Source organism: Lithobates pipiens, unplaced genomic scaffold (genome assembly GCF_037356315.1).
Source record: "Lithobates pipiens isolate NorthernLeopardFrog02 unplaced genomic scaffold, aLitPip1_a1.2 Scaffold_1, whole genome shotgun sequence".
Classification (NCBI taxonomy): domain Eukaryota; kingdom Metazoa; phylum Chordata; class Amphibia; order Anura; family Ranidae; genus Lithobates; species Lithobates pipiens.
In genome coordinates this window covers 229,453,886-229,730,332 of record NW_027507685.1, presented here as the reverse complement: position 1 = coordinate 229,730,332, position 276,447 = coordinate 229,453,886, and the positions used below count along the sequence as shown (strand labels likewise).

The 276,447-nt window shown below is 45.6% G+C and overlaps 1 protein-coding gene and 2 pseudogenes across 1 annotated transcript; all 3 read right to left on the bottom strand.

Annotated features, from left to right (window-relative positions):
- Positions 1-56,946: 56,946 nt before the first annotated feature.
- LOC143923314 (hsc70-interacting protein pseudogene) lies at positions 56,947-57,624 on the bottom strand (annotated as a pseudogene).
- A 24,052-nt stretch (positions 57,625-81,676) lies between these two features.
- LOC143984086 (class I histocompatibility antigen, F10 alpha chain-like) lies at positions 81,677-204,873 on the bottom strand. Its single transcript, XM_077484407.1, has 7 exons — positions 204,662-204,873; positions 156,307-156,567; positions 123,385-123,663; positions 104,870-105,145; positions 87,944-88,042; positions 86,351-86,380; positions 81,677-84,710 (listed from the first exon to the last, which is right to left on the bottom strand). Exons 1-7 carry the CDS (start codon positions 204,858-204,860, stop codon positions 84,670-84,672), a joined length of 1,185 nt encoding a protein of 394 aa, XP_077340533.1. The 5' UTR covers positions 204,861-204,873; the 3' UTR covers positions 81,677-84,669.
- A 56,112-nt stretch (positions 204,874-260,985) lies between these two features.
- LOC143987727 (hsc70-interacting protein pseudogene) lies at positions 260,986-263,875 on the bottom strand (annotated as a pseudogene).
- Between the last annotated feature and the right edge of the window lie 12,572 nt (positions 263,876-276,447).

Here is a 276,447-nt window from a genome sequence, read left to right as displayed (position 1 = left end):
TTAAAGTTCACCTTTTTTTTTTTCTAAAATCCAGCTCCCCTATGTAGCAATTTAATATTAATATAACTCTGTTGCAGGAAAATAAGCTTTATATTAATGAGGGAATGCGAGTTCCCGCTACACAGAGATGTGAACGGGGCCTGACAGCTTAGTGTCTCCATGCACTCCCTCCTATGTACTTGTATAAATCTGGCCATACACTATGCAACCTGATTGTACCATTTCCTTTAGCTCTACCATCAACTATGTAGTGCCTGTCTGATTTTCATACATAGTGAACGGATAGAGAGATGGGTCCTCCTATTCCATACTTTTGGTAAAGCTAAAAGAAATTATACAGAGATTGTACAATCAGGTTGCATAGTGTATGGCCAGCTTTATACAATACATAGGAGGGAGTGTATGGAGACACTCAGCTGTCAGGTGCTGTTGAATGAATAAGTGAATTGTATAGTACTACCTATGTGCACTGAATCGTCTCAGGGCTTTTGCCGCCGATGTCCATCAGCGATATAGCACAGTCCTTTACCCCATAGGGTCCCAACGCACTTACAAACACATCAACATACACATATTATGGCCAATTTTTAGACGGGGTCTAATTAACCTACCAGCAGGTCTTTGGAGTGTGGGAGGAAACCGGAGTACCCGGAGGAAACCCACAGAGGCACAGGGAGAACATGCAAACTCCAGGCAGATGGTGCCGTGGTCGTGCTGAAATGGGTAACCACTACACCCCTGTGCTGTTCACATTTCTGCGAAGTGGGAACTCATTCCTGCATTTGTTTTTTTGGGCATTTTTGCTCATCATACACAGGGAACGTCTATTCATTTGAATGGGCTGCCGTACTCACAACAAGAAGCTCCAGAACTTTTTTTAAAGCGAAGAGTGGGTGCAAGAGGGAGGGAAGAATATATATACCCCTCCACCCTCCCCGCTTTTCAATTATTCCTATTCTTGTTTTTTTCCTTTCCTTCTTCCTTTTCTTATTCCTTGGTTCTTTTCCTCTTCATTCCACCCCCCTTTCCTTTTCTTTCCTACTTCCCCACCATTTGTTGTGTCATAGTTTCTAGCACTGACCCATTGTCACCTTACCATTTTTCAACAATGCTCTTTTGTGCCCATAGCCTCTCCTCTGTCCGCCCCGGGGGGACTACCCCTTATCGGGTGCCTCTCTTGGTACTACGTGGCGCCTCCAGGGCCATCTTTGGTAAGCTACTTATAATTCTATAGATTCTCCAAGATCAATTTACTATGTATTGTTACCCAAGAGTCCGTTACACTCAAACTTACCAAGTTTGAAATTTGTATAACTGTTCAACTATGAAACTTTATTTACTCTTGTAGATGATTTTGACTGACCCCTCCTGAAGAAGTGGTGGATACCACGAAACATGTAGAGGACTCTGTCAGGATATCATTTTAAAAGGCAGAGTATCTGTTTGGGACTTTATATGAGGTAAAGACCCTTTAGGACATATAGCTCCATCCCTATCTATTGGAAATATCCTTCCAAGTCTCTTGGAGAATGCATGCTTCATATAAAGTCCCAATTTTTTTTCCCTTGCCCCTTTCCCCTTGGAATATTTCTGTCAGGATATATATCCAAGTTTTCTTGTATTAGGACCTACGTGTCCATTACTGGTTTTCATTACCATGCACGGTACTATGTGCACAGTGTATGTACCTCCGTACCAACTGTTTATAACTGTCTATTTTCTCATAAATTTACATTTTCTTCTTAATTGGTTCACTCCTTGGGTACCGAGATAGTCCTCGGCTTTTTTAGTGCTATAGAGTGTTTGGAGCAGCTCCAGGCACTTCCCCACTTTCCAAAGATAATGTGATTCTCATTTTAGCCAGAATCGCCTGTAAGTACTGGAAATATCTCCTAAATTTGCACCGTTTAGGAGACATTTACATTGCATGCAGCCATTGACATCACTGGCACATGCGCTCTGAAGGAATGGCCACGACTGCCATTCCTGTCGAGGCCAGTGCCGTGAGTGGCAGCTCCCGCGGGCATGCATGGGAGTAACGTCATCACAGGTCTGGCCAATCACAGCGCTGGAGCCAGCGAACCCGGAAGAAACTCTGGGAAAAGTGTAAGCCGTGTCAGCGGTCTGCGGGCACCACTGGAACAGCTTCTTTCTTGAGACCCATGGCTGGGCACTTAAAGAGCCACATACAGGTACGTGATTATGCCCAGCCGTGCCATTCTTCCAATGTATATGTGCAGGAGGCGGTCCTTAAGCGGTTAATGGGATAATAATGAAGCTGCTTTGCTGGTGATACTGATGGAGTTATTGCAAACTAATTTCAAAAGGCTTTTTTTCTAGTAATATCAAGAATATTTTTATTTTTTTTGGGCAAGTTACCACAGCACCATTATTCCGTAGTCCCTTGTCAATTTTACATTGTATTTTTTTAAATGTATGGTACATTTTAAAAACTAGAGATCCGTTGTGTGATGTGACGATCGGAGGAGATCGATCAACTGCTGGCTTACCATTGCCTTCAGATTACAGGCTCATTCTGACCTTAGGGGTCTCCTTTGGAGGTAGGGGGCTGGGGAAACGTGTGATACTCCAGATTGCTGCTGACTGGATTGGAGGAATCTGAAATCGATCACTTTCTACACATGCACTTCACGTCTTCTATATGAACTGTTTGATGAAGATTCAGTACATTCACGATTGCACTTTACTGCACTGATTGGACTTTGCACCTTTTCCTTTTTTTACTATGACTTTTATTATTTTGCATTTTATGCGATTTCTTGCACTTTAGCGTTTTTAGTTTTTTTTTGCATTTTATGTGTTTATGTTATTTATGGTTTTGTATACACATACACACACACACACACACACACACACATTTATAAAACCAAAATAAAATTTAAATTATTAATCTAGACAAAGCTTCCTTGTTGGTTTAGATATATTGGGGATGGTTCTAAGCAGTGTCTTCTTCCTTTTCAGCTTTTTTTCCCTCAGAGAATAGATGAAGGTATCCCCTCCCCCCCTTCCAAGTCACCCCTTGTCCCCACCCCTTACCCACCTCCGAGCATTGCCCCTTGGTCTACTCCCTACTCACCTCCCAGTACCACCCTTTATAGAGGATACAGAATCAAGTATCATTGTAATTTGTAGGAATGTGTTAATGATAACAAGAAAAGCAGTACAATAGATCCCCTGAAGTCAGAAACAATAGACCCCAACAACAAAAGTTCCCCATCAAAAACAGATCCCTCCAGACACAATAGATTCCCCCAACACTGGAGCCTCAGCAACAATATAGCCCCACAAAAAGAAGAGGGGGCAAGTGGGACTTTAAATGAAGCATGTCAATTGAAAATAAAATGAATAAATAGATGTGAGTAGATGAAATGATTTCATTTATAATCAATAACCCCTGGGGGTAATCATTAGATTTGTCTATACTCCAGATTTTCTGATCATTATTATGAAAATATATTGAGTGTCTATCTATATTATATTACTGTATTACCATGGTATGTATTCAGATCATGGACTACCCCCAGGGGTTATTGATTATAAATTAAATCATTTCATCTACTCACATGTATTTATTAATTTTATTTTCAATTGACATGCTTCATTTAAAGTCCCACTTGCCCCCCTCTTCTTTTTATACAATTTATCCGGGATGGAAGCATGCCATTGCTACTTGGTACTGCGGCAGGTCACTTCTCTTAAATCAATATAGCCCCACAGCAACAATAGATCCCCAGCAGCCTGCATAAGTAGATTCCGCCCAACAACATAACACTCCCAGAAACAATAGCCCCCCCATCAGCAACAATAGACCCATATACAACAATACATCCCCCATGAAAAGTACACAACAACAATAGATCTCCCAGCAGCCTGCATTAGTAGACTCCTCCCTTTAACAGTAGATCCTTACCAGGAACAAATGATCCCCCAGCAACATAAGACCCCATGCAATAATATATCCCCCACCAGCAAAAACAGACCCCCAGCAACAATAGATCCCCCAGTAGCCAGCATCAATAGACTCTCCAGTACACACTGCCATTACGTACATTTAGCACTGCGTTCCTGCTGAAAAAAAGCCCCGGTCTTCCTGTACAGAGACTCCCATCGACGTCCCGGTGTCTGCAGTACAGAGTGAGGTGAAATCACCCCAATGGGGTCATAGAAAGCGATAGATATCTAAAAACGTTCTCATCCCTCCCTATTCAAAACTAAAGGAACAGCTTTAAAGCGGGGTTCCACCCTAAAGTGGAACTTCCGCTGATCGGAACCCTCCTCCCCTCCGGTGTCACAATTGGCACCTTTCAGGGGGGAGGGGGGTACCGATACCTGTCAAAGACAGGTATTTACACCCACTTCCGGGCATAGACTCCCATGGGAGTCTGTGCCTCTTCCTGTCCCTGCGCGCTGTCTCCTGGGACACACACGGGTCCCAGAGACAGCGCGGACAATTCCTATTGCACTGCGCGACTCGCACATGCGCAGTAGGGAACTGGAAAGCGAAGCCGCCGTGCTTCACTTCCCGATTCCCTCACCCAGAATGGTGGCGGCAGCAGCCAAGAGCCGATCGATCGGCATCGCTGGACCCCGGGACAGGTGAGTGTCCATTTATTAAAAGTCAGCAGCTGTAGTATTTATAGCTGCTGGCTTTTAATATTTTTTTCTACAGTGCAATCCCGCTTTAAGTCTCAATCCCCAATAACCCCCCACAGCTCTCACTGATACATTCAGCCACACCTCAATGTGAGTAAATCCAAACTGTTTTTACACCATCAACACAAAATGGTTCCCTCGGTTATTTTCATATGAAGAACTTCCTTTAATTGAAGATGAACAAATACCTGACCTGGACTAGAGACGCTCATACATGGAATGATCAGAGTCTCTTTATATATAAACAATCTGATCTGAGAAGTCCTAATAGGTAGAATCACCATAAACTCCTATTTGTGTTCTGCCTCCTTAGAGCCGGTTCACACTGCGGCCGATGCGAGGCGACACGACTCGCCTCGCCGCAATCTGTCAAGTCGCCCTCGTTCTGTACAATGGAACCATTCTGAGAGGAGCGACTCGAGTCGCTCCGACTCAGAAAAAAGGTTCCTGTACTACTTCTGGGCGACCTCGGGGCGACTTGCATTGACTTCTATACAGAAGTCATCTGCAAGTCGCCGCTGAGGTCGCGGCGAGGCAAGTCGGTGTCGCCTTGCATCGCCTGCAGTGTGAACCGGCCCTAACTTTCTGTGATGAGGAAGGACGGCTTTATAGACTCCCCTGTGTGTCTGTATTGTCATCGGTGTCCATAGTCTACGGGGCCACAAATGTCACACCAAACAAAGCGCCTGCTCCTTTATTCAAGTTACATAGAAGCCCATTACATAAATACAAGCCCTATAACCCATAATGGGATTCCTCTAGTAGTGCATTGTCACATAGGTGTGACTGGAGACTTCACAAAAACTGCATAAAGAGCCCCCTCCAGCCATTTACATGAGCCACAAAGTATTAATACTCAAACATAAAATGATTGGTTACACCGGGGGGCTCCAAACATTTCCAAAGAGCCAGTTTACTGTCCTTCAGACTTTAGGGGGGCCGGATTGTGGCCAGTGAGGGTAAAAAAAATGTCCCGGGCCCAGCACCAATGAGAATAAACATGGCCTCGGTGTTGGTGGTCAGTAGGAGTAATGCCCCATCATTGGTATTGGGGGGAGGAAAAGTACCCCATTGTTGGTGTCAGTGGAAGGAATAGTGCCTCACATAATTAGCAGGAATAGCTAGCAAAGGTCTGCAGTGTGGAGAGCACTGGGTTATACCAACAAGTTCTACTTTTCATCACGACTTTCCATATTTATACTATTTTTTAAAAATGTGGACATGTAAATGTTGTATGGAATGTTTAGTGCTCTATTACATATGTGATTGGTAAATCATACATTAGAGGTGTACATCAGACCACATAGAGGACACATTGAGGAGGAAAGGAGGACTGAGGAGATAAATCTGGCCAGAGACAAATGGAAATTTGATCTGGATTATCAGCAATCACTAAAATGTCCATCAGTGTGTGGACTGTCCAGTTCGGCAGAATGTGATCGTTTGATCGTCTTCTGTCAAACAAACAAGTAGAAGGTTTGTTGATGGATGGACAGTCAGTGGGGAGTCTCGCTGTCAGAATACGATGTCCTGTGTGGATGGAGGAATCCGTCATTCCACGTACACACAACCGGACTTTCCCTCAGAAAAGGTCCGACGGTCTTCCCAACGGAGTTCCGACCAAACGGACTTGTCCACACACCAAAGTCCGTTCATTTTTGAACATGATGACGTATGACAGGACTAGAGAAGGAAGTTCAATATCCAGTAGCCAATCGCTGTCCTGGGATCGTATTTGGTCCGTCAGACCGGCACACAGACGAAGGATTTTCCCGATAGAAATTGAGTCCGTCGGACAGATGTGAAACGTGTTCTATTTATAGGTCCGGCGGAATTGAAGAAAAACGTCCAATGAAGCCCACACACCATCGTAACATCCGACGGAATTATTCTGTTGGACCTTTTCTGCGGGAAAGTCCGGTCGTGTGTACGCCGCATTAGTTGTCTCTTATTCTGTCCGCTGGCTGAATAAAAGAACAGGCCCGTCTATGGCCGGCTTTAGTCCCATATGAAGGACCGCTGGAAGCTCCGCATTTGTCACCTATTATTAGTAAAGTGTTTGTATAGTAGTGTGTGCAGCACTGATAGAGATTATAACTCATACACGGCATAACACAGACCCTCCACACCCCCATATACCGGCGCTGTACTCACCGGAATGGACTCCTATGACAGACACACAGAGGAGTGCGGCGGCCACAAAGAGCCTCATTCTCTTCTTTGTACGGAACCAGAACCGTCCTCTCACTTCACCCACTTCTACTGATACTCTGTGCAGGAGGAGGCGGAGACTCTGTACACAAGACGCTGCTGATTGGGTGATAATTATCTACCATCCAATAGAAAAATTCATACACTGATGATCACCAGTTGCTAGGCAGAGGCAGTGTGAAAGGGTTGTCTAGTTGAGGAATAGAATGGGAGAAAGTGAAAGTAAATGCTGAGACGTCAGACAAACATGATGACAGAGGAGCTCAGGGCGGGGAATTCCACATCCTGAGCGATGATCACTGAGCGGGGAGATGTGATTGGTTGGCACAGGAACTGAAGCCTTGTTACTGGCGGCCATTTTATCATTCGCAGTTCAGAATAGAAAAGATGATTTCTTTACCCCCATTATCATAACATATACAGACGTCTGAAACCCAACTCCACACACTTCTTTTTGAAGTACTGGATAGGGAAGGAAGTCAGGTTTAGGTTAGAATTGGAGGTTGATTTACTAAAGACAAATATATTGTGTACTAGAAGTGCACTGCGAGTGAAGGGTCTCTAGATCTGAGGGGAAGCTCTGCTGATTTCTATCATCCAATCATGTACAAGCAAAAATGCAGTTTTTTATTTTCTTTGCATGTTCCCCTCATATCTAGAGGACCTGTATTAGCAATGCACAGAACATTTACCTTTAGTAAACCATCCCCTGTGTCTTCAGGTGGACATGAAGTAAAATCTCCTGCCCCCCATGGAACTTGTCACCCCTCTATTACTTCCTGTATCCCAGATATGAAGGATAACTTCCCACACATGTGTCAGTGTTGAATTATAAATCTTGATAACTTGCTGCACATTCCCTGACAAGTTGTACACTTGCAGAGCACTTGAAGCACAAGTTCTAGTTGACACTTTTCAAATTTGTAGCAAATTTGCATAGCAAGTCTCTAGCAAAATTTCGGTGGTGAGTAGGGCTGCCCCGTCTGGGATTCACCCGGACAGTATGGGTTTTGAATCACATGTCCAGGATTCAGTTCACCTGAGCCCGGGACACAGTGTTCAGACCCAGCTGAGGAGACTCCTATTATGACTCTGTAATGGGTCTCCCACCCAGGTGTCTCCCTCCCCTGCCTGCACTGTCCGGTGCTCTGGCCGAGTCTCCGGCGCTGTTTTAGTTTTGCGGTGCCTTGTGACACATTGCAGGGCGGCTGTGAGGAGGAGAAACATGCCGATGTCTACTCCATGCAGACACACAGCCCCGGACTCTTCCCCTCTGCAAGCCGAGCATGTGACCTGTCCGGAGTGTGACAGACACAGAGCCCGCCGTGCGAGCCGGGGACACCGACCACTGGGCAAGTGCAGAGCTGAGGGCATTTCCTTTCCTCCTATTAAGTCTTTACTTACTCTCCAGTGTGGGACTTGTCATGCTGGTCTTTCCAGGGACATGGCCAGTGCTGCCAACCTACCAGACTAAAATTCACTGACACAAAACTCAAAATTTACTGGCACAGCCAAGTTCTTACTGGCATTTTCTAAAAGTTACAAAATTACGGTTTGCAGTGCAAATTTCATTACTTAAGCTACAAACAAGTACAATATACAGTTAGCAATGTAGTTTAACCGGTTCCTGACCGGCGCACTCCGATATATGTCGGCAGAATGGCGCGGCTGTGCAAATGGGCGTACCTGTACGTCCCTTTGAATTTGCCGCCGTGCCATCGCGTATATGCGCCCGTTGCGAGCTCCGTGAGCAGGATCACAGGTCCCGCGGACTCGATATTCGTGGGTCCCGCAGACTCGATATCCGCGGGGATGCCGCGATCGTCTCACAGAGAGGAAGAACGGGGAGATGCTGATGTAAACAAGCATCTCCCCGTTCTGCCTAGTGACGCTGTCAATGATCATAGCTCCCTGTGATCAGGAGTGGTGATCAGTGATGTGTCACACGTAGCCATGCCCCCCCACAGTTACAATCACTCCCTAGGACACACTTAACCCCTACAGTGCCACCTAGTGTTAACCCCTTCATTGCCAGTCACAGTAATCAATGCAATTTTAATCGCACTGATCGCTATGTGAATGGTCCCAAAATCACGCCAAAATTGTCCGACGTGTCCGCCATAATGTCGCAGTCACAATAAAAAAATTGTTTATCACCGCCATTACTAGTAAAAAAAAAAAAAAAAATTCTTAATAAAAATTGCATAAATCTATCCCCTATTTTGTAGACACTATAACTTCTGCACAAACCAATCAATAAACACTTATTGCGATTTTTTTTAACCAAAAATATGTAGAATACGTATCGGCATAAACTGAATAAAAAAATGTTTTTTTATATTATTGCAAAAAACAATATTTTTTTTTTTTCAAAATTTGTCGTTTTGTTGTTTATAGCACAAAAAATAAAAACAGCAGAGGTGATCAATTACCACCAAAAGAAAGCTTTATTTGTGGGAAAAAAGGACGTCAATTTTGTTTGAGAGCCACGTCGCATGACTGTGCAAGCTTCAGTTAAATCGACGCAGTGCCGAATCGCAAAAAGTGCTCTGGTCTTTGGCCAGCCAAATGGCTCAGGGCTTAAGTGATTAAGATAGATATTAAGTTAAAAAAAAACATATTTCTTATGTTATTTTTGATATAGTAAGGGTGGATTATAACCAGGGCAGCCATCAGAAATTTTTGGGCCCCTTACACAACTTTAGGCCTGCCCCCCCCCCCGAGCCTGACCACCAACATTCCCCAAGGCTTGCCCACGGGCCATCCTACTGAATCCGCACATCGACCACCTCATCTGTACACACTCAGCCCCCCCCGCAAACATGTATATATGTCAGCCCCCCCCACACACACATACCTGTATATATGCCAGTCCCAGGGCCATCTTTAAGGCAGGGCAAAAGGGGCAGCTGCCCTGGGCCCTGTAATTGTTGTGGGGCCCAAAGCAGCTGCCTCATACTTGCCAATTATCCCAGCTTAAATTCCCTTGTCCCTTGAAGTTTTAGTCCTGTGCTGTGTCCCGATATCTCAGTGTGAAGTGCTGGTACTAATGCTGCTCCCCTCTGCCCTATTGTTGTGTACAGATGACTTACTGGAAGACCCTTTGTTTACATGTAAATAACTGGCATTCATATGTAAATAGCGGTGGCATTACTAAGAAAGTAGCTGCGGGCGGTGCCATTCCTATGTATATCATGCTTCCCTGCAGTAAGGAGATGATGTGCTGTAACCTCTATCAACCAATTAGTGAGCAGTATTGCTGTATAGTAATCTCTAGCAACCAATTAACAGGCAGAAATTATTCGATGTAACCTCTAGTAACTAATCAGTGAGCCGTAATGTGTGCTGTAGCCTCTAGCAACCAGTCAGTAAGCAGTAATGATAGCTGTAACTGCTGGCAACCAATTGCAATTGCTGCCTGATCTGATACAGTAACTGATTTTAAGTCTAGCTGCTATTAATTGTACGCCTCAGAGCAGGTGGAGAGTGAAATTGCATTGGGGGGCCCCCCAAGAAAATTTTTGCCCAAGGTCCAAACGATATTAAAGACGGCCCTGGCCAGCCCCCTCCCACACACACCTGTATATATGTCAGCCCCTTACATACACAAACCTGTAAACACACAAGGCTCTGGCCCCTCCCTGTACACAAACAGCCCCCCTCCCTTTCCCTCACAGCCCCTACCTGTAAAGAAGGCCTACCTGGTCCCAGCTCGTTTTCACAAAGCTGACATGTTGCTAAGAAGCTCAGTACAAATCACACGAGGGGTGCACATACACATAGTAACCAGAGGTGGCAGTAAAGAGCTTGATGTCTGAGCTCAGTGACACGAGAACTGCAGAAGCTGTGAAATTGTTTCTGTAATGCACAGCAAGGCTCCCCTCCACATGTCTGTCCGTCTTCTGGCCCCGGGGCCCCTTACAGTTGTGATGGCTGTACCCCCTGATGGCGGCCCTGATTATAACCCATCAGATTTTGTCATATATGTCCAACTGGAGAGATTTCCCCTTAATTTCTGTTCCATAACCACCACAGAAAGTGAGCAGAAATCCCAGGTAGCCACCAGGATCACCAGAATTTATGTCCCCAATTCTAAAGACTTCCTGTCTCCATTGCTCCATCCCTCCTTCACCTCCTCTCCCGTCTCCATCCTCCTTCACCTTCCCGTCTCCATCCCTCCTTCACCTCCTCTCCCGTCTCCATCCCTCCTTCACCCCCTCTCCCGTCTCCATCCTCCTTTACCTCCTCTCCCATCTCCATCCTCCTTCAACTCCTCTCCCATCTCCATGCCGCCTCTACCTCCTCTCCCATCTCCATCCCTCCTTCACTTCCCGTCTCCATCCCTCCTTCACTTCCCGTCTCCGTCCCTCTTTCACTTCCCGTCTCCATCCCTCCTTCACTTCCTCTCCCGTCTCCCATCCCTCCTTCACTTCCTCTCCCGTCTCCCATCCCTCCTTCACTTCCTCTCCCATCCCTCCTTCAACTCCTCTCCCGTCTCCCATCCCTCCTTCACCTCCTCTCCCGTCTCCATCCTTCACTTCCTCTCCCGTCTCCATCCTTCACTTCCTCTCCCGTCTCCATCCTTCACTTCCTCTCCCGTCTCCATCCCTCCTTCACCTCCCGTCTCCATCCCTCCTTCACCTCACCTCCCGTCTCCATCCCTCCTTCACCTCCTCTCCCATCTCCATCCCTCCTTCACCTCCTCTCCCGTCTCCATCCCTCATTCACCTCCTCTCCCGTCTCCATCCCTCCTTCACTTCCCGTCTCCATCCCTCCTTCACTTCCCGTCTCCATCCCTCCTTCACTTCCCATCTCCATCCCTCCTTCACTTCCCGTCTCCATCCCTCCTTCACTTCCCGTCTCCCTTCCCTCCTTCACTTCCCCTCCCGTCTCCCATCCCTCCTTCACCTCCTCTCTCGTCTCCCATCCCTCCTTCACCTCCTCTCCCGTCTCCCATCCCTCCTTCACCTCCTCTTCCGTCTCCCATCCCTCCTTCCTCTCCCGTCTCCCATCCCTCCTTCACCTCCTCTCCCGTCCCTCCTTCACCTCCTCTCCCTTCCCTCCTTCACCTCCTCTCCCATCCCTCCTTCACTTCCTCTCCCGTCTCCATTCTTCACTTCCTCTCCCGTCTCCATCCTTCACTTCCTCTCCCGTCTCCATCCTTCACTTCCTCTCCCGTCTCCATCCCTCCTTCACCTCCCGTCTCCATCCCTCCTTCACCTCCCGTCTCCATCCCTCCTTCACCTCCCGTCTCCATCCCTCCTTCACCTCCTCTCCCGTCTCCATCCCTCCTCTCCCGTCTCCATCCCTCCTGCCTCTATATCTCCTTTACCTCCTCTCCTGTCTCCATCCTCTTTTGCAGGTCCCTCCAACCTCTTCACCCTCCATCACGTCCATCCCTCTGTTACACTCTCCCTTCCTTCTTTCATATTTCCATAACTCCATCCTTTTATCTCTGGCTCCATCCCTCCCTCCATCATACTGTCCATCCAACAATCATTGTGCCTTATATCCCTCCATGCATGTGCCTCCACTGTGGGGACACTCATAAGTTAGTGTTGGGTACCACAGACACAGGGGTGCCTTGGCGGGGCTCTGTGGCTTACGCATGCATTTGCAAATGTGTGCAGACTAAACCTCTGTTTTTAAGGCATATTGTTAGACAGGTTAATTGGTTGTCTGTGGGCTGGTGGTAAGTAAAGCTTGGTTTTTTCCTCGGTTTGTTTGTATCTTATATCCCTCCACCATCCTCCATCATTTTATCCCTCTATTATTCTTTTTATCCCTCTATCTTTCCATAACTCCATCTGTTGCTCCATTACTCCATTTCTCTGTCTCGCTCACATCCCTCCATGCCTTGCTCTATACCATCATCCATCTCTCTGTCACCCAATCTATAAATAGGGCTCTTTCACACATATGTCCGTTTTCCCGGACTCCACTTGCTCACCAGGGATCGTTCCGTTGATCCCCGCTGAGCCGCCGGATGACAGGTCTGTCTCCGCTCACTGTGCAGGGACGGACCCGTCAGAGCCCCGATCTCCTCTATGGGGGATCAGATGAAAACGGACAGCTGGGTCACCATCCGTCTGGATTTAGCGGAGCGGATCGGATGTCATGTATATATGTCACCGCTGACATCCATCACTCCATAGAGGTGCATGGAGCGTCCGTTCAGGTCCTTCTGAAAAACTGACAGGCTGACCTGAACGGTCCGCATGTGTGAAAGGGGCCCAACTCACTCCTCGCTATTTCCATCTCTCTGTCCATCCACCTTCCTCCTCACTCCACTACTCCGTCTTTCCATTATAAAACAAATAAAAATACACCAATGAGCTTCCACATCAAATTTTCTCACTACTTATTAAAAAAAAAAAAATATGAATAATAAACACCCTAAGACCATCAAGCACAATAAATAATCAAATATATAATGATCAATCATACATTTTATAGACAACACACTATACAACATCAGCACTTTTCATCTACAAAATCAGCTTGATCTGTGATATTGCTGCTGCCTCCCCTCTCCTGACATGCTGGGATTTGTAGTGCCACAGCCTGACACATGAGGAGGTCATGCAGGAGAGGAGACTGTGCCTGGTAATGGGTAGGGACAGATAGGTGTATTGAAGATTGGGGGGAGATCTCAGAAAATGTGCTCCCTATAGAAGCAGAGCAGTTCAGTCCCACACAAAACCCATCTAGTGTAACAGCATGAGACAGGAGTCTGCTACACAGAGCCCATCCTTTCCCCTCTCCTCTCCCCCCCACCCTGCCCACTAAGATAAGCTGCTGACAGGACTGTCTGCATTTAACTCAGCTAGCTTACCTTAAAGCGGAGGTCCACCCTAAAATGGACCTTCCGCTCATCGGATTCCTCCCCCCCTCCGGCGCCACAATTGGCACCTTTCAGGGGGGAGGGGGGTGCAGTTACCTGGATAATCCAGGTAACTGCACCCACTTCCGGGCTAGCTCTCTGCGGAAAGGACAGGTAAGTGTCACTATTTTAAAAGTCAGCAGCTGCAGTATTTGTAGCTGCTGACTTAAAAAAAAAAAAAAAAACGTGGAGTCCCGGCGGACTCCCGCTTTAAGTTAGGCTGAACTCCGTCCTCCGCTGCAGACTGTCTCCACTCCTCCCCCTCCCAGCATCTCCTGTGAGGATCTCAAATAAGGCGCGCTGAGAGAAGGGGGAGGGTACACGTATCTTCACTCAGTCAGATCATTGGAAACTCTCGGTCTCAGCTGGCTCCGGCTGGGAACTGCACATGCACAGTTGAGCCAAGAGCATCACTGGTTGAAAGTGTATGTATTCACTGGCAGACTTTTCACATGCACCGAAAATATGCCCAGTTTTTACGTGCTGCCCATAAAAACACGGGCGGTTGGCAACACTGCTAGGTAGACCAAAACACAGCCGAATGGACTGACAAATATGTAGAGGTGTAGTTGTCACTAGTAACAGACAATTCACCAATTCGCCCTGCTGCTAGACTTCATTCATCAGAGACAATTAATAGTCTTTCGCTGTTTTTTGTTGTTGTTTTATTGGGGGGGTACAACTCGGATGGGAAAATTATATATGGGATGCCCAAAGAATCGCTTGTTTGCAATCACATTTTAAAGATTACGTTCACTAGCACAAAGTTAGAGCCAGAAGAAATGATGTGCATCTGTACTGAGTATAATTCCCCTCCTGCATCTCCATGCAGACTGTTGCTCCTCTTCTGCTCAACTCCTACAGACTATTCCTTCCAAGAATTCCCCATCCATTACCGAGTAAAGGATGCGGACATCACTCTTGACCATGTAAGAGCGATGGTCCCAGAACTTCTTCTCTCCTGCACAAAACTTCTTTAAGTGAAATAATGTCACATCCTTTTCTACTGAGCAATAAGGACCCCCTCTGAATGAGTTCCTAAGCAGGCTCTGGTTGCTCACTTCTACTAGGCCTGAGGCCTGCAGCACCTCTCCCTGAGGGCCTAGTAGCTTAAAAGCATTGACATGGATGGTAGACTAATGTTCCCAGCCAGCCCAGCTTGTAAATCCTGCGCCCTCAGGCCACATCGATTTGACACAGATCCCCACAGTCTCTCCTCTGATCCAGGACTCCTCATCATTCACCGTGAAATGATGAAGACTATGCCCCTGTTGATGACCGCTTGTGTCGAAACGCGTTGGACAGCATTACTTGCACCCCACATTGCTCTTTTGAAATCGAATTTATTTTCAGTGATCACTTTTATATTTTTGTCAAATGCGTATATTTTAATAAAACCAACTGGTTTATTTTTGACCTACACCATCCGGAGCCCCTCTTCTTTTTCTGTTTTCGGTTTATGTGATACTCCCTGGAACTCTCATTTAAAAGTAAAGCTTTGCTACTCCCCTCCGTGGAGACATCCACTCTCTGGGCTATGGAAAACTTTGACCAGTGATCACCTGGTTCTACTTACCTTCGTCTGAGATAGAGGACGTCTATGGGAGGATTGTTGGTCGAGATCGTTTTCCATTAAGAGCTGGAACACAATCCCTTTTGGGATAAGACGCACTTTTGACCCACTGTTGTATAACAGGTGCGTCCAACAGTTTCGGTAAGGGTATTCAACTTATCTCTATTGATTGCTGTGTCTTCAGACATTACTACAGACAAGCAGATCTCTGTCGGTGGTTTTCCTGGAGCCTTAATCCTGGGTCCCCAAGAGAGAATTGGTTGACTCTGCTTAAATAGTATATGAGGACTCTCGTACAGATTGATACATTATTAATTGTCTGTAATTTTTGCTATATGACCTTATTGAATCACGTTTTTTTTCTCACATACAAGTTGCATGTGTATTCCATTGTGATTGCACATTACACATATTGTTGTTTACACAGATAAGTGTGAGACGTTCCTGTGGTTCAACACAGGTTGCTTACACTTCTTGTACAAATTATTTTCAGATTGTTTGTATATTTATATTAAATGACCATGTAGAAGCAAATTTGCCTATGCTGACAGTACCTATTATGGGAAGGTACGCAGTGACGCCACCACGCTCTACGAGGGGAGGACGGGACGCTTTTTTGAATGCCGGCCGGCTTTCTGTGATTTACCTTAATGCTGTTTTAAAGATTATTCTACGTAAGTGCAATATCTATATTTTAATAAAATACCTGAATGGTTTTACGCTATGGAGGCATCTCTTTCTTTTTGGGGCTAATGCTGCTGACATACCTGATTGCCAATAGTGGAAGTTTTTATTCTGGGATGCTGCCATACACTGGTGACAGTAGAATCGTGCCGCAAGGATTATGATACGGATGTTGTATTACTAAGACTACAACCTGTTTTTGGATAAATTACCATTAAGGCTACTATCTAATCTGCATCTGGTAAGCGCATCTGAATTTTGGTGACAGGCGCTGGTTTACAGTTCTGTTTGGACTCACCGCGGTGGTTTGATCAGCATTGACATATTGGACTTTGTTTTCCAGCCCTGGCTCTCTGCAAGCTGCTTTTTCTGCTATATGTTATCTATACAATTTTTACATGTTTAACTAATTTCAATATTAATGTTAATGTTATTTTATCGGCAACAAATATTCATTTTGTGAGTGTGCCATTAATTCCTTAGGGATATGTCATTGGAGATTGTTTTTTATTATCGAATAGGATTAGTGGCGCAGCTTTTCATATCTTCTTACCTATTGGTAGAAGGTGCTACAAATAGAAGCACCAACTAGATAATAGTGATTAAAACATTCACATGTGAAACCCGACAAACCAGGAAAAAGAAAAACTATTTTGTATAAAGTTCTCTATGGAGGCTGTGATTTCCTTTTGTTCTGACAGCCATGAAACCCAATTATTGAATCTGAGGGATAAAACACCAATACAATTTAGTAATAAACATTGCATTTTTCGCCTAGAAACAAAATAAACCAATGGTTATATACCTGCAATAATACATTAGCATATGAAACACAAATATAAATTACATTCCATGAAAAAATCTAATATGCTTTGGAGCAGCTCACTTTTTTAAAATACCAAAAATTGTTGAGCTCAACTTTAATTACTGTAGAGCTTCTACAATAGTGAATGTGATAAACACACACATAAACAAAAAAAATATATATGTATAGAAAAAGTGGTCACATAGGAAAGTCCATGATCATATGAAAAAAGTCCAATTAAAATGGGTGAAAACCTCCGTGGTGTGACTGGTGCAGAGATGATTAGACCGCTTCAAGGGAGATAGGGGTCTTGCTAATCAGGTACACCCGAGTAAATTGGCTTGTCTGCAGACATTAGAAAAATAGGTAAATACTCTTACCAACTGTGTTGGACTCACACGGTCTTATGACGGTTGAGTCTGGAAGGCTTGCAGTCCTAACCTAGGACCAAAGGATGGATCGGTGAAGGTCCGTCAAGATGGTAAGGAAACTCCAAACAGCTGTAGACCATACGGTGTATCTCACGGATGGCACGTCAGGGTAGTGACTGACTGCTGACGTTCCATCCGTGAGATACACCGTATGGTCTACAGCTGTTTGGAGTTTCCTTACCATCTTGACGGACCTTCACCGATCCATCCTTTGGTCCTAGGTTAGGACCGCAAGCCTTCCAGACTCAACCGTCATAAGACCGTGTGAGTCCAACACAGTTGGTAAGAGTATTTACCTATTTTTCTAATGTCTGCAGACAAGCCAATTTACTCGGGTGTACCTGATTAGCAAGACCCCTATCTCCCTTGAAGCGGTCTAATCATCTCTGCACCAGTCACACCACGGAGGTTTTCACCCATTTTAATTGGACTTTTTTCATATGATCATGGACTTTCCTATGTGACCACTTTTTCTATACATATATATTTTTTTTGTTTATGTGTGTGTTTATCACATTCACTATTGTAGAAGCGCTACACTATTTTTACCCCAAATTGTTGAACTTTGTTTGTTTTAAGTGTTGGGAGCTGTTCTTCTTGCTTAGTTAAGTCACAGCGCAGTGTTTTCCCCCCCTTTTTCCCAACTTTAATTACTACCACGTGGATTTTTGTTTAATGGTATACCATTAATTCCCCCCCCAAAAAAAATGTATTCACCATGGTGAGAATTTGCAACTCATAAAAAACCTTTTAGCGGTACTATTTATCTACAAATCATAATACCGAACCTCCCCAGAACGGTCTCTCTGGAAAACAAACACATTTTAGTAAATACACATTTCAATTCACTATAAGGCTTCATGCACATGAGACGCAGATGCAAATTGCTGGACACATGTTTTTTAAAAACTGAAACCTGCGTTTAGAAACGCCCGTTTTGCCGCGATTTTTTTACCGCGATTTAGCGGTGTTTTACCACGTTTTTGCGTCTAGAAGCGTTTAGTTAAGCTAACATCATAGACCCTCCCCAAGCTCAAAAAACAGTATTATTAACTATTTCAGCAATTTTGTGAAAAGAGTGAGTAGCAGCAGCTGTGAGAGCAGTGTACTTGTATTTAGCGTGTCACTTGCCACAGCACCTGACATAAGTTGTGGATTGTCCACTTGCCACGTAATTTGCCACATCACCTGCCACAAGTTGTGGATTGTCCACTCTCCACGTCACCTGCCACATCACCTGCCACGTCGCTTGCCACATCACCTGCCACAAGTGGATTGTCCATTTGCCACGTCGCCTGCCAGGTCACTTGCCACATTACCTGCCATGTCACATGCCAGGTCACTTGCCACATCACCTGCCAGGTCACTTGCCACGTCACCTGCCACGTCACCTGCCACAAGTTGTGGATTGTCCACTTGCCACGTCACCTGCCACGCCACCTGCCACAAGTTGTGGATTGTCCACTTGCCAGGTCACCTGCCAGGTCACTTGCCACGTCACCTGCCACAGGTTGTGGATTGTTCACTTGCCGTGTCACCTGCCACATCACTTGCCACAAGATGTGGGTTGTCCACTTGCCACGTCACTTGTCACCTGCCATGTCACTTGCCACAAGTTGTGGATTGTCCATTTGCAATTGCAATTGTTTAAAATATGTTTTGTTTTTAATGTTTTTTCATCATTTGCAATCATTTTTGAGATTTTTAATGTCAAAAAAATAGGTCACCTTTAAAAACGCTTATAAACAAAAAGGCGGCAAAACGCGGTAGCTGTGTTTTGCCACGTTTTACTGCGTTTTGCGTCTGAAACGTGGAAACTTTTGCGTCTGAACCCATTTTTTTGCTTCTGGAAAAACGAGGTTAAACGCAACTGCATAAAAATGGCAAAAAATTAGACTGTGTACATGGATAACATTGAATGAGTTCAGGGGCAGTCGAAAAAAAGTGTCCAACTGCCTCTGAACACGCGTTTAACAGCGACTCAGTGTGCATGAAGCCTAAGGCCGCGTACACACGGGCGGATTGTCTGCCCAACTAAGTTCGTCAGACAATCCGACAGACAGTCCGTCCAACTTTTGAATGAACGGACTTGACCACACACGATGAACAGACAGTCCGCTGAAAGCTTGCACGATGACGTGTACAGCACGTACGACGGGACTAGAAATACGACATCCAATACACTGCAATGCAACCTTCGGCCGTGTAAATCCTTTCTGAGCATGCGCCATACTTAGTCCGTTCAACTTGCCTACTCACGAGCGGACTGTCCGCTGAAACCAAGTTTGGACGGACTGTATTACGGAAATTCCGAAAGACTTAGTCCGCCAGACTGTCCGCTGAAAAAGTCCGCTGAAGCCCACACACGAGCGGATTGTCCGCTGAAACACGTTTCAGTGGACTAAGTTGGCCAGACAATTCGCCCGTGTGTACGCGGCCTAACAGTTATTTATCTTGGCTCAGGTAATTTGCATGTCAATACAGATCTCTTTACACTCTCACTGGCCTGGTCAGAAAGAAGGGGGGACATTTGGGTGGGTTCTCAGAAGTGGAGACAGCAGACCTCACAGTTAGACGACACAACATACATTCCATATTCCACACACACTCACACAATTACACAGGTTAAAGACAAACTCTACACATCACACATATCAGTGTGTTTTCTATAATAACCTGAACTTCTTAAACCCATAACATCTGTTTTGTAAGGTTGAAATTCTTTCAGAGATCCGTCCCATTTCATTGGCTTCTTCTCAGCCTGTATGGACGCATTCTCAGGATTTTGGAATGGGACCCATGACCTGGGTGGTCCATACTTCTTCCACCTAGGCCACGGGGTGACGCATGCAAAGTACACTTCAGAATCACATCTTGTGGTCCTATATGGATTATGTTTACTGACTTTTTCAATGGGACTGGATAGACAGAATTTAGATATGTGACCAAATACCCCACATAAGTGACATTTTATCTTATCTAAAGTGGTGCCACATCTCTTAATGACAGGCTTTGTATTAGATGACTGGGAAAGTGGGATGGCTTTTTCTGGATTAGTAGATTTTGCCTGCAGCTTACAAAACATGGGGGCAATTTTTAACCACTTGTCTCCTGGGCCCTTACACCCCCTTCCTGCCCAGGCCATTTTTCAGCTTTCAGCGCTGTCGCACTTTGAATGACAATTGCGCTACACTGTACCCAAACAATTTTTTAATAATTTTCTTCACAGAAATAGAGCATTCTTTTGGTGGTATTTAGTTACTGCTGTTTTTTTTTCAACCAAAAATGTTGGAAAAATATGTTTTTTACTTTTCTGTCAGTAAATTTTGTAACTAAGTCATTTTTTACCTTCACTGATGTGCGCTGATGAGGCGGCACTGATAGGCTGAACTGGTGGGCATTGATGAGGTGGCACTGATATGGGCACTGATATGTGGCACCGATGGGCACTGATAGGTGGCACTGGTGAGCACTGATAGGCAGCACAGATAGGCAGTACAGATTGGCATTGATGGGTGTCATTGATGGGCATTGATCAACAGCAGTGATGGGCAGCACTAATAGGCGGCACTGACTGGCATCGCTAATGGACACTGATTGGTGGCACTTGTGGGCAGTGCTGGGCACTGATTTCTGACACTGGTGGGCACTGATTGCTGGCATTGGTGGGCACTGATTGGTGGCACTGTATTGCATCATCAGTGCCCTGATTACATTCCTAGATGTCCCCCTGCGTGATCCTACATTCCTGCCAGTGTGAGGCAAGGAGAGCCAATTACCTGCATCTCCGTGTTTATATGTGAACGGCTGTGATTGGACACCGCCGATCACATGGTTAAAGAGCCGCAGACACGGCTTTTTACAGAGATCGTGTTTGTGCCGTGTCCTAGAAACGTGCACGAGAGTGGCTGTTCTGGGACAGCGTCATATGACGGCATCCCAGAACGAGAGCAGCACTGCCCCGCCATCATTTGATGGGTGGGTGACAAGCAGTTAAAGAGCTCTTACCTTCCAGGGATTTATTCTTGTTGGTACATACCTTAGGTGTGGAGGGTGTCCCCCTGAATTCAGACCTACCCAAATCAGTTTCTCTGTTATCTCCTCTATCTGAAAACTGAGTGAACGGCTCCTGGCAGCTGACAGATAACGGGTTCACTTCACTTTCTGCATCCTTCAGTCTTTTTCCCAACTGATGAACGTTCTCCTGTAATCTTTGGTTTTCTAGTACTAATTGCTGGTGGATGGCCTCAGAATTTGACATAGAAGCTTCTAAAGTACTGATGTTCCCATTGGTTATTTCTAGCACTTCTTTTAGGGATGGGTTTTACACTTTCAAATGTTTATTCTGTTTCCTAACCACCTGGCCACAAAGATTAGCGGTATTTTTCCCGTGCGCTTACTACAGCATCATCCAGTGACATTTAATTTCACATCCTCTCCCATCAGCGGGACAGAAAGTGTCCCTTCCGCCTGGAGACTTTCCTCCCTTAATGCCAGCATGGCAATTTCCTCTCCATGTCCCTCCTCTCTGCCTTCCTCTTCCTGGACCTCCCAACCCCCCTGTACTTCACATGTTACTGGGGTATCAGACTTGTGTTGTGGTTCTCCCTTTTTGTCAGCCACTGAAAGGTGACAGTTCATGTCAGCCCCTGAGCACTCTGCTGACAAGGACTGGGCAACTCCATAAGGCCCAAGTCCTGACAATTGCTCCTTGTCTCCCTGATCATCCCAATTTATTTTCTTTGTTTGGAATGATTTCTCCTTAAATCCCATAGTAAAAACATTAATTTCCTCTTTTTTTATTCACTGTCTCCAGCATCCATATACTCCAAGTATCTTTTTCATATATCCGTGTCATATTTTTGTGGTGAGCACGGTACAGATCTTCCCATACTTTGTTTAAATTTACCTTTCTTAGAAAACCTCTTCCCCATCCAACAATCCCAATCACCAATATATTTTACCACCCGGGGCCCATATTTATCATTTCTTCCCTTGGGGTCAGTTGGTAGGGTTCACCACATTCAGATCCCCTCTTTGAAGCAATTCTATTACCCATCCTTACGGATGATTGGACCCTGACCTGATTTCCCAACCTTTTATAGGTTTTTCCTCCAGAGGTAGCTACTTCTGGACTGTGATTGGGCTGACAGGTAGTGATGGACGAACTTCTGACGGGACGTTTCGCGAACGCGGACCGCGAAAAGGACCGACCGTTCGCGAAACCGAACGTTCGCGGCGGGCCCCATTGACTTCAATGGGAGGCGAACGTTTCAAACCTTTAGGTCGAATTTGCTGCCACAGGATAATTATTAGGTGGGCAAGCATAGTCCCACCACATGGCCAATGTCATAACGCATGTATGGGGTGAATTTGGGATCGATAACTACAAGCATTCTTTTTTTAGATGGAAAATTGTTCTGACAATTCAGGACTGTGGAGCGCATGAAGGCAATGGAGGAGAGGGAAGGTCAGGGACCAGGGTAGGCAGAGAAGAGGGTGCAGGAGATGATCACCAGCAGCGTGACATACAGCAATGACACATGCACCGTGATAGAGGCATCTGACAACAGCACCGTGATAGAGGGCACTGACATCAGCAACGTGACATAAAGCATTAACACCAGTACCGTGACATACAGCATTGACAGCAACACCGTGATAGAGAGCACTGACATCAGAAGCGTGACATACAGCACTGACATCAGCACCGTGATATACAGCACTGACAGCAGCACTGTGACATACAGCACTGACATCAGAAGGGTGACATACAGCACTGACATCAGCACCGTGATATACAGCACTGACAGCAGCACCGTGACATACAGCACTGACAGCAGCACCGTGACATACAGCACTGACATCAGCACCGTGATATACAGCACTGACAGCAGCACCGTGACATACAGCACTGACATCAGAAGCGTGACATACAGCACTGACATCAGTACCGTGATATACAGCACTGACAGCAGCACCGTGACAGAGAACACTGACATCAGAAGCGTGACATTAAGCACTCACACCAGCACCGTGATATGCAGCACTGACAGCAGCACCGTAAGCAGCCCCAGGAGGAAGTCAGCACAGCACAGGGATGGTGGGAGCCCCTCATAATAAGAACCCCCAGGAGGAAGTCAGCACAGCACAGGGATGGTGTGATCCCCTCATAATAAGAACCCCCAGGAGGAAGTCAGCACAGCACAGGGATGGTGTGATCCCCTCATAAGCAGCCCCAGTAGAAATATGACACCGCTCAACCTCTTCAAAGAGGAGGGTAGGGGCATATAGTACAGTGTGCTTTTTTGGGACAAGGAAGTGAGCCAAATGAAGAAAGAAGGTCTGTGTGCTTGATTAAAAAAAATAGTTTATAGACATATACATGGTCTACTGGTCACATGTGTTGAATTCCTCCGAGATCCATGCCTCATTCATTTTTAGAAATGTGAGGTAGTTAACACTGTCGTGAGCTAGGCGAGTACGCTTATCGGTCACGATCCCCCCCCTGCTGCGCTGAACGTCCTTTCGGACAGGACACTGGATGAGGGGCAAGCCAACAGTTCGATTGCAAATTGGGCAAGCTCTGGCCGGAGGTCAAGCCTGCCCACCCAGTAGTCCAGGGGTTCATCACTCCTCAGAGCTTCCACATTGGCCGTTACCCAATGTAGTCAGACACCTGACGGTCTAGGCGTTCCCTGATGCTGGATCCGGATGACACCTGTTGATGGGTCGGCTGAAAGAATGACCTCATATCCGAAGTCACCAACACATCTTCAAACCGTCCTCTTCTTGCAGGCGCTGTTGGATTGGTACCCGCAACTCCTTCTCTGGGAGTGGGAATTGCTCCTCTGCCAGCGCACGCAAAAGCAGAATGCAGCATTTCTCGAAGCAAGGCCTGGAAGTGCTGCATTCTGACAGCCCTCTGCGACGGCGGTAACATTTCCGCCATTTTGTGTTTGTACCGGGGGTCTAAGTACGTTGCCACCCAGTACTGGTCCTTGACTCTTATGCTTTTTATACGGGGGTCCCTATTAAAACACTGGAGCATGAAGGCCCCCATTTGCACTAAAGTGGAAGCGGTGTGGTGGCCTGGCTCCTGCTCATCATCCAGGATAATGTCGTCCTCTTCATTCTCCTCTCCCCATCCATGCACAACAGGGATCCCAGGAAGGTTTAAAGCACGCTCTTCTTGCTCCTCCTCATCCGCCCCGGCACCATCCTCCTCTGACTCCTCTTCAGACTCCTGTTGTTGACTTGTCTCAGATAGAGTAGCCCCCCCTGGGAATTCATCCAGCATTGCGACTTCCTCATCTTCCCGCTCCTGCTCCTCCACAGCCTGATCAATGACACGACGCAATGCACGCTCCATAAAGAAGGCATAAGGTACCATGTCACTGATGGCGCCATGGCTGCGACTGACCAGTTTGGTGATCTCCTCAAATGGCCGCAGAAGTCTGCATGCGTCGCGCATGAGCAGCCACTGGCGCGGTGAAAAGAACCCCAGCTCCCCAGAACCGATTCTTTCGCAGAGTTCATACAGGTAGACGTTAACTGCACGTTTCTGCTGGAGCAGCCTATCAAGCATATAGAAGGTTGAGTTCCATCGCGTCGGGCAATCGCAAATAAGACGTCTGACCGGCAGATGGTGTCGCCGCTGAATGTCAGCAAGGCGAGCCATGGCCGTGTAAGATCTTCTGAAATGGGCCGAGATTTTCCTTGCCTGCCGCAAGATGTCCTGGACCCCAGGGTATTTGACAAGGAATCGCTGCACGACCAAGTTTAAGACGTGTGCCATGCATGGCACGTGCGTGATTTTGCCCTGTTTCAATGCGCTAAGCAGATTGGCACCGTTGTCACACACCACTTTACCAACTGTCAAATTGAGCGGTGTTAGCCACTGATCTGCCTGTGAACGCAAAGCTGAAAGGAGTGCCGGGCCAGTGTGGCTCTTGGCTTCCAGGCACAACAGACGCAGCACGGCATGGCAACGTCTCACCTGGCATGTCGAATAGGTTCTGGGGAGCTTGGGCGGTGCAGCGGAAGAGACGCTAGCAGCGGAAAAGGAGGAGGCAGCTGAGGAGGAGAGGGAGGAGGATGGAGTAGGAGGAGGAGGAGAAGAGTCAGGCCTGCATGCAATCCGTGGCGGTAAAACCAAATCTACACGGGTGCCACGGGTTACATGCTTGACGGCCGTCAGAAGGTTCACCCAGTGGGCAGTAAAACTGATATACCTTCCCTGCCCGTGTTTGCTAGACCACGTGTCTGTGGTCAGATGTATCTTGGCACCGACACTGTGTGCCAGAGATACATTCACTTGCCGCTGAACATGGCCATATAGCTCTGGGATGCCCTTCTCAGAGAAATACTTCCTTCCTGGGACCTTCCATTGTGGTGTTCCAATGGCCACAAATTTGCGAAAGGCCTCCGAGTCCACCAGTTTATATGGCAGTAGTTGGCGGGCTATCAGTTCTGACAAGCCAGCCGTCAACCGTTGGGCAAGAGGGTTATCCGGCGTCATCATTTTTTTACGATCGAACATTAGGCCCACGGAAGCCTGCCTTTTTGCAGAAAAACGTGAGCTTGGCGTGATGGAAGGTGGAGTGGAGGACAATTGTGAGGAGAGAGGAGAAGTAGAAGACGAGGCTGGACGGTGAGAGCCTGCAGTGTGGCTTTGAGTGTTCCGTTGCTCCCACTCGGCTCGGTGATGGCTGCTCATGTGCCTTCTTAAGGCGGTCGTCACTAGGTGAGTGTTGGGCTTACCGCGACTAATGCGTTGACTGCAAAGATTGCAGATGGCAACGCTATTGTCAGCAGCGGACACGTTAAAAAAAGCCCACACTGCGGAGCCATGTGCCGGTGTCCTGGGAGCGCCAGATATGACCGTACATGGTCGATGACTCGCTCCTGATACATTTGCAGTCTGCTTTGTCCCTCCTGTGCAATGTAAGTTAGTCCTGCTTCTCCTCCCTATCTGCTGGTCCATATCTCCCTCTGAACTCCCCTCCTCTTCCTCTCTTGTGGGCACCCACGTGACATCACTAGACACGTCATCAACGTCACCTTCCCCACCGCTATAAGTAGAGATCTCGGAGTAGGCAGGAACACCGGGGACCAACCTCCTCCTTGGGCTGATCTGGGTACTGTCGTCAGACTGCTGAGTAGCGGTTGTTGCTACCTCCTCTTCCTGATCAAATACCAAGAGTGGCTGCGCATCAGAAATGTCCTCTTGATATGGATCGGAAAATAATTCCTGTGACTCAAGCGGAAGGTATGTGGTGGTGGTGTTGTTGGTGGTAGTGTCTTTGGGGGTGCACATAGCAGAGAGTGGGTGCAAATCGAGAGGATGAGGAGGGTGCAGAAGAGTAAGGCTGAGTGAGCCACTCAACCAAGTCTGGTGCGTCCTTTAACCACTTCCCGACCGCCGCACGACGATGTACGTCGACAGAATGGCACGGGCAGGCATATGGGCGTACATGCATGTCCCTGCCTTCCCGCGGGTGGGGGGCCCGATCGGGCCCCCCCGGTGCCTGCGGCGGTCGGTAATTGTTCGGGAGCGATCCGGGATGAGGGGGCGGCCATTCATTCGACGAATGAAATGGCAGCGTGACATCACTTCCTCTCCTGTAATGTAAACACAGGCAGAGGAAGTGATGTAATATCTCCTCGTGTCGGTCTTTTTCGTTCCGGCACCGAGGAGAGAGGATCGGTGAGTTGCACCCAACACTACACTTACAGTAGAACACGCCAGGCACACTTTTCACCCCCCCGATCACCCCCCAATCACCCCTGCCCCCCCCAGTCACAGTGACACCAAGTGCATTTTTTATTTTTTTGCATTGGTGTCATTTGTGACTGTAATAACTGTTAGGGCAGTTAGGGTTAGCCCCCTTTAGCTCTAGGGTGCCCCCCTAACCCCCCCAATAAAGGTTTAACCCCGTGATCACCCCCCGTCGCCAGTGTCACTAATAAGCGATCGTTTTTCTGATCGCTGTATTAGTGTCACAGGTGACGCTAGTTAGGCAGGTAAGTATTTAGGTTCGCCGCAGCTTTTTATAGCATCAGGGACCCCCATATACTACCGCATAGCCCCCTGATTGCCCCCCAGTTAACCCTTTCACCAGTGATCACCATATAACTGTTACAGGTGACGCTGGTTGGTTAGTTTTTTTTTTTTGGTTTCAGGGCACCCGCCATTTATTACCTAATAAAGGTTTAACCCCCTGATCACCCGGCGGGTGATATAAGTTTGAGGGTCAGATAAGGTCTGCGTCGCCCCAGCGTCAGGTTAGTGCCAGTACCGCTAACACCCACGCGCAAAGCATACACCTCCCTTAGTAATATAGTATCTGATCAGATCTATATTAGCGTTGCCAGCATTTTAGGTTTCCCAAAACGCATTGTTAGCGGGATCAGCCCAGATACCTGCTAGCAACTGCGTTTAGCCCCTCCGCCAAGCCCAGCCCAGCCCACCCAAGTGCAGTATCGATCGATCACTGTCACTTACAAAACACAACACAGATAACTGCAGCGTTCGCAGAGTCAGGCTTGATCCCTGCGATCGCTAACAGTTTTTTTTGTAGCGTTTTGAAACAGTCGCTGACAGGCTAGGTGCTTTTTTACCTGTGATTCTCACTAGTGTACCCCTAAATTTAGAGCCCAAAATGGCAAAGCGAAGGTACACTAGTGAAGAGGCCTACACGTTTCTGAGCATGACAGATAGTGAAGAGGACGTCACTCATCTGTCAGATTCAGGCTCAGAATACGATCCTGTAGAGGACAGCGGCTCCATGACAGATAGCTCTGACGACGGAGATGAGGTCCCTGTTAAGGACAGGTGTGCCCAATCCCGAATGTATTCTGTTGTTCAGGTGCAGAAACCGCAGGTCACTCGTATGGAGCAGAGACGTACTAGAGCCGCTCATCCTTCTGGTGAACTGGCAAGCACCAGCGGCCTAGTACACCCTGGACCTACATCCAGCACTGCAGTAACACGTGGTGACGTGGCGAGTCCCATAAGTGCAGTTCAAGCTGGCGAGGTGGCAAGCACAAGTAGTGTCCCGCTGCCACCAAGAAGAAGACAAAGACAGGCCCGTCGTACCCATAGTGCCCTTCCTGCAGAATTCGCCAATCCTATTTGGGTGCCCACATCTACAGAACCCGTACTTCCCCCATTCACTGGCCAACCTGGCATTAACGTGGAAATAGTTGATTTTACGACACTTGACTTTTACTCACTGTTTTTCACCGAAGATCTCTTTAGATCTATTGTGGACCAAACCAATTTGTACGCTGGTCAACACATCGCCACTATTCCCCAGTCCGCCCTTGCCAAACAATGGAAACCAGTTACGGTTTCCGAATTTAAAATCTTTCTGGGCCTCTCCCTCAACATGGGCATAACCAAAAAGAGTGAGTTGCGGTCATATTGGTCCACTGACCCAATTCACCATATGCGCGTGTTCTCTGCTTCCATGTCCAGGGCACGATACGAGATGATTTTGCGGTTCATGCACTTCAGCGACAATGAACTCTGTCGTCCTCGTGGAGACCCTGAATACAATCGGCTCTACAAAATTCGGCCCCTCATAAACCACTTCAACCAACGTTTTGCAGACTTGTTTACTCCCCATCAAGTTGTCTGTGTTGATGAGTCCCTGATTAAGTTTTCTGGTCGCTTGTCATTCAAACAATACGTCCCCAACAAGCGTTCCAGATACGGGGTCAAGATGTATAAGCTCTGTGACAGGGCCACAGGCTATACACGTAGTTTCATGGTTTATGAGGGTAAAGATAGTCACGTAGAGCCGGAGAACTGCCCTGACTACATAGGAAGCGCTGGCAAGATAGTGTGGGACATGGTGTCACCCTTATTCGGAAAGGGGTACCACTTGTACGTGGACAATTATTACACAAGCGTGCCACTGTTTAGTCACTTGTTTGATCAGCAGATTGGAGCATGTGGCACCGTGCGACCTAATCGCCGGGGCTTTCCCCAGCGGCTTGTAGAGTCCCGTCTTAGGCTGGGGGAGAGAGCCTGCTTGCGCAGTAATAATTTGCTCGCTATGAAGTGGAGGGATAATAAGAATGTTTTCGTTCTTACCTCCCTTCATGCAGACACGACGGTCCAAATTCCTACGGCGACTGGTATTGTGGAGAAACCCCTCTGTGTCCACAAATATAACCTTAACATGGGAGGGGTGGACCTCAATGACCAGTTGTTGGCGCCGTATCTAGTTGCCCGTAAGGCCAGACGCTGGTACAAAAAAGTGTCTGTTTATTTATTCCAATTGGCTATGCTGAATGCTTATGTACTACACAAAGCTTCAGGACGGACTGGATCCTTCCTTAAATTCCAGGAGGATATCGTCAGAGCCCTTCTGTATCCAGGCGGTGCTCCACCTCACCTTCCCCTACCAGATGCAGTAAGCCGGCTGCATGAGAGGCATTATTCTTATGTCATCCCGAGTACCCCTACCCAACGAGCCCCCCAAAGAAAATGTTGTGTCTGCAGAAAGCGCACATATAGGCGTGACACCCGTCATTATTGTCCCCGCTGTCCTGACAATCCTGGTCTTTGCATTGGTGAATGTTTTGAACGCTACCATTCACTAGTTGAGTATTAGCGTAGGGTACAGCATTGCACAGGCTAGGCACACGTTCACAGGGTCTCCCAAGATGCCATCACATTTTGAGAGACCCAAACCGCTGGAACCGTTACAACAGAAGTGTTAAAGTTACATAAAAAAGTGTTTTAAAAAAAAAAAAAAAAAAAGTAAAAAAACCAAAAAAACAACAAAAATATAAAATAAAAAAACCAAAAATAGTTGTCGTTTTATTGTTCTCTCTCTCTCTATTGTTCTGCTCCTTTGTACTGTATTCTATTCTGTAATGTTTTATTGTTAACCATTTTTTGTTTTCAGGTACGCCATTCAGCTGTAGCGTGGATTTATTTATCTTGACAGCAACAGCGTTTGCTCCCACGATACGTAAAGCCACGACTCCAGCGCTGTCGGAGGTGATTTCACCACCACAGTTAAAAAAGAGCATATATGCCGAAGCATGGGGGCATAAGGGGTGGAGGAGCGATTTTGCTCCTAATGCCGCGTACATACAGTCAAAATTCCGACGGAGGGCTTGCCCGTGGAAAAGTTTGAATGTATGTACGCGGCATAACTTTTTTGCGGGAGGATGCCCCCATGCTTCGGCATATATATATTTTAGGCACAGATTGTGTTAAATGTGTTATTTTTTGCTATTATTTTTTTGTATTTGCTTTGCAGGTATGGTACGTCTTACTGTTATACTGTAATGTTACTTTGTTTTATTGTTAACCATCATTTGCTTAGCAGGTACGCCATTCAGTTGCAGCGCGGATTTATTTATCTTGACAGCAACAGCGTTTGCTCCCACGATACATAAAGCCGCGACTCCAGCACTGTCGGGGGTGATTTCACCACCACAGTTAAAAAAGAGCATATATGCCGAAGCATGGGGGCATACGGGGTGGAGGAGCGATCTGCTCCTACCTTTTGCGGGAGGATGCCCCCATGCTTCGGCATATATAAATGGTGCATGTATGCCCACCATTAAAAGTGGGTGGATGAAGGGTGGTATCTAATGGTGGGCATACCCACTGATCAATATTTTTTTTTCGTTCAGCCCACAGGCTGCATGAAAAAAAAATTACAATATATGCCCAACCAGTTCCAGCAACATACTGGTATGTTGCGGGACTTTGAGTGCTTATACCAGAATGATGCCTGCAGGTTTAGGTATCATCTTGGTATCATTCTTTTCAGCCAGCGGTCGGCTTTTATGTAAAAGCAATCCTAGCAGCTAATTAGCCTCTAGACTACTTTTACTTTTACTTTTACAAGCAGTGGGAGGGAATGTCCCCCCCCCCCCCCGCACCATCTTCCATGGTTTTCTCAGGCTCTCCTGTCCCAACAGGGAACCTGAGAATGCAGCCGGTGGTTCCCCCAGCTGACCATAGAGCTGATCAGAGACCAGAATGGCTCCAATCATCTCTATGGCCTAAGACACCGGAAGCTACGAACATTTCATGACTTAGATTTTGCGGGATGTAAACAGCGCCATTGGGAAATTGGGAAAGCATTTTATCACACCGATCTTGGTGTGGTCAGATGCTTTGAGGACAGAGGAGAGACCCTAATTTTTTCAAAAAAAGAGTACCTGTCACTACCTATTGCAATCATAGGGGATATTTACATTCCCTGAGATAACAATAAAAATCATAAAAAAATATATATAAATGAAAGGAACAGTTTAAAAATAAAATAAAAAAGCAAAATAAATAATAATAAAAAAAAAAAAAAAAAAAAAAAAAACCCTGTCCCCCCCTGCTAAGGCGCAACGTCGAACGCAAGCGTTGGTCTGGTGTCATATGTAAACAGCAATTGCACCATGCATGTGAGGTATCACCACGAAGGTCAGATCGAGGGTACTAATTTTAGCAGTAGACCTCCTCCGTAAATCTAAAGTGGTCACCTGTAAAGGCATTTAAAGGCTTTTAAAAATGTACGTAGTTTGTCGCCACTGCACGTTTCTGCACAATTTTAAAGCATGTCATGTTTGGTATCCATGTACTCGGCCTAAGATCATATTTTTTATTTCATCAAACATTTGGGCAATATAGTGATTTTTAGTGCATTAAAATAAAAAAAGTGTGTTTTTTCCCCAAAAAATGCGTTTGAAAAATCGCTGCGCAAATACCGTGTAAAAAAAAACAAAATGAAACACCCACCATTTTAATCGGTAGGGCTTTTGCTTTAAAAAAACACTTCATGTTTGGGGGTTCAAAGTAATTTTCTTGCAAAAAAAAATATTTTTTCATGTAAACAAAAAGTGTTTCTTCAAGTGGTTAGAAGAGTGGGTGATGTGTGACATAAGCTTCTAAATGTTGTGCATAAAATGCCAGGACAGTTCAAAACCTCCCCAAATGACCCCATTTTAGAAAGTAGACACCCCAAGTTATTTGCTGAGAGGCATGTCGAGTCCATGGAATATTTTATATTTTGACAAAAGTTGTGGAAAAAATACATTATTATTTTTATTTTATTTTTTTGCACAAAGTTGTCATTAAATGATATATTGCTCAAACATGCCATGGTTATATGTAAAATTACACCCCAAAATACATTCTGTTGCTTCTCCTGAGTACGGGGATACCACAAGTGTGAGACCTTTTGGGAGCCTAACCGCGTACGGTACCCCAAAATCCAAGCACCACCTTCAGGATTTCTAAGGGTGTAAATTTTAGATTTCATTCCTCACTGCCTATCACAGTTTCGGAGGCCATGGAATGCCCAGATAGCACAAAATCCCCCCAAGTGACCCCATTTTGGAAAGGAGACTCCCCAAGCTATTTGCCGAGAGGTATGGTTAGTATTTTGCAGACCTTCATTTTTGTCACAAAGTTTTGAAAATTGAAAAAAAGAAAAAAAATATACATTATTTTTTTTTTCTTAATTTTCAAAAACAAATGAGAGCTGCAAAATACTCACCATGCCTCTCGGCAAATAGCTTGGGGTGTCTACTTTCCAAAATGGGGTCATTTTGGGGGGTTTTGTGCCATCTTGGCATTTTATGGCCTTCAAAGCTGTAATAGGTAGTGAGGCGTGAAATCAAAAATGTACGCCCTTAGAAAGCCTGAAGGCGGTTCTTGGCTTTCGGGGCCCCGTACGCAGCTAGGCTCCCAAAAAATCCCACACATGTGGTATCCCCGTACTCAGGAGAAGCAGCAGAATTTATTTTGGGGTGTCATTTCACATATGCCCATGGCATGCGTGAGCAATATATCATTTAGTGACAACTTTGTGAGAAAAAAAATAAAAAAACAAAAGTTTGTAATTTTCCCGCAACTTGCGGCAAAATATAAAATATTCCATGGACTCAACATGCCTCTCAGCAAATAGCTTGGGGTGTCTACTTTCTAAAATGGGGTCATTTGTGGGGGTTTTGTGCCATCTTGGCATTTTATGGCCTTCAAAACTGTAATAGGTAGTGAGGCGTGAAATAAAAAATTTACGCCCTTAGAAAGCCTGAAGGCGGTTCTTGGCTTTCGGGGCCCCGTACGCAGCTAGGCTCCCAAAAAATCCCACACATGTGGTATCCCCGTACTCAGGAGAAGCGGCAGAATTTATTTTGGGGTGTCATTTCACATATGCCAATGGCATGCGTGAGCAATATATCATTTAGTGACAACTTTGTGAAAAAAATAAAAAAAATAAAAAAGTTTGTAATTTTCCCGCAACTTGTGGCAAAATATAAAATATTCCATGGACTCAACATGCCTCTCAGCAAATAGCTTGGGGTGTCTACTTTCTAAAATGGGGTCATTTGTGGGGGTTTTGTGCCATCTTGGCATTTTATGGCCTTCAAAACTGTAATAGGTAGTGAGGAGTAAAATGACATATGTATGCCCTTAGAAATCCTGAAGGCGGTGCTTGGCTTTCGGGGCCCCGTACGCGGCTAGGCTTCCAAAAAGTCGACCACATGTGGTATCCCCGTACTCAGGAGAAGCAGCAGAATGTATTTTGGGGTACAATTCCACATATAACCATGGCATGTGTGAGCAATATATCATTTAGTGACAACTTTGTGTAAACAAAAAAAAAAAATTTTTTTTGTCATTATTCAATCGCTTGCGGCAAAAAAAAAAAAATATTCAATGGGCTCAACATGCCTCTTATCAATTTCCTTAGGGTGTCTACTTTCCAAAATCAGGTCATTTGGGGGGGTTTTGTACTGCCCTGCCATTTTAGCACCTCAAGAAATGAGATAGGCAGTCAAACTAAAAGCTGCGCAAATTCCAGAAAATGTACCTTAGTTTGTAGATGTGACAACTTTTGCGCAAACCAATAAATATACAGTTATTGACTTTTTTTACCAAAGACATGTGGCTGAATACATTTTGGCCTAAATGTATGACTAAAATTGAGTTTATTGGATTTTTCTAATAACAAAAAGTAGAAAATATCATTTTTTTTCAAAATTTGCGGTCTTTTTACGTTTATATCGCAAAAAATAAAAATCGCAGAGTCAGTCAAATACCTTTAAAAGAAAGCTCTATTTGTGGGAAGAAAAGGACGCAAATTTCGTTTGGGTACAACATTGCATGACCGCGCAATTACCAGTTAAAGCAGCGCAGTGCCAAATTGTAAAAAGACCTCTGGTCATTTACCAGCAAAATGGTCCGGTCTGAAAGTGGTTAAAGTAATTGAACGCACCTTCTGCAACTTCCCACTTTGGCTCAAGGCTGGTGCTCCTGCCCTACCCCTACCACCCCTGCGGAAGGGCCTGCCTCTTCCTCTGCCTGTCATTTTTTAAATCACCCTGTGACAAAACTCTTAGTCCCTATACCGATGAAGGACTGCTGCAGTATAGGGCAGCGGTCAGCAGTGGTGCACCTCAACCCTATCTATTGTGGACCGATACCGGTCCTTACAGAACAGCAGACTGTGCCTCACTCAACCCTATGTACTGTAGCACCCTTCACCAAGTTACCAGTCCTTATAAGGACCTTTGTGGACCAAGTAGGTTGTGTGTGACTGATTAGCAGACTGTACGTCAGTCCCTATACCGCTGAAGGACTGCTGCAGTATAGGGCAGCGGTCAGCAGTGGTGCACCTCAACCCTATGTATTGTGGACCGATAACAGTCCTTATAGAATAGTAGACTGTACCTCACTCAACCCTATGTACTGTAGCACCCTAGACCAAGTTACCAGTCCTTATAAGAACTTTTGTGGACCAAGCAGGTTGTGTGTTAGTGATTGGCAGACTGTACGTCAGTCCCTATACCAATGAAGGACTGCTGCAGTATAGGGCAGCAGTCAGCAGTGGTGCACCTCAACCCTATGTATTGTGGACCGATAGCGGTCCTTACAGAACAGCAGACTGTACCGCACTCAACCCTATGTACTGTAGCACCCTAGACCAAGTTACCAGTCCTTATAGGAACTTTTGTGAACCAAGCAGGTTGTGTGTTAGTGATTAGCAGACTGTACTTCAGTCCCTATACCAATGAAGGACTGCTGCAGTATAGGGCAGCGGTCAGCAGTGGTGCACCTCAACCCTATCTATTGTGGACCGATAGTGGTCCTTACAGAACAGCAGACTGTACCTCACTCAACCCTATGTACTGTAGCACCCTACACAGACCAAGTTACCAGTCCTGATAAAGAGCTTTGTGGAACAAGTGAGTTGTGAATGATTAGCAGACTGCAGCAGAAGGGCAGCAGTCAAGTATAATATTCTTTATATATTTGGAAGAAAGAATATTATACGTGTACAAGCCTATTACCGTACCACTGATACCAGTCCTGAAAATAACCTTTGTGGAACTAATAGTAACAGCAAGTCTTTAAACTGACCCTCACTGCCTGACACACTGCTTCCTTCCTGTCCCTATACAAAGTGGCAAAAAAGAGGAGCCTGGAACGATTAGTGGTTACTGGAATAGCTCTTTTGTGGACCTGATAGTAACAGCTAATGATGATGATGATGATGACGACTAAACTGACTCTCCCTGTAGCACACCCCGTCCTTTCCCTTTCTCTAAACTGACAAAAGACACTCAGGCTGCTGCAACAATCAGTAGCACAGCAAACCTATCAACACCTAACACCTATACCAGTCCTGAAAAGAACTTGTGTACCAAATAGCTAGTGGTTTATCTCTCCCTACTCCACACAGGAACCTTTCCCTATAGTGACAGAAGAAAGAATGTAAAATGGCCACCGGATCGGGTGTATTTATAGGTTAGGGGGAATGTCCAAGTGTCCATGTGCTGTCATGTCTCAATTGGCTGTCCTGTACCACATGATAGACGTGTCATCATAGGTCAAAGTTCTTTTACACATTAAACACGTAAGTCCGCCGGGGCGAACGACGGCAAAAGGCGAGCGAACGAGCGGACTGCGAACGACCGAAATTCGCAGCGAAACGACCGCCGGGCGAACCGTACGGCCATCACTACTGACAGGTACCGCCGCGGTCACCGTTGCTTCTTTTCACTACTTGTCAGAACAATACTTTCCCTGTTTGTGTGACGATCGTCCTTCAAGAAACCTGGAGATTTTCCTGAACTCTTTAGTTCAATCTCCCCTGTATACTTTTCCAAAGTATTCTAAAAAATGGCTTAAAGTAGGGCTATTACTTTTGTTATCTCAAGAATGATTTGAGCAGACTTAGATAATCAAGAAAATGTATGTCTGCTTGGAGTACAGAAGGCAGTCAACTGAGGCACACTTATTTGCAATGTGATTTGTACTGTACAAATGCTATCAATGTATTAAAGTGGTTGTATACTCATTTTTGGGACTTTTACCTACAGGAAAGCCTATAATAAGGCTTACCTGTAGGCAGGGGAGGGCTGACAGCCTTAGGCCTGGGGGGCAAGTCCAGTCACGTGGCCCACTTTAACCCCAAATAAGTTCACTATCTATGCCCACCTTGTATTACAAGGTTACCCATGGCTAGTGGCCAGCAGAGCCCTACAGGCCATGATAAGCTCCCAGCAGGACCTACAGGTGCATGGCCAGCTCCCAGCCTGTGGGTCCTGCTGGGCACTGGCCATAGCCAGCCCCCAGTAGGACCAACAGTCAGCGGTGGTGCGTCCATAAAGGCGCATGAGCGCTGCCCCCCTGTCACTCGCTCTCTCACATAGATGGATTGCATGAATCTATATATGGTTGCTGGTGCCGCCCCCTATTCATGTGCCTGGTCCTTTGTTGTTCGCCATGCATATGAATTACAGCGGTGGAGTTTCTTTGGAAATGCCTGATTAGAGCCATAGGCTCAAATAGGCTTCCTGATTAGAGCCATGGGCTCTAATAGGCTTCCAAAAGGGAAAACAGTGGGCACACTGCTGTGCGTTCGCCGATTACTTATTGGTGTGTCAGAGAACCGAAGACATTGCTTTCCTAACACTGACCTGGCTCACAGCCAATCAGGTTGCTCAGGTCATGTTACCTGTCACCTGATTGGCTGAAACAACAGGCGCCGCTATTGGACGCCTGATGGGAGGAGAGGACGGGAGGAAAAGAAGTGCAGGAGACGCATGAAGGACCCACTCGTTGTCACCTGCTGCCCCACAAGACAGGGCAAGTGCAGGGCAGAAGGCAAGCGGGTGGCACACTGTCACACTGGCAGCATTTGATTGGCACAGTGGCTGCGAATAATTTTTTTTTACACATTTTTTTCAGTTTGCCCCCCCCCCCCCCCCCCAAAATATTTTAGCACCAGCCGCCACTGCCAACAGGCCATGATTAGTTCCAGCAGGACCCACAGGGAATGGCCAACTCCCAGCAGGACATCATGTACTGTACCATTCCCGAGTCTTTTCTGCAGGTGATCCCTCTGTGTAATGCGGGGACAAGGTCATCCAGTGCCCAGGCAAAGATAGCAAACTGCGCCCCCCCCCCAGGTGGAAGAGGGAATGGGGGTAATAGTGCCATAATGTTTGTGACATGCTGTGGGGTCACTGGAAGGAAAAAAAAAAATGCTGCTGCATTTCTGTCAGTTTGAGAAGGACTGATTGATAACTATGTCAGTGCCATCCAGTGCACTGCGATAAAATGTAGAATTACTGTATATTATTGCAGCTTACTGCACCGCACCTCTGGACGGTGCTGCAGTGTAAATGGAGCACATAGAGAACAGCTGTATTCTATGTGCTCTAGCAGTGACTGGTATTTTTTTCAGTGTGGAAAAATGCCAGTCACTGCACTAGTGTGAAAAAGCCCAAATTCTGTAGTATAAGTTAATGGAGAGTGAGGGGCTGCATGTGTTAGACTGAGGCATGATTCTGACAGAACTATTGTATTAGGTAAAAGTAAGCTGGGATGGAAAGGGTGTCAGCCCAAGTACATGTGTGGAATGCCCAGAGCTGAGAGGCTACAGTGATTTATATGAGGAGAGCAGAATTACAAAACAGGAGAGAAGATAAAATGAATGGGAAAAAGATAAGTGAATTGGTGCAAGGAGAGTGTGACTTACCTACAGCAAGATTGTACCGACCAGGAGAGATGAGTACACAGAGGGAGGGGGAGGGGGATGAAGCATGAGTGAAATCAGCCTGGAATAAATGAAAGAATCTGAACAGAAACAAACGTGATGTGTCCTGGAAGGAGAGAGAGGTTATAGGAGAGCAGCCAGCAGGAGAATGATAGCTTGAAGTTGCTGGCTGACCGGCCCCCTGTGAAGTGACGGGTCTCCCTGCCGGGAATAGAAGTTACCTGCTTCGCTGCTCAGTTCCCTCCAGTCTCTACCCACCAGACTACAACTCCCAGAATGCAGCGCAGCAGCAACACAGCCAATCAGCGGCCGACTTCCTCAAAAAAAAAAAAAAAAAAAAAAAATGTCAGCAAACAGCCTGTTTTGATTAAAAGTTAGACGGCCTGGGGGGAGATTTCCACCCTGCCCCCCGGCCCAGCCTGCCCCTGCCTGTAGGTAAAAAAAAATATCTCCTAAACCTGTACGGTTTAGGAGATATTCCCCTCGGTATGCGCCGCTGACTGCAGCGGCGGATGCGCACAAGGGGATTTTCGGGCCTGAAAATACGACAGTGGCCGATCGGCCAGAATGAAATCTCCCGCGCGCATGTGCGGGAGTGACGATATCGCGTCTCCGGCCACTCGCAGCGCCGGAGCCACGATACCCCGAAGAAACGCAGAGGGAGCATGTCAGCTCCCTCGGCATGGATCGTTCCAGATGTCGGGGCCTTGTTCTAAGGTAAGTATTTCATAATGAGCTAGTATGCGGTGCGGTGCTCATTATGCCTTTTCCTTTGCAGGTGTTAAAAAAAAAAATAGCGGGTTTACTACCGCTTTAAGGCAAATCCTAGGATAGAAAAGGTTAGAGAAAAGAAAAGAGAAATAAGATAATATGGATACATTACACAGACAGCCCTTAGGTGACCATGCTTTGGCTTCCATGAGGCTAAGAGAGAGCCAGGGGTGTGTATTCTGATATATAGACACTTATAACCCCCCTCCTCACCCCCTTCCATTTAATCAGCTTTTTTTCCGCTCACACTGACAGCGTGATGAGAAAAACGGGACATCGGTCACACACACACAGGGCCACCTAAGTAGTGCCACCTACCAGTGCATATCAGTACTGCTAAGCAAAGACCACCAATGCCACCTATCAGTGCCCATCAGTGCTACCAATCAGTGCCTCATCATCAGTGTCACATGTGATATCCCATCGGATATCAGATGAATGGACATGATCGGCTCTCGAAAGCTCTGTGCTAACGATCCAATTATCGTACGATCGTTTCGAAAGCGGTATTTTTCCTCCAATTTTCAGATTCAATGTAAAATAATGCCCCCCTGCAGTGTGTGTTTGTAAACAATCACCTTCTAAAACAACCTTTTCAGTTTAAAATATAAATGAAAGGCTAAACATTTGTGTATAGATATAAAAAAGCATTATAAATACCCTTTTTTCCCCCTTTTTTAGAAGTGTTCTATTCCCTCTGTTCTCAGCTGCATGAGAGCTGGGGGAGGAGAAACAGCAGCACACTGATCTTGCCAGTGAATGGCTGTGCAGTGGGGGGAGGGCAGGACAAGTCTGATCATTGGAGGAGAGCAGCCTGAGTTCCCAGCACAGCTAAAGAACTGACCACAATGTGTTCTCCTGCTTAGTGCGGTCAATTTTTAATAGGAAAGCAAAGGGACTGGCAGGAACACCAGGGATTTCACACAAAAGAAGCAATGCAAAGAGAACAGGAGACTTTCTCACATAAGTACATAGCAGACACATATCAGGAATATAAAGTGTTAGAGTAACAAATACTTTGTCATAATGTGCTAGTATGTGCACTTCATACTAGTACATTATAACAGACTTACCTACAAACTGAGCCCTCCAATGCTGTGCGGTCACGGCTCCCTGGTGCTTCCATCTTCACCCGGTCTTCCTTCCAGGTTTGAAATCTTTAGCCACTTGAATGGCCAGGCAGCGGTGACATCACTCCTGCACATGTGCACGGGAGTCACATCGCCGTGGCACACAGAACGGGCCGTAACTGTGGTCTTAACTGTGCATGTGCGGCTCAGATCACATACCTGCTGACAGGCAGGGGGGAGATTTTTTGACAGAAGAGACCTCTAGTGTCTCTTTTGTTATAAAAGCCCTGGCTGTCAGCGGATTTTGCATTTCCTACGTTTAATCAAGGAAACTGATGGAGAGGCTACTATGAATGTTTTATTTTACTAAATGCAAACTTTTTGGCTTTATAAGGAGTTCTCTTAAGCCTTGTACACACGGTCGGAGAATCCGTCGGAATGTGTCCTATCGGACCGTGTCGTCAGATAATCCGACTGTGTGTGGTATGCATCGGACTGATTCTGTCGGAATATCCGTCGGACCCAATTTTCAAACTTGTTGGAAATATTTCCCGACCAACTGGTTCGATCGGACATACTCCGATCATGTTTAGAGAATTTTGATCGGACCAAGTGCCACGCATGCTCAGATCAAATTCCTACATCAAAGCTATTGGCTACTAGCCTGAACGTAGTCCCATCGTAACGAAATTACGTCATCACGTTCTGAATGATCGGATTTTTTGACAACTTAGTCCGACCGTGTGTATGCAACAGTTTCGGACAAAATCCGATGGATTTGGTTGTCGAAATCTCCGACCGTGTGTACGGGGACTTAAAGTTTATACTTGGCTGTTGTGGGATGTTGGGGGCCTAAAAAGTTGAGTTTTTTTATCGATTGAAAATTTGTGGTATATAATAATGAAATAAATACTTTTTTGGTAAGGGCTTTTTGTAGGATGTGGGGTTATCCAAATAATTTTAAAAAGCCTCTTCAACCATCTTATATCTAATTTTGGGTGACATAATCCATGTATAAGTGCAATTTTTTTTTTCTACAGAACTGGCTTTTTAGGAAGTTACGCATCCATTTGCCATAGTACCAACTATTTTTATGAAGATTAGTGGGTTTAAAGATTTTTTTATTTTTTTGGCTTAAACCCAAAACCATAAATGTAATATATTGCAGTTTACCGAGCATTTGATGTGGTGGCAAAATCGTTTATTTATTTATTTTTTTTTTCTCCTTTGTCTTCACCTGTGATCTGGCCAGTAACAGGCCTCCATTAATAGGCCAAGGGTGTTATTGTTATAGTACTGTACAAAAGGAATTACTATGCCAGTTAGAGGTTCCGAATATATATATATATATATATATATATATATATATATATATATATATATATATATATAATATATAGCATAGTGATCCCTGTTGTGACAGACAGGGCTGGTGCAAGGATTTTTGACATTCTAGGTGAAACCTAATTTTGCCGCCCCCCCTCTTGGCAATACCGCTGCCCATGTATACCCCACCTTTTTAATGACCGCTATTATTTTGCATGCAACGCTTTGATAGACCTGCTAATTGTAGAAATTTTACAGCTTTGCCCCCAAACCAGCTTTTGGATCAAATAATTCAAAGAGCGCCCGTAATGTGCAGCCTCACCAGCGCCCGTAATGTGCAGCCTCACCAGCGCCCGTAATGTGCAGCCTCACCAGCGCCCGTAATGTGCAGCCAATGTGCAGCTTCACCAGCACCCGTAATGTTCAGCCTCACCAGCGCCCGTAATGTGCAGCCAATGTTCAGCCTCACCAGCGCCCATTATGTGCAGCCTCACCAGCGCCCATTATGTGCAGCCTCACCAGCGCCCATTATGTGCAGCCTCACCAGCGCCCATTATGTGCAGCCTCACCAGCGCCCATTATGTGCAGCCTCACCAGCGCCCATTATGTGCAGCCTCACCAGTGCCCATAATGTGCAGCTTCACCAGTGCCCATAATGTGCAGCCAATGAGCAGCCTCACCAGCACCCATAATGTTCAGCCTCACCAGCGCCCGTAATTTTCAGCCTCACCAGCGCCCATAATGTGCAGCCTCACCAGTGCCCATAATGTGCAGCCAATGTACAGTCTCACCAGTGCCCATAATGTGCAGCCAATGTACAGCCTCACCAGCGCACATAATGTGCAGCCAATGTACAGCCTCACCAGCGCCCATAATGTGCAGCCAATGTACAGTCTCACCAGTGCCCATAATGTGCAGCCAATGTACAGCCTCACCAGCGCCCATAATGTGTATCTTCACCAGCACTCATAATGTACAGCCTCTCCAGCGTCCATAATGTGCAGCCAATGGACAGTCTCACCAGCGTCCATAATGTGCAGTTTCACCAGCACTCATAATGTACAGCCTCACCAGCGTCCATAATGTGCAGCCAATGTACAGCCTCACCAGCGTCCATAATGTGCAGCCAATGTACAGCCTCACCAGCGTCCATAATGTGCAGCCAATGTACAGCCTCACCAGCACCCATAATGTGTAGCCTCAACCGGCATCCATAACGTGCAGCCAATGTGCAGCTTCACCAGCACCCACAATGTATACTATATCTGTATACATGTCAGTGAAAACTTTTACTCACCAGGTGACGGTCTGACTGTGACTGGGGTTCACCTCTGCAGCTGTATGATCTACTCACCTCTGCAGCTGTATGATCTACTTACCTCTGCAGCTCTCTCTGCATCTGACAACTTGACCGTGCCACTGCCAGTTAAACGCTGCCTGGCCTCTGTGAGTCCAGGCAAGCAAAGGCTCCAACTATCACCAAGCCCGGAGTGCTGCCATTAAGTTCAATGATGCCTGCCATTGTTCAGGAGGACAGGCCAGGTCAGGTGGGAGAGCGGCCTGAGCCTCCACGATGGGGGGGGGGCAGCAGTATTCCTGCGCGCGGTGTACACAGGAGGGAAAAGAGAGCGGCCTCCAGGACCGGGGGGGGGAATCATGTGACGTATGGACACAGCACTGGGTAGAAAGGCAAAGGCGCAGAGGTGGCTGGCTGTAGCGGAGGCAGAGTGGTACATCAGACACAGGCCAGTGTTGAGCGGTAATGACGTGACTGTGTGCGGTGGTACACACACAGGTCACACTCACTGGCAGTGGCACTGTGATGATCAGGGGCGCAGGGGATGTTTTCTCTCCTTCCTACATTCCTCTGCCGCTGCTGTGCAAGTGCCTCTGACACTCTATGGAGGGACTTGGGAGCAGAGCAGCTGCCTATTGAGTTAGTTGCTGAGGAAGAGAGGGAGTGGACTCACCAGCGGCCGGGCGCTCTAGGCGGCAGTGCGCCCTAGGCGGCTGCCTAGTTCGTCAAGTGGTAGCGCCGGCCCTGGTGACAGAATTGTGTAGCATTGGGATGGGATCCTTAAGGCTCTGTTCACAAATAGTGCACTGACTTTTGTTTTACCGCACTGGATAAATGCAAATCACCGCAAGGACCCGCCTAAAACAATTGTTTTCTATGTGTCCTGTTCACATGTCAGTGCAGTGCAGTACACTGCAATAAAATGCAAGCATGCTGAATTTTATTGCAGGGTACAGGAAGGGATTACATTTTACTGTACTGCAGGGCAATGCACAGCTCTGTTGTGCAGTGACATGAATGAAGTGTCACTTTGTGCACTTCAAATAAAGTTGAAACAAATAAGGGAACTGTGCGATGCGCTAAAACGCACATCACACTGCCCCCTGCTGCCCACTCACTGCATCCAGAATGGAGAGCTGCCTACTCACTAAACCGCTGCAGTTAAGTGTGCAGGCAGTGCAAACGGGCCCTAGCTCCTGCCAAGCAATGCTCCCTGCTTGAGTAGCAGCTCCAGGGAGGAAGAGGAAGGACTGAGCACTGATTAGCTGTTAGTGCAAGCGAGGGGCAGGACCCACCCCGAGCAATCGGCCAGGAGGATTCTGATTGGCTGCTGGCCATTTCTTGCCCGTCCCACCACCCCAGTTTGCAAGGGACCCTGTGCCTGACTAATGAACAGCCTAAGGCTTAATTTACACCTATGGCATTTTTTGTGCTTTTTGCATTTTGCACTACAGTCCATTTACCATGGTTTCCTATGGAACACGTTCTGTAGTGCAAATCTGCAAAATGCAAAAAGCACTAAAAATGCCATAGGTGTGAATCCAGCCTAAAAGACAAAACAGGCTGCTGGAAGCTCCTGGTAGTAGGGTGTAGTCCCCAGGAGATATCCTCTAGTAAGCCAAGTGCTGGATGGGACTACAAGTTCCCAGAGGACAGAGAGCTGCAGGAGGAAGAAAGGGAAAGTGTCATGTGGGATGTGTGAGGTGACCAGACACTGGGCTGCAGGGGTGGAGAGTTGCCTGTTGGGAGTGTTGGCAGCAGTGTCAATGAGATATCCGTCAACATCAGAAAAACCCTGTGAGTTGGACAAAAGGGGTGTCATTGGTTCCATTAGAGATCACCATTACTGGGTTGAAAGTCACCACCTCCAGTTTCTTACACTAGAGAGCAGAAGGAGACTTAAAGGCGATGTTCAGTGCCCTCACAATCCATTGAGAAGCCATCTGCTGAGGTGGCAGATAGAACAGGACATATTCCTGTGAATGAATGACATGGCTGTGTGGGTGAAGGGGGAGAAGGGTGTGAGTAGGGTTGCCACCTGTCTGGGGTTTACCCGGACAGTTCGGGTTTGGAATCATGTGTCCGGGTTTCAGACTGCCTGAAACCCGGACACATTATTTAGACTGGACTATGGCTTCCCAGCAGGGTTGCTGGCTGCAGTTATCTAAGCTGAGAGTGTGTTACTTTCTCTTTCATGCTGACCAAAGCCAGCACTAACAATCCCCCCCCCAACACACACACACAGACGGGAGAGGAGAGAGGGCTCAATCTACACCTCTTCGTCCCACCCCAACCCTCCTTGTCTGCCTACACTCCAATCCCCGGTGCTGTACCTCAGAAAAGAAAAGCGGGGGCTGGAAATTTGAAGTCCAGCAGCCTCAGATACATCTGGATGAGAGGTGCTGACTGCAAAAGGGTGAGAGAGCTTACCATCCATCCCTGTCTGTGAGTGAAGTCTCCCCCTTCTCTTCCCTGCCTCTGAGTGACTACACTAAGGTAACTCAGGGTTCTCAGAGCACCCCTTACATCAGAGTTCCTCCTTACACCAGAGGCCACAGTGCTCTACCTTACAGAGTTCTCAGTGTTCCTCCTCCTTAAATCAGGCTTCTCTGAGTTCTCCCTTACATCAGTGTCTGCAGTGTCCCCCCTTACAGTGAAAGGGAACTCTGTGTTCAGATGTAAAAGTGGAACTCTGTGGACTCTGATGTGAAGGGGGGCTATTTTTATTAACATCATATGATTACAAATGGTATTAGCAAAATATATGTATATTTTATACAAAAAAATAAAAATATTGCTGTGCGCCGCTAAAGTGTTCGGGTTTGACTTGAAGAAAAGGTGGCAACCCTAGGTGTGAGGGGTTAGTGGGGAAGGTACTGGAACATGTTACACCCTAAATATGGGTGTAACATGTATGTTCCAAAGGTGAACTTATCCTTTTAGCCAATGACAGGTGAGAGGCTGGGGGCATCAACTTTCTTATCCATGTCTTAAAGGGACAGTGCCACCTTGCTTTGGAATACAATTTGAGTATTTACCCCCCGGGCGAGGTGTCTCCCGGTATGAAATCCATTTATACCTCCAATGTAGAAACTTTGTGCCCCAAGGATAGCTAGTACACTGGCCAGTGGGAGAGACTAGAGAGGCTGAAGGACCTTTTAGCTTTCAGTATCGTCCCCAATAATTATGACTTTCCTTGTTTCAGGGTTCAGGTGCAGAGACACTTGGTTTTCATAGTAATTTGGCACAACACCACAAATAATATCTGTTGTTTATTGCTATTGCCATCATGTGTTCTTTGTCTTGTTGGGAGTATTTCCCAAATACATCCTCCTTATTTCGCCTAGGTGTGTCAGAGGATGTGTCATTGCTAGAAAGGTCATTGTCATCTGAAATCAGGGGATCCGTACATCAATGGTTCCTTCAGGTGTAAGCACTACAATTATATACTTTGGGATATACAGTATATAGATGAGATAGGGATCATCTGGGACAGTGTTTCTCAACTCCATTCCTTAAGGCGTCCCAACAGGTCATGTTTTCAGGATTTCCCTCAGATGGAACGGCTGTGGTAATTACTAAGGCAGTGAAACTGATCAAATCACCTGTGCAAAATAATGGAAAGCCTGAAAACATGACCTGTCGGGGCGCCTTGAGGACTGGAGTTGAGAAACCCTGATCTGGAATAAGGTCTCACCAGGGCCGGTGCAAGGATTATGTCTACTTGGGCAAAGGTGCATTTTGCCACATTTTTATTTATTTTTACATAACATTTATTGCTATCATATATGGGACCAATAGCCCCCTATGTGATAGTATATAGGTGACAAGTTCTCTTTATGGAGACACCTAGGGTCTATTAGACCCTGGATGTCTCCTTTCTAATCCACTGCAGCTAATGGAACACAGACCGTGTTCCACCAGCTGCTTCCCCCAGCACTGATTCTGGAGAATGAGAGCTGCAGTGGGAGAGCAGAGCCCGGTGAACATGGAGGGTGGGAATGGCGGCACATCACGGGAGTGGTGAAAGTGATGGCGGCTTCATAGCACATGAAAGCCGACAGTCGGCTTTACTAAAGTACAAAAACCCCACATGTCTGCAGCACTGTAAAAATCAGAATCCCGCCAAGTGGTTGGTGCCCTATGGCGATTGCTTAACCACCTTAGCCCCAGATGGATTTACTCCCCTTAATGACTAGGCCATTTTTTTTCAATATGGCACTGTGTTATTTTAACTGACAATTGCACGGTCATGCGACATTGTACCGAAACAAAATTGATGTTCTTTTTTTCTCACAAATAGAGCTTTCTCTTGGTGGTATTTGATTACCTCTGCAGTTTTTATTTTTTGTGCTATAAACAAAAAAATACAATTTTGAAGAAAAAAATATAATTTTTACTTTTTGCTATAATAAATATCCGCCAAAAAATGTAAAAAAAATAAATTTATTCATCAGTTTAGGCCAATATGTAATTTACTATTGTAATGTTCGGGGGACCAGGTAGATCGCAGGACACAGGCTTTGCTCACAACAAAGGGTTTATTAAACTTAAATCGCTTTACAGCAGCCAAAAACACAAAGGAAAAAGTTTTTAGTCTCACCGACTTGCACAGTTCAGAATAGCTGTCTCTATCCAAACAGAGCTTGATCTTGCTGGCAGGTAGCTTCCCCTGCCAGGAGCCTTCCAAACAGGACACTGCTGTCCACTTCAGTTGCTGTAACCCAGAACAAACACCATCCACCATGTGTTCTCCACTCCTCCACACCCATCTACAACTTCCTGTCTTGCTTTTTAAAGACACTTCCTCTAACAGGTGGGTTAATCAATTTTCATTCCCTTAAAGAGAGCACAACCCAAACAGAGGGGAAATATAGCATCCTTCCAGGACCCAGCCACGGCGTCCATTACATATCCCCCCCCCTGTGCCCCAACGCCAAGGAGGTGGAGGCAACAGTGGAGCTCAAACAATGGACTCGGGAGAGGGCATCTGCATTTTGATGCAGTCTCCCGGGCCTATGCTCCACCACAAATTTAAATTCCTGGAGTGCCAGGAACCACCGGGTAACCCTGGCATTAGTCCCTTTTCCCTGTCTCAGCCATGTTAAAGGGGCATGGTCAGAAATCAACCTGAATTTCCTTCCCAAAAGATAATATCTGAGGGATTCCAGAGCCCACTTAATGGCCAGACACTCTCGTTCAATTATGGCATAGTTTTTCTCTGCTGGTGTTAACTTCCTGCTGAGGAAGACTATCGGGTGTTCCTCGCCATGAATAACCTGTGACAACACCGCTCCCAATCCTACATCGGAAGCATCAGTCTGGACAACAAACTCTTCTGAAAAATTAGGTGCTACCAGGACAGGGTGTTGGCACAGCGCCGACTTGAGCTCCAAAAAAGCCTTCTCAGCGTCTGCATTCCACTCCACCATGACCGATTTCCGACCCTTAGTCAGATCGGTCAACGGAGCCGCCAACGTGGCGAAGTTGGGTACAAATCTCCTGTAGTATCCCACCATGCCCAGGAATGCACGTACCTGCTTTTTTGTGAGGGGGCGGGGCCAATTCTGTATAGCCTCTATCTTGTTGACCTGAGGTTTCACTACCCCTCTACCCACGATATAACCCAGGTATTTCACCTCCTCCATTCCCAAAGCACATTTTTCAGGGTTTATTGTAAACCCCTCCTTCCAAAGAGAGTCCAGCACTGCCTGCACTTTGGGCAAATGCGATTCCCAGTCTTTGCTAAAAATGACTATATCGTCCAAGTATACTGAGGCATACTTCCGGTGAGGTCGTAAAATCCTATCCATTGCTCTCTGGAACGTGGCTGGAGCAGTTTGCAATCCAAAAGGCATCCTTTTGTACTGAAAACTCCCCTCTGGGGTAGAAAAAGCAGTTTTCTCTCTAGCAGCCTTAGTCAACGGTATTTGCCAATACCCCTTGGTAAGGTCTAACGTAGTGATATACCTGGCTGGACCTAGTCTCTCGATAAGCTCATCTACCCGGGGCATAGGGTAGGCATCAAACCGGGAAACTTCATTAAGTTTCCGGAAATCATTGCAGAATCGCAGAGTCCCGTTGGGTTTCGGTACCAACACAATCGGGCTCGACCACTCACTCTGCGATTCCTCAATAATCCCTAGGTCTAACATCTTTTTTACTTCCTCTGAAACGGCCTTCCTTTGAGCCTCTGGGATGCGGTAGGGCCGGACAAAAATCTTGACTCCTGGTTCTGTGACAATATCATGCTCTACGACACTAGTGAGCCCAGGCAAGTCTGAAAATTTCTCTTTATTTCTCTGCAAGAACTCCTTTGCCTGCTGACTTTGGGTTTTAGACAGGGTATTTGCTACTTGGACACTCTCCACCCCAACCCGAGGCTCAAGTTTTGTACTAGCCAGGGAGGTCGCTGGTTCCCTGTCTGTCCAGGGCTTTAACAAGTTTACATGATATATCTGATAGGGTTTCCTCTTGCCTGGTTGGTGGACTCTATAATTTACCTCTCCCATTTTTTCTACAACCTCGAAAGGGCCTTGCCATCTGGCCAAGAATTTACTTTCCACAGTGGGAATCAACACTGCTACTCGATCCCCCACTTGAAAGTTCCTAATTTTGGCTGCCCTATTATAGACCTGTCGTTGAGCCTCCTGGGCTTTTTGTAAGTGTTCCTTAACTAGCGGCATCACAGTTCGGATCCTCTCCTGTATTTGAGAGACATATTCAAGAACACTTTTATGCTGGATTGGTTCACTTTCCCATTCTTCTTTAACAAAGTCCAGTAGTCCGCGAGGTCTCCGCCCATATACCAATTCAAAGGGCGAAAACCCAGTGGAGGCCTGGGGCACTTCTCGGATAGCGAACAGGAGAGCTGGTAACAGGCAGTCCCAGTCTTTCCCATCCCTTTGTACCACTCTCTTGAGCATAGCCTTAAGGGTCTTATTAAAACGTTCTACCAATCCATCTGTTTGGGGATGGTAGACCGATGTGCGCAGCTGTTTAATCCGGAACAGTTTGCATACATCAGCCATAACCTTCGACATAAACGGGGTGCCCTGGTCTGTGAGTATTTCCTTGGGAAAACCTGTCCGTGTAAACAACTGGAATAACTCCCGTGCAATAGCCTTAGAGGAGGAATTCCGCAGGGGTAGCGCCTCAGGATATCGAGTGGCATAGTCGAGGATCACTAGTATGTAAGAATGACCTCGAGCCGACTTTACCAAGGGACCCACTATATCCATGGCTATCCTCTCGAATGGGACCTCAATTATGGGCAGAGGGACCAAGGGGCTCCGGAAATGGGTCGCCGGAGCGGTCAACTGACAGGTGGGACAAGAGGCACAGTATCTCCTTACCTCTGCTTTCAAGCCCGGACAGTAAAACCGGTCGGCGATCCGTGCCTCCGTCTTTTCAACTCCCAGGTGTCCCCCTAAAACATCATCATGGGCCAGGTCCAGGACCTTGCGTCTATATTGTTGGGGTACCAATAATTGTTCTACCACATTTTCTCTCACTTTAGTAACCCGATAAAGCAATTCATTACATATTGAAAAATGTGGCCACCGCTCATTAGCACCTGGCTCTTGGGGCTCCCCATTTATTACTACAACCTGTTCCCGTGCCCTGGCCAAAGTGGGGTCCTGCATCTGGGCAGTACCAAATGCCCCCTGGGGAACACCCAAATCTGGCAAGTCAGGGGTAGAGGCCATTTCCTCATCGTCTTCCCCCAGCATTACCTGAAGCGGGGAAGGTTCCCCCCCCTCAGTGTTCAGGTAGGTCTGAGAACCCCACATATTGACATCTTTAACAGTATCAGCACTATTTTCATCATTATTAACCAAAGTCTTGGCGTTTTTATCAACTGGGTCCATATTATGAACATGTGGCATCTCAGGGTTATTACCCTCTACAACAGGAACAGAGGGACTAGTTTCTTCCCAGTCTCTGGACCTTTCAGATAGTTCTCCTTGTCTCCAAAGTTTTGCAAATAATGGACAGTCTCGTCCTATGATAACGTCATGTACCAAGTTCTTTACCACCCCCACCTCTTGAGTACCAGTGCCACATGCTGTGGAGATGGACACCGAGATGAGAGGGTACTCTCTAGTGTCCCCATGAATGCACACAACCCGCAAAATTTTGCTTACCGGACCGATCTTCCCAATTACTTTAGGGTGAACCAGGGTTACCATGCTTCCAGAGTCCAGCAAGGCCCATGCAGGGTGGTGGTTCACTTGGACTTCACACTCAAAATTCCTCTCTCCAAGGTCAAGATGTGTTGTACACGATTTATGGGCATAAAAAGACCCCCTCCGAAGAACCCCGCATTCCATGGGTTCTTCCTGCAATGGGCAGTGGGCCCGGGTATGGCCCCAGGCATGACATCGCCAACATTGTACATCCCCTCCTCTCCGATCAGGAACAGGTCGCTGAGGGGGTAACGGGTGTGACTCTTGGCCTTCCAGGGTGTTGGTTCCAGGGCTCCTGGGGACATCCTTTCGAAGGGCGGAAGTTGGTCGGAAGGGCCGTGGCAGACTGGGCCCTTGACGCTTGGTGGGGCCAAGCAGATCCTCCACCACCGTATATCGTTCCACCATCTCAACAAGGCAGTTCGCGGTTTTGGGGTCTCCATGGCTGACCCACCGTTGAAGGTCATCTGGCAGTGACCTTAAGTATCGGTCCAGCACGACCCGCTCCACAATTTGGGGGCCAGACAACACTTCGGGCTGCAGCCATTTTTTTACTAGTTGCACCAGGTCATGCATTTGAGATCGCGGTGGCCGGTTTGAACGATACTTCCATTGGTGCACTCGTTGGGCCCGAACGGCCGTAGTCACCCCCAACCGAGCCAGTATTTCTGCCTTTAGTTTTTGATAATTTTTAGCATCTTCTGGTGGTAGGTCAAAATAGGCTTTTTGAGAATCTCCGGTGAGGAAAGGAGCAATTAAGCCGGCCCACTGGTCCTGGGGCCACCCTTCTCTCTCTGCCGTCCTCTCAAATGTTGCCAGAAACGCCTCTACGTCATCACTCAGGGACAACTTCTGCAAGAAATGGCTTGCCCTTATGGTCACCTGGTTGCCAGGGGCAACTGCCACTTGTTCACGGCCCTGAGACAGCTGCTGCACTGCTTCTTTTAAGGCCGCCATCTGAGCCTGCATAACCCCTTGTTGGGTCGCTTGCTGGGCTGCTAACTGGGCCACCAACAGGCGAGTATTTTCTTGCTGCAAAGCCAGTGCCTCGTTGTGCTGGGTTTTTTGTACCTCCAGCTGCGTTTTTTGTACCTCCAGCTGGGTTGCTAAGCGCTGATTAGCTTCCTCATGGCGGGTCTGCGCTTGTATATTCGCCAAGGACAGCTGTTTAATTAGCTCCTCCATGGTTTCAGCTTTCCACAGTTGTGCAGCTTTAACCCAGGACATAAATTCACTGTACTGTCCCTTTAAATGTCAGTTCAAATCCACAAAAAAAAAAAATAATAGTCCTGCCCGCATTCGAGCACCACTTGTCATGTTCGGGGGACCAGGTAGATCGCAGGACACAGGCTTTGCTCACAACAAAGGGTTTATTAAACTTAAATCGCTTTACAGCAGCCAAAAACACAAAGGAAAAAGTTTTTAGTCTCACCGACTTGCACAGTTCAGAATAGCTGTCTCTATCCAAACAGAGCTTGATCTTGCTGGCAGGTAGCTTCCCCTGCCAGGAGCCTTCCAAACAGGACATTGCTGTCCACTTCAGTTGCTGTAACCCAGAACAAACACCATCCACCATGTGTTCTCCACTCCTCCACACCCATCTACAACGTCCTGTCTTGCTTTTTAAAGACACTTCCTCTAACAGGTGGGTTAATCAATTTCCATTCCCTTAAAGAGAGCACAACCCAAACAGAGGGAAATATAGCGTCCTTCCAGGACCCAGCCACGGCGTCCATTACACTACATATTTTTGATAAAAAAATTGCAATAAGCGCATATTGATTGGCTTGCACAAAAGTTATAGCTTTTACAAAACAGGGCATATATTTATGGTGCGTTTTTTTTTTTTTTTACTAGTAATTTTTAGTGGGACTGCGACATTGCGGTGGACAGATGGGACACGTTTTTGGGACCAGTGCCCTTCATACAGCGATCAGAGCTATAAAAAAATGCACCACTGATTACTGTATAAATGAAACTGGCAGGGAAGGTGTTAAATGTGTCCTAGGGAGGTGTTTCTAACTGTGGAAGAAGTGGAGTGGAAGTGGTGTAGAGAGAGATTGCTGTTCCTGATCACTAGGAACAGACAATCTCGCTGTAATCCCCTGACAGAATGGGGATTTGCTTTGTTTACATTGGTAGATCCCCGTTCTGCCTCTCTGTAGAGCGATTGTGGGCGGTCGGTGGCCGTCGGCCACGTGCATCGGCTCCAGCACTGTGGGCATGTGTGCTATATCTATTAAACGAACACCTGTACCAGTACGGAGATTCACACAATAGAACTGACCTGGCACTGCCACATATTGGTGGCAGCTGGTCGGCAAGTGGTCAAGCTGCCTTATGGTAGCGCCGGCCCTGCGTTTCACAGACCATTCTCCCTTTTTTACTTTATTGTAACAATAACACACCTGGCTTGAGATTTAGGCATGTAGATGACCCTGTATCTCTAATTTTTTGAACTTACAACTTTTTCATGAACAGAATGATTCTGTCCAGGAATCATTTTAAAGTGGTTGGGGGAGGGGGGCTGATAGGAGGTGAGACACATACAGGAGCTGAGAGGGAGAGGAGAGGAATGATGGCGACATGTAACCTGACCATGATTACCATGGTCAGTACATAGAGATAAATACAGGAACAGGCAGGATCAACCAGGTATTTTACAGCTTAGAGAGAGATGGATTAGGCAGCACAAGCTCAGTGCTGTTTAATCTGCTATAAGGGAACATGATCTCTTTTTTTTTCCACACCAGTGGGAATTTCTATCGTCATGAAAATAAATGTCACCATGAAAAATGGAAGAATAACATCCTCAGAAGTCAGTTCTATAGACTCAATAAATTGCACTTTAGTGAGATTGTAAAAAAGACAAATACAGAAAAGGTCCTCCAAAGATTTGGTTTAGGAGGCTTTTCAAAACTATCTGAATGCACATTCTCCAAAAATCCAGAACAACTTCCTGTATAACAATATATTTATAAATAAGACGTAGTCCCGTGTACGAGCGGCCTGCGCGCCCCCTGAGGGGCGCGTGCGGCGCGCTCCATGATCGGCGAGTCCATGAGACTCGCCTGATCACCGATCTGTGCAAGGGGTCGATCCCGACCCCTTATCACATGATCAGCTGTCAGCCAATGACAGCTGATCATGTGATAAAACGGAGCCGGTAATCAGCTAGTATTCCTCCTCGCGCTGACAGCGCGAGGAGAAAAAAAAAAGCCGATCACCGGCGGCCGTGATCGGGACATCAGTCCCGATCATGGCCAGCAATTTAAGCGACCACCTGCCCCCTGCCAGTGCCCACCTGCCCCCCGCAGTGTCATCCTGAATAAAAGTAAGTGCCCCCCGTCAGTGCCACCCAGCAGTGCCCATAGTGCCACCCAGCAGTGCCCACAGTGCCACCCAGCAGTCCCCACAGTGCCACCCACAGTGCCACCCAGCAGTGCCACCCACAGTGCCACCCACAGTGCCCACAATCTGCCTCAAAGGTGCTGCACCCCAGTGCCGCCCATCAGTGCCCAGCAGTGCCGCCCATCAGTGCCACCTATCAGAGCCACCTATCAGTGCCCATCAGTCCCATCTATCAGTGGTACCTATCAGTGCCCATCCGTGCCACCCATCCGTGCCACTTATCCGTGCCATCTTATCTGTGCCCATCTTTGCCCATCAGTGCCGCCTTATCTGTGCCCATCGGTGCCGCCTTATCTGTGCCTATTAGTGCCGCCTTATCTGTGCCTATTAGTGCCGCCTTAACTATGCCTATCAGTGCCCACCAGTGCAGCCTATCAGTGCCCACCAATGCAGCCCATCAGTGCCCACCAATGCAGCCTATCAGTGCCGCCTAATCAGCGCACTTCAATGAAGGAGAAAAATGACCCGTTTGCAAAATTTTATAACAAACTATTAAAACATGATTTTTTTTTTTTTTGCATCTTTTTTTGTTTGTTTAGCAAAAAATAAAACTCCCAGCTGTGATTAAATACCACCAAAAGAAAGCTCTATTTGTGGGAAAAAAATGATAAAAATGTCATTTGGGTACAGTGTTGTATGCCCGCGCAATTGTCATTCAAAGTGCATCAGCGCTGAAAGCTGAAAATTGGTCTGGGACTGAGGGGGGTTTAAGTGCCCAGTAAGCAAGTGGTTAATCAAAAAGATAATTTATTTCACTAATTCAATTCAAAAAGTGAAACCCGTATATTATATAGATTTATTACATACAGAGTGATATATTTCAAGCATTTATTTCTTCTAATTTTGATGATTTTGACTTACAATTAGTGAAAACCCAAAATTCAGTATCTCAGAAAATGAGAATATTGTTAAAAACTTCAATGTTGTAGACTGATGGTGTCACGCTCTAATCAGCTAATTAGCTCATTAACTGTGATGGTGTGGGGGTGCTTTGCTGGTGACACTGTTGGGGATTTATTCAAAATTGAAGGCATACTGAACCAGCATGGCTACCACAGCATCTTGCAGCGGCATGCTATTCCATCCGGTTTGCGTTTAGTTGGACCATCATTTATTTTTCAACAGGACAATGACCCCAAACACACCTCCAGGCTGTGTAAGGGCTATTTGACCAAGAAGGAGAGTGATGGGGGGGCTGCGACAGATGACCTGGCCTCCACCGTCACCGGACCTGAACCCAATCGAGATGGTTAGGGGTGAGCTGGACCGCAGAGTGAAGGCAAAAGTGCCAACAAGTGCCAAGCATCTCTGGGAACTCCTTCAAGACTGTTGGAAAACCATTTCAGGTGACGACCTCTTGAAGCTCAACAACAGAATGCCGAGAGTGTGCGGAGCAGTAATCAAAGCAAAAGGTGGCTACTTTGAAGAACCTAGAACAGTGATGGCGAACCTTGGCACCCCAGATGTTTTGGAACTACATTTCCCATGATGCTTTGGCACTCTGCAGCATAGTGGAGCATCATGGGAAATGTAGTTCCAAAACATCTGGGGTGCCAAGGTTCGCCATCACTGACCTAGAATATAAGACATATTTTCAGTTGTTTCACACTTCTTTTGTTCAGTATATAATTCCACATGTGTTAATTCATAGTTTTGATGCCTTCAGTGTGAATCTACAATTTTCATAGTCATGAAAATAAAGAAAACTCTTTGAATGAGAAGGGGTGTCCAAACTTTTGGTCTGTAGTGTTTTTGCAGATTGGTATATTTTATTGCATTTCAAATATTGCTGACAGAAATAACATTCTTATAGTAAACCCATCAGGAAAAAAAAAAAAAAAAATACAGACATACCATTGTTTTTCAAACACATTAACTGTTGATTGAGCCAACTGATACATTTTGTATATCCCTTAGGCCGCTTTCACACGGACGGCTGTTCTGCCGCAGTTTAGCATGTTTATTTTTTTCTGTGAAATTCAAGACTCCAGGCACAGCGATCAGCTGCATTTGTACAGTGCAATTACCTGCGTTTATGTGCGTTTCTGTGCAGTTGCGTTCAGTTGCAGTTATCTAATATAGTCATTCCCATAGCAACCCTTTTTTAATTTTTTTTTTTTTGGTCCCTTGAATCCCTTCTCACGCTGCTATCCACAGTTGACACAAAAGACTGCGATTACCTGCGGTTATGTGCATATAGCTGCGCATTCAATTCTATTTTCTCTATCCGCACCGAACCGCATGTAACGAAATCGCAGCTAAACGCAGTGTGTGAATGGAGCCATAGGAAAGCATTGTGTGCTTTTAGCTGCGGATTTTCTAGTTTTCTACCGCAGCTAAAAGCACACAATGCTTTCCTATGGCCCCATTCACACACAGCGTTTAGCTGCGATTTCGTTACATGCGGTTCGGTGCGAATAGAAAAAAATAGAGCATAAAGCACCATTCTATCCGTCCGTGTGAAAGGGGCCTTATTATCTGCAATACTTTATTTTCTAAACTGTTTTGTAAGCATAAGATGAAAAAAATCACCATGTGTACATAAAAAGTCCAAGAAGTCGTCTTTTTTCGCCGCTGTCTGAGATGTTCTTACACCCTTATGCACTTCCTCCACATTTACTGGATAGTTTGCTGATCAGATTCATCACTTTTGGGTTGGTGTTATACTTTGATATGTTAGCTGGATTTTGAGCTCCATCTTGAAATGCAGCCATGACTTCAGGATCCTGCATTGCAGCCAAAACTTCTGGGTCAGAGAGAATGTCACGGACTCCTGGCATCCCGGCAAAGCCACCAGGAAACCCCCCTGGGAGACCTGGAAGCTCTGCACCTGCTTGACGCCGGGCTTCTTCCTCCCTCTGTGCTCTTTCATGTTCCTCTTTGGCTTTCCTAAGATGTTCTTTCCTTTCATTGAGCAGCCTTTCCTTCTGTTTGCCTTCATATTTTCTCCGATGCTCTGCAATTCTCTGAGCACGTGGGTCGCACTTCTTTCAACATTTCACTTGCTTCTTCATCACAGTCCAATTTACAAGCCATGGCCGGGCCGTGGGCAGATTCTTCCCAGTGCCCAAGGAGCCTATGTGCTTTGCCTCTCCATTTATATGGCTGAGCAGAGTCGGGGTTGATGGCTGTAGCTTTCTCACCGGCACCAATTGCAGCATTTGGCTTCTGTAGCGTCACATAAACACTTGTTCTTTCTGCATACAACATGACAATCTGTGGCTTCAATTTTATGGCTTCTGTTAGTAAATTGATGGCTTTACACACACGAGCACAACGCCCCCTACTGCCTAGAAAACATCCAAATGTAAAAACATTACAACCTATTTATATCCCAATGATTAAAGATGAATGTATGTTTGCTATACTCCATTATCCTGAATACATTGATATGTAAATACATTTAGCTGAACCCCATAATAAAAACATCAATGAAAAGCACGGGGGAGCTGTCAAGGTATAGATATGGAAAAAGGAGGAGTATAGAACCAAACAAAATTGACCAAAATCAATCAACGGTACATGATTCATACAGAACAAAGATATCCACTGATTATCTGTTCCGTATGAGTCGCACACCACGGTGGATCCTAACTGGATAGATAAATTCATCTTCGGTGTATAAATTTGTATACAAATGGAGCAGTATGGGCGGTAAAAACACGGCCCAAATTTTGGATCACTGCTATATCTTCTGCACTCTATAGGAGAGACTCGTATTTAGTAAATATATATGAGTGACCAGCTCTCCTGGGTGTGCATAGTATCATGTGGAACAATATGGGCGATAAAAACACACAGCCCAATTTTTAAATGAAGCCCATGCCTTCTGCGATCTATAGAGGGGGCTCATGCTCAATATATGATTTGAACAACCAACTATCCTGGGTGTGCACAATACCATATGGAACAGTATGGACGGTAAAAACACAGCGCCCAAGTTTTTAAATTACACCTATGCCTTCTATCGATCTATAGGGAGGACTCGTGTTTAATATATAATTTGAACAACCAACTGTCCTGGGTATGCACAATACCATATGAAACAATATGGGCGGTAAAAACACAGCCCAAATTTTAAATGAAACCTATGCCTTCTGCGATCTATAGGGGGGACTCATGTTCAATATATCATTTGAACAACCAAACATCCTTGGTGTGTACCAAATGGAGCAATGTGGGCGGTAAAAACATGGCCCGATTTTTTAAATGGTCCCCTTGCCTACTGTAATCTATAGGATTAACCAGAGACAACGTCAGAAGCGTTTTACCTGCACTAAGTAGAAAAAGGACTGGACTGTTGCTCAGAGGTCCAAAGTCCTCTTTTCGGATGAAAGTAAATTTAGCATTTTATTTGGAAGTCAAAGCCCCAGAGTCTGGAGGAGGAGTGGAGAGGCACAGAGTCCAAGCTGCATGAGGTCCAGTGTAAATTTTCCACAGTCAGTGATGATTTGGGGAGTCGTGTCATCTGCTGGTGTTGGTTTGCTGTGTTTTATCAAGTCCAAAGTCATCTCCGCCCTCTACCAGGAGATTCTCCAGCACTTCATGCTTCCCTCTGCTGATCAGCTTTATGGAGATGATGATTTCATTTCCCAGCAGGACTTGGCACCTCCCACACTGCCAAAAGTACCAATACCTGGTTTAATGATCATGGTATCACTGTGCTTGATTGGCCAGCAAACTCGCCTGACCTAAACCCCATAGAAAACCTGTGGGGTATTGTCAAGAGGAAGATGAGAGACACCAGACCCAACAATGCAGACAAGTTGAAGGACGCTATAAAAGCAACCTGGGCTTCTATAACACCTCAGCAGTGCCACAGGCTGATCACCCCCCATGCCACGCCGCATTGATGCCGTAATTTATACAAAAGGAGCCGACCAAGTACTGAGTGTATAATATACTGTACATGGATGTACTTTTCAGTAAGTCAACATTTCTGTATTAAAAATCTTTTTTTTATTTCGTTTTATGTAATTTTCTAATTTTCTGAGACACTGAATGTTGGGTTTTCACTAACTGTAAGCCATAATCAGCAAAATGAAAATAAATAAATGCTTGAAATATATTGTGTGTAATAAATCTATATACTATGAGTTTTACTTACATTAACATTAACTTTTTGATGATATTCACATTTTTTGAGCTGCACCTGTATTTCTCTGAGCAATTGGGTTCTGTGTCTCCCTCTAGTGTTGTGTTTTAGCAATTATTCCATTACAGTAGAACTTAAAGTGGTAGTGATGTGCAGCTCAGTCCCAGCTCCCCTAAATACTAACCTGAGCCCAAACTCAATTCTCCGCTGTGCCCGGGAGCAGTGGCACTATCCGCTCTCTTCTCACTGGACTCGGCTCCTGGCTTCTGATGCTACCAATCCAATCCAGTGATGAGGGAGTGGGGACAGGGCCAAGCCGTCCTGTGTGTGTCAGCCCGCATGTGTGCCACCATAGCAAGCTGCGTCCTATGGTAGCACACAGAGAAGAGGAAGAGCCCAAAGCACTGGTGGGGGACCCCAGAAAAGGAGGATCGGGGATGTTCTGTGCAAACATTACACAGAGCAGGTAAGTATAACATGTTTGCTACTGAAAAAGACCCCTTATAATCACTTTAAGGCAAAACTTTGTTTCTCATTTTGGTAAGGGTAAGGGAGGGTTATAACCCCTGTCAGGTTTTTCTTGTCTTCTGTGTCCCATTGGAAATCCCATTCACTCCCTGTCCCATAGACAAACAGGAAGTGACAAAAAATCCCCCGAAGTAAGAGAATCCCTGCTTGTTGTCAGGATCATCAGAACTAATGTCCCCTTTGGAAGATTTACCTTCTATTCCTATTCCGGGGATATCCCTAAATATGGAACTATTTTCACTTTCACTTTTGATAATAGTCAGCAGGACAAATAGAGAGGACAAATCTAACGGGGCACAGACAGCAAAACACAATCTGACAGTTGGTGGAATCCCTCTCCTCTCTACCCAAATCAAAGAAAGTTTAGTCTTTAGTGGTATTTTAGGTGGGTATAAACACATGTGGTTGGGGGCAGAGCAGAAATGATCACAGGAGACTCAGCAGTATTTCTGCAAAGAGCTGCGGTGGGGAAGCCTCATACACATCAATGAGAGGCTGATGACACCTACAAATATTCAATATGGACCAATAGAACTATGCGAGAAAAGTCATATCTAGATTTCAGCTTTTCTTAAGAATATAAAAAATCTCAATTCATATAGACAAAAATATTTTTATAACCTTTTTTTTATAAGCATGTCAACAGTTTCCAGTTTTATCAGCCTTTTCTGTATTTATTTGTGTAGCGGGGTCTCTTTAAGGACTATAAAACTACTGTTCCCAGAACCCTGCTGGTTCCCAGGATGTTTGGAGTTATGCCCCAGAGACTCATGGGGGAGGGCATATAAGGAGGGGGAGAGGCCTAGTTCGCTCTCTTTTTGGACACCCCCCCTCTCCTAGCAAGAGGAGGGCTGTGCTGAACTGCTGGAGGCACAAGGCCTGAAGCCTGGGCCTTGTGCTCTTTTCCAAAGAGCCCTCTGCCAGCCTGGCTGCACCTGAGAGACATTTTCTCATCCTTGCTGCAGTACACCAGAAGGATTGAAGACTCGGAGGTCGGTGGATTCCTTTTCCTAGACGAATCGGCGGAGGAAACGGACTTGCACTTGTCCGGGTGATGAGAGCTGTTTAAAGACAGATACTTTATCTTTATTATTCGTTTGGATTACAAAGTTGTTCTTCAAGTGCACCACCGAAAGATTGCTAGCGAATATTGTTTCACTGGACTTCCATCTAGATCAGTCAGGCCTGACTGCATAGGTAGATAGTGCTGGGTGTTAGTTTACCCATGCGGGGAAGTAGCTGAAAAAGGGCAGCGCTAGAGTTGCATAGCAATACTTTATTATGCTGATTACTCTGTTTATCTTTATTACTGGTTACTGCAGGGACCTGCTTATGTGTTGCAAACCAAATGTTCGATTCATGTTATTCCTTTTATAAAACAACAAGTAAAGTCAGTTATATACTTTCAAAGATTGTCTATGAGCTTGAGTTATCCACCCACGCACACACATATTTAGAGTATAAGCGATTTAATGTGTATTGCTAGATACTAACTGTGCCAGAGTGGGTAGAGCAGATTGCCGGGGGGGTTGGCGGAGCTGTGCTCAGGGCCCAAACCAAACTTGCGGCCCTCTTAAGTGAGGGTATCGCTATATTTGTATTTCCCATTATATTGTATGGCTTGGTGACTTTCCCTGCTGTTATATGATGTAAAGACGCTCACATTCTATGACAACCATACTCACTCACAGGGGCGTTTCTTAATCAATAGCAAAGTCTTTGTGTAATATGTGAATCAGTAAAGTCTGTCTTCCTTCAAGGCATTTCAAACGTACTTTCAGGAGTAGAAATTGAAGAATCCTTCGTTCGTCCAATAGTTTGTTTATTGTTCAGAAAGACAAGCAAAGACAAGATTGACATCTGGTAACATATGGCATGGTGATGGCCTCAGAAGGAGGATAGGGTCTTCTGATCTACATTCTCCAAAGTGTAGAATCCTTTCTCTTCCCACCAATCCTCCCTTTCCTATAATCCTACTCCATTCTTATACTGTTTCAAGATGTTATGTCAGCATATCCTAATAACACCCACATTTGCATATATACCCAATATGGTTCAGTCTATAGATAAGTAGCATAACTCCACCCATTGTTCTGACATAGTAACTCAAAAATAGAATACCTACTCAGCAAAACCACTCCTATCTATACTCTGTGTTGTTCTGTGACCTTCAGAAACCATCACTTACCACCAAACATATAACTTACATATATTTTCAGAAACTTTTATCTTTTAAGATATTAATTACCTCAAAAACTTCTAACAAGGTGGAACCCCCGAAACACAATGTCTGGCACCCCCGGCTCTTCTTTCCACCCAGGAGATATTCACATCTCTGGAGCACGCTGGGTTGTCAGGATATGGAAGGCTTTTCTCCTGTTAGTGGCTTTTCCTGCCATCCAGACAGACATTGGGATGTTCTTTACTGCGGATAGATCTCCTCTGCTGGCCCACAGAGAGTCGTCACTTCTGCCTCCTGCTGTGGGCTTCTCACCAGCAGATTTCTTTCTACACATCTTGTAAATGCAATTTTGTTTTTATAATGCCAAAAGTATTGATGTTATTATTGCACTTAGGTCTGTGCAACCTGCCTGCTGTTTTAGCTATTTTCAATCACAGCATTAGCACAAAGTGCCTTTGGGGGGGGGGGGGTTTCCAGCGCTCCTTGCTAGGGACCTCCCAATGTTGAAAGTTAAAGGGGAGCTCCTACAGAAAAAGTGAAAATTCAGCAGCAACAAATATTCTAACTGCTGACTTTTAATATTAGGACACTTACCTGTCCAGGAATCCAGCGGTGTCCTCCTATCTATCTATCTATCTATCTATCTATCTATCTATCTATCTATCTATCTATCTATCCCACTGTCATCTCCACTTAGGGAACCCAGCAGTAAAGCCTTGTGGCTTCACAGCCGGCTCCCTACTGCACATGTGCGAAGCGCACAGTGCTCTGTGAATGGGCCAGCTGAGGGGGAAGGAGGAGGGGGCAGACCTACCCCCCAGGTACCCGCTCCCCCGTCTCCCGCAAAAGGTGCCAATTGTTGTAGTGGAGGGGGGAGGAGGCAGACAAGCAGAGCTTCCCCTTTTGGGTATATAATACTAATAATATATAATAATAAATACATTAACCACTTCAGCCCCGGACCATTTTGCTGGCCAAAGATCAGAGCACTTTTTGTGATTCGGCACTGCGTCGCTTTAACTGACAATTGTACGGTCGTGTGACGTTGCTCCAAAACAAAATTGATGTTCTATTTATTACTAGTATCACTGGACTAGACACACGTAACACAAATTATTAAGCGTGTCAACCACTGATCCCAGCGCCCTCCGAAGTGAGTCAAAATGCACCCTAACAAGCTGCTATCATATAAAAAGATGAATCACAAAGATATATAGTATACAGTGTCCGTTCCCTTGTTACCTCATATATACCATATTGACAGCGCTAAAACAAAAAAATAATAAATAAAAAATAAAAAAATAATAATATATATATATGCACCGAATTAATGACATATACAGAGGATAATTATTCTGTGTTTAGAAAAAGTCACTAAAAAGTGTCCATAATGTTTCCAAACATATAAATATAAATTTTCAATTGAACTATCACACTTCGGAAAAGTCAGGAAAGAAAATCCATCTCCAAGAAAGAAAACACCAGTGTACGAAGAGTCTGACGGCCGGTGACACCCCTTATGGTAATTCACTCACCAGACCCCCAAGGGTTAACAGGCACTTCACTACGACTGTTAAAGCAATCCCACTAGTGTCCCTCTGGAGAATCTTCTTATCTCACCGCCAGAGGTTTCTCAACCTCAGGTTCCCTGATCTCTCACCGATAAAGGTTCAAGGTTAAATTAGATAAGTTCAGTATGTGGTGAAAATCGCCAGTCCTGGAGTCTCATAAAAGTCTTCCCTTTGCAGCCTGGGGCACTGGTGTGATCTTACAGGGATCCAGAGATCCCTCTATTTATTCCCACAAATAGAGCTTTCTTTTGGTGGTATTTGATCACCTCTGCGGTTTTTATTTTTGTGCTATAAACAAAAAGATTGACAATTTTGAAAACACATTTTTTACTTTTTGCTATAATAAATATCCCCCCCCCCCCCCCCAAAAAAAAAGAAGTTTTTTCCTCAGTTTAGGCAGATACGTATTCTTCTACATGACAAGGTAGCCAGATACCTTACTACGCCAATCCATACGTGTACACCCCTTTTATACCTTATTCTATAAAAAATGACACAGACACCTGCTGGATGTAAATGGCCTTTCAGGCCTTTATTTAAACAATAAACCAAACTAAACTTTTTCCTTTAAAACTTCTGTAACCATTTTATTTTACCATATATTTTCCTGTAACCAAAACCAGCTCATCAGATAAACAGTTGTTGATCCCTGACGACCCCATTTCTACTTGAGCCTGTAATCCCAACTTTTTATGGCATTCGTCCCCAGCTGCCAACTTGCCTCGGGGACTTACCAATTGACCACAGACCCCCAACTTATTAGCCCGTCAGTCTGGCCAGCCGCCAGACCACCCGGGAGGACTCCATACCCATGATGGGTCCTAACTTTTCCAAAACCTAATTTGGAACAGATAAATTGCATACCAGCCGTCAAGGACCCTACCGCCACTCGTACTCATGGTTACCCCATAGCCAACCAACCCTCCCCATTAAAGGGAGGGCGGGCGGGAACGTTCCTCCTGACCTGCTGCTCCAGACTGCTGACCTTCCTAGACTCACGTGCCTTCACATCAACTCTACTCCACCCCCTCTTACACCATCCTCCAATCAGGTAAGCCTTGTAACTTTCTTAATCCCTCGTACCATTCCCCTGCGTAAGCCTTGCACCCTGTCATGTATGTCCTACGCTTACGTTGCACTACAGCTACGTACATGTCTTGACAAGGTAGCCAGATACCTTACTACGCCAATCCATACATGTACACCCCTTTTATACCTTATTCTATAAAAAATGACACAGACACCTGCTGGATGTAAATGGCCTTTCAGGCCTTTATTTAAACAATAAACCAAACTAAACTTTTTCCTTTAAAACTTCTGTAACCATTTTATTTTACCATATATTTTCCTGTAACCAAAACCAGCTCATCAGATAAACAGTTGTTGATCCCTGACGACCCCATTTCTACTTGAGCCTGTAATCCCAACTTTTTATGGCATTCGTCCCCAGCCGCCAACTTGCCTCGGGGACTTACCAATTGACCACAGACCCCCAACTTATTAGCCCGTCAGTCTGGCCAGCCGCCAGACCACCCGGGAGGACTCCATACCCATGATGGGTCCTAACTTTTCCAAAACCTAATTTGGAACAGATAAATTGCATACCAGCCTTCAAGGACCCTACCGCCACAGCAGCACAAGAGTGACACCTCACCCTTGTGCCTGCCGCCACACCTGCAAAGCCCTGCCAATACCATCTTCCAAACCCAAAGCCCACAGGTCAATCCCGACTGGGTTAAGGTGGACACCATCCCCCCGTAAATACCTCCATGTCTCCACTTCCAACTCCCAATGCCTCACCACAATACCACCATTCCGGGCAACAAACCTCCCCACCTCTTTGTTCACCTTTATCCGGGCCTTATTAATCTTCTCACAAGACCGGGCCCCCCTCCAAGACATGCGGGCCACAATATCGGACCACACAATAATCATGTCCGGGAAGGTAGTACAAAGCCTGAGGAAGTCCCACCGTATGTCTTTAATGATGTTGCGCATCGGCCTGACAACCAAGTCATTACCTCCCACATGTAGGACCAGTACGTCCGGTGCCCGATCCAGGCCCGCATAGCGATGAACCTCTGGCACCACCTTGTGCCACATCAGTCCCGGGATGCCAATCCATCGAACCCGGCCTTCATCCCTGGACAGTCTGAGTTGCCTGCCGTCCGGCCGTACATCCGCCCGTCTAGCCCCCCAGAACGCAAAAGAATGTCCCAAAATCCAAATGAGACATCCCGGCTCTGAAATGACATAACCAAAAATTAACCAACCCGACCCAAAACAACCAAAACATATAGTCGACCATACTAAGGTACCGTACTCCTACCCCTTTTACAAAAGGTGCGGTCGCACATAAAGCCGATACCTCCGAGACTCCCACCTCCCAATTTGCTTAATAACCTCTTCCGGCAATCCCCATCTAGCTGCCTCCGTGGCCGCCCCTATCCGGAAGGAATGAGCAGCATACTCTCCCGGAGACAAACCCCCGCTCCGCAAACACTTCCTCAACACCGCCGTAAATTGGAACCGCGAAAGGCACGAACCATCTGCATGCATGAATAACACCCCGTCCCGGTCCGGGCGAACCTCCAAATAAACCCTTAAAGCCTCCACCGGACAAAAACTAGGGTCCGTCCCCCGAAACAATGTTACCCGCACCCCTCTACCCAACTGGTCCGTTTTGGACTTCCTGACCAAAATTACCACCGAAGAAGAGGCCCAGGAAACGTCACCCCTCCCCAAACCCCCCGGAGCTGTTTTAGATGGCGACACCAATTCTCCTATCCGAAACGCCCCAAAAAATGCCACCAGGAAAGCAGCTCGGAAAAGTATTTGTTCAAAAACCAGAGAACACACTTCCCTGACGTGGCTCAACAAAATACCCAAAACTTCAAAAGAAATCGGGCGCCGCAAATTCCTTTTTGCCGCCCCTTTTCTAAAACCCCTCAACGCCTTTTTAACTAAAAAATCCTTAGTCACATCCGCCAACCCCTTACATTGAAACAAAAAGGCCAAAGCTGACATTTTCTTGCTGACTGCCGAGCCTGACACCCCAGACACATAATTATAACAGATAAAACCCAACACCCACCTCAACAGCTCTGCCGGGCCCTCTGACCCCCCAACCTCACCCAACCAGTTCAACCATTCCCTCCACACTGCATTATAAGCCGCTCGAGTACCTTCACTCAACGACTGCTGAATCAGTCCTCCGATGATTCCAACGCAATCCCCCACATCTCTGGAGGGCACGGGTCCCCGCGTCTGTTTGCGTCCGGAGCCAGTCTGCAAAAGTCCTCCCACTGGAAACAAGACAGAGCATCCGCCAACTTATTCTCAATCCCAGGGATATGCACCGCATAAACAAACGCATTAATCCGTAAACAACTGAGCACCAACCTCCTTAACAACCTAACCATTGGGGGGGAGGAGGCCGAAACATTATTTATGGCCACCACCACTCCCATGTTATCACAATGGAAGCGCACTTTTTTATCCCGGAGCCTGTCCCCCCACAATTCCACCGCCAGAACTATGGGAAAAAGCTCCAGTAACGCCAGGTTAGTTAAAAACCCCGCCTCCCTCCAAGAGTCCGGCCATGGTTCGGCACTCCATTGCCCCTGGCAATAAGCTCCATAACCTGCCGAACCTGCTGCGTCAGTAAACAAAACCAAATCAGCGTTGCTGACCGGTCCCTCCTGCACAATCGCTCTCCCATTAAACTCAACCAGGAACACCCCCCACACACCCAGATCATCCCGCAATTCTCTGGACAACCGCACAAAATGAGTGGGCACCTTCACCCCTGCTGTGGCTGCCGCCAGTCTCCTGCAAAAAATTCTCCCCATAGGCATAATCCTGCAAGCAAAATTCAATTTGCCCAGGAGCGATTGCAATTCCTTCAACCTGAGTTTTCGTTTCCCCCGCGCCGCGCCCACCTCCTGCCGCAGCGCCACCACCTTCTCCTCAGGCAACCTACATTCCATGGCCATGGAATCAATCGTGATTCCCAAAAACACTATCTCCGACCTGGGACCCTCCGTCTTCTCCCTCGCCAAGGGAACCCCAAACCGTTTGGCCAAATGCTGCAACGTCCCCAGCAGTATCCCGCAGCCGCGGGATCCTGGCGGCCCCATACACAGGAAGTCATCCAGGTAATGTATGACCGAGTTGACTCCCGCCGTCTCCCGCACAGCCCATTCAAAAAACGAACTGAACAGCTCAAAAGTGCACACGAGATAGAACATCCCATGGGCAAGCAGCGATCAACAAAATACAACCCCTGCCAGCAACAACCCAACAAGCGCATACTCCCCGGATGCACCGGCAACAAACGAAATGCCGCCTCCACATCAGTTTTTGCCAAAAGAGCCCCCCTGCCATACTTTCTCACCCACGCAATCGCTGCATCAAATGATGTATAAGTAACCGCACAAGCTTGCGGGTCAATACCATCATTTACCGATCCGCCCCTGGGGTAAGACAGGTGGTGAATCATCCTGAATTGCCCCGGTTCCTTCTTCGGAACAACCCCCAAAGGCGAGACCACCAGATCCGCCATCGGAGGGGTAAGAAATGGGCCGGCCATCCGGCCCAACGCCACCTCCTTAGCCAATTTTGCCGACACCACGTGTTCATGCAGTAAAGCCGACTTTAAATTTTTGGCCAGCGGGGGAACCTCCCTCAACGCACTCGGAATCCGAAACCCATCCCTAAAACCAGCCTCCAACAACCCCGCCGCCGCACAGGCGTTATCAAACTTGCACGTCCCGTCATTAAATTGCCAGCAGACCCCCTTCTTTTTTGGGGCCAGCGATCCCGCTGAGGCGGCGGCGCCGGCCCCCCCTGGAAAAAACTGTCCCGGGGCCCGGGCCGAAGTCATCAACTTCATCCACAGGCTGATGTCCTTGTGGTCCCACCTAATGGACGGCCGTACCGCTTTGCGTTGACGAAACTGTTCGTCATAACGTAGCCAGGCCAAGCCCTCATAAACCCTGTGCGCCTCACTAATGGCCTCCAGGTAACAGAACAATGCCGAACAATTCTCCGGCGCCTTTTCCCCAATCACGCTAGCCAAAATCGCAAACGCTTGCAGCCAATTCGCAAACGTGCGTGGAATAAGCCTATATCTCCTCTTCTCCTCCTCTTCTTTTTTGCTCTCATCTGGCTTGACCCTGTCTAAATTAAACTTCTCCAACGGCAACAACGAGAAGATTTCCACAAACTCGTCCTTCCAAATCTTCTCCCTCACCTCCTTCCTCAAATGCGCACCTAACGGTCCCTCGAAGCACATATAAACTTCGCTCCGCACCGCATCCGCCAGGCGAATCTTCTCAGCATCCTTGTCTTTGTCCACCGCAGCACCACTTGGTCCCTCCCCGTCCTTCCGCGCCAGCACCTCCTTCTCCGTCTGCGTCTCCGCTGCCACCCCACCCACCGCCAACCCCAGCCCGGAGGGGACAGCCGTCCCCAGCTCTACCCGAGCCGCGGCGGGCGGCCCTACCCATGGATTAATCGGGGCGGGCACCGGCACCGAATCGCCCTGCAGGCGGCGCAGCAGCTCTTTCAACACCACCAACAACTCACCCCCCCGCCGCCCCCCCCCCACCCCAGCATCCCCCCCACCCACCCCCGCAAGAAACCTCCCCACAGACCCCCAAGGACTTACCGGGCTGCTGTTGCCTGGAAGGCCCTCCAGCCGCTGACCCCACTGCCGCCGCCGGAGTGCACTCGTCCTCCTGCAGCTCCCCCTCTTCCATGCTGCTGTCCTCTGTAAGTGTGCTGACCTCCGGGGGCCTCCGCGCTGGCGTGCCAGACGGCCCAGGCCGCTCCCGACCATTGTCCTGTTGCGGTGCATGGCGGCTGCCATGTTGTTTGTTTACTACGACCTCACTTCCGGTCGCGCCGACATCACTTCCGCTGACGTCATCAGCGTGCGCCGCGCCGAGCACGCTGCTTCTCCGCTGGCCCTCCCTCCCAGGCACAGAAACATGCCCGGAGGCGTGGCCACCCGACTGCCGCTCTGCATCTTCTAATGGGCCCCCCCGAAGCTAAGATGGCGCCCACACGTGGCATGCCGACGGCCGCCTCCGGGACAAGGCCGGCGCCCGAGGACCCCACTCTCCCCCGTCGAGCGGCCCCCCCGACCGGAGCATCGCCAGGGGGAACCACTGGAACCACCACCGATCATGCGGTCCTGGAGGTGGCCTGAGGCAGGATCCAGTGAGTGACCCCCCTCCCTCTGGGACTCAGCCGTGGACAGGGATTCCTCCCAGGCCCACCACTAGCCGACCGGGGTGTCTGCTTAGCAGGGGGGCCTGAAGGGGCCCAACTGGGGCTCCCAAGCCGGCGATGAGTACGGGGGGCAATGTCAGGGCTAAGGCGCACAGGGGGCCGAGACCTCCTTGCCCGTGTCGGGGGTACCCCATCTGCGGAAGGTCCCTGCCCTACCCCCTGAAGGGTGGCCGCAATTTGGCTTTGCAACCAGTCTGCGCCATGCTGTTCTGCGGCTGATCTAAGCTGGGCCCAAAGCTGCTCTAACCCACTCATCTTTTCCAGGGAGCTGATCCTGAACGTTCCTCCTGACCTGCTGCTCCAGACTGCTGACCTTCCTAGACTCACGTGCCTTCACATCAACTCTACTCCACCCCCGCTTACACCATCCTCCAATCAGGTAAGCCTTGTAACTTTCTTAACCCCTCGTACCATTCCCCTGCGTAAGCCTTGCACCCTGTCATGTATGTCCTACGCTTACGTTGCACTACAGCTACGTACATGTCTTATTTTTGGTAAAAAAATAAATAAATCGCAATAAGCATTTATTCATTGGTTCATCCACTCTGGCCCCAATAATTCAGTCAAGGGGGTGTCTTCTGAATATTTATAGCTTAAAGAAACTTTAACAGGACAGGGGAATTGAATACTCTGAAACGATTAGCATTAGCACGTAGCAATTAGAGGATAATCTTCTCCTTAAGTAAACATGAATGTTGGACAGTCTAAACCCCTTTCCCCCCACAGGTGAAGAACGTGAGGTGACTTTAACCACTTCTATACCGCACAAATTCCAGCACTCCTCTCCTACATGTAAAAATAATCATTTTTTTGCCAGAAAATTACTCAGAAACCCCAAACATTATATATATATATATAATTAGCAGAGACCCTAGGGAAAAAAATGCCCGGCATTGTAACAGGCATTTTATATCGCAAGGTATTTGCGCGGCAATTTTTCAAACGTGATTTTTTTTTTGGGAAAAAAAAAAACACTTTCATGAATGAAAAAAAAATCAAAACAATAAAGTTAGCCCAATTTTTTTGTATAATGTGACAGATGATGTTACGCCGAGTAAATAGATACCTCACATCACCTTTTAAAATTGCGCACATTCGTGGAACGGCGCCCAACTTCACTACATAAAAATCTCCATAGCCAGCCCTTTAAAATTTTTTACAGAGGAGGGTTTGGGATAGAATTATTACTCTCACTCTAACATTGGCAGGACCTCACATGTGTGGTTTGAACATTGTTTACATATGTAGATGCAACTTACATATGTGTTTGCTTCTGCATATGAGCATGCAGGGATGGGGGCACTTCATTTTTTTTTTTATACTTTCCCTTTAGACCCCTTTCACACTGGGTTTTTTCAGGTGCTTTTGGGCTAAAAATAGCGCCTGTAAATTGTCTGAAAAATTCCTCCTCTGCAGTCCCAGTGTGAAAGCCTGAGTGCTTTCACACGGGGGCGCTGCGCTGGCAAGACGTTAAAAGAAGTCCTGCAAGCAGCATCTTTGGGGCGGTGGAGGAGCGGTCTATACACCTCTCCTGCCCATTGAAATGAATGGACACCGCTGTCAAAGCGCCTGCAAAGCACTTCAGCAGCAACACTACAGGGGTGCATTTAACCCTCTCTTTGGCCGCTAAAATGATGGTAAAGCGCCGCTAACGCCGGGAGCAGCTCATTGTGAAAGGGGTCCTAAAATCACTTTTATTCCTATTACATGGAATGTAAACATCCCTTGTAATAGGAATAGTGTGTGACAGGTCCTCTTTATGGAGAGATCTCTCCTCCAGGCTGGAAAGTCTGAGATCCAAAAAAAAATCTCAGGCTTTCTTGCCGTGTCCCTCCGAGAGGCATAGAGACTGCCGGGGACCATCTGTCCCTCGGATTTCTCTATGACTATCTCCTGGCGTATTCCTTCTCTGGCTCGCTGATCACAGGGGCGAGCCAGTAGAAGCTCTGGAGGGCGGAGTCCCCTCCCGCTGCCTGTAAGAACGATCAAGCGGCAGAACAACCACTATGATTGTTCTTATGAAGAAGGGAATCGCCGTCTGAAAAAAATTATATCTGAATGATGCCTGCATCACGGGATGGTCAGAGATTGCATGCATGGCACACGGGATGGTCAGAGATTGCACACAGGATGGTCAGAGATTGCATACATCATGGCACACAGATGGTCAGATTGCACGCATGGCACACAGGATGGTCAGAGATTGCACACAGGATGGTCAGATATTGCATACATCACTGCACACAGATGGTCAGAAATTGCATGCATGGCACATGGGACAGTCAGAGTTAGCACCCATTGCACACGGAATGGTCAGATTGCACGCATGCCACACGGGATGGTCAGAAATTGCACGCATGGCACACGGGACGTCAGAGATTGCTCGCATGAGACACAGGATGGTCAGAGATGGCACACCGGGCAGTCAGAGATGGCATGCATGGAACGGTCAGAGATTGCACGCAAGGCACACAGGATGGTCAGATTGCATACATCATGGCACATGGATGGTCAGAGATTGCACGCATGGCACACAGGGCAGTCAGAGATTGTACGCATGGCACAAGGGACGGTCAGAGATTGCATGCATTGCCACATTTGTGGGACCATTCACATTTATACAGCGATCGGTGTGATTAAAACTGCATTGATTACTGTGTAAATGTGACTGGCAGTGAAGGGGTTAACACTAGGTGGCGCTGTAGGGGTTAAGTGTGTCCTAGGGAGTGATTCTAACTGTGGGGTGGCTACATGTGACACATCACTGATAACTGCTTCCGATTACAGGGAGCGATGATCGGTGACAGGGTCACTAGGCAGAACGGGGAAATGCTTGTCTACATTAGAATTTCCACGTTCTTCCTCTCTGTGAGAGAATAGCAGGTATCCCCACAGACCCGCGAATTCAAAGGGACGTACAGGTACGCCCATTTGCGCAGCCATGTCATTCTGTTGACGTCGGGAATCGGTTAAAGTGGTTTTAAACCCTGACATATACCCAATGAAGTGACTGGCCTCAGGTGATACACAGAGATAAAACAAACCATCGTACGTAAATTATACCAGTTTACCTGAAGCCATTTGTCCTGTGCAGCCAATCAAAGTGCAGAATTTACACAGGATCTCTCAGCTCTAAAAAACAGGGGGCAGAGAGCTGAAGTCACAGTGAGGAGAGCTTTGAGAGCTGATTGGAAGGAAGGGACAACCCCTCCTTTACACAGGTACAGAGTTGAGGTTATCAATCACAGGCTGTGCACAACCCGTAACCAATGTGTTCTTGGTGTCAAGAAAACTGGTGAAAAGCGATTCATACTGATAGCAGAGAAGAGAGGCAGCAGACAGAAATGACATTTACTGCTCTGGATTGAGACAAGCACACAAATATGCTTTGTTTAGATTTAATGTAAATGGTCAGAGATTGCATGCATGGCACAAGAGACAGTCAGAGATTGCATGCATTGCACATGGAGCGGTCAGAGATTGCACACGGGGTGGTCAGAGATTGCACACAGAACGGTCACAGAATGCACATGGGGCAGTCAGAGATTGCACCATGATGCTCAGAAATGGCACTAGGGATGGTCAGAGATTGCATGCATGGCACAATGGCAGGGCTGGTACAATAATATAAACAGCTTGCTTGCCTCCCCTTCCACAAAGATGAGAGAAATCTTCATCTGGGCTGTACCACTGTCACGAATAACGCCCGCCCACGGCAACTAGCCGACTGCGACGTGTGTTCCGTGACTGGGGAATAAGGGGGAACTTATACTGAGCATGTAAGACTGGCTGTGGTACTTTCACTGCCTGCACTACCTGTGGCCACCACTAGAGGGAGACTTTACTCCAATCCAGCTGGCTGACCACACACAGGCAGATACGAATCTTACATACAATCTGGTGTACTCTAAGGGTTGGGGAGCAGTCTAGCTATTACTACACACTTCTTGGGTTCCTCCAGCTATCCTGCAAGCTTAAACCCCAGTGTTAATCACTCTTCCCACACCCACACACCAGACACACAATAAACGATAGCCTGCCACCACCCGTTTGTCCGCAGACTGGTCTGCTGAGCCACCACACACACAGATCTCTGTCTGGAAGATCTGTTAGCTTACAATCTGCATGCAATCTGCCAACACACAGTGCAATTGCATACCGATTGGTGCGTAACTTAGACCGAGTACTTAGGCACTAAAATACAACAACCTCTCCCAGTGGTGGAATTATCAGGGTCGCAACAGTCGCAGTTGCAACTGAGCCATGGAATTCCATCACTGTGGGGGGGGTGGCGTGGTTGCCATCCACAGGGCTGTGAGTGGAAAGCGTGTCTCTCATGTAACAACAACGCAGAGACAACGGGACTGACGTTTAATTTTCCCTCGTCCTCTCTCCCAGGGAACACAAAACACACAGCTGATCTGCTCCGCCTTCGGCCCCCCCTCCCCTCCTCTCCTGTGTTCTCCGCGGGCATTCAGGTGTGAAGCTAACAAGCTCACATTTCCCGCGGAGAACACAGGAGAGGAGAGGAGGGGACGGGGGGGCAAAGGGGGAGCAGATCAGCTGTGTGTTTTGTGTCCCCTGGGAGAGAGGACGAGGTAAAATTAAATGTCAGTCCCGGTGTCTCTGCGCTGCTGTTACATGAGAGACACGCTTTCCACTCACAGCTGTGCTGACCCCTCTCCAGTGTGTGTATAGACTCAGGAAGATCCTGCCGCCCATCAACATCATAGAGCTGCTGATCGTTGCCTCCCCCCAGGTGCGGGGGAGGGTACAGAGATCTGCTGGGGGCCAAGGTGCACAGCAGAGTCCAGCAAGGTACAGAGAAACCTCTTTAAGGGGGGGGTGACCCTAAAGTAAGGGGGGCTCTCTGGGGACCCTGATGTAAGGGGGGTATCTGGGGATCCTGAAGCAAGGGGGCCCTCTGTGAACCTTGATGTCCAGTGCCACTGCCACCCCTCCTCCAGTACTACCACCACCACCGTGCCACCCACCTTCAGTACCACCACCACCCACCTCCAGGACCACCGCCACCCCCCCTCCAGTACCACCGCCACCTCCTCTCCATTACCACCACCATGCCACCCACCACCACCCCTCCTCCAGTACCACCACCATGCCACCCACCTCCAGGACCACCATGCCTCTCCAGTACCATCGCCACCCTCCTCCAGTACCGCCACCCCTCTCCAGGACCACCACCCCCCCTTCAGTACCACCATCGCCACCCCTCTCCAGGACCACCATCCCCCTCCAGTACCACCGCCACCACTCTCCAGGACCACTATCCCCCTCCAGTACCACCACCAGCCACCCACCTCCAGTACCACCACCACCACTCACCTCCAGCACCACCGCCACCACATCCAGGACCACCATCCCCCTCCAGTACCACCATCCACCTCCAGGACCACCATCCACCTCCAGGACCACCATCCACCTCCAGTACCACCGCCACCCCCCTCCAGTACCACCACTGCACTGGTGACACAGGTTTCACTCGGGACACAGGCTGCACAGAAATGTTTTACTTTGTTGTACAGTGGAAAAAAATATAGTATCAAAATCATGCTTTTCAGGGGGGGCCTTCCTGATTTCTTGCATCGGGGCCCTGAGGTTTCTAGTTACGCCTCTGACCTCTCCAGAGATATGAGTCCTAGCTTAGTACACAGAAGTCACTCATTCATTTTATCATTTAATATCCCGAAAGTGGGCAGTGCATATAAGATATAGAAAGAAAAAAGGACTTACTAAAAAAGATACAAAAAATACAGAAAGACACACAATTGGCAATTTGCTATAAAAATAAAAGGTGATAAAAACAGAAACAAACTTTACCAAAGTCTATCCGTTAGTAGAAGCATACTGGAACAGGTGGGAACTCCCCAGTTTTGAACTGGCTTCATGGAAGAACAATGTCCATATCTCAGGCTACCCAATTTATTGAAATCTGGATGTGGGCTGAACTTTAGCCCTTGGCCAATCAACCCCCCGGGGGTGTTCCTGTCACAACCCTCAGGTGTTTTGTGTTCGGAAAATTACCAGAGTCTAATTGGCCCAGAACGGCGCTGATTGCTGGGTCATGGATAGGATTTCCGATACCAGCGCATCAGTCCGATCGCAACAATACCAATCACTGCCTGCCTGCCGCAGTGAGGCACCATATAACGGTTTTGTGTGCTTCTCTAGGATTCCACACATGCTACAAATACAGAGTTACATGTCCACGTAACCCATCACATGTGCGATGAAAAGGAATTATTTTCATCTCTCTGTCGCTAATATTTTAGCTTTTATGAGAGATAAAATAAGTTCTTTAGATCTGTTGATATTAACCAAAGTTTGCAGACCGGCCGGGGCCTTGTGAATGCCCCCTGCAGATCTGTGTAGCCAAAATGACTAGCAGTTTTCTTTGAGGCCTCAGGAAGGTGGCAATCTACGTTTACTATAATGGGAACTTTATTGCCATCTGTCACTTCGATCCTAGAAAACTGGCTCTGTTCTTTTCAAATGCTAATGAAAGAACTTATGTGCATGACTGACATAGAATACTATATTTTTAATAACCCAGAATTAAACTAATCTACAATTACACTACTTCTACAGATCACATCACATCACATCTTGCTAAGGCAAAACTATCCTACGCTTACATTTTCGTTACAACCACCACTGCCAATCGCGCTCCTCCTCCTGTGCTTTCTGCTGGCCTTGGTCCCTCCTCCAGGTCTCACTTGGCTCCAGGCTCCCCCTCTTCTCCCATGTTCTATGTGCTGCTGAAATGGAGGCGTTGCTACCGAACCCAGCCAGGTGCGAAAAATTGTTTTTCTTTGTGATCCAGCGATCCTTCCTTCGACTTGAGGGCAGAGGAGGGGGGTGGTGTCTTCAAGTGTCAGTGTTATAGTCTCGTGCTGCAGCTCAGCTGGCAGAGGAGTGCAGCAGTAGGCGGGGCCAGGCCTGTAGTAAGGAGATGCGAGCAGAGCGGGGGAAGTCAACAGTGCCCGGCCGGGACTGTGCTGCGCCACCTCCTTTCAGTGTGCAGATGAGCTAGGCTGTGTACATATTGGAGGAAGGCCAGCCATCAGCATAAGCAACTCTTGGGGAACCCATGACTTTGCCCCTCTTGGCACCCGCCTTGGCTGCCTTTTGCTGGCGCCAGCCCTGGGTCTAAGGCACTCAAGTCGCCAAAAGTAGTGCAGAAACCTTTTTTTTTTTTGCTGACTTGGGTTGCAGCAATTAAGATGGCACCCATTGAAATGAATGTGTTTTGACTTGTCATGTGACTTTCTGTGTCGCAGTTGTGGTAGTGTGAACCAGGGCTAAGGCCTCACAGCTGAGGACCAGGAGGCAAGTTTCTTTGGCCAACTGGTTACCTTGTGTCTATAACTCAGGGCTTGAAAAACTAGCTTTGAATCTAAAAGCCAATTAAAAAAAAAAGTTAAGAGACTGTTTTTTTTTTTAATGTTTGCCTACTAGTTACTTTCACCCCCTTCCTGCTCATGCCAATTTTCAGCTTTCAACACTCACACTTTGAATGACAATTGCGTGGTCATGCAACACTGTACCTGCATATCATTTTTATCATTTTTTTGGAGACAGATAGAGATTTTTTTTCTGGTGGTATTTAATCACTGCTAGGGCGTTTATTTTTCTCTAAATACATTAAGAAAAACAGGAAAAAATGTTTGAATTTTTTTTTCTTAAAGTGGTTGTATAGGTTTGTTTTAAAAAAAAAATAACAAACATGTTATACTTACCTCCACTGTGCAGTTTGTTTTGCACAGAGTGGCCCCGATCCTGCTGTTCTGGGGTCCCACAGTGGCTGTCTCAGCTCCTCCCTGCCAAAGCTAATCCCCTTTGGGAAGCTTTTTTCCAAGAGGGTTAGCTTGCAGGCGTGCTCCCATGTCATATACTTGTCATCCATAGATGCCAAGTGTATGACTTGGTCCTGCCCCCCCGGCGGCTACGTAATTTGGATTTGATTGACAGCAGCGCGAGCCAATGGCTGCGCTGCTATCAATCTATCTAATGAAGAGGCGAGAAGACCGGGCCGAGAATCTAGCACGTTCTCACCGCGGGTCTTTTGAGGGCTTAGGTAAGTAAACCAGGGGGCTGGGGGCCTGTAATGATCAAATGTTTTTTCACCTTAATGCATAGGATGCATTACGGTGAAAAAAAACAGAAGGTTTACAATCCCTTTTAATTTGTTTTAAAGTAATTTTTTTTCTTCTAATGTGCAGTGATAAGGCAGCATTGGTGGCCCCTGATAGATGACTACACGGCTGTCCAGGGGGTATCGGGCATTCGGGCTGCCCAAACCCAACTCGGAGCCTGTCCAGGGGGGAACCGGAAGATGGGCAGGGAGTCTTCCTGGACAGCCCGATCTAGACCCCCACCCAGTGGAAGGGAGGAGAGAGCTGCACAGGGGATACTACCTGCCAGGGACTCTGCTCCACTCCTCCCCTGCCCCTCCTACTACTTTACTACCCCACATCTGCCATAACCCACCCTTCACAGTCCCGTCCCTATCCTCCATAAAACACGCCCTCACAGCGCTGTCCCTTTACACAGGGCCAGATTAAGAACATCATGGGCCTTGTGCTGAGGATTTTGGTGGGGCCTTTTATAAACAATAAATAAATAAAAATGCAAACTATTTTTTGTTATAACAAATTAAATTTTAAGAGCGAGAAGGAGATAGAGAGAAAGGGGATGAAAGAGGTGTGAGGGGTAAGGGAGAGAGGATGAGAGCGAAAGGGGGGGGAATGAGAGAAAGAAGATGCACATGAGCATGTGTGGGAATGACATCAACGCGGCCAAGGCAAGTGACGGAAGGCGCAGAACCCAGAAGGAAGATCGGGTGAAGATGGAAGTGCCCGGGCCCAGCCGGATTGATCACAGCACAGCACTGGAGGGCTCAGTCTGACAATTTAAGTGTACCCTAATGTGCTAATATGCTGTGCATACTTGTACATTATGGCATAACCTACCCCAGGGCCTCTAAAAAGTAGTAATGTTAGAAAAGTTTACTACCGCTTTAATATCACAGGAGCCTCTCATGGGGCCCCTATTGATCCTGTGCCTAAGTGCATAGTTGTCAAAATTTCAAAAATATTTTCAGGGACGCTTTTTTACAAGTGCTATATTTAGAGTAGCTGACATCCCCCGTGTTCCTCTATACATCGCAATAGCAATTACAAAATTAAATAAGTACTAATAATGGGACAGAACAAATATGAGGACTGTGAGATTTCCTTTAGTTGAACTAACAAAAGTGGCCATTCTAGGGCTGGTAACATTGAGGATATTCAGTATAATTTTAAAGAACAGTTTTTGTGGGTAAGAGGCATAGGGGAGGAGTATGGATGGTATAAAGGTGGGAAGTATGTGCAGGTGAGGGAGAGGAATGTGGAGGGTCTAACAGTGGGCCCTATGTACATGAGAGGAGTGCTGAGGGTATGGCAGAAGGCACTATGTACAGGAGAGGAGTGTGAAGGGTATGACAGTGGGCAGTATGCACAGCAGAGGAGTGTAGAGGGTATGACATTGGGCACTATGTATAAAAGAAGAGTGTGGAGGGTATGACAGTGAGCACTATGTACAGGAGTGTGGAGGGTATGACAGTGGGCACTATGTACAGGAGAGAAGTGTGGAGAGTAGGACAGTAAGCAGTAATTACAGGAGAGGAGTGTGGAGGGAGGGTATGACGGTGGACACTATGTATAGGAGAGGAGTATGGAGGGTATGACAGTGAGTAGTATGTACAGGAGAGGAGTATGGAGAGTATGACAGTGGGCACTATGTATAGGAGAGGAGTGTGGAGGGTACGACAGTGGGCACTATGTACAGGAGAGAAGTGTATGACAGCAGGCGTTATGTATAGGAGAGAAGTGTGGAGGGTATGACAGTGTGCAGTATGTACAGGAGAGGAGTGTGGAGAGTATGACAGTGGGCACTATGTATAGGAGAGGAGGATGAAGTAATCTGGGAAGGAAAAATGTAAAGGTTTGTGGAAGGATGTTTAGGGACTGCGTAGTGGTTAAGCGGGCCATACATGGATTGAAATTACACCAATTAAGCAGAGACCAGCCATAGTCGATCTATGTATGGGCTAGCTGGTTTTACACAAGTCAACCTATTAACTGACTTGAGTACAACCAGCCTGTCAGGTTTTCCCCAAAACAATCAGTGCTGCCAGCTATAGTTAGCAACACTAATGATTGTATTCACTGGCAGAACACAATAACACTGTGGGAGTGATTGCCCCATTGACAGGTCAGCAGGTAGAGGGTGTGTGGGGACAGGCTGGGGAGAGTTACTAGTCAGAATCTGGGTAGGCACTGGTTAGTATCAGAGCCAGATACACACAGGTTACATACGTCACGATCGTTAGAGCGAGAGCAATAAATTCTAGCACCAGACCTCCTCTGTAACTCTAAACATGTAAAAAATGTAAAGCATCGCTTAGTACACAACAAAAAAATCGTGCTAACTTTAGTGTTTTTTTTTTTATGAATGAAATAGTTTCTTTCCAAAAAAAAGTTTGAAAATTGCTGAGCAAATATCGTGTAAAAGTTGCAAAGACCACCATTTTATTCCATAGGGTGTCTGCTAAAACAATATATAATGCTTGAGGGTTCTGAGTATTTTTCTAGCATAAAAAAATGATGATTTTTACATGTAGGAGAGAAGTCTCAGAATGGGCAAGGGGTTATCATAAGTAATACACAAATAATTATTATAAGCACTGTGAGTTCATCCTCTCAGTCTGCTGCAGAGTGTTCCAGCTTGTATTTATACTGGCCGCTCTGTTTGCAGCTTCTGACAGGCTGCGCAAGGAGCCCCGTATCTCCAGAACCATAGATGATAGCAGCCCCATATTTTAACCAGTGCTGGAATGGGTCTTTAGCTACATTTGGGGTCTCTGTGACTCCTGATCACCGAGCTACAATCCTCAAAGTCGATTTTTATTTTTGGTCAAATGGGCCTATCTTGAGAAAGGGGCCTGGAGCTGCAGCTCCAATAGCCCCTATGTTAATCCGGCCCTGCCTTCACATCACCCAACAACGTTGCTCCCGAGTATTATACAACAGGTGTTACAAAACACTTTCAATACCGAAAAGGGAAAAAAATGAATTTCATTGTTAGGGTTTATATACACATAAGCAACATAGACTCAGATTTAAAAAATAGTTAGCAGATATATTTTAACTATTTTAGAACTCAAGACAAAATTGAAAAAAGTAAACAGTCACCTCAGAGGTGCAAGCCAATTTTATTGATAATTTAAATCTTAGTTACATATCAAAATTCTATTATTTATTGACTTAATGTCCATAGAGTAAGTACAGTCTTATTACCAACATGCCATTCATTCTCTCACGTGCCTCATATCTGTATCTGATCATTTCAGGTCTCTGTCTGGTGATTGGGACAATGATGTTTCTTTTAAGTGCTAGATCATTTATTCAATATATAACTGGGGAATTAGACCCCCATAATCTGATACATCACCATTCCAGTCCACTGAATCACCCAACAACCTCAGATGTGTTTCAGGAGGTTTGGGATCAATTTTTCTGCACCCCCAACTGATGTGAAGTTTATAGGGATATCATTCTTTGTTTTTATTTTATAATATCAGGAACATGGAGATAATGCTAATAAACCTCCTGCAGCTGGGAAGCCAGACAGAGCCAATGGAATTTCTGAGAAAAAACATTTAGGGACTATTCACATTACAGATTATGTTCACACAACATATTACAGTGCATTACAGTCCACTGCCTTAAGACAGCCCATTTATTTTGAAAGTACTGGTAGTGCAGTTTGACTCAAAAATTGGACATGCAGTTTTTTTTTTTTTAAGAAAAATTTTGCAACACACCCCATGTCCATTGTAATGTGCTGCAGTGCTTTGTCCTCTACTGTGCAGAGCGTTCAAAACAAATGTCACCACAAAACACTGCAGTGCATGCGTTGTACTAAACAATCTGTTTGTATATATTCTACATACAAGCCATAAATACACTTATCAATACCTTTTCTTAGCAACATTAAAATAAATGATCTACTCTGTATGCACCTATGATCGTTTTGTCACATTTTCTATGTAATATAATGTGTGTATTTATTTATTTTTTTTAAGTAAAATTGTATTCCAAGTGTATTTGGGCACCATCATAATCTCAAACTCTACTTCCCTTATATCCATTCTATTGAAATAAAAAACATACTGACAGTTTCCATCCAGAATCAAGTCATCAGCGGTCTCTTCTTATATTCCTCTAGAATAGTCTGAGGTCACTCATTTATAATATACCTGCTTTGATATTGTAACATCAGCGGGTCCATAATGTGGGTTGTGGACTGTAAAGTAGAATGTGCAATTTGTTTCATTCCGAATGTGTTTTTTGGCGAAATTTGACACATTTGTTAATTCGGAAATATTCAAATTAACGAAAACCCATTAAATTCGAAAATAAGAACTAAAATCCGAAAACACAAATTTGAAAATCTGAAATAACTAATACTAACTACTAAATTATAGGTATTGGAATTTACTTTCAAATTGGCTGTTAGTGAACGTAACAAACACTAATTTATCCAAAGTTATGAATTACTATTATGAATTTGTTACATTCCATTTGTTTAGATACGGCATTCGTTATTTCAGATAATTCGTAACTTCGGATAAATTCATATTCATCACTTTCACTAACAGCCAAATTTGATAGGAAATTCCAATACCTATTATTTAATAGTTATTACTGCGGAAATTGTGAATTTTCGTTCTTATTTTCGAATTTTCCCAATTCCGTTTTTTTTTTTCAAAATAACGATTTTCGATCTTAACAAATGACCCAGAAAAAAACAAAAAAGAATGAAACGAAAACAAACATTTTTCAGCAGTGCACATGTCTACTGTATAGGCATTTTCAGACAGGTGATGAACAGCGTTCGGGGTTCTATAGATTGCTTTTGTTCTCTTCAACATACAAAGTCTATGGGTCTGCAAAACTTGCTTGAAGCAGATCAGGAGGTCAATTGCAGATCGAATGTACCTGTCAGTAAATTCTGAATGATCTCATACGTGTCTCACACTAATGCAATCAACACAAGTCCAAAGCCCAATGACACAGGCCCTAAGGCAAACAGAGCTCAGTGCTCAGCATTTTCTGACAAGCTTCTTCCGCTCTATGATGGCTGGAGCACTTTATATACACACACTGAGGAGTTCAGTCCATCATGGATATTGGTCTGTACGGCAAAGAACTCCTCTGAATGAATGGAAAGGAAATGCCAATGTTGATCTGACCTTAGCGGATTGCAGATGACAACACCATTCATAGTAAAGATAAGGGAAGTCTGTTGGAAACATTCTGACATACATGGAAAGGGCAGCGGGAGAGTCGTGTCTATCTGGCACAATGGGGTCATCATCCATCTGAAGAAGCCCAGCAGTTATTTCCAGAATATGATGGTGTGTCCATGATGATATGAGATGTTAAATGTTGGTATGGTATAATGTATTTTTTTTTTACAAATCAAATTATCAATTACAAATAAAATAAAACCAACAAAATTAAAAACCTTCACCTTATTGCAAATATGTAAAAGTTATAAAAAAAAAACAAAGCAAAAAAAAAGCATAATAATGATGTATAATATAATTGCTGTATAAATCCTATTCCTACAGAAAATCTGTCATAGAATATGGTACATTGTGCTTATGGCCTCATTAGCCGTGTATCAGGATATCAATGGTCTTCTGACAAATGTACAGAGAAAATTTCCCCCCCAATAATAAAGGAAAAGGCGGCTCACTATACATGGCTGGCAATAAACAGAACCTGTGAAGATGGAGATATGAGAGATGCCAGATTGTATTTTTTTTTTTTCGGAGTGCAAGTTCTGGGGCTCTCATCCTGGTCCTTGAATCCACCACACACACACACACACACACACACACACACACACACACACACACACACACACACACACACACACACACTTCCCTGACCTGACACAAGCACACAGAAGGGAATTGTGACAGCATGTCTGTTCCAGGTCACTGATTCATGATGTACTCAAGCCAAGATCATTAACATAGAAAGGAGTCTATGCCCATAAAACAGGTCAGAAATGGGATGTCTCATGACTCTATCCTCATGAGTTTACAGGGGTCCAATATATGCTTCCCAACATTACTCAGATATTACTGCAGAGCCTGGGAAGTCAGATGCAGAGTACTGAATAAGATGATGGTACTATTCAGAAATCCTCAGCACTGAAGTATAGACAGCACTGATCAAATCAGTTAAATCTGTATATGAATATTTATTATATCACAGACCTTTATAGGGGTGACATTGTCAGCCATGATGATTTTATTAATATGGGGAAAATACTTCTCTCAATCTTCATACATTCGGTGTACCACTCTGGTTTTACATTCAAATGTATTCTTTTATATACACCAGTGGATTAGAATACATGACAGGTTCTCTTTAAATTACATGGCATTAGATATATTAATAAATGTAGACAGAAGCAAGTGCAATAGGCTGAATCTGAATGGAAAGAAAAGCCTCCCCTCCTCTTCCTGTGATGTCCTCCATCCTGTACATTCAGGCTCTCGGGTTGGAGGAGTCAGAATTGGCATCTGAAGCTGTAAAAGAAAGTGGAGCAGTTTAGTCTGTATGGAGATCATGGTAAATGATGATTATCATATAACACTATATTTAAATCAAGAAAAAACAATCAGCGCTCACATGTATAAACCAAAACAAACTAATTGCTGAACACCTAAAAGGAGCAATACAAAAAACACCTTAATAACACATCAATTAATATAAATGGTGCAGCGCAAAATACAAGAGTCCACACGTATTGGTCATATATGACAACAGAAGAGCATGTAGAGCGGGGACACCACGTGGAAAGACCGCTAATGGCTTGTATGTGACACTCCTTCCACCAGTAGGAATAAACTCTTACCAGCTCTGATGGACCTCTGAATTCTCAGATGGTCAAATGCGCGTGTTCACACTCTCGGTGTGCAGGAGTCTTTATTTCCACATGTGAATGGAGCAGTTGTCCGAATCGTTTGATCACATGCAGCCGACTCCAGAAAAAACCCCAATGGATTCACTCCAGATGTAAGTAAGTAGGTATATATGAACAGAAAAGTCCAGGAACAACTCCAACGAAAGAAAAAAAATAAATATAGAAAAAAAAACGATCTAAGTGTAGCAATAAACAGATCGCTTTATTAAAATATTCATTTAAAAAATAAAGAGAATTAAGAAGTTTTTATATAACACAAGAAAATCTTTCAGTTTCAAAGTCCACAGTTCTGTGAATGAATTGCTGTCAATACTGCTTTACACCACAAGATGCCAGTGCTGTTTGTTTTTGCTTTACACATTGATTTCATTCTAAGTGTATCTTGTGCTGTAAATGGCTCAGCTTTTGTCTTGATATGCTTATCTACTGGCATCTTGTGGTGTAAAGCAGTATTGACAGCAATTCATTCACAGAACTGTGGACTTTGAAACTGAAAGATTTTTTTTATTTTTTTGTGTTATATAAAAATGTATTAATTCTCTTTATTTTTTTAAATTCATATTTTAATAAAGCGATCTGTTTATTGCTACACTTAGAAAAAAAAAATATAGAAAAAAAAAACACGATCTTTCGTTGGAGTTGTTCCTGGACTTTTCTGTTCATATATACCTACCTACTTACATCTGGAGTGAATCCATTGGGTTTTTTCTGGAGTCGGCTGCATGTGAGCAATCGATTCAGACAACTGCTCCATTCGCATGTGGAAATAAAGACTCCAGCACACCGAGAGTGTGAAGACGCGCATTTGACCATCTGAGAATTCAGAGGTCCATCAGAGCTGGTAAGAGTTTATTCCTACTGGTGGAAGGAGTGTCACATACAAGCAATTAGCGGTCTTTCCACGTGGTGTCCCCGCTCTACATGCTCTTCTGTTGTCACATATGACCAATACGTGTGGACTCTTGTATTTTGCGCTGCACCATTTATATGAATTGATATAATACTATATAAAGTACAGAGAGAACATCCTTCTGACACACTTTATATTACAGAGAAAAGTCTGTACAGAGAGACACTATTGGGGATCTCCTCAGTTATTTCCATTGCATCATATAATGTAGGTAATGATAATAAAGTTACTTGTATCATAGAATAAGATGATCTGCAAGACGTCTCACCTCCCCACATATTCTACACACTGTACACTACAACACAGAGAACAGGACATGATGGGATACTTACTACTGGTGGTCTTGTAGCCTTCTCCCCTCTCTGAAATATATAAATTATTGTGTTAGAAACAGGAAAGTAGTAAATAAAAGTTCATCACAATCTGTCAGCCAATATCCAAACTCAGAAATTTTAGGCTAGAAACATCCCCAGATGGAGTATAACCCATCAGAAAAGACCCAAAACAGACTAATATCATTATAAATGGCAATAAAAAAAGTTGAAGAACGGATCCCTACTTTCTATAAATGACACTATAGGTGCTGATAAAATAAGAGACAATATCATTAGAGAATACTGGAGGCCGCCATTGCTGCAATCTCCCTTTGAGAATGCTCATTCCCTGGCTGTCTTGCTAATGTTTGGCTTCAGTGCTGTCTGAGTTGGAGACACAGAACAGATACAGTTAGTTATGGAATTGGACACTTTTCTGGCATTCATTTACAGCATGCTTGTTCCAGGTCTGTGACCCCCCCAACACCCCCTGCTAGTCTGTGGTTCTTGATGATACAGATAGCAGCGCTGCTATTAAGACATCAGTGCCTCTCCCTGCCCAATGTACCGAGTACAGGGTGTCATAATGATGCCCCTCAAAAGCCGTCCCATGACCCTCTGCATTCACAGTATGTCCTCAGTCTCCCGGGTTGAATAAATGTGATTTCACCTGGAATACTGAGTGGGATGGAACCTCTTGGCCCCTCACTTTGGTGCTCCTGCCAAACAATGCTTCCTGCCCTCCAAACTGTTCCAGCAGACCGAGAAATAATACCAGCCCTTTACCCCAATCACCGGACACAGACAAGATGTGGAGATAAAACCAAAGGAATGACTGTTTATTGAATAGACATACAGGTTTTTATGGTCACCACATGAACAATAAAACCAAATATTTACCCAAAACATCACACAATGGTTTAGATAACAAGGCAGAGTTGACGCAAGGCTAATCCCATCACATAGGAACCTCCAAAAGTCAGCCAAATTAGCCAACAGACAGAAACAATAGGAGACTCAATTATCAATGGGAATGCACACCTAGGAGGCACACAATGGGAGAGATGTGCCTAATAAACACACAAGACCTTAATAAACAGACTAGAGCCCCTGGTATCAGATTGCTTGAGCTGATTAGATTACCATCTGCTCCGAGTCTCAGTCTGAAGCAGTCAGTCCTGGTTTGGGAATAGAGATGCAAAAAATATGTCTGTGGGTCCTCCTGTCCTCTCAGTCTGTTTTGGGGAGACATGGATTTGAATCTGAAGCAAGACCACTCCATGTGTCCCAAATGCACACAGCTCCTAAGGAATGATGTTCCTTTAAAAGCCCAGGCCCATAGTCAGTAGATAGGAGGCTTGCCCCTAGTCCTCTCAGAAGCCTCTGTCCCAGTTTGGTCCGTCACACTGAGGACATCTTGTGGCAGAGAAGAGGTACTGTGAGAGACAGTGGAGTGGAGGGGGTGAGTACTGGACCTAGACTTTAAGCTCAGGGGGATAGCAATGGCGGCTTCCATAATTGTCACTTTAAGCAATCAAATTATTTTGAGCTTCATCCATTCATACTGTGAAAGAAAGTAACGAGATAAAAAAAATTAAATCTATCACTTACTCTTGTAGAAAAAGATTCCAACACCAAGAGCGACTGCAATGATGACAACAGCACAGGCAATGCCAATAATCATAGCAAGTGGGAGGCCATTATCAGGTTCTGAAAGAGAGATCCATGAGATGGTGGGAATAGTGAGTGAGAAGTTCAGGTGAAGATACTTTATAATAGAAGACATGTAATAATCAGACCTCATGTACACAGATGGGAAGAAACCGTAGATATGCCCAGTGTAAAATTCTGGGTGTTTTCCCACGTAATATTCTTATAAATTTTGATGCTTCTGTGCATCACTGTGTACCCTTCATGCCCGTATGACATAATTACCGTACGCTGAACCTCTGTGTACCTGTATGCATTGTACACACATCTGTGGGTAAATGCTAATGCACAGAAGCAGGGCTCGACAAAACCCGGGAGCCAGGTCGCATTTGCGACTAGAATTAGCGACCTGGCGCCTGGGGCAGCACAGCTGGGGGTATCCTGTCTCCGTGGACCCCCCAGCGTGATCTCGTCGGGCCGTTCCGCCGGTAATTGAGGCTGCGGCTTTGAGGCCTTCTGCGGTGATATGCTTCCTTCTGGAATCTGGCGCCCTCTTGTGGTGGCCGTTGGTATGACAACCAGCAATGCTAACGGAGCTTCCCCTGCCTGTTTTTTATTGCCTGCCTATCGCCTTCCCTTTATTTAGAACCCCTAAAAATTATATATATTTTTTATTCTAACACCCTAGAGAATAAAATGGTGATGGTTGCAATACTGTCTGTCACACTGTATTTGCGCAGCGGACTTACAAGCGCACTTTTTTGGGGAAAACATTTTTATTTAATAAAAAAATAAGACAACAGTAAAGTTAGCCCAATTTTTTTTCATATAGTAAAAGATAATGTTATGCCGAGTAAATTGATACCCAACATGTCATGCTTCAAAATTGCGCCCGCTCATGGAATGGCAACAAACTTTTACCCTTTAAAATCTCCATAGGCGACGTTTAAAAAAGTCTACAGGTTGCACATTTTGAGTTACAGAGGAGGTCTAGGGCTAGAATTATTGCTCTCGCTCTACCGATCGCAGCGATACCTCACATGTGTGGTTTGAACACCGCTTTCATATGCGGGCGGGACAGGGCGCGTTTAAAATTATTTTTATTTTCTTACTTTAACTTTTATTTTTTTCACTGTTCTTTTAAAAAAAATAAAAATTTGTGTCACTTTTATTCCTATTATAAGGAATGTAAAAATCCCTTATAATAGAAAAAAGCATGACAGGTCCTCTTAAATATGAGATCTGGGGTCAGAGAGACCTCAGATCTCATATTTACACTAAAATGCAATTAAAAAAAAAAAAATTGTCATTTGAAAAAATAAATAAATAAATAAATAAATAAATAAATAAAATGTCCCTCTAAGCCCTTGTACACGCGGTCGGAGATTCTGACAACCAAATCCATCGGATTTTGTCAGAAACTGTTGCATACACACGGTCGGACAAAGTTGTCGGAAAATCCGACGTGATTATGTTATTTCGTTACGACTGGACTACGTTCACGCTAGTAGCCAATAGCTTTGGTGTAGGAATTTGATCTGAGCATGCGTGGCACTTTGTCCGATTGGAATTCTCTACACATGATCGGAGTATGTCCGATCGGAGCATTTTGTCAGAAAATTTTACCGGGAAGTTGGAAAAGTCGGTCCATCGGATACTCAGACGGAAACAGTCCGATGCAGACAACACACGGTCGGAATATCCGACAAAACGGTCCGATCGGATACATTCCGACGGAATCTCCGACCGTGTGTACAAGGGCTAAGAGCTAAGGGCAATGACTTGGAGACAGGTGGGGGGGGGGGGGCTGCGCTATCCTCCCCTCATTCGTTTCCATGTCAGGCCAGGGACAGGTCCGGATCGCCATTACCGACCTGGCTCCTAACTTTTTTAGCTGGCTCCTAGATTCCAAGCAAATTTGTCAAGCCCTGCACAGAATCATCCGTGTTGACAAGCATAAAGCTGCATACAGCCAACCTCTAGAATAGCAGGCTGTACACAACACCTGTGTCTTCCAGGGTGCGGGAAAACTCCTGGAATTTTATGCTAGGCTTGTCTTTACCAAGACAATTGAAATCAGCTGACAAATTCTTTGCAAAGTTTGTTCTGTTTGAGTGCAGATACTGTACATCATCTGACAGGAAGGGCCGGTTCACACTATTGCGCTGTGAGAACCCTGCGAATCAACTGCGGGTTCCCGCATCACACCCGACACGCACGGCAGTTCACACTGTCATATGCGAACTGCTGGAGAGTGTCATTATATGTTACCGACACCCCCATTTCAGCTTGCATATTGCACTGCAAACTGACAGTTCGGACATGAATTGGATTACATACGTGTGAACACACATGCGATCCGATTCTGGTCCGAACAGAAAAAAGGGTCCTGTACGTGTTTGGACCGAATGCGGTGCTATATCAGCCATACTATCTGTATGACTGACATCGCACTACACAGACATTGCATGTAATGTGAACAGCAGTGCGCTGCGAATTACATGCAATAAATATATATAAATCAATCCATATATCTGTGCATCCGCATGAATCAGTCCATCTCTCATATAGACGCCAAAGTTTTTTAAAAAAGCATTGTTGCATTTTAATGTAGATATGAAATTAATCCAGCCGTTATGTGTTAAAATTATATTTAAAGTTGATTTTATTATACTTAAAATTGATTTTACTATCGATTTTTATTTTATATTATACAGATACAACTAATTTATGCCCCATTATCTAAAACTGATAATTACAAAAAATGTCTATATAAGTATTTATAATTCCAGCAGATTAATTATGGAGGAGGTTGGGGGATTATTATACCGGAGAAGCATGTGGGTATTATAGTGGGGCGATATAGATCGCACTGTGTATGGCAGAAGAGGATCGGCTTATGAGGGTTTGCTCATAATGATGAGAAGAGATAGATGATTATAAGGAGTGTGAGAGGATGTGGTGAGTTAGGTATAGGTGGATTGTGCCCCCCACACACACACATACACACACGGGTGTCCCTTTTCTACTGTCACCAGGCAGGAGGATGTGTTCTGATCATCCTGTTGGGCGCAGAGAAGGGTGAATATGGGCATAAATTAAATAAGAAAACGGCACGGGCCCTCAGCGTATTGTGAAGCAGAGACCGGGTTGTGACACAGCGCTCGTCACTGAATGCGCATGCCCACAGTGACTGAGCGCTGATCGGCATTGACTCTGTCTGTTGCTAGGCTCTGTCGGAAAGTGGTAAACACTAAGGGCATGGCTACGTCACACACTTGCTGCCTCGTGCATGCGCGCGCTCGGAAAGGTGATTGGTGATGCTGTAGTGTGATGATAAGGAATTGCTGAAGTGGCAATACGTGAAAATAGGGTTAATCTAGCAAGGTTAAAATATATAAAAAGGGAAAAAAAATAATAATCATACGACGCCACCCTCAGATGATGTCTTTACGACGAAACGCGTCAGTGTGGTAGCGTACAAGAGAAATTTATAGATGCAGTGGGGAGATCAGGAGAGGCCGGTCCGATTAACAACATAGATCCCAGGGATGGGTGAGCGACATAACGAGCCTTATAGAGCCTGATGAACCTTCTGTGAACTTTATTGATGCCTATTGAAGATTTCATGTTTGTGAGTGGATAGTTTGCTGTTTTTATATAAATAAAGCTAAATGTTTTTTTATGGAATTACACTATATGTGGCCTTTTTTCTACATAATCATTATCTGGGAGAACTGAAGGTAGTGAAGTGAAAGGAAATGTGGAAGAAGAAATAATGAAAACCAATATGGATTAGCCTGATGTGCTTGTGAAATGCTGATTACATCAGTGCATTCTGCCAAGAATATCACCAAAAGGGGGTCTTCACTCATCACAAACCTCCTTGGGTGGATTTCACGTGTGAAGGTGGTGTGGAAAAACAGGTGGTGGTGAAGTACTTTCCAGCACAAAGGACTAACTCTGTGGCGTCTATATGAGAGATGGACTGATTCATGCGGATGTACAGATATATGGATTGATTTATATATTGATTTATTTATTGCATTTTATTTATTGATGGCAACGGATATCCACTAATATTATAAATGATCGAAATAATTGATCGATCGAAATAGCGCTGCTTGATCAATATAACATTGAATGTCTTGAGATAGTGATTATTTTGATGCATTTATATGTATGTGGGTCCGATTTTGTGATTAATTAAATTTACTCCTGTGAGGAATAAATATAAGCAGCCGCTTGATTAGAGATCCTACAGCTCCCAATATATACACACAATTGGTGTGTGAGCGCTTGTGTTTATGGATCGGTAGTAATAGTATGTTGAGTATAAACTTAAATTGATACATACAGATGTCACATTAATCCATGAAGTATCAAAAAATTAAAACTTTCTAATGTGGTTTTCTATTTTTTTTAAATGTGAAGGCATTATTTTACTAAATGGACTTTAAAAAACATGCTGTACTATGAGATACCTTTGCTTTTCTTTTGGACCACTACCCATTGGGAGTTCTGATGGTCACCACGGTAGGAACAACTACTGAATATGTTTACCCAAGGGAGAAGCTGAGAGATGTTCCATTTCAGAAGGAGATGTCTGACTGTGCTTTTTGACTGCAAGGTCAAATGTATTTGGTCAGATACTGACTATGCAGTTTGTGGGTCTGTGTCACACATCCTTATGAGCACCACCTACCATCCATTTAAAGAGGAAGTAAACTCTGATGGGTGTTACTTCCTCTTTGTCTCCCTGCAAAGGTAAAGCATAATGGGCTACTATGCATTGCATAGTAGTCCATTATGTGTCACTTTCCTGACACAGGAGCCAGCGATGTCACCGCTGTCCCCTGTAGCACGAAGCGTCCATCTTCTTCCGGATATCATTGCTCCGGTGCTGTGAGTGGCCAGAGCAGCGATGACGTCACTCTCGCGCATGCACACGGGAGCCGCCACTAATGGCATATCGACCTTGGCAGCAGCATGCTCAGTGTGCCTGCGCGCCGTAAACAGCGGTGCCTGTCTCTTTGCAAATATCTCCTAAACCGTATAGGTTTAGGTGATATTTCATGGACCTACAGGCAAGCCTTAATCTAGGCTTACCTGTAGGTCAATGTGGTCTGTAAGGGTCTACAACTTTATGGACTTACCTGATCAATTTAAATTGGTTTGCACCTCTTTGTTCATCCCTTTTACAGGCTCTGTCTATTTTTAATATTAGTGGAGCACCACCTTTTTCATATAATTGTGTTTATATTGTAGCCTGCAATATTGTGTCAGCTGCTCATTTCTTGACAATTAGAGGCTTAGCGCAGGTACTATTTGTGATTTAATAGTTTTGGATTGGCAATTCTATTTTCAAGACATGTTGTGAATATGAACACAGAGAGGTTCATTTACTAGAGGCAAATAGCCTGTGCACTCTGCAAGTGCAGTTTCCTTACTTACCTGACACAGGAGCCAGTGAAGTCACCGCTGTCCCCTGTAGTCCGGCGCATCCATCTTCTCGGTGGGTCTCGCAGCTCCGCCGCTGTCATTCAACGAAGCCGCGACGACGTCACTCCCACGCATGGGAGCCGACACGAGCGGCAGATCCGTAGTTGGAAATGCCCCACTCAGTGCGCCGCTGTCTATGGCGCATGCGCCGTAGACAGCGGTGCCTGTCTTGTGCCAAATATCTCCTAAACCGTATAGGTTAAGGAGATATTTCTTGGACCTACAGGTAAGCCTTAATCTAGGCTTACCTGTAGGTCAAAGTGTGTTGTAAGGGTTTACAACCACTTTAATGAGATGCAGCTTCACTTTAGGTGGCCGGGAGGTGGCCGGATGTGTGTGGGGGGCGTGGCGTGAGGATGTAGCTGGGTTGAGGTGAGTGAGACGCCGCTGTTGTGTCTCCTCCCCGCCCTATCTTTGAGAGCTACACGCTGGATGGCCTGACGTACAGCCCAGGGAGAAGCCAGATCCGAGGACCGGGAGCCCGGTAATGTCGGCACCAGTCGAAGCTGGCCGAAAATGGCCGAAGATTTCTAGAGGCTCGGTAAGCCCGGCCGAGGACTTCCGGGATACCGTTGGAGCGTAGGTGCGGCAATCTGTGCCAACCATAACGGCCGAAGCCACGGATAAACCGGCATGGGCAATATCGAGACGCCCTCACTTCCCAACCTACGGTAGCCGTGAGTACCCCCAGTGGGGGAATATAGCAGAGGAATATCCCTCCTCGACGAGTACATTGTCTGTAACCGTGATTGGTTAAAAAGACCATTACATCTGGGTTCCCTCTGTTCCATTTTTTGGTATATAGAAGTTGGCTCGGCAGGACGCAATCTATACTTCTCCTGTGTTTTATACCTTGTCATGCATTCCCCGTTGCTGGGATCTAAGGCTTACACAGTTATAATGTTTTATACTGAACTGTTATCAGCTCTGTTCCCTTGATGTTGATAAAGACTATCCTTTTTTTTTTCAAACCCCCTGAATGATATTCTGTTGATATCTTATATATAACTGTTTAACGGCAAGCTTACTACTGGTTAATTACTCCTGGTTGAGGTCATTAGTGGTCACAGCTAGGAACGTTTTTTTTTTTTTTTTTTTTTTTTTTTTTATAAAAACATTGGGTTTAGCAGGAATTCATTAGAGGACTGTGTGAAAAAGGGAGAAAAATGTTTTTTCCCTTTTTTTTTTGAGGGTTTTTTTCTCCCTCTCTCAGTGTTTTTTCTCCTGTGTATGGTAAGGAGCTGGGGGTCCCCTGGGGAGGTTTTGATACTGGTTCATCAGGTATCCGGCTATATCCCAGGCTCTATTTTTTGGGGGAACGGCCTATATAATTAATAATTAAATATGTCCAGACGCCGCGGGGAGGACCAGGGGCAGCAGGAGGGGCAGGGGATACAACACCTCCGCTCCTCTAAAGAAAAAGAAAAAGAAAAAAAGCACACAGGCAGCAAGTTCAGCCGCGGCAAAACTAGAGCGGTTTGCGCATACCTCGATGCATACCCCGGACCAAACACCAATAAAAGGGGCTCAGGTGGTACAAACCAAATCTCACACCGGGGGCTCCACAGATAGAAAAAGTCAAGGCCAAGCGGCCCCATTGTCTATCTCAGTTCCTGAGGGTAAGAGTAAGAAGAGCATGGGGGGTACCCAAGGAGATCTGGAGGCTGATAGACCTGGTAGGCCGCAAGAGGAGGCCCCAACCCTGAGGGATGTATTACAGGCGGTTAATGTATGCCAACAGTCTTTGAGAGACCTGGCAGCTCAGCTAACAGGAATGAAGGAGGATATACTGTTAGTGCGACAAGACATCCAGAAAGTAATTGAAAGAACAGCGGAGCTGGAACTCAGAATAAGCCAGCTGGAGGATGATTTAAACCCAATACAGCATACGGTTAAGAATATGCAAAAAAACCTGGACAGCTACGCTTTTAAAATGGATGAGTTAGAAAATAGAGCACGCCGGGTCAATATTAGACTCTTGGGGCTACCTGAGAAAAGTGAAGGCCCAGACGCCGTAAAATTCTTGGAGTCCTGGTTACCAGACAAGTTTGGAAAGGAAGGCTTTTCACCGTTCTTCTCGATAGAGAGAGCCCACCGGTATCCCTCTAGAATACCACCGCCGGGGGAACGCCCCAGACCTCTAATGTTGAAGTTCTTTAATTATAAGGATAAGGTGACATTAATGCGTAAAGCAAGGGAGCAGGGGGATATCTCCTTTAATGGTTCAAGGATCTCTTTTTATCCAGACTACTCTCCTGACCTACAGAGGCGCAGAGCGGAATTCCGGACAATTAAAGCTACTTTTCAGACATATAACTTAACATATGCCCTCTTATACCCAGCAAGGCTGCGAGTGGTAACCCCGTCTGGGGTTCAGATTTTTGACTCAGCAGCCGGAGCACTGAAATGGCTGGAGGATAACAAGGAGTCTTTACGGAGTACTCAAGGGGAAAGGGAGGGGAGATAGTGAAGGAGAGTGCTTGTAAATGAGTTTGATAAATTTTTGGTTGGATAATGTAGTTTTTAGGATGGGGAGGGGGGACCACTGTGGCGGTGTTTGTGAGATAGGGTGTGAGGAGGGTTATGGATGGTTCGGTCACGTTAAACTCCCGTAAGGGATACCTGGTTAGGTGGGGGGAAGGAAGGGAGGGTTGGCTCTTAAATGGGTGGGAAGGAGGGATGGGGGAGGGAGGAGGGTTTAGAGGGGTAGGGACGGGAGGGTTGGAGGGGGGAGGTGGGTTGGGTGGAGCTGGGGTGGGTGGGGAAGTAAAACTGTTTGTAAAAAGAAAACACGTAGAGGTAGAATTGGAAAATAGCACGATAACTACACAAGAGAGTAAATACGTGAAGGGGAAATTTGAAAGCGGTAGGACAAACGCACAGGAGAGAAAGAATACGAACACAAAGCACTATTATAAGACATTCTTTAGGGTTAAATTTAATTGCGTGTTATTATGGTACAAAGTTGGGAAACACCAATGGGTTATGATATTTGGGAATCACCAATGGGTTATGATATTAAGTTGGCTGTACTTAATGAAGATAGGTACCCTAGTAGACTCTATACTTGATAAGCTTTATGTACCCCCTTCTTACTTGGTTGCGTGGTGTTTTCTGTTTGTCAGCATGTCTTCTTTCATAACAGATGGTAAATCTGATGCAGGGTAAATCTATTAATATTGGGTCTTGGAACGTGAGGGGCTTGGGTACCCCAGCAAAAAAAGCGATAGTTTTTGCTATGCTGGAGAGATTTGATATTGGACTGGCATGTTTGCAGGAGACCCATCTAACCAATATGTCTAAATCACTGCTAAACAATAGGAAATATCAACAACAATACCACTCAGTTTTCTCCTCCTATTCAAGAGGGGTAAGCGTGTTAATAAAGGAGGGGGTGAGTTTCTCCTGCATCCAGGCCAGCATAGATGAGTTGGGGCGATATGTTTTCCTGTTTGGTAAACTTGAGGGTAATAGCTGTATTTTGGCAAATATATATATACCCCCACCGTTTAAAATGGAAGTTATCTACAAACTGATGGAGTTTATTGGGGATAAAAAGGACATTCCTATTATCGCGATGGGGGACTTCAATGAAGTTCTAGATGTAAACTATGATAGGTTTCCCCCTAAGGTGCGGTCCGGGGACTTGGGTGAAACTAGGTTGAGCTGTTTCCTGAATGAAATAGGTTTGAGGGATCTTTGGAGAGAGAGACACCCGAGAGTTAAACAATATTCCTGCTTGTCAGGATCGTATGGTACCCTGTCTAGGATAGATATGGTTATAGGAAATATGGAAATGGCACAAAATATAAGGGAGATAGAATATCTGCCAAGAGGGGTCTCAGACCACTCTTTGGTGAGGGCTGTGCTCAACACGGGGGTTAAAAAAGTTCAAGGGTGTTGGAAGATTAGTCCTTTTTGGCTGGAACTCATGAAGGACGAAACGGAAGTCAAATTAAGATTAAGGCCTCTTTCACACTAACGTCCCGTTCAGGCCCGCCTGTCAGTTTTTCAGGCGGACCTGAACGGGTGCTCCATAGAGGTCTATGGAGCGTCGGATGTCAGCGGTGACATGTCCGCTGACATCCGACCCGCTCCGATCCGCAAAAGTGTAACGGAGGAAAAAGCTTTTTTTCCATCCGTTTGCGGATCGGATCGGGTGACGACGGGCACTGCGGTCCGTCGTCATCCGATCTCCCATAGGGGAGAGCGGCGCTGTGACAGGTCCGTCCCTGCGCAGTGTGCAGAGACGGTCCTGTCATCTCCCTGCTCAGCGGGGATCAGCGGAGTGATCCCCGCTGAGCAAACGGACATCCACGGGGCGGATCAGAACTGATCCGCCCCGTGTGAAAGGACCCTAAGAGAATTTATAAGCTTTAATGTGGGCTCGGCGCCAACGAGTGTGGTCTGGGATACCCTAAAGGCGTTTATTAGGGGCGTGTTGATCCAACAGGTAGCAAAAATGAAGAGAAAATCCAGAATATGGGAGGAGAATATCAGGAAGGAACTCTTAGAAGCAGAGAATACCTATGTCATGGACCCAACTCCAGAAAATCAAAAAATTTGGTTAAATAAACAACAAGGTTATAAAATATCGATTGTAAAAAAAGAAGAGAGTAAACGAATCTTCGTGAAACAGCGATATTTTGGAGAAGGAGAAGGGGTGGGAAGATTGCTTGCACAGTTGGTTAAGACAAATTCTTCACCTTCACTCATTTCAAGCATTAGAAATATAAATGGGGTGACAACATGCAATAGTGAAGAGATAGTAGAAACCTTTGGAAATTACTATAGGGAGCTGTACCAGTCACAAGGTACAGGTGAGGCAGGGGCAATGGATAGCTTCTTGGAAAATTTAGAAATGGCGACCCTTACCTAAGTTTTAGACGCCCCGATAACCTTTAGTGAGCTTCAACAGGCAGTGGCCGGGATGCCAAACCATAAGGCTCCAGGCCCGGACGGGCTCCCGGTAGAAATATATAAATACTATGGAGAACTGTTACTCCCTGAGTTGTATAAAACTCTAATAGACATAACGGATGGGAAACACCTACCGGCATCAATGACAGAGGCAACGATTATAGTGATCCCCAAAACGGATAAGGACCCGCTGGAAGTGGCCTCGTACAGGCCAATTTCACTACTGAATGCGGATGAAATTTTTTTTAGCTAAAGTACTTTCAAATAGGCTGAATCAATTTATGACAAAGTTAATACACCCAGATCAAACAGGGTTTATTATGGGAAGATCTACTAGTATGAACATCAGAAGAACCTTCCTAAACATGCAGATCCCAGCAGAGAATACAGGAGAGAGGGCTATAATGTCTCTGGATGTAACGAAAGCTTTTGACAGCTTAGAATGGAACTTCCTGTGGCGGGTGTTGGAGAAAGTAGGAATGGGCCCCATCTTTATCGGTTGGATCAAAAGGATGTATAACGCCCCTAGCACTAGAGTAAGGGCCAACGGCAGGTATTCTGAGAGGATCGAAATGAGCAGAGGGACAAGACAGGGTTGTCCCCTGTCCCCTCTGCTCTTTGCGTTGGCCATAGAGCCTTTGGCCATAGCCATTAGGGCAAACTCCGGGATTAAGGGCTTTCAAAGAAGCGGAGAGAGACAGGAAAAGATAGCCCTATACGCAGACGATGTGTTACTGTTTCTGGGAGATACTGGTCTATCCTTGACGCAGGCAGTCATTTTGGTAGAAAGCTTTGGAGATCTTTCAGGGCTGGCCATTAACTGGGCGAAATCCGAACTGCTTCGAGTCGATCCCCCGGAGGAATCTTCGCCGCCGGGGATAAAGGTAAGAGAGGTAGACGCGTTGAAATACCTTGGCATATTCTTGACACGGAACCCTGATCAATATATCAACAAAAATTTAATTCCCCTCCTGCATAAATTTAAGTGTAAATGTGACGTCTGGAGTAAACTTCCGCTTTCAGTAATGGGTCGTTGCAGCTTGATCAAGATGATTTGGTTGCCACAGTTGCTGTACGTTTTGCATAATGCGCCGGTATGGATTTGTAAAAAATGGTTTAGGAAATTGGAGACCCTCTTTCGGGAACTTATCTGGAAGAAAGGCACGGCCCGGATACGACTCCGGACGCTGCAAATGCCAATAGATAGAGGAGGCCTAGCGGTTCCTCATCCTAGGAGCTACTACTTGGCGGCGCAGATGCAGCACCTGGCGGGTTATGACTCGGAGCAGGGAAGGAAGCTAAAAGGGGGGATTAGAATGATAGGAGCCCCACATGAGTTTATAGCTGAGGTCCTGGAGGCCGACTCCTTTCGACATAACAACTCGATAACTAAAATGTTAGCCAAGGTATGGAAAGCGGTGAAGTTAAAACTGGGTTACTCAGGGTTATTAGAATCTATACCCCTCTGGGACAACAAAAACCTACCTGAAATATTTACCATCGGTAAGATTAAACCATGGGAAAAAAAGGGTATAACTAAACTGATCCAGCTTCATGATGGAGGGGCCTTAAGGACATTTTCGGATTAAAAAAAAATATATGATATACCACAACACTCATTCTTTAGCTACCTGAGGGTGAGACACGCCCTAGCAGCACAATTTGGGGGAAGTATGCCCCCGTGGGATAAAATACCTCTACTTCAGAAGTTGCTCACTACAGATAGGGTAAAGGGGTTCATCTCAGGTATTTACAATCAATTAGGTATGGTTTCTAATCAGGAAACTGTTCATCCGAACTTGAAGAAGAAATGGGAAGAGGATTTAGGAGAAATATTAGATACACAGTGGAGGAGAATTATGGAACTAGGGCCGGTAACTTCAATCTCCCCTTCCCAAAAGATCTCACAGTTGATGTTGGTGCACAGGGCTTACTACACACCCAAAAAATTACGCCAGTTTGGTAGGAGGATAGACGACAGATGTCCCAGGTGTCAGGGACAGGGAGATCTCCTACACATGCTGTGGCGTTGTCCGAAGCTTTTTCGTTATTGGAGAGATGTGCTGGCGAGTATTAATAGGATCTTTAAGTTAGATATGGTAATGGACCCGATTCTGTGTGTACTGGGATGCAGGCAAGAGTCGAGAGAAGGGAAATATGTCACGGTGGCAGTGGTAAGATGTCTGTTTCAGACACGTAGATTGATCATGCAAAGATGGCAAGCTGAAAGAGCCCCCACAGGAGGAGAATGGACCCAATGCATTAATGAATTAATCTGGAAAGAGAAGACACTGTATGTAAGGAGAGGAAACTATAGAGAGTGGAAGGGAATATGGACCCCCGGATAATAGAGATGGGACATCCTATAGATTAGACCGAATAGGAGATATAGCGGTAGTATATTGATGTGTTTGAGTACATGAGTGTTTGGGAGGGCTACGGGAGGGGGGGGGGTTGGGGGGAGGGACTAGGATGGGTAGGGGTAGGGTGGGTAGGAGATAAATAATGCTGGGAGTTTGTTGCCGGTTAGATATGATTTAGGAAGGTTTGTAAATGTTCTTCGGTTATTTAATTAAAAAAAAAAAAAAAAATAGTGAAAATAAGAAGTATAAACCACAATGATGAGATATTGTGCAGTGATATAGATGAGAGGCAATATGAATGAGTCTCTAGCACACGACCTCTGACGTGGAAAAAAAAACAAAAAAAAAAAAAACAAAGAATACCCAATCACACGCGAGGAAAATAAAAAACATAATTTTGCTTTCACATGATTGCAGTGGCATAGCGTGGGTTGTCAGCGCCCGGGGCAAGGCAAGTAATTTGTGCCCCCTAACTTGCGGACTTTTAGCACTCTGAGTCCTGTCCCTTCCCTTCCTACAATAGTACTAACAAACCGGATTCCTATACTGACCACTATACTATACTGACCACTAAACTATCCTACCTACAGTATTCCTATACTGACCACTACACTGCATGACTCTAGCTGCTCTCCTACTCTCTCTCTCTGGCTGCTCCCTCTCCCCAGACCGTGTCCAACCCGGACCAGCCCAGCAACACGACTCTCACATTGATCACAAGGGAGCCTCACCTTCTCTTTGTTCTCCATCGGTCCGGAGGGTTGGAGGAGGAGAAGACAGCGGCGGCTCACAGTCTCATGTGCCCCGTGCTCCGCCATGTTCAGACTCCGGTGCCCTGTGATTGGGCGTATGGGGCTGGCCTGTTAACAATCATGGTTTCTCCTGGAGTCCCGCCTCCGCACATGACCCCATTCACCCAATCACAGGGTGCTGGAGACTGAACATTTGCAGAGGCGGGACTCTAGGATCTACCGTGATCATGGACAGGCCAGCCCCGCCACCGCACATGACCCCATACGCCCAATCACAGGGCACCAGAGACTGAACATGGCAGCCAGAGCATGGGGACACAGGAAAGTAAATTTAGGAGGAGGCAGCCAGAATTTCACTGCTCTAAATGTTGCACCCAGAGCCACGGCCCCCTCCGCACCCCCCAAGCTACACCACTGCATGATTGGATGATGGAAGCCAGCAAAGCTTCTGCTCATTTACTAAGCTCTGTAGTAATTGCCCTTGCAGAGTGCACAGTCTGCCTTTAGTAAATCAAACCCAGACTGTCCTTATCTTTCTTAGAGTGTCTCCATCTATACAATGTATGACAGTTCTATTGGTGCAAATGTACAGAGCACATATATCAGGAGGAAGGAATAAATACACATTGCATGGATATTTTAAAGAGTTCTCTTAAAAGGGACCATTTGTAAAAAATGTTATATTATGTACAGTGGAACCTCGGATTGCGATTAACGGGGTTAACGAGCGTTTCGCAATACAAAAAAATCGTAACTCGGTTTGCGATTGTTGTCTCTTAAAACGAGCACGATTCAGACCAAAGCGGTGTGCAGTACCGCATTTGGCCCGAGGTGGGAGTGCCCCAGAGCAGAGCCGAATGTCACATTCGGAAATGCACGGAAAGGCCAGAGAACAGCTGACCTCGGTAAATCTCGGGTAGGAAGTCTGAGGTTTGTCGAGGTCAGCCGAACTTTCCTCCTGCCTTTTTGGCCGTTTCCGAGGCTCTCCGGTGCCCTCCCCCCTCTGGCCACATGTGGTATTGCATCCCATTGAAGTCAATGTTGAACAAATTATTTTTATTTCCATTGACTTCAATGGGAAAACTCGCTTTGATATGCGAGTACTTTGGATTATGAGCATACTCCTGGAACGGATTATGCTCGTAATCCGAGGTTCCACTGTATATATATTCACACACACACTCATAAGTTTACATACCCTGGCAGAATTCATGATTTCTTGGTCATTTTTAAGAGAATATGAATGATAACACAAAAACATTTCTTTCATGGTTAGTGTTTGACTGAAGACATTTATTATCAATCAAATGTGTTTACTCTTTTTAAATCATAACAACAACAGAAACAATCCAAATGACCCTGATCAAAAGTTTACAATAATACTTATGTAAACTGTGTATTGTCCCCTTTAACATCAATGACAGCTTGAAGACTTTTGTGGTATTTGTGGATGAGGCTCTTTATTATTATTATTATTATTATACAGGTTTTATATAGCGCCAACAGTTTGCACAGCGCTTTACAACATAAGGGCAGACATTACATTTACATTACAATTTGGCACAAGAGGAATAAGAGGGCCCTGCTCGTTAGAGCTTACAATCTAAAAAGGAAGGGGCAATTGATACAGGAGGTAATTGCTGTGGGGGATGAGCTGATGGGGGAAGTAAAACAGTGTTAGTTAGAAGCAGGATAGGCTTCTTTGAAGAGAAGGGTTTTCAGGGATCGTCTAAATATGGATAGATTAGGGGACAGTCGGACAGATTGGGGTAGGGAGTTCCAGAGGATGGGAGAAGCTCTGGAGAAATCCTGGAGGCGAGCATGGGAGGAGGGGACAAGGGAGCTAGAGAGCAGGAGGTCTTGAGATGACCGAAGAGGGCGGTTTGGTTGGTATTTTGGGACCAGGTCAGTGATGTAGCTGGGGGCAGAGTTATGGACGGCTTTGTAAATTATTGTTAGTACTTTGAATTTTATTCGTTGGGTGAGTGGAAGCCAGTGCAGGGATTGGCAGAGAGGGGTGGAGGACACTGAATGGCTGGTAAGGTATCTTCTCAGATGGTAAAGCTGCTCATTCCTCTTGGCAAAAAGCCTCCAGTTCCTGTAAATTCTTGGGCTGTCTTGCATGAACTGCACGTCTGAGATCTCCCCAGAGTGGCTCAATGATATTGAGGTGAGGAGACTGAGATGACCACTCCAGGACCTTCACTTTATTCTGATGTAGCCAATGGCAGGGCTCACACATCCCCAAAACATCAGCGATCCACCTCCATGTTTCACAGTAGGAATGGTGTACCTTTCATCACAGGCCTTGTTGACTCCTCTCCAAATTTAGTGTTTATGGTTGTGGCCAAAAAGCAGCTCCAAATGACTTTGTGCCAGAAGGTTTGAGGCTCGTCTCTGTGCAGTTTGCCGTATTGTAAGTGGGATACTTTGTGGCATTTGCATCGTAATGGCTTTTTTCTGGTGACTGGACCATGCAGCCCATCTTTCTTCAAGTGCCTCCTTATTGTGCCACACCACGTTTTCAGAGAGTCCCGTATTTCACCTGAAGTTATTTGTGGGTTTCTCTTTTCATCCCAAACAACTTTCCTGGCAGTTGTGGCTGAAATTCTAGTTGTTCTACCTAAACGTGGTTTGGTTTCAACAGAACTCCTAATTTTCCACTTCTTGATTAGAGCTTGAACACTGCTGATTGGCAGTCTCAATTCCTTGGATATCTTTTTACATCCCTTTCCTGTTTTATACAGTTCAACTACCTTTTCCTGCAGATCCTTTGACAATTCTTTTTCTTTCTCCATGACTCAGAATCCAGAAACATCAGTGCAGCACTGGATGAAAGATGCAAGGGTCTGTCAGGAGTCTAGAAAGTCATTGACCTTTTATACACACACATTAATTACAAGCAAACAGATCACAGGTGAGGATGGTTACATTTAATAGCCATTCAAACCCCTTTGTGTCAACTTGTGTGCATGTTATCAAGTCAAAATCACCACCAGGGTATGTAAACTTTTGATCAGGGTCATCTGGGTAGTTTCTGTTGCCATTATGATTTAAAAAGAGTAAAAACACAGTTGATTGATAATAAATGGCTTCAGCCAAACACTAACCGTGAGTGAAAGAAGTTTTTTTGTGTTATCCATCATATTTTCTGAAAAACGGCCAAGAAATCACAAATTCTGCCAGGGTATGTAAACTTATGAGCACAACTGTATAATATATATACACACACACATATATATATATATATATATATATATATACATATACATACACACACACACATACACACACACACCTCATGTGTAGTCATGGTTAGATATTTTATCAAACTTTCTTCTTCTACTCACCGTATTTCTTAGTGAGAACTTCCTCCAGACTGCTGTGGTCCACATGACAGGAGTAAGTGTCGGCTTCCTGGGTTGGCACTTCCACACTGACTCTGATCTGATAGGTGCCATCAGGATGGGGAAGAGTTGGACTCATTTCATCTGAAGGAAGATGGTCCTTCCCATTCCTCATCCACTTCACATCCACAGGTCGGGGGTGAAACCCGTACACCAGGCACTGAAGTCTGGTCACATCATCTGACTGACGATGGCCCCACACCTTCACCTCTGGACGCACTGAGGGAGATAAAACAAAAAAAATCTATAAAAACACTGATGGTATACATATAAAGAAAATATGGTTGGGACTTTGTATGAGGCCATGACTATACAGTACACAGGTCTCCATCCATATTATTTGATAAGGAGGGGAAGGGGGAAAAAAAGAGGGCAATGGGACTTTGTATGAAACACACCACTAGGGTAGATAGTAATAATTAATTCAATATTGATTGATTCAAACACAATAAAGTGCCATAAAAAGCATTAATGGTAAATCAATATATACGATACAGAATGGAGGTAATCATGAGTAATACATGACATAGTAAAAATTCATAGCATAGTAACATTGTTGCACATAATTAGTAATAAACCAGCAGAAAACTCAAATTTGAGTAAAAACATAGTAGGTAAAAAAAAGTTGGATTGATGATTCAAACAAGTCAACCCATGGTAGACACACGATTACTGTGGCATAGCATCAAATAATAAAAGCTTGACGCGTTTCGTGGTTTCCACTCATCAGGAGCAGCTATACATTGGGGGTACCTAAAATGAATTATAAATTCATAATCAATGGTAATTGATTATAACAGGAAGAGAGGGAACAAACAACTATGGTCCTAGCACTCTTACCTATGGGTAGAAGGTTATAAAAGGTAGAACATGATGATAATGATGATTGGTGGCAAATTTGAGTTTACTACTGGTTTATTACTAATCATGTGCATTCAAGGTCCCAATGAGCTCAGTGGCCTCCATCATCCGTAAATGGAAGAACTTTGGGACCACCAGGACTCTTCCTAGAGCGGGCTGTTTGGTCAAACTGAGTGATCGCGGGAGAAGGACCTTAGTCAGGGAGGTGACCAAGAACCCGATGGCCATTCTGACAGAGCTCTAGCGTTTCTCTGTGTAGAGAGGAGAACCTTCCAGAAAAACAACCATCTCTGCAGCACTCCACCAATCAGGCCTGTATGGTAGAGTGGACAGATGGAAGGCACTCCTCAGTAAAAGGCACGTGACAGCCTGCCTGGAGTTTGCCAAAAGGCACCTGAAGGACTCTCAGACCATGAGAAACAAATTGGCTTTGGGAAACTTCTGTGAATGTCCAGCCAAAGCCCAGACTTGAACCCGATTGAACATTTCTGGAGATCTGAAAAAAGGCTGTGTACCAATGCTCCTCATCCAACCTGATGGTGCTTGAGAGGTCCTGCAAAGAATGGGAGAAACTGCCAAAAAATAGGTGTGCCAACCTTGTAGCATCATACTCAGAAAGACTTGAGGCTGTAATTGGTGCCAAAGGTGCTTCAGTATTGAGCAAAGGCTGTGAATACTTATGTACTGGTCATTTCTTTTATTTTTAATACATTTGCAAAGATTTCAAACTTCTCTCACAATGTCATTATGGGGAATGGTTTGAAGAATTTTAGGAACCCCCCCCCCCCATTCCATAGCTTTCCCTCTGTCTTATCTCACTAACTCTTCTCTTATCTTTATTGCCATTGATTTGTATGTGTTTTTTTGTTGTTTTTTTTTTTCTTTTTTTCTCTTCTTTCCCTCAGAGGTGTTTTTTTTTTCTACATTCTGCTTAAAAATTTGTAAATCAGTACTGCTTTGACCTTGAAGAAGGGGACATACCCCGAAAGCTTGTCCTGATAAATTGTATGTTAGTGCAAATAAAAAAAGTATCACGGACAGTACTCAAGAATTTTAGGAAAAATAATGAATTGAATCCATTTTGGAATAAGTCTGTAACATAAAATGGGGAAAAACCGATGCACTGTGAATACTTTCTGGATGCCCTGTATAAGAGGATCGCACACATACAGAGACAACTGTACAATCATTTGTCAGGATCATTAACCACTTCAATGCAGGGCTCTTTCCCCCCTTCCTGCCCAGTACAATTTTCAGCGCAATCACATTTTGTATGACAATAGCGCAGTCATGTGACGCTGTCCCCAAACAACATTTTTATCATTTTCCCCCCACAAATAGAGCTTTTTTTTGGTGGTGTTTGATCACCACTGGGGTTATTTTTTGCACTACAAATAAAAAAGACCCAACTTTTTTTTTTTAAAGGGGAAGTTCTTTGTTTCTGTTATAAAACTTTGTAAATAAGTAATTTTTCTCCTTCACTGATGAGGCACTGATGAAGCAGTACTGATTGGCACCGATGAGGTGGCACTGGTGATGAGGCACTAATATACAGCACTGATGGGCACTCATAGGCGGCACTGATCAGGAGGCACAGGCAGGCTTCACTGATGGGCACAGCGTGCCATCCCTAATGGGCACTGATTAACATCCCCGGTGGGCTCACCTGGTGGTCATGGGTGGGCATCCTCGGGGGGGCTGCACTGACAATCAATCAGTGCAGATCCCCATCAGGAGAGCAGCCGATTGGGTTCTCCTCTAATCGTCCACATCAGTGTGAGTAGAAGAAAAGCCAATACACGGCTTTTTCTGTTAACACCGATCAGCTGTGATTGGACACAGCTGATCACGTGGGAAAGAGCCTACATCATAGACTCTTTACCACGATTAGAGATGCGGTGTGTCACACTGACACCACAGATCGCTGCGCGGTGAGCCCCCGCAGGCGTGTGATCGCGACTTATCCTGCTGGAGGTCATATGAGGCCCAGTCAGGATAACAGAACCACTTTCTGGCTGTCATTTTGTTATATGGCGGGTGGGAGGTGGTTAGGAAAGCCGACATTTTATGCCTCCGGAGTGAATGATTTTGCAATTCGGCAGATCAAGGTTACTCCAAAGATCTTATTCTGGAAGCCGGACTCCAGTAACACTATACACACAGGTGATAAAATCTTTCCCCTATAAGGATAATGTATCTGCTAAGGAATTTGCCTCTCTCCATCAATCCCGGAGATTTACACGACCCCCTGCCTGGAAGATAAGGGACCTGATTTTTCTCTGCTTTAGTGATATATCATTTAGAGGGATCATTCCCACCCCCAGCCTGAGACTGGAAAGTGAAAGGAGAGGCAGCAAACTGATGAGCTTCATCTCTATCGCTCTGCTCTCTCCTCCTATCTGCATGCTATTTGTTAACACATAAGCATTACAGCTCAGCTTGTGCTGCTTCTACCTCTCCCAGTCTGAGCTCTTCTTCAAGAGGCTGATACCAAGTCAAATTAAGGTACTTGCACTGTTTGAATTAAAAAATAATAATAAGATAGATTGTAATTATGAATACAGAGCTGCATTGATCCTTGTCTAGGGTTCCGCTTTAGTAAAAACATATATATTTCTCATACAGGACAAAAGCAACAGGTTCACTTAGCCACTTGCCAACCAGGCACTTTTACCCCCTTCCTGCCCAGGCCAATTTTCAGCATTCAGTGCTGTCACATTTTGAATGACAATTGCCTGGTCATGCAACACTGTACCCAAATGAATTTTTTTTATCATTTTATTCACACAAATAGAGCTTTCTTTTGGTGGTATTTAATCACTGCTGGGTTTTTTATTTTTTAGAAAAAAAAAAGTTGAAAAAAATTAAATAATTGAAAGAAAAAAAAAAAGATAAAATAGGATTTTTTTGTACTCACCGTAAAATCCTTTTCTCCGTAATTCACCGACTGACACAGCTCCTCTCTTATCCATTGGGTTGTTACACCACCTTTAGAAGAAGACTAGGCATAACATGTTATGAAAAACACAGAACTTTAACTTCTGCCCAAGGGGCGGTCCCTTAGATAACAACCCCCCAGCCTTCCATGCAGCCTCAGTACGTCAACAAGCAGTATAACGTAAAGAAAAATAGGAGAGGCGGGTCCTGTGTCAGTCAGTAAATTACAGAGAAAAGGATTTTACGGTGAGTACAAAAAATCCTATTTTCTCTTATATTCACCGACTGACACAGCTCCTCTTAGCCATAGGGACGTCCCCAAGCAGTGCCAAAACAAGGGGTGGGTCAACAGCATAAAAACTTCATCCACCATGGCAAGTGGGAACTAATATAAACTTTACCCACAAAATCAACAGTGTGTGGAAAAACCACCACAAACACCGGGTGCTCCTTAACAGAGACACCACCCTCAAACCGCACCAAAACTGCGGTAACAAATGCAACAATGCCTTTACTTAAAGGTACTGCGTTTTTATCCAAAAAAACAGCAAAAAAGGAAAAATTGTATATGCAAATGCAACTATACAGCCACCTGCAAAACTTTGCGGCCAAACCAGGCATCAGCTGATTCACTGACATCTACCTTGTAGAATTTTGTGAAGGTGTGAACAGACGACCAGGTCACCGCTTTACACACTTGAGCGACAGATGCTTGATGTCGGAAGGCCCAAGACATTCCGATTGCCCCCGTGGAGTGGGCTGTGACCGGAAAGGGGGCACCTGCCCCTTCAAGGCGTAGGCTTGTACTACAATCTGTCTGATCCACCTGGAAATGGGCGCCGTCGAGACCGCCATGCCGTTCTTTGGACCAGCCACCGAAAAAACAAACAAAGAGTCTGACTTCCAGAAGGGAGCCGTGGCAGACAAATACACCCTCAGAGCCCGAACCACGTCCAGGGAATGGAGGGCCACCTCCTTAGGATGTGTCGGCTTAGGACACAGAGATGGCAACACAATGTCTTCATTGATGTGAAACGCCGAGACCACCTTCGGCAGAAAAGAAGGTTGCGGACACAACACTGTCTTATCCTGTGGATAACCAGATAGGGCGACTTGCAGGACAAGGCTGCCAGTTCTGAAACCCTCCTGGCTGATGTGATGGCCACTAGAAAGACCACTTTCTGGGAAAGAGTCAACAGAGGGATCTCTCTGATATTTTCAAATTGCGGTTTTTGCAGAGCCGATAACACCAGATTCAGATCCCACGGGGGTAACGGTGGACGCACCCGAGGAACTACATGACGGACCCCTTGGATAAAAGTGCTCACTAGAGAGTGAGACGCCAGGGGTCGCTGAAAAAAAGACAGCCAAAGCTGAAATTTGTCCTTTAATGGAGCTCAAAGCCAATTTCTGGTCTACTCATTGCTGAAGAAACAGCAGGATCCTGGATATAGAAAAAGAGCGTGGATGCCACCCTCTCTCCTCACACATGGAGCTGTAGACCTTCCAGGTACGATAATATATCTTCAGAGAAGACGTTTTTCGTGCTCTCAGCATAGTTGGGATCACCGAGTCCAAAAGACCCCGGTTCCTCAACACCTGGCTCTCAATAGCCATGCCGTTAAAACCAGCGATGGTAAAGCAGGATGGAGAATCGGACCTTGAGACAGAAGGTCTTCTCGTAACGGCAGTCGACAGGGGGCGTCTGCCACCAGGCGCACCAGGTCTGCGTACCAAGGACGCCGGGGTCAGCCTGGGGCAGTCAGAATTATTGGAATTCCCTCTGCCTCCACTCTGCGGAGGAGACATGGTAACAGCTTCAGCGGAGGAAACGCATAGATCAGCTGGTACTGATCCCATGGAGCCACCAGCGCATCTGACGCATCTGCCCAAGGATCTCTTGTACTGGACACGAATCTCGGCACCTTCCGATTGAGATGGGAGGCCAGAAGATCCACGTCTGATGTGCCCCAATGCAGGCACAGTAGCCTGAATACCTCCGGATGCAACGCCCATTCTCCTGGGTCTAGCATCTGTCGACTTAGATAGTCCGCCTGCCAGTTCTCCACTCCCGGGATGTAAATGGCCGACAGGGCCGGTACATGTCGCGCTGCCCACCAAAGTATGTGAGCGACCTCCCATGCAGCGGCTGAGCTTCTTGTTCCTCCTTGGTGATTGATGTATTGACGTATGCCACAGCCGTGGCGTTGTCTGACTGGAACCTGATCGGACACCCTCCAAGTCTTATCGACCATGTGGAGAAGCATAGCCTGATCGCTCTCAGTTTGAACAGATTGATCGGCAACTTGGATTCCTCCGGCGACCAGAGGCCCTGGGTCGACTGAACACCCATTACTCCACCCCAGCCCTATAGGCTGGTGTCCGTTGTGATCACCATCCATTACAGAGGTAGGAACGACTTCCCGGACTGAAGTAGCGGGGACCTCAGCCACCAGATCAGGGAATCCCTGACTAACTGGCTCACTTGAATCTGTCAATCCAGGGACAACAGAGATTTGTCCCATTTTATCAAAATCTCCTTCTGCAGGACTCTGGTGTGCATATGGTACTGCCTCGAAGGAGCCAACCATGAGTCCCAGGACTCGGATGCAGAAGCGCAGCAGCGCAATTGCTGTTCTTCAGCAGTTTTACTGCGGCTCTGAGAGTCTGCAGCTTGTCTGAAGGGAGAAACACTCTCGCTTCCATGGAGTCCAGCAGCAAGCCTAGGTACTCCAAGCATTGAGTCGGTACAATCACCGACTTTTTTAGGTTCAACAGCCACCCAAATTCCTGCAGGGTCTGCATGGTGATCGCCACATCCTCCTCTAACTCTGAGGCAGAAGATGCTCTCAGGAGGAGATCGTCTAGGTAACCCACGATCGTGATCTCGCGTTGCCGTAGCAACTCCAACACAGGAGCCAATACCTTGGTAAAGACTTGGGGGGCTGATGCCAAACCAAAAGGGAGAGCCACAAACTGGTAGTGGGCTTCCCCGACTGCAAATCGCAGAAACTTCTGATGCTGGAGGCATATGGGTATGTGCAAGTACGCATCCTGGATGTCTAAGGACCCCAGGGAGTCCCCTTGATAGAATGCAGCGACTACTGAGCAAACTAATTCCATTCTGAACCTCTGTACTTTCACAAAGTAATTAAGGGCTTTTAGATCCAAGATTGGATGTACCCCTTCCTTCTTGGGGACTACAAACAGGTTTGAGTAGAACCCCTGGAAATGTTCCGGAACAGGTACTATCACCCCACGACTCAGCAGATCCCTTACCGCCCCCAAGAGGGCCTTCCGGCGAGCCAGTAGTACCGGTATGCTGGAGGGGAAGAATCTGTTTTGCGCCCAAGAGAGGAATCCTATCTTGTAGCGGGAGGAAATCAGATTGCAGACCCATTGGTCGGACAGCCGAGAGTGGGGGCAAACCTTCATGTGGTAGCACTTTTGCTCGCAGGCTTGTTAGGCTTGCCATTCCAGGGACGCTTTGGTCCTTCAGTGGACATCCTGGGAAAGTTTGGTCGAAGCTCTGGGTGGACGAAAAAGCCATTTGTGAGCGGAAAATGAGGGCCCTTGTCTACCACATGGCTCGTTAGCCTTCCTGGCCTGTGGGAGTAGAGTACTCTTACCACCTGTGGCATTTTTAATAATGTCATCCAAAGAGGCTCCAAAGAGCTGGTCGCAAAGGAAGGGAAGATCTTTCAGGGCCTTTTTAGATGCCTGGTCAGAAGACCAGCATTTTAACCAAATCAGGCGCCTCAGCACCACTGCTGACACTGAAGACCTGGATAACAGCGGAAGAGTATCCAGGGCCGCGTCACAAACGTACTTAAGGCCTTGCACTAGTTGGTCTGCTAGTTCCACGCAGACAGGAGAAGCCTGTCAGTTAGTGTCCCACTCAGTTAGTGTCTGCGACACAAGTGCGGATGCCAGTACTGATCGCATGGTTGACCCCATGGGGTCCTTAAATGCAGGATTCCCCTCTACTGGGATTGTGGTTACTTCGTTTAACTTGTTGCTGACCGCCGGCTGTCAAATGACGGCGCACCTATTGTGGCGGGGGGCCGTCATATGACGTCCTCCCGTTTAAACAGGGAATGCACGCGATTGTGCGCACGCACCCCTGTTTCTTCGGTGGCGGCGTGTCACGGAGACACCGCTCGCCACCGAAGGGGGTGAACAGCCATTGGTTATGGCTGTTTACCACGTGATCGGCCGTGATGAAGTCACGGCCGATCACAGATGGCCACACCCGACTGTGCATGGCGCATGCGCGCGATCGTGAGCGCGCTGCGCGTGCACGTCGGTGGAGGCGTGTTCCCCGGGAACACTGCTTGTCACCGACGCTGGTAAACAGCCATTGGCCGGCTGTTTACCTACATGATCGGCTGTGATCCTTTCACAGCCGATCACTAAAATGTAAACAAACCGCGGTAACGAGATGTTACCGGGTTCTCCTCCTCACACACCGATCGTGTGTGAGAAGGAGATTGTGGTAACATCTTGTTACCGCCTACAGTACACATCAAGCACACTGATTGCCCCTCCCCCCCAATAAAGAGGACCTGTCACCACCCCTTATAGTACCTGTCAATCACAGTCCATCAGAGTACCTGTCACAGTCCATCAGAGTACTTGAGTACCTGTCCCGGCCCATCAGAGTACTTGAGTACCTGTCCCGGCCCATCAGAGTACCCGAGTACCTGTCCCGGCCCATCAGAGTACCCGAGTACCTGTCCCGGCCCATCAGAGTACCCGAGTACCTGTCCCGGCCCATCAGAGTACCCGAGTACCTGTCCCGGCCCATCAGAGTACCCGAGTACCTGTCCCGGCCCATCAGAGTACCCGAGTACCTGTCCCGGCCCATCAGAGTACCCGAGTACCTGTCCCGGCCCATCAGAGTACCCGAGTACCTGTCCCGGCCCATCAGAGTACCCGAGTACCTGTCCCGGCCCATCAGAGTACCCGAGTACCTGTCCCGGCCCATCAGAGTACCCGAGTACCTGTCCCGGCCCATCAGAGTCCCCGAGTACCTGTCCCGGCCCATCAGTGTACCCGAGTACCTGTCCCGGCCCATCAGAGTACCCGAGTACCTGTCACGGCACATCAGAGTACCTGAGTACCTGTCACGGCACATCAGAGTACCTGTCACGGCACATCAGAGTACCCGAGTACCTGTCACGGCACATCAGAGTACCCGTCACGGCCCATCAGAGTACCCGAATACCTGTCACGGCCTATCAGAGTACCCGAGTACCTGTCACGGTCCATCAGGTTACCCGAGTACCTGTCACGGTCCATCAGGTTACCCGAGTACCTGTCACGGTCCATCAGGTTACCCGAGTACCTGTCACGGTCCATCAGGTTACCCGAGTACCTGTCACGGTCCATCAGGTTACCCGAGTACCTGTCACGGTCCATCATGGTACCCGAGTATCTGCCACGGTCCATCAGAGTACCCGAGTACCTGTCACAGACCATCAAAGTACCCGAGTACCTGTCACGGTTCATCCGAGTACCCGAGTACCTGTCATGGTTCATCCGAGTACCCGAGTACCTGTCACAGCCCATCAAAGTACCGAGTACCTGTCACGGTTCATCCGAGTACCCGAGTACCTGTCACAGCCCATCAAAGTACCGAGTACCTGTCACGGTTCATCCGAGTACCCGAGTACCTGTCACAGCCCATCAAAGTACCGAGTACCTGTCACGGTTCATCCGAGTACCTGTCACAGCCCATCTGAGTACCAGAGTACCTGTCACAGGCCATCTGAGTACCAGAGTACCTGTCACAGCCCATCTGAGTACCAGAGTACCTGTCACAGCCCATCTGAGTACTCAAGTACCTGTCACAGTCCATCTGAGTACCCAAGTACCTGTCACAGTCCATCTGAGTACCCAAGTACCTGTCACAGTCCATCTGAATACCCAAGTACCTGTCACAGTCCATCTGAATACACGAGTACCTGTCACAGTTCATCTTAGTACCAGAGTAACTGTCACAGTCCATATGAGTACCTGTCACCGCCCTTCAGAGTACCCAAATACCAGTCAGCAAGCCATCAGAGTACCTGTCACCAGGCCATCAGAGTACCCGAGTACCTGTCACCAGGCCATCAGAATACCCGAGTACCTATCTTCAGCCCATCAGAGTACCCGAGTACCTATTTGCAGCCCATGTCTCGTAGAATATACGTTGGGGTGTTTGCTTTCCAAAATGGGGTCATTTTATGGGAAATTCCATTGTCCTGGTACTCCAGGGCCTTCAAAAGTGTAATAGGTGGTTGAGAAATGAGATGCGTCATTTTTGCTCGTAGAACGTCTGAAGGTACTACATCAATGTTGGTGCTCTGTATGTGGCCAGGCTGTGTAAAAGTCTCACACATGTGGTATCGCCGTACTCGGGAAGAGTAGCAGAATGTATTTTGGGGTGTAATTTGTTGTATGCATATGCTGTGTGTGAGAAATAACCTGATATTATGACAATTTTGTAAAAAAATAATTATAATTAAAAAAAAAATCTTAATTTTGCAAAGAATTGTGGGAAAAAATGACAACTTAAAAAAACTCACCATGCTACTTACTTAATACCTTGGGATGTCTACTTTGTAAAAAGGGGTCATTTGGGGGGTATTTGTACTTTCCTGACTTGTTAGTGTCTCAAGAAATGAGATACACCTGATGTACTGAAGGCCTGATCAGAAGTGATCAATTTTCAGTGATTGGCACCATAGTTTGTAGATTCTATAACTTTCACAAAGACCAAATAATATATACTAATGTGGGTTATTTTTACCAAAGATATGTAGCAGTATAAATTTTGGCCAAAATGTATGAAGAACAATTACTAATTAGCAAAAATTTATGACAGAAACAAAGAAAAAGGCATTTTTTTCACAAAATTTACATTTTATTTTATTTATAGCACAAAAAATAAAAAACCCACTAGTGATTAAATACCACTAAAAGAAAGCTCTATTTGTGTGGAAAAAAGGACGCAAGTTTCATATGGATACAGTGTTGGATAACTGAGTAATTGTCATTCAAACTGTGAGAGCGCTGAAAGCTGAAAATTGGTCTGGTCAGGAAGGGGGTGTAAGTGCACTGTATTGAGGTGGTTAAACTGGATACTGGGGGTCCACGACCGGAGGAGCCGACCATTTTTTGAGAAGGTTCTCCTCAAAGGGGTAACGCACCGCCATGTATTTGGGGACCAAAAAGGTCCGTTGCGGCCGACCCCATTCCTTGTAAATGAACTTATCAAAATAAGTCAGATACGTGAACACCTTAGGTGAACGTGCTGGCTTACGGGACCCAAAAGGGACCGCTACATCAGCAGAGGGATCTGCTGGCTCCTGAATCTTCAGGGTATCAAGCACAGCTGTGATAAGTGCTCCAACAAGCACTTTGTCGCCCCCGGACCCGGACGGGGACTCATCCTCACTGTCCGAACGGTCCTGGTCAGCGTCACCTGAAACGACAGAGCAGGGGTCACCAGCCTCAGCAGGGCCCGAGTCTGCGTCAGAGCTCTCCCCAGAGGACAGGGGGCACTTTTTAGCACCTTTGCACCCATGCACCGCCTCCATCTTGGCAACAAACAAATTGAGGACCGCCGACAAAGCGCCCAGGGGCACTGCACAATCTTCAAGCCAACTGGTTGCAATTGCCTGGATTTTGGGGGAAGAAACACCAGTTTCTGAAGCCATGCTGACCCTACCCTGTCTGCCACCTGATGAGGACTTAGGACAGTGATGGTCCCACCCTCCTAACTGCTGCTGATGGAGGGGCTCTTTCCCGCAGGACTCACCACCCTGACTGGTTCTATGCTGTCCAGCTAGTAGTGCCTGTGTTCCTTGTCAGCTCTCAGGTGCATAGTAGATCACACTGTGTCATCCAGAGCTGCTGCTTATGGCGCAGAAACTGATCTACAACGTGTTCAGGCTCAAAGAAAATGGCCGCCGAGCATCCAGTATAAGGACATAAAACACAGGGAAAATGGCCACCGGACTACGGGAAAGCATGCTGCTCCTAGAGACTGACCAAAAAATGTGATCAGTCTTCAAGAAAATGGCCACCGAGCATCCAGTATAAAGGACAAAAACACAGGGAAAATGGCCGCCAAGCTACAGGAGAGCATGCTGCTCCTTTCCCTCACCTAAGATGGCTGCTGAACACTTAAATACCATGAGGGACAGTGACAAAGAATGGCGGTAAACAGCGCTGCAGGGATCAAAGACACAGCCTCATCAGACACCCCCAGGTAGAGAAAAAACACACATCAAGGCACAGCCAGCCAGCACAGCCCCCCCCAGGTGAGAGCCCCCCTGAAGAGCCCCTGCACATGACACACTACTGCTCAGCAGCCACATGTAGCATTCCCCACAGGGAGGGGGGGAGCGATGATAGGGACAGGGAGAGAAGAGAGGGAGGTGAGGGACCCCCGAATCGACCTCCCAGGGAACGTCCAGCTGCTCAGCCTCACTGAAGCAGGGAGAGCTGTACTTACCAGTCCTGCAGAGCTGGGAGACATTCCATCACAGACCCACTCTCCGATCAGTACGGGGTGGCTGCTGGCCATGGCACACTGTGACACTGACATCAGTAGCCCGGTCATGTGTGCCCCGGAGCATTAAAGCTCACCGACTACCTCTGGAGCTGAGGTACGTCGTGGCAGAGTGCGTAGCTCTGGTCTGCACGCACTCGCTGGCCAGGCTGGGGCGACTACAAGGATAAGGATATCCAGCCTGCCACCCAGCCGGCTGTTGATAGCAGAGCACAGGATCTTTAGTCTTGCGCAAAAAGCAAAGCTTCTGCAGAAAAAAATCCGGACTGATGGGCCCGCAGGGTTCCTAGTCCCTTCTCCTTCACTAGGCAAAATAAAACTGAGACTGCATGGCAGGCTGGGGGGTTGTTACCCAAGGGACCACCCCTTGGCGGAACTTAAAGTTCTGTGTTTTTCATAACATGTTATGCCTAGTCTTCTCCTAAAGGTGGCGTAACAACCCAATGGCTAAGAGAGGAGCTGTGTCAGTCGGTGAATATAAGAGAAAAGTATTTTTTCTCCTTCACTGATGTGCGCTGATGAACAGCACTGGTGGGCACTGATAGGTGGCAGGAATAAGTGGCACTGAACGGCAGCAGTGACTGACATCACTAATGGGCACTGATTGGTGGCACTGATGGGCTCTACCGATGATCAGTGCCCCGATTACATGCCTGGGCGTCCCCTGCAAGGAGATACCGCTGATTGGTTCTCCTCATCACACACTCTGTTGCGTGAGATGACAGACGATCACTGGCACTACTGTGTTTACATGTGATCGGCTGTGATTGGACACAGCTGATCACATGGTTAAAGCGCCGCTTGATCGGCTCTTTACTGAGATCGGGTTTGCGGCATGCACTAGCAACATGGTGCAAGCCAACTGCCTGGGCTCCACATATAATGTCCACCCAGAATGAGAGCCGCACCGCTTCTCCGTCATTTGACAGTTGCCGGGCGGCAAGCTGTTAAAGTCCAACTCCAAAAAACTGCAGAGGTGATCAAATACCACCAAAAGAAAGCTCTAGTTGTGGGAGAAAAAGGATGTCAAATTTTGTTTGGGTACAGCGTCGCACAACTGCGCATTTGTCAGTTAACCACTTAAGCCCCAGACCAATTTGCTAGCCAAAGACCAGAGCACTTTTTGCGATTCGGCACTGCGTCATTTTAACTGACAATTGCGCGGTCATGCGACGTGGCTCCCAAACAAAATTGGCTTCTTTTTTTACCCCACAGATAGAGCTTTCATTTGGTGGTATTTGATCACCTCTGTGGTTTTTATTTTTTGTGCTATAAACAAAATAAAAGCATCAATTTTGAAAATTATTTTTTGCCTTTTGCTATAGTAAATATCCCCCAAAATTATATAAAAAATGTTTTTTTTTCCCTCAGTTTAGGCCAATACATATTTTTCTACATATTTTTGGTAAAAAAAAAATTGCAATAAGCTTTTGATTGATTTGCGCAAAAGTTACAGTGTCTACAAAATAGGGGATAGTTTTATAGCATTTTAATTAATATTTTTTTTTTATTAGTAATGGCGGCGATCAGCGATTTTTATCATGACTTCAACATTATGGCGGACACGTCGGACAATTTTGGTGTGATTTTAAGACCATTCACATTTATACAGCGATCGGTGTGATTAAAATTGCATTGATTACTGTGTAAATGTGACTGGCAGTGAAGAGGTTAACACTAGGTGGCGCTGTAGGGGTTAAGTGTGTCCTGGGGAGTGTTTCTAAGTGTAGGGGGATGGGCTAGCTGTGACACATCACTGATCATAACTCCCGATCACGTATCACGTACACCGCTGTGCGCCGGTCGGGAACCGGTTACACTGACGCAGTGCCGTATCGCAAAAAATGGCCTGGTCAGCAGCCAAATCTTCCAGTCTGTAAGCGGTTAATGTGGGAGTAAACTCCCATGTATAATTTTTGCCTATAGGCAAGCCTTATTATAAATGTACCTATTATTAGGTACTGTAAATATATCTCCTAAATGTGAACTGTTTAGGAGATATTACATTTAGATGCAGCTGGTGATGTCATCAGCACATGCGCTCTGAAGTAATAGTATAACCATGTCGTCCTTTCAGAGACGTGCCATAAACAGCGACTCCCGTGCCCATGCATCATCGCCAACTCGGCCATTCATATTACCGAAACCCATGAACCCAGAAAAAAGACCAGGTGAAGATGGAAGCGCATTCAGTGGTGACGCACCTCTGAAGGGCTTTGTTTTCAAGTAAGTCCTGCATAATTTGCTAGTATGCGATGCATACTAGCACATTAGGACTTAAAGCGGTTCTAAAGGCTTTTTATCTTAATGCATTCTGTGTGCAGCAGTCCCCCTAATATTTACCTGAGTCCCATCTCAATCCAGCGATGATGCACGAGAGACTAGGCTGTCTTGGACTCTCTTGCCAATCAAAGTCAGTGAGCCAATAAGGAGAGAGGGGGTGGGGCCGGGCTGACGCTCCGTGTCTGAATGGACACACAAAGAAGCGGCTCAGCTCGGGTGTCCCCATATCAAGCTGCTTGCTGTGGGGTGAAGGAGGGAGGGGCCAGGAGCCTGGAAGAGGGAACTGAGAAGTGGAGGATCTGGGTTGCTCTGTGCAAAACCATTACACAGAGCGGGTAAGTATGATAGGTTTGGTATTATTTTTTTTTAAACTGGAGACTTTAATATCACTTTTTAAACTGCTCGGGGCCTGGTTTTATTTATTTTCCGATGCAGTTTATCTAACGCTTTAATTGCAGTGACTTCTTAGGCAGCATTTTTTTAACCCTCACCTCCCTGGTCATTCTTACTGCCTAAAAACTTCCTCCCCGAGACATCCCAAACAGACTTTTGCGTAGCAGAAACGCACATTCCCGCTCAGGTTTTTTTTTTTTTGCCTGTTTTTCATGTGTAAATACATATCACGTATAGGGCAGCCGATTCACTTGAATGGGATCCCCTACGTGCGACAAATTCCCCAAAGTAGCTCAAGAACCTTTTCAGTCGTGGAACATCACGCATTTTGGCAGCAAAACGCACATCTGCCAACTGCGATTGGGGCGTCACGAAGTTATCCTGTATTCACATCTGCACATTTCTGAACAGGCAGCATCCCACGTTTTGGAAACTCACAGTAAACGCACGTCCCACTTTCATTGCCATTTAGGCAGCATTACTCTGATTGTATGCAACCTGCACTGAAAATGAACGGCAACGCCCACCAAATACGCATCATTCTTACAGTGCCATATAGGCTGCATTCGCATCTGCATGTTTCTGAATGTATGGCAACCCCCATAGGAAATGCACACTTTGGTGTGCGTTTTGAAAACATGAGGCAAAGTGCGTTGCGCTTGGGTTAGGGTACATGCACACTGGATGCTGAGAACAACTGCCCTGGATGTTTTTCTTCTGGCAGCAAAAAAAATAAAAAATTCTGGTAAAAAAAGGTGTGTATCACAATTAGACGCATTTACCTGTGACAAGTGCTTTGGGTGTTTATTCATTTCCTTGGCCAGAATATTTATTCCATCCATTGAAATAACAAATTGCTGAAGTGCTAAACGTTCCTAATATTTAGGTGCGTTTTTGGTGCGTTTGGCATTTTTCGATCAAAACACTCCTCTCCTGATTGCGATGTTAGTCTTTGTGTGATGCTCCTAAACATGAGTTTACCAAACGCATGACAACCCAGAGGAGAATGCGCGATTTGCAGAAAGTGCGTGCCAACCCACAAGAAAATATATGCCTTGCCCTGCGTTTCAAAAAAAAATCGGGAGTGTGCATCATGCTTTCATTATCATTTAGGTTACATTCTCTTCTCTGCGTTTCCAAACTTGTCACAACCCGTACAGAAAACACGTGGCAATGCGCTTGCGTTACCAATTGTTTACATCTACCCAATTTTCAAGTGCATGGCAACCAGCAAGAAAACGCACACTTTGCCAAACATTTTAAACACATGCGACAACGCTTGTTTTACCATTTGTACACAAGTGCGTTTCCAAACGCATGGCAACTTGCAAGAAAATGCACACTTTGCCGTGCATTTTTAAAAGGGATGGCAATGTGCGTCACCTTTGCCTTACCATCCAGGCTGCATTCTCATCTGCGCATTTCCAAACCCACAGCAACCTGCACAGAAAATGTGTGCTTTGCCTTGCGTTTTGAAAACGCAAAGCAACGCTCATCACGCTTGCGATACCATTTGGTTGCATCTGCACATTTATAAATGCATGACAACTCGCAAGTAAAAACGCATGCTTTGCCATTCGTTAAAAAAAAACAAAAAACACGTGGCAACCCGCACAGAAAACAAGCACTTTGCGTTGCATTTTAAAAACACATAGCAGTGCGTGTCACACATCCATTACCATTAATTTGCTTCTATTTATAATCGCATGGCAACGTGTATCACACTTGCAGTCCCATTTAGGATGCATTCTCATCTATGCATTTCAAAACACGTGACAACCTGCACAGAAAACACGTGGCAATGCGCTTATGTTACCATTATCTGCATCTGCGTGTTTCGAAGCGCATGGCAACCAGCAAGAAAATGCATCCTTTGCAGTGCATTTCACATGCGTTGCACTTGTGTTACGATTTGTTTGCATCTGTGTGTTTTTACGAATGCATGGCAACAAGAAAATACATGGCTTTCTGTGCCTTTATTTTGAAAACGTGTGGTAATGTGCGTCATGGTTGCGTTACCATTTAGGCTATACTTGTATCTGCACAGCAACCAACACAGAAGATGTGCGCTCTGCAGCACATTTTGGAAAGATGCATTGCACTTGCCCTACTATTATGGTGACTAGGGATGAGCTCAGGTGTGTTCGCATGGTCCACGTGCAGAGCCCGCCAGGAAGTTGGCGCAGCGCTAATCACAGGCAGTGAGACATTTCCTGATCTCTGCAGCCGCACATCCGGGTAATGTATCACTGTCTCTGATTAGCGGAGCGCTGCGCCGACTTCCTGGCCTGCTCTGCACGTGTTCCATGCAAACAAGTCTGAGCTCATCCCTAATGGTGACACAAGCATGATGTGCGTTTGCAGGGCATTCCTGGAATGTGCGGTTTTCTGTGCGGGTTGTTACACATTCGGAAACACACAGATGTAAATACAGCCTGATTGTTAATGACACCCCAATCACGGTGAGCAGATGTGCGTTTTGCTGTGTGACTGAACAAAACACAACAATCCAAGACTGGAAATGTTCTAGAGATACTTTGGGGTGTTTGTTGTGTGGAGGGCAGCCTGTCCAAGTGACTGGGAAGACCAATGTGTGACCCAAAATAAAAGAGAGACGGATCCATCAAAGTGATAGGAATGATTATCAGTAAAGTCTCTGATGAGTTTGGTGGGGGGAAGTTGCGGTCGTGTGATCCGGGGATTCCTTCTCCTTCTAGGGCGGAGCAATTGATAAATCTTTGATTTTAGACACAATTGAGTGTTGGGTGGAGTGACATTTGTTGGACATTTCTAGGATTGGATTGTTATGTATTGTATGGTGTGTAGATCGCACACATTGTATGGTGTATTATACACTCAGTGTTGGACTTTCTCCTATGACATGTAGAAATCCTGAGAACTCTCCCAGTATCGGGGTGCAGGGAGCGGATCATACTGGGGGGTGAAGACTCGGTGGGACACGTGTGATGGAAGCAGACACAGGAAGAGAAGATCTATAGAGGTGACTGATCTCTGAGGAGAACCCCGAGATCCTGGAAGAGTCACTGCGGGGGAGGGGAGATTATTCTTACATCACCCCAATACTTACCAATGTGACCGGACAGATCCCGACATCTACACACTGGAAGACATGAATGGACACAGACTGGGATGGACAGACAGATTCTCAGGATGAGCTTGTGTTGGGGGGATCAGAAGACACGCCCACTTCACAAAACCCCACCCACTTCTGGGCCAAGGACTCTCCAGGCTGTATTGGGTCCTATTAGGAGGGTGTGGTTTCAGGTGTGAGTGGGTGTGGTTATCAGAGAAGTGGGAGGAGTGTGTGATGATGTAGGAGGTGCTGTGTATACAGATAGAATGTATAGAGAGTATACAGAGGATGTATATAATATAATGTATATATATAGTGTGCGCTCACCTCTCCTCTCCAGATCTTCTCTCCCATTGTTGATGTATTTCTTCAGCCATTCTATACAGATATTCTCCAGATAATTCTTGTGTATCTCCCCCTCTCTCTCCTCCGGACTGTTCAATCTCTGTGTGGTGATCTGAGCCTCATTCATGGTCGGGATATAGATCCCTCTCTGTGTGTCCAGATACATGAAATCTCTCCCATCATATCCGAACTGGAAATACCCCCCAGTGGTGCCGTCATCTCTCAGCTCACAGCCGTACATCTGCTGGAAGGAATGGATCCCTGCAGAGAGAAGAGGAAGATGTGACCTGGGATCAGAGGAAGTGATGTGTGTAATATGTGATCACATGACATGTATAGTGTGTATAGTACAGACACTGAGCATCACTCTGTATATTTCTACACTCACCATCCCCCTAATCATCTGTAGAGCAGGGAGAATTACAAGTCCCAGCAATTCCCCCTCAGACACATCCTGAGGAGCAGAGGAAGAGGGATCTGCCATCCTGCTCCCCCCTACCGCTGTGTACAATCACCCCGGGGTGGAGCGCTAATCCGCCTGAGGAAACCGGGTCACATGACGGGAACAACCAATAGGAATGGCGACAAAACACATCATGGGAGAAATCTGTACAGCTAGGAGATCGCTAAGAAGCTGCTGATCACTGATTGGACGCTCTGAGCTGTCAATCACGCCTACATCCAATGAAAGGACTTCATCCAACTTATTAGCTAATGTTTCCCCTCAACCAATCAAACACCAAGTCTGTCAGAGAGACGAGGATCATTCCATCCTATGGGGGGGGGTGAATCCATTATACAACACTGAGAAATGATAACATTATACAGATAAATGATCAGTCCTGAGAAGAGAAGTGACGGAGTCTGTGCCGACCAGGAAAGGTCATACCGAGTGTATACTGTCAGTGCACACAGAGTTCAGGAAACACAAACTTCATTCCAACTTATGTAATAACTGTCCTGTGCAGCTGACGGGTTTTACTAGAACAGGACCTGTTATCCCGGATCACATCCATCACTATTCATAGGGAGATCTGTATTGTAGAAGGAGCAGAACATACATTGGAGGACACTTCATCTGAATGGTCAGACTTCATGGAAACCTCAACTACTGACCTCCTGAGCATACCATCTGCCTGGCTGTCACTGGGCTCGGTGCTTTCAGTCCCTGACCTGGAAGAAGCATGCAGCAAATGAAGTGAGACTCTCTAATATACAAACTTATTCTGGGTGAGTGATATATATATCATATGAGCACCATTGGATCAGCATGAAAGCCAGGCAATCAGTATTTTCTAAAGTAAATCACACAGAATACACAGCAGTCTGAGAGGTAAACCACAGAGCTCCATCCTGAGTGCAGTAGGGGGCGGTGTGGTGCACAATTTGGCGCATCTAACAACTTCCCTTTTATTCATCACTGAACTTTATTTGAAGTGGACAAATGTACACTTCATTCATGTCACTGTTAAGCAGCTTGTGATGCGATCCTGTACAGCGACATGCGATCCTGTACAGCGACATGCAATCCTGTACAGCGACATGCGATCCTGTACAGCGACATGCAATCCTGTACAGCGACATGCGATCCTGTACAGTGCACTGTAATAAAATACAGCATGCCTACATTTTATCACAGCCCACTGCAGCACAGCTCTGGAGTGCATTACAGTGTGAATGAGGTTCACAGGCAACAATTGTGGTGTGTGTCATCTCACAATGCAGGAAACCTCCGATCACTGCACTGTGTGAGTCTAAAGATCAGAAATGCCGACATGTTTCTTATTGTAAATATCAGATATTGAAGCCTTCGGCTCGGGTCACACCGATGCAGTTTGCTTTTGATCTCTGCAGTGCTTTGTGGTGTTTTGCATTTTTGCACACACATTTTTAAAGCATTTTTCACAAGTTTTTTTTATTGCGTTTTGCATTTTTAATGCGTTTTTTTTGTAGAGCAGATAAAAAATATGCACTACACACTTTTCTGTAGCTTCTCAATTGAAGTTCACTGAACCACAAATGCACCATTTTGCATTTAAAAAAGTCCTTGACCCTTTTCAAAAATGCGGTGACTGAAAACCTCACAGATGTGATCGTGTCCCATAGGAATCCATGTTATATGGACTGTAGGGCGTTTCTGCAAAGAAGCACTAAAGAACACAGAGGTGTGACCCAGGCCTAGAGCCGGCCATAGACATGAGATGATCGTCACCTGATCGTTCTGTTAGTTGTCAGATTAATAAGCTTTATTGATCTAATAGGACGATTGTGTTCCCATAATAAGAATTCCATTCAATGGGGTCCATGAGAACTGCATTGATCCCAATAATCCCGGCAATGATCCTCACTGCGATTAGTAATTCATAGGATTGATCCCGGGATCACACTGAGCTGCGGGAATGAAATGAGGCGAGTTCAGCGATTTCATTCCGCATGTCAGTCCGATGATTTCAGCGACATCTCTGCGTTTTCCTGCACAGATGTCCATTGAAATCGCACCTGAAATCACCAAATCTAGCACAGAAACTACTTTTGGGAATCGATGCAGCACTGATTCGGAGGGTGTCATTGCCGGCAATAGCTGCCGATTTGGAATGCGATTTGACATATCAATGTGAACCAGGGCTGAAGAGCATCTAATGAAGTCACCTGTGAGATGTCTGCTGTCCGTCTGTCACCTTCTCTTCATAGATCTGAATCCTAATTTCCATCCATATCATCCGGGGGGGAGGGGGCAGGGCCCGGGAAGCTCTATTATAGGGCCCCATTCACATCTGAATTACTGGCAGTCGTACAATTCTGCTACACTGGAAAATCGCACAAAAATGTGCAACATGCGTTTGGGAGCCATTATTCTTAATGATACTCCAAAAATTGGGCATTTTGTCACGTGAAATACGCTCCAAAAAAGATACAGAAGATACTTTGTCAGAACACAATAGCTTAGCGGGGGAGTTCGATGTACTAACATTAGACTGTTAGTACAGAATCTCCTCCTCAGCTCTTGAGGGTTTTTTTCATTTAGCCCGCTGGGTTTAACAATAAAACTGATAGTGTGTACTTGGCTTTATACTCGATGTGAGTGATATCTCACTAATGATGCTGATTTATAAAGATTGTGTGAACCCAGACTTAGCTAGAGTTTGCACTATGAAACCGCACAGGAATCACCTATGAATCACACAGGAATCACCTATGAATCACACAGGAATCACCTATGAATCGCACAGGAATCACCTATGAATCGCACAGGAATCACCTATGAATCACACAGGAATCACCTATGAATCGCACAGGAATTACCTATGAATGGCACAGGAATCACCTATGAATCGCACAGGAATCACCTATGAATCGCACAGGAATCACCTATGAATCACACAGGAATCACCTATGAATCGCACAGGAATCACCTATGAATCGCACAGGAATCACCTATGAATCGCACAGGAATCACCTATGAATCGCACAGGAATCACCTATGAATCGCACAGGAATCACCTATGAATCGCACAGGAATCACCTATGAATCACACAGGAATCACCTATGAATCACACAGGAATCACCTATGAATGGCACAGGAATCACCTATGAATCGCACAGGAATCACCTATGAATCACACAGGAATCACCTATGAATCACACAGGAATCACCTATGAATCGCACAGGAATTACCTATGAATGGCACAGGAATCACCTATGAATCGCACAGGAATCACCTATGAATCGCACAGGAATTACCTATGAATCGCACAGGAATCACCTATGAATCGCACAGGAATCACCTATGAATCGCACAGGGATGCACACTAAATTCTTGTGCAATTCACATGCGATTCAGTGCAGTGCGATTTGAGGCTGAAAATTGCACTACATCACACCAAAGTAATGCATGTACTACTTCTGGAAACGCACTGCACCCAGATCGCATAGTAGTTTTATACCGTGTGATCTGATGCAGACAAATGCACTGCGTTTGTGACCTGCGTTTGCAGTGTCATTATCATAGCACTGACACCCGCTGCAGATCACAAGGGCAGTGCAATCTGAACTCAGTGTGGGAAACGCAAACGGATTGCTGTTTTCTGAGCCACGTTCTGGTGTGAACCCGGAGCTTATCACCCCCTTACTGAAAGCTGCACTAATATTCTTCATCAACTACCAAGAAATAGTTCTACATTATAATTTCTCCAAATCCATCCATTCCCAATCCATGCACAAGAAGCTATTATACAAATATATATAGGGGGTTGGATTAAAAAAAAATTGCCCCCACGTGATGTGGTCTGCTGCCTGGTGGATTATAGGCTGAAGGAAGACATTTTACGAAAGGCCAGAAATAGGATCCAAATATCTCTAGGGAGTGCTACGATCCACATCTATCAGGACTTATCGGGCATTACCCTACAAAATCGCAGGGACCTGCGACCACTTCTTGATGTACTGCGGGCGAAAGGCATTTCATACAAATGGAAGTTCCCGTTCGGCCTAGCGGCCACCTATCGGGGCCGAACGGCCCTGCTACGAGTCCCGGAGGAACTTCCTTCTTTTTGCGACGCCTTGGAGATTCCCTTGGTTGAAGTTCCCAATTGGTACGCAGCTTTTCGCACTTACAGCCAACCCAGCAGGGAACGGGACCACGCCGAACCGATGGATACTCAGCGCAGCAGGCACCGACGGCGTAGATCGGAATCTAGAAGTCGATCCTATCGTTCTAGAAGAGATTCCCGCCCTGACCGCAGTCCGACGGATTCCCCGCGATCTGGCCGAGCCAGGCGAGACGCTGCTCAGCATCGGGATCGTTCCCCAGGAGTGAGACTCTTCAGCTAAGTTCGTTCATTTCTTTCTTTTGGGTGAAATACCCCTTCTTCGGAGAACTATACCTTCGGGTTTATACCTCTACGGGACGCTTAGTTAGCATGTCCCAGTCCGGAGCTGGCCTGTTTCTTTCCTAAGTTAGCCAACATCGGTTCTGGAATTGGACCCCGTAGCCTATAGGTTTGAAGTTTTATATAGGCAAGTTTTTTCGTTAGCCACGTATTCACGGTAAAGTAATTTTAGGTAGTATATTTTTACCGATAGGTAGAAACGGGCTGTAGCTAGACTTATTACCTCCTTCCTGGAGAAATACCTTCGGATGCACTGAACTGCTGAACACTACCTTATATTCGCGAAATGTTGTATTTTTGTTGTTTGCAAGGTTCCTATTGCCTGTTATACGGTGGGAGGGTTATAGCTCACATTGCCACGTTCCTTTTAGTTATCTTATTACTGAATAGACGCCCGTACGTTTAGCTGATATTGACATTACTTTTAGGGGTCATTGAGGGTTTTGGTTTGCAGACGTGGATGGCCTAATTCTGCTCGTCCCCCCATGCAAATCAACCCCATCGAGTGGCTCGTTCGGAGAGAAGAGACAGGCCTACGTAGCAATGTGCCCGTTCCTATCGTACATCCTGAGGAACTCTTTCCTCCACTCCTTGCACAGTCCCGACTCTCCTTTACTAAGATCCGTAGCAGCGATCTTTGTATTAGTGATTTATTAGTTAATTACTGTTAACAGGGCGCTTCTACGAAGGATGTATATGAATATTGAAGGATCCTCCTGGTCACCTTCTGTCCACCTCTATGCCTGTGCATACTCTTTATGTAGTGAAAATGGCCCATGTATACTTGATCTGTTCTACTTGCACTGTTCGTAAGTGATACATCCTCTCAGCTAGGTGGGCGACTTGGTTTATATAAAATTGCAAGCCTTAGATTGAACGCAGAAGAGGTTGCGCCAGTCCGCTTCCTTTGATAGAATCTATGTATGTTTTCTTATTATTGGACCGGATCGCGGTCGCATCTGGAATCTAGAGTATCCACCCTTACCGAGAGACTTGGTTCAACCCCACTGCGGTTGATCGTACGGTGGTGTCCTGTATTATTCCGGACGCTGTCCGCGCGCTCACCGCACACTTCCCGGACGTCTTCGCTTTGAGGGTGAGGCTGGTCCTATATCCTCACAGTGAACGCCTAAGGGTTTATCCCTGTTTCCCGTTATCCTTATTCACGTTCCCCGCTCTTCCCCCTCCCCTCTCCCTCCCCTAGCCCTCACATCTTCTAGGACACTTTCAATTTGAACGACCTGTTATACGATCACTTGCACTAAGTAAAGAGGGTGATTTTACATCATGCACAAACGACAATCTCTTATCCCTGACTCTCAGGTTAAATTGTATTCGCTTAACGTGAAAGGCCTTAACAAACCGGAAAAAAGATCGCAATTATTTCGACTTTTACGAAAAACTAAGGCGGATATAGTGTTTCTCCAGGAAACTCATTTTAGATCTGACAAAATACCTAACTTACGGTCTTCACTTTATCCAACAGTATTTCATGCTACTAACCCATCAGCAAAATCAAAGGGAGTGTCAATTCTTATATCTAAGAATTGCCCCTTTCAGGTGAAAGACTCGTTGTTGGATACGGAAGCACGCTTTGTTTTTCTGAAAGGCGAACTATATTGCAAAACTTTCACATTAGCCAACATTTACGCCCCCAACCAGCAACATGTCCAGTTCTTCAACTCCACGTTGTTGAAACTCACCGCCTTCTATCAGGGCACTCTGGTGGTCGGTGGTGACTTCAATGCAGCCTTAACTCCCGCATTAGATTCTTCAAACGGTACCTCCTCTTTGAAATACAGCGCGCTGAGGGCTATAAAATCCCAACTGACCGTACTGACATTACATGACACATGGCGAACGTTATATCCGACCGCCAGAGACTTCACCTACTATTCACCCCCTCATAACAAATACTCGAGGATCGACTACTTCTTTCTCTCTCAGGCGGACTTGGACTGTTTACTTGTAGCCTCCATCGAACCTATGGTGATCTCTGACCATAATCCAGTCTCGATCACCCTGTCCTTCCCGATCGGAACAGTTAAACCCTATATTTGGCGGTTGGACGGTTCTTTACTCAGCGATTCGGAAGTAGTGCGTTCTATCTCTAATAGTCTAACGAACTACTTTACGGATAATGCTTCCACAGAAATCCATCCCATAACAAGATGGGCAGCTCATAAATGCGTGATTCGGGGGGAGCTGATCTCCCTTGCAGCTAAGAGACGGAAGGATAGGGAGGCCAGACTTGATAAACTGTCAAAGACCATCCACTCGTTAGAATTGACACACAAAAGAACGCTAGCAGAAAACACACTTCAAGCATTACAACAGGCCAGACTAGATCTCCTGGAGGAACTTAACATTCCAATTAGGAAGAAGTATACCCTTATGCACCGCAATTTTTACGAATTTGGCAACAAATCAGGGAAGTTTCTAGCAAGGGCAATCCAAATGCGAAAAGCAATGTCCACGATTCATCATATACTAGATCCGCAAGGTCTAAAGATTTCCTCACCATCTGGCATAGTGGAACAATTTAAAAAATTTTACTCAAATCTTTACAATCTCCCTAGACATTCTTCGACTACCACACAACACGACAGAACGCAACAGATAACAGACTTTCTTGCCGAGAACTGCCCCGGGACTATATCCGACGATCTTGCCACAGACTTGGAGAAACCAATTTCGACCGAAGAAATACTGACAGCCCTTAAACAGCTTAAACCGGGTAAATGCCCCGGCCCCGACGGCTTCCCCACTGTATATTATAAAACCTTCTCTGACTTGCTTATACCGCACGTTACTGAACTATTTAATAATCTTCCTGACGCACCAGCACTTCACGCAGATCTCCATGAGGCACACATTACTATGATCCCGAAACCAGGGAAAGACGAAGCCTTGGTCCCTAATTATAGACCGATTTCGTTGATAAATGTAGACATGAAGCTGTACGCGAAAGTCATTGCGAATCGTATTCTCCCCTTTCTGCCTTCCCTGATTTCCCTGGACCAAGTAGGCTTCGTTCCGGGTCGTGAAGCGCGCGATAACACGCTGAAAGCAATCAATGTCCACAAATGGCTTTCGGCCTCTCACAGTCCGGGCTTCTTTTTATCGTTGGACGCGGAGAAGGCGTTCGACCGAGTGGCTTGGGATTACATGCTGGCTACCCTGAGGAAAATGGGTTTTAAAGAACGTACCTTACAATATATCACGGCACTGTACTCTTCACCCACAGCCAGAATTAAAGTTAATGGACATTTGTCGGACGCCTTCTCCCTGTCCAACGGTACGAGACAGGGTTGCCCACTATCCCCGATTTTGTTCATTTTAACGATTGAACCCTTCCTCCACAAACTCCGAACGAACATCAATGTCAAGGGAATACGAATACGGGGCGAGACTTTTAAAATAGCTGCATACGCGGACGATATCCTTTTATTTCTTACTGACCCACTTGTTACTTTACCCAATTTACTCAAGGACTTTGCTCAATTTAGGACAATAGCAAACCTGCAAATTAACTTCCACAAATCGAAGGCCCTTAACATCACTTTACCCGACGACGTTTTGACACACTGCCAGACGAACTTCCCCTTTGGTTGGGAAAAGCACGCTATCACTTATTTGGGGATTCAATTACCGACTAAACTAAAAGACCTATATCCTCGCAACTATTTACCACTACTTAATTCTGTCCGTTCTGATTTGTTGAAATGGAAAATACCCACTATTTCGTGGTTTGGGAGAGCAGCGATTCTTAAAATGAACGTCCTCCCACGGTTCTTATATCTTCTACAAACGATCCCAATCACACTTCCCCCCACCTTTTTTGCAACGTTTCAAACTCTATGCTCCCAATTCGTATGGGCGAACAAAAAAGCTTGCATCAAATGGGAGACCCTGACTCTCCCCAAATTGCGGGGGGGTCTGGGTATCCCGGACTTACGCAAAAATCAATGGGCTTTTCACTTGACCAGAATCGTGGACTGGCACCTACATAGACAACACAAAGCTTGGGTGGCGATCGAAGAGGCGTTCGTACAAACACCGATACATTTGCTTCCTTGGATAGGCACAGCCCCAATTCTTCCGAATATCTCAGATCACCCTCTGATTAACACCACGCTTACTATATGGAAAACAGTCTGCCGGAACACTAAAATATCCTCCACGCATGGCCCGCTCACCTCCTTAGAACACAATCCGGACTTCGCCCCTGGTTTTCAAGCTCCACTCCCCACTGATGATATACACAAAGACTACGTTCGTGCAAGATCCTTCTTTGACAAAGGTAGAATGATTACATTTCAAACTCTACTGGCTAGATTCCCGGACAGAAAGATACCTTTCTTTAATTTCTTACAAATCCGACACTTTTTACTACAGGAATCTCCAGCCACTACGTGGTGCAGAGATCTGACCCCGTTTGAACAACTTTGCACTGAAACGACTCCACAAAGACATCTGGTTTCAGAACTCTACTCTGCTTTCTTTCCTACTACGAACGATTCAGTGACATCATTGCGCTCTAAATGGGTGAGAGACACGGGTATAGACCTAACACCAGACGATTGGGAACGGATACTAATAAATGTTCACAAAGGTTCTAGGAATGTATCAGTGCAGGAAAATGGTTTTAAGCTCTATTCCCGATGGTATAGAACCCCTGATATTCTGCATTCCTTCTACCCTTCGGTTTCTCCAGCTTGCTGGAGATGTGGCGAGACTCCGGGAACCCTCCTACATATCTGGTGGGAATGCCCAGCACTTCGTTTGTATTGGCAGACGATCCACCAAGCTATTTCTAATATAACGACTTTCACACTAGATTTTACACCGTCCCAATACTTACTTCATCATACGTCCTTATCTCAGCGCCATTACAGGAAGTCAGTTGTAATACACTTAGTTAATGCAGCCAGGATGTGCATCCCAGTTCATTGGAAGTCAACTACGACCCCCTGTGTCAAGGATTGGTTACGTAGAGTAAACAGAATAATGGACATGGAAGAACTCACGCATCGAATCCTTGACACATCTCCTAAGTTCACTAACACCTGGGCATGTTGGAAACACTTCCAAACAACCGATGATTACAAACGGTATATGGTAGATTAACGAAATACTCAGCAAGTCGTTGCTACTTGATGCCTCTATGGTCTTTATAGGATGTGATCGGATTAGGCATTATTCCTTACACACTAAAGTACACCTGTCCTCCCCTTTCCTTTTCGACCCCCCCCCCCCCTCCTTCCCCTTATGTTATGATGCTGGTCATCATATATTAGATGTAACATTTCAGACACTTACGATAGAGCAATTCAGGGGTACGGCAACCAATTATTAAACAGTTCGGTTATTCTTCCAAGGTTTTCATTTAACTTTATCTGACACATTCCGGTTATCACCTTTCCAGACCTGGTTATGGATCACACGGATCGTGATGTGGAAGCCTTCGTATCCCCAATGAGAAGAACTATGTTAGATTTTCTTAACAATTATTACTGATGGTTTATTAGACATTGTACTGCACTTGTAATGGCTTGTTTGTAACACGTTATATGTACCCGCTGTTTCTGATGTATGTCATGACTTCTTCAATAAAAAGATTTATCAAAAAAAAAAAAAAAAAAAATTGCTGTATGAATGTCACAAGCACAACCATCAAGGAATCCCTAATATGTGTGTTTTATGATCATCAGCTCCCCCTAGTGGCCATAATATAGCATTTTCCTGTTTGAGGTATTTCAGGAAAATACTGCATATCATGGACACTAAATGGAGCTGATGGTCATAGGAAGTAAACATATTAGACACAATAATGAGGGATTATTTGTGATGGTTGTGCAAATGCTTGTGACATTTGGACAGCAGTTTAAAAAAAAAAAATAGAATGTAAAGTGTTTAGGAAAAACATAAATTACAGAATATTTTCAACCATCCCTGGAATGTTGTTTTGCAGATACATTTGTCATATTAAGAAAAAAAAAAGTCCTAATGTTTTATCGTGTATGGTCCACCTAAGATCAAAATAATAATAATAGGGCTAACACCTCTCCCCCCTACAGTCTTCAGATAAGAGATACTATACAATATGAATATAAGTATTATAAAGCAGGATGCAGACATGATGATCATCACAAATGGGATTCTTAAAGCGGTTGTAAACTTGACAAAAAAGAAAAAAAAATCTGGGCCCCGTCAAGTTTTTTGTCATAATGCGCTAGTATGCACCACAAACTTACCTTAGAAATGGCGCCCTCTAGTGGCGCGCTGTCACCACTGCGGAGGCTTCCATCTTCATCCAGTTTTCCTCCCGGGTTTGCGGGCTCCGGCCAATGAATGTCTGGGCTGTGATGATGTCACTCCTGCGCATGCGTGTGGTGCTCTACATTCCACAGCAAACTGTGTGTCTGTGAATGCAGAGTGTCACCGCACATGTGTAGATGATGTCATCGGCCATTGCCAATATCTCCTAAAGGGGGAACGTTTAGGAGATATTCAATGTACCTACAGGTGAGCCTGAGTGTAAGCACTGTGTACTCACAGGGTTACCTACCTCTTTATCTGTAAACGTTCCCCTACAATATGTAGTCTTCAGGTGCCGTCTCCCCTCCCCCATAGTATATACAATATATACAATGCTCATGTCACCGGAGTCTGCACATTACAGAGCTGTAAAAAAAGTATTTGCTCCTGATTTTTCCATTTTTTTCATATTTGTCACACTAAAGTGATTTAGATGCTCAAACAAAATGTAATAGGATACAAAGATAAGCCGAGTTAATACAAAATGCAGTTTTTAAATGATAATTTCAATTATTAAGGGAAAAAAGATGTCCAAACCTGCCTGGTTCTGTGTGAAAAAGTAATTGCCCCCTAAACCTTATAACTGGTTGTGCCACCCTTGGCGGCAACGGCGGCAACAGCGGCAAACAAGCATTTGTGATAACTGGCAATGAGTCTTTCACATCGCATTGGATCAATTTTGGCCCAATCATCTTTGCAATATTGTTTGAATACACATTGGAGGGTTTTCCAGCATGAACAGCCTGTTTAAGGTCATGCAACAGCATTTCAATGGGATTTAAGTCTGGACTTTGACTAGGCCACTCCTATACACGCTATGTCTGCTTCTGGCAGTAATCACCGCAGGTAATCGTTGGCTATGTAGAGAGCCAGGAATAGGTGCGGCCGCCGGTGACCTTTCATCATAGTGAACGGGGTCAGCAGCCGCACCTACCCGCTGAGAGCCGCAGGAGGAACCCCTCATCAGCTCTCCTTATTGATTGTGTATTTTATGTGCGGCCCGAGACTATTCCTCTTCTCCCAATGTGGCTCAGGAAGGTGAAAAGTTGGACCCCCCAATCTACCTGTATAATACATTATTATTATCTGTGCTCAGAATCCACTGCAGTATTACTTCCAGATTTTATATTCTGTATTTGTATGTTTAGTATTATTTATGCCGTATACTGCCTGACTTCTTCACTATTACTATTATATTAAGAGTATAAATTATTATTATCAAATGAAGCGCACATTCTGTATTTACCATTCTTCCAATATTAGTGTTATCTGACACATGATGTATGATAACCTCTTGTTTATACAAATTATCCAGAAAACAATAAAAATGATGGAAAAAAGATCAATAAAAATAAAGAATACATAAACCCTCCATGTACTATGGAGGAAAGGCCGGTAATGTACACAATATGTTCCTCCATCACACTATGACATAAACCTGGATGATTAGTTTTCATCCCACTTCATTTCTACCCATAACAAGTATATAACATTGATGTGTAGAGATCATACATTTCTCCATTGCTCTTCACTTGGAGTATATATGAGATATAATGTACATTTTATATACTGGAGGAACTTGATGTGTAGATGGGAGGACATCGGATCTTCCTTTATGAGGACATTCCTGATCCGAGTGAATAAACAGATGACATATCTCATGTATATGAGGTGCCGAGTCTTTAGAAGGACATCTACTGATTGGGAGGAATATTGGAAGCACATTTGTATCTCATACAGAAATAGGAGGATATGATTTATGGAAGGCTGGGATCACACAATAACGCAGAGCTGTCAGAGCGATTCACCTCTCCAGCATCTCTCCCTTCCCCCGTCTTCTGTCCAAATAGGCAATTCACCAAGATCTCCAATCACATCACTTCCGGTTATGTAAACCGTCAGTAATTGGAGATTTCGACGACTTGCCGCTTTGACACAACACCGGCGAGCGCGTACACCCCGGTACAGGAAGACTTTGCTGTTTTGACACAACATCAACGGGTAATGAGGAAAAAGTTGTCGCCGCCAACGGCCATTTTGTTGATTAGTATCGGAGCGGACTAACAATATCCACTCATAATACAATGTACCGGACTGTACACGGTTGCCGGCGTTGTGTCAAAACAGCAAGTCGTCAAACTCTCCAATTAGTGACGGTTTACAGAAAACAGAAGTGACATAATTGGGACATCTTGATGAATTGGCTATTTTGTGGGGACACCGGCTGTGGTAGGGGCATTGTGGTACGCAATTCAGCACATCACACTATTCTATTTTTTGTATAAACTTAATGTGAAATGTACAAAAGGTACACTTCATTCACAGCAATGTACAGCAGTGTGATGCTCTGCGTTGCTGCACATTGCGATTCAGCACAGTGCGCTGCAATAAAACTCAGTATGTCTGCATTTTCTCACAACACCCTGCAGTACGGCCATGTGCTGCATTGAGGTGTGAAAGAACGGGACACATAGGAAACAATTGCTTCTTGTGTGTCCTGTCACTGCATACAGTGTGAATGAGCCCTAAAATTTCACCAGAAGATGGACAAGGGATCCCATGAAGTAAATCTGAGTTATAATATGAATTTCCCTGACTTTTTTAGAATCCATATATGGAGTAATATGACATTTATAGAGGGGCCAGCATCAGATCTTACAGTATATGAGGACATCGTTATATGAATGAACAATCAGAATTGAGTGTAAAATACCCACATAATTTGTTCCTCAGAAATGAGATCATTGATTATAGTTACTGGCACCATCAATAGAGTTAGCCTGGGTTCACAAATCGCATTTAATTTGCACGGGAATCGCACCACATTCCTGTACAAATCACATGTGATGCGTGTGTGGTGCAATTTTAGCTATTCATTTGTATGGCTCAAATCACACCAAATCTGCACAAAAAAAAAAAAAAAAGGTGTGGGGTCCCCCCCCACACTGAATTCGGATCGCATGGGTGTCCACATCCATGCCATCCAATTGTGTCTGCGTTTTGTGCACTGCGTTTTGCAAACCATTTTCGGGTGTCATTTAATTAACAATGACATCCCTGTTGATCACATGAACGCAGTGCAATTTCAATGCGGTGCAGGAAACACACATTTGCTGCGTTTTCTGCACTGCATATATGTGAACCGAGCCTTATGGTAATTGGGATCCTCGGATGAGTCATTTTTGGACTCCACACACATAGCACTCTTTTTTTCTGCTACTGCAGATACAAATCTCCTTTTTTGAAACATGTAACAGAAGAGACCGATCTTAAGCTATATAGAAGTCTGTATGGGGTAGGTAATGTCAAGTACTATGGGCAATAGGGGTGCAACGGATCGTCACCAATCCATGATCCCAACGGGCCAACCTGTTTGGATCGGCACACCCCTGCGATCCGCTGCCTCGGCCTTAGAAAAGGCAGCGGCTTCGGCCTAGCTCCAGAGTGGCGGCCATCTTGGTACACCCCACGGCCGTTTAGAATGTGTTCGCTCCGTCAAATGACGGAGCGATCACTTGTAAACAAACCAGCGTCATGTTATGATGCCGGTTCCTCTCTCCCCTCTGTGTACTGATCTGTACAGTTGAGGGGAGAGATCAGATGGAAGCAGTGCTGTGGGCACTACAGATTCAGCCCACAGCAGTCACATCCATCCATACTCTGCCAATACTCTGCAATACTCGGTGATGCCCAGCCATACTCATCCGTACCCAGCCAGTGGGGGAGATGATGTGGATATTACAGTGGGGACTATATGGTGGTGGAATTTTCACAGGTTTTTGCAAATTCAATAATTATTTGCTAATCAGAAAAATGATCCGATTAGTCTTTTGATCCGTTGCACCCCTAATGGGCAATGTTATTACCTGCCTATATACACATGTATATATTGTATATACAGTATATTGTACTTACCTTTGTAGAAGGCTTCATGAAGCTGTTGGATAATACCAAGTCTACACATTTTGGGGAATTATTCACCTCTGAGATAAAATGTGCGAATTCTTACATATTTCATTCAATGAATTAGAAAACAGGTGATAAAGGTGCTGGTTGGGTAAAGTTTTTAAGATATTTCACAATAAAGATTTATAGACAGGCGAGTAGATTTGCCTACAATGGAGGGAGGTGTCTGAGGATTATGATGCCGCGAAACGGTAGAACAATGAAGATGGAACCACATGGAAGTTTATAAATGTATCTTCATTTTCACTTTGAGCCTACAGATTACCCAACTGTCATTTATTGTTCTTTTATTACAAGGTACATTTGTCTTGGTCAGATCTACACATCATACAGTTCCATCTGGTGATTGGGAACGGATCATTGCCCAACATATCCAAGGAACAATTGTGTGATATTTTCCCTCAGAAGCCGAGATGCCTCGAAAACTGTAAATAATGCGGATATCTTCGGCTACATTTGTGGCGAGGTCACATTTGTATGCCCAAAGTGCAGTATGACGGCGGTGATAAAGAAGGCAAACCACTTATATTTTGGATGCACAATAGGGGATCAGGACAGGAGTTGGGCCCCCGCATTGTGTGCGACTTCTCTCCATCATTGTCTAAACAAGAAGAAAAGTCCATACCTTCCGCAGTCCCAATGGTGTGGAGGGAACCACCAATCATAGTGGTGATGGACATTTTTACACGGTTCCCTCAACTGCAAAAGGGATCTCAAGATCCTACTGCCATTCACAAGAAGAAAGCAAAAAAGCTCAGTTTAGATACTGAATAAAGATGGAACCTTATCATTTAATCTGTTAGTCATTTTTTCATGCAAAAAGCATGAAAAGGTTACATGAAAAAAAACAACGAATAAATGGAATATTATTGGTACCAATAAAAAGATACATTTATAACGATCGGTGTGGCACCATTCTCATTACTATCACATTTTGCAAAAAAAGTTATGAATTATAATCGCACATCCCCCTCGTAATTTGGAATTTTGTTGAAATTTTGACCTGAAGCTCTATCCAGGAAACTGGAGCCAATTCTCAGGACTTCATTTTCCTTTATTAGTGACCCAATTCTGGTAAAATTTAGCTAATTTCATTTCCAAGGCTTTCTCCTCATATATGAGTGTAATTATTACATACATCTTGGCAGGATTGGGGGTAACACCCCATGTGACTTGTACACAGCGGCTCCATAGGGGGATGTCCAACTAGCAGGTGATGCCCAACAATTGTTTTATATGTGTGTTTATTGGTCTTGTTGTACATTTGTGTAAGTAATGAATATTAGTCATATATGGATTATACATTGTAATATACTTTATTATGTATTAATAATTGTTACCTGTATCATTTTAGATTCTCTGCAAATATATTCTGAAAAAATGTAACCTTGTTCATGAAACGCATAGCGAGCGAACATCAATGGGAAGATTTATGGATATCTGCGCTAACATTAATGTATAAACATGGTATGGGTAGAGATTAAAGCGGAGTTCCACCAGCGGAAAAAAAAAGTAAGCAGCTACAAATACTGTAGCTGCTGACTTTTAATAAAGGAGACGTACCTGTCCAGGGAGCCCACGATGTCGGCAGCCCAGCTGCTGCAGCCATTCCAGGTAAGAGAACCAGGCAGTGAAGACTTCCGGCTCCACTCCTGGTTCCCTACTGCGCATGTGCGAGTCGTGCTGCATGTTCTGATTAGTCCCTGCTATCTTCTTAGACCTGCATGTCTCCCAGAAGACAGCGGGGGGGGGGGGGGGGATTTGCCAGACATTGCATAGATTGTCGCACAATGTGAAGTGATTTTCCCCGGAAGTGGGAGCAAATACCTGGATTAGACAGGTATCTACTCCCCCTCCCCCCTGAAAGGCGCCAAATGTGACACCGGAGGGGGGGAGGAATTCCGAACAGCAGAAAGTGGAACTCCACATTAAAGCAGAAGTGAACCCATCGATCTAACAGTTTGAAAAAACAGTTACATTCCTGGCATGCTGGAAATGTTAACTGTCACATTGGTTGTGCTCTCAACCAAACTGTCAAACCAACCATCCAATGGCTGGTGTGATAACTGATCACATGTGCAGCTTCATGGCAGTTAAAGATTAAAACGGAGGCCAAGATGGCAGCTTCCTTGGCTGAAAACGATAGGAGGGTTTACTTCCACTTTAAGGCTTCATGTAAAATGCTGCTGATAAAAGGACGTTTAGGAGCAGTTGGGTGTTTTTTCAGCTGCCCCTGAACTCTCCTCTCTGTTATCTTATCACTACATGTACACAGGGTTGTTTAGTCATTTCTTTACAGGTTACCACTTTAGATTTACACAGGAAGTCTGGTCCCAGAATTACTGCCCATGATCTGACATTCACCGTGATACCTCACTTGTGTGGGATGACCGCTGTTTGAATGCATTCACCTGCATTCGAGAATGTAAGCACGGGGGCACTTAAAAAATGTTTTATTCTTTACACTGTCACTTTTTTTTATCATGTTTATTAATGTCACAAAGAATGTAAACACCCAGTGTGAGAGCAATAGGCATGTGACAGGTACTCTTTATGGAGATCTGAGAACTATAGGATCCCAGATCCCTCCTCTGAACTTAAAAGCATGTAGTCACAACAAGATCGGGGGGATCAAATACTTCTGATTTTTGAAAATGGTGATGTAAGGTCATCACTTCGGGTTACCATATCAGAGCCAAACAAAGCCGATTCGGTCTTTGTTTGGCTGTGCGATCAACCAAACAGGGGTGCCAGCTGGTCAATTGGGACTCCCGATGGAAGGGAGATCCCACTGCTTGTAAAAGCAATCCAACGGCTAGTTAGCCACTAGTATTGCTTTTACAAGAGAGCCGCCCATCGGCTCCAAAAAACTGCATCATTCTGGTATAACTACTTAAAGTCCAGCGATGCACCAGGGACATAATTTGTTGGCAGGTAGTTATACTGTTTAAATATTAATTGTATTTTCCAAACTGGAGCAATGTGACTCTGCACAACAAGTCATATCCAAACCTCAACTTTATAGCATTTGTAAAGGCATTTTTTTAATTAAAGTAATTATTATCATTACAGTTACTTATATAGCACCATCAATTTACGCAGCGCTTTACATAGACATTGTACATTCACATCAGTCCCTACCCTCTAGGAGCTTACAATCTAAGGTCCCTAACTCACATTCATACATACTAGGGACAATTTAGACAGGATTCAATTAACCTACCAGCATGTCTTTGGAGTGTGGGGGGAAACTGGAGTACCCGGAGGAAACCCACGCAGGCACAGGGAGAACATGCAAACTCCAAGCAGGTAGTGTTGTGGTTTGGATTCGAACCAGCGACCCTTCTTACTGCTAGGTGAAAGTGCTATCCACTACACCACTGTGCTGCCCATTACATGTTATGAGGTAGTATCAAAACGTTTCAGGACTAGTTTTTTAACACACCAACAGATGGCAGCACAAGTCACAGGGAGCACCAACCATCATAAGTCAGTGTGCCAAAAGACATCATCCTGTGTACATCGGGAGCTGTGCATCTGGTGCTATTCTGACCACGTGCATTACCACGTCTGCTATTTCATCATGGACAGCAAGTTAGAACAAAGAGCAAACTAACAATAACAAGTTGGGGAATCATACTGGTTCTACTAATGATGGTTAATTTTTAGGATTCCTGGAGACAGAGGTAGCAGAGAAACTGGCTCAGTTAAAGCTCAATAAAGTAATGGGCACTGATGATATTCATCCCAGAGTTCTAATGCCACGTACACACGATCGGAAATTCGGCCAGCAAAAGACTGATGAGAGCTTTTTGACAGAAAATGTGACTGTGTATACTCCATCAGAATTTTGCTGGCCGAATTTCCGCCAGCAAAAGTTGGAGAACATGGTCTCAATTTTTCCGAGGGAAAAAGTTATGATCGGAAATTCCGATCGTCTACAGCAATTCCGACGTGCAAAATTCCTACGCATGCTCGGAAGCATTGAACTTCATTTTCTCGGCTCGTCATAGCGTTGTACTTTCTTGATGGTTGAATGTTCAGCAAACTTTTGTGTGACCATATGTATGCAAGTCAGGATTCAGCGGAATTCCATAGGAAAACCATCATAGCTTTATCTGACGAGAATTCCGATCGGGTGTACGCGGCATAGGAGAACTTTGAGATATAGTTGTTGGATCATTAATGGATATTTTTATTTTTAATCAATCTTCTAACAGGAGAAGACAGCTAATATTGCACCTATCCTCAAGAAGGGCAGAAAGGTAGACGCTGGCAATTACAGGCCAGCGAGTTTAACATGAATTGTAGTCAAGTTAATGGAATCACTCCTGAAAAGAAGGATCATTGATCACCTAAAAATACACAGCTTGCTGGACCCAAAGCAGCATGGCTTTACTTAGGGCAGCTCATGTCAGACTAATCGGATTGCATTTTTTGACTATATTACCAATGTTTTGGACCAGGGTGGTGCTGTGGACATAGCATATCTTCATTTCAGGAAGGTATTTGATACAGTTCCACATAATCATATAATACAAAGTTTGTACAAGCTGGGACTTATCCCTTGGGTGGTTCAGTGGATATGTCTTCTAGATTGTAAGCTCTAACGAGCAGGGCCCTCTGATCCCTCCTGTATCGATTTGTATTGTAAGTGTACTGTCTGCCCTCATATTATAAAGCGCTGCGCAAACTGTTGGCGCTATAGAAATCCTGAATAATAATAATATGTAGTTGGCTGAAGGATAGATCCCAGAGTATGGTTCTAAAAGGGGTTCACTAAGAACAGAGACCAGTCACTAGCGGGGTACCACAAGTCTCTGTACTGGGTCCTGTTCTATTTAGTCTCTATGTAAGTGATTTTTGCTAATGACACAAAGGTGTGTAATGGGGTTGATATCCCTCGAGGTGTCTGTAACATGGAACAGGATTTGGCATTGCTGGAAGATTGGTCAAAGCAGTGGAGACTGCAGTTCAAAAAATCTAAATGTAAAATAATGCAACTAGGGAAAAATAATCCGCTGAGAGAGCATAACATTGGGGGTACAGTGTTAGCCGGCACTACAGAGGAAAAAGATTTGGGGGTACTTTCAGATGATTGCAAAATAAGCATACAGTGTGACCAGGCAGTGGGAAAAGTGAATAGAATTCTAGGAGGCATCACTAGAGGGATCACCAGCAGGAGGAAGGAGGTCCTGATTCCTCTATATAGATCTTTAGTTAGACCTCATTTCGAATACGGTGTTCAGTTCTGAAAACCTCACTTACAGAAAGATATATTGAACGAGTCCAGGGACAGGAAACAAAAATGGTGAAAGGTTTAGAGAGATAAAACATATTGAGAGTGACTTCAGAAACTTAAATAGGAGAGTCAGCTGAAAAAAATAAAAGTCAGCAGCTACAAACACTTTAGCTACTGACTTAATAAGCACACTTACCTGTCTAGGGTGCTGGTGATGTCAGCCGTCCGAGGGCCGATCCATCCATCGGATTGGGTCCCAGCGCCACCATTAGAACTAAGGGAAACAGGCAGTGGAGCCTTGCGGCTTCACTGCCCATTTCCTACTGTGCATGTGCAAGAGTCGCACAACACTTTTTTAAATGGCTGGCTGTGTTCTGAGACACACACAGTTCCCAGAACACAGCGCTCCCCATTCCTCAGAAGACAGCGCGAAGAATGAAGATCACTGTGGTGTAGGAAGTGGCAGATTAGGACGATCTGCCTAGCAACAGCCATTTCTGGTAAGTAAAAAATGTTTTGTTTTTTTCCTGAAAGGGTAGTTGATGCTTAGAATAAACTAACTGCAGAGGTAGTGAGACAGTCAACAGTAAATGGCTGCAAACATGCTTGGGATAAACATAGATCTATACTCGGACAACACAGTTTAAAAAAAATACACAAAAAAAACCCCAGAAAAACAAAAACAAGAAAATGGGCAGACTCGGACTACTCTACTACTGTCTTGTTCTGCCCTCAGTTTTCTATATAAACATACAATTCTGCATTTAACTGGGCAAATCTGCCACAAAGACATTTGACATGATTTGGCAAGTTTACGGCGATACTGCAATGAGTCATTCGAGGTGATTTGAGTTTGCGGTGTCCCCGGCTGCTGACCCGGGAGCAGAAGGAACATCGTGTCAAAGCCTACCAAGAACTCAAGCAACTCATTAAAGCATCGCTAGAAACTTGCCGAATCATGTCAAATGTCTCTGTGGCAGATTTGCCCAGTTTCATGCAGAATTTCATGTTTTCTGTCCGTTTTCTAACTTGCTGTCTATGAGGAAATAGCAGACGTGGTAACACACGTGGTCAGAATAGCACCAGTTGCACAGCTCCCGATGTACACAGGACACATATGAAGGTCGGTGCTCCCTGTGACTGTGCGGGCAGCCTTGTGCTGCCCTCTGTTGGCGTGTTACAAAACTAGTCCTGAAACTTTTTGATACCATCTCGTATCTGCTCTGTGGAATGGTATTGCAGAAAGTGTGCCTGTGCTTTCTCTTCCCAGCTCCTTTGTTGGGCACTCTAGGCTCCTCCTCTTCTCTGTGCACCCTGATATGAAGCCACTTGCTATGGGGGCACTCATGCAGGCTTGCACACAGGATTTGATTCACAGCCTTATAAGTCAATGGCTCCCACTGCCTCAGCAAAGCCTGTGAGAGCAGTGAGAGGGGAGAGACCAGATGCAACTGGGCACAGTGCTGGATTAATACAGAACACAGGTAACCATTTGGGGCGGGCACACAGCAAATGATAAAATGTTTTTATATTAAATGCAGGGAATGCAATAAGATAAAAAAAATAAAAAATCTGCATCCACCTCAGAGCCTGTAGATTCCACATCTGCATGGACACAGTTGTATATCATGATCTGACATACATACATGTGTGAGTGCACTGATGAAAAAGCAGACACTGTGCCTCTGCATCCATGCGCCCATTCCTGCATGCATATCAAATTTTCACATACAACTATGTCTGTGTAGCCCCTGTGTCTGCAGATACTTCTATAGGCTGCCTGTGTGAAGCTCCGAGGTGGATGCAGAGGACAGGGGCTCACCAAACAGGGCGAGTCTCAGCCCTTCTAAATGAGCCCTTAACTGATCTATCAGTTTTGGGTGGGATTACACTGGCCACAGACATGTAGGAAGGTGGGGCACAGGCCAGCCTGAATTTGTAGGAGGAGCCTCGCCTTTTAAAAGGCATGCCCCTGGTCCTCCTTTCCTGTCAGCATTTCTTCTCACGATAAGGGGGCGTGGCATTCTTGTTAGGGGCGGTCCTTTCAGGTATCGGGGGTGGAGGTGTGGATCAGGTGTTTCCTGTTTGTGTTGGAGGCTCATTCGCATCCTTTCCAGCGTGACCGCCAACATTTCCGGTCCATCGAGGAATGTGTGGCCGCTGAAGGGTTGCCTCTTCTCCCTGTTTTTCTGGAGGGCAGGCTCAGGTATCGCTTCAGGGGGACCGCCCGCTCACTCACTTCAGACTAAATATCTCTCATGTCTGTAGGGGAGGGGGGCCCGCTCATTTGGGGGGGGGGGTGTCACCTTTCCCACAAAAGGAACTTGGAGGGAGGGGGGGTGTGTGTGTATCATGGTGTCAAGAAAATACTGCTCTATCTCTAGTGACAAGTGACAAGCTGCGGCTCAAAATGTTATACAACACCAACAAAATATTAAACAAAAAAGGAGCTGTGCTAACCAGTGACAGTGCTCAAACTCAATAAAGTGCAAATAGTGATATTAAAGTGCCAAATAAATAAATAAAAAGTGAATAAATATATATGGTGTTGGAATTGATTAAATTAAATATAAGCACCTAATTGAAAAAACAGCACCCGATAATAAAACTATAAAGGTGTATAACTGGGAGTGCATACCATAAGCTCAATGAACGAATAAAGTAAATAATAATCGCATATAAATAATACAAAAAATTGTAATAATTTAATAATAGTTAACAATGTCCTATTGATGACGAAACGCGTAGGGAGGAGCGACATTCTGGCATCACAGCTATATGCTTAGTCCTGGAAGCTATGGGATGTGAGCGACGCGGCCGGCTCACATCATTTTTATGCTGATTCCATTCACGGTTTCGTAAGTGTATATTTGTCTGTATATGAATAAATCTGAAAAGGGTTTTACGCTATGTGAGCTTGTTTTATCTTTTGGGAATCCTGTCGTAATTTTGCTAATATGAATTAACCCTGGGAGCTGGGAAACCTTTTGAATACCAACCTGATTTTAAGTGTGGCTTTCCAATTGTGGATGACCCTGTCAAGCTGATGAGTTTATTTTGGCGTCATCACCATCCCTGGCTGTGGTTAAAGCCATACACGCAGTGTGGCCCCCTATAATAAGGGACCACCTAGTTTACACATGGTGGAGGTGGTTCACAAATTTTTCTTCTGTGGAAATTTGGGTGTCACCCTGGCGTTAAGAAATCACGGGACTTTATATGGACTATTATTAAATGATTACAATTTTTTGTATTACTTATATGCAGGTATTTATTTTATTCGTCATTGATTTACATTCATTGATCTTATGGTTTGCACTTCCAGTTATACACCTTATAGTTTTATTATCGGGTGCTGTTTTTTCAATTAGGTGCTTATATTTAATCTAATCAACTCCATCACCATATATATTTATTTATTCACTTTTTATTTATTTATTTGGCACTTTAATATCACTATTTGCACTTTTGTACTTTATCGAGTATTTGAGTGCTGTCACTGGTTAGCGCAGCTCCTTTTTTGTCTAATAGTGTGTGTATCATGCCATGCTCATACGGGTTGGGGAGGGGATGCAGACACCACGCTGCCTCATATTTTTGTGTCTGGTTAGGGAGGAATATTAAATATGTCACAGAAGGTTATGGGATTACAGGTACCACATCATCATTTCAGACTCATCCCGGTATTGCAGGGGCTTAGGGTTACTGCCACTCGCAGCAGTCACTCAATGACACTTTTTATTTAGAATAAAGACTTATACCATGAGTAAATGCCAAAGATTGTATTACGTCACACAGCATTGTTTCAGACATGCTGTGCATTTCGTCATTTCACGCCCACTGGCTACTTAAAGAGGAGGGCCAGCTTTAAAAAAAACTTTTTAAAAGTCAGCAGCTGCAAACACTGTAGCTGCTGACTTTTAATAAGCAGACTTACCTGTCCAGGGCGCCCGCTATGTCGGCCGCTCGAGGCCGACCCATTCCTCGGCTCTCGGGTCCCCGTGCCACCACTTCAATTAAGGGAAACAGGCAGTGGAGCCTTGCGGCTTCACTGCCCGTTTCCTACTGTGCATGCGTGAGTCACGCAACGCTTTGTGAATGGGGCGCGCTGTGTTCTGGGACACACATTTCCCAGAACACAGAGCGACCCATTACCCAGAAGACGCCGCACGGAGGAGAGAAGAAATAAGATCACCGCGGAGGAGGAAGAGGCAGATTAGGACGATATGTCTAGCAACAGGCATTTCTGGTAAGTTTTAAAAAAAAAAAAAAATTTTTTTTTGCTAATTTTTTTATGTACTTTTGTTTTTCAGGGTGGCCCTCCACTCCCAACACGTGTAAACTAAATGTAGAAAAAATAACTAAAAATGTGTGTTTTTTTGAGAGCTGTACCATGTTTTCTTAGAAGGTGGGGGTAACTGTCAGTTTTGCATGTGTATTTACTTATGGAACAGATATATGATTCGCCCCCCTCCCCCCTTTTTCTTTCAGATGTTTCCTGGGTGTTGCTGAGGCATGGCGGGTTGTGGCATTTCAGGTGTTTTTTTTTTTAATGGTTTGCTTGGTGATGTCATTTTCCCGGTTGTGTGTAATATTATGGAGTTTGTGATACCCCACAAAAAAGAAGAAGAAGGGGAAGGGGGTTGCGGGGAGTGTGTCACATGAGACTTGGTTGGTTCTGTTAGACTTCATGTTTATCATCCTCTAGGCTTTTTCTTTCATTGCCAGGTGGGAGCCTCTTGTTTTCTTGTCTTTTTGATTCTTGTAGTGCTCATTTCTGCGTGACATTCAGTGCCCGGGGGGTTCATATTTTTCTCTCGGTTCTCAGGTTTTTTTTTTCACAGATAGGTTTATTATTATTCACCATACTTGTTTTTGGTCACAGTCATGGGTAGGCTAAGGTTTCTCCCATCAGGTATCACAGTGTGACACCATCGCTAGCTTACATGTCATGTTTCATGGGTAACATGGGGGTGATCAGTTTTGATGGTCTCTTGTGATGACAGGGCCTCTCATCCATCACTCGCACATCATTCGCTCATTTCTTTCAGGTTTTGCTTTTCGCCACTCACCACCTTTTGTTTCTACTGTCGGCCAGTGCACTTTTATCCGCATCACTGGGGGAGGGGGTGTCAGGAGTACCTACCAGATTGCACCTAGGCACCCCACGGTCAGCTGGGTAAGGTACACACGGTACATGGTGTCTGGACCACCTCCACCGGGAGTCTATTTTCTCTTAGTTATGTTGCGTTTCATTTCTTAAAACCTGTGTTGTTCATATTCTAGCATTTGTTTTAGAAGGATAGCTTTGGTATGTTCATGTTCCGTTCGTTACGTTGTTTCATTTCTACATATCCGGCAGGTTTCACTGCGTGTTGGTCAGGAACCAGGGGTTTTCACATCTTATTTCAAGCTCCAACGTGTTTCAGGTAGGTGTTATACTGTTTTCCATGAGCTACTTTTCATCACTACATGGCTATATTAGGGTTAAAGGCATTTCACCGTCACTTGGGTTACCAATTACGTTTATATATATGAACGGCTTGAGATGAACGTTTTTAATTGACTTTTGCGGTGGCAAGTTTTGCACGTTCCTTCCACATACGTTTTACATTTCACTACTCTGATATCTTACCTCACCTGTTTTTAGGTTTGAGGCCTGAGTGTATATTTATAATTACCTGCTACGCCTCAGGTGACTCTTTTCATTTCACTTACTGACACATTTTCAGTCTGTTTTACACGAATGTCACTGGCAACCAACTTGTACCACATTATATAATATATATTAGAGCTGCAACTAACGATTAGTTTGTCTGTCGACGAATCTATCGATTATTTTTTCAATTAGTCATCAACTAGATGATTTTTTTTTTTTTTTATTAATCCAGTGGGTTTTTTTTGATTAGCTAATTAATCCTTTGGATAACTTTACAAAAAATAATAAGTACATAAAAAAAGGGTAAAATAAAAGAATATAACTAGTACATACATATATATTCTTTTATCTTAACTTTGCAAAAAATAAGTACATAAAAAAAGGTAAGATAAAACAATCTAAGTACATATATATAATATATGTATGTACTAGTTATATTCTTTTATCTTACCTTTTTAATGTACTTATTCTTTGCAAGTTAAGATAAAAGAAATATATATATATATATATATATATTTATTTTTTTTTTTTTTATCTTCGCTTTTTATTTTCTGTTCAAAAGTTCATGAATGTTTATAATTTATTTTTTACAATGCTTTCTTTTTTAAGGGGGAGGGTGTGTGGGGACAGTGTCAGTGTGTTTTTTTATTATTATTTACATTTTTTTTTTTGTTATTTATTGCAATTTTTTATCAGCCCTGTTGGGGGGGCTATGATCCCTATGAGGTTTCCTGTGCCACATGTCAGTCTTCAACACATACCACCTACTGGTGCCCGATCATGGGACCCCTGCTGTTCCAGGTACCTCCAAGGTGCCATCAAGTCTGTTACCAACCCCAGCTCATTTGATTGCCTTTGACAAACTTGGCTGCCCAATTCAGTTTCTAGGCAGGTCACAGATTCCGGCCCACTCCACCCTATGTGAATGAGTAAGGGGAACGTCGTACTCCTACCCATTCACCTGGGGAAAAAGTGTTAAAAAAAAAACCACACTACACAGGTATTAAAAGTAATTTATTAATCTGCTCCGGGGTCGTCGGGGTTCTTCTTCCGACTTCTCTCGGTGTCCGGCCTCTTCTCCCGGGCTCCTCCACTGTCTTCTTGGAGCTCTTTTACTAGCGGAGGAGCCCGGTCTCCTCTGTCCTTCCTTCTTCTTTCGATGTTGACACGGCGCTGTCTTCTGCTGTACTGGCTTGTGCGACGTGCGCGGTGACTTTTATAGGTATGGGGCGGGGTCACCATGTGACATCACCCGGTGACCACGCCCCATACCTATATAAGTCGCCGCGCACGTCGCACAAGCCAGTACAGAGGAAGACAGCGCCGTGTCAACATCGGAAGAAGAAAAGGTGAGAGAAGAGAGAAGAAGGACAGAGGACAGAGGAGACCGGGCTCCTCCGCTAGTAAAAGAGCTCCAAGAAGACAGCGGAGGAGCCCGGGAGAAGACGCCGGAGAGCGGGAGAAGAGGCCAGACACCGGGAGAAGTCGGAAGAAGACCCCCGACGCTCCCGGAGCAGATTAATAAATTACTTTTAAAACCTGTGTAGTGTTTTTTTTTTTTTACACTTTTTCCCCAGGTGAATAGGTAGGGGTACGATGTACCCCTTACTCATTCACATAGGGTGGGGGGGTGCAGGGGGCTCCCAGATTCCGATAAGTCCCCCGCCTGCAGACCCCGACAATCAACGGCCAGGATTGTCGAGAAAAGGCCCTTGTCCTCATCAACATGGGGACAAGGTGTTTTGGGGTGGCGGGGGCCCGCAGGGCGCCCCCCTTCCCCAAAGCAATAATCCCCCCATGTTGAGGGCACACGGCCTGGTACTGTCCGGTGGGGTTCCCCTTAAAATCCATACAAGACCCAAGGGCCTGGTATGCTCACGGAGGGGGAATCCACGCCATTTTTTTAAAAAATAACTTGGCGTGGAGTTCCACTTTGAGAGCTCATTCTCTGATTGGCCTGGCCTGGGGCGACCTAAAGTCATGTTGTAAGTCGCCCCAAGTCGTGTCCAAGTTGCCTCCAAAAGTCGCGTTGGCCCTGTGTGAACCGACTCTAAAGAGATACAATGTTTGCACTTCTGAATGAACTCAACTCTGTGTGTAGGAATTCTCAGTTTAACCATTTAAAGATTAAATCTTTTCTGACACTTGTTGCTTACAAGTAAGAATCCAGTATTTTCTGCTAGAAAATCACTCAGAAGCCCCAAAAATTATATATTTTTTTTAGTAGAGACCCTAGGGAATAAAGTAGCAGTTGTTACAATATTTTCTGTCACACAGCATTTGCGTAGAGGTCTTTCAAACGCATTTTTTTAAAAAAAAAGACACTAATGATTAAAAAAATAAAAATGAAAACAGTAAAGTAAGTTAGCCCAATTTTTTCATCCAAAAGTTTTGATTACCTGTTTTTGTGTATTTAATATATAGTTTTTTTAAATTTTATATCTAAATTATACATACAAGTGAATGGATTGGAGGTTTGTTTTGTTTAATAAATGTTTAAATGTAAGAAATTTGCTGTATCACTGATTACTTAAGGCTGCTTTCACACTGTAGCGGGCAGGTGTTGACGGTAAAAACGCTGCTAGATTTAGCGGCGCTTTACCATCATTTTAGCGGCATTATTCGGCTGCTAGCGGGGCACTTATAACCCAGGAAGAGGTTAAAGTGAAGCGCCGCTGCCAAATCGCATTGCCTGCGCTTCGGCAGTGGTACCCATTCACTTCAATGGGCAGAAGTGGTGGAGGAGCGGTATACACCGCTCCAAACGTGCTGCTTGCAGGACTTTTTTTAACATCCTGCCAGCGCATCGCCTCCGTGTGAAAGCACTTGGACTTTGACACAGACTGCAGGGGAGCCGTTTTGCAGGCACTTTACAGGCGCTATTTTTAGCCCAAAAGCTCCTGAAAAACACCCCAGTGGGAAAGGTGTCTGTTAGATTTTATGAAATTAAAAAAAAAATTAAAAAAAATCGGCCTAACATACCGGCCCAAAAAAATTGGCATCATATATCGGCCATCGCCGCCGTGATTTCTAAATATCGGCATCGGCCAGTGAAAAACCCATATCAGTTGACCTCTAACCCCGATATCTTCTATATCTGTCATCCCTCATCCTCAGTCTGATCTTATGATGTCAGAAGTCATGGAGTCGGAGTAATGCTCATCTCCTGGCCACTTACCTCTGTACAGTGACAGGATCCTCCACACAGCACTGGCCACTTACATCTGTACAGTGACAGGATCCTTCACACAGCACAGCTCCAACTGCTGGGGAACTACAAATCCCATCACTGCCCCACACTCAATGAGGGAAGAAAGTCACCAGGGAGATGGCAATGCCTGCTGGGACTTGTAGTTCTACTGCAGCTAGAGATCTGCTGTTGCCCTATCACTGATATAAAGGAAATGTCTGCTGTCACTGGGATTCCCTGTATTTTTTGAATATGTTCAGGTGTTTTTAACTAGCCTTGCAGGAAATGTCATTCTTGAATGTGTGCGCTGTAATATGTTTTGTACTGAGATTCCTGTCTGCTGGGATCTGTTTATGTAATAACTGTCCTGTGCAGCTGACGGGTTTTACTAGAACAGGACCTGTTATCCCGGATCACATCCATCACTATTCATAGGGAGATCTCTATTGTATCATACAGTTTCTCAAGTGCTAAAGTAAGGAGGTATGCTGCCATATTATCTGTATCCTATACCAATCAAACAGGCACAGGGGATGTGTGTTGCTCTGTGTACATGCAGTCACCATTTAAAATGAAATTCCGCTTAAACCATCTAAACCCATACACAAAATGAAATGTAGTAACTACATGTGTAGACATATGTACATCCATTATTGATGAATCTGTCCTTATACAGAATTGTCACTCCCCCCTAAAAACACACACTGACAATATGGCTGCTGTGATCCCACCATTTTATAGTGAGGGGGCCAGATTATCCATTCCTTCAGATTATTTGTTTCAGTTGATCATTATGGGATGTTCCTCATTTCTGGCAGTAAGTCTTAGGCCGCGTACACACGGGCGGACTGTCCGGCCAACTTAGTCCGCTGAAACCTGTTTCAGCGGACAATCCGCTCGTGTGTGGGCTTCAGCGGACTTTTTCAGCGGACAGTCTGGCGGACTAAGTCTTTCAGAATTTCCGTAAGATTGTCCGTCGAAACTTGGTTTCAGCGGACAGTCCGCTCGTGAGTAGGCAAGTTGGACGGACTAAGTATGGCGCATGCTCAGAAAGGATTTACACGGCCGAAGGTTGCATTGCAGTGTATTGGACGTCGAATTTCTAGTCCCGTCGTACGTACACGTCATCGCGCAAGTTTTCGGCGGACTGTTCGTTCATCGTGTGTGGTCAAGTCCGTTCATTCAAAAGTACGACAGACTGTCTGTCAGACTGTCTGACGAACTTAGTTGGGCGGACAATCCGCCCGTGTGTACGCGGCCTTAGGCTCCATTACACACTGGGCTTAAAAAAAGCCAGGTCCCTTGGCAGAAAAAAACATCCATATAGATCATTTTTTGTACAAAGCTTAGATGAGTTTCAGAGTTTTGCATTTTTTTTCTGCCAGAAAGCTCCAATCAGAAACGCAAACCAGTAGGATTGAGCTTAATCACTTCAGCCCCGGAAGGATTTACCCCCTTCCCGACCAGAGCGTTTTTTGCGATTCGGCACTGCGTCGCTTTAACAAAATTGACGTCCTTTTTTCCTCACAAATAGAGCTTTCTTTTGGTGGTATTTGATCACCTCTGCGGTTTTTATTTTTTGCGCTATAAACAAAAAAAGCGACAATTTTGAAAAAAATGCATTATTTTTTACTTTATGCTATAATAAATATCCCCCAAAAAAGTATAAAATTTTTTTTGGTTCCCTCTGTTTAGGCCTATACGTATTCTTCTACATATTTTTGGTAAAAAAAAAAAAAAAACACAAAAAGCGATTGATTGGTTTGCGGAAAAGTTATAGTGTTTAAAACATAGGGGATAGTTTTATGGCATTTTTATTAATATTTTTTTTTTTTTTACTAGTAATGGCGGTGATCAGCGATTTTTATTATGGCAGACACATCAGACAATTTTGACACATTTTTGGGACCATTGGCATTAATACATCAATCAATGCTATAAAATTACATTGATTACTGTAGAAATGCCACTGGCAGTAAAGGGGTTAACCACTAGGGGGCGGGGAGGGGTTAAGTGTTCCTAGGGCCGCATTTCTGTCTGGGGGATGGGCTGTGTGTGACATCACACTGATCGCTGCTCCCGATGACAAGGAGCAGACAATCAGTGTGCTGTCACTAGTCAGAACAGGGAGATGTTGTTTACGTCGGTTCTGTTCTTGAGCTCCGTGACATGATTGCAGGTATCCTCGCAGTGATTGAGTCCGCGGGACCCACGGGCACATTCACGGAGCTCGCGGCAGGCCCGTGTGGGCACGGCAGGAAATTCAAAGCAACATATGGGTATGTTACTTTGCCCAGCCGTGCCATTCTGACGACTTATTTATACAGGTGCCATTTGGGAACCGGTTAACCACCTCCCGTCCGCACTATAGCCGAAAGATGGCTACAGCGTGGACCTAATTTGCCAGGAGGGCGTCCATAGACATCCTTCTGTGCTTGCGTGGCCTGCGCGCCCCCGTGATCCCGACCCCTTACCATGTGATCAGCTGTCAACCAATGACAGCTGATCATGTGATGTAAACAGAGCTGGTAATCTGCTATTTTTTCTCCTCATGCTGGTACTGTGGCACTAGTGTGAGGAGAGAAAAAATAAAAAGCCGATTGGTGGCTGTGAGAGGGACAGCAGTTTCGATCTGGAGAGCCTCTGCAGAGGCTTCTGTGCCACCTACCAGTGCCCACAGTACCACCCATCAGTGCCCACAATGTCACTTACCAGTGCCCACCAGCGCCACCTATCAGTGCCCACAGTGTCACCAATCAATGCCTCATCACCAGTGCTGCCTATCAATACCACCTACCAGTGCCCATCAGTTACACCCATCAGTAACGCCTTATCTGTGCCCATCAGTGCACCCTCATCAGCGAATATCAATGAAGGAGATAAATTACCAGTTTTCAAAATTTTATAACAAACTATGAAACTTTTTTTTTTTTTTTCAAAAATCTGTCTTTTTTTGTTTGTTTAGCAAAAAAAAAAAACCCCAAGTGGTGATTAAATACCACTAAAAAAAAGCTCCATTTGTGTGGAAAAAAAAAGATAAAAATGTAATTTGGGTAGACTGTAGCATGACCGCGCAATTGCCATTCAAAGTGTGACAGCGCTGAAAGCTAAAAATTGGTGTGGGCAGGAGGGGGTTTAAGTGCCCAGTAAGCAAGTGGTTAAAATACACCTGTAATGGTCCCAATGTGGAGGAAACATCGGGTGACACTGAGCTGCTTCTACAGGTAAAACTCCCATAGAAACAGCATTTTTTGAAGCCCATGTGCCCGGAGCCTTAAAGGTTTTTGGGCAAAAATTTGCAATTTTTGAACCAATTATAACCCTGAAAATTGCTGTGAATTAATGATAAACCTGAATCTCATCTCCACCAATAACCGCAATCTTCACACGGCACATGTGATGACATCACAACACTCCATGTGGGATCATTGCTGTGTATAATACATTGAGGGACATTAGTGAGTGCCGTACAGACATCATACTGACTATAATGGAATGGTGACCTTCCAGCACTCAACTCATTTCACCTTCTATATATACTGTGCAGAGGGACTTTGTTTTGCACATAAAAATATTAAATAGAACTTTGGTTTATATTTATCATCAAATCCATCAGAGTGTAAAAATTCTCTCACCTCCAGTCTGGTTGAATCGACTCATCGCTGTCTGTACATTGTGCTTGAAAACAGGCTCACCGCCCCGCTTGATTTGTGTCTCCCTCTCCCAGTAATCAGATCCCAGTTTCTTCATCCACTCAGTCCTGGGAAGGAACTGACGGGTGTCACTGTTATAATTTACTATCTCCTGATCATCAACATATCCGACTATAGAGAACACAGGGAGTCCGGATCCCGGAGAGGAGACTGCAGTGAGATAATACCGCAGAGAGTGACTGTCTGATAGAGAGAAAGATACACAGATGGTTATATATCACACAGCATATAATATATCCTGAGAAATAAGGTGACCCCCCACCATACACCCCCCTCCCCCCCACCATACACTATGCATACACCCCCCTCCCCCCACCACACACTATACATACACCCCCCTCCACCCATCATACACCCCCCCATCATACACTATACATACACCCCCCTCCCCCCACCACACACTATACATACACCCCCCCAACCTTACACCCCCCTCCCCCCACCATACACTATACATACATCCCCCGTCCCCCCACCACACACTATACATACACCCTCCCCCCACCACACACTATACATACACCCCCCCCAACCTTACACCCCCTCCCCCCCACCACACACTATACATACACCTCCCCCCAATCTTACACCCCCTCCCCACCACATACTATACCTATACACTATACATACACCCCCCCCACCATACACCCCCCCTCCCCCCACCATACACTATACATACACCCCCCCACCATACACCCCCCTCCCCCCACCACACACTATACACTATACATACACCTCCCCCCAATCTTACACCCCCCTCCCCCACCACATACTATACACTATACATACACCCCCCCACCATACACCCCCCTCCCCCCACCACACACTATACACTATACATACACCCCCCCCCCCACCATACACCTATACATACACCCCCACCATACACTATACATACACCCCCCATCCCCCCACCATACACTATACATACACCCCCCCACCATACACTATACATACACCCCCATCCCCCCACCATACACTATACATACACCCCCCACCATACACTATACATACACCTCATCCCCCCACCATACACTATACATACACCCCCCTCCCCCCACCATACACTATACATACACCCCCATCCCCCCACCATACACTATACATACACCCCCATCATACACTATACATACATCCCCCCACCATACACTATACATACTTCCCCCAATCCCACCACCATACACTATACATACTTCCCCCATCCCCCCACCATACACTATACATACACCCCCCTCCCCCCACCATACATACATCCCCCATCCCCCCACCATACACTATACATACACCCCCCCACCATATCATATACATATACCCCCCTCCACCCACCATGCACTATACATACACCCCCACCATACACTATACATACATCCCCCCACCATACACTATACATACATCCCCCCACCGCACACTATACTACACCCCCCTCCCACCACCATACACTATACATACACCCCCCTCCACCCATCATACACCCCCCCATCATACACGTATACATACACCCCCCTCCCCCCACCAACACTATAAGAAACACAACTCCCACCATACACTATGCATACAACCCCCTCCACCACACACTATACATACACCCCCCTCCAACCATCATACACCCCCCCATCATACACTATACATACACCCCCCTCCCCCCACCACACACTATACATACACCCCCCCTACCTTACACCCCCCTCCCCCACCATACACTATACATACATCACCCGTCCCCCACCACACACTATACATACACCTCCCCCCACCATACACTATACATACACCTCCCCCCAACCTTACACCCCCTCCCCCCACCACAACTATACATACACCTCCCCCCAATCTTACACCCCCCTCCCCCACCACATACTATACACTATACATACACCCCCCCACCATTCTCACCCCTCCCCCCCACCATACACTGACATACTACCCCCCACCAACACCCCCCCCCCCCACCACACACTATACTCTAGACATACACCTCCCCCAATCTACACCCCCCTCCCCCACCACATACTATACACTATACATACACCCCCCCCACCATACACCCCCCTCCCCCCACCACACACTTTACACTATACATACACCCCCCCCCACCATACACTATACATACACCCCCCACCATACACTATACATACACCCCCCATCCCCCCACCATACACTATACATACACCCCCCATCATACACTATACATACTCCCCCACCCCCCCACCATACACTATACATACACCCCCACCATACACTATACATACACCCCCCACCATACACTATACATACACCCCCCATCCCCCCACCATACACTATACATACACCCCCCATCCCCCCACCATACACTATACATACACCCCCATCCCCCCACCATACACTATACATACACCCCCCATCCCCCCACCATACACTATACATACACCCCCCATCCCCCCACCATACACTATACATACACCCCCATCATACACTATACATACACCCCCTCCCCACCATACATACATCCCCCATCCCCCACCATACACTATACATACACCCCCCACCATATCATATACATATACCCCCCTCCACCCACCATGCACTATACATACACCCCCCCACCATACACCCCCCCCCACCATACACTATACATACATCCCCCCACCATACACTATACATACATCCCCCCCCACCACACACTATACATACACCCCCCTCCCCCCACCATACACTATACATACACCCCCCCACCATACACTATGCATACACCCCCCCTCCCCCCACCACACACTATACATACACCCCCCCATCATACACTATACATACACCCCCCCATCCCCCCCACCATACACTATACATACACCCCCCCACCATACACTATACATACACCCCCCTCCACCCCCCCCACCACACAATATACATACACCCCCCCATCATACACTATACATACACCCCCCATCCTCCCACCATACATTATACATACACCCACCCCACCATACACTATACATACACCCCCTCCACCCCCCCATCATACACTATACATACACCCCCCTCCACCCATCATACACTATACATACACCCCCCCATCCCCCCACCATACACTATACATACACCCCCCCACCATACACTATACATACACCCCCCTCCACCCCCCCCCCCATCTACACTATACATACACCCCCCTCCACCCATCATACACTATACATACACCCCCCACCATACACTATACATACACCCCCCCTCCCCCCACCACACACTATACATACACCCCCCCACCATACACTATACATACACCCCTCTCCCCCACCATACATACACCCCCCACCACACACTATACATACAACCCCCCTATACATACACACCCTCCCCCACCATACACTTTACATTCACCCCCCTCCCCCACCATACACTATACATACACCCCCCCTCCCCCACCATACACTATACATACACCCCCCCTCCCCCACCATACACTATACATACCACCCCCTCTCCCCCACCATACACTATACATACTACCCCCCTCTCCCCCACCATACACTATACATACTACCCCCCTCTCCCCCACCATTACCCTATACATACTACCCCCTCTCCCCCACCATACACTATACATACTACCCCCTCTCCCCACCATACACTATACATACTACCCCCCTCTCCCCCACCATACACTATACATACACCCCCCCTCCCCCCACCATATACTATACATACACCATCCATATATACAGTTCTCACTGGGTGACACTGTCCACTGCCCTACTGACACCATCATCTGCTCTGTCCACTTTTAAGGTAGGCTATTTTCACTGACATTTCTTTTATTAATCAAATCATATTTTATGGGTACACTAATGCTTTTGTTTTATTTAACCATGCCCTTTTAAGTCCCCCCCCACCCCCACTCACTGTTAATGCAATTTGGCCACAGCCCCTGTTCACCGTAGCACACCTTATTACTACTCTTTTTGGGTAACCCAAGGTATTTTACAATCCTATATCGTGTACTACGGAAAATTGCTGTGTGCCACGAAAATGTTCGGGTTTGGCTTGAAGAAAAGGTGGCAACCCTACCCCGATGTCCTCTTCGCAGCTCAGCCTGGCCGTTGATTGGCTAGAGTGGATGGATTGAAAGCAGCGCAGCCATTGGCTCGCACTGCTGTCAATCACATCCAATGACAAGGTGCGCCAGGGCCAAGTGATACAGTGAGCAGCTATAGGCGCCGGCCGTATTAAGGGAGCGCTCCCGCAAGAACTAACCACCATGTGAGAGAGTTTGCATGAAGGTGGTTAGTTCTTGTGGGGAGGAGCTGAGACAGCCGCAGAGGGACCCCAGAACAGCACGTTCGGGGTCACTCTGTGCAAAACGAGCTGCACAGTGGAGGCAAGTATAACATGTTTGTTATTTAAAAAAAAAAATTGTCTTTACAACCCCTTTAACCACTTCAGACCGGACCAATTTGCTGGTCAAAGACCAGACCACTTTTTGCGATTCGGCACTGCGTCGTCTTAACTGACAAATGCGCGGTCGTGCGACGTGGCTCCCAAACAAAATTGACGTCCTTTTTTTCCCACAAATAGAGCTTTCTTTTGGTGGTATTTGATCACCCCTGCGGTTTTTATTTTTTGCGCTATAAACAAAAATAGAGCGACAATTTTGAAAAAAAACGCATTATTTTTTACTTTTTGTTATAATAAATATCCCCCAAAAATATATAAAAAAACATTTTTTTCCCTCAGTTTAGGCCGATACGTATTCTTCTACATATTTTTGGTAAAAAAAAAAAAGAAAAAAAAAAAAAAAATCGCAATAAGCGATTATTGATTGGTTTGCGCAAAAGTTAGAGCGTTTACAAAATAGGGATAGTTTTATAGCATTTTTATTAATAATTTTTTATTATTTTTTTTTTTTACTAGTAATGGCGACGATCAGCGATTTTTATTGTGACTGCGACATTGTGGGGGACACATCGGACATTTTTGGGACCATTGTCATTTATACAGTAATCACTGCTATATAAATGCACTGATTCCTGTGTAAATGACACTGGCAGTGAAGGGGTTAACCAGTGGGTGGCAGTGTAGGGGTTAAGTGTTCCTAGGGTGTGTTACTAACTGTGGGGGGGTTGGGCTTTTTCATTTAGTGAACACTGATCTCTGCTCCAATCACATGAAGCAGAAATCAGCGTCACTAGTTGCTAGGCAGAATGGAGAAATGTTGTTTACAACGGCACTTCTCCATTCGGCCGCTCCGTGAGACGATCACGGGGATGCCCGCGGTGATCGAGTCCGCGGGTCCCGCGACCGGACTCACGGGGGTCCCGACCAGCACGGGAGCGCGCCGCCGGCGGCGCGCTCCCGATGGCAGGGCGGCAAATTTAAAGGGACGTACATGTACGCCCATTTGCCTGCCCGTGCCATTCTGTCGACGTACATCGTCGTGCGCTGGTCGGCAAGTGGTTAACCACTTAAGGACCGCCGTATTGCCAATATACGTCGTCAGAATGGCACAGGCAGGCACAAGCACGTAGATGTACGTGCCTGCCTTCCAGCGGGTGGGGGGTCCGATTTAACCCCCTGATTGCCCCTAGAGTTAACCCTTTCACCCCCTTTTGCCAGTGTCACTAAGCGATCATTTTTCTGATCGCTGCATCAGTGTCGCTACTGTCGCTAGGTAGCTAGTTATTTTTTTAGGTTCACCGCCAGGTTTTTATAGCGCTAGGTACCCCAATATACTACCCAATAATGGTTTTAACCCCTGATTGCCTCTAGTTAACCCTTTCACCCCCTTTTGCCAGTGTCACTAAGCGATCATTTTTCTGATCGCTGCATTAGTGTCGCTAGGTAGCTAGTTTTTTTTTTAGGTTCACCGCCAGGTTTTTATAGCGCTAGGTACCCCCTATATACTACCCAATAATGGGTTTAACCCCCCCGATTGCCCCTAGTTAACCCTTTCACCAGCGATCACAGTATAAGTGTCACTGGTGACGCTGGTTAGCCAGTTAGTTATTTAGGTTCCCCGTCAGGTTTTTATATAGTGCCAGGGACCCCCATATACTACCTAATAAAAATTTGAACCCCCTGATTGCCCCTAGTTAACCCTTTCACCAGTGATCACCGTATAAGTGTTACGGGTGACTCTGGTTAGTTTGCTTTTTATCGCATCAGGGCACCCACCATTTATTACCCAATAAAGGTTTGACCCCCTGATCACCCGGCGGGCGATATCAATTAGGTTTTAGGGTCAGGGTCTGCATCACCCCAGGCAGCGATAGGTTAGTGCCAGTACCGCTAACACCCACACGTAAAGCATAAACCTCCCATAGTGGTATAGAATCTGAACAGATCAATATCTGATCTGATCAGATCTATACTAGCGTCCCCAGCAGTTTAGGGTTCCAAAAAAAAAGCATTGTTAGCGGGATCAGCCCAGATACCTGCTGGCACCTGCGTTTTGCCCCCCCCCGCCCAGCCCACCCAAGTGCAGTATCGATCGATCACTGTCACTTACAAAACACTAAACACATAACTGCAGCGATCGCAGAGTCAGGCCTGATCCCTGCGATCGCGAACAGTTTTTTTGGTAGCATTTTATATTTAAATCCGGAAGGCAGTGCTTGGTTTTCGGGGTCCCGTACGTGGCTAGGCTCCCAAAAAGTCCCCCACATGTGGTATCCCCGTACTCGGGAGAAGCAGCAGAATTTATTTTGGGGTGTAATTTGACTTATGCCCATAGCATGTGTGAGCAATATATCATTTAGTGACAACTTTGTGCAAAAAAAAAAAAGTTTGTAATATTCCCGCAACTTGTGGCAAAATATAAAATATTCCATGGACTCAACATGCCTCTCAGTAAATAGCTTGGGGTGTCTACTTTCCAAAATGGGGTCATTTGGGGGGGTTTTGTGCTATTTTGGCATTTTATGGCCTTCGAAACTGTGATAGGTAGTGAGGCGTGAAATCAAAAATTTGCACCCTTAGAAATCCTGAAGGTGGTGATTAGTTTTCGGGGTGCCGTACGCAGCTAGACTCCCAAAAAGTCCCACACATGTGGTATCCCCATACTCGGGAGAAGTAGCGGAATATATTTTGGGGTGCAATTCCACATATAACCATGGCATGTGTGAGCAATATATCATTTAGTGAAAACTTTTTGTAAATTTTTTTTTTTTTTGTCATTATTCAATCCCTTAGGACAAAGAAAATAAATATTCAATGGGCTCAACATACCCATCAGCAATTTCCTTGGGGTGTCTACTTTCCAAAATGGGGTCTTTTGGGGGGGTTGTACTGCCCTGCCATTTTAGCACCTCAAGAAATGAGATCGGCAGTCATAAATTAAAAGCTGTGTAAATTCCAGAAAATGTACTCTAGTTTGTAGACGCTATAACTTTTGCGCAAACCAAAAAATATATGCTTATTGACATTTTTTTTACTAAAGACATGTGGCTGAATAAATTTTGCCCTCAATGTATGACTAAAATTTAGTTTATTCGATTTTTCTTATAACAAAAAGAAGAAAATATCTTTTTTTTTTTCAAAATTTTCGCTCTTTTTCCATTTATATTGCAAAAAATAAAAATCAAAGAGGCAATCAAATACCATCAAAAGAAAGATCTATTTGTGGGAAGAAAAGGACGCAAATTTCGTTTGGGTGCAATATTGCATGACCGCACAATTACCAGTTAAAGCAGCGCAGTGCGAAATTGTAAAAAGACCTCTGGTCCTTAAGGTGTTTATTCTTCCGGGGCTGAAGTGGTTAAAGAAGAAGTAAAGGCAACAATTTTTTTTTTTTTTTAAAAAGCACACCCCGTAAGGCCAAGGCATAATGAGCTAGTATGCATAGACAGCAGTGGCTGTCTTTGGGTAAATATCTCCTACCGTGTAGGTTTAGAAGATATTTCTTGGACCTACATGTAAGCCTTAATCTAGGCTTACCTGTAGGTCAAAGTTGGTTGTTAGGGTTTATAACCACTTTAAGGCCTAATGGACACCTAGAGCTGCACAATTTATTGTTAAAAGATCGCAATCTTGATTCGACCCCTCCCCCCACACAATCTTAATTCAGCATTCCTATGATTCAGCAAATTATATTTTCAAGGACAGGAGAGAAGCATATGATAAATTTGGTGCAGTGATTTACATAAATGAAAAAAAGCCCTTGTGTTAGATAAATAAATAAAGTCCTATGTGTAACCATCTGCTGTGAACTGACGATCCTTTCTTAATGCAAAAGCCCCCTGTGACAGTGCGATGTGTCAAAACAAAGAAAGGGAATAATATCCAGCATTCAATTATAAACACTTGTGCCCAAAGTGTTGCACAGAGCTCCTTATCTGTGATATCCCTCCACCATTCTATACACTCACCAGATAGTAAGACATTACAAGCCTTGAGCCATCGCCATAGAACCTGGTGAGGACATATCCTGAACTGCAGTGGGTTAAGAGGACTTTGCGAGGAACCGGCAATAGATGGCTGCCACTCCTACCACGAGGTCGTGGTGGCAATGATGTCAGTGTGTAGGTCTCTTCTGATGCATTTCATGAGCATGCACGATCAGGGATCAGCCTAATAGACCATCTATTGTCATTTCCTCATGAAGTCCTCCTAACCCCCTACAGTTCTGGATATGATGTCACCAGGTTCTATGGCGATGACTTAAGGCTTGTAATGTCTTACTATCTGGTGAGTGTATAGAATGGTGCAGGGATATCACAGATAAGGAGCTCTGTGCAACACTTTGGGCACAAGTGTTTATAATTGAATGCTGCATATTATTCCCTTTCTTTGTTTTGACACATCGAACTGTCACAGGGGGCTTTTGCATTAAGAAATGATCATCAGTTCATGACAGTCGGTCACACAAAGGACTTTATTCATCCAACACAAGGACTTTTTTTTTTTCATTCATGTAAAGGGCGGCACCAAATGTGTTTATCATCTGGTCTATAGGAGGTGTATATTCACCTTTGTGTGTCCTCCCAGATACATTATTATCTTTTCAGCCATCTTGTTTAATTGAAGAAAAGAGTATTATGTCTTATTTTATTGTCATCTTGATAGATAATATAATGTTCAGGGGTTGTAAATCTTCAAAATAAAAAAGTTCTTCAGAATCGTGAGAGAATTGTGTTCTTTATTGTAAGCAAAATAATTGTGATTCTCATTTTATCCAGAACCGTGCAGCTCTATGGACAATCAATGTAATCATTGACACACATCTAAATATACAGTATATGTTTACAGTTTATGTCAAGCAAATAAGGGTTAGAACCCCTGTCAGGGTTTTCTTACTATTCAGGGCTCAGTTAGAGGGATTATCTAATCTTCCAGTCCCCCTGACAATGTGGTGAGGGGAACCTGCCAGACATTCTAATCCTCACCCCCTCTATCCAAAGCTGGAAACAAGGGTTTGGGTTGAATATTCTTTAACTATTTGAGGACCAGCGGCCGCAGTTATACTCGTAGCTGTACGTCGGGCGATTATGGCGATTTTATTTACCAAAAATATGTAGAAGAATACATATCAGCCTAAACTGAGGAAGACCTTTTTTTTTTTAATTTATTTTTTTGGACATTATAGCAAAAAGTAAAATTTTTTTTTTTTTTTCAAAATTGTTGTTTTTTTGTTTACAGCACAAAAAATAAAAACTGCAGAGGTGATCAAATACCACCAAAAGACTCTATTTGTGGGGGGGGGGGGGAAGATATCAATTTTGTTTGGGTACAACATCGCATGACCGTGAAATTGTCAGTCAAATCAAACCAGTGCCGTATCGCAAAAAATGTCTCCCCTTACCAAAAGGTAACTAAAGGCAAAACATTTTAGTTTTGGATAGGTTGGGGAGGGATTAGAACTCCTGTCAGGTTTTTATTGCTGTCTGTGTCCCAATCACGGAGATTCACCCTCTCAAATTGCCCTGTTTATTGTTTTCACCAAAAGTTAAAGAAAATCCCAAATTTTAGGTTGTCACCAGAACAGGAATAGAGGGGAAATCTTCCAAGGGGGACACAAGTTCTGCTGACAAACCGGGATTCCCTCACTTTGCAGGGATTTCCTCTTTCTGTTTTGGCTATAGGGAATGAAGTGAAGGGACATCTCTCAAATAGGACACAAGTGACAATGAGAAAAATAAAACTGAGAAGGGTTATACAGTGGAACATATAAAAAAGAAAAAATAACACAATAAGGGAGCCCCCAAAGCTGCATAACCCATAAGTATACAACAAAAACACAGGAAATTTCCCCAGGGGTTTTTTAGCAGCAAAGAGTTGGTGTAAAAAATAATTTGACAAACAATAGTAATTCCAAATGAACAATAGTACATCATCCATATAGGTAATGCGACAATTACAAACATGGAACATCACTCATAGTAAAAAACTCTATGTACAGGCATGGTTTGCCAATTGTATTCGTAACATATGTATCACCATGAAAAACCCCGATGCATTTCGACCCTTGCGATTTCCGGTCTCTTCAGGGGGATTTATATTCTAGGGAAATGTCAAAATATCTAATTAAAGACTTTGGACAATATAAAAATATATATAGGTATAGTATTTCAAATTAAGCAAAAATATGTCTCCATGCATATAGAGATATAGTTACCAATGGGTGTATGAGGACATGAGGACGTGTCGCATGAACCGGCATTGCAGGATTATAACCATCCAGTGATCCCATCGCTGCCACATGTTCCCCCCGTGCCCTCTGGGTGGGTGCATAGTCCACTGAGCTTACAGGGGGCCACGTTTTAGGACCCAGAGAGGAGGATGAGGGGGGGGGTAAAACACCTGCAGATGGACATGCAAAAAACTTTTTGTAAGTCATAATTAAATAATATTAGAGGGAGTATATAGAAGTGCTTGGCAGTTATAGGCTTATTACTTGGTAATTAATGAATTCATATTGTAAAAGAATTAAGCTAATTATATATAGCATGGCGTAGTTTCTTCATTAGTTATATTAATTATCAAAGGGATTGGCTGACAGTAAAAGAAGGTGGGTGAGGGATAGGGTGTGGAGATGTGATGGGTGAAGTGAAAATGCATGATGTGAAGTACACCGATGACGGGGCAAGAGGGATGTGAAAGTGAAAACAAAACCAAACTACTGAAAAAAAGAACTGAAACAACAAAATTGGAAGTGTCAAAAAAGTAATGAAAAAATATATAAAAATATATAATGGTGCATGCGTGTGTATGTGTGAAAGAAAGAAAAAGAAGGAGAAAAGAAAAAAAGGTGGACAAGTTGAATAAGAGGGTGAAAGTGAAATGGATCAAGGTGCCAAACATGAGTGATATGACACTGAATGCTGTCTGCATAAAGTGAGGGAGTAGGATTCTAGTTATATTACTGAAAAGTAATATTGTGTAGGTAAAGTAGTAATGTTAGTAAATGAATGGGTGTCGCATAAGTACAAGGATTACCCAGTCAAAATCATTCCAAAAGCTACACTTACCAAGCACTCCATCAGTCTTGTATTGGTGTATGACAGCACTACCAGGGAACACCTCAGGATCTCCTGGGAGCTGTGGAATTTTAAAGTATCTGCATGATTTGTCCATTGTCTGCAGGTGTAGGACCCCACAGGTCTACAACACCAAAAGGGCGTCGTCCGCATGGTCCCCTCGGCGTTCCGGAAGGCGTAAGCTCTGGCCTAAGCCATCGCCTCCGGCGCAAAAGCGCGACGTCACCGACAGTCTGGTGGCGATCACAGAATGCCGCCGGCACGGAGAAAGCCCCCCACAGTGGCCCAAAAAGGACTCAACTGTAAAGGAAACAGACATTGGGGAGAATCGCAGATGACATCTGCGTCTCCCCACCGTGCCGGGAAGCGGGGCGGAAAAGGGGCACCCCCCCCAGTGACACGGGGCTGAATAGAGCGGTTTGCACCAAGGGGATGGAGAGAAAGTAGAACACTGCAATGCATGCCAAGTAGTACAAATAAAATGATTTACAAAGGACCATAGGAGCCAAGGGAATATACAATGCCATCAATTACATAAAAAAGATGGAGGGGGGGAGAAGAAGGTAACTTTTTGCACCCCAAGAGGAAGGAATATACTCCTATGCTCAAAACAGTGATTCCACTTGTCTGAGCTCAAATGCAGGTGCCTTTCATTATAGGCTATTACGCTTTGTATGCGTCCCTTTGTCACCTCAAGGGTGGCTAAAGGAAAAATACCTGCATTTTGATTTCTCCAAAAATTGGCAGTATGTCTTGGCTCGTATTGGGGCTCACACGTGTTAAAGGGGGAAAGAAGCGGGTGTTTAGCCTAATATTATTTAATTATGACTTACAAAAAGTTTTTTGCATGTCCATCTGCAGGTGTTTTACCCCCCATCCTCCTCTCTGGGTCCTAAAACGTGGCCCCCTGTAAGCTCAGTGGACTATGCACCCACCCAGAGGGCACGGGGGGAACATGTGGCAGCGATGGGATCACTGGATGGTTATAATCCTGCAATGCCGGTTCATGCGACACATCCTCATGTCCTCATGTACCCATTGGTAACTATATCTCTATATGCATGGAGACATATTTTTGCTTAATTTGAAAAACTATACCTATATATATTTTTATATTGTCCAAAGTCTTTAATTAGATATTTTGACATTTTCCTAGAATATAAATCCCCCTGAAGAGACCGGAAATCGCAAGGGTCGAAATGCATTGGGTTTTTCATGGTGATACATATGTTACGAATACAATTGGCAAACCATGTCTGTACATAGAGTTTTTTACTATGAGTGATGTTCCATGTTTGTAATTGTCGCACTACCTATATGGATGATGTACTATTGTTCATTTGGAATTACTATTGTTTGTCAAATAAATTATTTTTTACATCAACTATCTTTACACCAACTCTTTGCTGCTAAAAAACCCCTGGGGAAATTTCCTGTGTTTTTGTTGTATACAGTGGAACATAATCCATTCCAGGATCCATATCAATGCGAGTTTCCCCATAGAAGTCAATGGAAACAAAGATAATTTGTTCCGCATTGACTTCTATTGCATGCAATACCGCATGTGTCCAGAGGTGGGGGGGGGGGGCGTCAGAGCGCCTCAGAAATACTCATGGACAGCTCAGCTGAACTCGGAAACCCTCGGGAGGGCCCAAAACACTCGGAAACTCTCGCACCTCTGGCCAAATGTGGTACTGCACACCCCATTGGCTTTAATCCTGCTCGTTTTGCAAGACAACACTCGCAAACCGAGTCAGGATTTAAAAAAAAAAGTTGCTAGTCTTTCAAAGCTCTCATTAACCGCGTTACTCGTAAACCAAGGTTCCACTGTAACTGCCTTAACAGCTTACTCTGAAATTAATAAATTCACCTTTGGTTCTACTTTTACAGGCTAGTTATATTTCTAACTAAAACCTACACACCTTATTTTAGACCCAGAAAAATCATTACTCCGTCTCTGTATTTGAAGCTTCCCTTTTAAAGTGACGTTGAGCGTTATACGCCTATAAATACATTACATCCAAATCTCACGCCGAGCTCATCCTTAGACTCTTCACCACACAGCCACAAAAGCACAAGAATTCCCCTTGGACAGTGTATTAGTTCATTTGCATTTAATGTTAATGGTTCAAAGAATGTCAGGCAAAATGGTCGGCCCTCTTTGAAAAAAGTTTGGACACCCCTGGTCTATATGGACTAAGGATTTTTTTTTACTTATGTGTATATTTGTTTTAATTAGCGGCTGCTTTTATGTACATAGATTTACGTCCTATACATTATACATCATACATCATACATCATACATGCTTTCTGAATATATATTTTTTTGGGAACTTCATTTTGTCCGGATCGCTGAGCGGTACAATTAGGCCTTTTAGACACTGAGATCATCATTATATTGTGTGTGTTTGCACTAAAATAATTTTTATTATATTTTTTTCCTGATAATATGCACTTAATAAACAGTTGCACAAATATTAATGCAATGTAAAAAAATTGCAGCAAATATCTTTTTGTTTTACAGGTCTCTGCTTTCAGAAAATATAGAATGTTCTGAAGGTTTTAAGTAATTTTATAACCAAAATTGTAGACTTTTACATGTGTGCAAGAAAAAAAAAATGCTCTAGTGCCAAAGCGGCTAAGAAATGCCGCCTACCTGAAGAATACAGAACATCGATATGATCCCCCATTCAAGATTGTTATAATGAAAAAGGAAAATCTAATATGAGAGAATGAAGGGCACGTCCTATCATCAGAGACAATAACAATACATGGAGGGATGTAGGGCCCTAGTGCTCTGTTTAACCACTTCAGTCCCAGAAGGTTTCACCCCCTTCATGACCAGGTCATTTCTTGCGATTTGGCACTGCGTCGCTTTAACTGACAATTGTGCGGTCGTGTGACATTGTACACAAATAAAATGTATGTACTTTTTCCCACAAATAGAGCTTTAGTTTGGTGGTATTTGATCACCGACAATTCTCAAAAAAAAAAAATATATATTTTTTACTTTCTGCTATAGAACATAGCTAATTAAAAAATGTAAAAAAATCTAATTTCTTCATCAGTTTAGGCCCATACATATTTTTGGTAAAAAGAAATCCCAATAAGCGTATATTGTTTGGTTTGCGCAAAAGGTATAGTGTCTACAAACTATGGGATATCTTTATGGAATTATTATTTCTAATAGTAATGGTGGTGATCAGCAACTTTTGGTGGGGATTGCGACATTGCGGCAGACAAATCGTACACTAAGTGACACTAATACAGTGATCAGTGCTAAAAAAAATGCACTCTCAATGTACTGATGACATTTTCCTCTCTGACAGAACAGCGGTCTGCCTTGTTTACATAGGCAGACTGCTGTTCTGCCTCTCATGTCCTGGTGAACATCGCGTCCGCTGGACCCACTGATTGATTCCCGCTGGGTCCAAATACAATGGGAGCGGGTGGCCTTTGGCGAGCCCCAGACCTGGAAGAAGACACAACGTACAGGTACATTGTTTCACTCAGCTGGGCCGCCATGCTGCAGTAAATGTGAGGTGGACGGTCCAGAAGCAGTTAATAATCTCTTTGTTTTCTTTTTTTTTTACATTGTAAGTCTTTCTTAATATGACTGACTCTACTTAAAGCTGCTCACAGCAGGGGGCCGGTGCGTCCTGATTCACCGTTTCAGATCAGAATTCAGCCCGAATTTTGGGCTGAATTCGGACCTGAAATGGACTGCAATGGAATTATTGCTCTCACTCTACCGATCACAGCGATACCTCCTACCGCTTTCATATGCAGGTGAACTCAAGTATGCGTTCGCTTCTGCACCCGAGCTTGGCGGGATGGGGCGCGTTTAAAAAAAAAAAAAATCTTATTTATTTTAACTTTTATTTTTAATTTTTTCACTGTTCTTTAAAAAAAATAAAAATAAATGGTGTCACTTTTATTCCTATTACAAAGAACGTAAAAATCCCTTGTAATAAAAAAAAAGCATGACAGGTCCTCTTAAATATGAGATCTGGGGTCAGAGAGACTTTACACTAAAAAGCAATTTAAAAAAAATGTGTAATTTGAAAAAAATAAATAAAATGTCCCTTTAAGAGCTATGGGCAATGACTTGGAGACAGGTGGGGGCCATCTTCCCCTCACTCGTCTCCATGTCATGCCAGGGACAGGTCCGGATCACCGCTACTGACGGCCACTATAAGCAGTGGAGGGCACCGGAGCGCGGAATGACGGGGAGCCCCTTTCCAGCCACTGATAAAAGTGATCTTGCGGCGAATCTGCCGCAGGGACCACTTTTATCTGAAAGAGAACTGCCGGCTCTTGAAGAGGATACCGGGGTTATGGTAGATAGCTATGGCGGTCTTGTGTCCCTGCAAGGCAGGTAATAAAAGCAGTCACGTTCGATCTAGTCAACTTTCTGTGTAAATTTAAAATTGATTCATTTTTATATTGAAAATAAAGCTTTGTCGGTCGTAAAAAACAAACAAAAAAAAAAAAAAAACGGCTCCTAACTTTTTTAGCTGGCTCCTAGATTCCAAGCAAATTTGTCAAGCCCTGCACATATCACTAGGGAAGAGGGATCTTTATTGTGAAATTCGGCGTAATGTCTTGATAGACTGTTTTACAAAGCACCTTTTTATGTTTTGGACATGTTCCCTCAATCTTCTCCACAGTTCTCTTTTCGTTCTGCCAATATATTGAATCCGGCACAGGCATTCTAATAAATAGACCACCCCCTCAGTCCGACATGAAATAAAGTCCTCTATTAACCACTTAAGGACCGCCGTATTGCCAATATACGTCGTCAGAATGGCACAGGCAGGCACAAGCACGTAGATGTACGTGCCTGCCTTCCAGCGGGTGGGGGGGCCATCCCCTTTCGATCGCTCCTGGCCAGTGACGAACTTCCTCCCCTGTGAAAATGTAAACACAGGAGGAGGAAGTGATATCACACTCCTCGTGGCGGTCTTTTTGAACCGGACAGTGAGGAGTGAAGACATCCAAGTAAGTGCACCAACAGTCCACTGACACATAGGTACACATAGGCACACATTTCACCCCAGTCACCCCCCGATCACCGCCCCGCCCCCCCCCAGTCACAGTGTCACTAATGCAGTGTTCATTTATTTATTGATCACTACATTTAGTGTCAGCTGTGACTGTAAAAAGTGTCAGGGCAGCTAGTGTTAGGCCCCTTTAGGTCCAGGGTAGCCCCCTACCCCCCCTAATAAAGGTTTAACCCCTTGATTGCCCTCCCAGTTAACCCTTTCACCCCCTTTTACCAGTGTCACTAAGCGATCGTTTTTCTGATCGCTGCAATAGTGTCACTGGTCCCGCTAGGAAGCTAGTTTTTTTTTAGGTTCAACGCCAGGTTTTTATAGCGTTAGGTACCCCGATAAATAATCTAATAAAGATTGAGTTAACCCTTTCACCAGCGATCGCTGCATAAGTGTCACTGGTGACGCTGGTTAGCCAGTTAGTTATTTAGTTATTTAGGTTCCCCGTCAGGTTTTTATAAAGCTTCAGGAACCCCCATATAAATAACCAATAAAGGTTTTAACCCCTGATTGCCCTTAGTTAACCCCCTGATCACCCGGCGGGCGATATAAATTTGGTTTTAGGGTCAGAAAGGGTCTGCGTCGCCCCAGGCAGTGCTAGGTTAGTGCCAGTACCGCTAACACCCACGCGCAAAGCAGACACCTCCCTTAGTGGTATAGTATCCGAACAGATCAATATCTGATCTGATCAGATCTATACTAGCGTGCCCAGCAATTTAGGGTTCTAAAAAAACGCATTGTTAGCAGGATCAATCCAGATACCTGCTAGCACCTGTGTTTTGCCCCTCTGCCCAGCCCAGCCCACCCAAGTGCAGTATCGATCGATCACTGTCACTTACAAAATACAACACACATAACTGCAGCGTTCGCAGAGTCAGGCCTGATCCCTGCGATCACTAACAGTTTTTTTTGTAGCGTTTTATACAGTCGCTGACAGGCTAGGTGCTTTTTTACCTGTGAGTCTCACTACTGTACCCCTAAATTTAGAGCCCAAAATGGCAAAGCGAAGGTACAGTAGTGAAGAGGCCTACACGTTTCTGAGCATGACAGATAGTGAAGAGGAAGACACTGATCTGTCAGATTCAGGCTCAGAATACAAACCTGTAGAGGACAGCGCCTCCATGTCAGATAGCTCTGACGACGAAGAAGAGGTCCCTGCTAACTTCAGGCGTACCCGACCCCGATTTTCTGATGTTGTTGAGGTGCAGGAACCGCAAGTCCCTCGTATGGAGTATAGAGCCAGTACTAGCGCCACTCATCCTTTTGGTGAACTGGCAAGCACCAGCGGCCTAGTACACCCTGGACGTACATCCAGCACTGCAGTATCACGTGGTGACGTGGCGAGTCCCATAAGTGCAGTTCAAGCTGGCGAGGTGGCAAGCACAAGTAGTGTCCCGCGGCCACCAAGAAGACGAAGACAGGCCCGTCGTTCCCATAGTGCCCTTCCTGCAGAATTCGCCAATCCTGATTGGGTGCCCACCACTTCTGCAGCACCAGTACTTCCCCCATTCACTGCCCAACCCGGTATTCAGGTGGATACAGATGATTTTACGCCACTCGATTTTTATTCTCTGTATTTCACGGAAGATCTCTATAGATCTATTGTGGACCAAACCAATTTATATGCTGGTCAACACATCGCCGCTAATCCCCAGTTGCCGTCTCTTGCCAGAGATTGGAAACCAGTTACGGTTTCCAAATTTAAGACCTTTCTGGGCCTTTCCCTCAACATGGGCACACATAAATTCATGCGGATGCGGGCTTATTGGTCCACGCATCCGGCTGACCACATGCCTGTGTTCTCTAACTCCATGTCCAGGAAACGATACGAGCAGATCTTGCGGTTCTTGCACTTCAGTGACAATGAACTTTGTCGTCCACGTGGAGACCCTGAATACGATCGGCTCTACAAAATTCGGCCCCTCATAAACCACTTCAACCAACGTTTTGCAGACTTGTTTACTCCCCAAAAAGTTGTCTGCGTTGATGAGTCCCTGGTTAAGTTTAATGGTTGCTTGTCATTCAAACAGTACATTCCCAACAAGCGTACCAGATACGGGGTCAAGCTCTATAAGTGCTGTGACAGGGCCACAGGCTATGCATGGAGCTTTATGGTTTATGAGGGTAAAGATAGTCACGTAGAGCCGGAGAACTGCCCTGATTACATAGGAAGCGCTGGCAAGATAGTGTGGAAATTGGTGTCACCCTCAGGGCTGGTGCAAGGATTTTTGGCACCCTAGGCGAAACCTCATTTTGCCGCCCCCCCCATTGGCCCCACCCCTGACTCCACCCCCAGAATACCGCTTCACCAGCGCTCAACAATTCCGCCTCACCAGCGAATAAAACGGCGATTGTTGCAATATTTTATGTCACACGGTATTTGCGCAGCGGTGTTTTAAATGCAACTTTTTAGGAAAAGGGACGCTTTCATGAATTAAAAAAAAAAAAACAGTAAAATTATCCCATTTTTTTGCATAATGTGAAAGATAATGTTACGCCGAGTAAATAGATACCAAACATGTCACACTTTATAATTGCACGCACTTGTGGATTGACGACAAAGTACGGTACCTAAAAATCTCAATAGGCGACGCTTTAAACATTTTTTACGGTTACCAGGTTAGCGTTACAGAGGAGGTCTAGTGCTAGAATTATTGCTCTCGCTCTGACGATCGCGGCGATACCTCACATGTGTGATTTGAACACCGTTTACATACGCGGGCGTGACTTCCGTATGCGTTTTCTTTGCTTTGCGAGCTCGCGGGGACGGCGGGCGCTTTAAAAAAAAAAAATTTTTTTTATTTATTTTAAAATGACTAAATTGTTTAAATTAAAAAAAAAATTTTTTTATCACTTTTATTGCTGTCACAAGGAATGTAAACATCCCTTGTGACAGTAATAGGCGGTGACAGGTACTCTTTATGGAGGGATCGGGGGTCTAAAAGACCCCCCACCCCTCCTTTACACTTCAATGTATTCAGATCGCCGAAAACGGCGATTCTGAATACCGGATATTTTTTTAAATCCGGCGCCATTGGCAGCCGAGTAAACGGGAAGTGACGTCATGATGTCGCTTCCGTGTTTACTAGGAGGAGACTGGAACGAAGCCGACTACGGCTTCGTTCCAGTTCCTCCCCAGCGGCCGGAGGCGCCGCAATAGGAATCGGTGCTCCCGATCGAGCGGGAGCACCGGTAACAGCGGCGTGAGGCGGCGGGAGGGGGGGACGTCCCCTCCCGCTCCTCCGGCATAACAGCCGAGCGGCTTTTAGCCGCATCGGTTGTTATGGCTGGATAGCCAATCGCCCGCTGACTAAAAACGTACCGGGATGATGCCTGCAGGTGCGGGCATCATCCCGGTATACCCCCGGCCGGGCGCCCTAGGCGGCAGTGCGCTCCAGGCGGTTGCCTAGTCCGCCTAGTGGTAGCGCCGGCCCTGGTCACCCTTATTCGGAAAGGGGTACCACTTGTACGTGGACAACTATTACACCAGCGTGCCACTATTTAGTCATTTATTTGATCATCAGATTGGAGCATGTGGCACCGTGCGACCTAATCGCCGGGGCTTTCCCCAGCAGCTTGTAGATTCCTGTCTTAGGCTGGGGGAGAGAGCCTGCTATCGGTGTAATAATTTGCTCGCTATGAAGTGGAGGGATAATAAGAATGTTTTAGTTCTTACCTCCCTTCATGCAGACACGACGGTCCAAATTTCTACGGCGACTGGTATTGTGGAGAAACCCCTCTGTGTCCACGAATATAACAAAAATATGGGAGGGGTGGACCTCAATGACCAGATGTTGGCGCCGTATCTAGCTTCCCGTAAGGCCAGACGCTGGTACAAAAAAGTGTCTGCTTACTTATTTCAATTGGCTTTGCTGAATGCTTTTGTGCTATACAAAACTTCAGGCGGGACATTAACCTTTCTTTTCTTCCAAAGAGAGGTTGTCACAGAGCTTCTGTATCCAGAGGGTTCTGCACCTCACCATTCCCAACCAAATGCAGTAAGCCGGCTGCATGAGAGGCATTTTTCTTATGTCCTCCCGAGTACCCCTACCCAACGAACCCCCCAAAAAAGATGTCGTGTCTGTAGCAAGTGCGGATTTAGGCGTGACACCCGTTCTTATTGTCCACGCTGTCCTGGCAATCCTGGTCTTTGTCAGGGTGAGTGTTTTGAACGCTACCACACACTAGTGAAGTATTAGCGTAGGGTACAGCATTTCACAGGCTAGGCACACTAACACAGAGTCTCCCAAGGTGCCATCGCATTTTGAGAGACCCGAACCGTTAAAGTTTACAGTTCAAAAAAAAGTGTATAAAAAAAAAAAAAAGTAAAATAAAAAAAAAAAAAAAAAATATAAAATATAAAAACCAAAAATAGTTGTCGTTTTATTGTTCTCTCTCTCTCTCTTCTCTCTAATTTTTTATACTTTACTGTTTACTGTGTTATTGTTAACCATTTTTCATGTTTTCAGGTACACCATTCAGCTGCAGCGTGGATTTATTTATCTTGACAGCAACAGCGTTTGCTCCCACGATACATAAAGCCAGATTTTGCTCCTAATGCCGCGTACATACGGTCAAAATTCCGACGGAGGGCTTGCCCGTGGAAAAGTTTGAACGTATGTACGCGGCATAACTTTTTTGCGGGAGGATGCCCCCATGCTTCGGCATATATATATTTTAGGCACAGGTTGTGTTAAATGTTTTATTTCTTACTGGTTTTTTTTGGCATTTGCTTTGCAGGTATGGTATGGTAAGGTTTTCCTGTGATGTTACTTTGTTTTAACGTTAACCATAATTTGCTTAGCAGGTACGCCATTCAGCTGCAGCGCGGATTTATTTATCTTGACAGCAACAGCGTTTGCTCCCACGATACATAAAGCCGTGACTCCAGTGCTGTAGGCGGTGATTTCACCACCACAGTTAAAAAAGAGCATATATGCCGAAGCATGGGGGCATAAGGGGTGGAGGAGCGATTTTGCTCCTAATGCCGCGTACATACGGTCAAAATTCCGACGGAGGGCTTGCCCATGGAAAAGTTTGAACGTATGTACGCGGCATAACTTTTTTGCGGGAGGATGCCCCATGCTTCGGCATATATAAATGGTGCATGTATGTCCATCATTAGAAGTGGGTGGATGAAGGGAGGTATCTAATGGTGGGCATACCCACCGATCAATCTCTTTTTTTTCGTTCAGACAACATGACTCTCAGTAAATAGCTTGGGGTGTCTACTTTCCAAAATGGGGTAATTTGGGCATTTTATGGCCTTCAAAACTGTGATAGGTAGTGAGGAGTGAAATAAAAAAATTAATGCCCTTAGAAATCCTGAAGGCGGTGCTTGGATTTCGGGGTCCCGTACGCGGCTAGGCTCCCAAAAAGTCCCACACATGTGGTATCCCTGTACTCAGGAGAAGCAGCAGAATGTATTTTGGGGTGTCATTTTACATATGCCCATAGCATGTGTGAGCAATATATCATTTAGTGACAACTTTGTGCAAAAAAAAAAAGTTTGTAATATTCCCGCAACTTGTGGCAAAATATAAAATATTCCATGGACTCAACATTCCTCTCAGTAAATAGCTTGGGGTGTCTACTTTCCAAATGGGGTCATTTTGGGGGGTTTTGTGCTATTTTGGCATTTTATGGCCTTTGAAACTGTGATAGTTAATGAGGCGTGAAATCAAAAATTTGCACCCTTAGAAATTCTAAAGGTGGTGATTGGTTTTCGGGGTGCCGTGCGCAACTAGACTCCCAAAAAGTCCCACACATGTGGTATCCCCATACTTGGGAGAAGTAGCTGAATATATTTTGGGGTGCAATTCCACATATAACCATGGCATGTGTGAGCAATATATCATTTAGTGACAACTTTTTGTAAAAAAAAATTTTATTTTTTTTTTGTCATTATTCAATCCCTTGGGACAAAAAAAAAATATTCAATAGTCTCAAGATGGCCCTCGGCAAATAGCTTGGGGTGTCTACTTTCCAAAATGGGGTCATTTGGGGGGGTTTTGTGCCATCTTGGCATTTTATGGCCGTCAAAACTGTGATAGATAGTGAGGAGTAAAATAAAAAAATTATGCCCTTAGAAATCCTGAAGGCGGTGCTTGGATTTCGGGGTCCCGTACGCGGCTAGGCTCCCAAAAAGTCCCACACATGTGGTATCCCTGTACTCAGGAGAAGCAGCAGAATGTATTTTGGGGTGTCATTTCACATATGCCCATAGCATGTGTGAGCAATATATCATTTAGTGACAACTTTGTGCAAAAAAAAAAAAGTTTGTAATATTCCCGCAACTTGTGGCAAAATATAAAATATTCCATGGACTCAACATTCCTCTCAGTAAATAGCTTGGGGTGTCTACTTTCCAAATGGGGTCATTTTGGGGGGTTTTGTGCTATTTTGGCATTTTATGGCCTTCGAAACTGTGATAGGTAGTGAGGGGTGAAATCAAAAATTTGCACCCTTAGAAATCCTGAAGGTGGTGATTGGTTTTCGGGGTGCCGTGCGCAACTAGACTCCCAAAAAGTCCCACACATGTGGTATCCCCGTACTCAGGAGAAGTAGCGGAATATATTTTGGGGCATGTGTGAGCAATATATCATTTAGTGACAACTTTTTGTAAATTTTTTTTTTTTTCATTATTCAATCCCTTAGGACAAAAAAAATAAATATTCAATGGGCTCAACATACCCATCAGCAATTTCCTTGGGGTGTATGTACTGTACCATACCTCACTGTATGTAATCTGATGGCGCTCGTCCCGTCCCTCTCCCTGTCCCCTCCGAGGCAGCTAAAATTGAAGTATTGGCGTATAACACACATTACGCGCTATTTGCACCCGATTTTCATGGTGGAAAAAGTGAGTGTTATATGCCAATAAATACAGTATATACTTTTCATATATGATTAAGTCCTTTGAATATTTGGACGGCTTAAATCATAGACTCTTGTTAAATGGATTTTAAGCGCTGCTAATGCTGGATTGTATTTTAGCACATTTGTTTAATATTTAATGTGATTATAGCAGCTGCCAGATTATATTATAATACTGGATGTTTTTTCCCACCGCTCCTTCAGTGTCACTTACAACTCTACATCCTCCTCTCCTCTTCCTTTCTCCGTTGGGGTCCTCCAAGGTTCTGTTCTTGGGCCTCTCCTTTCCTCTATCTACACCTCCTCCCTGGGTCAGTTGATTGCCTCCCACAGCTTTAAATATCATCTCTACGCTGATGACACCCAAATCTCTACCCCCAGCTCTCTCCATCTGTCTCCTCACACATTACCAACTTACTAGCAGACATATCAGCCAGGATGTGACATCACTTCCTCAAACTCAACCTATCCAAAACCGAGCTCATGATGTTTCCTCCCTCAGGTGCCGCTTCCCCTGATTTCTCTGTCAATATCAGCGGCTCAACTATCAGCTTGTCCCCCCAACGCCAAGGTCCGAGGTGTAATCCTGGACTCTGGACTAACCTTTTGGCCCCACATCCTATCGCTATCTAAAATTTGCCACCTCAACCTCCGCAACATCTTCAAGATACGACCCTTCCTAACCAATGTCACCACAAAGCTTCTAATCCACTCCCTGGTTATCTCTCGACTACTGCAACTCCCTCCTCATTGGCTTACCTCTAAATAGGCTATCCCCACTTCAGTCCATCATGAACACTGCTGCCAGGCTCATCCACCTCACAAACCGCTCAGCGTCTGCTCACCTTCAGGACTTCTCCAGAGCCTCTCCCATCCTCTGGAATGCTCTACCCCAATCCGCCTGATTTTCTTCTGCTTTATCCATTTTGACGATCCCTGAAAACTCATCTCTTCAGAGAAGCCTGTCTGCCCCCAACTAACAACTGTACATTTATCTTCTCAATCAGCACATCACCCATAGTTATTACCTCTTGTATCTCTTGACCTTCCTTCTTAGATTGTAAGCTCCAAGGAGCAGGGCCCTCTGATTCCTACTGTATTAATGTGTATTGTCTACCCTCAAGTTGTAAAGCGCTATGTAAACTGTTGGCGCTATATAAATTCTGTATAATAATAATAATAAGGGCTAGGGGGTGGCTTGGTGAGTTTACTTTTGTATTCTTACCATTCCACAGATATTTTTTAAAACATAAAGGAATAACCTGTAGTGGGGGAAGCGGAATGGACATAACGCCCACCCATAACACCCAGGAGATGAGGGGGAGGAGAAAAATGGGACACAACAACAATCAACACACAATATTATACAAAGCAAGAGATGCAAAACCAACACAAGTGTCCATAAATTGCATCTTGTAAGATGTAGAACAGGGGTCTCCAAACTTTGTAAACAAAAGGCTGTTTTTTATCTTTCGGGGGGCCAGAATACAGTCATCAGAAGTACAAAATGTACTGGTGTCCCCTATTTAGTATATGAGGAATAGTGCCCCATCGCTGGTGTCAGTGGGAGGAAGTGTCCTCTTATTGGTTTCAGTGGGAGGAAAAATGCCCCAGCATTGGTGTCAGAGGGAGGAATACTGCCCCATCTTTTGTATTCAGGAGGAATAGTGCCCCATTATTGGTATCACTGGGAGGAATAGTGCCCCATCACCGGTGTCAGTGGAATAGTGTCCCATCACTGGTGTCAGTGGGAGGAATAGTGTCCCATCATTGGTGTCAGTGGGAGGAATAGTGTCCCATCATTGGTGTCAGTGGGAGCAAAAGTGCCCCATCACTAGTGTCAGTGGGAGCAAAAGTGCCCCATCTTTAGTATTGTTGAGGAATAGTGCCCCATCACTGGTGTCAGTGGGAGGAATAGTGCCCCATCACTGGTGTCAGTGGGAGGAATAGTGCCCCATCTTTAGTATTGTTGAGGAATAGTGCCCCATCATTGGTGTCGCTGGGAGGAATAGTGCCACATTGTTAGTGTCAGTGGCGGGAACTATGCCCCACTGTCAATGACAGTGGGAGGAATAATGCCCCAAGGGCTGGATAAAAGCAAGCAAAGGGCTGCAGTTTGGAGCCCACTAATGTAGAAGATGTCATTTAGGAATCCTTTCTTTGTTTAGAATATATTGCCTTCATATTTTTGATCTTCTATGTTTACAGTTGGAGATTTGTTATTGTGTTTTGATTTTTATAGTAATGTGATACACAATTTAAAAATGACCCTAATAACGTCTTAAAGTGGTTGTAAACCCTCCACTTTCACTTTATCTCATTCTGATCTCACAAAATTAAGTACACCCCTCACATTTTTGTAAATATTTTATTATCTTTTCATGTGACAACCCTGAAGAAATGACACTTTGCTACAATGTAAAGTAGTGAGTGTACAGCTTGTATAACAGTGTAAATTTGCTGTCCCCTCAAAATAACTCAACACACAGCCATTAATGTCTAAACCACTGATAACACAAGTCAGTACACTCCTAAGTGAAAATGTCCAAATTGGGCCCAATTAGCCATTTTCCCTCCCCAGTGCCATGTGACTCGTTAGTGTTACAAGGTCTCAGGTGTGAATGGGGAGCAGGTGTGTTAAATTTGGTGTTATCGTTCTCACTCTCTTACAGGTCATTGGAAATTCAACATGGCACCTCATGACAAAGAAATCTGTGAGGATCTGAAAAACTGAATTGTTGCTCTACATAAATATGGCCTAGGCTATAAAGATTGCCAAGACCCCGGGAACTGAGCTGCAGCATGGTGGCCAAAACCATACAGCGGTTTAACAGGACAGGTTCTTCTCAGAACAGGCCTCTCCATGGGCGACCAAAGGAGTTGAGTGCACGTGCTCAGCGTCATATTCAGAGGTTGTCTTTGGGACTTAGACGTATGAGTGCTGCCAGCATTGCTACTGAGGTTTAAGGAGTGGGGGTTCAATCTGTCAGTGCTCAGACCATACACCACACACTGCATCAAATTGGTCTGCATGGCTGTTGTCTCAGAAGGAAGCCTATTCTAAAGATGATGCACAAGAAAGCCCGCAAACAGATTGTTGATTACTGGAACCATGTCCTGTGGTCTGATGAGACCAAGATAAACTTATTTGGTTCAGATGGTGTCAAGAGTGTGTGGTGGCAACCAGCTGAGGAGTACAAAGACAAGTGGGTCTTGCCTACAGTCAAGCATGGTGGTGGGAATGTCATGGTCTGGGGCTGCATGAGTGCTGCCAGCACTGGGGAGCTACAGTTCATTGAGGGAACCATGAATGCCAACATGTACTGTGGCATACTGAAGCAGAGCATGATTTCCCCCCCTCCTTCGGAGACTGGGCCACAGGGCAGTATTCCAACATGATAATGACCCCAAACACACCTCCAAGACAACCACTGCCTTGCTAAAGAAGCTCAGGGTAAAGGTAATGAACTTGCCAAGCATGTCTCCAGAACTAAACCCTATTGAGTATCTGTGGGGCATCCTCAAACGGAAGTTGGAGGAGAGCAAGGTCTCTAACATCCACCAGCTCCACGATGTCATCATGGTGGAGTGGAAGTAACCCGTGAAGCTCTGGTGAACTCCACGCCCAAGAGGGTTAAGGCAGTGCTGGAAAATAATGGTTCTCTCCCCTGTGACTGTATAAGACATCACACACGGAGAGTGAACCAGAGCAGCACAGAGAGTGATTTGTTCTGTTGGATAGTGCCCGCTATGAAGACGTGCCCCGGATGTACTGTGCATGTGCCGTACAGAACAGCACAACAGCTGATTTTACGATCATGGCGCCGGAGCACAATAGCCGACAGAAGAAAATTTTCTGTCAGATTGTGTCAGATTGCTGAGGCTTGTTAATGACGGTAAGCGGCGGATTTGTACATGTTGGGGGCGGATTGTAAAATTGTGGGCAGTGCACCAAAGATGGGGGTGGAATTTTAAATGATGCCTCATGTCGGTGAGGGGCGGATTTGTAAATGTCGGGTGCAGATTTTTACGCCCCGCAAGCATCCAGGAAAAATAGCAGAATAAAATTTGTTTTGCAGCACTGGCCATCTTTGCAAAATCCACCCCCATCTTTGCAGCACTGCCCATCATTTAAAAATCCCCCAACATGTACAAATCCACCACTCACCGACATGAACACACCACGCCAGCGCCAGGCAAAATCCAACAGAAACATTTCTCCTGTTGGCTATTGTGCGCAGGCGCCGTCTCAACAATAAAATCAGCTGTTGTGCTGTTCCGTACGGTGCATGCGCAGTACATCCCAGGCACTTTTTGATAGCGGGCACTATCCAATAGAACAATGGCTTAGCACAGTTCCCACAGTAATGGCATCTAGCAATAAATTTGTGTTTGAACTCTGCAAACTGTTGTACTTGGTTCCCCAGGAACACAAGCGCACAGGTTGTGCCACAAAGGTTTTGCTGAAGGAGACGTAGCCTGATGTGTGATTGTGTCACCGGCGTTTAAAATGGCAGTTTATCTGCGTTTAACCATGTTTGCGTCTAGAAGCATTATGTTAAAATAAAATATTAAGACCCTCCCCAAGCTTGAAAAACAGTATTATTTAATTATTTCAGATATTTTGTGGACCATCCACTTGCCACAAGTTGCTTGTTCAAATCTAACCACATATGGGTCAAATTCCAATTCTACTTCGGATAACAGCAATGCTAGTGGTGTATTGGATTGGATCAAGGGCTCATTAGGGTATATAAATGGTCTATGAATCATTGCATTTACAATTTTTTTAAAAACATTTTTATGGTTTTTCCTCATTTCCCAAGATTTTTAATGTAAAAAAAAAATAGGGCAGCTTTAAAAATGAAAACGCAGCTAAACGTGAAACGTGGAAATCTTTGGCTTCTGAACTCATTTTTTGCCTTCTAAGAAAGGCTGTTAAACGCAACTGCCTAAAAACGACTAAACGAAGCTGTGTACATGGTCACATAGGATAACACTGAATGAGTTCAGGGGCAGTTGAAAAAAATGTCCAACGTCCGTTTAAGCCCATCTCCAGCCAAAGCTTTTTATCCTGTTTTGAACAAAGCCCAGAGAGGTTAGAGTGTCTGTCAGGTTTTTATTGCCATCTATCTGCTGTGGGGACTCACCCTCACATCCTGTCAGGACAGAAAGTGATGGGAACACAAACATGTGTTTTGTAGAGGGAGGCGGAGAGAGAACATCTGATAATGTGGTTTCTGCTGTTCATGTCTTCCTGTCCTCCTATTTCTCATACAGTCATCACAGTGACAGGAAGTGAGGAAAAATCATCCAATGGGGTTACAGAAAAAAAAAAAAAGACAGAAAATGTAACTCTTTCCTACCCTGTAGAAAGCTTAAAAAAAAGAATCAGCTGGGTTTAGACTTTAAGGCACTTTCCATTACAATACCATGGTATACAATGAGATGAGCAACACTACATGACATATGCGGGATACACCATTATAAAGAAAGAACAACAATCTTTGGAACATCAAACGAACCCATCTATAACATGTCGTATCTCCCGGAAGGAGAAACATATTAATTGCGATCGACTCTGTTGTTAGCTGTGGTGGTGGGTATCTTACTACAGAAGGTTCTCTTGGACTGCAGGATGGTTCCGTGTATCTCGTCCCCTTTTTCCAGTTACGTGTAGAAGTAAAGCAGCATAGGTCCATGGGGCACCCGATAGGTCCCCACATACCTAGACCATTGGCGAAAGAGAGAAGAGATAGAAAAGGAGGGGGGAGACAAGAGGTAAGGGGGGGGAGCCAGAGGGAAAGGGAAGGGGCCCAGGGAGGCAGTCAACGCACCCATCTCCGGTCTCGAGCATAGGCTGGTACCACCGACCGCCTCCCATAGTCCTGTCCGATCATCCATTGTTCTCTAATGGGATTGTACTAGTCTGGTGTATCACTCTCCAGGAGGGCCTGACCTTCGTCTGAGAAGATGAACGTGTTCCATACGGACCATGTCTTGGTAAACTGTTCGTTTTGATGGCTAGTTGTGAGGATTAGGTCCTCCACTTTTTTAAATTTCCTCCACCTTTCTAAGCCACAGGCTAATAGGTGGAGATTGTGTGGACTTCCAGAATATGGGAATGCAGGCCTTGGTCGCATCTAGCAAGTGAGGTATCAGTGACTTTCTGTAGATTTTACGTGAGCTGTTAGAGGCATGCAGTAGGAAAAGGGCTGGATCCTCCAGCATGGGACGATCGGTGAACCTTTGCACCGTTTGCTGGATAGCCTTCCATAACCGCTCCAGGATGGGGCAGGTCCAGAAGATTTGGAGGATCGATCCCCGTTCCCCCTGGCATCTCCAGCAACAGTCTGGGGAGGAAGGGAAGATCTTTTGTAATTTTGCAGGGGCATTGTACCCTCTGGTAACTATTTTGCAGTTGGTCTCCTGAGTTTTTGTGCAGATGGAGGATCTATACGCGAAGTGCAGGATATTTTGTTTTTGATGCGTGCGCTATATGTTTTTCAAAGTTAAATCTCCTGAAACCACAGTTGGGTTTTGGGGCTAATTTTACTAAATTATGGTTTCAGTACCAGTCCAGCTGGGTGTATTGAATGCCACGTTTCTTTCAGAACCAGCCCAGTGGGAGTGTTCTGGGAGGTGGTATTTAAGGTACCGATGCCAGGTGTTCAGTGTTCCGTGCCAGAAGATATTTTCTGTCTGTTTGGTTCTGGTCCTCCAGACCAGCCCTCATGGCCCTCCTGGCCTGGGGTGCGGAACCATACATTTCCAAGTCTCGGGGCTGGCTAGCCCGAGGTGACGCAACTGCAGGGACAGGCCTAAATGGATATCGGGGCCTATTGATTCAAAGGTGGCCCAGTGCCGTCTCGTCTAAGGAGAGGCCCAGCAACTGGAGAAGCACCCAGGGGAGGACTCTTCAGGAGAAGGCGTGTGCAAGGCTGTCTTCACTGAAGGAGTCTGGAGGCTCAGTTGAAGGACACTTCATGGATCTACACTCATACGGTATCGCGGGACTGGCTGTGAGATACTGGTACCGTATGATAGCTCTTTAAATTGGTCTACATCCCTCACACCTTACACCTCACCTTACATTCAAGTCTGTGGCAGAGACTTTTCTCAAGTATTCTATACTCAAGTCTGTGGCAGAGACTTTATTTTACTTGACACCGTACTGGCTGCTAGGCCTAGTGAGAGAGGAGGTCTATCCGGGGGTTGTAAAATCCAGCTGTGAAACGGTCATTTTCTGGCTTTCTTCTGTAGCACTCACCCCCAAAGGAGTTGCTGGTTAGATTGGGCTTACCGTTACCTTTTTTTTCTCCTCACTTCATGTCTAGGGGTGCCCTGTGGTAGATGGCCCAGTAACTCGAGAGACTGACAACAGTTCCACTTAAATGGATTTTATTGGCAAAAACGTAGAGCATGAACAGTCTCTTAACATGGGATCAGAGGGTTGGAAAGGAAGTTCAGGTAGTGTCAATGTCAATGTTGAAGAATTTGCTTACTTTGACTGTATCCAGAGAATAGCCATTTGCAACTGGATGTTCACTCAAATTGGACAGTCCCTCTCTCACAAGGCCTAGCAGCCAACAAGGTGCTTACTCAGGAACATGTCTCTGCCACAGACGTCGTTGTAGAACATGTAGGAAAACTAAACTTGTAGAACACTCGTGTGATACCTGGATCTTTCAGCCAGCTTGGTGATATCCATGAGACTGGATTCTCTTGGGTACTTCAGCTCCTCCAGGCGCTTGCCAAGAAACCAACCCATACGTGACCTTCTTCTGAAGAGTCCTCCCCTAGATAGCATGAAATCACTGGGTCTCTCCCAAACCGGAGACGGCACCCAACCACCTCAGAATCCTCCTATAGTTTCCTTGCCTCGGGCTAGCTAGCCCCGAGACAACAAGATCGGGTGGATCTGCACCCCAGGCCATAGCCTTCCTGGGGGCTGGTCAGGAGGACCAGGACCATGAAGTCAGTAGATCCTTCTGGACCGGAACCCCGAACCACGTGATGTCCGCATCTTAAATACCCTCTCCCAGAAAGCACAGCAAGAGCGCCACTCCCACTGGGCGGGCTCCAAGAGAGAGTAACTTAAGCACCCAACCAGACCATAGTTCCATGCCCGCCAGAAGCGACAGTGCCCCCCTGTGGTCAGGCTGAACATCTCATAGTCCAGTCAGACTGATGCTGAAGTCCAAATTTAGACAACTGTACCCAAACCAAACTGCAGTTCAAATGCAACCTTAACTTTGAAAAACACACAGCGCGTGCTCTTCAGGAGCCAGCGCTTCACTTCCTATAAGAGACTTTCCATTTTTGCAGTCCAAAGTACCTGAACGTTCTCCTAACCCTCTACCCTAACCTGAGAGACTCTGTTTCTATTTCAAATAAATAAACCAAAAGAAGATTCAGTGTCAGTTTCCATATTTCTTTGGGCCATCTACCATGGGAAACCCTAGATGGAGAAGCAGTCAAGAAGGTAACCATAAGCCCAATAAAACCAGCAGCTCCTTCGGGGGTCAGTGCTAAAACTATACTACTGACATGTCATGCTTTAAAATTGCGCACACTTGTGGAATGGCGCCAAACTTCAGTACTTATAAATCTCCATAGGTGACGCTTTAAATTTTTTTTTTTTACAGATTACATGTTTAGAGTTACAGAGGAGGTCTAGTGCTAGAATTATTGTTCTCATTCTAATGATCGTGGCGTATGTAACCTGTGTGTATCTCGCTCTGATACTATCCAGTGCCTCACCAGCCACTCACCTCACCGCACGTCCCTGCTGGAACTCCCTACCCCAATCTCTGGCTATCTCCTACCCTATCCGTCTTCAGGCAAACCCTTAGAAATCATATTTTCAGAGTCTTTCACATCTCCACCTAACAACTGAACTTTACTTCCTCCATCAGCTCATCCATCACAGTTATTACCTTTTGTATCGCTTGCCCCTCCCTATTAGATTGTAAGCTCTCAGGTATAGGGGCCTCTCATCCTCCTTGTATTGAGTTGCATTGTAATATCTCCCTTTATAAAGACTCTACAGAGTTGTCTAGAAGTAGATCCAGAGAAAGTCTATTCCACATGATGACAGATCTTATTATAAAGAACAATATACAGGGAATTCTACTCACCAGAACACACTTGAGCAGGGTGAGCCGTCAGTAAATCTCCATCTCCCTCCTGTATGATATACATGGTTGGGAGTGGGACCCCAAATACTGAGGAAACATTGACTTCCACTGACACTGTCAGGAGCCAATGAGTGATCCTGAGCTTTTAGCCAATAGGAAAATTCACACGGAGATGATCAGTGGTTGCTGGGTAGAGAGTACTTGAAAAGGTTGCAAAGCTTTAACACGCAGGGGGAGAAAGTGAGAATAAAATCTTTATTTTCTTCACAAACAAAATGACAGGAGAATGAGTTTAGAGCTGGGAATTTCCACATCCCGAGGAAAGATTACTACAGCACTGAGCAGACCAAGGCGTGTTCACACAGGCTTCAGCAGAGTGAACAGTAAGCTTTGACAAAGCATGTGCAGAGATTTCAGGACGCTTTATTGAAGTTTTTGAAGTATCATTTAGCTCCAGTTTGTAAATGTTTAACACAAAAACTAATGGGAGTGCTGATTGTCAATTTAAGCAAGCTTCTAGCAGGCTTTCAACAAGCTTTCAGAAGTTCTGAAGCCTACCAGCAGCTTGTTTAAAAAGCAGCAATCAACACTCCCATTAGGTTCTGTGTTTAAAGCGGACCTCCACCCTAAAGTAGAAGTTCTGCTCATCAGAACCCCCCTCCGGTGCCACAATTGGGGGGTGATTCCGGGAATAGCTAGCCGCAGAAGCCCCGCCCGACCCCCCTGGTGTGTTCTGGGAAACACACAGTTCCCAGGACACAACGGGGACCAGTGAAGACGCGCGGCGAGACTTGCGCATGCGCAGTAGGGAACCGGGCAGTGAAGCCGCAACGCTTCACTTCCCGATTCCCTGACAGAGGATGGCGGCGGGGGCAGCCGAGAGATTGCTCGTCGTCTGCTGCTGACATGGCTGGACCCTGGAACAGGTACGTGTCCATTTATTAAAATTCAGCAGCTGCAGTATTTGTAGCTGCTGACTTTTAATATTTTTTTTTAAGGTGGCACTCCTCTTTAACATTTACAAACTGGAGCTGAATGGTGCTTCAAAAGCTTCAACAAAGCTTGCTGAAAACTTTGCACATGTTTTGTCAAAGCTTGCTGTTCACACTGCTCTTATACAAGCTGCAGCCCATGTGAAACAGTCCTGATTGCTAAAATAACTGCAATATGTTATTTAAAGGATAAATTCACCTTTTTAACATGTTACACCCAGCTTAAGGGTAGTGTCAGGGCTGGGCTCAGCCCTTCCTTCTCTGAGCTGGCCGCTCAGCTGTCGGCTAATCGCCAGCTCCCATCTCTCTCCAGTTACTCAGCTGTTGATGATATCCTGCTCGTCAGTCCTGCCTACTTAAGCCGTCCAGTCTAGATGAGCTCTGCCTTCACCTTGGTCACATCACAAGAAACGATCATCTGCAGTCCTGGTTAAAGACAGGCTTTGCTAGCATCCCTTCTGGCTCCAGATCCTGCTTGCTGTTCCACTACTTTGATCCCTGGCTTCTGGTTTGGCTGACTATATGTTCCGGTTAAAAGACAAACCAATGTGTGCAGAATGGTGGTGGGTCAAGAGCTGGTCTATCAGAATCCCAAAAAAACACAACAAAAATTTGGAAGCCTAGTGCACAAAGGCACAGCTAGTACCCCTACGGATATTGAACCCAATAGACCAGACAGTAGTTTATATATTTTTTTATGTATATATATATATATATATATATATATATATATATACACACACACACACACATATATACACACACACACACACACATATATACACACACACACACACACATATACTTTATTATTAATTTACAACATACATGGTTAATAATACATATTGCATAGAAGCAAGAAGTACTTGAGAATGCTGAATTAAATCAGGCTTTAGACAGTATGTACAGTAGAGAGTATTACTGACATGTTTCGGACTTTCTGTGCTTTTTCTGAGGCAAAATAAACATCTCATAAATACATATCTAGAACAGCCTATCTCAAACTTTTTAGCCCAGGGGAACCCTTAAAATTATTTTCAGGTCTCGGGAACCCCTGATAAAACCCATTCATTGGGGGTCAGTGGGAACAATGCCCCTTACTTTGGCGGTCAGTGTAAGAATAGCCCCCTTACAGAGAGCTATAAAGATCATTGTGTCATACCACTGGCTCTTCTAAGTGGCATTGGCTCAGAACTATGTAGGCACCATCAAACTGCAGGTAAATCAGCCACAGCTCAAGGAACCCCTAAACACCTCTGGAGGAACCCTAGTTGAGAATGGCTGATCTAGAATATAAATACACAGAAAAAAAATTAGTATGAGCAAAATACAAGGTGCAAGAAAATAACCACATTTAAACCATGGTAATAAAAATAATATATAATATAGCCACTTACATGTCTAGCACAGAGTCAGTATTCAGCAGTAGGGGGTTAGGGTGCTCAGGATAAATTTAAAACATGGCAAAAAAGGCAATTTAATGCCGGTATTGATGTGGTGTACAGGCCTATTGATGGCCAGGCAAGTATTAATACAGAAAATCCGGGCCAACTGTGGCTGCAGGAGCTCAACTGTCTGGTAGTAAAAACCAGAACAGCACAACCAATGGCATCAGTATGCAAAAGTGGAGAGTCTGACAAAAGAGACAAAATATAGTGTAATAATATACGGCAATGAAAAAAGGCCTAAGTACTATAGTATGCAATGACAGTGTTACTACACAAAGAGAGTACTGACCTGAGCGCTCAGAATAACTGAGTACTGCTTGGCGGCGTGAAACACATGGCGTGCTGTTCGCCATGGTTGCAGGCCTAATATAGCCAAAAGGCAGATGGGTAATCAGAATCTGCACTAGTGCACAATTAGTGCACAAAAATGACTTGTTTAATTGGATTCCTCTGAGAACGTCCAGGAAAAAATCGTGGCTTCTTCCAAACATAGACTTTTTTATTTTCATAGTCTGTTTTATCACGAGCCATTTTCCCTCTTTTACTGTCGATCACCGATTTTTCCATTTTATCCAATTTGCTGTTAAATCGGCTTTCAAATCATTGTCAACAGATATAAACATAGTTATCAAGAATGCGGATAAGTGAGGCAGTGTGGTGGTCCTGAATTCATGTGATTATACCCCAATTTAATGTTACCTTTTATGATATACTAGTGTTCCAGTTCTGTTTCTTATTTTCCATCAGCTTTTTCAGCCATCCCAAAATCTAACGTTATAATAGTCATAGGTTCATTCACAATAACACCTTCTACAAGCTTGTCACATGGGATCAAAATGATAACATCCATGTGAATGTCTAAAATTATACATGTGTGCGCTAGTCAGACACACCAAGTGGGTGGTAATTGACATTTCTTCCCCATATTTACTAAGATTATAGAGGGGGGTTTGTCTAGTTTGTGAATGTCACCCATATATAGATATTTTCAGATACAGTATATATTACATGGGTATAGTCTCATAGACATGGGACACACTCACTATTTTACATGTATGTGGTTTACTGATATAACCCAGATATTGGGGATTTTGTATATACCGCATTACACACTTTGCGGTTTATGCAATTTATTGATGCGGTTTATATACAGCACATTTCACATTTAACCATTGTACAGATCTGGAAATATTCTTTTTCCGCGACTATAGTCTTTTAACAAGTAAATCTTTATATATTTTTTCACTTTACATAATCTAGAGAGGTGTCATTTACATTAGGTTAATAAATAAATAATAATAAAAATAAGGAATAGAAATCAAGAGATCTCACAGCATTGTAGCGTGATCCCTTCTGCATATATATAGTCCACAAACCGTGTTCACATGAGTTTATACATATTGTGGTTATATATATCATCATTTTATCTTATGCGGAATTAATCATGTTCAATCACCCGTTATAGCCATTGCATCCTTGCCTCTATTCCATCATAGACTCTCTTATACTATTCACTCAGGTCATTGGTCTTCAAAGAAAAGGAGATGTTTCACAGCATTATAGTGAGATATTTCCTTTTCATATTACACAACCTATATAAAAATGTCTAAGTGACTTTATATACACTGCGATTACACACTATATATCACTATTCTATGTAGAACAGTTGGTGTCTGTACACTAGTTGCATTTATTGTATTACAGACATTTCTGCACGTCGCTGTATTGGTGTTTTTATATGGGCGACCCGTGTGAATAACATGAGTCAATTATAGTTTAGGAAGGAAGGGGTTAAAATGTTTGTTCCTTTTCTTGCCCATTAATCGTAATATCTATGGAATATTCAAGTAGATGGTTGATTGCCTAAAGCATACGCCTGATTTGGGTGCATTTACTGTTTTAGGCACTTGATTGAGGCGTCTAGGCTTATTCTAGTGTCCGTGAGGGTTCTAAAAGGTTTTTTGTTTTTCTTTTTTGTTTCTGTTTTTATTCAACTATTTTACATGTTATATTTGTATATTTGTGTCTTTTTATAGTGGTAGTTGCAGGTACATACTTTATTTTATGCATTGATTGGTGTATTTACATTAATTTACACATCGATAAAAACACGAGATTGGTTGGTGTATGTACAACTTTAGAAATATTTGGCAATTGTGATCTGCTTCTGAATCTTGGATTTTCCATGCATGCATACTACTTGTCATCGAAATAAGTCCATCAATTGTATGGTTTCATATTGGTTCTTTCATTATTATTCTTTTCTTTTTTCACCAACAGTTCACATAAATATGGCCATCGATCTGATGTGATTTTATTTAGTGCAGGTTCATCCCTGTCACTGTTATAACACAGTTCATTCTCTAAATATTTGAGTTTATTTACATACATATAAACATTCAATACTGTTTTACTTTGAATCTTATGACATTTATTCATATTCTTTATCTATGCATTAAAAGGCTACTCTGCACTAGTGCACAATTATATGTATTATTATCACCTTTACACCAATATATTTATATACACACATTTATACACGCCTATATACATATATACATTTTTCTTTTTATTTTCACACTTTGTTATTTTCACCTCTATATGTATATATATATATTTTTTACATATTTATACTTTTCATCTAATCACGTTTCAACACACAGACATGTTCACCTTTCTTTCCCCTTTTTTTCTTTCCCAGTTATTTTCACCAACCAACAACTGGGTGTGGAATGCATGTGTGGAGAATCTATGATGATAGCCTTATCAGCTGTCATGGTTTTACCTCTGATTTCACTGTGGTGTGCTTATACATGAACAGTATATATTTGTTTGTTATTCAGAACATAAGCTAGCTATGAGTAAGCGCTGTTTGTAGCGTGAAACGCGTTAGCTATTTTATTCAAAAATCCTTTTTTGTTCCCTTTTTGCTGTGACGTTTTGTTCAATGAAGTTTTGCACTTGCATTTTGAAGAAATAAAGGCATCTAATTTTTACACAATCCGGAGTGCGGCTATCCAGAGTTTTGTTCTGTTTCTACACATTTGGCTTATGCAATCAGCCTGCACCTGGAACCCCATTTGGAGAGCTAGCAGCCTGTCAGTGGTTTTGACTTGGAGCGGTGACATCTTTGTTTGTTTTGTCGACTTTCTGGATCTTTTTGCATCTTCTAAATATCACCAGCTCAGAACATCCACTTCTGTTTACCCATACACAGGTATTTACAGCTTCGTTTATCTCTCCGATCTATTTTACCAGTGGGGTTGAGAAATTCTGCCTGAACAATCTTGAACATGGATCCGACCATCATCCCAACAACCACAGCAGAGGGAACATTCAGTAGAACCCTCACGGCGCTGTCCAATAATCCATTACAACGAACATCACAGACACACACGGTACAATCTTTGGACGATGATAGTGTGCCTTTAATACGTCAATTCAGGAAACTTGAGCATCTGATGGCCAAAGAGATCAGAGTTTATTGGGACATTAGTTTTCTGACAGAATATATTTCTATAGCATACATTCCACGTGGACTGCGTATTAAAAAGTTTCCATCCTCAGAACTATTCAATGATGACATGAAGAAGGAATGGACTGAAGCACTTGATATTTGCTCCTTCACCTTAATGAAGACTTTAGTGTCATCTAAAACAAAAAGAAATAGAAGTGCTACAAACAGAGATAACCTCCGTTCAAACAGACCTAGCAAGGATGCAAACTCACCCTGACTTTTTGAATTTAGACAGCCGATTTAACAGCAAATTGGATAAAATGGAAAAATCGGTGATCGACAGTAAAAGAGGGAAAATGGCTCGTGATAAAACAGACTATGAAAATAAAAAAGTCTATGTTTGGAAGAAGCCACGATTTTTTCCTGGACGTTCTCAGAGGAATCCAATTAAACAAGTCATTTTCTCAGATCATGACAGTGACCTGGGAGATGATACCCTTGCGTATACCATGTCAGATTCTTCTCCAGAACACCTCACAAGTTCTACAGAACCATCAAGTTCAATCAAATCTACTACAGATCGGTCACCGGGAAACCCTCAAAGATCCAGTCAAACCAAAAAGAAAAAATCATCCATAAAAAAGTCAGGAGAGGGGGCAAGAAACACAGAAGTCGCGAAGGACACTCAGCACATGCCACGAACGAGAACCAGAAGATAGCCCTAAACGTTATCAATGTTTCAGAGAGAATTTTATTGAAAGAGGAATGTCATTTATTATCAAGAGGACTTGGTTTTTGCCCCAATAGACACTTTGATTTGTTTGGAACTATTTTAGATGTTAATAGGTTTTCACGAGCTTTAACACTCAAGAAACATTTCTTGGACATTTCTCCCACAGACATTGAAGCTGAGGTTTCCTTTGACACCTGCGAGCGGGGTGAGTCTCCTGATCTTCCTTCACCTGTCAAGTTTTGTGATACTTGTGCATTATTAGATTTACAGGATCTTGCTATGGAATCGGATTCCTTCCCCCTTGACCCTATCGATGTTTCCCTAAAAATGTCATTTAAGACTAGATCCAATTTTTACCCTATCGAGTCAAGGGGCAAGGATCTGGATTTATTCCAAAAAATGGTGGAGAGAGACTTGACCCGCCTTGCTCGCACTTGTCATAAAAAAACATTTCTTGACAATTTAACAAATGCTGAAAAAAACGCTTTCAAATCATTGTCAACAGATATAAACATAGTTATCAAGAATGCGGATAAGTGAGGCAGTGTGGTGGTCCTGAATTCATGTGATTATACCCCAATTTAATGTTACCTTTTATGATATACTAGTGTTCCAGTTCTGTTTCTTATTTTCCATCAGCTTTTTCAGCCATCCCAAAATCTAACGTTATAATAGTCATAGGTTCATTCACAATAACACCTTCTACAAGCTTGTCACATGGGATCAAAATGATAACATCCATGTGAATGTCTAAAATTATACATGTGTGCGCTAGTCAGACACACCAAGTGGGTGGTAATTGACATTTCTTCCCCATATTTACTAAGATTATAGAGGGGGGTTTGTCTAGTTTGTGAATGTCACCCATATATAGATATTTTCAGATACAGTATTGTAGACATGTCACTGGAGAAGTGATCGAGGGGGTGTACATCTCACCTAGGTTGCTACACAGTGTGAGATGGTAAATCCAGGATGGTTCAGTTTCTCAGCAGTGATATGCTGCTGAATTGTTATTTAATTTTGCCGGGCCTGGGTTTATATGGAATGGCAGGTAGGTTTGGTAGAGGGACCTGTCATTCCACATCCCCCGATCCAGTTCTGGGTTTGGGATCAGGTGAGCTTGGATCCTAATTAGCCTGGGAAGCTAAAGGCTCTGTAGGGTCTGCAGGTGATTGCTCCCAGCCAGGGAATGAACAGCCTGTATGTTGAAGGAAGCTGCAAGCACAGACACTGCTGGAGCTAAAACCCACCCTGCGATATCCAGACGAAAAGACGCTGTCTTTATAAATGTCAGATAGGTGAGAAGAACCTGTTAGTAAGCGCCCAGCCGGGCTAGGTCTTTTGTTTATTTTGTTGTACTTAGAAAGCACGGTGTTGCTGTATGTTTTGTTTGCTGGACTGTTTGTACCACGAATAAACGCCAAGATCTGCTTCATATATTCCAAGTCTGCTGTGAACTGTGTCCAAACACACCCTACCCCGGGAAGATCCCTTACAATTGGTGCGAGAGGTAGCGGGCAACGCGGTTGCTAGGGGCAACGGTGTGGACAGACTTGGCTACAGCTGCTGATGTCCTGGGTGAAAGCTGCAACTACACTCCAAAAACAGTCCAGCAACATGGAGGAGATGCTGAAGCAGTTTATGCAAGTGAGTTTGCAACAACAGCAGGCTCAGACAGAGGCCAATAGACGACATGAACAGTCCATGGCTGAACAACAGCAGATGATGGCTGCACAACAGCAGGCTCAGACAGAGGCCAATAGACGACATGAACAGTCCATGGCTGCACAACAACAGTCCATGGCTGCACAACAGCAGATGATGGCTGCACAACAGCGGATGCATAAGGAAGAGTTGCAAGCTTTGCGCCAAAGCCAACAACAACTTATCGAGCACCTGATAGTAAATCGAGAGGCGCCTGTGGTTACTAATCCACCCACAATGGAGGGAGCCGCTCCAGAGATTTTTTTTGGGAGAAGGACTGTGCAGAAAGCGCTGCAAAAGATGACTGCTGAGGACGATGTTGAGGCCTTTCTAACAGTATTTGAGCGCGTGGCTGAGCGAGAGAAGTTACCAGCTGCTGAGTGGGCAGAGGTAATTGCACCCTATTTAACAGGTGAACCCCAAAAGGCCTACTATGACCTCAGTGAGCAAGAGGTTAAGGACTATACTCGGCTAAAAGAGGAGATACTTGCCCGACTAGGAGTTACTACTGCAGTCCGTGCCCGGAGGGTACGCAACTGGAGCTACAGTCTGGACAAATCAGCGAGGTCCCAGATGTATGACCTAATCCATTTGGCAAGAAAGTGGTTGGAGCCAGACACTTCTACTCCTGCACAAATCCTAGAGAAGGTCGTGATGGATCGCTACCTCCGAGCGCTTCCTACTGACCTGCAACGCTGGGTGGGACAAGGTGATCCTAGGGACGCAAACGAACTTGTCAACCTTGTGGAGAGGTTCCAGGCGACTGAGGACTACCTCCGCGATGTTCCTGCAGCATCTTCACCTCCCCGGAGCGCCAGATCTGTGCCGTCAGCTGGTAAGAGACTTCCATCTGTTGGGGGAGTGTGGAGGGGTGCTGATGGGGGGAAAAGGGCTCAAGTGGTGTCTCAGGGACAAAAGACTGGTGATGGTCCCGGGTGGCTAAGGGGCTCTGAAAAGGACTCCTTGCCAAAGAGACCAGGCCCTATCCAGTGTTGGAGATGCCATGAGGCGGGACACGTGTCTGCCCATTGCCCTCTTACCTCTGAACCCATGGAATGTGACGCTAGCCGGCGTCAGTCGCTATTTGCGGAACCATCTTGTGCTGCAGTTCCTGGACTAGAGACTGAACCGCAAATCTGCAACATCACAATCAATGACTTTCCTGTTAAAGCGTTAATGGACTCAGGAAGCCTCGTAACCTTGGTGCATGCTAGCCTGGTGGCTGGGGACTTAGAGCCTAACAAGCATATGAGTGTTGTGTGCATACATGGTGATACAAAAGTGTACCCTATAGTGCAGGCTAAAGTCGGGACTAAACAAGGCACCGTACAATATGAAGTGGGTGTGGTTAAAAACCTCATGCATGATGTAATATTGGGCCGCGATTTTCCGTTATTCTGGGCTCTCTGGGAAAAAAGAGAAATCCCCAAAAGGAGTGAGGATACCTCTAAGGAGGTTGCCTTGTCCGCTGTGAATGATAAAAGTATGCAGGATGAAAATGATTGTTTTCCTTTGCAGGTCCTGGTTGGGGAGGAGGATCCTCCCACTGAGCAAAATATACTAGACTTAGAGGTGTCTAGCGATAATTTTGGGACTGCACAATTACAGGACCCCACTCTCAAAAATGCGAGAGAGCAGGTTGCTGTTATGAACGGGGTACCTCAGGAACCAGATGCTGAAAAAAGATTTCCACATTTTTCGGTGACTAATGATCTTTTCTATAGAGTCAATAAGGTTAAAGATGAGATTGTGGAACAGCTTCTGGTACCTAAGCCGTACCGGCGTCAGGTGCTTGACATGGCACATAACCATGTTCTTGGGGGACACTTGGGGACTGACAAAACGCGAGAGAGGGTTCTCCAGAGGTTTTTTTGGCCGGCCATATATGATGACATTAAAAAATACTGTGAGTCGTGCCCCACATGTCAGGTTAGTGCCCCAGTGTCACATTTTCGCAGTCCTTTGGTTTCGCTCCCTATTATAGAGGTGCCTTTTGAGCGTATTGCCATGGATTTAGTGGGTCCCATTGTAAAGTCAGCTAGAGGACACCAGTATATTTTGGTAGTCCTGGATTATGCGACCCGCTATCCTGAGGCTGTACCCTTAAGAAACACTGCATCTAAAACAATTGCACGTGAGTTGTTTTATATGTTCTCTAGGACTGGGATCCCCAAAGAAATCCTAACTGACCAAGGTACGCCATTTATGTCGAAAGTAATGAAGGAATTATGCAAACTATTTAAAATCTCACACATCCGTACCTCTGTGTACCACCCCCAGACGGACGGATTGGTGGAGAGATTTAATAAGACTTTGAAACATATGTTGAAGAAAGTGGTGGCAAAAGATGGTCGTGACTGGGATCATTTATTACCCTACCTCATGTTTGCTATTAGGGAGGTGCCCCAAGCGTCCACAGGGTTCTCACCATTCGAGTTGGTCTATGGTCATCACCCTAGGGGTCTACTGGACATTGCAAAAGAGACATGGGAGAATGAGTCCACCCCATACAAGAGTGTTATTGAGCATGTAGCACAAATGCAGGACCGTATAGCCACTGTAATGCCCCTGGTAAGGGAACACCTCCAGAGGGCTCAAGAGGCCCAAAGTAGAATTTACAACCGGTCCGCAAGAATCAGGACATTCAACCCAGGCGATAGGGTCCTTATACTAGTCCCCACTGTTGAGAGTAAATTCTTGGCGAAGTGGCAAGGTCCTTATGAAATTGTTGAAAAGATCAGTGAGGTGAACTACAAGGTGCACCAACCAGGTAGAAGGAAGCCTTTCCAAGTTTATCACATAAACTTGATCAAGCCCTGGAAAGACAGGGAATCCTTGGTGGCGACAAATACTGTTAATGATTTGTCACAACCAATCCCTCCAGTCAAGGTAGGTGATACTCTATCAGTGTCACAGAAACAGGAGGCTCAGGAATTTTTACAGAAAAACAAAAAAAAGTTCTCTGACCTCCCAGGGCGTACACACCTCATCCATCATCACATTGAAACTGAGCCTAGAAGCAGAGTAAACCTTAAGCCCTATAGGATACCGGAGGCACGTAGGGAAGCCGTATCTGCCGAGGTAAAACGTATGCTTGCTCTGGGGGTAATTGAGGTGTCACAGAGTGAATGGTCCAGCCCAATTGTGCTAATCCCAAAGCCCAATGGAACTTGGAGGTTCTGTAACGATTTCATAAAGTTGAATGAGATCTCCAAGTTCGATGCGTATCCTATGCCCAGGGTAGATGAGTTGATTGAGAAGTTGGGTAACGCCAGGTACATAACCACTCTCGATCTCACAAAGGGCTACTGGCAGATTCCACTTTCTGGTGAGGCTAAAGAGAAAACTGCATTCTCCACCCCTGATGGGCTATTCCAGTATGTAGTGATGCCATTCGGGTTACATGGAGCGCCTGCAACTTTCCAGAGGTTGATGGACTTGATTCTGCGACCACATCGTGATTACTCAGCTGCCTACCTCGATGATGTGGTCATTTTTAGCCCTGATTGGGAAAGTCACCTCTGTAAGGTACAGGCCGTGTTGGATGCCATAAGTGATGCGGGGTTGACCATAAATGCCGAGAAGTGTGCTCTAGCCCTAGAAGAGGCCAAATATCTAGGCTACATTATTGGGAGAGGGTTGATTAAGCCACAGCTAAATAAAATTGAGGCAATACAGAATTGGCCTAGACCCCTGACAAGGAAACAGGTTAGAGCTTTCCTGGGTATTACGGGGTATTACCGTAGGTTTGTGCCGAACTTTGCCTCAGTTGCTGCTCCACTAACTGACTTGACAAAGGGCGGAAAGACAGCAATGGTCACGTGGACCCCAGAGGCCGAGAAGGCTTTCCAAAGCCTTAAGTCTGCCTTGTGCCAACCACCTGTGTTAGTTACCCCCGATTTCAAACGAGAGTTTCTGGTCCAGACAGATGCCTCTAACACAGGCTTAGGTGCAGTACTCTCACAAGTAGTGAATGGTGAGGAGCATCCGGTGACGTACTTGAGTAGAAAATTAACCCCGGCCGAGAAAAATTATGCCATTGTGGAGCGAGAGTGTTTGGCAGTAAAGTGGGCCCTAGAATCGTTAAAGTATTACTTGCTAGGCAGGAAATTCAAGTTGGTGACAGACCATGCCCCCCTAACATGGATGAAGTTAAACAAGGAGAGAAATGCAAGAGTGACTAGATGGTTTCTCTCCCTACAAAACTTTAATTTCACTGTGGAACACAGGCCAGGGAAATTACAGGCAAATGCTGACGCATTGTCGAGGGTAAGTTGTCTGTGGGGACAAAAGGCTCAGCCCTCCGGTCTGAAAAAGAGGGGGGGGATATGTAGACATGTCACTGGAGAAGTGATCGAGGGGGTGTACATCTCACCTAGGTTGCTACACAGTGTGAGATGGTAAATCCAGGATGGTTCAGTTTCTCAGCAGTGATATGCTGCTGAATTGTTATTTAATTTTGCCGGGCCTGGGTTTATATGGAATGGCAGGTAGGTTTGGTAGAGGGACCTGTCATTCCACATCCCCCGATCCAGTTCTGGGTTTGGGATCAGGTGAGCTTGGATCCTAATTAGCCTGGGAAGCTAAAGGCTCTGTAGGGTCTGCAGGTGATTGCTCCCAGCCAGGGAATGAACAGCCTGTATGTTGAAGGAAGCTGCAAGCACAGACACTGCTGGAGCTAAAACTCACCCTGCGATATCCAGACGAAAAGACGCTGTCTTTATAAATGTCAGATAGGTGAGAAGAACCTGTTAGTAAGCGCCCAGCCGGGCTAGGTCTTTTGTTTATTTTGTTGTACTTAGAAAGCACGGTGTTGCTGTATGTTTTGTTTGCTGGACTGTTTGTACCACGAATAAACGCCAAGATCTGCTTCATATATTCCAAGTCTGCTGTGAACTGTGTCCAAACACACCCTACCCCGGGAAGATCCCTTACAGTATATATTACATGGGTATAGTCTCATAGACATGGGACACACTCACTATTTTACATGTATGTGGTTTACTGATATAACCCAGATATTGGGGATTTTGTATATACCGCATTACACACTTTGCGGTTTATGCAATTTATTGATGCGGTTTATATACAGCACATTTCACATTTAACCATTGTACAGATCTGGAAATATTCTTTTTCCGCGACTATAGTCTTTTAACAAGTAAATCTTTATATATTTTTTCACTTTACATAATCTAGAGAGGTGTCATTTACATTAGGTTAATAAATAAATAATAATAAAAATAAGGAATAGAAATCAAGAGATCTCACAGCATTGTAGCGTGATCCCTTCTGCATATATATAGTCCACAAACCGTGTTCACATGAGTTTATACATATTGTGGTTATATATATCATCATTTTATCTTATGCGGAATTAATCATGTTCAATCACCCGTTATAGCCATTGCATCCTTGCCTCTATTCCATCATAGACTCTCTTATACTATTCACTCAGGTCATTGGTCTTCAAAGAAAAGGAGATGTTTCACAGCATTATAGTGAGATATTTCCTTTTCATATTACACAACCTATATAAAAATGTCTAAGTGACTTTATATACACTGCGATTACACACTATATATCACTATTCTATGTAGAACAGTTGGTGTCTGTACACTAGTTGCATTTATTGTATTACAGACATTTCTGCACGTCGCTGTATTGGTGTTTTTATATGGGCGACCCGTGTGAATAACATGAGTCAATTATAGTTTAGGAAGGAAGGGGTTAAAATGTTTGTTCCTTTTCTTGCCCATTAATCGTAATATCTATGGAATATTCAAGTAGATGGTTGATTGCCTAAAGCATACGCCTGATTTGGGTGCATTTACTGTTTTAGGCACTTGATTGAGGCGTCTAGGCTTATTCTAGTGTCCGTGAGGGTTCTAAAAGGTTTTTTGTTTTTCTTTTTTGTTTCTGTTTTTATTCAACTATTTTACATGTTATATTTGTATATTTGTGTCTTTTTATAGTGGTAGTTGCAGGTACATACTTTATTTTATGCATTGATTGGTGTATTTACATTAATTTACACATCGATAAAAACACGAGATTGGTTGGTGTATGTACAACTTTAGAAATATTTGGCAATTGTGATCTGCTTCTGAATCTTGGATTTTCCATGCATGCATACTACTTGTCATCGAAATAAGTCCATCAATTGTATGGTTTCATATTGGTTCTTTCATTATTATTCTTTTCTTTTTTCACCAACAGTTCACATAAATATGGCCATCGATCTGATGTGATTTTATTTAGTGCAGGTTCATCCCTGTCACTGTTATAACACAGTTCATTCTCTAAATATTTGAGTTTATTTACATACATATAAACATTCAATACTGTTTTACTTTGAATCTTATGACATTTATTCATATTCTTTATCTATGCATTAAAAGGCTACTCTGCACTAGTGCACAATTATATGTATTATTATCACCTTTACACCAATATATTTATATACACACATTTATACACGCCTATATACATATATACATTTTTCTTTTTATTTTCACACTTTGTTATTTTCACCTCTATATGTATATATATATATTTTTTACATATTTATACTTTTCATCTAATCACGTTTCAACACACAGACATGTTCACCTTTCTTTCCCCTTTTTTTCTTTCCCAGTTATTTTCACCAACCAACAACTGGGTGTGGAATGCATGTGTGGAGAATCTATGATGATAGCCTTATCAGCTGTCATGGTTTTACCTCTGATTTCACTGTGGTGTGCTTATACATGAACAGTATATATTTGTTTGTTATTCAGAACATAAGCTAGCTATGAGTAAGCGCTGTTTGTAGCGTGAAACGCGTTAGCTATTTTATTCAAAAATCCTTTTTTGTTCCCTTTTTGCTGTGACGTTTTGTTCAATGAAGTTTTGCACTTGCATTTTGAAGAAATAAAGGCATCTAATTTTTACACAATCCGGAGTGCGGCTATCCAGAGTTTTGTTCTGTTTCTACACATACTGCACTAGGGTACTTGGTATGATTACAGTATTTACAGATAACTAGGCTGAGGAACTACAAGAGCCAAGATGCCTTGTTTGCTGCATAATGACATTGCATCAACCAGCATGATCTGGGGTCCCTGATATTAGTAGTGTTGTAGGATCTGGGGCTGCTGTCCCTCCATCCCTCTCCATACCTCATTCATCTCAAACTCTAACCACACCCCCTTTGAGCCACACCCACTATTTCCCATAAAGCACACTGGTTTTTCGCACACCCCGCATTTTTATTTTTTCCTTATGCCACGCCTACAAACGCATGCCCCGCTCCCTAATTATAATGTAACACCGACAAAAGCTAAAAAAAAAAAAAAAGTGTCCCTAATTTATTTTTTACAATGTTGGCAAATATGACAGATATTATAACTCCCACACACCCATCATATACCGGCGCTGTACTCACCGGAATGGACTCCTATGACAGACACACAGAGGAGTGGGGCGGCCACAAAGAGCCTCATTCTCTTCTTTGTACGGAACCAGAACCGTCCTCTCACCTCACCCACTTCTACTGATACTCTGTGCAGAAGGAGGCGGAGACTCTGTACACAGGACGCTGCTGATTGGGTGATAATTATCTCCCATCCAATAGAAAAATTCATACACAGATTATCACCAGTTGCTAGGCAGAGGCAGTGTGAAAAGGTTGTCTAGTTGAGGAATAGAATGGGAGAAAGTGAAAGTAAAATGCTGAGATGTCAAACATGATGACAGAGGAGCTCAGGGTGGGGGATTTCCAGATCCTGAGCCATGATCACTGAGTGGGGAGATGTGATTGGTTGGCACAGGAACTGAAGCCTTGTTACTGGCAGCCATTTTGTCATTTACAGTTCAGAATAGAAAAGATGATTTTTTTTTATCAGATTGTGATAAGCCCCCGATAACCACACGCCAGGGTTGTGGGGAAGGGGTCCTTGTCCCTTCCCAGAAATGACCTGGAAGTGGCAGGAGGGCACCTCTCCCGCCACCTCTTAAAGTGATCCCCCCGCAAATCCACCGACGGGACCATTTTAATTCGATGTAGAATTGGCCACAGTAAACAATTATACTGTGCTAGCTGCTGCCATAATACCGTATTTAACGGCAAAGTAATGATGTATATTTACTGTGGGCAGTCGTCAAGTGGTTTTTAAAGTTCACCTTTTTTTTTTTCTAAAATCCAGCTCCCCTATGTAGCAATTTAATATTAATATAACTCTGTTGCAGGAAAATAAGCTTTATATTAATGAGGGAATGCGAGTTCCTGCTACACAGAGATGTGAACGGGGCCTGACAGCTTAGTGTCTCCATGCACTCCCTCCTATGTACTTGTATAAATCTGGCCATACACTATGCAACCTGATTGTACCATTTCCTTTAGATCTGCCATCAACTATGTGGTGCCTGTCTGATTTTCATACATAGTGAATGGATAGAGAGATGGGTCCTCCTATTCCATACTTTTGGTAAAGCTAAAAGAAATTATACAGAGATTGTACAATCAGGTTGCATAGTGTATGGTCAGCTTTATACAATACATAGGAGGGAGTGCATGGAGACACTCAGCTGTCAGGCGCTGTTGAATGAATAAGTGAATTGTATAGCACTACTATGTGCACTGAATCGCCTCAGGGCTTTTGCCGCCGACGTCTATCAGCGATATAGCACAGTCCTTTACCCCATAGGGTCCCAACGTGCTTACAAACACATCAACATACACATATTATGGCCAATTTTTAGACGGGGTCTAATTAACCTACCAGCAGGTCTTTGGAGTGTGGGAGGAAACCGGAGTACCCGGAGGAAACGCACAGAGGCATAGGGAGAACATGCAAACTCCAGGCAGATGGTGCTGTGGTCGTGCTGAAATGGCTAACCACTACACCCCTGTGCTGTTCACATTTCTGCGAAGTGGGAACTCATTCCTGCATTTGTTTTTTTGGGCATTTTTGCTCGTCATACACAGGGAACGTCTATTCATTTGAATGGGCTGCCGTACTCACAACAAGAAGCTCCAGAACTTTTTTTAAAGCGAAGAGTGGATGCGTTTTTTATCGTGCTTTTTGGTGTGTTTACACCAAGGAATAAGAAAAGGAAGGAGGAAGAAGGGAAGGAAAAAATGAATAGGAATAATTGAAAAGCGGGGGGGGGGGGGGAATAGAGGAAAAAGCAAGAGGGAGGGAAAAATATATATACCCCTCCACCCTCCCCGCTTTTCAAATATTCCTATTCTTGTTTTTTTCCTTTCCTTCTTCCTTTTCTTATTCCTTGGTTCTTTTCCTCTTCATTCCACCCCCCTTTCCTTTTCTTTCCTACTTCCCCACCATTTGTTGTGTCCATAGTTTCTAGCACTGACCCATTGTCACCTTACCATTTTTCAACAATGCTCTTTTGTGCCCATAGCCTCTCCTCTGTCCGCCCCGGGGGGACTACCCCTTATCGGGTGCCTCTCTTGGTACTGCGTGGTGCCTCCAGGGCCATCTTTGGTAAGCGACTTATAATTCTATAGATTCTCCAAGATCAATCTACTATGTATTGTTACCCAAGAGTCCGTTACACTCAAACTTACCAAGCTTGAAATTTGTATAACTGTTCAACTATGAAACTTTATTTACTCTTGTAGATGTTTTTGACTGACCCCTCCTGAAGAAGTGGTGGATACCGCAAAACATGTAGAGGACTCTGTCAGGATATCATTTTAAAAGGCAGAGTATCTGTTTGGGACTTTATATGAGGTAAAGACCATTTAGGTCATATAGCTCCATCCCTATCTATTGGAAATATCCTAAGGGGAAAGGGGCAAGGGAAAAAATTGGGACGTTATATGAAGCATGCAGTCTCTTGGAGACGGCATGCTTCATATAAAGTCCCAATTTTTTCCCTTGCCCCTTTCCCCTTGGGATATTTCTGTCAGGATATATATCCAAGTTTTCTTGTATTAGGACCTACGTGTCCATTACTGGTTCTCATTACCGTGCACGGTACTATGTGCACAGTGTATGGACCTCCGTACCAACTGTTTTTAACTATGTCTATTTTCTAATAAATTTACATTTTCTTCTTAATTGGTTCACTCCTCGGGTACCGAGATATTCCTCGGCTTTTTTAGTGCTATAGAGTGTTTGGAGCAGCTCCAGGCACTTCCCCACTTTCCAAAGATAATGTGATTCTCATTTTAGCCAGAATCGCCTGTAAGTACTGGAAATATCTCCTAAACTTGCACCGTTTAGGAGACATTTACATTGCATGCAGCTATTGACATCACTGGCGCATGCGCTCTGAAGGAACGGCCACGACTGCCATTCCTGTCGAGGCCAGTGCCGTGAGTGGCAGCTCCCGCACGCATGCATGGGAGTAACGTCATCGCAGGCCTGGCCAATCACAGCGCGGGAGCCAGCGAACCCGGAAGAAACTCTGGGAAAAGTGTAAGCCGTGTCAGCGGTCTGCGGGCACCACTGGAACAGCTTCTTTCTCGCGACCCATGGCTGGGCACTTAAAGAGCCACATACAGGTACGTGATTATGCCCAGCCGTGCCATTCTTCCAACGTATATGTGCAGGAGGCGGTCCTTAAGCGGTTAATGGGATAATAATGAAGCTGCTTTGCTGGTGATACTGATGGAGTTATTGCAAACTAATTTCAAAAGGCTTTTTTTCTAGTGATATCAAGAATATTTTTTTTTTTTTGGGCAAGTTACCACAGCACCATTATCCCGTAGTCCCTTGTCAATTTTACATTGTATTTTTTTTAAATGTATGGTACATTTAAAAAACTAGAGCTCCGTCGTGTGCTGTGACGATCGGAGGAGATCGATCAACTGCTGGCTTACCATTGCCTTCAGATTACAGGCTCATTCTGACCTTAGGGGTCTCCTTTGGACTGGCGGTAGGGGGCTGGGGAAACGTGTGATACTCCAGATTGCTGATGACTGGATTGGAGGAATCTGAAATCGATCACTTTCTACACATGCACTTTACGTCTTCTATATGAACTGTTTGATGAAGATTCAGTACATTCACGATTGCACTTTACTGCACTGATTGGACTTTGCACCTTTTCCTTTTTTTACTATGACTTTTATTATTTTGCATTTTATGCGATTTCTTGCACTTTAGCGTTTTTTGTTTTTTTTTGCATTTTATGTGTTTATGTTATTTATGGTTTTGTATACACATATACACACACATTTATAAAACCAAAATAAAATTTAAATTATTAATCTAGACAAAGCTTCCTTGTTGGTTTAGATATATTGGGGATGGTTCTAAGCACTGTGTCTTCTTCCTTTTCAGCTTTTTTTCCTCAGAGAATAGATGAAGGTATCCCCTCCCCCCCTTCCAAGTCACCCCTTGTCCCCACCCCTTACCCACCTCCGAGCATTGCCCCTTGGTCTACTCCCTACTCACCTCCCAGTACCACCCTTTATAGAGGATACAGAATCAAGTATCATTGTAATTTGTAGGAATGTGTTAATGATAACAAGAAAAGCAGTACAATAGATCCCCTGAAGTCAGAAACAATAGACCCCAACAACAAAAGTTCCCCATCAAAAACAGATCCCTCCAGACACAATAGATTCCCCCAACACTGGAGCCTCAGCAACAATATAGCCCCACAAAAAGAAGAGGGGACAAGTGGGACTTTAAATGAAGCATGTCAATTGGAAATAAAATGAATAAATACATGTGAGTAGATGAAATGATTTCATTTATAATCAATAACCCCTGGGGGTAATCATTAGATTTGTCTATACTCCAGATTTTCTGATCATTATTATGAAAATATATTGGGTGTCTATCTATATTATATTACTGTATTACCATGGTATGTATTCAGATCATGGACTACCCCCAGGGGTTATTGATTATAAATTAAATCATTTCATCTACTCACATGTATTTATTAATTTTATTTTCAATTGACATGCTTCATTTAAAGTCCCACTTGCCCCCCTCTTCTTTTTATACAATTTATCCGGGATGGAAGCATGCCATTGCTACTTGGTACTGCGGCAGGTCACTTCTCTTAAATCAATATAGCCCCACCGCAACAATAGATCCCCAGCAGCCTGCATAAGTAGATTCCGCCCAACAACATAACACTCCCAGAAACAATAGCCCCCCATCAGCAACAATAGACCCATATACAACAATACATCCCCCATGAAAAGTACACAACAACAATAGATCTCCCAGCAGCCTGCATTAGTAGACTCCTCCCTTTAACAGTAGATCCTTACCAGGAACAAATGATCCCCCAGCAACATAAGACCCCATGCAATAATATATCCCCCACCAGCAAAAACAGACCCCCAGCAACAATAGATCCCCCAGTAGCCAGCATCAATAGACTCTCCAGTACACACTGCCATTACGTACATTTAGCACTGCGTTCCTGCTGAAAAAAAGCCTGGTCTTCCTATACAGAGACTGCCATCAACGTCCCGGTGTCTGCAGTACAGAGTGAGGTGAAATCACCCCAATGGGGTCATAGAAAGCGATAAATATCTAAAAACGTTCTCATCCCTCCCTATTCAAAACTAAAGGAACAGCTTTAAAGCGGGGTTCCACCCTAAAGTGGAACTTCCGCTGATCGGAACCCTCCCCCCCTCCGGTGTCACAATTGGCACCTTTCAGGGGGGAGGGGGGTACCGATACCTGTCAAAGACAGGTATTTACACCCACTTCCGGGCATAGACTCCCATGGGAGTCTGTGCCTCTTCCTGTCCCTGCGCGCTGTCTCCTGGGACACACACGGGTCCCAGAGACAGCGCGGACAATTCCTATTGCACTGCGCAACTCGCGCATGCGCAGTAGGGAACTGGAAAGCGAAGCCGCCGTGCTTCACTTCCCGATTCCCTCACCTAGAATGGTGGCGGCAGCAGCCAAGAGCCGAGTGATCGATCGGTGTCGGCATCGCTGGACCCTCGGGACAGGTGAGTGTCCATTTATTAAGTCAGCAGCTGTAGTATTTATAGCTGCTGGCTTTTAATATTTTTTTCTACAGTGCAATCCCGCTTTAAGTCTCAATCCCCAATAACCCCCCACAGCTCTCACTAATACATTCAGCCACATCTCAATGTGAGTAAATCCAAACTGTTTTTACACCATCAACACAAAATGGTTCCTTCAGTTATTTTCATTTGAAGAACTTCCTTTAATTGAAGATGAACAAATACCTGACCTGGACTAGAGACGCTCATACATGGAATGATCAGAGTCTCTTTATATATAAACAATCTGATCTGAGAAGTCCTAATAGGTAGAATCACCATAAACTCCTATTTGTGTTCTGCCTCCTTAGAGCCGGTTCACACTGCGGGCGATGCGAGGCAACACGACTCGCCTCGCCGCAATCTGTCAAGTCGCCCTCGTTCTGTACAATGGAACCATTCTGAGAGGAGCGACTCGAGTCGCTCCGACTCAGAAAAAAGGTTCCTGTACTACTTCTGGGCGACCTCGGGGCGACTTGCATTGACTTCTATACAGAAGTCATCTGCAAGTCGCCGCTGAGGTCGCGGCGAGGCAAGTCGGTGTCGCCTTGCATCGCCTGCAGTGTGAACCGGCCCTAACTTTCTGTGATGAGGAAGGACGGCTTTATAGACTCCCCTGTGTGTCTGTATTGTCATCGGTGTCCATAGTCTACGGGGCCACAAATGTCACACCAAACAAAGCGCCTGCTCCTTTATTCAAGTTACATAGAAGCCCATTACATAAATACAAGCCCTATAACCCATAATGGGATTCCTCTAGTAGTGCATTGTCACATAGGTGTGACTGGAGACTTCACAAAAACTGCATAAAGAGCCCCCTCCAGCCATTTACATGAGCCACAAAGTATTAATACTCAAACATAAAATGATTGGTTACACCGGGGGGCTCCAAACATTTCCAAAGAGCCAGTTTACTGTCCTTCAGACTTTAGGGGGGCCGGATTGTGGCCAGTGAGGCCCAGCACCAATGAGAATAAACATGGCCTCGGTGTTGGTGGTCAGTAGGAGTAATGCCCCATCATTGGTATTGGGGGGAGGAAAAGTACCCCATTGTTGGTGTCAGTGGAAGGAATAGTGCCTCACATCATTAGCAGGAATAGCTAGCAAAGGTCTGCAGTGTGGAGAGCACTGGGTTATACCAACAAGTTCTACTTTTCATCACGACTTTCCATATTTATACTATTTTTTAAAAATGTGGACATGTAAATGTTGTATGGAATGTTTAGTGCTCTATTACATATGTGATTGGTAAATCATACATTAGAGGTGTACATCAGACCACATAGAGGACACATAGAGGAGGAAAGGAGGAGCGAGGAGATAAATCTGGCCAGAGACAAATGGAAATTTGATCTGGATTATCAGCGATCACTCAAATTTCCATCAGTGTGTGGACTGTCCAGTTAGACGGAATATGATCATTTGATCGTCTTCTGTCAAACAAACAAGTAGAAGGTTTGTTGATGGATGTACAGTCAGTGGGGAGTCTCGCTGTCAGAATACGATGTCCTGTGTGGATGGAGGAATCCGTCATTCCACATACACACAACCGGACTTTCTCTCAGAAAAGGTCCGACGGACTTCCCAACGGAGTTCCGACCAAACGGACTTGTTCACACACCAAAGTCCGTTCATTTTTGAACATGACGTATGACAGGACTAGAGAAGGAAGTTCAATATCCAGTAGCCAATCGCTGTCCTGGGATCATATTTGGTCCGTCGGACCGGCACACAGACGAAGGGTTTTCCCGATAGAAATTGAGTCCGTCGGACAGATGTGAAACGTGTTCTATTTATAGGTCCGGCGGAATTGAAGAAAAACGTCCAATGAAGCCCACACACCATCGTAACATCCGACGGAATTATTCTGTTGGACCTTTTCTGCCGGAAAGTCCGGTCGTGTGTACGCCGCATTAGTTGTCTCTTATTCTGTCCGCTGGCTGAATAAAAGAACAGGCCCGTCTATGGCCGGCTTTAGTCCCATATGAAGGACCGCTGGAAGCTCCGCATTTGTCCCCTATTATTAGTAAAGTGTTTGTATAGTAGTTTGTGCAGCACTGATAGAGATTATAACTCATACACGGCATAACACAGACCCTCCACACCCCCCATATACCGGCGCTGTACTCACCGGAATGGACTCCTATGACAGACACACAGAGGAGTACGGCGGCCACAACGAGCCTCATTCTCTTCTTTGTACGGAACCAGAACCGTCCTCTCACTTCACCCACTTCTACTGATACTCTGTGCAGGAGGAGGCGGAGACTCTGTACACAGGACGCTGCTGATTGGGTGATAATTATCTACCATCCAATAGAAAAATTCATACACTGATGATCACCAGTTGCTAGGCAGTGGCAGTGTGAAAAGGTTGTCTAGTTGAGGAATAGAATGGGAGAAAGTGAAAGTAAAATGCTGAGATGTTTTCAACAAACATGATGACAGAGGAGCTCAGGGCGGGGAATTCCACATCCTGAGCCATGATCACTGAGCGGGGAGATGTGATTGGTTGGCACAGGAACTGAAGCCTTGTTACTGGCGGCCATTTTATCATTCGCAGTTCAGAATAGAAAAGATGATTTCTTTCCCCCCATTATCATAACATATACAGACGCCTGAAACCCAACTCCACACACTTCTTTTTGAAGTACTGGATAGGGAAGGAAGTCAGGTTTAGGTAAGAATTACTCTCTGTGAGGTTGATTTACTAAAGACAAATATATTGTGTACTAGAAGAGCACTGAGAGTGAAGGGGCTCTAGATCTGAGGGGAAGCTCTGCTGATTTCTATCATCCAATCACGTACAAGGGGAAAGGAGGTAGATTGAAAAATTGTGAAGGTAGGGGAGATGTGATAAGGAGCTCCCTATACCAATTCCAAATTCCAAATTCATATTGTATTTAAAAAGCTAGTGTATCCCAGATTTCTTGTGTACAGTTACTCATAATCGAGTTCCATTCTAGGAGTACATTTTGGAGATTCCTCGACTAGTTTCGTGGAATTTTATCCACTTCATCTGGAGGTAGTCTAAGAATTAAAATATACATTAGAGAATTCATACCTATTCATATACAGTCATATAGATATATATATCGCAAAATAAGCAAAATCAGAAGGAATATACAATTAAATTTACAGAAAAGAAGGGATTGTAGGGAAATTTGTTACGAAGAGCAAAAGGGAAAAAAAAAAAAAGGAAAGCAGACGTCCAAGTCCCCTCAAATTTGAGGGGACTTGGACGTCTGCTTTCCTTTTTTCTTTTTCTTTTTTCCTCTTTTGCTCTTCATAACAAATTCCCCTACAATCCCTTCTTTTCTGTAAATTTAATTGTATATTCCTTCTGATTTAGCTTATTTTGCGATATATATATCTATATGACTGTATATGAATAGGTATGAATTCTCTAATGTATATTTTAATTCTTAGACTACCTCCAGATGAAGCGGATAAAATTCCGCGAAACTAGTCGAGGAATCTCCAAAATGTACTCCTAGAACGGAACTCGACTATGAGTAACTGTACACAAGAAATCTGGGATACACTAGCTTTTTAAATACAATATGTTTCGCTGTATCAATATATTGTTTTTTGTTTGTGAAAAAATTATTTCCTTGTATTAAAATTTGTACTATTTTATTATATATTTTCTGAGTTTTATGTATTGAATTAAGTACCGGTATAGTCCAACATGCTTTTGGTATGATTGAATTTGGAATTGGTATAGGGAGCTCCTTATCACATCTCCCCTACCTTCACAATTTTTCAATCTACCTCCTTTCCCCTTGAATTATTACTGGATGATGGTACTTTCTATATGAATAGTTATTATATGGAGGCTTTACTTCATTATTTCTTGGCAATCACGTACAAGCAAAAATGCATTTTTTTTTTATTTTCTTTGCATGTTCCCCTCATATCTAGAGGACCTGTATTAGCAATGCACAGAACTTTTACCTTTAGTAAACCAACCCCTGTGTCTTCAGGTGGACATGAAGTAAAATCTCCTGACCCCCATGGAACTTGTCACCCCTCTATTACTTCCTGTATCCCAGATATGAAGGATAACTTCCCACACATGTGTCGGTGTTGAATTATAAATCTTGATAACTTGCTGCACATTCACTGACAATTTGTACACTTGCAGAGCACTTGAAGCACAAGTTCTAGTTGACACTTCAAATTTGTAGCAAATTTGCATAGCAAGTCTCTAGCAAAAGTTTCAGTGGTGAGTAGGGTTGCCCCCTGTCTGGGATTCACCCGGACAGTACGGGTTTGGAATTACATGTCCAGGATTCAGTTCACCTGAGCCCCGGACGCAGTGTTCAGACCCAGCTGAGGAGACTCCTATTATGACTCTGTAATGGGTCTCCCATCCAGGTGTGTCTCTCCCCTGCCTGCACTGTGCGGTGCTCTGGCCGAGTCTCCGGCAATTAGTTTGCCCACGTGTCCCGGATTGTCCCTTAATTTATATCTGTGTCCCGTGTCCCGGGCACCTTCATTCCGGGACAATACAATGTCCCGGAATGAACTAAGTACACACAGCCACAGCAATAAACATTGCCTAGCAACAGCGCTCTGAGTCCTCCCACCTCCGCCTCCGGCCGCAGCAGCAGGGAGAGAGAGAGAGCTGCCAGAGAGCGTCTTCTGTATCTCCTCCTCCTGAGTCCTGAGGGCGGCTTCTTACTGTTGCTGGCCTGCCCACCACCTGTAGCACAGAGCCTTGGAGAACTTTCTTTGGCTACTGTGATAGGTGACTGATAGGTCACGGTCACGCTGGTGGTGGGCGGGGACAGAAGTCCTCCGACGGCCGCTGCCGTTCCATCCTCCGAGGGGAGATCCGCACACTGCTCCATTCAGCATGCCTGCCTGGGCAAGCTTGTGACACTCACCGGGAAGCCGCTGACTCTGAGCCCCCCCACGGACCCCCCAAGTGAGTGATCTGAGCACTGTCTGTAGCTAACCAGACCTCTGCCCTCCTTCCTCTCTCTCTCCCTGCCCCCTCTGTCTCCCTGTCCCCCTCTCTCTCCCTGCCCCCTGTCTCTCCCTGCCCCCCCTCTGTCTCCCTGCCCCCCCTCTGTCTCCCTGTCCCCCCTCTCTCTCCCTGTCCCCCTCTCTCTCCCTGTCCCCCTCTCTCCCTGTCCCCCCTCTGTCTCCCTGTCCCCCCTCTGTCTCCCTGTCCCCACTCTCTCTGCCTGCCCCCGCTCTCTCTGCCTGTCCCCCCCTGTCTCCCTGTCCCCCCTCTCTCTCCCTGTCTCCCCTCCCTCTCCCTGTCACCGTCACTCTCCCCCTCTCCCTGTCCCCCCTCTGTCTCCCTGCCCCCCTGTCTCCCTGTCCCCTCTCTCTGCCTGTCCCCCGCTCTCTCTGCCTGTCCCCCGCTCTCTCTGCCTGTGCCCCGCCTCTCTGCCTGTACCCCCTCTCTCTGCCTGCCCCTGCTCTCTCTCCCTGTCTCCCCTCCCTCTCCCTGTCACTCTCCCCCCTCTCCCTGTCCCCCCTCTCTCTCCCTGTCCCCCCTCTCTCTCCCTGTCTCCCCTCCCTCTCCCTTTCCCTGTCACTCTCCCTGTCCCCCCTCTGTCTCCCTGTCCCTCTCTCTGCCTGTCCCCCCTCTGTCTCCCTGTCCCCCCTCTGTCTCCCCGTCCCCCCTCTCTCCCTGTCCCCCGCTCTCTTTGTCTGTCCTCCGCTCTCTATGCCTGTCCCCCCTCTCTATGCCTGTCCCCCCTCTCTCTGCCTGTCCCCCCTCTCTCTGCCCCCCCTGTCTCCCTGTCCCCCCTCTGTCTCCCTGTCCCTGTCTCCCCTCCCTCTCCCTGTCCTGTCTCCCCTCCCTCTCTCCCCTCTCCCTGTCGTCCCTCTGTCTCCCTGCCCCCCTCTCTCTGCCTGTCGTCCCTCTGTCTCCCTGTCCCCCTCTCTCTGCCTGTCGTCCCTCTGTCTCCCTGTCCCCCCTCTGTCTCCCTGTCCCCCACGCTCTCTCTGCCTGTCCCCCTTTCTCTCCCTGTCCCCCCTCTCTCCCTGTCCCCCCCTGTCTCCCTATCCCCCTCCCTCTCCCTGTCACTGTCACTCTCCCCCTCTCTCTCTGCCTGTTCCCCCTCTCTCTCCCTGTCCCCCGTCACTGTCCCCCTCTCTCCCTGTCCCCCCTCTCTCTCCCTGTCCCTCCTGCCCCCTCTCTCTCTCCCTGCCCTCTCTCTGGCAGCAGGTGACAAGTGACACGCTTCATCTGGTGGCAGGTGATGGTGGCAAGTGACACTTGTTATCTGGTGGCAAGTGACAAGCGGCCTCTGGTGGCAGGAGACAGTGGCAAGTGGCATCTGGTGGCAGGAGACAGTGGCAAGTGACAAGCAGCATCTGGTGGCAAATGGCAAGCTCAGGGTTCCCTCTGCGTTATGGTGAGTTGAACTATTTCATTTTATATTACAATGTAGTAATAGAAATAATGTGATTTGATCATCTTGACACCATACTAAGCCTGGTGTCAGAATGATTTCAGTGGTAGCACCATCCATTCACCCAACAAATCCCCCCCACTTCTGAATCCGCCGTCAACCCTGAGACTACATTCGCGTAGACACTAACTTTTGCACAAACCAATCAATAAACACTTATTGCGATTTTGGAAAAAAAAAAATATGTAGAATACGTATTGGCCTAAACTGAATAAAAAAATGTTTTTTTTATATATTTTTTGGGTTTATATATTATAGCAAAAAATATTGCTTTTTTTTCCCAAATTGTCGCTCTTTTTTTGTTTATAGCACAAAAAATAAAAACAGCAGAGGTGATCAAATACCACCAAAAGAAAGCTTTATTTGTGGGAAAAAAAGGACGTCAATTTTGTTTGAGAGCCACATCGCATGACCGTGCAATCTTCAGTTAAAGCGACGCAGTGCCAAATCGCAAAAAGTGCTCTGGTCTTTGGCCAGCCAAATGGCCTGGGGCTTAAGTGATTAAGATAAATATTAAGTTAAAAAAACAAAATAAAACAAACAAACATATTTCTTATGTTATTTTTGATATAGTAAGGGTGGGTTATTTTAACCAGGGCAGCCATCAGAAATTTGTGGGCCTCTTACACAACTTTAGACCTGGGCTTGCCCACGGGCCATCCTACTGAATCCACACATCGGCCACCTCACCTGTACACACTCAGCCCCCCTGCAATCCTGTATATATGTCATGCCCCCAAACCTGTAAATATGTCAGCCCCCCCACACACACACACACCTGTATATATGCCAGCCTCAGGGCCGTCTTTAAGGCAGGGCAAAAGGGGAAGCTGCCCTGGGCCCTGTCATTGTTGTGGGGTCCAAAGCAGCTGCCTCATATTTGACAACTATGCCAGCTTAAATTCCCTTGTCCCTTGAAGTTTTAGCCCTGTGCTATGTCCCGATATCTCAATGTGAAGTGCTGGTACTAATGCTGCTCACCTCTGCCCTATTGTTGTGTACAGATGACTTACCGGCAGACCCTTTATTTACATGTAAATAACTGGCATTCATATGTAAATAGTGATGGCATTACTAAGAAAATAGCTGCGGGCGGCGGCATTCATATGTATATCATGCTTCCCTGCAGTAAGGAGATGATGTGCTGTAACCTCTATCAACCAATCAGTGAGCAGTATTGCTGTATAGTAATCTCTAGCAACCAATTAACAAGCAGAAATTATTTGATGTAACCTCTAGCAACTAATCAGTGAGCCGTAATGTGTGCTGTAACCTCTAGCAACCAGTCAGTAAGCAGTAATGATAGCTGTAACCGCTGGCAACCAATTGCAATTGCTGCCTGATCTGATACAGTAACTTTTTATTGATTTTAAGTCTAGCTGCTATTTATTGTATATCTCAGAGCAGGTGGAGAGTGAAATTGCATGGGGGGGCCAAGAAAATTTTTGCCCAGGGCCCAAACGATATTAAAGATGGCCCTGGCCAGCCCCCTCCCACACACACCTGTATATATGCCAGCCACCCCTCCACACAAACCTGTATATATGTCAGCCCCTTACATACACAAACCTGTAAACACACAAGGTTCTGGCCCCTCCCTTTCCCTCACAGCCCCTACCTGTAAAGAAGGCCTACCTGGTCCCAGCTCATTTCACAAAGCTGACATGTTGCTGAGAAGCTCAGTACAAATCACACGAGGGGTGCACATACACATAGTAACCAGAGGTGGCAGTAAAGAGATCGATGTCTGAGCTCAGTGACACGAGAACTGCAGAAGCTGTGAAATTGTGTCTGTAATGCACAGCAAGGCTCCCCTCCACATGTCCGTCCATCTTCTGGCCCCGGGGCCCCTTACAGTTGTGATGGCTGTACCCCCTGATGGCGGCCCTGATTATAACCCATCAAATTTTGTCATGTATGTCCAACTGGAGAGATTTCCCCTTAATTTCTGTTCCATAACCACCACAGAAAGTGAGCAGAAATCCCAGGTAGCCACCAGGATCACCAGAATATATGTCCCCAATTCTAAAGACTTCCTGTCTCCATTGCTCCATCCCTCCTTCACCTCCTCTCCCGTCTCCATCCTCCTTCACCTCCCCGTCTCCATCCCTCCTTCACCTCCTCTCCTGTCTCCATCCCTCCTTCACCTCCTCTCCCGTCTCCATCCCTCCTTCACCCCCTCTCCCGTCTCCATCCTCCTTCACCTCCTCTCCCATCTCCATCCCTCCTTCACCTCCTCTCCCGTCTCCATCCCTCCTTCACCTCCTCTCCAGTCTCCATCCCTCCTTCACCTCCCGTCTCCATCCCTCCTTCACCTCCCATCTCCATCCCTCCTTCACCTCCCATATCCATCCCTCCTTCACCTCCCGTCTCTATCCCTCCTTCACCCCCTTTCCTGTTTCTATCCCTCCTTCACCTTCTCTCCTGTCTCCATCCCTCCTTTACCTTCTCTCCCGCCTCCATCCCTCCTTTACCTCCTCTCCCATCTCCATCCCTCCTTCACCTCCTCTCCCATCTCCATCCCTCCTTCACCTCCTCTCCCGTCTCCATCCCTCCTTCACCTCCTCTCCCGTCTCCATCCCTCCTTCACCTCCTCTCCCGTCTCCATCCCTCCTTCACCTCCTCTCCCGTCTCCATCCCTCCTTCACCTCCTCTCCCGTCTCCATCCCTCCTTCACCTCCTCTCCAGTCTCCATCCTCCTTCACCTCCTCTCCAGTCTCCATCCTCCTTCACCTCCTCTCCCGTCTCCATCCTCTGTTGCAGATCCCTCCAACCTCTTCACCCTCCATCACTTCATCCGTCTGTTACTCTCTCCCTCCCTTCTTTCATATTTCCATAACTCCATCCTTTTATCTCTTGCTCCATCCCTCCCTCCATCATACTGTCCATCCAAAAATCCTTGTGCCTTATATCCCTCCACCATCCTCCATCATTTTATCCCTCTATTATTCTGTCTATCCCTCTATCTTTCCATAACTCCATCCTTTGCTCCATTACTCCATTTCTCTGTCTTGCTCACATCCCTCCATGCCTTGCTCTATACCATCATCCATCTCTCTGTCACCCAATCTATAAATAGGGCTCTTTCACACATATATGTCCGTTTTCCCGGACTCCACTTGCTCAGCAGGGATCGTTCAGTTGATCCCCGCTGAGCCGCCGGATGACAGGTCTGTCTCCGCTCACTGTGCGGAGAGCCCCGATCTCCTCTATGGGGGATCGGATGAAAATGGACAGCTGGGTCACCATCCGTCTGGATTTAGTGGAGCGGATCGGATGTCACATATATATGTCACCGCTGACATCCATCACTCCATAGAGGTGCATGGAGCGTCCGTTCAGGTCCACCTGAAAAACTGACAGACTGACCTGAACGGTCCACATTTGTGAAAGGGGCCCAACTCACTCCTCGCTGTTTCCATCTCTCTGTCCATCCACCTTCCTCCTCACTCCACTACTCTGTCTTTCCATTATAAAACAAATAAAAATACTCCAATGAGCTTCCACACCAAATTTTCTTACCACTTATTATCCCCCCCCACTAAGATAAGCTGCCGACAGGACTGTCTGCATTTAACTCAGCTAGCTTACCTTAGGTTAGGCTGAACTTCGTCCTCCGCTGAAGACTGTCTCCCCTCCTCCCCCTCCCAGCATCTCCTGTGAGGATCTCAAATAAGGCACGCTGAGAGAAGGGGGAGGGTACACGTAGCTTCACTCAGTCAGATCATTGGAAACTCTCGGTCTCAGCTGGCTCCGGCTGGGAACTGCACATGCACAGTTGAGCCAAGAGCATCACTGGCTGAAAGCGTATGTATTCACTGGCAGGCTTTTCACTTTTTACAGGCACCGAAAATATGCCCAGTTTTTACGTGCTGCCCATAAAAAAACACGGGCGGTTGGCAACACTGCTAAGTAGACCAAAACACAGCCGAATGTACTGACAAATATGTAGAGGTGTAGTTGCCACTAGTAACAGACAATCCACTAATTCACCCTGCTGCTAGACTTCATACATCAGAGTCAATCAATAGTCTTTCTCTGTTTTTTGTTGTTGTTTTATTGGGGGGGTACAACTCGGATAGGAAAATTATATATGGGATGCCCAAAGAATCGTTTGTTTGCAATCACATTTTAAAGATTACATTCACTAGCACAAAGTTAGAGCCAGAAGAAATGATGTGCATCTGTACTGAGTATAATTCCCCTCCTGCATCTCCATGCAGACTGTTGCTCCTCCTCTGCTCAACTCCTGCAGACTATTCCTTCCAAGAATTACCCATCCGTTACCGAGTAAAGGGTGCGGACATCACTCTTGACCATGTAAGAGTGATGGTCCCAGAACTTCTTCTCTCCTGCACAAAACTTCTTTAAGTGAAATAATGTCACATCCTTTTCTACTGAGCAATAAGGACCCCCTCCGAATGAGTTCCTAAGAAGGCTCTGGTTGCTCGCTTCTACTAGGCCTGAGGCCTGCAGCACCTCTCCCTGAGTAGTGATGGACGAACTTCCGACGGGACGTTTCGCGAACGCGAAACGCGAACGGACACAAACGTTCGCGAAAACGACCGTTCGCCGCGGGCTCCATTGACTTCAATGGGAGGCGAATTTCGCAAACCTTTAGGTCGAATTTGCGGCCACGGGGTAATTATTAGGGGGTAGCACGTAGTCCCACCACCTGGACAATAGCATAATACATGTATGAGGTGAATTTGGGATCGATAACTACAAGCATTTTTTTTTTATTTGGGAAATTGTTCTGACAATTCAGGACTATGGAGCTAATGAAGGCAATGGAGGAGAGGGAAGGTCAGGGACCAGGGTAGGCAAACAAGAGGGTGCAGGAGATACAGAGCACTGACAGCAGCACCGTAATACAGAGCACTGACATCAGCACCGTGACATACAGCGCTGACAGCAGCTCCGTGACATACAGCGCTGACAGCAGCTCCGTGACATACAGCGCTGACAGCAGCTCCGTGACATACAGCGCTGACAGCAGCTCCGTGACATACAGCGCTGACAGCAGCTCCGTGACATACAGCGCTGACAGCAGCACCGTGACATACAGCGCTGACAGCAGCTCCGTGACATACAGCGCTGACAGCAGCTCCGTGACATACAGCGCTGACAGCAGCTCCGTGACATACAGCACTGACAGCAGCTCCGTGACATACAGCGCTGACAGCAGCTCCGTGACATACAGCGCTGACAGCAGCACCGTGACATACAGCGCTGACAGCAGCTCCGTGACATACAGCGCTGACAGCAGCTCCGTGACATACAGCGCTGACAGCAGCTCCGTGACATACAGCGCTGACAGCAGCTCCGTGACATACAGCGCTGACAGCAGCTCCGTGACATACAGCGCTGACAGCAGCTCCGTGACATACAGCGCTGACAGCAGCTCCGTGACATACAGCGCTGACAGCAGCTCCGTGACATACAGCGCTGACAGCAGCTCCGTGACATACAGCGCTGACAGCAGCTCCGTGACATACAGCGCTGACAGCAGCTCCGTGACATACAGCGCTGACAGCAGCACCGTAAGCAGCCCCAGGAGGAAGTCAGCACAGCACAGGGATGGTGTGATCCCCTCATAATAAGAACCCCCAGGAGGAAGTCAGCACAGCACAGGGATGGTGGGAGCCCCTCATAATAAGAACACCCAGGAGGAAGTCAGCACAGCACAGGGATGGTGGGAACCCCTCATAATAAGCAGCCCCAGTAGAAATATGACACCGCTCAACCTCTTCAAAGAGGAGGGTAGGGGCATATAGTACGGTGTGCTTTTTTGGGTCAGGGAAGTGAGCCAAATGAATTAAGAAGGTCTGTGTGCTTGATTCCAAAAATTGTTTATAGACATATACATGGTCTACTGATCACATGTGTTGAATTCCTCCGAGATCCATGCCTCATTCATTTTTAGAAATGTGAGGTAGTTAACACTGTGGTGAGCTAGGCGAGTACGCTTATCGGTCACAATCCCCCCTGCTGCGCTGAACGTCCTTTCGGACAGGACACTGGATGAGGGGCAAGCCAACAGTTCGATTGCAAATTGGGCAAGCTCTGGCCAGAGGTCAAGCCTGCCCACCCAGTAGTCTAGGGGTTCATCACTCCTCAGAGCGTCCACATCGGCCGTTAACCCAATGTAGTCGGACACCTGACGGTCTAGGCGTTCCCTGATGCTGGATCCGGATGACACCTGTCGATGGGTCGGCTGAAAGAATGACCTCATATCCGAAGTCACCAACACATCTTCAAACCGGCCTCTTCTTGCAGGCGCTGTTGGATTGGTACCCGCAAATCCTTCTCTGGGAGTGGGAATTGCTCCTCTGCCAGCGCACGCAAAAGCAGAATGCAGCATTTCTCGAAGCAAGGCCTGGAAGTGCTGCATTCTGACAGCCCTCTGCGACGGCGGTAACATTTCCGCCATTTTGTGTTTGTACCGGGGGTCTAAGTACGTTGCCACCCAGTACTGGTCCTTGACCCTCATGCTTTTTATACGGGGGTCCCTATTAAAACACTGGAGCATGAAGGCCCCCATTTGCACTAAAGTGGAAGCGGTGTGGTGGCCTGGCTCCTGCTCATCATCCAGGATAATGTCGTCCTCTTCATTCTCCTCTCCCCATCCTCGCACAACAGGGATCCCAGAAAGGTTTAAAGCATGCTCTTCTTGCTCCTGCTCATCCGCCCCGGCACCATCCTCCTCTGACTCCTCATCAGACTCCTGTTGTTGACTTGTCTCAGATAGAGTAGCCCCCCCTGGGAATTCATCCAGCATTGAGACTTCCTCATCTTCCCGCTCCTGCTCCTCCACAGCCTGATCAATGACACGACGCAATGCACGCTCCAGAAAGAAGGCATAAGGTACCATGTCACTGATGGCGCCATGGCTGCGACTGACCAGTTTGGTGATCTCCTCAAATGGCCGCAGAAGTCTGCATGTGTCGCGCATGAGCAGCCACTGGCGCGGTGAAAAAAAACCCAGCTCCCCAGAACCGTTTCTTTCGCAGAGTTCATACAGGTAGACGTTAACTGCACGTTTCTGCTGGAGCAGCCTATCAAGCATATAGAAGGTTGAGTTCCATCGCGTCGGGCAATCGCAAATAAGACGTCTGACCGGCAGATGGTGTCGCCGCTGAATGTCAGCAAGGCGAGCCATGGCCGTGTAAGATCTTCTGAAATGGGCCGAGATTTTCCTTGCCTGCCGCAAGATGTCCTGGACCCCAGGGTATTTGACAAGGAATCGCTGCACGACCAAGTTTAAGACGTGTGCCATGCACGGCACGTGCGTGATTTTGCCCTGTTTCAATGCGCTAAGCAGATTGGCACCGTTGTCACACACCACTTTACCAACTGTCAAATTGAGCGGTGTTAGCCACTCATCTGCCTGTGAACGCAAAGCTGAAAGGAGTGCCGGGCCAGTGTGGCTCTTTGCTTCCAGGCACAACAGACGCAGCACGGCATGGCAACGTCTCACCTGGCATGTGGAATAGGTTCTGGGGAGCTTGGGCGGTGCAGTGGAAGAGACGCTAGCAGCGGAAAAGGAGGAGGCAGCTGAGGAGGAGAGGGAGGAGGATGGAGTAGGAGGAGGAGAAGAAGAGTCAGGCCTGCATGCAATCCGTGGCGGTAAAACCAAATCTACACGGGTGCCACGGGTTACATGCTTGACGGCCGTCAGAAGGTTCACCCAGTGGGCAGTAAAACTGATATACCTTCCCTGCCCGTGTTTGCTAGACCACGTGTCTGTGGTCAGATGTATCTTGGCACCGACACTGTGTGCCAGAGATACATTCACTTGCCGCTGAACATGGCCATATAGCTCTGGGATGCCCTTCTCTGAGAAATACTTCCTTCCTGGGACCTTCCATTGTGGTGTTCCAATGGCCACAAATTTGCGAAAGGCCTCCGAGTCCACCAGTTTATATGGCAGTAGTTGGCGGGCTATGAGTTCTGACAAGCCAGCCGCCAACCGTTGGGCAAGAGGGTTATCCGGCGTCATCATTTTTTTACGCTCAAACATTAGGCCCACGGAAGCCTGCCTTTTTGCAGAAAAATGTGAGCTTGGCGTGATGGAAGGTGGAGTGGAGGACAATTGTGAGGAGAGAGGAGAAGGAGAAGTAGAAGACGAGGCTGGACGGTGAGAGCCTGCAGTGTGGCTTTGTGTGTTCCGTTGCTCCCACTGGGCTCGGTGATGGCTGCTCATGTGCCTTCTTAAGGCGGTCGTCCCTAGGTGAGTATTGGGCTTACCGCGACTAACGCGTTGACTGCAAAGATTGCAGATGGCAACGCTATTGTCAGCAGCGGACACGTTAAAAAAAGCCCACACTGCGGAGCCATGTGCCGGTGTCCTGGGAGCGCCAGATGTGACCGTACATGGTCGATGACTCGCTCCTGATACATTTGCAGTCTGCTTTGTCCCTGCTGTGCAATGTAAGTCATTGCTGCTTCTCCTCCCTATCTGCTGGTCCATATCTCCCTCTGAACTCCCCTCCTCTTCCTCTCTTGTGGGCACCCACGTGACATCACTAGACACGTCATCATCAACGTCACCTTCCCCACCGCTATAAGTAGAGTAGGCAGCAACACCGGGGACCAACCTCCTCCTTGGGCTGATCTGGGTACTGGCGTCAGACTGCTGAGTAGCGCTTGTTGCTACCTCCTCTTCCTGATCCAATACCAAGAGTGGCTGCGCATCAGAAATGTCCTCTTGATATGGATCGGAAAATAATTCCAGTGACTCAAGCGGAAGGTATGTGGTGGTGGTGGTGGTGGTCGTGTTGTTGGTGGTAGTGTCTTTGGGGGTGCACATAGCAGAGAGTGAAGAAGAGGGTGCAGATCGAGAGGATGAGGAGGGTGCAGAAGAGTAAGGCTGAGCGAGCCACTCAACCAAGTCTGGTGCATCCTTTAAAGTAATTGAACGCACCTTCTGCAACTTCCCACTTTGGCTCAAGCCTGTTGCTCCTGCCCTACCCCTACCACCCCTGCGGAAGGGCCTGCCTCTTCCTCTGCATGTCATTTTTTAAATGACCCTGTGACAAAACTCTTAGTCCCTATACCGCTGAAGGACTGCTGCAGTATAGGTGAGCGGTCAGCAGTGGTGCACGTCAACCCTATCTATTGTGGACCTATAGCGGTCCTTACAGAACAGCAGACTGTACCGCACTCAAGCCTATGTACCGTAGCACCCTATACCAAGTTACCAGTCCTTATAAGAACTTTTGTGGACCAAGCAGGTTGTGTATTAGTGTTTAGCAGACTGTACGTCAGTCCCTATACCGCTGAAGGACTGCTGCAGTATAGGGCAGCGGTCAGCAGTGGTGCACGTCAACCCTATCTATTGTGGACCGATAGCGGTCCTTACAGAACAGCAGACTGTACCGCACTCAAGCCTATGTACCGTAGCACCCTATACCAAGTTACCAGTCCTTATAAGAACTTTTGTGGAACAAGCAGGTTGTGTGTTAGTGATTAGCAGACTGTACGTCAGTCCCTATACCGCTGAAGGACTGCTGCAGTATAGGGCAGCGGTCAGCAGTGGTGCACGTCAACCCTATCTATTGTGGACCGATAGCGGTCCTTACAGAACAGCAGACTGTACCGCACTCAAGCCTATGTACCGTAGCACCCTATACCAAGTTACCAGTCCTTATAAGAACTTTTGTGGACCAAGCAGGTTGTGTATTAGTGTTTAGCAGACTGTACGTCAGTCCCTATACCGCTGAAGGACTGCTGCAGTATAGGGCAGCGGTCAGCAGTGGTGCACGTCAACCCTATCTATTGTGGACCGATAGCGGTCCTTACAGAACAGCAGACTGTACCGCACTCAAGCCTATGTACCGTAGCACCCTATACCAAGTTACCAGTCCTTATAAGAACTTTTGTGGAACAAGCAGGTTGTGTGTTAGTGATTAGCAGACTGTACGTCAGTCCCTATACCGCTGAAGGACTGCTGCAGTATAGGGCAGCGGTCAGCAGTGGTGCACGTCAACCCTATCTATTGTGGACCGATAGCGGTCCTTACAGAACAGCAGACTGTACCGCACTCAAGCCTATGTACCGTAGCACCCTATACCAAGTTACCAGTCCTTATAAGAACTTTTGTGGAACAAGCAGGTTGTGTGTTAGTGATTAGCAGACTGTACGTCAGTCCCTATACCGCTGAAGGACTGCTGCAGTATAGGTGAGCGGTCAGCAGTGGTGCACGTCAACCCTATCTATTGTGGACCGATAGCGGTCCTTACAGAACAGCAGACTGTACCGCACTCAAGCCTATGTACCGTAGCACCCTATACCAAGTTACCAGTCCTTATAAGAACTTTTGTGGACCAAGCAGGTTGTGTATTAGTGTTTAGCAGACTGTACGTCAGTCCCTATACCGCTGAAGGACTGCTGCAGTATAGGGCAGCGGTCAGCAGTAGTGCACGGCAACCCTATGTATTGTGGACCGATAGCGGTCCTTACAGAACAGCAGACTGTAACGCACTCAGGCCTATGTACCGTAGCACCCTATACCAAGTTACCAGTCCTTATAAGAACTTTTGTGGACCAAGCAGGTTGTGTGTTAGTGATTAGCAGACTGTACGTCAGTCCCTATACCAATGAAGGACTGCTGCAGTATAGGGCAGCGGTCAGCAGTAGTGCACGGCAACCCTATGTATTGTGGACCGATAGCGGTCCTTACAGAACAGCAGACTGTAACGCACTCAGGCCTATGTACCGTAGCACCCTATACCAAGTTACCAGTCCTTATAAGAACTTTTGTGGAACAAGCAGGTTGTGTGTTAGTGATTAGCAGACTGTACGTCAGTCCCTATACCGCTGAAGGACTGCTGCAGTATAGGTGAGCGGTCAGCAGTGGTGCACGTCAACCCTATCTATTGTGGACCGATAGCGGTCCTTACAGAACAGCAGACTGTACCGCACTCAAGCCTATGTACCGTAGCACCCTATACCAAGTTACCAGTCCTTATAAGAACTTTTGTGGACCAAGCAGGTTGTGTATTAGTGTTTAGCAGACTGTACGTCAGTCCCTATACCGCTGAAGGACTGCTGCAGTATAGGGCAGCGGTCAGCAGTAGTGCACGGCAACCCTATGTATTGTGGACCGATAGCGGTCCTTACAGAACAGCAGACTGTAACGCACTCAGGCCTATGTACCGTAGCACCCTATACCAAGTTACCAGTCCTTATAAGAACTTTTGTGGACCAAGCAGGTTGTGTGTTAGTGATTAGCAGACTGTACGTCAGTCCCTATACCAATGAAGGACTGCTGCAGTATAGGGCAGCGGTCAGCAGTAGTGCACGGCAACCCTATGTATTGTGGACCGATAGCGGTCCTTACAGAACAGCAGACTGTACTGCACTCAGGCCTATGTACCGTAGCACCCTATACCAAGTTACCAGTCCTTATAAAAACTTTTGTGGACCAAGCAGGTTGTGTGTTAGTGTTTAGCAGACTGTGCGTCAGTCCCTATACCGCTGAAGGACTGCTGCAGTATAGGGCAGCGGTCAGCAGTAGTGCACGGCAACCCTATGTATTGTGGACCGATAGCGGTCCTTACAGAACAGCAGACTGTAACGCACTCAGGCCTATGTACCGTAGCACCCTATACCAAGTTACCAGTCCTTATAAGAACTTTTGTGGACCAAGCAGGTTGTGTGTTAGTGATTAGCAGACTGTACGTCAGTCCCTATACCAATGAAGGACTGCTGCAGTATAGGGCAGCGGTCAGCAGTAGTGCACGGCAACCCTATGTATTGTGGACCGATAGCGGTCCTTACAGAACAGCAGACTGTAACGCACTCAGGCCTATGTACCGTAGCACCCTATACCAAGTTACCAGTCCTTATAAGAACTTTTGTGGACCAAGCAGGTTGTGTGTTAGTGATTAGCAGACTGTACGTCAGTCCCTATACCAATGAAGGACTGCTGCAGTATAGGGCAGCGGTCAGCAGTAGTGCACGGCAACCCTATGTATTGTGGACCGATAGCGGTCCTTACAGAACAGCAGACTGTACTGCACTCAGGCCTATGTACCGTAGCACCCTATACCAAGTTACCAGTCCTTATAAGAACTTTTGTGGACCAAGCAGGTTGTGTATTAGTGTTTAGCAGACTGTGCGTCAGTCCCTATACCGCTGAAGGACTGCTGCAGTATAGGGCAGCGGTCAGCAGTAGTGCACGGCAACCCTATGTATTGTGGACCGATAGCGGTCCTTACAGAACAGCAGACTGTACCGCACCCAAGCCTATGTACCGTAGCACCCTAGACAGACCAAGTTACCAGTCCTGATAAAGAGCTTTGTGGAACAAGTGAGTTGTGAATGATTAGCAGACTGCAGCAGAAGGGCAGCAGTCAAGTATAATATTCTTTCTATATTTGGAAGAAAGAATATTATACGTGTACAAGCCTATTACCGTACCACTGATACCAGTCCTGAAAAGAACCTTTGTGGAACTAATAGTAACAGCAAGTCTTTAAAATTATCCTCACTGCCTGACACACTGCTTCCTGCCTGTCCCTATACAAATTGGCAAAAAAGAGTAGGCTGGAACGATTAGCTGGAACAGCTCTTTTGTGGACCTGATAGTAACAGCTAATGATGATGATGATGATGATGATGAAGAAAGACTAATCTGGCTGAGCTGTCCCTAAAATAGCAGCATACAGCGCTCTGTCCCTTTATCTAAACTGACAAAAGAAACTCAGGCTGCTGACCTAACACCTATACCAGTCCTGAAAAGAACTTTTGTGTACCAAATAGCTAGCGTTTTCTCTGTCCCTACTCCACACAGGATCCTTTCCCTACAGTGACAGAAGAAAGAATGTAAAATGGCCACCGGATCGGGTGTATTTATAGGTTAGGGGGAATGTCCAAGTGTCCATGAGCTGTCATGTCTCAATTGGTTGTCCTGTAACACATGATAAACGTGTCACGAAAGGTTAAAGTTCTTGTATACATTAAACACGTAAGTCCGCCGGGGCGAACGACGGAAAAAGGCGTTCGAACCCGCGGACGGCGAAAGTCGGAAATTCGCCGCGAAACGACCGCCGGGCGAACCGTTCGGCCATCACTATCCCTGAGGGCCTAGTAGCTTAAAAGCATTGACATGGATGGTAGACTAATGTTCCCAGCCAGCCCAGCTTGTAAATCCTGCGCCCTCAGGCCATATCGATTTGACACAGATCCCCACAGTCTCTCCTCTGATCCAGGACTCCTCATCATTCACCGTGAAATGATGAAGACTATGCCCCTGTTGATGACCGCTTGTGTCGAAACGTGTTGGACAGCATTACTTGCACCCCACATTGCTCTTTTGAAATCAAATTTATTTTCAGTGATCACTTTTATATTTTTGTCAAATGCGTATATTTTAATAAAACCAACTGGTTTATTTTTGACCTACACCATCCGGAGCCCCCTCTTCTTTTTCTGTTTTCGGTTTATGTGATACTCCCTGGAACTCTCATTTAAAAGTAAAGCTTTGCTACTCCCCACCGTGGAGACATCTACTCTCTGGGCTATGGAAAACTTTGACCGGTGATCACCTGGTTCTACTTACCTTTGTCTGAGATAGAGGACGTCTATGGGAGGATTGTTGGTCGAGATCGTTTTCCATTAAGAGCTGGAACACAATCCCTTTTGGGATAACACGCACTTTTGACCCACTGTTGTATAACAGGTGGGTCCAACAGTTTCGGTAAGGGTATTCAACTTATCTCTATTGATTGCTGTGACATTACTACAGACAAGCAGATCTCTGTTGGTGGTTTTCCTGGAGCCTTAATCCTGGGTCCCCAAGAGAGAATTGGTTGACTCTGCTTAAATAGTATATGAGGATTCTCGTACAGATTGATACATTATTAATTGTCTGTCATTTTTGCTATATGACCTTATTGAATCACGTTTTTTTTCTCACATACAAGTTGCATGTGTATTCCATTGTGATTGCACATTACACATATTGTTGTTTACACAGATAAGTGTGAGACGTTCCTGTGGTTCAACACAGGTTGCTTACACTTCTTGTACAAATTATTTTCAGATTGTTTGTATATTTATATTAAATGACCATGTAGAAGCAAATTTGCCTATGCTGACAGTACCTATTATGGGAAGGTACGCAGTGACGCCACCACGCTCTACGAGGGGAGGACGGGACGCTTTTTTGAATGCCGGCCGGCTTTCTGTGATTTACCTTAATGCTGTTTTAAAGATTATTCTACGTAAGTGCAATATCTATATTTTAATAAAATACCTGAATGGTTTTACGCTATGGAGGCATCTCTTTCTTTCTTTTTGGGGCTAATGCTGGTGACATACCTGATTGCCAATAGTGGAAGTTTTTATTCTGGGATGCTGCCATACACCGGTGACAGTAGAATCGTGCCGCAAGGATTATGATACGGATGTTGTATTACTAAGACTACAACCTGTTTTTGGATAAATTCCCATTAAGGCTTCTATCTAATCTGCATCTGGTAAGCGCATCTGAATTTTGGTGACAGGCGCTGGTTTACAGTTTTGTTTGGACTCACCGCGGTGGTTTGATAAGCATTGACATATTGGACTTTGTTTTCCAGCCCTGGCTCTTTGCAAGCTGCTTTTTCTGCTATATGTTATCTATACAATTTTTACATGTTTAACTCATTTCAATATTAATGTTATTTTATCGGCAACAAATATTCATTTTGTGAGTGTGCCATTAATTCCTTAGGGATATGTCATTGGAGATTGTTTTTTATTATCGAATAGGATTAGTGGCGCAGCTTTTCAAATCTTCTTACCTATTGGTAGAGGGTGCTACAAATAGAAGCACCAACTAGATAATAGTGATTAAAACATTCACATGTGAAACCCGACAAACCAGGAAAAAGAAAAACTATTTTGTATAAAGTTGTTTATGGAGGCTGTGAATTCTTTTTGTTCTGAAAGCCATGAAACCCAATTATTGAATCTGAGGGATAAAACACCAATACAATTTAGTAATAAACATTCCATTTTTCACCTAGAAACAAAATAAACCAATGGTTATATACCTGTAATAAGACATTAGCATATGAAACACAAATATAAATTACATTCCATGAAAAAATCTAATATGCTTTGGAACAGATCAATTTTTTAAAATGCCACAAATTGTTGAGCTCAACTTTAATTACTACCACGTGGATTTTTGTTTAATGGTATACCATTAATTCCCCCCAAAAAAAATGTATTCACCATGGTGAGAATTTGCAACTCATAAAAAACCTTTTAGCGGTACCATTTATCTACAAATCATAATACCGAACCTCTCCAGAACGGTCTCTCTGGAAAACAAACACATTTTAGTAAATACACATTTCAATTCACTATAAGGCTTCATGCACATGAGACGCAGATGCAAACTGCTGGACACATGTTTTTTAAAAGCTGAAACCTGCGTTTCGAAACGCCTGTTTTGCCGCAATTTTTTACCGCGATTTAGCGGTGTTTTACCACGTTTTGCGTCTAGAAGCGTTTAGTTAAGCTAACATCATAGACCCTCCCCAAGCTCAAAAAACAGTATTATTAACTATTTCAGCAATTTTGTGAAAAGAGTGAGTAGCAGCAGCTGTGAGAGCAGTGTACTTGTATTTAGCGTGTCACTTGCCACAGCACCTGACAAAAGTTGTGGATTGTCCACTTGCCACGTAACTTGCCACATCACCTGCCACAAGTTGTGGATTGTCCACTTGCCACGTCACCTGCCAGGTCACTTGCCACTTCACCTGCCACATCACTTGCCACAAGTTGTGGGTTGTCCACTTGCCACATCACTTGTCACCTGCCATGTCACTTGCCATAAGTTGTGGATTGTCCATTTGCAATTGCAATTTGTTTTTAATGTTTTTTCATCATTTGCAATCATTTTTGAGATTTTTAATGTAAAAAAAATAGGTCACCTTTAAAAACGCTTATAAACAAAAACGTGGCAAAACGTGGTAGCTGTGTTTTGCCGCGTTTTACTGCGTTTTGCGTCTGAAGCGTGGAAACTTTTGCGTCTGAATCCATTTTTATGCTTCTGGAAAAACGAGGTTAAACGCAACTGCATAAAAACGGCAAAAAAAGAGACTGTGTACATGGACACATAGGATAACATTGAATGAGTTCAGGGGCAGTTGAAAAAAAGTGTCCAACTGCCTCTGAACACGCGTTTAACAGCGACTCGGTGTGCATGAGGCCTAACAGTTATTTATCTTGGCTCAGGTAATTTGCATGTCAATACAGATCTCTTTACACTCTCCCCGGCCTGGTCAGAAAGAAGGGGGGACATTTGGGTGGGTTCTCAGCAGTGGAGACAGCAGACCTCACAGTTAGACGACACAACATACATTCCATATTCCACACACACACTCACACAATTACACAGGTTAAAGACAAACTCTACACATCACACATATCAGCGTGTTTTCTAGAATAACCTGAACTTCTTCTTAAACCCATAACATCTGTCTTGTAAGGTTGAAATTCTTTCAGAGATCCGTCCCATTTCATTGGCTTCTTCTCAGCCTGTATGGACGCATTCTCAGGATTTTGGAATGGGACCCATGACCTGGGTGGTCCATACTTCTTCCACCTAGGCCTCGTGGTGACACATGCAAAGTACACAAAGTAGAATCACATCTTGTGGTCCTATATGGATTATGTTTACTGACTTTTTCAATGGGACTGGATAGACAGAATTTAGATATGTCACCAAATACCCCACATAAGTGACATTTTATCTCTTAATGACAGGCTTTGTATTAGATGACTGGGAAAGTGGGATGGCTTTTTCTGGATTAGTAGATTTTGCCTGCAGTTTACAAAACATAGGGGCAATTTTTAACCACTTGTCTCCCGGGCCCTTACACCCCCTTCCTGCCCAGGCCATTTTTCAGCTTTCAGCGCTGTCACACTTTGAATGACAATTGCGCTACACTGTACCCAATCAATTTTTTTTATCATTTTCTTCACACAAATAGAGCATTATTTTGGTGGTATTTAGTCACTGCTGTTTTTTTTCAACCAAAAATGTTGGAAAAATATGTTTTTTACTTTTCTGTCAGTAAATTTTGTAACTAAGTCATTTTTGCCTTCACTGATGTGCGCTGATGAGGCGGCACTGATAGGCTGAACTGGTGGGCATTGATTAGGTGGCACTTATGGGCACTGATATGGGCACTGATATGTGGCACCGATGGGCACTGATAGGCAGTACAGATAGGCATTGATGGGTGTTATTGATGGGCATTGATCAACAGCAGTGATGGGCAGCACTAATAGGTGGCACTGACTGGCATCTATAATGGGCACTGATTGGTGGCACTTGTGGGCAGTGCTGGGCACTGATTTCTGACACTGGTGGGCACTGATTGCTGGCATTGGTGGGCACTGATTGGTGGCACTGTATTGCATTATTGTAATCAGGGCACTGATGATCAGTGCCCTGATTACATTCCTAGATGTCCCCCTGCGTGATCCTACATTCCTGCCAGTGTGAGGCAAGGAGAGCCGATTACCTGCATCTCCGTGTTTATATGTGAACGGCTGTGATTGGACACAGCTGATCACATGGTTAAAGAGCCGCAGACACGGCTCTTTACAGACATCGGGGTTGTGCCGTGTCCTAGCAACGTGCGCGAGAGTGGCTGTTCTGGGACAGCGTCATATAATGGTGTCCCAGAACGAGAGCAGCACTGCCCCGCCATCATTTGATGGGCGGCGACAAGCAGTTAAAGAGCTCTTACCTTCCAGGGATTTATTCTTGTTGGTACATACCTTAGGTATGGAGGGTGTCCCCCTGAATTCAGACCTACCCAAATCAGTTTCTCTGTTATCTCCTCTATCTGAAAACTGAGTGAACGGCTCCTGGCAGCTGACAGATAACGGGTTCACTTCACTTTCTGCATCCTTCAGTCTTTTTCCCAACTGATGAACGTTCTCCTGTAATCTTTGCTTTTCTAGTACTAATTGCTGGTGGATAGCCTCAGAATTTGACATAGAAGCTTCTAAAGTACTGATGTTCCCATTGGTTATTTCTAGCACTTCTTTTAGGGATGGGTTTTACACTTTCAGATGTTCATACTGTTTCCTAACCACCTGGCCACAAAGATTAGCGGTATTTTTCCCGTGCGCTTACTACAGCATCATCCAGTGACATTTAATTTCACATCCTCTCCCATCAGCGGGACAGAAAGTGTCCCTTCCGCCTGGAGACTTTCCTCCCTTAATGCCAGCATGGCAATTTCCTCTCCATGTCCCTCCGCTCTGCCTTCCTCTTCCTGGACCTCCCAACCCCCCTGTACTTCACATGTTACTGGGGTATCAGACTTGTGTTGTGCTTCTCCCTTTTTGTCAGCCACTGAAAGGTGACAGTTCATGTCAGCCCCTGAGCACTCTGCTGACAAGGACTGGGCCACTGCATAAGGCCCAAATCCTGACAATTGCTCCTTGTCTCCCTCATCATCCCAATTTATTTTCTTTGTTTGGAATGATTTCTCCTTAAATCCCATAGTAAAAACATTAATTTCCTATTTTTTATTCACTGTCTCCAGCATCCATATACTCCAAGTATCTTTTTCATATGGCCGTGTCATCTTTTTGTGGTGAGCACAGTACAGATCTTCCCATACTTTGTTTAAATTTACCTTTCTTAGAAAACCTCTTCCCCGTCCAACAATCCCAATCATGAATATATTAGGGATGCACCGAAATTTCGGCCGCCGAAACATATCGGCCGAAAATGGCCTTTTTCGGCATTTTGCCGAAAGAGAATTCTTGCCGATAATGGCGCCGAAAATCGCGCATGCGCAGTAGCGGTGGGATGACATCACACGTTCTGTGGGCGGCTTGCACGTTCCTCGCGGATAAGACGCCGCACTCGTAAGCACGTTCCCTGCTGAGACGCTGGCACCTTCCCCGCGGACGCTCCTCGTGTTTGTGAGACGCTGCTGGGACCCGAGAGACGCTGCTGGGACCCGAGAGACGCTGCTGGGACCCGAGGCGGCTTCATAGAGGGCTGCACATTCCGAAAGTACAACAGTGGGCACTGGGCACTGTCCCTCCTGGATGGCTACCATTACTACTATTCGCCGGTGAGCAATGCATTGCCTTTTTGCCTTAACCACTTTCAGACCGGACCATTTTGCTGGTAAATGACCAGAGGTCTTTTTACACTTTGGCACTGCGCTGCTTTAACTGGTAATTGCGCGGTCATGCAATGTTGTACCCAAACAAAATTTGCGTCCTTTTCTTCCCACAAATAGAGCTTTCTTTTGATGGTATTTGATTGCCTCTGCGATTTTTATTTTTTGCGATATAAACGTAAAAAGACCGCAAATTTTGAAAAAAAATGATATTTTCTACTTTTTGTTATTAGAAAAATCCAATAAATTCAATTTTAGTCATACATTTAGGCCAAAATGTATTCAGCCACATGTCTTTGGTTAAAAAAAAGTCAATAACTGTATATTTATTGGTTTGCGCAAAAGTTGTCACATCTACAAACTAAGGTACGTTTTCTGGAATTTACGCAGCTTTTAGTTTGACTGCCTATCTCATTTCTTGAGGTGCTAAAATGGCAGGGCAGTACAAAACCCCCCCAAATGACCCCATTTTGGAAAGTAGACCCCCTAAGGAAATTGATAAGAGGCATGTTGAGCCCATTGAATATTTTATTTTTTTGCCTCAAGCGATTGAATAATGACAAAAAAAAATTTTTTTTTTTTTTTTTACACAAAGTTGTCACTAAATGATATATTGCTCACACATGCTATGGGCGTATGTGAAATGACACCCCAAAATAAATTCTGCTGCTTCTCCTGAGTACGGGGATACCACATATGTGGGACTTTTTGGGAGCCTAGCCGCGTACGGGGCCCCGAAAACCAAGCACCGCCTTCAGGCTTTCTAAGGGCGTAAATTTTTGAGTTCACTTCTCACTACCTATTACAGTTTTGAAGGCCATAAAATGCCAAGATGGCACAAAACCCCCACAAATGACCCCATTTTAGAAAGTAGACACCCCAAGCTATTTACTGAGAGGAATGTTGAGTCCATGGAATATTTTATATTTTGCCACAAGTTGCGGGAAAATTACAAACTTTTTTTTTTTTTTTTTTCCACAAAGTTGTCACTAAATGATATATTGCTCACACATGCCATGGGCATATGTGAAATGACACCCCAAAATAAATTCTGCTGCTTCTCCTGAGTACGGGGATACCACATATGTGGGACTTTTTGGGAGCCTAGCCGCGTACGGGGCCCCGAAAACCAAGCACCGCCTTCAGGCTTTCTAAGGGCGTAAATTTTTGAGTTCACTTCTCACTACCTATTACAGTTTTGAAGGCCATAAAATGCCAAGATGGCACAAAACCCCCACAAATGACCCCATTTTAGAAAGTAGACACCCCAAGCTATTTGCTGAGAGGCATGTTGAGTCCATGGAATATTTTATATTTTGCCACAAGTTGCGGGAAAATTACAAACTTTTTTTTTTTTTTTTTTTTTTCACAAAGTTGTCACTAAATGATATATTGCTCACGCATGCCATGGGCATATGTGAAATGACACCCCAAAATAAATTCTGCTGCTTCTCCTGAGTACGGGGATACCACATATGTGGGACTTTTTGGGAGCCTAGCCGCGTACGGGGCCCCGAAAACCAAGCACCGCCTTCAGGCTTTCTAAGGGCGTTACAGTTTTGAAGGCCATAAAATGCCAAGATGGCACAAACCCCCCCCAAATGACCCCATTTTGGAAAGTAGACACCCCTAAATTTAGGGGTACACTAGTGAGACTAGGTAATAAATGGCGGGTGCCCTGAAACTATAAAAAAATAACTAACCAACCAGCGTCACCTGTAACAGTTATATGGTGATCACTGGTGAAAGGGTTAACTAGGGGGCAATCAGGGGGCTTTATGCGGTAGTATATGGGGGTCCCTGGCGCTATAAAAAGCTGCGGCGAACCTAAATACCTACCTGCCTAACTAGCGTCACCTGTGACACTAATACAGCGATCAGAAAAACGATCGCTTATTAGGCTGGGTTCACACTGGAGCGATGCGGGAACGCCACGAATGCGCGGCGGGTTCCCGCATCGCATGCCTCCCGGCGGCAGTTCACACTGCCCTATGCGAACTGCTGGGAGTGTCAGTGAAATGTTACTGACACCCCCAGATCAGTTCGCATATCGCAGTGCGATCTGCAAACTCGGATCGCATGGTGTGAACACCCATGCGATTCGATTCTGCTGCGGGCCAAAAAAAGGGTCCCATGCGAATTTGCGGCGGGTGCGGCGGGTGCGGCGAATGGCTGAACTCGAATCGCACAGAGATCGGATGTGATTTGCACTGCAGTGCGGTGCGAATCACATCCGTTCTCAAACCGCTGCAATGTGAACCCAGCCTTAGTGACACTGGCGACGGGGGGTGATCACGGGGTTAAACCTTTATTGGGGGGGTTAGGGGGGTACCTTAGAACTAAAGGGGGCTAACCCTAACTGCCCTAACAGTTATTAGTCACAAATGACACCCGCCGGGTGATCAGGGGGTTAAACCTTTATTAGGTAATAAATGGCGGGTGCCCTGAAACTATAAAAAAATAACTAACCAACCAGCGTCACCTGTAACAGTTATATGGTGATCACAGGTGAAAGGGTTAACTAGGGGGCAATCAGGGGGCTTTATGCGGTAGTATATGGGGGTCCCTGGCGCTATAAAAAGCTGCGGCGAACCTAAATACCTACCTGCCTAACTAGCGTCACCTGTGACACTAATACGGCGATCAGAAAAATGATCGCTTATTAGGCTGGGTTCACACTGGAGCGATGCGGAAACGCCGCGAATCCGCGGCGGGTTCCCGCATCGCATGCCTCCCGGCGGCAGTTCACACTGCCCTATGCGAACTGCTGGGAGTGTCAGTGAAATGTTACTGACACCCCCAGATCAGTTCGCATATCGCAGTGCGATCTGCAAACTCGGATCGCATGGTGTGAACACCCATGCGATCCGATTCTGCTGCGGGCCAAAAAAAGGGTCCCGTGCGAATTTGCGGCGGGTGCGGCGGGTGTGGCGGGTGCGGCGAATGGCTGAACTCGAATCGCACAGAGATCGGATGTGATTTGCACTGCAGTGCGGTGCGAATCACATTCGTTCTCATAAACCGCTGCAATGTGAACCCAGCCTTAGTGACACTGGCGACGGGGGGTGATCACGGGGTTAAACCTTTATTGGGGGGGTTAGGGGGGTACATTAGAACTAAAGGGGGCTAACTCTAACTGCCCTAACAGTTATTACAGTCACAAATGACACCAATGCAAAAAAAAAAAAAAAAAAATGACATTGGTGTCACTGTGACTGGGGGGCAGGGGTAATTGGGGGGGTGATCGGGGGGTAAAGGGGGGGTGTGAGTGTGCCTGGCATGTTCTACTGTGTGTGTAGAGTGTTGGTGCAACTCACCGATCCGCTCTCCTCCGTGTCGGAACGAAAAATACCGACACGGAGGAGAGAATACATCACTTCCTCTCCTGTGTTTACATTACAGGAGAGGAAGTGATGTCACGGGGGATTTCCATTCGTCGAGAGCGATCGCGAGGGGGTGGCCATGAATGAATGGCCGCCCCCTCATCCCGGATCGCTCTCGAAGGAATGCCGACCGCCGCAGGCACCGGGGGGGGCCCGATCGGGCCCCCCACCCGTGGGCAGGCAGGGACTTATATATACGCCCATATGCCTGCCCGTGCCATTCTGCCGACGTATATCGTCGTGCGGCGGTCGGCAAGTGGTTAAACTGCCAAACAATCCAACTAAAAAAAATGTAAACTGATTTGAAATGGAATGGCATGCTATTCATTATTCTGTAGTACTAGTATACTATAAAATGTATGCCCTTGTTGTCATTGAATTTGTCATTTGGTATAGTATAGCACACTGACATGACATGATTTATCATTTTTTTAAAACATGACAGTACGCAATATAATATATTATATTTAACAACTATATATATATTATTGTACAACAACAAGCACATGAAGTTATAGTATTATATTATACTGCAGAATAGCGCCCAAAAAATTAAATATAGCATGAAATTGCAATTGCAATTTGCATGCAAGCAATCCTTTCCATTTGCAATGAAATTTAATCAGTGCAATTATATTATCTTTTGGTACAAGTCAGGAGATATACTGCAGTGCAGACATATTAACTACCTTGCATGGCAAGAGCTGCAGCGTTTAAAAAAAAAAGTGATAGTTTGTTATTTTTTAAAGCTGCCTCCTGGGGTTTAGCTTTAAAATTAATTTCGTCCTTTTTTTTTCTTTTCCCCCTCAGATTTCACTCCCACTATAGATCATTCTATGCTATTATTCTGCGCTACTAGCAAAGGTGGACCATGTCTGCAGTGTGGAAATATTTTAAAGTTTCTGATAAAGACCCAAAATTTGCAATCTGTAGTCTTTGCTCAGCAGAAATTTCAAGAGGGGGTACAGTGCCAAGGCATTTTTCAACAACAGGTTTGATACACCATCTGAAAACACGACATCCAGTTCAGCATTCAGATTACAAGAAAACAGTGCCACTTCCAAAAAGTGACTCAACACCATCTGTGGCCACGGTCTTTGAAAAGGTTAAAAAATTTGCAAGTGACAGTCCAAAGCTCGTGCCATAACAGATAAAATTATGGAATTTATTGCATTAGACGACCAGCCATTCTCTGTTGTGGAGGACATTGGATTCCGTAGGCTTATGCAACATATTGAGCCACGTTACTCACTACCAAGCAGACGCTACTTTGCAGATACCTGTCTACCTGAATTGTTTTGCAGTGTTAGAAAACATGTTCAAGAGCTCATGACTACCGACATCATAGCAATCAGTTTTACTACCGACATTTGGAGTTCAGACGTCAGTCCAACGAGCATGCTTAGCCTGACAGCGCAGTGGATAGATGACAAATTTCAATTGCAAAACATCCTACTTAACGCACGTGAGTTTGTTGGATCACATACTGCAGCAGCAATAGCTGACACTTTAAAATCCATGCTTGACACTTGGCACATTGAGAAGTCTAAAGTGCATTTGATTGTACGAGATAATGCGCGGAACATGGCAAAGGCAATGGAGGACAGTGAACTTAAAAGCATACCGTGTATGGCACACACGCTGCAATTGGCTGTGAATGAAGGATTGCTGAGTCAGCGCAACATATCTGATATTGTATCAAAAGGAAGAAAAATTGTGGGTCACTTTAAGCATTCTCCACTTGCTTATTCCAGATTACAAGCTTTGCAGATACAGTTTGGAATGCCACCGAAACGACTGCAGCAAGATGTAGCCACTCGTTGGAACAGCACCTACTATATGCTGCAAAGTCTTTTTGAACAAAAGCGTGTTTTAGCTGCATACATTGCAGATTACGAGCTGCCGGCAACACTGAGTGCACATCAGTGGATGTTAGTTGAAAATAGTTTGTCTCTTCTATCTCCATTTGAACAGTTAACAAAAGAAATAAGCTCAACTAATGCTTCCGTTTCTGAAGTTATTCCCTTGATTGCCGCACTGAAGCGTCTGCTAGGAAAAGAGATAGAAACAGACCATGGCGTAAAAACGGCTAAAACCACTCTACTGGAGGCTGTTACCAACCGGTTTCAAGACACCGAGTCCAACCCTCTGTACTGCATTGCAACAGTTCTAGATCCTCGATTTAAAGAGCATTATTTTAATGTTGAGAAAAAGCAGCGTGCACGGGAAATGATACAGGCACAAATGGAGGTGGTGGAAGCATCCGGTGAAGGAGTTTTGAGGTGTAGCAGAGAGGAAAGTGAGAAGAAACGGTTGCATACAAGTGAAGAGGAACACGCTCCCTCCATATCTGATATGTTTGAAGAAATTTTACATGAATGCACCCCGGTCCATAGCAGTGCAACAACAAGTGCAGCTACCCAACAGCTGGACATTTATTTAGCTGAACAGCCTATCGCCAGAAGTGACAATCCCCTTGTGTACTGGCGCATCAACAAACAACGTTTTCCTTTGCTTGCACAGATTGCACGCAGATATTTATCTGCCCCAAGCACCAGTACAGAGAGTGAGAGACTATTCAGTCTAGCATCTCATATTCTTGACGAGAAGAGAAACCGTCTCTCCTGTGAGAAAGCGGAGCAACTTTTGTTCTTAAAGCGAAATCTGCCACTTATACTGAAATAGATTTATAAATCCGTAGCATAGACCAATTCCTTTACCATGTTGTTGAACATAGTAAATGAATTGGCATTGGACTGTGCTATTTGGACAATTGGAACATACAACATAGTATGACTGACTACCAGTATGCTCCAGTTGTCTAGTTGTGCCATACTGCCATTAGTTGTTTGTTCATTGTAGTAGTTCTACAGTTTTTGCACTTCTTCAATTTAAGAGATCTCCAGTTTTAGTACTGTACACAGTCACACACATCATACATAGTTTGTTGCTGTTGGGCCAAACTATATCTCTCTCCCTAAGCTTTCAGCCCGCTGCATGGCAGCAAAACTGTATGTCCTGTATTTGTGGCTGTCCACATATTCCAGTACTATACACTATACCACACTGTATTCCAGATATGGGCAGAGACTTCCAGAAACAGACTAGTCTACATTGCTTGCTGTGATTGCCCGAGCACCGCTGCTGTAGACCAGACTGTAGACTGTGTTCCAGGATGTCTCTGCTCATACCCGGGGGCCGGAAAACAGTGTGGTCTACTGTATGACTGTGTATGTAACCCGCAGCTACATATATACACTTTTATCGCACATGCAGCCGCTGACACCTTAGGGAGAGAACTTAGGGGGGAAAAAATAAATTACTACAGTTCTCTCAGGTTGGAAAATATTTATTGCATTTAGCATACTTATATATTACTGTGAAACAGAATAACAGCCTTCTGCCATTGTTATTCTTTATAGTTTGTTGTTGGGACAAAACTGTCAGTCATTGATTGTCTCTCCCTAAGCTTTCAGCCCGCTGCATGTGCAAAACTGTATGTCCTGTATCTGTGGCTGTCTACATATTCCAGTACTATACACTATACCACACTGTGTTCCAGATATGGGCAGAGACTTCCAGAAACAGACTAGTCTACATTGCTTGCTGTGATTGCCCGAACACCGCTGCTGTAGACCAGACTGTAGACTGTGTTCCAGGATGTCTCTGCTCATACCCGGGGGCCGGAAAACAGTGTGTTCTACTGTATGACTGTGTATGTAACCCGCAGCTACATACATACACTTTTATCGCACATGCAGCCGCTGACACCTTAGGGAGAGATAACTGAATTACTACTAGTTCTTCTGGTTTAAGTTGAAAATTAATAAAGTCTAAGACATTAAGTCTTCTTAGACTTAGTCTTAGTCGTTTTATTTTTATATTATTTATTTATTTCATTTTTTTATTTATTTTGTTATGGTTCAATGTGCACTGACTGCAGTCTACACTGTAGGATATGCGGTAGTAATTTATCATTTAATTTTGTATTTTATTTGATTTTATGATTTTATCTTCTGTGTCCACTGTCCAATTTATTTGGGTTGCTTTATTAAAGTACTGTTATTTTCCATTACTGGACTATTCTTTTATTCATAAAATTAATGATTCAGTTGAATATGAATACTATAATGAATAATACTATATAAGGCGATTTTATATATCTTTTTTTTTTTTTTTTTTTTTTTATATATAAAAAAAGCCATTTTCGGTTTCGGTGCTGTTTCGGTATCGGTTTCGGTTTTCGGCCTAGTGTATTTTTCATTTTCGGTATCGGTTTCGGTTTTCGGCCTAGTGTATTTTTCATTTTCGGTATCGGTTTCGGCACCAAAAAACCCATTCGGTGCATCCCTAGAATATATATTACCACCCGGGGCCCATATTTATCATCTCTTCCCTTGCGGTCAGTTGGTAGGGTTCACCACATTCAGATCCCCTCTTTGAAGCAATTCTATTACCCATCCTTACGGATGATTGGACCCTGACCTGATTTCCCAACCTTTTATAGGTTTCTCCTCCAGAGGTAGCTACTTTCTGGACTGTGATTGGGCTGATAGGTACCGCCCCGGTCACCGTTGCTTCTTTTCACTACTTGTCAGAACAATATTTTCCCTGTTTGTGACGATATTCCTTCAAGAAACCTGGAGATTTTCCTGAACTCTTTAGTTCAATCTCCTCTGTGGACTTTTCCAAAGTATTCTAAAAAATGGTTTAAAGTAGGGCTATTACTTTTGTTATCTCAAGAATGATTTGAGCAGACTTAATAATAATAATGATAATCAAGAAAATGTATGTCTGCTTGGAGTACAGAAGGCAGTCAATGCGGTGCAATGCTAGCTCATTATGCCTTTTCCTTTGCAGGTGTTAAAAAAAAAAAATAGCGGGTTTACTACCGCTTTAAGGCAAATCCTAGGATAGAAAAGGTTAGAGAAAAGAAAAGAGAAATAAGATAATATGGATACATTACACAGACAGCCCTTAGGTGACCATGCTTTGGCTTCCATGAGGCTAAGGGAGAGCCAGGGGTGTGTATTCTGATATATAGACACTTATAACCCCCCTCCTCACCCCCTTCCATTTAATCAGCTTTTTTTCCGCTCACACTGACAGCGTGATGAGAAAAACGGGACATCGGTCACACACACAGGGCCACCTAAGTAGTGCCACCTACCAGTGCATATCAGTACTGCTAAGCAAAGACCACCAATGCCACCTATCAGTGCCCATCAGTGCCTCATCATCAGTGTCACATGTGATATCCCATCGGATATCAGATGAATGGACATGATCGGCTCTCGAAAGCTCTGTGCTAACGATCCAATTATCATACGATCGTTTCGAAAGCGGTATTTTTCCCTCCAATTTTCAGATTCAATGTAAAATAATGCCCCCCCTGCAGTGTGGGTTTGTAAACAATCGCCTTCTAAAACAACCTTTTTAGTTTAAAATATAAATGAAAGGCTAAACATTTGTGTATAGATATAAAAAAGCATTATAAATACCCTTTTTTCCCCCTTTTTTAGAAGTGTTCTATTCCCTTTGTTCTCAGCTGCATGAGAGCTGGGGGAGGAGAAACAGCAGCACACTGATCTTGCCAGTGAATGGCTGTGCAGTGGGGGGAGGGCAGGACAAGTCTGATCATTGGAGGAGAGCAGCCTGAGTTCCCAGCACAGCTAGAGAACTGACCACAATGTGTTCTCCTGCTTAGTGCAGTCACATTTTTAATAGGAAAGCAAAGGGACTGGCAAGAACACCAGGGATTTCACACAAAAGAAGCAATGGAAAGAGAACAGGAGACTTTCTCACACAAGTACATGGCAGACACATATCAGGAATATAAAGTGTTAGGGTAACAAATACTTTGTCATAATGTGCTAGTATGCACTTCATACTAGTACATTATAACAGACTTACCTTCAAACTGAGCCCTCCAATGCTGTGCGGTCACGGCTCCCTGGTGCTTCCATCTTCACCTGGTCTTCCTTACAGGTTTGAAATCTTTAGCCACTTGAATGGCCAGGCAGTGGTGACATCACTCCTGCACATGTGCACGGGAGTCACATCGCTGTGGCACACAGAACGGGCCGTAACTGTGGTCTTAACTGCACATGTGCGGCTCAGATCACATACCTGCTGACAGGCAGGGGGGAGATTTTTTGACAGAAGAGACATCTAGTGTCTCTTTTGTTATAAAAGCCCTGGCTGTCAGCGGATTTTGCATTTCCTACGTTTAATCAAGGAAACCGATGGAGAGGCTACTATGAATGTTTTATTTTACTAAATGCAAACTTTTTGGCTTTATAAGGAGTTCTCTTAAGCCTTGTACACACGGTTGGAGAATCCTTCGGAATGTGTCCTATCAGACCGTGTCGTCAGATAATCCGACTGTGTGTGGTATGCATCGGACTGATTCCGTCTGAATATCTGTCGGACCCAATTTTCAAACTTGTTGGAAATATTTTCCGACCAAATGGTTCTATTGGACATACTCCGATCATGTGTAGAGAATTTTGATCGGACCAAGTGCCACGCATGCTCAGATCAAATTCCTACATCAAAGCTATTGGCTACTAGCCTGAACGTAGTCCCATCGTAATAAAATTACGTCATCACGTTCTGAAAGATCGGATTTTTTGACAACTTAGTCCGACCGTGTGTATGCAACAGTTTCGGACAAAATCCGACGGATTTGGTTGTCGAAATCTCCGACCGCGTGTACGGGGACTTAAAGTTTCTACTTGGCTGTTGTGGGATGTTGGGGGCCTAAAAAGTTGAGGTTTTTTTATCGATTGAAAATTTGTGGTATATAATAATGAAATAAATACTTTTTTTGGTAAGGGCTTTTTGTAGGATGTGGGGTTATCCAAATAATTTTAAAAAGCCTCTTCAACCATCTTATATCTAATTTTGGGTGACATAATCCATGTATAAGTGCAATTTTTTTTTTTCTACAGAACTGGCTTTTTAGGAAGTTACGCATTCCATTTGCCACAGTACCAACTATTTTTATGAAGATTAGTGGGTTTAAAGATTTTTTTTTTTGGCTTAAACCCAAAACCATAAATGTAATATATTGCAGTGTACCGAGCATTTGATGTGGTGGCAGAATCGTTTATTTATTTATTTTTTCTCCTTTGTCTTCACCTGTGATCTGGCCAGTAATGGGCCTCCTTTAATAGGCCAAGGGTGTTATTGTTATAATACTGTACAAAAGGAATTACTATGCCAGTTAGAGGTTCCAAAAAAAAAAAAAAAAAAAAAATATATATATATATATATATATATATATATAGCATAGTGATCCCTGTTGTGACAGACAGGGCTGGTGCAAGGATTTTTGACACCCTAGGCGAAACCTAATTTTGCCGCCCCCCCTCTTGGCAATACCCCTGCCCATGTATACCCCACCTTTTTTAATGACTGCTACTATTTTGCATGCAACGCTTTGATAGACCTGCTAATTGTAGAAATTTTACAGTTTTGCCCCCAAACCAGCTTTTGGATCAAATAATTCAAAAAGCACCCATAAAGTGCAGCCTCACCAGCGCCCGTAATGTGCAGCCTCACCAGCGCCCGTAATGTTCAGCCTCACCAGCGCCCGTAATGTGCAGCCAATGTTCAGCCTCACCAGCGCCCATTATGTGCAGCCAATGTGCAGCTTCACCAGCGCCTGTAGTGTGCAGCCTCACCAGCGCCCATTATGTGCAGCCAATGTGCAGCCTCACCAGCGCCTGTAGTGTGCAGCCTCACCAGCGCCCATTATGTGCAGCCAATGTGCAGCCTCACCAGCGCCCGTAATGTGCAGCCTCACCAGCGCCCGTAATGTGCAGCCTCACCAGCGCCCGTAATGTGCAGCCAATGTTCAGCCTCACCAGTGCCCATTATGTGCAGCCTCACCAGCGCCCATTATGTGCAGCCAATGTACAGTCTCACCAGTGGCCATAATGTGCAGCCAATGTACAGTCTCACCAATGCCCATAATGTGCAGCCAATGTGCAGCCTCACCAGCATCCATAATGTGCAGCCTCACCAGTGCCCATAATGTGCAGCCAATGTACAGTCTCACCAGTGCCCATAATGTGTATCTTCACCAGCACTCATAATGTACAGCCTCTCCAGCGTCCATAATGTGCAGCCAATGGACAGTCTCACCAGCGTCCATAATGTGCAGTTTCACCAGCACTCATAATGTACAGCCTCTCCAGCGTCCATAATGTGCAGCCAATGTACAGCCTCACCAGCACCCATAATGTGTAGCCTCAAACGGCATCCATAACGTGCAGCCAATGTGCAGCTTCACCAGCACCCACAATGTATACTATATCTGTATACATGTCAGTGAAAACTTTTACTCACCAGGTGACGGTCTGACTTTGACTGGGGCTCACCTCTGCAGCTGTATGATCTACTTACCTCTGCAGCTGTATGATCTACTTACCTCTGCAGCTCTCTCTGCATCTGACAACTTGACCGTGCCACTGCCAGTTAAACGCTGCCTGGCCTCTGTGAGTCCAGGCAAGCTAAGGCTCCAACTATCACCAAGCCCGGAGTGCTGCCGTTAAGTTCAATGATGCCTGTCATTGTTCAGGAGGACAGGCCAGGTCAGGTGGGAGAGCGGCCTGAGCCTCCACGATGGGGGGGGGCGGGGGGCAGCAGTATTCCTGCGCGCTGTGTACACCGGAGGGAAAAGAGTGGCCTCCAGGACGGGGGGGATCATGTGACGTATGGACACAGCACTGGGTAGAAAGGCAAAGGTGCAGAGGTGGCTGGCACTAGGGTAGGCAGAGTGGTACATCAGACACAGGCCGGTGTTGAGCGGTAATGACGTGACTGTGTGCGGTGGTACACACACAGGTCACACTCACTGGCAGTGCCACTGTGATGATCGGGGCGCAGAGGATGTTTTCTCTCCTTCCTACATTCCTCTGCCGCTGCTGTGCAAGTGCCTCTGACACTCTATGGAGGGACTTGGGATCAGAGCAGCTGCCTGTTGAGTTAGTTGATGAGGGAGAAAGGGAGTGGACTCACCAGCGGCTGGGTGCCCTAGGCGGCAGTGCGCCCTAGGCGGCTGCCTAGTTCGCCTAGTGGTAGCGCCGCCCCTGGTGACAGAATTGTGTAGCATTGGGATGGGATCGTTAAGGCTCTGTTCACAAATAATGCACTGACTTTTGTTTTACCGCACTGGATAAATGCAAATTACCGCAAGGACCCGCCTAAAACAATTGTTTTCTATGTGTCCTGTTCACGTGTCAGTGCAGTGCAGTACACTGCGATAAAATGCAAGCATGCTGAATTTTATTGCAGGGTACAGGAAGGGATTACATTTTACTGTACTGCAGGGCAATGCACAGCTCTGTTGTGCAGTGACATGAATGAAGTGTTACTTTGCGCCCTTCAAATAAAGTTGAAACAAATAAGGGAACTGTGCGATGCGCTAAAATGCACATCACACTGCCCCCTGCTGCCCACTCACTGCATCCAGAATGGAGAGCTGCCTACCCACTAAACCGCTGCAGTTTAGTGTGCAGGCAGTGCAAACGGGCCCTAGCTCCTGCCAAGCAATGCTCCCTGCTTGAGTAGCAGCTCCAGGGAGGAAGAGGAAGGACTGAGCACTGATTAGCTGTTAGTGCAGGCGAGGGGCAGGACCCACCCCTAGCAATCAGCCAGGAGGATTCTGATTGGCTGCTGGCCATTTCTTGCCCATCCCACCACCCCAGTTTGCAAGGGACCCTGTGCCTGACTAATGAACAGCCTAAGGCTTAATTTACACCTATGGCATTTTTTGTGCTTTTTGCATTTTGCACTACAGTCCATTTACCATGGTTTCCTATGGAACACGTTCTGTAGTGCAAATCTGCAAAATGCAAAAAGCACTAAAAATGCTTAGGTGTGAATCCAGCCTAAGACAAAACAGACTGCTGGAAGCTCCTAGAAGTAGGGTGTAGTCCCCAGGAGATATCCTCTAGTAAGCCAAGTGCTGGATGGGACTACAAGTTCCCAGAGGACAGAGAGCTGCAGGAGGAAGAAAGGGAAAGAGAAGCCCGGGCCTGGGCAGTCTCATGTGGGATGTGTGAGGTGACCAGACACTGGGCTGCAGGGGTGGAGAGTTGCCTGTTGTGAGTGTTGGCAGCAGTGTCAATGAGATGTCCGTCAACATCAGGAAAACCCTGTGAGTTGGACAAAAGGGGTGTCATTGGTTCCATTAGAGATCATCATTACTGGGTTGAAAGTCACCACCACCAGTTTCTTACACTAGAGAGCAGAAGGAGACTTAAAGACGATGTTCAGTGCCCTCACAATCCATTGAGAAGCCATCTGCTGAGGTGGCAGATAGAACAGGACATATTCCTGTGAATGAATGACATGGCTGTGTGGGTGATGGGGGAGAGGGGTGTGAGTAGGGTTGCCACCTGTCTGGGATTTACCCGGACAGTTCGGGATTGGAATCATGTGTCCGGGTTTCAGACTGCCTGAAACCCGGACACATTATTTAGACTGGACTATGGCTTCCCAGCAGGGTTGCTGGCTGCAGTTATCTAAGCTGAGAGTGTGTTACATTCTCTTTCATGCTGACCAAAGCCAGCACTAACAATCCCCCCAACACACACACACAGACGGGAGAGGAGAGAGGGCTCAATCTACACCTCTTCGTCCCACCCAACCCTCCTTGTCTGCCTACACTCCAATCCCCGGGTCTGTACCTCAGAAAAGAAAAGCGGGGGCTGGAAATTTGAAGTCCAGCAGCCTCAGATACATCTGGATGAGAGGTGCTGACTGCAAAAGGGTGAGTGAGCTTACCATCCATCCCTGTCTGTGAGTGAAGTCTCCCCCTTCTCTCCCCTGCCTCTGAGTGACTACACTAAGGTAACTCAGGGTTCTCAGAGCACCCCTTACATCAGAGTTCCTCTTTACACCAGAGGCCACAGTGCTCTCCCTTACAGAGTTCTCAGTGTTCCTCCTCCTTAAATCAGGCTTCTCTGAGTTCTCCCTTACATCAGTGTCTGCAGAGTCCCCCCTTACAGTGAAAGGGAACTCTGTGTTCAGATGTAAAAGTGGAACTCTGTGGACTCTGATGTGAAGGGGGGCTATTTTTATTAACATCATATGATTACAAATGGTATTAGCAAAATATATGTATATTTTATACAAAAAAATAAAAATATTGCTGTGCGCCTCTAAAGTGTTTGGGGTTGACTTGAAGAAAAGGTGGCAACCCTAGGTGTGAGGGGTTAGTGGGGAAGGTACTGGAACATGTTACACCCTAAATATGGTTGTAACATGTATGTTCCAATGGTAAACTTATCCTTTTAGCCAATGACAGGTGAGAGGCTGGGGGCATCAACTTTCTTATCCATGTCTTAAAGGGACAGTGCCACCTTGCTTTGGAATACAATCTGAGTATTTACCCCCCGGGCGAGGTGTCTCCCGGTATGAGATCTACTTATACCTCCAATGTAGAAACTTTCTGCTCCAAGCATAGCTAGTACACTGGGTGTGTCATTGCTATAAAGGTCATTGTCATCTGAAATCAGGGGACCCGTACATCAATGGTTCCTTCAGGTGTAAGCACTACAATTATATACTTTGGGATATACAGTATATAGATGAGATAGGGATCATCTGGGACAGTGTTTCTCAACTCCAGCCCTCAAGGCGCCCCAACAGGTCATGTTTTCAGGATTTCCCTCAGATGGAACGGCTGTGGTAATTACTAAGACAGTGAAACTGATCAAATCACCTGTGCAAAATAATGGAAAGCCTGAAAACATGACCTGTCGGGGGTGTTGAGGACTGGAGTTGAGAAACCGTGATCTGGGATGAGGTCTCACCAGGGCCGGTGCAAGAATTATGTCTACTTGGGCAAAGGTGCATTTTGCCACATTTTTATTTATTTTTACATAACATTTATTGCTATCATATACGGGACCAATAGCCCCCTATGTGATAGTATATAGGTGACTAAGTGAATAGGTGAATAAGTTCTCTTTATGGAGACACCTAGGGTCTATTAGACCCTGGATGTCTCCTTTCTAATCCACTGCAGCTAATGGAACACAGACCGTGTTCCACCAGCTGCTTCCCCCAGCGCTGATTCTGGAGAATGAGAGCTGCAGTGGGACAGCAGAGCCCGGTGAACATGGAGGGTGGGAATGGCGGCACATCACGGGAGTGGTGAAAGTGATGGCGGCTTCACAGCAGAGGAAGCCGACAGTCGGCTTTACTGAAGTACAAAAACCCCACATGTCTACAGCACTGTAAAAATCAGAATCCCGCCAAGTGGTTGGTGCCCTATGGCGATTGCTTAACCACCTTAGCCCCAGATGGATTTACTCCCCTTAATGACCAGGCCATTTTTTTTCAATATGGCACTGTGTTATTTTAACTGACAATTGCACGGTCGTGCGACGTTGTACCGAAACAAAATTGATGTCCTTTTTGCCCCACAAATAGAGCTTTCTCTTGGTGGTATTTGATTACCTCTGCAGTTTTTATTTTTTTGTGCTATAAACAAAAAAATACAATTTTGAAGAAAAAAATATAATTTTTACTTTTTGCTATAATAAATATCTGCCAAAAAATGTAAAAAAAAAAAGAATTTATTCATCAGTTTAGGCCAATATGTAATTTACTACATATTTTTGATAAAAAAAAATTGCAATAAGCGTATATTGATTGGCTTGCACAAAAGTTATAGCTTTTACAAAACAGGGCATATATTTATGGCGCTTTTTTTTTTTTACTAGTAATTTTTAGTGGGACTGCGACATTGCGGTGGACAGATGGGACACGTTTTTGGAACCAGTGCCCTTCATACAGCGATCAGAGCTATATAAAAATGCACCACTGATTACTGTATAAATGACACTGGCAGGGAAAGGGTTAAATGTGTCCTAGGGAGGTGTTTCTAACTGTGGGGGGAGTGGACTGACAGGGTGTAGAGAGAGATTGCTGTTCCTGATCACTAGGAACAGACAATCTCGCTGTAATCCCCTGACAGAATGGGGATTTGCTTTGTTTACATTGGTAGATCCCCGTTCTGCCTCTCTGTAGAGCGATTGTGGGTGGTCGGTGGCCGTCGGCCACGTGCATCGGCTCCGGCACTGCGGGCATGTTTGCTATATCTATTAAATGAACACCTGTACCAGTATGGAGATTCACACAATAGAACTGACCTGGCACTGCCACATATTGGCGGCAGCTGGTTGGCAAGTGGTCAAGCTGCCTTATGGTAGCGCCGGCCCTGGGTCTCGCAGACCATTGTCCCTTTTTTACTTTATTGTAACAATAACACACTTGGCTTGAGATTTAGGCATGTAGGTAACCCTGTATCTCTAATTTTTTGAACTTACAACTTTTTCATGAACAGAATGATTCTGTCCAGGAATCATTTTAAAGTGGTTGGGGGAGGGGGGCTTATAGGAGGTGAGACACATACAGGAGCTGACAGGGAGAGGAGAGGAATGATGGCGGCACGTAACCTGACCATGATTACCGTGGTCAATACATAGAGATAAATACAGGAACAGGCAGGATCAACCAGGTATTTTACAGTTTAGAGAGAGACGGATTAGGCAGCACAAGCACAGTGCTGTTTAATCTGCTATAAGGGAACAGGAGCTCTTTTTTTTCCCACCAGTGGGAATTTCTATCGTCATGAAAATAAATGTCACCATGAAAAATGGAAGAATAACATCCTCAGAAGCCAGTTCTATAGACTCAATAAATTGCACTTTAGTGAGATTGTAAAAAAGACAAATACAGGAAAGGTCCTCCAAAGATTTGGTTTAGGAGGCTTTTCAGAACTATTTGAATGCACATTCTCCAAAAATCCAGAACAACTTACCGTATATACTCGAGTATAAGCCGAGATTTTCAGCCTCTTTTTTGAGGCTGAAAGTGCCCCCCTCGGCTTATACTCGAGTCATCGCCGTCTGACTGCTCGATCAGCGTATCGAGCAGACAGACGGCGGACATACTACAATTTGAAAGCCGCGCCTCCGCCTCCGCCTGTGATAGGCGGAACACTGAATTTCCCAGCAGCCTGTGTTCCGCCTATCACGGACATCGTCTCATCCTCGTCCGTAGTACGAGGATGAGACGATGTCCGTGATAGGCGGAACACAGGCTGCTGGGAAATTCAGTGTTCCGCCTATCACAGGCGGAGGCGGAGGCGCGGCTTTCGAATTGTAGTATGGCCGCCGAGGCGCCGACGAAGAGCGGCGATCCTGGCAAGGCACGGGACGGGACGGAGGCAAGGCACGGCACGGGACGGGACGGAGGCAAGGCACGACACGGGACGGAGGCAAGGCACGACACGGGACGGAGGCAAGGAGGCAAGGCACGGCACGGGACGGAGGCAAGGAGGCAAGGCACGGGACGGAGGCTCGGGACACAGGTAGGCTGGACACACACACACACACACACACACACGGATGGATGGAGACACACACACACACAGGGATGGATGGATGGAGACACACACACACACACAGGGATGGATGGATGGATGGAGACACACACACACAGGGATGGATGGATGGAGACACACACACACAGGGATGGATGGATGGATGGAGACACACACAGGGATGGATGGATGGATGGACACACACACACACAGGGATGGATGGATGGATGGACACACACACACACACAGGGATGGATGGATGGATGGACACACACACACACAGGGATGGATGGATGGATGGACACACACACACACAGGGATGGACGGACACACAGGGATGGACGGACACACAGGGACGGACGGACACACAGGGACGGACACACACACAGGGATGGACGGACACACAGGGATGGACGGACACACAGGGACGGACACACACACAGGGATGGACAGGCATGTCTCACCCTCGGCTTATACACGAGTCAATAAGTTTGCCAGTTTTTTTGGGGGTAAATTGGGGGCCTCGGCTTATATTCGGGTCGGCCTATACTCGAGTATATACGGTACTGTATAACAATATATTTTTAAATAATTTTGGTGCACTAGGAATGTAAGCTACTTTGTATCCTCACATACAGGTTCATCTAAAAAAAAGTGAATACCGTTTAATCAAAAAGATAATTTATTTCACTAATTCAATTCAAAAAGTGAAACCCATATATTATATAGATTTATTACATACAGAGTGATATATTTCAAGCATTTATTTCTTCTAATTTTGATGATTTTGACTTACAGTTAGCAGGGCTGGACTGGGACAGAAATTCGGCCCTGGACGTCATCCAGACCGGCCCACAGGGGTGGACTGACCAGTCGGTCACTCGGGCGCCGCCCGAGGGCCCGAGGTCATTAGGGGCCCGGTCTCGGCCACATGAGAGACCACTTAAAGCGGCTGTGCCCGTAACACATGCCGCGATCATGCCGAATACAATACGGCGCGCTGCTCCCCGCCGGCCCCTCCTTCCCTCCCGTCCGTCCCAGGTGATGTCACAACGCATACAGTACAAGCACCTGGGACGGACGGGAGGGAAGGAGGGGCCGGCGGGGAGCAGCGTGGAGTTAGCCATATTGTAATCGGCATGAGATACGGGCACAGCAGAAGAGTGCAGGGGCCGGCGGGGAGCTGCGCCGTTAAAAGTATTATCGGCATCCGCCGGTAAGTAAAGCCTGGGCCTGCTACAAGTTCTGGGGGGGTGGCGGTACAGATGCATGGGGCCCCGGATCCCCCCAACCCTGTGTGTGTGTCCCCTGTGTGTGTGTGTGTGTCCTCCCCTGTGTTTGTCCCCCTGTGCCCTCCCGTGTGTGTGAGTGTCCCCGTATGTGTGTGTGTGTGAGTGTGTGTGTGAGTGTCCCCGTATGTGTGTGTGTGTGTGTGTGTGTGTGAGTGTCCCCGTGTGTGTGTGTGTGTGTGTGTGTGTGTGTGTGTGTGTGAGTGTCCCCGTGTGTGTGTGTGAGTGTCCCCGTATGTGTGTGTGTGTGTGTGAGTGTCCCCGTATGTGTGTGTGTGTGAGTGTCCCCGTATGTGTGTGAGTGTCCCCGTATGTGTGAGTGTCCCCGTATGTGTGTGTGTGTGAGTGTCCCCGTATGTGTGTGTGTGTGAGTGTCCCCGTATGTGTGTGTGTGTGTGTGTCCCCGTATGTGTGTGTGTGTGTGTGTGAGTGTCCCCGTATGTGTGTGTGTGTGTGTCCCCGTATGTGTGTGTGTGTGTGTGTGTGTGTGAGAGTGTCCCCGTATGTGTGTGTGTGTGTCCCCGTATGTGTGTGTGTGAGTGTCCCCGTATGTGTGTGTGAGTGTCCCCGTATGTGTGTGTGTGTGTGTGTGTGTGTGAGAGTGTCCCCGTATGTGTGTGTGTGTGTGTGAGTGTCCCCGTATGTGTGTGTGTGTGTGTGTGTGTGAGTGTCCCCGTATGTGTGTGTGTGAGTGTCCCCGTATGTGTGTGTGTGTGTGTGTGTGTGAGTGTCCCCGTGTGTGTGTGTGTGTGTGTGTGTGAGTGTCCCCGTATGTGTGTGTGTGAGTGTCCCCGTGTGTGTGTGTGTGTCCTCCCCTGTGTATGTCCCCCTGTGCCCTCCCGTGTGTGTGAGTGTCCCCGTATGTGTGTGTGAGTGTCTCCGTGTGTGTGTGTGTGTGTGTGTGTGTGAGTGTCCCCGTATGTGTGTGTGTGTGTGAGTGTCTCCGTGTGTGTGTGTGTGTGTGTGTGTGAGTGTCCCCGTATGTGTGTGTGTGTGTGAGTGTCCCCGTATGTGTGTGTGTGTGTGTGTGTGTGTGAGTGTCCCCGTATGTGTGTGTGTGTGTGTGTGTGTGAGTGTCCCCGTATGTGTGTGTGTGTGTGTCCCCGTGTGTGTGTGTGAGTGTCCCCGTATGTGTGTGTGTGTGTGAGTGTCCCCGTATGTGTGTGTGTGTGTGTGAGTGTCCCCGTATGTGTGTGTGTGTGTGAGTGTCCCCGTATGTGTGTGTGTGTGTGTGTGTGTGAGTGTCCCCGTATGTGTGTGTGTGTGTGAGTGTCCCCGTATGTGTGTGTGTGTGTGTGTGTGTGTGTGTGTGTGTGTGTGTGTGTGTGTGTGTGTGTGAGTGTCCCCGTATGTGTGTGTGTGTGTGTGTGTGTGTGTGTCCCCGTATGTGTGTGTGTGTGTGAGTGTCCCCGTATGTGTGTGTGTGTGTGTGAGTGTCCCCGTATGTGTGTGTGTGTGTGTGAGTGTCCCCGTATGTGTATGTGTGTGTGTGTGTGAGAGTGTCGCCGTATGTGTGTGTGTGTGTGTGTGTGTGTGTGTGTGTGTGAGAGTGTCCCCGTATGTGTGTGTGAGTGTCCCTGTGTGTGTGTGTGAGTGTCTCCGTGTGTGTGTGTGAGAGTGTCCCCGTGTGTGTGTGTGTGTGTGTGTGTGTGTGTGTGTGTGTGTGTGTGTGTGAGTGTCCCCGTGTGTGTGTGAGTGTCCCCGTGTGTGTGTGTGTGTGTGAGTGTCCCCGTATGTGTGTGTGTGTGTGAGTGTCCCCGTATGTGTGTGTGTGTGTGTGAGTGTCCCCGTATGTGTGTGTGTGTGTGTGTGTGAGTGTCCCCGTGTGTGTGTGTGAGTGTCCCCGTATGTGTGTGTGTGTGAGTGTCCCCGTATGTGTGTGTGTGTGAGTGTCCCCGTATGTGTGTGTGTGTGTGAGTGTCCCCGTATGTTTGTGTCCCCGTATGTGTGTGTGTGAGAGTGTCCCCGTATGTGTGTGTGTGTGTGTGTGTGTGAGAGTGTCCCCATATGTGTGTGTGTGTGTGTGTCCCCGTATGTGTGTGTGTGAGTGTCCCCGTATGTGTGTGTGAGTGTCCCCGTGTGTGTGTGTGAGTGTCCCCGTATGTGTGTGTGTGTGTGTCCCCGTGTGTGTGTGTGTGTGTGTGTGTGTGTGTGTATCCCCCTGTGTGTTTTTGTGTGTGTGTGTGAGCGTGTATCCCTCTGTGTGTTTTTGTGTGTGTGTGTGAGCGTGTATCCCCCTGTGTGTTTTTGTGTGTGAGAGTGTATCCCCGTGTGTGTGTGTGTGTGTGTGTGTGTGTGTGAGAGAGAGTGTGTCCCCCTGTGTGTTTTTGTGTGTGAGAGTGTATCCCCGTGTGTGTGTGTGTGTGAGAGAGTGTGTCCCCCGTGTGTGTGTGTGTGTGAGAGAGTGTGTGTGTGTGTCCCCCTGTGTGTGTGTATGTGTGTGTGTGTGTGTGAGTGTGCGTGTGTGTGCGTGCGTGAGTGTATCCCCGTGTGTGTCCCCCCCCCGTGTGTGGTGTGTGTGTGAGTGTCCCCGTGTGTGTGTCTCCCTGTGTGAGAGTGTGTCCCCCTGTGTGTGGTGTGTGAGTGTCTCCCTGTGTTTGTGTGAGTGTGTGTGCGTTCTCCCTCCAGTTTCCCCCTGTGTGCTCCCCCTCTTGTCTCCCTGGCAAGGTGTGGCGCCCAAGGGGGCCCCATGAGCTTCTATTGCCCGGGGGCCCCATTAGTTGTCAGTCCGCCCCTGCCGGCCCACTTACGTTTTGAGTGTCCCATCAGCACCCACTTACATGAGATTCTCATCAGCAGCCCCCTTACATCAGAGTCCCACCACCAGCTCTTTACATCAGAGTCCCACCACCAGCTCCTTACATCAGAGTCCCACCACCAGCTCCTTACATCAGAGTCCCACCACCAGCTCCTTACATCAGAGTCCCACCACCAGCTCCTTACATCAGAGTCCCACCACCAGCTCCTTACATCAGAGTCCCACCACCAGCTCCTTACATCAGAGTCCCACCACCAGCTCCTTACATCAGAGTCCCACCACCAGTTCCTTACATCAGAGTCCCACCACCAGTTCCTTACATCAGAGTCCCACCACCAGCTCCTTACATCAGAGTCCCACCACCAGCTCCTTACATCAGAGTCCCACCACCAGTTCCTTACATCAGAGTCCCACCACCAGTTCCTTACATCAGAGTCCCACCACCAGTTCCTTACATCAGAGTCCCACCACCAGTTCCTTACATCAGAGTCCCACCACCAGTTCCTTACATCAGAGTCCCACCACCAGTTCCTTACATCAGAGTCCCACCACCAGTTCCTTACATCAGAGTCCCACCACCAGCTCCTTACATCAGAGTCCCACCACCAGCTCCTTACATCAGAGTCCCACCACCAGCTCCTTACATCAGAGTCCCACCACCAGCTCCTTACATCAGAGTCCCACCACCAGTTCCTTACATCAGAGTCTCACCACCAGTTCCTTACATCAGAGTCTCACCACCAGTTCCTTACATCAGAGTCTCACCACCAGTTCCTTTCATCAGAGTCTCACCACCAGTTCCTTTCATCAGAGTCCCACCACCAGTTCCTTACATCAGAGTCCCACCACCAGTTCCTTACATCAGGGTCCCACCACCAGTTCCTTACATCAGAGTCTCACCACAAGTTCCTTACATCAGAGTCCCACCACCAGTTCCTTACATCAGAGTCTCACCACCAGTTCCTTACATCAGAGTCCCACCACAAGTTCCTTACATCAGAGTCCCACCACAAGTTCCTTACATCAGAGTCCCACCACCAGTTCCTTACATCAGAGTCTCACCACCAGTTCCTTACATCAGTCTCACCACCAGTTCCTTACATCAGAGTCCCACCACCAGTTCCTTACATCAGAGTCCCACCACCAGTTCCTTACATCAGAGTCCCACCACAAGTTCCTTACATCAGTGTCCCACCACAAGTTCCTTACATCAGAGTCTCACCACCAGTTCCTTACATCAGAGTCTCACCACCAGTTCCTTACATCAGTGTCCCACCACCAGCCCCCTTACATCAGAGTGTCCCCCTCCCACATGTACTCACGGTTCTAAAGGCAGCCTCTCTTCTTCCTCTCTCCAGTCATGTGATAACAAGCGATAGGGGAGAGAGGAAGGAAAGTCTGCTGAACGTGTCTATCTCCCCCTGCAGGCTGGAGGGAGCAGAAAGCCTAATGCTCTCTCCAGCATATCTCGGAGACTGCTCCTCCTGACAGGAGTGAAATCGCGATCACTCACTGTCAGAGAGGAGCGGCTCAGGACTGCACCAGACCGGCCCACTGAGCCATCGGCCCACCGGGAATCTCCCGGTAGTCCCGATGGCCAGTACATGCCTGACAGTTAGTGAAAACCCAAAATTCAGTATCTCAGAAAATCAGAATATTGTTAAAAAGTTCAATGTTGTAGACTGATGGTGTCACGCTCTAATCAGCTAATTAGCTCATTACTTGTGATGGTGTGGGGGTGCTTTGCTGGTGACACTGTTGGGGATTTATTCAAAATTGAAGGCATACTGAACCAGCATGGCTACCACAGCATCTTGCAGCGGCATTCTATTCCATCCGGTTTGCGTTTAGTTGGACCATCATTTATTTTTCAACAGGACAATGACCCCCAAAACACACCTCCAGGCTGTGTAAGGGCTATTTGACCAAGAAGGAGAGTGATGGGGGGGCTGCACCAGATGACCTGGCCTCCACAGTCACCGGACCTGAACCCAATCGAGATGGTTTGGGGTGAGCTGGACCGCAGAGAGAAGGCAAAAAAGCCAACAAGTGCTAAGAATCTCAGGGAACTCCTTCAAGACTGTTGGAAAGTCATTTCAGGTTACGACCTCTTGAAGCTCAACAACAGAATGCCAAGAGTGTGCGGAGTAATCAAAGCAAAAGGTGGCTACTTTGAAGAACCTAGAACAGTGATGGCGAACCTTGGCACCCCAGATGTTTTGGAACTACATTTCCCATGATGCTTTGGCACTCTGCAGCATAGTGGAGCATCATGGGAAATGTAGTTCCAAAACATCTGGGGTGCCAAGGTTCACCATCACTGACCTAGAATATAAGACATATTTTCAGTTGTTTCACACTTTTTTGTTCAGTATATAATTCCACATGTGTTATTTCATAGTTTTGATGCCTTCAGTGTGAATCTACAATTTTCATAGTCATGAAAATAAAGAAAACTCTTTGAATGAGAAGGGGTGTCCAAACTTTTGGTCTGTAGTGTTTTTGCAGATTGGTATATTTTATTGCATTTCAAATATTGCTGACAGAAATAACATTCTTATAGTAAACTCATCAGGAAATAAAAAAAATAAAAAAATACAGGCATACCATTGTTTTTCAAACACATTAACTGTTCATTGAGCCAACTGATACATTTTGTATATCCCTTAGGCCGCTTTCACACGGACGGCTGTTCTGCCGCAGTTTAGCATGTTTATTTTTTTTCGGTGAAATTCAAGACTCCAGGCACAGCGATCAGCTGCATTTGTACGGTGCAATTACCTGCGTTTATGTGCGTTTCTGTGCAGTTGCGTTCAGTTGCAGTTATCTAATATAGTCGTTCCCATAGCAACCTTTTGTTTTTATTTATTTTTTTGGTCCCTTGAATCCCTTCTCACGCTGCTATCCGCAGTTGACACAAAAGACTGCGATTACCTGCGGTTATGTGCATATAGCTGCGCATTCAATTCTATTTTTTCTATTCGCACCGAACCGCATGTAACGAAATCACAGCTAAACGCAGTGTGTGAATGGGGCCATAGGAAAGCATTGCGTGCTTTTAGCTGCGGATTTTCTAGTTTTCTACCGCAGCTAAAAGCACACAATGCTTTCCTATGGCCCCATTCACACACAGCGTTTAGCTGCGATTTCGTTACATGCGGTTCGGTGCGAATAGAAAAAATAGAGCATAAAGCACCATTCTATCCGTCCGTGTGAAAGGGGCCTTATCATCTGCAATACTTTATTTTTTAAACTGTTTTGTAAGCATAAGATGAAAAAAATCCCCATGTGTACATAAAAAGTCCAAGAAGTCGTCTTTTTTCGCCGCTGTCTGAGATGTTCTTACACCCTTATGCACTTCCTCCACATTTACTGGATAGTTTGCTGATCAGATTCATCACTTTTGGGTTGGTGTTATACTTTGATATGTTAGCTGGATTTTGAGCTCCATCTTGAAATGCAGCCATGACTTCAGGATCCTGCATTGCAGCCAAAACTTCTGGGTCAGAGAGAATGTCACGGACTCCTGGCATCCCGGCAAAGCCACCAGGAAACCCCCCTGGGAGACCTGGAAGCTCTGCACCTGCTTGACGCCGGGCTTCTTCCTCCCTCTGTGCTCTTTCATGTTCCTCTTTGGCTTTCCTAAGATGTTCTTTCCTTTCATTGAGCAGCCTTTCCTTCTGTTTGCCTTCATATTTTCTCCGATGCTCTGCAATTCTCTGAGCACGTGGGTCGCACTTCTTTCAACATTTCACTTGCTTCTTCATCACAGTCCAATTTACAAGCCATGGCCGGGCCGTGGGCAGATTCTTCCCAGTGCCCAAGGAGCCTATGTGCTTTGCCTCCCCATTTATATGGCTGAGCAGAGTCGGGGTTGATGGCTGTAGCTTTCTCACCGGCACCAATTGCAGCATTTGGCTTCTGTAGCGTCACATAAACACTTGTTCTTTCTGCATACAACATGACAATCTGTGGCTTCAATTTTATGGCTTCTGTTAGTAAATTGGTGGCTTTACACACACGAGCACAACGCCCCCTACTGCCTAGAAAACATCCAAATGTAAAAACATTACAACCTATTTATATCCCAATGATTAAAGATGAATGTATGTTTGCTATACTCCATTATCCTGAATACATTGATATGTAAATACATTTAGCTGAACCCCATAATAAAAACATCAATGAAAAGCACGGGGGAGCTGTCAAGGTATAGATATGGAAAAAGGAGGAGTATAGAACGAAACAAAATTCACCAAAATCAATCAACAGTACATGATTCATACAGAACAAAGATATCCTCTGATTATCTGTTCCGTATGAGTCGCACACCACGGTGGATCCGAACTGGATAGATGACTTCATCTTCTGTGTATAAATTTGTATACAAATGGAGCAGTATGGGCGGTAAAAACACGACCCAAATTTTGGATCACCGCTATATGTTCTGCACTCTATAGGAGAGACTCATATTTAGTAAATATATATCAGTGACCAGCTCTCCTGGGTGTGCATAGTATCATGTGGAACAATATGGGCGATAAAAACACACAGCCCAAATTTTGCACAATACCATATGGAACAGTATGGATGGTAAAAACACAGCACCCAAGTTTTAAATTACACCTATGCCTTCTATCGATCTATAGGGAGGACTCGTGTTTAATATATAATTTGAACAACCAACTGTCCTGGGTGTGCACAAAACTATATAAAACAATATGGGCGGTAAAGAGTATGGGCGGTAAAAACACAGCCCAAATTTCTAATGAAACCTATGCCTTCTGCGATCTATAAGGAGGACTCATGTACAATATATCATTTAAACAACCAAACGTGCTGGGTGTGCACAATACCAAATGGAGCAATGTGGGCGGTAAAAACACGGCCCAATTTTTAAATTGTCCCCTTGCCTACTGTAATCTATAGAATTAACCAGAGACAACGTCAGAAGTGTTTTACCTGCACTAAGTAGAAAAAGGACTGGACTGTTGCTCAGAGGTCCAAAGTCCTCTTTTCGGATGAAAGTAAATTTTGCATTTTATTTGGAAGTCAAAGCCCCAGAGTCTGGAGGAGGAGTGGAGAGGCACAGAGTCCAAGCTGCATGAGGTCCAGTGTAAATTTTCCACAGTCAGTGATGATTTGGGGAGTCGTGTCATCTGCTGGTGTTGGTTTGCTGTGTTTTATCAAGTCCAAAGTCATCTCCGCCCTCTACCAGGAGATTCTCCAGCACTTCATGCTTCCCTCTGCTGATCAGCTTTATGGAGATGATGATTTCATTTCCCAGCAGGACTTGGCACCTCCCACACTGCCAAAAGTACCAATACCTGGTTTAATGATCATGGTATCCCTGTGCTTGATTGGCCAGCAAACTCGCCTGACCTAAACCCCATAGAAAACCTGTGGGGTATTGTCAAGAGGAAGATGAGAGACACCAGACCCAACAATGCAGACAAGTTGAAGGACGCTATAAAAGCAACCTGGGCTTCTATAACACCTCAGCAGTGCCACAGGCTGATCACCCCCCATGCCACGCCGCATTGATGCCGTAATTTATACAAAAGGAGCCCCAACCAAGTACTGAGTGTATAATATACTGTACATGGATGTACTTTTCAGTAAGACAACATTTCTGTATTAAAAATCTTTTTTTTCATTGGTTTTATGTAATAATCTAATTTTCTGAGACACTGAATGTTGAGTTTTCACTAACTGTAAGCCATAATCATCAAAATGAAAATAAATGATTGAAATATATTGTGTGTAATAAATTATTGTGTGTAATAAATCTATATACTATATGAGTTTCACTTTTTTAATTGAATCACTGAAATAAATGAACTTTTTGATGATATTCCCATTTTTTGAGCTGCACCTGTATTTCTCTGAGCAATTGGGTTCTGTGTCTCCCTCTAGTGTTGTGTTTTAGCAATTATTCCATTACAGTAGAACTTAAAGTGGTTGTAAAGGCTTCAGGTTTTTGGCCTTATCGCATTCTCTGCAGTAAGATAAAAAACCTTTTATGTGCAGCTCAGTCCCAGCTCCCCTAAATACTTACCTGAGCCCAAACTCAATTCTCCGCTGTGCCCGGGAGCAGTGGCACTCTCCGCTCTCTTCTCACTGGACTCGGCTCCTGGCTTCTGATGCTGCCAATCCAATCCAGTGATGAGGGAGTGAGGACAGGGCCAAGCCGTACTGTGTGTGTCAGCCCGCATGTGTGCCACCCTAGCAAGCTGCGTCCTATGGTAGCACACGGAGAAGAGGAAGAGCCCAAAGCACTGGTGGGGGCCCCCAGAAAAGGAGGATCGGGGATGTTCTGTGCAAACCCATTGCACAGAGCAGGTAAGTTGAAGGCTGGCCGCAGGCCAGCCTGTATTTGTAGGAGGAGCCTGAGAGGGCTATTTAAACCTCCTCCTCTGTCAGGGCCAGTGTCTTTAGGGTTTCTGAGAGGATGGTTGTCACTTCCAGCTCCTGCCCCCCCCCCCTCTTCCAGCATGTCCCCCTTACTGATGGAGGATCAGTTCCTCGTCTGTCCTCACCATCCCTGGGTTCTACTTGGGCCGCCCTGCCCGTCCTTGCGGCCCCATGTTCCAGCTTAATTGGGGGGTTGGGGGGTGCCTGGGGAGCGTCCTCCTCCTCACACTTTCCCTTTTGCTAATTTCTGGCTGGCGTGCAGGCCTCCCCGCGGCGTTCATGCCGGAGGAGCTGGTGTCTGCCCGCCCGTCCTTCCTTCCAGCCTCGGTCCGCCAACCACACGGCTGTCAGAGCCCTTGACTGTTGAGCAGGGAACGAGGGTTGATCGTCAGCTCTTGGGCACACGTGGGGGTGTGTGTCGTGGTGATGCCCCCCTCCCCTCACTGTCACTCCAGGAACAGCTGCTCCTCCGTCCTCCTCGCGGAGCACACAGCCCGGGGCCCCGGTCCCTGTCTCCTTGGCAGCTGCCGTCCTCTTCTGGCTCACTCTGCCCATTCAGAAGGCATGTGAAGGAATTCTCCCTGTATGGGGGGGAGGGGGCGATTCGGCCGCCGCTGGCTTCGCTCCCATACACGGCCATCTCCAGGAGCTGCTAAGAGCCCCTCTGGTGTTCGGCGGCCGCTAGATCCTCTCTTCCCTTGTTCACGTGGCGGGGGAGGGGGTGATCGGCAGGGCAGCCGCCGATTCTCCTGGTGAGGGGAGGTAGTCGGCTCCCTTTCTCCCCTCGTGGGTACGGAACGCCCGCCGTTTCTGCTCGTGGGGGGGAGGGGGAGGTGATTGGCTGCGCCGGCTCCCCCTCCCCCCTCACATAGGCAGGGTAACCGCCGATTCTCTGTCGGGGGGAGGGGGAGGTATTCGGCCGTGCCGGCTCCCCCCCCCCTCACATATGCACTACTAATCATAACCTTCTAATTTGCTATGTTGGATTAAAGGAAAGCGGAACATGGTTTATGCTGCAGCTATAGGCAACAGGACCCTCCCCCCATATCTTATGTCCAATCAAAGTTCTGCTATGAACATTTAGCATAATCCAACTGGCACAAACAAGCCAATGGAAACAGCTATCTATAGACTTTAAAAAGGACTTTTAATTCCTTAAACTGCATCCTACTAAACAGCAAGAGTTGCAGAATGAAGCTTGTTTCCTGCTGTCTGCAAATTACTGGCACGGCCAGACAGTCATTGTGGGAGCCTGCAGTCTTTATGGAAATGCCGGTTTAAAGTATACTGTATGGAGCATACACAGGGAGGACTCTGCTGATTTGTGAAGGGCAATGATCTCTAGTGGGTGTTTTGCATACAATAACAGTTCACTACACCATGAATGAATGAGAGAAATTGTTTTAGGATCCTCATTCATGGTTAACTCCAAATTGGGGCTTTATAAAATGTCACGTATGAACAATTTGGGGTATTGGTCCTTTTTGCTATTTCATTGGCACATGCATTATTGAGGCTAAATGTGTTTATTTTTTAGCTTTCAAAATATAACATATTTGGGGGGGTTTGTGTAATGCATTTTCTATACATTTTCATTGGGTCCCCTCCTGAGCTCCACATGGTGGGTTTCTCCCCCCTCCTGAGCTCCTCGTGGTTGGTCTCCCCCCCCTCCTGAGCTCCACCTGGTGGGCCTCCTGAGCTCCACGTGGTGCCCCCCCCCGCCTGGGCTCCATGTGGTGGGTTTCCTCCTCCCCACCCGCCTGAGCTCCACGTGGCGAGTCTCCTCACCCGCCTGAGCTCCACGTGGCGGGTCTCCCCACCCGCCTGAGCTCCACGTGGCGGGTCTCCCCACCCGCCTGAGCTCCACGTGGCGGGTCTCCCCCCCTCCCGAGCTCCACCTGGTGGGCCTCCTGAGCTCCACGTGGTGGGCCCCCCCCCCATGCTCCATGTGGTGGGTTTCCTCCCCCCCACCCGCCTGAGCTCCACGTGGCGGGTCTCCCCACCCGCCTGAGCTCCACGTGGCGGGTCTCCCCACCCGCCTGAGCTCCACATGGCGGGTCTCCCCACCTGCCTGAGCTCCACGTGGCGGGTCTCCCCACCCGCCTGAGCTCCACGTGACATTTGTCACAGCGCTCAGTCTAAGCATTTCTGTCCAGCATTTCTGTCTCAGCGGTGCTGTCTCAAGTGTTCTGTCCTGCATTTCCGTCACAGCGTTTCGGTGTGGCTTTTCCGTCACAGCGTTGCTGTGCGGCTTTTCTGTCACTGCGTTCTGTGCTGCATTTCCGTCACTGCGTTCTGTGCTGCATTTCCGTCACTACGTTCTGTGCTGCATTTCCGTCACAGCGTTTTTGTGCTGCATTTCCATCACAGCGTTCTGTGCAGCATTATTGTCACGGCGTGCTGTGCAGCACTACCGTCATAACGGTCTGTCCAGCTTTTCAGTCATAGCGTTTATGTCCAGCATGTCTGGCATAGCATTTCTGCCCCTGGATGCCTGTCATAGCGTTCGGCCCCGGCATGTCTGTCGTAGCTTTCTGTTCCAGGACTGCTGGCATAGCGTTCTGACCCTGGACTGCTGTCATAGCGTGCTGCCCCTGGACTGCTGTGGCGTTCTGGACCAGGATTTCTTTTGTGGCGTTCTGGACCAGGATTTCTTTTGGGGCGTTCTGGACCAGGATTTCTTTCGTGGCGTTCTGGACCAGGATTTCTTTTGGGGCGTTCTGGACCAGGATTTCTTTCGTGGCGTTCTGGACCAGGATTTCTTTCGTGGCGTTCTGGACCAGGATTTCTTTTGTGGCGTTCTGGACCAGGATTTCTTTCGTGGCGTTCTGGACCAGGATTTCTGTCATGGCGTTCTGAACCAGGATTTCTGTCATGGCGTTCTGAACCAGGATTTCTGTCATGGCGTTCTGAACCAGGATTTCTGGCTTTTCCTTCATGCCTCAGCATTTCAGTCTTGGTTGTTGCTGTCATTGTGTTTTGCCTCTGGTTCTGTCACTACGTTTCTGCATCAGCATTAAGTTTCAGCGTTTTCTGTCATGGTTTTTCTTCATGGCATGTTGTGTTTCTGTCTCAGCGTTTTTCTGTCTCAGCGTTTTTCTGTCTCAGCGTTTTTCTGTCTCAGCGTTTTTCTGTCTTTGTGTTGCTGCCAGCATGTTTGTCATGGTATTTCAGACTTGGTGTTCAGTCTCGGAGTTTCTCAGAGGGGCGTTGTTCACTCATGGCATACACTGGTAGTCTTTTGTCTTTGTTGATTGTCATGTCCCATCGTGTCTGTGTCGTTTTGTACCTGGGTCAGGAAGCTAGGGCTCTCACGTCAGGATCTGTCACGTCTATAGATCCATATGGGCGGAGGTTTCGTTTATTAATTGATTGTTGTCCGCAATCTTCTCGTCCGTATACCATACGTCATACGTTGCATGTTCATCCACCACATATATACGACTACCCACCATTGCCTGTGGGTACACTAGCCCTGAGTTTCAGTTAATTACCTGTCTCTGCACTGCAGGTTACTCGGGCTCACTTACCACTTACATGTGGGTGGGGGAGTCCGTCCATCAGGTTCTTTTACGCACAGTGGTCTTGACTTTTCTGCTCATGTTTCATTCTTAGTTAGGTAGGGGGTGTTGTTGTTCTCATGTCTGGTCGTCTGTCATTTCTCTAGTTTGTGTGTCAGGTTGGGCTGTCTTGGCATCCATACCGATATCATCCGTGCTTGCTATCACTTCCTTCAGCCCGGCCGTTGTTGGGGGTTAGTTGATTGGTGCTGGTGTCTTGTCACCACGGGGCTCACCCTTGGGTCAGAAGCAGTCGAAAATGTTTCCTTTAGTTGATGTCCTGTTGTGTTGAGGCCCTGGTTACTGCCCAGGGATGTATAGTCTCTCAGGGTATTTGTTAGCCACGTCCCGTGACAGTCCTTGGGGAGTAGGTTGGGCAGTTATCATAATGGTTTTGGGTTCCACTCTTGGCTCTGATCTTGTTTGAACTTATTGCCTGGAGTTCCACTTAGGGACATCAGTCCAGTCGTCTTTTCCGATCCCCAGCTTGTTCCAAGTAGGGGGGGCTTGGGTATGTCTATTATGCCATGGGGACTATTTCCCCAGGAGGGAGTTTTGGCCCTCCTTGGTTCAGGTTTCTGTCCCAGCTGTTGGGTTCAGGCTGTAGCATGACCTGATCGTATCCGGTTGGACCTGGGTCCTGCGTCCGGTTGTTTTCTCCAGGTTGACAGTATTATTGCCATGGTGCATGGGCCTTATCCGCTTACTCCATCACATCCATCAGGTTTCCAGCTTTTCTCACTCCTGCTACTGGTCTTTTTGCCACTCACCCTCTTGGGGGGGTATGTCTCTGGGCTATTTCACTGGTGTTCATTGGGGTATTTCGCCATCTTTTGCAGGGGTTTCCTTGGGCCAGGCCTTGTTCCTTTCCCCTCTCGTATCCTCTCATTTCACAAGCAGTTCATTCTCGGGTCTGGGTGTCACGGGCATCCGGCTCAATTCAATCCTTCAGGGGATGTTCAGTTGGGTTCAGGGTAGTGTCACAGGTTCAATAGGGGGTTCCTTCTCATCGCCAAGTCAGGAGTCGGTGTGTTCTTTTGCCATTGCGAACACTTTCCGGTTACTTGCTGGATACGTACTGCTGCCGTCCGGGAGCACACCTTTATCCTTGATGGTTCATTACCTTCCCCTCTTCACCTAAATTTTGTGTCTTTTGCCCTCTTCTCAGGCATACTGACCAGCTAGGCCAAGGCACACCTCAGGCCTTGGTTCTTAGGAGTATCGCATTTCCCGCTTGAAGACTCTGACTACAAGTTGAAGGCTGGCCGCAGGCCAGCCTGTATTTGTAGGAGGAGCCTGAGAGGGCTATTTAAACCTCCTCCTCTGTCAGGGCCAGTGTCTTTAGGGTTTCTGAGTTCCCACCCGCCCGTTCCCCAGTTTCATAAATTCTCAGAGTATTTTTGTTCTTATTCTTACATTCTCATAGTATTTTGTTCTTATTCTTACATTCAGGGTATGCCCTCTTCTCAGGCATACTGACCAGCTAGGCCAAGGCACACCTCAGGCCTTGGTTCTTAGGAGTATCACATTTCCCGCTTGAAGACTCTGACTACAAGTATAATATGTTTGCTACTGAAAAAAAGACCCCTTCTAATCACTTTAAGGCAAAACTTTGTTTCTCATTTTGGTAAGGGTAGGGGAGGGTTATAACCCCTGTCAGGTTTTTCTTGTCTTCTGTGTCCCATTAGAAATCCCATTCATTCCCTGTCCCATAGACAAACAGGAAGTGAAAATAAATCCCCCAAAGTAAGAGAATCCCTGCTTGTTGCCAGGATCATCAGAACTAATGTCCCCTTTGGAAGATTTACCTTCTATTCCTATTCCGGGGATATCCCTAAATATGGAACTATTTTCACTTTCACTTTTGATAATAGTCAGCAGGACAAATAGAGGACAAATCTAACGGGGCACAGACAGCAAAACACAATCTGACAGTTGGTGGAATCCCTCTCCTCTCTATCCAAATCAAAGAAAGTTTAGTCTTTAGTGGTATTTTAGGTGGGTATAAACACATGTGGTTGGGGGCAGAGCAGAAATGATCACAGGAGACTCAGCAGTATTTCTGCAAAGAGCTGCAGTGGGGAAGCCTCATACACATCAATGAGAGGCTGATGACACCTACAAATATTCAATATGGACCAATAGAACTATGCGAGAAAAGCCATATCTAGATTTCAGCTTTTCTTAAGAAAATAAAAAATCACAATTCATATAGAAAAAAACATTGTTTACAACCTTTTTTTATAAGCATGTCAACAGTTTCCAACTGTATCAGCATTTTCTGTATTAATTTGTATTTCCCATTATATTGTATGGCTTGGTCACTTTCCCGGCTGTTATATGATGTAAAGACGCTCACATTCTATGACAACTTCTAAACTTGACAAAGGAGGTGGAACCCCCGAAACGCAATGTCTGGCACCCCCGGCTCTTCTTTCCACCCAGGAGATATTCACATCTCTGGAGCACGCTGGGTTGTCAGGATATGGAAGGCTTTTCTCCTGTTAGTGGCTTTTCCTGCCATCCAGACAGACATTGGGATGTTCTTTACTGCGGATAGATCTCCTCTGCTGGCCCACAGAGAGCCGTCACTTCTGCCTCCTGCTGTGGGCTTCTCACCAGCAGATTTCTTTCTACACATCTTGTAAATGTAATTTTTTTTTATAATGTCAAAAGTATTGATGTTATTATTGTACTTAGATCTGTGCAACCTGCCTGCTGGTTTAGCTATTTTCAATCACAGCATTAGGACAAAGTGCCTTGGGGGGTATTTCCAGCGCTCCTTGCCAGGTACCTCCCAATGTTGAAAGTTAAAGGGGAGCTCCTTCAGAAAAAGTGAAAAGTCAGCAGCTACAAATACTGTAGCTGCTGACTTTTAATATTAGGACACTTACCTGTCCAGGAATCCAGCGGTGTCCTCATATCTATCTATCTATCTATCTCTGCCACTGTCATCTCCATTTAGGGAACCCAGCAGTAAAGCCTGGTGGCTTCACAGTCGGCTCCCTACTGCGCATGTGCGAAGCGCACTGTGCTCTGTGAATGGGCAAGTTGAGGTACCGGCTCACCCGTCTCCTCAATAAAGGTGCCAAATGTGATGGTGGGGGAGGAGGCAGACAAGCAGAGCTTCCCCTTTTGGGTGGAGCTCATCTTCAAGTGATCTAGTGTGGTTAAAGGAAGAGCTGAACACTTGCTGCCCTCCCTCTCCTGGCCCCCCAGGGTCTGACTAAAATTTTAAGAAAAGCTCCAGACAGTTTTTTCCTATTTTTTAAAGGAACAATACTCATGGGAAAAATACAAAAAAGGAGAAAATCATCACTGACCTAATGTACACGTAACTAATATGTTTATAATCAGCAGAATTACATTAACGTATAACAATAGTATCAGGCTTTACTAATTTGCCAGAAAAAGTACCATATTGTAGAAAAATATTGTCTTTTTCGTTTTTTTTCAGGGTTATGCAAGTTTTTAACCCCTTGACAGCGAGCATACGCAAATATGCGGGCCAACTGGACTGGGCGTTTTTCCGTAGGGCCGCATATTTGCGTATCTTTGTGCTGGGAGCGTGCCACACACACCCAAATGAAGGGGTTAACCATTAATGGCAGCTGTGATCACTAGTGATATGTGATTGGCTACAGCTAAGGGTGTTGTGATTGGCCCAGGTATGTGATAGCTGTGGGGTTGATGTTTCTGGAGGCTTTGTAAGATCAAATATGATTTGGCAGCTTTGAAAGAATGGTAAAAGCAATGGAAACTGCAGTTCACCAAATCTAAATGCCCTTTAGGGAAAAAGAATCCTCATATAAAGTACAATATTGAGGGTACAGCTTTTCCCAGAACTACAGTACAGAGGAAATAAATCTGGGGTTGTGTATTTCATATGTTTGGATAATGAGCAGTGAAGCCTGGCCATGGGGAGAGAGTTAGGGTGACCAGACATCCCTGGATTGAGGACACTGTCCCCGAACCAAGTCTGTCCCCGGTGTTGTCCCCGGATTGGATTTGAACAGGGGCTCGGGCAATTTCCAAGACAGTCAGTGCAAAAAAAAAAAAAATCTGAATGACCCCCCCTCCTTCTAGCTTAGGGGGTGGGGCTGTATTTTTTTCATTATCTGTGCCCCTTTCTGATGATCATGTGCTGGTCGGAGCGGGGGGGGATTTTTCTTCAGTTTCGGGTGCATGCCCGTTCTGCTCCTGCTCGCATGTTCTTCTGCCTTGGCTCAAGTCCCGGCCAGCCAGCTGCCCATCTCCTTGCCTTCCCTGGTGGAGTGATCTTCCTCCGCTCCCCACCCAGTAGTAGCCAGGGCCTGGAGAGTAAGACTTGATAGACTGCGAGGCAGCGATGGGCAGAAAGTCGCTAATTGCCGCCATTACTAGTGAAAAAAATATGTCCCCGGATTTCATTTCATAAAAAATCTGGTCACCTTAGAGTAGAATTGTAGGTTTCATCGCTGTATGGTTCACTAGTATGAGGAAGGAGGTCCTGATTCCTCTATATAGATCTTTAGTTGGGCCTCACTTAGAATAGTGTGTCCAGTTCTGGAGACTTCACTTACAGAAAGGATATTAAGATGACAGAATGAGTCCAGGAACAAACAACAAAAATGGTGAAAGGACCGACAGATAAAACATATCAGGAGAGACGCCAGCAATTTAATATGTACAGTCTTAAGGAAAGGGGGACATGACTGAAACATTTAAATACATTAACCACTTCAGCCCCGGACCATTTGGCTGGCCAAAGACCAGAATACTTTTTGCAATTTGGCACTGCGGCGCTTTAACTGATAATTGCGCGGTCGTGCAACGTGGCTCCCAAACAAAACTGACGTCCTTTTTACCCCACAAATAAAGCTTTCTTTTAGTGGTATTTGATCACCTCTGCGGTTTTTATTTTTTGCGCTATAAACAAAAAAAGAGCGACAATTGTGAAAAAACGCATTATTTTTTACTTTTTGCTATAATAAATATCCCCCAAAAATATATATAAAAAAAAATTTCCTCAGTTTAGGCCAATATGTATTCTTCTACATATTGTTTGTAAAAAGGTTGCAATGATTGGTTTGCACAAAAGTTATAGCATCTACAAAATAGGTGATCTTCAATCCATTATGAATGCCGCTGCCAGACTCATCCACCTTACCAATCGCTCGGTGTCTGCTACTCCTCTCTGTCAATCCCTCCACTGGCTTCCGCTCAGCTAAAGAATTAAATTCAAAATACTAACAACTACATACAAAGCCATCCACAACTCTGCCCCCAGCTACATCACTAGCTTAGTCTCTAAATGCCAACCTACTCTATCCTCTTCGTTCCTCTCAAGACCTCCTGCTCTCTAGCTCCCTCATCACCTCCTCCCATACTCGCCTCCAGGACTTTTCCAAAGCCTCTCCAATCCTATGGAATGCCCTACCCCAATCTGTCCGCCTATCTCCTACTTTATTAGCTTTTAGACGATCCCTGAAAACACTTCTCTTCAGAGAAGCCTACCCCACCCACACCGAACTGTATTTTCATTTTCTCCATCAGCTCATCCCCCCACAGTTAATACCTTTTGTTTCAACTTGACCCTCCCTTCTAGATTGTAAGCTCTAACAATCTAGAAGGTTTTGATTTGTATTGTATTGATTTGTATTGTAAGTGTACTGTCTGCCCTCATATTGTAAGGCCCCTTTCACACTAACGTCCCGTTCAGGCCCGCCTGTCAGTTTTTCAGGCGGACCTGAACGGGTGCTCCATAGAGCTCTATGGAGCGTCGGATGTCAGCGGTGACATGTCCGCTGACATCCGACCCGCTCCGATCCGAAAAAGTGTGACGGAGGAAAAAGCTATTTTTCCATCCGTCTGCGGATCGGATCGGATGACGACGGGCACTGCGGTCCGTCGTCATCCGATCTCCCATAGGGGAGAGCGGCGCTGTGACAGGTCCGTCCCTGCACAGTGTGCGGAGACAGACCTGTCATCTCCCTGCTCAGCGGGGATCGGCGGAGTGATCCCCGCTGAGCAAACGGACATCCACGGGGCGGATCAGAACTGATCCGCCCCGTGTGAAAGGACCCTAAAGCGCTGCGCAAACTGTTGGCACTATATAAATCCTGAATAATAATAATAATAATAGTTTTATGGCATTTTTAAAAAAAAAATTTTTTACAAGCAATGGCATCAATGATTTTTATCATGACTGCAACATTATGGTGGACACATCGGACAATTTTGACACATTTGTGGAACCATTCACATTTATACAGTGATCAGTGTAATTAAATGTAACCAGCAGTGAAGGGGTTAATACTAGGTGGCGTTGTAGGGGTTAAGTGTGTCCTAGGGAGTGATTCTAACTGTGAGGGAGGGGCTACGTGTGATACATCACTGATTACAGGGAGCGGTGATCGGTGACAATGTCACCAGGCAGAACGGGTAGTTGCTCGTTTACATTATCATTTCACCGTTCTTCCTCTCTGTGAGACGATCGTGGGTATCCACGCAGACCCGCGATCCTACTCATGGAGGGCACGCAATGGCATTCTGTCGACGTACATCATCGTGCGGTGGTTGGGAACCAGTTAAAGTGGTTGTAATCCCTGACATATACCCAATGAAGTGACTGGCCTCAGGGGATACACAGAGATGAAACAAACCATCCTACATTGAGGTGCTCTGAGGGAAGGAGGTGTCACCATACCCTGTGGAACAACACATAGGCAGCCCCCATCCTCGGTGTCAGTGCTAGAATCCCTTTAGGACCCAGCACAACTCACCTGACACAGCCTGTGTCTGGGAAACAACAGTGATTGGCCAGCTCACGTTTAAATCACCTGTATCAGCATTCAGTCAGCGCTCGTGTTAGAGTTCACTTGTGTTTGATCCAGCTGATATTTGCTCTGTGACTTTCGTGTTTGACCCGGCTTGTTTGACCTTCCTTGCTTGCTTCTGATTCTGTACCGTTTGGATTCTGATCTACCTGTGTATGACCCAGCTTGCCTAGACTACGCTTTGCCTGATTCTACTAGTACCCACATCTGCAGCAGTGAACCACAAGGTCCAGCAATCATCTATCCTCATCTACAACAGTGAACTACAAGGTCCAGCACTCATCTATCCTCATCTACAGCAGTGAACTACAAGGTCCAGCAATCACCTACCTTCGTCTACAGCGGTGTACTACAAGTCCCAGCTGACCTGCTCTGCTTAGACCTGCTCATGGTATGTGCTTTGAACTCTTTGTATAATCAGCACACCTGAACTGTTACTTGTTATCTGCACCTAGCCTGACATTAACACGAGCCAATACATAAAGGGAAACCTATCATGAATCCTGAACAGGCTCAGTTGTTTACACAAGAACTTTGCCGTTTATCGCATCAAGTTCAGGAAATGGCCACAGAGCTCACCAAGGTGCAATCTCCTTCTACTACCACCATTACTAAAACTCCATCTGAACCAAAAATTCCTTTGCCCGACCGGTTTTCTGGTGACCGTAAAGCGTTTTGCAACTTTAAAAACAGCTGCAAATTATATTTCAAGTTGAGGCCATCCTCGTCTGGCCCTGAAACTCAGAGGGTTCAAATCATTATCTCTCTACTACAGGGTGACCCCCAGGCTTGGGCCTTTAACCTGGAACCTAACCATCCAGCCTTACTAACAGTAGATGCCTTCTTTGAAGCCCTTGGGTTGCTATATGATGATCCAGATCGTGCTGCTACTGCAGAATCGACCCTGCGTAACTTAAAACAAGGAACTACCACAGCTGAAATGTATTGCTCAGAGTTTCGCAGGTGGGCCCCGGAATCTGGCTGGAATGATGCAGCTCTCCGCAGCCAGTTTAGAATTGGCCTTTCAGATGCGATTAAAGACGCTCTGGTCAACTTCTCCTATCCAGCCTCACTGGAGGAGGCTATGTGTCTAGCTATTAGAATTGACCGCCGCCAGCGAGAGAGGAGGCGAGAACAAACGATGGCTGTGGCAAACTGTATACCTTCCTTACCACCTGATTATTCCATCTCCAGTGCCAAATCTGAGGAAGAACCTATGCAGTTAGGCTCCACCCGGTTATCTGCCCAGGAACACAAACGCAGGCGTAATATGGGACTCTGCTTATACTGTGGCCTCAAGGGTCATATGCTCCGTTCGTGCCCTACACGTCCGGGAAACGCCAGGACCTAGGTGATTGCGGGGAGGTCACCTTAGGTCTACTCTCATCTCCCCAGGGGGACAATCGTATACTTTTACCCGCTGTCATTCACTTTGGGACAGGGGCTCATGAACTGCTGGCCTTGGTGGATTCTGGAGCAGCTGAGAATTTTATTGATAAAACTCTGATCACCTCTTTGTCCCTGGAAACTCATGCTCTAGATTGTCCAGTCCGCCTGATCTCTGTGGATAATCGGCCTCTCTCACAAGACCTAGTGCTCCAATCCACCAACCCTTTCCAGTTACAATTAGGGGCTTTTCATTGGGAGAAGATTTCTTGTCTTGTCATTGACTCTCCATCCACTCCTTTGATCCTAGGCCTTCCTTGGCTTCAGAAGCACAATCCTGTAATTGACTGGCCAACAAGAGATATTCTGGCTTGGTCCAATCAGTGTAAAAAGAGCTGCATCCAGCACCCTGTTCGACTTGATACCTGTCAAGTGGGAATAGAACAGATTCCACTTTGTTATAAGGACTTTCGGGATGTGTTTTCTAAAGGAATTGCTGACACTTTACCTCCTCATCGCAGTTATGATTGTCCCATTGACCTCTTGCCTGACACTACACCTCCTCGAGGGAGAGTCTTTCCACTGTCTGAACCAGAGAATCTTGCTTTG

Bases quoted from the DNA above. Each gene is read 5' to 3' on its own strand.
- LOC143984086 (XM_077484407.1), bottom strand. From the start codon at position 204,860: ATGAATTTTTCTATTGGATGGGAGATAATTATCACCCAATCAGCAGCG. The intron at 123,664-156,306 runs GTGAGAGAATTT...TTCTCTCTGCAG, and splicing joins TCGATTCAACCAGACTGGAG to GGATCCATTCCTTCCAGCAG. The intron at 105,146-123,384 runs GTGAGCGCACAC...TATCTCCCTCAG, and splicing joins AGAAGATCTGGAGAGGAGAG to TGCGTCCAGAGGTGAAGGTG.